Source organism: Salvelinus namaycush, chromosome 12 (assembly GCF_016432855.1).
Source record: "Salvelinus namaycush isolate Seneca chromosome 12, SaNama_1.0, whole genome shotgun sequence".
In the NCBI taxonomy this organism is placed as follows: domain Eukaryota; kingdom Metazoa; phylum Chordata; class Actinopteri; order Salmoniformes; family Salmonidae; genus Salvelinus; species Salvelinus namaycush.
This window is the reverse complement of record NC_052318.1, coordinates 11319334-11593020: the sequence shown is the minus strand read 5'-3', so window position 1 is coordinate 11593020 and position 273687 is coordinate 11319334. Positions and strand designations below refer to the sequence as shown.

Genomic DNA, 273687 nt, shown 5'->3' with positions numbered 1-273687 from the left:
TATGTTAGCTGTTTAGGATCAAGTCGGATAGTCTGTTTATGATCATGTCGTCAGTCTGTTTAGTATCACGTCGTAGTCTGTTAGTATCATGTCCTAGTCTGTTTAGTATCACGTCGTAGTCTGTTTAGTATCAACGTTCCTAGTCTGTTTAGTATCATGTCCTAGTTGTAGTATCATGTCGTAGTCTGTAGTATCATGTAGTCATAGTCTGTTTAGTATCACGTCGTAGTCTGTTAGGATAACGTCGTAGTCTGTTTAGGATCATGTCGTAGTCTGTTTAGGATCATGTCGTAGTCGTTAGGTCACGTCGTAGTTGTTAGTATCACTTCGTAGTCCGTTTAGTATCACGTCGTAGTCTGTTTAGGATCATGTCGTAGTCTGTTTAGGATCATGCGTAGTCTGTTTAGGATCATGTTGTAGTCAGTTTAGATCATGTCCTTAGTCTGTTTAGGATCATGTCGTAGTCTGTTTAGGATCATGTCGTAGTCTGTTTTAGGATCATGTTGTAGTTAGTTTAGGATCAAGTGTAGTCTGTTTAGGATCACGTCGTAGTCAGTTTAGGATCATGTCCTAGTGTGTTTTAGTATCATGTCGTAGTTCGTTTAGTATCATGTCGTAGTCTGTTGTAGGATCAATGTAGTAGTCTGTTTAGGATCACGTCGTAGTCTGTTTAGTATCACGTCGTAGTCTGTTTAGTATCACAGTCGTAGTCGTCTGTTAGTATCACGTCGTAGTCTGTTTAGTATCATCGTCGTAGTCTGTTTAGGATCACGTCGTAGTCTGTTTATGATATCAGTCGTAGTCTGTTTAGGATCAGGGTATAGTCTGTTTAGGATCAGTGTGTAGTCAGTTTAGGATCAATGATCCTAGTCTGTTTAGGATCATGTCGTAGTCTGTTTTAGGATTCATGTCGTAGTCTGTTTAGGATCATTGTAGTCAGTTAGGATCACGTCGTAGTCTGTTAGGATCATGTCGTAGTCTGTTAGTATCTCATGTCCTAGTCTGTTTAGATCACGTCGTAGTCTGTTTGTATCACGTCTAGTCTGTTTAGTATCACGTCGTAGTCTGTTTAGTATCATGTCCTAGTCTGTTTGTATCATTCCTAGTCTGTTTAGTACATGTCGTAGTCTGTTTAGTATCACGTGAGTCTGTTAGTATAGTCGTAGTTGTTTAGTATCACGTCGTAGTCTGTTTAGGATTCAGTCGTAGTATGTTTTAGGAGCATGTCGTAGTCTGTTTAGGATCACGTCGTAGTCTGTTTAGGATCACGTAGTAGTCTGTTTAGTATCAGTGCGTAGTCGTTTAGTTATAGCGTAGTCGTTTAGGATCATGTCGTAGTTGTTAGGATCATGGCGTAGTCTGTCTGTTAGGATATGTTGTAGTCAGTTTAGGATCATGTCCTAGTCTGGTTAGGATCATGTGTAGTCTGTTTAGGATCATGTCGTAGTTGTTAGGATCATGTTGTAGTCAGTTTAGGATCACGTCGTAGTCTGTTAGGATACGTCGTAGTCAGTTTAGGATCATGTCCTAGTCTTGGTTAGTATCATGTCGTAGTCTGTTTAGGATCATGTCGTTTAGTCTGTTAGGATCATGTTGTAGTCAGTTTAGGATCAAGTGTAGTCTGTTAGGATCACGTCGTAGTCTGTTTAGTATCATGTTGTAGTCTGTTAGTATCACGTCGTAGTTGTTTAGGATCAAGTCGTATTCAGTTTAGGATCATGTCCTAGTCTGTTTAGTATCATGTAGTAGTCTGGTTGTTATAATGTCGTAGTTGTTTAGGATCAGTCGTTAGTCTGTTTAGTATCACGTCGTCGCTGTTAGTATCATGTCGTAGTCTGTTTAGTATCATGGTAGTCTGTTTAGGATCATGTCGTAGTCTGTTTAGTATCATTGTCGTAGTCTGTTTAGGATCATGTCGTAGTCTGTTTAGGATCATGTACGTAGTCTGTTTAGGATCACGTCGTAGTCTTTTAGGATCACGTCGTAGTCAGTTAGGATATGTCCTAGTCGTGTTAGTATCATGTCGTAGTCTGTTTAGGATCATGTTGTAGTTATGTTAGGATCACGTCGTAGTCAGTTTAGGATCATTGCTCTAGTCTGTTTAGTATCATGTCGTAGTCGTTAGGATCATGTCGTGTCTGTTTAGTCTCATGTCGTAGTCTGTTTGGATCATGTCGTAGTCTGTTTAGGATCATGTTGTAGCAGTTAGTAGGATCACGTCGTAGTCTGTTTAGGATCACGTCGTAGTCTGTTTAGGATCATGTCGTAGTCTGTTTAGGATCACGTCGTAGTCTGTTTAGGGATCACGTCGTAGTCAGTTTAGGATCATGTCTAGTCTGTTTAGTATCATGTCTCTAGTCTGTTTAGGATCACGTCGTAGTCTGTTTAGTATCAGTCGGTCGTAGTCTGTTAGTATCATGTCGATAGTCTGTTTAGGATCACGTCGTAGTCTGTTTAGTATTATGTCGTAGTCTGTTTAGGATCACGTCGTAGTCTGTTAGTATCACGTGTAGTCTGTTTAGTATCAAGTAGTCTGTTTAGTATCATGCGTAGTCTGTTTAGGATCAAGTCGTAGTATGTTTAGGATCAGTCGTAGTCTGTTAGTATCATGTCTAGTCTGTTTGTATCATGTCGTAGTTCTGTTAGATCATGTGTAGTCTGTTTAGTATCATGTCGTAGTCTGTTAGGATCACGTCGTAGTCTGTTTAGGATCAGTCTAGTCGCTTAGTATCATGTCGTAGTCTGTTTAGGATCACGTCGTAGTCTGTTAGGATCATGTCGTAGTCTGTTTAGTATCAGTCGTAGTCTGTTTAGGATCACGTCGTAGTCGTTTTAGGATCATGTCGTAGTCTGTTTAGGATCATGCGTAGTCTGTTTAGGATATTGTTGTAGCAGTTTAGGCATGATCTAGTCTGCTTAGGATCATGTCGTAGTCTGTTTAGGGATCATGTCGTAGTCTGTTTAGGATCATGTTGTAGTCAGTTTAGGATAACGTCGTAGTCTGTTTAGGATCATGTCGTAGTCTGTTTGTTCATGTCTAGTGTTTAGTAATCACTGTCGTAGTCTGTTTAGTATCCTGTTATTGGTTGTTTAGTATCACGTCGTAGTCTTGTTGTAGTATCATGTCCGTAGTCTGTTTAGTATCAGTCCTAGTCTGTTTAGTATCATGTCGTAGTATAGTTTTAGGATAATGGCGTTTAGCTGTTAGTATCACGTACGTAGTCTGTTAGTATCACGTCGTAGTCTGTTTAGGATCATGTCGTTAGTCTGTTTAGGATCATGTCGTAGTCTGTTTAGGATCACGTAGTAGTTAGTCTGTAGTATCAAGTCGTAGTCTGTTTATGATTCGTGTAGTTGTTTTGATCATGTCGTAGTCTGTTTAGGATCATGGCGTAGTATGTTTAGGATCATGTTGTAGTCGTTTTAGGACATGTCCTAGTCTGTTTGGATCATGTCGTTAGTCTGTTTAGGTCATGTCGTAGTCTGTTTAGGATCATGTTGTAGTCAGTTTGGATCACGTCGTATAGTCTGTTTAGGTCAGTCGTAGTCAGTTAGGATCATGTCATAGTGATTTAGTATCATGTCGTAGTCTGTTTAGTATCATGTCGTAGTCTGTTAGGATCATGTTAGTCAGTTTAGGATCAGTCGTAGTCTGTTTATGATCACGTCGTAGTCTGTTTAGTATTCATTTTGTCAGTCTGTTTAGTATCATGTGTAGTCTGTTTAGAGATCACGTCGTAGTCAGTTTAGATCATGTCCTAGTCTGGTAAGCATGTAGTCAGTCCTGTTTAGTATCATGCGTTGTCGTTAGGATCACGTCGTAGTGACTACGACGTGATCTAAACAGACTACGACGTGATCCTAACTGACTACAACATGGATCCTAAACCTTGGACCACGCCATGATCCTAAACGACTACGACGTGATCCTAAACTGACTACGCCATGATACTAAACAGACTACGACATGATACTAAACAGACTACGACATGATCCTAAACAGACTACGACATGATACTAAACAGACTACGACGTGATACTAAACAGACTACAACATGATACTAAACAGACTACGACGTGATCCTAAACAGACTACGACATGATACTAAACAGACTACGACATGATCCTAAACAGACTACGACGTGATCCTAAACAGACTACGACATGATACTAAACAGACTACGACATGATCCTAAACAGACTACGACGTGATCCTAAACAGACTACGACATGATCCTAAACAGACTACGACGTGATACTAAACAGACTACGACATGATACTAAACAGACTACGACATGATACTAAACAGACTACGACATGATACTAAACAGACTACGACATGATCCTAAACAGACTACGACGTGATCCTAAACAGACTACGACATGATCCTAAACAGACTACGACATGATCCTAAACTGACTACAACATGATCCTAAACAGACTACGCCATGATCCTAAACAGACTACGACATGATCCTAAACAGACTACGACGTGATCCTAAACAGACTACGACGTGATACTAAACAGACTACGACGTGATACTAAACAGACTACGACATGATACTAAACAGACTACGACGTGATACTAAACAGACTACGACGTGATACTAAACAGACTACGACATGATACTAAACAGACTACGACGTGATACTAAACAGACTACGACATGATCCTAAACAGACTACGACATGATCCTAAACAGACTACGACGTGATACTAAACAGACTACGACGTGATACTAAACAGACTACGACATGATACTAAACAGACTACGACATGATACTAAACAGACTACGACATGATCCTAAACAGACTACGACGTGATCCTAAACAGACTACGACGTGATCCTAAACAGACTACGACATGATACTAAACAGACTACGACATGATACTAAACAGACTACGACATGATACTAAACAGACTACGACATGATACTAAACAGACTACGACATGATACTAAACAGACTAGGACATGATCCTAAACTGACTACAACATGATCCTAAACAGACTACGCCATGATCCTAAACAGACTACGACATGATCCTAAACAGACTACGACGTGATCCTAAACAGACTACGACGTGATACTAAACAGACTACGACATGATACTAAACAGACTAAGACATGATACTAAACAGACTAGGACATGATCCTAAACTGACTACGACGTGATCCTAAACAGACTACGACGTGATCCTAAACTGACTACAACATGATCCTAAACCGACCACGCCATGATCCTAAACCGACTACGACGTGATCCTAAACTGACTACGCCATGATACTAAACAGACTACGACATGATACTAAACAGACTACGACATGATCCTAAACAGACTACGACATGATACTAAACAGACTACGACGTGATACTAAACAGACTACAACATGATACTAAACAGACTACGACGTGATCCTAAACAGACTACGACATGATACTAAACAGACTACGACATGATCCTAAACAGACTACGACGTGATCCTAAACAGACTACGACATGATACTAAACAGACTACGACATGATCCTAAACAGACTACGACGTGATCCTAAACAGACTACGACATGATCCTAAACAGACTACGACGTGATACTAAACAGACTACGACATGATACTAAACAGACTACGACATGATACTAAACAGACTACGACATGATACTAAACAGACTACGACATGATCCTAAACAGACTACGACGTGATCCTAAACAGACTACGACATGATACTAAACAGACTACGACATGATCCTAAACAGACTACGACATGATACTAAACAGACTACGACATGATACTAAACAGACTACGACATGATCCTAAACAGACTACGACATGATCCTAAACAGACTACGACATGATACTAAACAGACTACGACATGATACTAAACAGACTACGACGTGATCCTAAACAGACTACGACATGATCCTAAACAGACTACGACATGATACTAAACAGACTACGACATGATCCTAAACAGACTACGACGTGATACTAAACAGACTACGACGTGATACTAAACAGACTACGACGTGATCCTAAACAGACTACGACATGATCCTAAACAGACTACGACATGATACTAAACAGACTACGACATGATCCTAAACAGACTACGACATGATCCTAAACAGACTACGACATGATCCTAAACAGACTACGACGTGATCCTAAACAGACTACGACATGATCCTAAACAGACTACGACATGATCCTAAACAGACTACGACGTGATCCTAAACAGACTACGACGTGATCCTAAACAGACTACGACATGATCCTAAACAGACTACGACGTGATCCTAAACAGACTACGACGTGATCCTAAACAGACTACGACATGATCCTAAACAGACTACGACATGATCCTAAACAGACTACGACATGATCCTAAACAGACTACGACATGATCCTAAACAGACTACGACATGATCCTAAACAGACTACGACATGATCCTAAACAGACTACGCCATGATCCTAAACAGACTACGACATGATCCTAAACAGACTACGACGTGATCCTAAACAGACTACGACGTGATCCTAAACAGACTACGACGTGATCCTAAACAGACTACGACATGATCCTAAACAGACTACGACATGATACTAAACAGACTACGACATGATCCTAAACAGACTACGACATGATCCTAAACAGACTACGACGTGATCCTAAACAGACTACGACATGATCCTAAACAGACTACGACATGATCCTAAACAGACTACGACATGATCCTAAACAGACTACGACGTGATCCTAAACAGACTACGACATGATCCTAAACAGACTACGACATGATACTAAACAGACTACGACGTGATCCTAAACAGACTACGACATGATCCTAAACAGACTACGACGTGATCCTAAACAGACTACGACGTGATCCTAAACAGACTACGACATGATCCTAAACAGACTACGACATGATACTAAACAGACTACGACATGATCCTAAACAGACTACGACATGATACTAAACAGACTACGACGTGATACTAAACAGACTACGACGTGATCCTAAACAGAGTACGACATGATACTAAACAGACTACGACATGATACTAAACAGACTACGACATGATCCTAAACAGACTACGACATGATCCTAAACAGACTACGACATGATACTAAACAGACTACGACGTGATCCTAAACAGACTACGACATGATCCTAAACAGACTACGACATGATACTAAACAGACTACGACATGATACTAAACAGACTACGACATGATACTAAACAGACTACGACATGATACTAAACAGACTACGACATGATACTAAACAGACTACGACATGATCCTAAACAGACTACGACATGATACTAAACAGACTACGACATGATACTAAACAGACTACGACATGATACTAAACAGACTACGACATGATACTAAACAGACTACGACATGATACTAAACAGACTACGACGTGATACTAAACAGACTACGACGTGATCCTAAACAGACTACGACATGATCCTAAACAGACTACGACATGATCCTAAACAGACTACGACATGATACTAAACAGACTACGACATGATACTAAACAGACTACGACATGATACTAAACAGACTACGACGTGATCCTAAACAGACTACGACATGATCCTAAACAGACTACGACATGATCCTAAACAGACTACGACATGATACTAAACAGACTACGACATGATACTAAACAGACTACGACATGATCCTAAACAGACTACGACATGATACTAAACAGACTACGACGTGATCCTAAACAGACTACGACGTGATCCTAAACAGACTACGACGTGATCCTAAACAGACTACGACGTGATCCTAAACAGACTACGACATGATCCTAAACAGACTACGACGTGATCCTAAACAGACTACGACATGATCCTAAACAGACTACGACATGATACTAAACAGACTACGACGTGATCCTAAACAGACTACGACATGATCCTAAACAGACTACGACGTGATCCTAAACAGACTACGACGTGATCCTAAACAGACTACGACATGATCCTAAACAGACTACGACATGATACTAAACAGACTACGACATGATCCTAAACAGACTACGACATGATACTAAACAGACTACGACGTGATACTAAACAGACTACGACGTGATCCTAAACAGAGTACGACATGATACTAAACAGACTACGACATGATACTAAACAGACTACGACATGATCCTAAACAGACTACGACATGATCCTAAACAGACTACGACGTGATACTAAACAGACTACGACGTGATCCTAAACAGACTACGACGTGATCCTAAACAGACTACGACATGATACTAAACAGACTACGACATGATACTAAACAGACTACGACATGATACTAAACAGACTACGACATGATACTAAACAGACTACGACATGATACTAAACAGACTACGACATGATCCTAAACAGACTACGACATGATACTAAACAGACTACGACATGATCCTAAACAGACTACGACATGATACTAAACAGACTACGACATGATACTAAACAGACTACGACATGATACTAAACAGACTACGACGTGATACTAAACAGACTACGACATGATACTAAACAGACTACGACGTGATACTAAACAGACTACGACGTGATCCTAAACAGACTACGACGTGATCCTAAACAGACTACGACGTGATCCTAAACAGACTACGACGTGATCCTAAACAGACTACGACATGATCCTAAACAGACTACGACATGATCCTAAACAGACTACGACATGATACTAAACAGACTACGACATGATACTAAACAGACTACGACATGATCCTAAACAGACTACGACATGATACTAAACAGACTACGACGTGATCCTAAACAGACTACGACGTGATCCTAAACAGACTACGACATGATCCTAAACAGACTACGACGTGATCCTAAACAGACTACGACATGATCCTAAACAGACTACGACATGATACTAAACAGACTACGACATGATCCTAAACAGACTACGACATGATACTAAACAGACTACGACATGATACTAAACAGACTACGACATGATACTAAACAGACTACGACATGATACTAAACAGACTACGACATGATACTAACCAGACTACGACGTGATACTAAACAGACTACGACGTGATCCTAAACAGACTACGACGTGATCCTAAACAGACTACGACGTGATCCTAAACAGACTACGACATGATCCTAAACAGACTACGACATGATCCTAAACAGACTACGACATGATACTAAACAGACTACGACATGATACTAAACAGACTACGACATGATACTAAACAGACTACGACATGATCCTAAACAGACTACGACATGATCCTAAACAGACTACGACATGATACTAAACAGACTACGACATGATACTAAACAGACTACGACATGATACTAAACAGACTACGACATGATACTAAACAGACTACGACATGATACTAAACAGACTACGACATGATACTAAACAGACTACGACATGATACTAAACAGACTACGACATGATCCTAAACAGACTACGACATGATACTAAACAGACTACGACGTGATCCTAAACAGACTACGACGTGATCCTAAACAGACTACGACATGATCCTAAACAGACTACGACATGATCCTAAACAGACTACGACATGATACTAAACAGACTACGACATGATACTAAACAGACTACGACATGATCCTAAACAGACTACGACATGATACTAAACAGACTACGACATGATACTAAACAGACTACGACGTGATCCTAAACAGACTACGACGTGATCCTAAACAGACTACGACATGATACTAAACAGACTACGACATGATACTAAACAGACTACGACATGATACTAAACAGACTACGACATGATCCTAAACAGACTACGACATGATACTAAACAGACTGCACAGACCACACCATGATCCTAACAGACTATACAGACTACGACATGATCCTAAACAGACTACACAGACTACACCATGATCCAAAAAAGACTACACAGACTACGCCATGATCCTAAACAGACTACACAGACTATGCCATGATCCTAAACAGACTACACAGACTATGCCATGATCCTAAACTGACTACACAGACCACGCTATGATCCTAAACTGACTACGCCATGATCCTAAACTGACTACGACATGATCCTAAACAGACAGTGATATGACACACAAAGCTACATGATGTGCTAGGCTAAAATATGATGCAGCATAACACAATACACTGGTCCAGTGTGTGTGTGTTAGTGGTACGGGGTCAGCTGTTTTGTCACCCGCACCCGCCCACAATTGCTAATAACCCATCCGCAACCGCCCAAATATATGTGATAAAGTGAAAATCTGAGGTCCGCACCCTAAACCGCTAATATAGAAATTACACTGTAGGCTAGAGTCAGAGACGGCGGAGCAATTTATTGACGGGTGGCAGGATTTTTTGTTGTTGCCTGATTTAGATATGTTTCTGCTTATAATTTCCGACATTTTGGTAGGCTATTTGTTAGTCATATTGTCTATAATTACATACAAGCAGCTTCGCTTCTGTCATTAGCCCTATGTTGCCTTAGAATACTAAATAAACCCTTGCTCACCAGAATAATGTCATAAATCGATAGAATTAATGCTTTAATCTAGTTGACATCGGTAAAGTTTTCTATGCCGTATCTGCTTCTTTCACAAAGATGATTAGGGACCGGGGAGAAAATGCAATAACTGGGAAAGATTGTCTTTGCAAAATTTTCAAATAACATCAGTTTGTCTCAGATGCATATTGTATGTGGTTGAAATACTATGAGCTTTTATGATGCTGATAAAGATAGCACCTCTACAGATGGTATCTAACTGCGCATTCGCGTTCTCTCAAGATGCTGAAAGAAATCATATTACTCCACTTCTGTTCCCAAGTCAAAATAAGCCTACATTTGGTTTATCATTTTACTGAAAGAAATGCTTAATTCTGCAGGAGTTAATATTAAGACTGTGTGAGAGGTTATAGACCTACAGTCAGTGTCCAGATTTCAGTTTCTATTTAACCCATCTGAACAGTCGGCAACAGTTCCCTTGACTTGTCATAGGCCTATTTGAAGTCCCCATCTTGTGACAGTCAAAGTTGTATAGCACCGCACAATCCTCACACATAACGTAGACCAGGGATCATCAACTAGATTCAGCCGCGGGACCATTTCTTCTTGAGCGGCTGGTCGGGAGGCCGGAACATAATTACAAATCATTTGTAGACTGCAAATTGACCGCAAGGAGCCCAAACAGATATAATGTTTGACTAAAACATAATCATTTGAAACCTTGCTTACATTTGTATACGATCATGTGTGTCTTTATTACGTGTGGGAATACTTGGAGAACTTGGGGGGCCAAATAAAACCACCCGCGGGCCGGCAGTTTGGGAGCCTGACATAGACACTGCTATCATCCTCTTTTACCACTTCATCAAATCTTTCCCAAAAATGACTTGTCTGGCCTCCCTTCTCTTTATTTTCAACTCTACATTTTGCAACTCTTATTGAATTCAACTCCGACATTGTCCTTTTTGCGGCCATGGATGGACGTTGACTTTCTCTGCCCATTCCCAAAACCATTTGTCGATTGGTTGACTGTAGGCTATTTGGCGAGCGTACAGATGCACAAGTATTTCGCTACACTCTCAATAACATCTGCTAACCATGTGTATGTGACCAATACATTTGATTTGAGGGGGTTCAGGTGGGGCTAGTCTCCCAGGCAATGGAGGAGATGCCCGGTACGAGTGATGGGGTGCAAGTGTTGAGAGGGATATGGCAGAGAGGAGTCAGGGGTCTGTGGCCTCCATTGAGGAGGATATGGACATGTCTGATATCCCCGTTGGTATAGTAGCAGCTGGCGACGACTCAATTTACAATGTAGATGAGGTAAATGGGTTCCTGGACCAGACTTTTGGGAAATCTGTTAAATTGGCAGATTTTTTTAAATGTTGATTAGTTTGTGAGGTCAGCTGTGGTGTTACAGAAGACGGTAGGGTTAGACCAGTTGAGTGTGAAGAAGCTTTTCCGCTTGAGGAAATGTGTTACTGCTGTCACAGCAGCAAAATGTAGTGGGAAACATGGTAAGGTTAAGATAACATTAAAACAATGATGATTATCATGCCTCATAGGGTGCTTTTTTCTCTTTGTCTGGTTTCTTTGTGGTTTCTTCTGTTTTTCCTTTCTCTTTTCTATATGGAGGTACTAAGGGTCGGTTCTCTCAATATTAATGGGGGAAGGGACAGGAATAAGAGGGCTTGGGTATTAGAAGTAATAAAACAGAAAAGGCTTAATTACGTTTTTCTACAGGAGATAGATAGTGATGAGGCTAATGAGGTTTACTGGGGTATGTGGTGGGAGGTGCAGCATATATTCCGTCATGGTACTAATTTCAGTGCTGGGGTGGCAATTTTGTTTTCCTCAGACTTACGGGTGACTGTGGTATCTACAACAGAGAATGTGTCACGATCGTCTTCGTATTGTGAGAGAGAGGACCAAGGCGCAGTGTGATATAAATACATCTTCTTTATTTGAAGATGAAAAAGAACACTAATACAAAACTAAACAAAAAACGACCGTGAAGCTACAAACGAAAGTGCATACACAAGCTACTAACGTCAAACATAGACAATTACCCACAGCCTACCTAATGCCTATGGCTGCCTTAAATATGGCTCCCAATCAGAGACAACGATAGACAGCTGTCTCTGATTGAGAACCAATCCAGGCAACCATAGACTTACATAAACACCTACACTGAACACAACCCCATGAACTCTACAAACCCCCTATACAATACAAACACCCTAGACTAGACAAAAACACACAAACTTCCCCCATGTCACACCCTGACCTAAAATAATAAAGAAAACTAAGATAACTAAGGCCAGGGCGTGACAGAATGTCAAGGGTCGGGTTTTATTGGTCAAGGCGATGCATTTTTGTTGTTGTTTTTTTGGAATGTTTATGCTCCCAATGAGGGTACAGAACGTATTGCTGTATTTGATCAAATAAAGGAAACCTTAAGACAGTGTGACCAAGAGGGATATATGGTTTTAGGGAGGGACTGGAAATGTACAGTAGATTTTACTGTTGATCGCACTGCTGAAGAACCTCACTTGCGGTCAGCAATTTGTCTGTCTGGTCTATTAACTGAGATTGAGGTTTCTGATGTGTGGAGAGTAAGAAATGCAAAAGTTAGGCAGTACACATGGCTAAAAGTTAATGAAGGTGGTGTCAGTGCAGCGAGATTAGAGAGGTTGTATGTATCTGACCGCTACTGTGGTAGGGTTTTTCTGATCACCATATTGTTACTGTTGATATTCACTTGTCTTGTCCACGAAGGTCATCACCTTATTGCTATTTAATGGTAAGTTATTACATGGCGACATGTTTTGTGAAAGGTTTTTGTTGTTTTGGGAAAAATTGAGGATTATTAAATAGATTTTTGAGTCCTTGAGACAATGGTGGGAGGTTGGGAAGGCCCAAATACATGTGTTTTGTCAACAGTATACTGCTCTGTCTAGTATTGAAGTTAAAGAGACTATCAGGGCCCTTGAACAGGACATCAAATTATATTGAATCGAAGTTGCTCACTCAGAATGACCCCGGACTTGTCATGAATTTACAGGGCAAGAGACATGAACTGAGGTCGTTTTTACATTAAAGAGTGAAGAGTGAGTTTATTAGGTCTTGCTTTGCTACCCTCAAGGATATGGATGCTCCTAGCACTTTTTTTTAACCTAGGACAGTCGACATTGCAACGTAAACAGATGGTCTGCCTTCGTCTCCCTGATGGGAAGGTGACCACGGATGACGGTGAGATGCGCCAACATGACGTGTTTTTCTACTCTGCCCTCTATAAGGAGGAGGATTGTGATCCTCTGTGTGCTGAACAGTTGTTACATGGACTTCCTCAATTGGGCCCTGAGCAGGGAGCTGCTTTGGACTTTGACATTACTCTGCAGGAGCTGTCTACTGCAGTTATGCAGCGCTCATCAGGCCGAGCCCCTGGCATCGATGGTTTACCATCTGATTTCTATAAGCACTTATGGGGATCTATTGGGGGGGATTGTTATGAAGTAGTGTGTGAATCTTTTCATGAGGGTTCTCTTTCTGTATCCTGTCAACGTGCTGTGCTTTCATTGTTGCCAAAAAAGGGGGATTTGGCTCTTTAAAAAATTGCCGACCTGTTGCATTGCTATGTGCAGAATATAAAAAGATATCTAAGTGTCTCTCAAACAGGTTGAAATAATATCTGGGGCTGTTGGTCCTCAATGACTAGTCTTACTGTGTACCTGATCGCTCTAATGAGATAACTTGTTTCTAATAAGAGATGTTTTAGACATGTTTTAGACATTTGTAAACTGTCAGGAGAAGGCTTTTGACCGTGTGGACCACCAGTGCTTTTTCAAAACAATGAAAGCCTTTGAGTTTGGGGATGTTTTTTTTGTCTTGGATGAGTTTACTGTATGGCAACAATTTCATTACGCTTTTTTGTCAACATTTACTAACATTAGGCTATAACTAGCAAAACAAATGGCTCTGAGATATGAATAATATTACTACACAGATCATACACGTAACGTTAGCTAGCGAGCCAGCCAGCTAACGTTAGATTTTAACTTGAATTGAAAACGAATTTCTGACTAAATTTGAAATGTGTAATATCTGAAAATGTAGCTAGCTAGACTATCTTACTATCTTATACATGGATGGACGCTTCTCTCTCTGTCACGGATACCATGGTTGCCCTTAGTTTGAAGATGTAATCCGGAGACAGGTGTTTACTCCATTTCCTTAGCTATCATACCCTAATTCCAGTTATTTCAAAACTTGGTCCTTCAGAAAGTGGAAAGCAACAGGATTGTGTAGGATTACCTACACATACTGACCAGCTCATTTTATAGACAGAAGCGTGCTACATGGCAGACCAATCCGAACTCATCTCTCGGCATGTCCAGCCCACTCATTATCTCAGTCAATCATGGCTAGCAGGAAGGTTGCTGACTTTTTCTGTGGTTAAACCAACTAGGCTTGTAATTTAACAATTGTATTCTTATTTACCGATGGCATAGAAGTTTGTTATTAAGGCACATGAAAGTTCACATGATCCAGAAGCATTTCTGCCAAAATACGTACCCCAAAGTTTACGTTCAAACTGCTCTCCTATGAAGTAGTGACTCGTGACACACGCCTAGTTTCCTGAAACGAGTCACATTTGGGCCAAAGTACAAGTTTAGCCGAAGGGGTGTAGTTCTCTTACTTAACTTTGTGTCAGGAGCAGCTAAATTAGCAATTTGGCAGACTAAGGGCTGAGTTTGCCTGTTATACACTGGTTAATTACATTGGGTTGTTTATGAGCATATGGGGTATTCAGAGGTTGTTGTGCTTGTTAACTTAGAGGAAGATTTGGTGTTGTGTTTTTAATTGATGTTTAACCATGCTTTTGTTTGTTTGAGTGTTTATTGTGTTGTGGTTTCCCAGACCCAATCAAGTTTTTTAAAACTCACTCTCTCTCTCTTATTCTCTCTCTCTCTCTCTCTCTCTCTCTCTCTCTCTCTCTCTCTCTCTCTCTCTCTCTCTGTCTCTGTCTGTCTCTCCTCTCTCTCACACGCTCTCTCTCTGTCCCTCTCTCCTCTTCTCTTTCTTCTGCTTTAGCTTTAGGCATTTGCAAGCCGCAGAGAAATGGACAATCAACAGCACTGTAGCACTGTGAAACAATATGGCTGTCAAACCCGGCATAGCAACAACAAAACAACAACAAAAAACTTGTTTATCCCTTTACAATGGAACAGTTCAAATACTTTTTCCCTGTGTACCGTTCTTTCATTTGCGTACTCACAGTATGTGAGGAAGTCAGTGTAACCGTCTATTATGGTGTGTTTTTTAATGCGCAAGCATTTACAGCATCGAGGCGGTTTAATGAGGAAGTCTTAAGCAAACTGTTACTGCAGTGTTTACAGTATGTAAAGACTCAACACACAGATTTTCAGATTAAAGCCGGTGTGTTGTTTATCTCCTACAGGTCATATCCTATCACAATACCGCCGCTGGTTTATTAGCAGAGAGAACGTGTGTGAGAGAGAGAAAGAGAGAGAGAGAGAGAAAGAGAGGGGGGGGGGGAGAAGGAAGGAGAGGGCAGTGAAAGGGTGAGAAAGCGAGAAGGAAGAAAGAGAGAGGAAGAGAGGGGTGATGAAAGGAGGTAGAGAGACTCCTTAAACTTACGACTATTGCTTTCTGATGTCGTTATTTCATTTTGATGGGGAAAGAAAACCATGTTTTAAGATGGAAACATCAAAGAAAATTTGATATTTTGTGGATTTTGGGTAGTTATTATTGCATAGGCTATAAAGGGATCCTCTTGTAGGGATTTGAATGGGTTAGTGAACTATCTGCAATGTGTAAGTAACTCTCGCCCTCCCTCCCTCTCCCCCTATCTCTCTCTCTCTCTCGCTCTCTCTCTCTTCCCCCTTCCCTCCCTCTTCCTCACAGTCTGCTCGCAGTACTCACGGGGCGTCTTCGCCATCTTTGGCCTGTATGACAAGCGTTCTGTGCACACACTGACGTCGTTCTGCGGGGCGCTGCACATCTCCCTCATCACGCCCAGCTTCCCCACCGAGGGAGAGAGCCAATTCACGCTGCAGCTCCGGCCCTCCATCCGTGGGGCGCTGCTCTCGCTGCTCGACCACTACGACTGGAACAAGTTTGTCTTCCTCTATGACACCGACCGGGGTAAGTTCTCAAATTTGTGTTTGATGATGTGTATAGTGATGTGTTACCTTTAACACATATGAGAATCCTCACTGTGTATGACTGTCATATTACTGAGTCTACTTTTAACCCTAAAAGCACCAACAAAATAACCCAACAGGGGTTATTTTGGACCCCTAATTGATAATGATTGCAAAGAGACACTGTCTGTCAAGCAGTAAAACGTACATTTCATCCATAGCAACTTGTCATGAAAATGTTTCTGTTATTCATTCAAAGTGTTGTGTTTCTGTGATACTCAGAGAAATTGGAGATTGAGCTAATATGAAACTGATATGGGCATTAGAGGCTCTAACTTTTAGCTCTGACTTTGGAACGCTATGGGCTATCAACTCGGTTCCAATTGCATCTGAAAAATAAGACTCTCAGCTATAGAGACATTGACTTGAATCTAAATATGTATTTACAGTTTTTAGTTATTTTGGAGTGATAGTGGCTGTCTTGCTGCCTAGGGGCCAAATCTGAGGTGGCTCCATATCTATGCATTTTCTGGGTACATACAGTGAGATCCAAAAGTATTTTAGTAGTGACACATTTTTTGTTGTTTTGGTTCTGTACTCCAGAACTTCTCCAGAACTTTAAAATAATAAAATTACTAAAGTGCATATTGTCAGCTTTAATTTTAGGGTATTTTAATCCATATCAGATGAACCATTCAGAAATTACCTTTTTGTACATCGTCCCCCCATTTTAGGGAACCAAAAGTATTTGGACAAATTCACTTATATGTGTATTAAAGTAGTCAAAAGTTTAGTATTTGGTTCCATATTCCTAGCACGCAATGACTACATTAAGCGTGTGACTACAAACTTGTTGGACTTACTAGCAGAAACAGTGCAAACAGTGGCAGTAGAAACCCCACCAAGATAGACTAGAAGTGCTAAAGACAGGCTATATAATACAATGATCATGTATTTATAATCTGCATGTCGTCGTTAATAATGTATGCTTATTCTAATGTGTATCTATGGCTCTGTGCATTCAGAACACTACAGCAACTACAATCCTTAGAAATAGAATGTCTAGAATGGGAAATTACGAGTAATTCAATTTATATGGTCTGGTCCATATTGGCCATATTGCCCATATAAATAGAATTACCTGTAATTGTCAGTTCTTGTCATTCTATTTCTATGGTCCAGACCCAGCATTGCCTACTCCAATCCACCTCGCATACCCCTGCTCTATGTGAAAACCCGGTGGAAGTGTGAATGGATGCTGTACGAAAATAATGTGTGTCTTGGGCATGTCTTGGGGTCAAAGAGGGCTACAGACCAAATCTACCAATCAATCGATAGTCAAGTGTAGCGATGTCGGGTGAAACTAAGGACAGGCTGCGTCCCAAATGGCACCCTATCCCCTATTTAGTGAACTACTTTTGACCATGTGGGATGCCTATGGGCCCTGGTCAAATGTAGTGTACTATAAAGGGAATAGGGTGCCATTTGGGATGTAACCTTTCCTTAGTTTTATTACGAACAAAAACTTGCTAAACTTGACTATCGATTGATTGGTAGATTTGGTCGGTAGCCCTCTTTGGCCCCAAGTGAGGAAACTGGAGATGACAGGTATTCTCCATGGACAGGGGTGTCTTTCCAGGAAGCTCCTAGCGTGGCTGTAGTATTAATAGAAAAGGTTTGTCAGAGAGTTTTTCTTTCTCTCTCTCTCTCTCTCTCTCTCTCTCTCTCTCTCTCTCTCTCTCTCTCTCTCTCTCTCTCTCTCTCTCTCTCTCTCTCTCTCTCTCTCTCTCTCTCTCTCTTTCTCTCTCTCTCTATCTGTCTCTCTCTCTATCTCTGTCTTCCCTCTCTCTCTCTCTCTCTCTCTCTCTCTCTCTCTCTCTCTCTCTCTCTCTCTCTCTCTCTCTCTCTCTTTCTCTCCCTCTCTCTCTCTCTCTCTATCTGTCTCTCTCTCTATCTCTGTCTTTCCCCCTCTCTCTCTCTCTCTCTCTCTCTCCCCCTCTCTCTCTCCCTCCGTCTCTATCTCTCTTTCCCTCCCTCCCTCCCTCTCTCTCTCTCTCTCTCTCTCTCTCTCCCCCTCTCTCTCCCTCTGTCTCTATCTCTCTTTCCCTCCCTCCCTCCCTCTCTCTCTCTCTCTCTCTCTCTCTCTCTGTCTCTCTCTCTCTCTCTCCCTCAATTTCAATTTAAGGACTTTATTGGCATGGAAACATATGTTAACATTGCCAAAGCAAGTGAGGTAGATAATAAACAAAAGTGAAATAAACATTCACAAAAGTTCCTAAAGAACTGAATAAACGCATTTCAAATGTCATATTATCTCCAAATACTTAAAGTACAAAAGGGAAAATAAATAAACACAAATATGGGTTGTATTTACAATGGTGTTTGTTCTTCACTGGTAGCCGTTTTCTTGTGGCAACAGGTCACAAATCTTGAAGCAGTGATGGCACACTGTGATATTTCACTGAATAGATATGGGAGTTTATCAAAATTGGGTTTGTTTTCAAATTCTTTGTCGATCTGTGTACTCTAAAGGAAATATGTGTCTTTAATTTGGTCATGAATTTGGTAGGAGGTTAGGAAGTGCAGCTCAGTTTCCACCTAATTTTTTGGGCAGTGTGCACCACATAGCCTGTCTTCTTTTGAGAGCCAGGTCTACCTACTTAGGCCTTTCTCAATGGCAAGGCTATGTTCACTGAGTCTGTACATAGTCAAAGCTTTCCTTAAGTTTGGGTCAGTCACAGTGGTCAGGTATTCTGCCACTGTATATTCTCTGTTTAGGGCCGAAAAGCATTCTAGTTTGCTCTGTTTTTTTGTTAATTCTTTCTAATATGTCAAGTAATTATCTTTTTGTTTTCTCATAGTTTGGTTGGGTCTAACTGTATTGCTGTCCTGGGGCTCTGTGGGGTGTGTTTGTGTTTGTGAACAGAGCCCCAGGACCAGCTTGCTTAGGGGACACTTCTCCAGGTTCATCTCTTTGTAGGTGATGGCTTTGTTATGGAAGGTTTGGGAATCGCTTCCTTTTAAGTGGTTGTAGAATTTAACGGCTCATTTCTGGATTATGATAATTAGAGTGTATCGGCCTAATTCTGCTCTGCATTCATTATTTAGTGTTTTACGTTGTACACATAGGATATTTTTGCAGAATTCTGCATGCAGTCTCAATTTGGTATTTGTCATATTTTGTGAGTTCTTGGTTGATGAGCGGACCCCAGATCTCACAACCATAAAGGGCAATGGGTTATTTAACCGATTCAAGTATTTTTAGCCAGATCCTAATGGGTATGTCGAATTTGATGATCCTTTTGATGGCATAGAAGGCCCTTCTTGCCTTGTCTCTCGGTTCATTCACAGTTTTGTGGAAGTTACCTGTGGCGCTGATGTTTAGGCTGAGGTATGTACAGTTTTTTTGTGTGCTCTAGGGTAACAGTGTCTAGATGGAATTTGTATTTGTGGTCCTGGCAACTGGACCTTTTTTGGAACACCATTATTTTTGTCTTACTGAGATTTACCGTCAGGACCCAGGTCTGACAGAATCTGTACAGAAGATCTAGGTGCTGCTGTAGACCCTCCTTGGTTGGGGACTGAAGCACCAGATCGTCAGCAAACAGTAGACATTTGACTTCAGATTCTAGTAGGGTGAGGTCGGGTGTTGCAGACTGTTCTAGTGCCCTCGCCAATTCGTTGATATATATGTTGAAGAGGTTGGGGGTTAAGCTGCATCCCTGTCTCACCCCACAGACTTGTGGAAAGAAATGTGTCTGTTTTTTGCCAATTTTAACCGCACACTTGTTGTTTGTGTAATTTGGTAAAAGGACAATTTGACATTTGCTCAGTACATTGTTTTTTTACTGAGGAAATGTACGAGTCTGCTGTTAATGATAATGCAGAGGAGTTTCCCAAGGTTGCTGTTTCGCTACACCCGCAATAACATGCTCAGTATGTGTATGTAACCAATACAAATTGATTTGATTTATCTCTTCATCCTTGTCTTTCTCACTGTCTTTCTCTCACTCTCTCTCTCTTACTCAAGCCTCTCTCTCTCTGTGTGTGTCTCTCCTTCTCTTACAGCTATCGATAACGGCTCACCCTGTTCTCAGATGTCTGTTTCAACCCAGAGGGGATGTAGCTAAACTATATCGCTAATTTCAGTTGAACATTTCTTAAATAGCCCTGAACATCTTCAATTCACACAGTCCATACATACTCCCAAGCATATGTACAGTTGAAGTAGGAAGTTTACATACACCATAGCCAAATACATTTAAACCAAATTTTTCACATTTCCTGACATTTAATCCTAGTAAAAATGTCCTGTTTTAGGTCAGTTAGGATCACCACTTTATTTTAAGAACGTGAAATGTCAGAATAATAGTAGAGAGAATGATTTATTTCAGCTTTTATTTCTTTCATCACATTCCCAGTGGGTCAGAAGTTTACATACACTCAATTAGTATTTGGTAGTATTTGCCTTTAAATTGTTTAACTTGGGTCAAACGTTTCAGGTAACTTTCCACAAGCTTCCCACAATAAGTTGGGTGAATTTTGGCCCATTCCTCCTGACAGAGCTGGTGTAACTGATAACTGAGTCAGGATTGTAGGCCTCCTTCCTCGCACACGCTTTTTCAGTTCTGCCCACAAATTTTCTATAGGATTGAGGTCAGGGCTTTGTGATGGCCACTCCAATACCTTGACTTTGTTGTCCTTAAGCCATTTTGCCACAACTTTGGAAGTTTGCTTGAGGTCATTGTCCATTTGGAAGACCCATTTGCGACTAAGCTTTAATTTCCTGACTGATATCTTGAGATGTTGCTTCAATATATCCACATAATTTTCCTGCCTCATGATTCCATCTATTTTGTGAAGTGCACCAGTCCATCCTGCAGCAATGCACCCCCACCCCCGTGCTTCATGGTTGGGATGGTGTTCTTCGGCTTCCCCCTTTTTTCTCCAAACATAACGATGGTCATTATGGCCAAATTTGTTCTATTTTTTATTTATTTTTATTATTATTATTATTTTTTTTTAAATGTACCCCCTTTTCTCCCCAATTTTCGTGGTATCCAATTACTAGTAATTACTATCTTGTCTCATCGCTACAACTCCCGTACAGGCTCGGGAGAGACGAAGGTCGAAAGCCATGCGTCCTCCGAAACACAACCCAACCAAGCCGCAATGCTTCTTAACACAGTGCGCCTCCAACCCGGAAGCCAGCTGCACCAATGTGTCGGAGGAAACACCGTGCACCCGGCTCCCTTGTTTAGCGCGCACTGCGCCCGGCCCGCCACAGGAGTCGCTAGTGCGCGATGAGACAAGGATATCCCTACCGGCCAAACCCTCCCTAACCCGGACGACGCTAGGCCAATTGTGCGTCGCCCCACGGACCTCCCGGTCGCGGCCGGCTGCGACAGAGCCTGGGCGCGAACCCAGAGTCTCTGGTGGCGCAGCTGGCGCTGCGATGCAGTGCCCTAGACCACTGCGCCACCCGGGAGGCCCTAAACTGTTCTATTTTTGTTGTACAATCTTTGTCCCCATTTGCAGTTGCAAACTGTAGTCTGGCTTTTTTATGGCGGTTTTGGAGCAGTGGCTTCTTCCTTGCTGAGCGGCATTTCAGGTTATGTCGATATAGGACTCGTTTTACTGTGGATATAGATACTTTTGTTCCTGTTTCCTCCAGCATCTTCACAAGGTCCTTTACGTTTGTTCTGGGATTGATTTGCACTTTTCGCACCAAAGTACATTAATCTCTAGGAGACAGAACACGTCTCCTTCCTGAGCAGTATAACGGCTGCGTGGTCCCATGGTGTTTATACTTGCGTACTATTGTTTGTACAGATGAACGTGGTACATTCAGGCATTTGGAAATTTCTCCCAAGGATGAACCAGTGTTGTGGAGGTCTACCATTTTTTTCTGAGGTCTTGGCTTACTTCTTTTGATTTTCCCATGATGTCAAGCAAAGAGGCACTGAGTTTGAAGGTAACCTTGAAATACATCCACAGGTACACCTCCAGTTGACTCAAATTATGTCAATGAGCCTATCAGAAGCTTCTAAAGCCATGCCATCATTTTCTGGAATTTTCCAAGCTGTTTAAAGGCACAGTCAACTTAGTGTATGTAAACTTCTGACCCACTGGAATTGTGATACAGTGAATTATAAGTGAAATAATCTGTCTCTAAACAATTGTTGGAAAAATTACTTGTGTCATGCACAAAGTAGATGTTCTAACCGACTTGCCAAAACTACAGTTTGTTAACAAGAAATGTGTGGAGTGGTTAAAAAATGAGTTTTAATGACTCCAACCTAAGTGCATTTAAACTTTCGACTTCAACTGTATCTTAGTGTAGCAGTGTTGAGATATGGGCCCGTACGCGTCTCAGAGTAGGAGTGCTGATCTAGGATCAGTTTTGCCTTTTAGATCTTAGTAACATGGAACATGGATCTCATCCTAGATCAGCACTCCTAATCGTTCATGAATATGGGCCCTGAACCTGTGACAATAGTCATGTTGAGGACATGCCAACTGTGTTAAAGCCATAATCCTGAATTCATTATTCGGCCAACCGGTAGCCCCGCCACTTGGTTAGCTATAAAGCTTAACGATTGTGGCTGGACATTTTTACCACTCTCAAATTAATATGGAAGCTATAGATGCAAGGGCTTACTCTCCATGAGATCGACACAATGAGAAGTTATACATTCAAACCGTGCTTTCAGGTTTCAGATATTGGTTTGTTTGAATTATAAAAAGCAGCCAGAGCACTGCAAAACTACTCAAAACCAACTCCAAGCACATCACCAAACAGGCAGGCATAAACAAACAATGGCCTGGTTTTTCCCATTAGTTGGTCAGGGCCCAAGTGTCCGACAGTTAGAGTGCTGATGTAGGCTCAGGTCACCCTTGTCCATATAATCTTGTTCATTATTATCCTAAACGGCAAAACAGCAACCCTACTGTGAAACGTTAAATACGGGCCCTGATTGCAGCACAAGAGCATCTGTATGTATTCGGCATGGTGTGGAGCTGTCCTTGGTGCTGATACAACCTACAGCTTGCTCAATGGCCCTGCTTAACAGACAGCTCTTATTTAGGGGTACTGCTACAGCAGTAGCTATAGCAACCTGCTCAGTGGTGGTTTTGAAGATTGGGGATACTGTTGTAACTACTGCTATAGTGGGGGTGGTGAATGGACAGTGCCTATTGGGGGTACTGTTATAACTACTGCTACAGTGGGGGTGCTCCTATTGAGGATACTGCTGTACCTACTGCTACAGTGGAGATGCTGAAGGGACAGCTCCTATTGAGGATACTGCTGTACCTACTGCTACAGTGGAGATTCTGAAGGGACAGCTCCTATTGAGGATACTGCTGTACCTACTGCTACAGTGGAGATTCTGAAGGGACAGCTCCTATTGAGGATACTGCTGTACCTACTGCTACAGTGGAGATGCTGAAGGGACAGCTCCTATTGAGGATACTGCTGTACCTACTGCTACAGTGGGGGTGCTGAAGAGACGGCTTCTATTGATGATATTGTTACAGCATAAACTACAGCAGCCTGCTCAGTTGTGGTGCTGAACGGACAGCTCCTGTTGGGGTCACTGTTGTAACTACTGCTACTGCTGCTATTGCTGTTTCGGCTGTTTCTGTCACCACGCCAGCTGCCAATCTCTACTCAAGGACTAAACATGGGTTGTTGTAACACAGTGAGAAAAGGTTGCTGCTTCACCACATGTATCAACGTCTGTATTGACACCTCAGCTGTCGAGGTATTACCAGCCTGCATAGAGCACTGACATATCCTGCACCCCCGCAGAATTGAGTTGCCCCGTCCACCATCTCTGGACATCCTCTTTTCCTCATGCAGCTCTTTCTCTCTATTTTCTGCATCACTTCTCATCCCTGCAGACAAAGCTGGTTAAAATTACATGATTACAACTAGCTTACAACCAAAACTAACATCATTACATCCAGCTTACAACCAAAACTGACGTCATTGCAACCAGCTTACAACCAAAACTACATCATTACAACCAGCTTACAACCAGAACTGACATCATTACAACCAGCTTACAACCAGAACTGACATCATTACAACCAGCTTACAACCAGAACTGACATCATTACAACCAGCTTACAACCAGAACTGACATCATTACAACCAGCTTACAACCAGAACTGACATCATTACAACCAGCTTACAACCAGAACTGACATCATTACAACCAGCTTACAACCAGAACTGACATCATTACAACCAGCTTACAACCAGAACTGACATCATTACAACCAGCTTACAACCAGAACTGACATCATTACAACCAGCTTACAACCAGAACTGCCGGTTGGGATAATAATAACAACTGTTAATAACTTTCATATCCATGACCCGGTTAGGCCTACAACATCTTGCTCTAGACTTCTCCAGTACCAGCAGTACTCTTCTCTGCAACCTGCTCCAATCTGTTCCTGTCCTAATTGCTTTAACTGCAGATCAGTGGAGAGATACATTTTTGGACCACTCAGCGTGGAAAGTAGTGAATCTCTCCATAAGCATTTTTCAATTTAAAAGAAGTGTCTACTCCGTCTCCTTCTCGTTGCAATGGACTGGAAAAGCGCCCTGTAAGTGGAATATCATAGCCATGAGCTCAGCTGTTATCTCCGACATGCCTTGCATTTATTCATTCACTATCCGCCACTCTTTCTTTTTCACTCTCTATCTCCCATTAAGGCACCTCAAGTGCACGTTTTGGGATTTGCCCTTGCACTACACAGCGGATTCAAATAAACAAAGCTTGATGATGAGTTGGTTATTTGAATGTGCTTTATAGTGTTAGGACAAAAACCAAAACGTGCACCCAGGGTGGGCCTCAGGACTCGGTTTGGGAAACCCTGCTCTAGAGTAACGTTGAGTTCCAAATAGCACCATATTCCCTACATAGTGCACTACTTTTGACCAGGACCCCACCATGTAGGGAATAGGGTGCCATTTGGGACGCATATCAGCTGTACAGTATCTGTATTTAAGTGCTGTATCTGTACTCTAGAGTAGCTATAAACAGTCGCATGGATAAAATGCATTGTAGGAAAAAGGAAGAATGGCACATTTCCAATGAAAACATAAGGGAATACTGGAGAAAACATGATTGTGGGGGTGTGGAAGAGACTGAGAGACTGTGTCATTGAAGAAGACCTTACAATATGTGGGCGGTTAAAGCTAGAGCTTTAAACTGTGTTCTAGTGAATGTGTGTCAGGACGCAGGCAGGCAGCATTTTGGCTGTGTGCGTTTGTGTGTTTGCCAGTTTTTACACACGCGGTACTGACTGGAGTATCAGCCCACGCATGAACGAGCTCAGTCAATGAGCAGGGCAGAGTGAGACGGTCTTGCATGGAGCACACTAGAGATATAATGGCCTGTCGAGGTTTGCTGTGTGTGTGTGTGTGTGTGTGTGTGTGTGTGTGTGTGTGTGTGTGTGTGTGTGTGTGTGTGTGTGTGTGTGTGTGTGTGTGTGTGTGTGTGTGTGTGTGTGTGTGTGTGTGTGTGTGTGTGTGTGTGTGTGTGTGTCTGTGTGTGTGTGTGTGTGTGTGCGTGCCCGCCAGGGGAGATGTGGCGTAAATCTTCAACATTATTGAAGATTTATGTTAAAAACATCCTAAAGATTGATTCTATACATCGTTTGACATGTTTCTATGGACTGTAATATAACTTTTTGGACTTTTTATATTTATAATGCTATTTCTGACTTCTGTTGACTCCACAACATGGCGGGTATCTGTATGGCTTGTTTTTGTGTCTGAGCGCCGTACTCAGATTATTGTATGGTGTGCTTTTTTCGTAAAGCTTTTTTGAAATCTGACACAGCGGTTGCATTAAGGAGAAGTATATATTTAATTCTGTGCATAACACTTGTATCTTTTATCAAAGTTTATGATGAGTATTTCTGTAAATTGATGTGGCTCTCTGAAAATTCGCCGGATGTTTTCGAGGCACAACATTACTGAACATAACGCGCCAATGTGTCTGGGATACTGTAAAGTCCATGGAGAACAAGAGCACCTCCTCCCAGCTGCCCACTGCACTGAGGCTAGGTAACACGGTCACCACCGATAAATCCGTGATAATCGAAAACTTCAACAAGCATTTCTCAACGGCTGGCCATGCCTTCATCCTGGCGACTCCAACCTTGGCCAACAGCTCCGCCCCACCCGCTGCTACTCGCCCAAGCCTCCCCAGCTTCTCCTTTACCCAAATCCAGATAGCAGATGTTCTGAAAGAGCTGCAAAACCTGGACCCATACAAATCAGCTGGGCTTGACAATCTGGACCCCCTATTTCTGAAACTGTCCGCCGCCATTGTCGCACCCCCTATTACCAGCCTGTTCAACCTCTCCTTCGTATCATCTGAGATCCCCAAGGATTGGAAAGCTGCCGCGGTCATCCCCCTCTTCAAAGGGGGAGACACCCTGGACCCAAACTGTTACAGACCTATATCCATCCTGCCCTGCCTATCTAAGGTCTTCGAAAGCCAAGTCAACAAACAGATCACTGACCATCTCGAATCCCACCGTACCTTCTCCGCTGTGCAATCCGGTTTCCGAGCCGGTCACGGGTGCACCTCAGCCACACTCAAGGTACTAAACGATATCATAACCGCCATCGATAAAAGACAGTACTGTGCAGCCGTCTTCATCGACCTGGCCAAGGCTTTCGACTCTGTCAATCACCATATTCTTATCGGCAGACTCAGTAGCCTCGGTTTTTCTAATGACTGCCTTGCCTGGTTCACCAACTACTTTGCAGACAGAGTTCAGTGTGTCAAATCGGAGGGCATGTTGTCCGGTCCTCTGGCAGTCTCTATGGGGGTACCACAGGGTTCAATTCTCAGGCCGACTCTTTTCTCTGTATATATCAATGATGTTGCTCTTGCTGCGGGCGATTCCCTGATCCACCTCTACGCAGACGACACCATTCTGTATACTTCTGGCCCTTCCTTGGACACTGTGCTATCTAACCTCCAAACGAGCTTCAATGCCATACAACACTCCTTCCGTGGCCTCCAACTGCTCTTAAACGCTAGTAAAACCAAATGCATGCTTTTCAACCGTTCGCTGCCTGCACCCGCACGCCCGACTAGCATCACCACCCTGGACGGTTCCGACCTAGAATATGTGGACATCTATAAGTACCTAGGTGTCTGGCTAGACTGCAAACTCTCCTTCCAGACTCATATCAAAACATCTCCAATCCAAAATCAAATCTAGAGTCGGCTTTCTATTTCGCAACAAAGCCTCCTTCACTCACGCCGTGAAACTTACCCTAGTAAAACTGACTATCCTACCAATCCTCGACTTCGGCGATGTCATCTACAAAATAGCTTCCAATAGTCTACTCAGCAAACTGGATGCAGTTTATCACAGTGCCATCCGTTTTGTCACCAAAGCCCCATATACTACCCACCACTGCGACCTGTATGCCCTAGTCGGCTGGCCCTCGCTACATGTTCGTCGTCAGACCCACTGGCTCCAGGTCATCTACAAGGCTATGCTAGGTAAAGTGCCGCCTTATCTCAGTTCACTGGTCACGATGGCTACACCCACCCGTAGCACGCGCTCCAGCAGGTGTATCTCACTGATCATCCCTAAAGCCAAAACCTCATTTGGCCGCCTTTCCTTCCAGTTCTCTGCTGCCTGCGACTGGAACGAATTGCAAAAATCTCTGAAGTTGGAGACTTTTATCTCCCTCAACAACTTTAAACATCTGCTATCTGAGCAGCTAACCGATCGCTGCAGCTGTACATAGTCCATCGGTATATAGCCCACCCAATTTACCTACCTCACCCCCATACTGCTTTTATTTATTTACTTTTCTGCTCTTTTGCACACCAGTATCTCTACTTGCACATGATCATCTGATGATTTATCACTCCAGTGTTAATCTGCTAAATTGTAATTATTCGATTTATTGCCTACCTCCTCATGCCTTTTGCACACATTGTATATAGATTATCTTTTTTTCTACCATGTTATTGACTTGTTTATTGTTTACTCCATGTGTAACTCTGTGTTGTTGTCTGTTCACACTGCTATGCTTTATCTTGGCCAGGTCGCAGTTGCAAATGAGAACTTGTTCTCAACTAGCCTACCTGGTTAAATAAAGGTGAAAAAAAAAAAAAAAACTTTATCGAACAAAACATACATGTATTGTGTAACATGAAGTCCTATGAGTGCCATCTGATGAAGTTCATCAAAGGTTAGTGATTAATTTTATCTCTATTTCGGCTTTTTGTGACTCCTCTCTTTGGCTGGAAAATGTCTGTGTGTTTTTTGTGACTAGGCTCTGACCTAACATAATCATATGGTGTGCTTTCGCTGTAAAGCCTTTTTGAAATCGGACACAATGGGTAGATTAACAAGAAGTTAAGCTTTAATTTGGTGTATTGCACTTGTGAATGTATGAAAGTTAAATATTTAAAAAATATATTTTTGAATTTCGCACTCTGCCTTTTCAGCGGATGTTGTCGCTAGCGGAACCCCTAGCCTCAAGATTAATTCCACAAAATGTAGCAAAATAACCTATTGACCAATAAACATTACTGTCAATGTAGTTCCATCAATTCATATTTCCATCAATGAATAAAACGCATTATTTTGCAGTGGGATTGTTTTTCCTCCCTGTCAGTTTGGTCTAAAACAATTGTATTTATCGGCTTCAAAAAAATATATATTGAAACCCTGGTGCGCATGCGTAGGTACAGAGCCCGTACAACTGACTAGGTATTTATTTATACATGTTTTTAGCTAGGCAAGTCAGTCAAGAACAAATTCTTATTTACAATGACGGCCTAGTGGGTTAACTGCCTTATTCAAAGGCAGAACGACAGATTTTTACCTTGTCAGCTCTGGGATTCGATCTTGTAGCCTTTCAGTTACTGGCCCAACCCTTTAACCAGTAGGCTACCTGTCGCCCTGTAACGGATTTCCTCTTCGTCTGAGGAGGAGTAGCAAGGATCGGACCATTGTGCAGCGTGGTAAGTGTCCATAATAGATTTTTAATAAATCAAAATGAACACAGAACAAAAATAACAAAATACGAACAAACAACCGAAACAGTCCCGTATGGTGCAAACACTAACACAGGAAATAATCACCCACAAAACACAATAGAAAACAGGCTACCTAAATATGGCTCCCAATCAGAGACAACGACTGACACCTGCCTCTGATTGAGAACCATACTAGGCCAAACACATAGAAATATAACAACAGAACAAAACATAGAAAAACAACATAGAATGCCCACCCCAACTCACGCCCTGACCAACTAAAATAAAGACATAAAAAAGGAACTAAGGTCAGAACGTGACACGCCCCTCCCTATTTCCCTTTCAGAAAGTATTCATACCCCTTGACTTATCCCAAATGTTTTGTTACAGATGGAATTTAAAATGGATTAAATTGTGAAAATAGATTAGATTTATTTTTTGTCTCACCCATCTACACACAATACCCCATAATGACAAACTGAAAACATGTTTTTAGATATTTTTGCAAATTGATTGGAAATTAAATACATAAATATCTAATTTATATAAGTATCCACACCCCTGAATCAATACTTTATAGAAGCACCTTTGGCAGTGGTTACAGCTGTGAGTCTTTCTGGGTAAGTTTGTAAGTGCTAGATTACCAATTTCAGGTCTTGCCATAGATTTTCAAGTATTTTTAAGTCAAAACTGTAACTTGGCCACGCAGGAACATTTACTTGTTTCTTGGTAAGCAACCCTCTCTCTCTCTCTCTCTCCCTCTCTCTGTCTCTCTGTCTCCCTCTCTCTGTCTCTTTCTCTCACTCACTCACTCACTCACTCACTCACTCACTCACTCACTCACTCACTCACTCACTCACTCACTCACTCACTCACTCACTCACTCACTCACTCACTCACTCACTCACTCACTCACTCTCTCTCTCTCTCTCTGTGTCTCTGTGTGTGTGTCTCTCTCTCTCCCCCTCACACACATACACATATACACACTCTCTCTCACACACACACACACTGTATCTCTCTCTCGCTTTCTGTCTGTCTCTTTTCTCTCTCTCTCTCTCTCTTGTTCTCACTCTCTCACACACAGACTCACACAGACACTGTCTCTTTCTCTTTCTCTCTTTCTCTCTCTGTCTCTCTCTTTCATACACACATACACACTCTCTCTGTGTCACTCTCTCTTTCAATTCCAATATCAATTTATGGGGCTTTATTGGCATGGGAAACACATGTTTACATTGCCAAAGTAAGTGAAATAGATAATAAACAAAAGTGAAATTAACAATACAATATTAACAGTAAACATTACACTCACAAAAGTTCCAAAAGAATAAAGACATTTCCAATGTCATATTAAGTATATATACAGTGTTGTAATCATGTGCAAATAGTTGAAGTACAAAAGGGGAAAAAAATAAACATAAATATAGGTTTTATTTACAATGGTGTTTGTCCTTCACTGTTTGCCCTTTTCTTGTGGCAACAGGTCACAAATCATGCTGCTGTAATGGCTGTCGGTGGAAGAAGGTGAGGACCAAAGCGCAGCGTGGTTGTCACACCCTGGCCTTAGTTATCTTTGTTTTCATTATTATTTTAGTTAGGTCAGGGTGTGACATGGGGAATGTATGTGTTTTGGTTTGTCTAGGGGTTTGTACGTTTAATGGGTCAGTGTCTTGTCTAGGTGTTTGTATGTCTATGGCTGCCTAGATTGGTTCTCAATTAGAGGTAGCTGTGGTTTATTGTCTCTGATTGAGAGCCATATTTAAGGCAGCCATAGGCATTTGGGTTTTGTGGGTAATTGTCTATGTTGAACGTTTGTTGCTTGTCATTGCACTTACGTCATTTAGCTTCACGGTCGTTTGTTGTTTTGTTTAATTTTGTATTCAGTGTTCGTTTCGTGTTTTTCCTTTCTCTCAATAAAAGAGAATGTATTTCGCACACGCTGCGCCTTGGTCCTCTCTCTCACCCATAGACGATCGTGACAGTGGTACGTGTTCATGTTTGTTTAATGACACTGAACACTAAATACAAAAATAACAAAAGGGAATAACCGAAACAGTCCTGAAAGGTGAAAAACACTAAACAGAAAACAACTACCCACAAACACAGGTGGGAACAGGCTACCTAAGTATGGTTCTCAATCAGAGACAACGATTGACAGCTGCCTCTGATTGGGAAACATACCAGGCCAAACACATAGAAAAGCAAAACATAGAACAAAACATAGAATGCCCACCTCAACTCACGCCCTGACCAAACCAAAATAGAGACATAAACAAGGAACTAAGGTCAGGGTGTGACCGCTGCTGTGAATGCACACTGTGGTATTTCACCCAATAGATATGGCACTTTATCAACATTGGATTTGTTTTCAAATTCTTTAAGGGTCTGTGTAATCTGAGGGAATTATGTGTCTCTAATATGGTCATACATTTGGCAGGAGGTTAGGAAGTGCATCTCAGTTTCCACCTCATTTTGTGGGCAGTGTGCACATAGCCTGTCTTCTCTTGAGTGCCAGAAAGGCCTTCGATGGCCTTTCTCAATAGCAAGGCTATGCTCACTCAGTCTGTACATAGTCAAAGCTTTCCTTAAGTTTGGGTCAGTCACAGTGGTCAGGTATTCTGCCACTGTGTACTCTCTGTTTAGGGCCAAATAGCATTCTAGTTTGCTCTGTTTTTTTGTTAATTCTTTCTCATGTGTCAAGTACTTATTTTTAGTTTTCTCATGATTTGGTTGTGTCTAATTGTGTTGCTGTCCTGGCGCTCTGTAGGGTCTGTTTGTGTTTGTGAACAGAGCCCCAGGACCAGCTTACTTAGGGGACTCTTCACCAGGTTCATCTCTCTGTAGGCGATGGCTTTGTAATGGAAGGTTTGGGAATCGCTTCCATTTAGGTGGTTGTAGAATTTTTGTAGGCTCTTTTCTGGATTTTGATCATTAGCGGGTATTGGTCTAATTCTGCTCTACATGCATTATATGGTGTTTTACGTTGTACACAGAGGATGTGTTTGCAGAATTCCGCATGCAGAGTCTCAATTTGGTGTTTGTCCCATTTTGTGAATTCTTGGTTGGTGAGCAGATCCCAGACCTCACAACAATAAAGGGCAATGGGTTCTGTAACTTATTCAAGTTTTTTTGCCAGATCCCTATTGTTATGTCGAATTTTATGTTCCTTTTGGTGACATAGAAGGCCCTTCTTGCCTTGTCTCTCAAATCGTTCACAGGTTAGTGGAAGTTACCTGTGGCGCTGATGTTTAGGCCGAGGTATGTATATTTTTTCTGTGCTCTAGGTCAACGGTGTCTAGATGGAATTTGTATTTGTGGTCCTGGCAACTGGACCTTTTTTGGAACACCGTTATTTTTGTCTTACTAAGATTTACTGTCAGGGCCCAGGTCTGAACGAATCTGTGCAGAATATCTAGGTGCTGCTGTAGGCCCTCCTTGGTTGGGGACAGAAGCACCAGATCATCAGCAAACAGTAGACATTTGACTTCAGATTCTAGTAGGGTGAGGCCGGGTGCTGCAGGCTGTTCTAGTGCCCTCGCCAATTCGTTCATATACTGTATATGTTGAAGAGGGTGGGGCTTAAGCTGCATCCCTGTCTCACCACACATCCCGGTGGAAAGAAATGTGTTTGTTTTTGCCAATTTTAACCGCACACTTGTTGTTTGTGTACATGGATTTTATAATGTTGTATGTTTTTCCCCCAACAACACTTTCTATCCATTTGTATAGCAGACCCTCATGCCAACTAGAAATCAACAAAGCATGAGAAGACTTTGCCTTTTTTATTCAATTAGGGTGTGCAGGGTGAATACGTGGTCTGCCGTACGGTAATTTGGTAAAAAGGCAATTTGACATTTGCTCAGTACATTGTTTTCACTGAGGAAATGTACACGTCTGCTGTTAATGATAATGCTTTCTCTCTTTCTCTCTCTCTCACACACACACACACAGACTCGCTATCTGTCTCTGCTCAGCAAATAGCGGGGTCTCCAGGTCATGATGAGTGACTCAGTTTAAAAGTTTAGGTCTCTCAGGAGAAATATCACGCTCTCTCTCTCTCCACCGGACTCTATTCACCCCCTCTCCATCACTCTCCTTCTCTCACTCATTTACTGCAGTAGACAAGAGCTCATTGAATGACATGCATTCCATATAACCACTGCCTCCTATGTGCAATGGGGGAGGGGGGGGGGGGGCTGTACTCTGTGCTGTTCTGTGGTGCAGACAGGCAGGCAGATATTGCTCTGACACTGATGCTGATTGTGGCTGGCTGCTGCTCCACACACAGCTCCAGGCTACAGATTTATCAGCTGGTAATCAGTGACGGGTAGGCGGAAAGAAAGGCAAACCGGCCGTAGCACTCGTCTCTGGTTGTGGGGCTTGTGGGGCTGGTATAGGTGGATTGCCTGTGATTGCGAATAGAACATGATAGGATTTTGTTACGTTACATAGAAAGGAATTACTTTTGCTGCTATGGGCTGTTAGGTGTCTGCCGTAGGTCGCACCACGTGTGTGTGGGCAGGGCTTGTATGTGTGTGTTTTTGCTTGTGCATGCGTGTACATGCATGTGTGTGTTCATTCATGCATGTGTATGTGTGTGTGTTTTTGTGAATCATCTATACTGTATGCGCCTTAATGGCTGCACTTAGGTCAGTTGTTCACAGGGCTCATAATGGGCTTTGCTTTCATCTCCAGTGTGTAATTACAGTGATGTCACTGACATGAGGAGAGAAGCTGCACCTGGCTCTCTGACTGAAACGCTGTAATCACAGCCATATGGATAGATGGGCCACTAGCCAACTAGTCATTAGATCTGTCTATATACTATAGGACCATAGCCAGGTTGCTTATAGACTATAGGACATATACAAAGCACAAAACGAGTATCGTTGCAGAATTGTCATCTTGTGCTTGTTATCACCAGGTTCATACTTATAATGCACCAAATGGAGAAAACGGACTGAAACCAGGTTGGACTACCTTACCTACAATGGACCTGACCAATAACGAATGTTCATTCGACTAATCCTGAATTTAATTCCTCTGCTCTATTGATCACTCATATATTCATTGTGGAAAGAAACGCTAGTGGGCATAGCCTTTTGGCAGAGTGATGTGGATGGGTGGTCAGGTTACTAATGAACACAAGCCAGGGGTGGAATTTAAAAAGTCACTATTGGAAACTCTTTAAAATGTCCAAGGATTTCAGCAGAAAATATATCTCAAATCAAATCCCATTTTGTTACTCACATACACGTATTTAGCAGATGTTATTGGGGGTGTAGCGAAATGCTTGTGTTTCCAGCTTCGACAGTGCGGTAATATCTAACAAGTAATATCTAACAATTTCACAACATATACCCAATACACACAAATCTAAGTATCAAATCAAATTGTATTTGTCACATGCGCCGAATACAACAGGTAGACCTTACAGTGAAATGCTTACATACAAGCCCTTAACCAACAATGCAGTTTTAAGAAGATACCTAAAATATACAGGGGGTACCGGTACAGAGTCAATCTGCGGGGGCACCGGTGTCGAGGTAATTGAGGTAATATGTACATGTAGGTAGAGTTATTAAAGTGACTATGCATAGATTTTAACAGAGAGCAGCAGCAGCGATCCAGAGAGGGGGGCAATGCAAATAGTCTGGGTAGCCATTCTATTTGCATTGCTCCCCCCCCCCCCCCCAATTACCTCGACACCCAGTAAAGGAATGTAATTAAGAATATGTAAATATATGGACGAGCAATGTCAGAGCGGCACAGACTAAGATACAGTAGAATATAATAGAATAGAGTATATACATATGAGACGAGTAATGCAAAATATGTAAACGTTATTCAAGTAACTAGTGTTCCATGTATTAAAGTGGCCAGTGATTTCAAGTCTATGTTTATAGGCAGCAACCTCTATGTGCTAGTGATGGTTATTTAACAGTCTGATGGCCTTGAGATAGAAGCTATTTTTCTCGATCCCAGCTTTGATGCACCTGTACTGACCTCGCCTTCTGAATGATAGCTGGGTGAACAGGCTGTGACATCAGGTGCTGTAGGTGTCCTGGGGGGCAGGTAGTTTGCCTCCGGTGATGCGTTGGGCACACCACACCACCTGGAGAGCCATGCGGTTGCTGGCGCTGCAGTTGCCATACCAGGCAATGATACAGCCCGACAGGATGCTCTCAATTGTGCATCTGTAAAAGTTTGTAAGGGTTTTAGGGGCCAAGACAAATTTCTTCAGCCTCCTGAGGTTGAAGAGGCGCTGTTGAGCCTTCTTGACCACACTGTCTGTGTTGGTGGACCATTTCAGTTTGTCAGTTAAGTGTACGCCGAGGAACTATCCACCTTCTCCACTGCGGTCCCGTCGATGTGGATAGGGGGCTGCTCCCTCCGCTGTTTCCTGAAGGCCACGATCATCTCCTTTGTTTTGTTGACGTTGAGTGACAGGTTGTTTTCCAGGCACCACACTCACAGAGCCCTCACCTCCTCCCTATAGGCTGTGTTGTCATTGTTGGTAATCAAGTCTACTACTGTTGTGCCGTCTGCAAACTTGATGATTGAGTTGGAGGCATGCATGGCCACGCAGTCATGAGTGAACAGGGAGTACAGGAGGGGGCTGAGCACTCACCCTTGTGGGGCCCCAGTGTTGAGGATCAACGAAGTGTAGGTATTGTTTCCTACCTTCATCACCTGGGGGCGGCCCGTCAGGAAGTCCAGGATCCAGTTCCACAGGGCGGGGTTCAGACCCAGGGCCTCAAGCTTAATGATGAGCTTGGAGGGTACTATGGTGTTGAATGCTGAGCTATAGTCAATGAACAGCATTCTTACATTGGTATTCCTCTTGTCCAGATGGGATAGGGCAGTGTGCGGTGCGATGACGGATGCATCGTCTGTGGATCTACTGAAGTGGGTCTAGGGTGTCAGGTAAGGTAGAGATGATATGATCCTTGACTAGTCTCTCAAAGCACTTCATGATGACAGAAGTGAGTGCTACGGGGCGATAGTCATTTAGTTCAGTTACCTTTGCTTTCTTGGGTACAGGAACAATGGTGGCCATCTTGAAGCATATTGGGATAGGGAGAGATTGAATATGTCCGTAAACACACCAGCCAGCTGGTCTGCGCATGCTCTGAGGATGCAGCTAGGGATGCCGTCTGGGCCGGCAGCCTTGCGAGGGTTAACACAGTTAAATGTCTTACTCATGTCGGCTAAGGAGAAGGAGAGCAGTCCTTGGTAGCGGGCCGCGTCGGTGACACTGCTTTATCCTTAAAGCGGGCGAAGAAGGTGTTCAGCTTGTCCAGAAGCAGGATGTCAGTGTCCGCGATGTGAGTGGTTTTCCTTTTGCAGTCCGTGATTGTCTGTAGACCCTGCCACATACGTCTCTTGTCTGAGCCGTTGAATTGCGACCACTTTGTCTCTATACTGATGTTTTGCCTGTTTGATTGCCTTGCGGAGGGAATAACTACACTTTTTGTATTCTGCCATATTCCCAGTCACTTTGTCATGGTTAAATGCGGTGGGTCACACTTTCAGTTCTGTGCGAATGCTGCCATTTACAGTTGAAGTCAGAAGTTTACATACACCTTACCAAATACATTTAAACTCAGTTTTTCACAATTCCTGACATTTAATCCTAGTAAAAATGTCCTGTTTTAGGTCAGTTAGGATCACCACTTTATTTTAAGAATGTGAAATGTCAGAATAATAGTAGAGAGAATGATTTATTTCAGCTTTTATTTCTTTCATCAATCAATCAATCAATTTTATTTTATATAGCCCTTCGTACATCAGCTAATATCTCGAAGTGCTGTGTTCATCACATTCCCAGTGGATCAGAAGTTTACATACACTCAATTAGTATTTGGTAGCATTGCCTTTAAATTGTTTAACTTGGGTCAAACGTTTCGGGTAGTCTTCCACAAGCTTCCCACAATAAGTTAGGTGAATTTTGGCCCGTTCCTCCTGACAGAGCTGGTGTAACTGAGTCAGGTATGTAGTCCTCCTTGCTCGCACACGCATTTTCAGTTCTGCCCTAAACTTCTCTATAGGATTGAGGTCAGGGCTTTGTGATGGCCATTCCAATACCTTGACTTTGTTGTCCTTAAGCCATTTTGCCACAACTTTGGAAGTATGCTTGAGGTCATTGTCCATTTGGAAGACTCATTTGTGACCAAGCTTTAACTTCCTGACTGATGTTGCTTCAATATATCCACATAATTTTCCTGCCTTATGATGCCATCTATTTTGTGAAGTGCACCAGGCCCTCCTGCAGCAAAGCACCCCCACAACATGATGCTGCCACCCCTGTGCTTCACGGTTGGGATGGTGTTCTTCAGCTTGCAAGCCTCCCCCTTTTTCCTCCAAACATAACGATGGTCATTATGGCCAAACAGTTCTATTTTGTTTCATCAGACCAGAGGACATTTCTCCAAAAAGTACGATCTTTGTCCCCATGTGCAGTTGCAAACCGTAGTCTGGCTTTTTTATGAAGGTTTTGGAGCAGTGGCTTCTTCCTTGCTGAGCGGCCTTTCAGGTTATGTCGATACAGAACTCCTTTTACTGTGGATATAGATACTTTTGTACCGGTTTCCTCCAGCATCTTCACAGGGTCCTTTGCTGTTGTTCTGGGATTGATTTGCACTTTCGCACCAAAGTACGTTCATCTCTACGAGACCGAACACGTCTCCTTCCTGAGCGGTATGGCGTGGTCCCATGGTGTTTATACTTGTGTACTATTGTTTGTACAGATTTACATGATACCTTCAGGTGTTTGGAAATTGCTCCCAAGGATGAACCAGACTTGTGGAGGTCTACAATTTTTTTTCTGAGGTCTTGGCTGATTTCTTTTGATTTTCCCATGATGTCAAGCAAAGAGGCACTGAGTTTGAAGATAGGCCTTGAAATACATCCACAGCTACACCTCCAATTGACTAAAATGATGTCAATTAGCCTAACAGCAGCTTCTAAAGCCATGACATCCTTTTCTTGAATTTTACAAGCTGTTTAAAGGCACAGTCAACTTAGTGTATGTAAACTTCTGACCCACTGGAATTGTGAACAGTGAATTACAAGTGAAATAATCTGTCTGTAAACAATTGTTGGAAAAATTACTTGTGTCATGCACAAAGTAGATGTCCTAACCGACTTGCCAAACCTATATTTTGTTAACAAGAAATTTGTGGAGTGGTTGAAATATTTGTTTTAATGACTCCAACCTACGTGTATGTAAACTTTCAACTTCAACTGTACATGGCTGTGACTATAACTGAAGAGTATTCTCTTGAGAGATCATACGGTCGGCGTTTGATTGTGACGTATTCTAGGTTGGGTGAACAAAAGGACTTGAGTTCCTGTATTTTGTTACAATTACACCATGAGTCGTTAATCATGAAACATACACCCCCTTCTTCTTCTTCCCTGAGAGATATTTATTCCTGTCTGCGCAATGAACTGAGAACCCAACTCCCTGGACTGACTCAGACAGTATCTCCCGAGAGAGCCATATTTCAGTGAAACGGAGTATGTTACAATCCCCGATGTCTCTCTGGAAAGAAACCCTCGCCCTGAGCTCGTCAACTTTATTATCCAGAGACTGAACATTAGTGAGTAACATACTCGGAAGCGGTGGGTGGTTTGCATGCCTCTTAAGTCGGACTAGAAGACGGCTCTGAGTACCTCTCCTCCTCCGGCAGTGTTTTGGGTCGGCCTCTTGAATCAGTTAAATTGCCCTGTGGGATGTGAACAAAGGATTTGCTTTGGGAAAGTCGTATTCCTGGTCATAATGCTGGTAGTGCTGGTGAGTTAACACCGCTCTGATATCCAATAGTTCTTCCCTGCTGTTTGTAATTACAATAATGTAAGAAATAATACATACAAAAACAAAACACTGCAAAGTTTCCTAAGAGCTAGAAGCACGGCAGCCCTCTGAAAGGAAAACAAAGATTTGCGATTCTTATTGGACATATCCAGGTAGTCCCAGCCCTGACGGGTGTGTGTTGAAGCTGAAGCAGTGGCAGTGTGTGACCTACCATCCTCCTTGTCCTCCTGGCAAAGACACAGACAGACTCTAATAGGGTGCACAGAGAGATAGAGTGAAAACGGGGGGTTGAGTTGCCAGACGTGGATACTCGAGCACAGGTTAATCTACTAATTGGGAGCAGAGGGAGAAAGGTTGCCAGCTTGTGATGGCCACCAGGAGGGGCCATTTAAGTGGGACATCTGTTCCTTTTGGAGAGAAGACAGGAGACGCAGGGCGGGGCTCCCCTGACTTCCTCTCACCCCTCTATCGTTCCTCTATTTACACAAGGCCTCGTCTGGTCCCAGCAGCCCAGAGTCCCCCCTCTAGACACCATGTGGTTCCTCCCACCCTACCAGTCTCTAATCAAAGAGACTACGCCATCTACTCAAAAACATTTTTTTTTGTGGGACTAGTATGAAGAATTGGCATAGTAGCAAAGGGTTAGAACTCTGAATTCAACACAGATAAAAAAGCTCTTCTTGGATGCAGGGTTTCTTGTGGGAGCGCATGCTTGTTGTTTTTGTGAAGCCAGGGTTTTTAGATTGTGGCTTCAGTTTTATGATATCAGTAGTACTCAGTAATATCACTCATAATCATTTCCCAGCCAAAAGGAAGCAGGGTTGGCATTTAGTCTGACTGAATTGACCCTAACCCTGAAAGGAGAGCAGATTATAAGTGCAGAATCCTAATATGAGACCCACTCCGTGATGGAATTACAATGTTGCACTTTTTACCAGGGAAGACATAATTGAGACCTAGGTTTATTTTTCAAATATGGCCTGCACAATACAACACAAATATACATATTATACACAAAATATATGTAGAAATACAAAAACCCAGTCATGGGAAGAATCACAAATCACCTAGAAAAACTGTTCCTCCAAAAATAAGTCCCCAATCAATACTCTAAACTGCCCGAATGGCACCAGAACATTAAGATGAAATGTATACTGAACAAAAATATAAGCGCAACATGTAAAGTGTTGGTCCCATGATTCATGAGCTGAACGGTACTTTCTATACACACAAAACACTTACTGTATTTCTCTCAAATTTTGTGCAGAAATTTGTTTACATCCCTGTTAGTGAGCGTTTCTCTTTTGCCAAGATAATCCATCCACCTACCAATAAGATGATTAAACAGCATGATCATTACACAGGTGCAGCTTGTGTTGGGAAAAATCAAAGGTCACTCTAAAATATGCGGTTTTGTCACACAACTCAACGCCACAGATGTCTCAAGTTTTGAAGGAGTGTGCAATTGGCATGTTGACTGCAGGAATGTCCACCAGAGCTGTTGCCAGAGAATGTTAATGTTGAATGTTAATTTCTCTACCATAAGCCGCCTCCAACGTCAGTACGTCTAACTGGCCTCTCAACCGCAGACCACGTGAAACCACAGGACCTCCACATCTGGCTTTTTCACCTGCAGTATTGTCTGAGACCAGCCACTTGGACAGCTGATGAAACTGTGGGTTTGCACAACTGAAGAATTTCTGCACAAACTGTCAGAAACCGACTCAGGGTAGCTCATCCGCGTGCTGGACGTCCTCACCAGGGTCTTGATCTGACTGCAGTTGTTGTCGTTACCGACCTCAGTGGGCAAATGCTCACCTTCAATGGTCACTGGCATGCTGGAGGTATGCTCTTCACAGATGAATTCCGGTTTCAACTGTACCGGGCAGATGGCGTCCCATGGTGGCGGTGGGGTTATGGTATGGCCAGGCATAAGTTATGGACAACGAACACAATTGCATTTTATTAATGGCAATTTGAATGCACAAAGATACCGTGATGAGATACTGAGGCCCATTGTCGTGCCATTCATCCGCCACCATCACCTCATGTTTCAGCATGATAATGCACGGCCCCATGTAGCAAGGATCTGTACATAATTCCTGAAAGCTGAAAATGTCCCAGTTCTTCCATGGCCTGCATACTCACCAGACATGTCACCTATTGAGCGAGTTTGGGATGCTCTGGATCAACATGTTCCACTTCCCATCAATATCCAGCAACTTCACACAGCCATTGAAGAGGAGTGGGACAACATTCCACAGGCCACAATCAACAGCCTGATCAACTCTATGCGAAGGAGATGTGTTGTGCTGCATGAGGCAAATGATGGTCACACCAGATACTGACTGGTTTTCTGATCCACGCCCCTACTTTTGTTTTTTACTTATCTGTATTCCCAGTCATGTGAAATCTGTAAATTAGGGCCTATTGAATTTATTTCAATTGACTGCTTGCCTTATATGAACTGTAACTCAGTAACATATTTGAAATTGTTGCATGTTGCGTTAATATTTTTGTTCAGTGTATTTAAAATTTTGTTCCAGCAATACGGTGCTTTAAGACTAAAAGCAAATGCTTGTAATGGGTCCAAAATGTTTATAACCTTTTATGCCTTATAACCTTTTGGAAATGTACTTTAATGCTGATTTGGGGACCAGCACTGTAAATTAATGTAGCGCAGATGTGATGGTGCTATGCATCTGACTGTTGTACATTCAATATGCAAATGTTGTTGCCTTTTCCTGCAGTCAAATTACCTAGTGGCCTCATGGGTGTAATGTTATTCATATTTTTCATAATTTCATAGTTAATAAACATTATTCTAAAAACCCGTAGAAAATCCTGTGTTTTTATGTCAAACGGTTTTGTTATATTTCAGTCTTCAGTGATGTATATAAAGTGGAATATTGTGATGCAAACTCAAAATAGGATACATTTCAACTCTATATCTGACATGGCACAGGTGTCTTATTTTTTGTAAGCCCATAACCATATGTGTGAGGTGTATACTTCTGTTTCAAAGTAGATTTGTTTAAGACTACCAAGAAACACTGTGACCTTGATTTAGGCCACTGCGGTAAAATGTTAATTAATTGTCACTATGTAGCTAAATAAATTATTGGAATAAAATTATGTGATCTGATTGGTGGTTGGTCTCGTCCCTCAGGGTACGCCATACTGCAGGCCATCATGGAGAAGGCGGGCCAGAACAGCTGGCAGGTGAGCGCCATCTGCGTGGAGAGCTTCGATGACGCTGCCTACCGTCGCCTCCTGGAGGACCTGGACCGACGGCAGGAGAAGAAGTTTGTCATCGACCTTGAGGCGGAGAGACTCACCAACATGCTGGAGCAGGTGAGATCAGTCAGGCAAGCAGGCAGGCAGGCAGGCAGGCAGGCAGGCAGGCAGGCAGGCAGGCAGGAAGGAAGGAAGGAAGGAAGGAAGGAAGGAAGGAAGGAAGGAAGGAAGGAAGGAAGGAAGGAAGGAAGGAAAGAAAGAAAGAAAGAAAGAAAGAAAGAAAGAAAGAAAGAAAGAAAGAAAGAAAGAAAGAAAGAAAGAAAGAAAGAAAGAAAGAAAGAAAGAAAGAAAGAAGTTAAGGGAGTTCAAGAGGCTCACCAACATACTGGAGTAGGTCAATCAATCAATCAATCAATTAATCAATTAATCTATACAGTCTAAAACAGGTGACAGCACCATTTGGTAAAGCAAATGACCAGAGGAGACATTTTCTTTCATTTTAATTTGAGACCTGCAGTGGATTTTACAGTTCTAGAGTGCTTATTTGAATTAAGTTGAATTAATTAGCTGCAAACATGATTCATTCATATTGTGTGGTACAATCTGAGATTGTCCATATTGTACCAAACACAATTGTGTCATATTTTACATTATCATTCAGGTTTAGGTATATTCAGTCTATTAGGTCAAATTGTAGAATGTTTGAATAGCTTCTGGCGCCACTCAGTTGCCTTTATGTAGTCAGAGTTACAAACCCAATAACCCCCTTCTCTGTTTCATAGTGTACTCATCCGCCATCCCCCAGGCAACCAGTATCTCAATCTCACGTTTCAATTATTTAGCAAATTTCAGCTCCGGCATCTGTCACTGTGCTAACGACTCAGTGTTTATGTGAGTGTGTGCGAGTCAGAATGTTTGTGTGGTGTGCTTGTGTGTGAGCCGGGCTCACCTCCAACAGCACCCATTGTATCTCAGTAGGCTTCAGTACACACAACTTAATCTTAATCAGCAGGTCACATCTAATGTACACATTGTTATTCAGTAGTATCTCGTGTTCACCAGGGATGCAGTGGTAAAAACTTGTTGTTTTTCGCATGGTCCCAATTTTAAGGGTAAATTCACTTTTCTTTAGCATAGCTTATTTTCAACTTCCCTCCAGTGTTATTGTTTCCAAACCATTTTTGGTTTTGTTACCTGGTCATTTAGCAATGTCCAGAAAAATCTGGCTAGCATTTTTGGAGAATGGAGCACTGCTAGTGGAAACAGATTGTATTTGTTAGCAGTGCGTTCAAACATATTAGGCTAGAACTTTAAACAAACAACAATGAATGCTTTAAAGAACATTTAGAAAGTCTTCATCATCGCTACATAGATACTGTACCTCACAAATCAGCTATAAGCCAAGTCATACTACAGGGTGACATAAGCAACAGGGTCGCCCCTATCCGGGATCCTTGGGATGTCCCAACTCTGATGTTACCCCATTGAAGTTGACATTTAAAAGTGTTGAGGTAAGGGTTAGGGTTAGGCTAGGGTTGTGGTTAAGGTAAAAGTAAGGGCTAAGTTTAGGGTTTAGCAGCTGTCTTCAGTTCAATGTCTGTTTAGCTACTTGAGATCTGCTTGTGTTCAATGAATCAATGAACATTCTCTGTCTCTCTCTCCATGCCAGGAGCATTTTCATATTCCCTACTACCTGGCCTCAGATAGTGTCTGTCTGTCTATCTCCTCGTGTGGCACTCATCCGGATGCCTACTCATTTGTTTAGACAGCCTGCACGTCTAATTTCTCCCCATGAAAGACAATGTTGACGCGATGCCAAGCCGCACACACTGGGGTGTCATTCAACTGACAGCCAATTAAGCTTGCTAATGCTAATCCAGTCGGGTTCACTCAACGTTTGTCGAACGTTTGTCCCTTTCCAGTCGGGTTGACTTAATGTTTCTCTAACGCTTCTCTCTCCCTTCTCTCGCAGATTGTCAGTGTCGGAAAACATGTCAAAGGCTACCATTACATCATGGCTAACTTGGTGAGGAAAAAAATCCTGGCATGTCTTGACTACACCATTCTCTCTCTCTCTCTCTCTCTCTCTCTCTCTCTCTCTCTCTCTCTCTCTCTCTCTCTCTCTCTCTCTCTCTCTCTCTCTCTCTCTCTCTCTCTCTCTCTCTCTCTCTCTCTCTCTCTCTCTCTCTCTCTCTCTCTCTCTCTCTCTCTCTCTCTCTCTCTCTCTCTCTCTCTCTCTCTCTCCCTCCCTCCCTCTCCCTCTCTACGTCTATGTATTTAGTATTCAGCCCTTTTCCACAGTGACAGTGTATTAATGATGTCCAGAACAGGACAGCTCAGTGTTTGTGTGTGTGTGCGCATCTACATGCGTACTTGCGTGCGTGTGTGTGAATGTGTGTGTGACAGTACTGGAGGCATCAGAGCACTGGGCTGGGAGAGATAACTGTTGGCACAATCCTTCTTACCAGCCCTCTGCTGCAGAAGCAGGGCGTCGACAGAATTCAGGCTCAGCCGGTCATCCCAGCTCTTAGAAAAGGCTAGGGGAAAGAACTGTCTGGTGTCCTTTTTGTCGCGGTATAACATAGTGTTCTGCCTCTCTTTCTCTCTCTCTTTGCCACTCTCTCTCTCCCCCTCTGCTTATTTCTCTCCCTCTTTCTATCTACCTTTTGCATGCCTCGCTCATTCTCCTTACTTCTCTCCATTAATGTCTTTCTCTCCCTGTCTCTCTCTCTCTCTCTTGATCTCTGCCCTCTGCCTACCTCCATCTGTCCCTAACCCCCCCCCCTCTCTCCCAGGGTTTTAAGGACATCAACCTCGAGCGCTTCATGCATGGCGGGGCCAACGTGTCGGGCTTCCAGCTAGTGGACTTCAGCAACCCCATGGTCATCAAGCTGATGCAGCGCTGGAACAAGCTGGATCAGAGGGAGTACCCGGGCTCCGACAGCCCCCCGAAGGTAACACCCTGACTGGGATTAAGTCCTCTCATCTCCTCTAATGTCATGCCTTTCCCCCCATTTGCTGAAGAGCGACAGCCCCCCGATGGTACACCATGCCTGGAGTAAGGTCTTCTCCCCTAAGGTTCTCTCCTGTATCTCTCCTCTAAGTCATGGGGGATAGAACAATTCTTCAGTAGATAACCTCTAGTTCTGGCTGACTGACTGGCTGGCTGACTGTGTGTAGGATTGCTTTAGACTCTGGTCAGTCTGGTCTGGTGCATGGGAAGGTGGCTTTAGGATTCTACAGGACCAACTGCAGAGGTGTGGGTTAGCCTGCTATCTCAGACTTAACACACACACACACACACACACACACACACACACACACACACACACACACACACACACACACACACACACACACACACACACACACACACACACACACACACACACACACACACACACACACACACACACACACACTTAGAATACCTTACAGTACCTGCTAACTGTGGTGCAGTCTCGTGGAGAGGTTCAGGCTATGGGATTGTGTCACAATCTCCTCTTTGTCTCACACCTGTGGACATTCTTAGTATTGGAATAGTGTAGCCCAATGCCTGAGGGAGCTCCACTCTTGCTAGGGGCCATGAGAACTGGTGCATTTTAGCTGTCCTGCTGCACTTGAATGCACTGGACCCATGCGCTAAAAATTCTACCCAGAAGATTCTGGACGTTGCTAATTAACCAGCTAAGGAACCTAAAATGGTTTGGATGAAACATCAAAAAGAAGTTGAAAATAAGCTAAAATGTTGAAAATATTATGAACTCTCCCTTTAAGGGGCTCTGTGACCAGCAGTCACCCACCACCCGTACACATCATGAGTCAAAATCTCTGAGGGCTGATCTGAGATGCATTTCCTAGGGATAGATGGGAGGGAGGGAGTGATGGATGGAGAGAGAGCGAGCGAGTGGGGGGAGGTAGGGGAGAGATGGTATGGAGGGAGGGAGGGGGCATCATCATCAGCACTGTTGTTGGTCCACCCTGGGGGCCATTGGCCCTAGCTGTGAGAATGTGACGGACTGACCAATTTAAGATATACTGCTGTGCCACGACACGCAGTGTGTGTGTATGCTTGTGTTTCTGCTCCAATATCCATGCAGATCACTCAAGATTGACTTCAAAATTGAACATCTGTCTATGTCCTGAGGACATCGGGAAATGCCTTCAAAACCAGCCACTAGGGGCAACAGTGCTATTTCCATGAAGTAGGCTTGGGTTTTGCGTTCTGGACAGGGGTGGTGAACGGGCGTAGTCCCATGACTCCGGATCTGAAGGTCTCGTGTTCTATCCCAGTGGTAGATACTCATTTTATTTTTTTATCCTATCCCTTAACTTAGCCATGCCAAAATGTAATGTTTTAACCCTATCCAAAACCTTAAACTTTGAAAATGTGACGTTTCAAGAAAACGTACTGTCTTGAGCAGGACGAATCAATCAAGGGTGTCAAAAACCCTTTGAAATTTGATGTTTGGAGCAACTTTGAAATGTTATCCTTGGAGAAACGTGGATAAACGTTAGAATCTAAAGTGAAATTGGTAAAACCATTCCAATGTTCTCCCTACCAAACAGCCCCTCTGGTGTACAGTAGCACCATCCATAGTTTTTTTATTTTGTAATTAGTGGAGCCCAACTGTGGTCTGGTCACAGTTGGTCACACTTCTGGTCACAGTCTAGATCAGGGATGTCAAACATACGGCCCGTGGAGAGTTTTGGTCAAACGTAGTGCACTATATAGTGAATAAACTATCCAAAATGGTTATTCAGCTGTTCCCATAGGAGAACCCTTTTTGGTTCCAGGTAGAACTCTTTTTGGTTTCCAGTTAGAACTCTTTTGGGAGCCATGTAGAAGCCATTGTTGAAAGGGTTCTACATGGAACCCATTATGGTTGTACCTGGAACCAAAAGGTTTCTAACTGGAACCAAAAAGGGTTCTTCAAATGGTTTTCCTATGGTGATGGCTGAATAACTCTTTTAGGTTCTAGATAGCACCTTCCCAGGTCCAAGAACAATGGCAGTATTTCATTATAACCACACTTTGGATGTGTTGTGATTTGTAGGTTGGTTATGACTTGTATTATGGAACTTGGCCTGCGGGTGATTTGAGTAAAAAATAAATAAATACAACAACAAGAAATTGTGAGTGGTGGGGGACGAACTCATACTTTAAAATAACTAAAACCAAATGGAAACTGTGTAGAAATTATAATGGACCTACATTCATATGTTTCTTGCCTGTGTACAGCCTACTGATAATCAATACAATTAAAACTAGACAGTCAAGGAGCATGGTAAATTCCAAAAACGATAGATAGAGGACAATTTTTATACATTTTGCTCACAAGGAAATATATAACATTTTCAGTGCGGCCCTCCGGACATCGCTGAAGACCGAATGCGACCCCGGGGCAAAATGAGTTTGACACCCCTGGTCAAAACAGCTACAACACCCTCCTCTCCCCATTCATAACTCCTTGGCAGGACTGTCCATCTTCTATTTAAGTGCCCAGACTCTTACCAATGCCAAGCATGTACCAGTTTGTGCCAACCTTCGTGCCCAGGGAGCGGGTGGCATCAGCGTTGGTTATCAAACTGTTTATTGCCCCCCTTGACCCTTGTTGGTGTAGGCAGCTTGTCCACTCCTGGCACAGGGTTGGTGGTCCACACACACACACACACACACACACACACACACACACACACACACACACACACACACACACACACACACACACACACACACACACACACCGTGGCCCCCACAGAGAGCTGAAATGAGCAAGGATGGAAGGAGAGCGGGGTTAATGAGAAGGATTTTCCCAGGCCAGAGTGAAGATTAAATGAACTCTCTAATAAGGATTTTCCCAGGCCAGAGTGAAGATTAAATTAACTCTCCAATAAGGATTTTCCCAGGCCAGAGTGAAGGTTACATTAACTCTCCAATAAGGATTTTCCCAGGCCAGAGTTGAACGTTAAATTAACTCTCCAATAAGGATTTTCCCAGGCCAGAGTTGAACGTTAAATTAACTCTCCAATAAGGATTTTCCCAGGCCAGAGTTGAACGTTAAATTAACGACCTGGCCAAGATAAAGCAAAGCAGTTCGACACATACAACAACACAGAGTTACACATGGAGTGTGTACAAACATACAGTCAATAATACAGTAGAAAAATAAGTCTATATACAATGTGAGCAAATAACACAATGTACCTTGCTGCATTACAGGCATTTTGAAAAGTATATTTTTAATGCCCAGTATACAGTAGCCTGGTTACTTTCTCTGTTCAGCTATTACATTTTACTTCTTGCCACTCCTGTCATTTCCCAAAGAGGAGTAGAATGTTAACTAAAATGTCTGGTACCCAGACTATGTATACTGTACACACACGCAGAAACTTTGTCTCTTTTCATAGTCACACGGGCGAGCACACACACCCCATCCCTCCATCACACACACCTGACGCTTCGCTCCTGTTCCCCAGTACACATCGGCTCTGACCTACGATGGCGTGATGGTGATGGCGGAGGCCTTCAGGAACCTGCGTAGGCAGAAAGTGGACATCTCTCGCAGGGGGAACGCTGGGGACTGTCTGGCCAACCCCGCCGCCCCATGGAACCAGGGCATCGACATGGAGCGCACCCTCAAACAGGTATCTACCACTGCACCTCAAAGACATTTCGGTTCATGAAATAACTACAAAAATGTCTGCCAACTCCACGGCAAACCGGGAACATTCCCAGAACATTAGCTAAGATTCCCATCAAGTTCTAGTTAGGGTTTTATATAACATTCTGACCATACTAAATAAATACAAAACAAGGGAAATAAGGTCAGGAACGTGACAGTTGCTCTCCACTTTCTGGAGGACCGAGTTTTGAAATCAGTGGAATGCACGGTGGAATTAGAGTATGATAGCTAAGGAGATGGAGAAAATTCTGCCGTTTGATTACAAATAGGCAGACGGAGTCAACAAGAGAACACACTGAAGGCTGTTGTATAAAACACCTGTCTCCGGATTACATCTTCAAACTAAGGCAACCATGACGTCTGTGACAAAGAGGGAGAAGCGTCCATCCATGTATACGGACGGGTAAGATAGTCTAGCTAGCTACATTTTCATATATTACACATTTCTAATTTTGTCAGAAAGTCATTTTAATTTCAAGTTAAAGCGTACTGTTAGTTAGCTAGCTAACGTTAGCTGCCTGGCTTGCTAGCTAACGTTACGTGTATGATCTGTGTAGTAATATAATTCGTATCTCAGAGCCATTTGCATTGCTAGCTATAGCCTAATGTTAGCTAGCTAGCTAACATTGAATGTGGTTGGTTAGCTACCTTCAGATTCATGAAGGGTAGTAATGATATGAGTTGGGATTATGGTTCATTGTTTAGCTAGCTAGCTACATGTCTAAACGAAAGACTCCACTATGCAAGTAACCATTTCAATAGAATGTTGATGATATCACTTCTACAACTGTTGATAGACGTATCTGGTAAATTCACTCTGGCTATCTACTCTGATTTCAAAGCACTCGTCTGAGTATGCCAGAGCGCAGAATAACTGACGAATTTACGAACGCTCAACAACCGTTGAATATGACCAGTGTCAGTAAACGTTGGCAAACGTTGGTTCAGTTTAATATGGCCAATCAGAACACAATTTCTGAGTTAATAAAATGTTCCTATCCTCTTCATATGCTTTGTACTTGTAATACTGTACTTTATTATTTTCTAGTTTTCTAGTAGGATAGTGCTTCCTTTAAATAACTTCTATTCATATGCTTCTTAAATTCAGTTTCAGAACCTTCAAAGTAAATAAGAAAACTATTTTACCCTTTCTCAATCAAAACACATACAAATGCGTGCAATACCTATTCTGAAAAATTATGATCCATAATAAATATACAAAAACTCATTTAGGTTCAATGCAATAATCTTTTATTGGTTTAAAGGTCCAGTGCAGCTGTTTTTATCTCAATATCAAATAATTTCTGGGTAACAATTAAGAAATTGGGCTCACGAGTGGTGCAGCGGTCTAAGGCACTGCATCTCAGTGCTAGAGGCGTCACTGTAGTGTCACGTTCGTCGTAAGGAGGCGACCAAGGCGCAACGTGATATGCATACATTCTTCTTTTAATGAAGAAAGAACACAAAACAAAGTAACAAAGTAACAAATGAACGTGAAGCTATATAAAACGAGTGCTGACAGGCAACTACACATAGACAAGAACGCACGAAACCAAAAGGGAAAATGGCAACCTAAATAGGATCCCCAATCAGAGACAATGATAAACAGCTGCCTCTGATTGGGAACCAATTCAAGCCACCATAGACCTACAATATGCCTAGACTTACAAACACCCCATGACATACAAAAACCCTAGACAATACAAAAACACGCATACCCACGCTCGTCACACCCTGACCTGACCAAAATAATACAGAAAACATAGATAACTAAGGTCAGGGCATGACATGCAGACCCTGGTTCGATTCCAGGCTGTATCACAACCGGCTGTGATTGGGAGTCCCATAAAGTGGTGCACAATTTGCCTAGTGTCGTCTGGGTTAGGGTTTGGCCTGGGTAGGCCGTCATTGTAAATAAGAATTTGTTCTTAACTGACATGCCTGGTTAAATAAAGGTAAAATACAAATAAAAGTACCTTACTGTGATTGTTTACAATTAAAATAGTTTAAAAAATGCACAATAGCAAAGAGCAAAATCACAAAAAAACAGTATTACAAGTACACAGCATATAAAGAGAAAGGGAACGTGTTAAATAACTCAGTGGTTGTGTGCCGTGTCCTGATTGACAGTATTAGACTGGGGGAAAAACACAAGGTCTCAGCTAGTCCCTGGTGGCGCAGAAGGTCAATGATCTGGTTGCAGATCCACAGGTTCAATCCCACATATTCTTGAACCATTTGTCTTTTGGAAAAATAATGTAAAATTGAGGCTCAGATACTCTATACTCAAAGAGAGTTTATTTCGTCCAGATTCATAAATCCAGTCAGAAATGAAGAATTTTGACCTAACTGTGTAAAATGTACTCTTCAACTTTTAATAAAACGCAACCAATATAATTCCTACTTTGGGACACTTGGCATGGTCCCCCCTGTCTTATTTTTCATGATCTGAAAAGTGATCCGAGATCAGAACTCATAGTCTTGTATACATTGTAAATATGGACCCAGAAGTATGCAGTATATGAAGAGGATGGGTGAAGTCATGGTGAATAACCCAGTTACCAGTATATCCCTATGTTAATTATTTCTAAGAAGGCTTAAAAGGCAGCGTGTTATTCCTGGCTGACCATACTGCCATGGCAGTATATGTAAGAGTGCTTACCTGGTGGCACAGAGCATAAAAAACCTGGATTGAGATGAAATGCTGTTCAAATGTCTTAAGAATTAAATAATATGCAGTTTGTCAACATATGTAATGTAAAAATATGTTTGTATGATTAAATGACCTGTGGATGAAATGGAAATGCCATGTGTGCCTATATCACCTTGTAGTGGGTCTACAATGCTATCCTCAAATGCGAATTCCAATCAAATCTGGAGAGAACCATAATGGGGATGTATTCCAATCTGCTTTCTTTTGCTTTAAGGAGCTAAATAAAAATGTGCATGCTGCCAATGTTGAGCTAATATTCGGTCAGACTTAAAAATAATATGTTCTAAAAGTTATTGAAATGTTCTGAGGACCTCCAAGAAAAATGTATATTGCGTCAACATTAATGGAATATTATGTTAAACCTAAAACAAATATTCTATGAATGTCATAAAAACGGACTTATTTGGAAATCGTGGAACATTACGCAACAATGTGGGAATGTTCTGTGCAACCTTCATGAGTATCACAAGAACATTCTTGCAACATTGAGGGAATGTCCAGTGCGGGTCGGCATGATAGTGTGAAAAGTGTATAAACATTGTATGAATGTCATCACAACTGAGCATATTTTGTGTTTTGGAAACCTATCTCTTGTAATGTATTCACACTTTTCCCACTACCTAAATGTTCTGGGAGCCATTAAAGAACTCATAATGGCTGTTCTGTAAAACAAATTGCAACATCAAATGAATGTTTTGTGCACCCTGATACAAACATTATCTGAATGGCAGCACAACTGGACAGTTGTGGTGTTTTGGGAACCTATCTCATCATATACCTACAATGTTCCCACAACCTAAAGAAACATTCTGGAAACCTTTAAAGAACAGATTAAATGTGTTCTGGGAACGTTCTTGCAACATCAGGTGAATGTTTTTTGCACCCTAAAGGAAACATTGTAGAATCATCTGCAGAAGTGGAAAGTTGTTGTGTTTTGGGAACATATATTTTGTGAATTCCACTCAAAATGTTCTCACCAGACTGTTCCATAACCTAATGAAACATTCTGGGAACATTTAAAGAACAGATTAAATGTGTTCTAGGAACATTCTTGCAACATCAGGTGAATGTTTTATACAAACATTCTATAATCATCAGCACGACTGGACAGTTGTTGTGTTATAAGAACATTTGCCCGAACGAATGTTCTGGGAACTTTCACAGAGCCAAATTTGGTTTGTTGCGTCAAGGATGTTACATCAAATTACATCACCAGTCAACACTACATACTATGTCATATGTAATCTATCTTATTAAAAGTAAAATAAAGGTATACTTCCACTCTGATGTAGTTGCAAAATTCTGGTCATTTCCAGGATTTCCAGAAATCATGGTCAGATGATTCCTGATTTCCTTCTTATTACCTCATGATTCTGGGAATCTTCCAACCAGGATTTCTGTTAATTTTGGTAAAGTTACCGGAGTTGAATACTCTGATACTGTTTGCAGGTCCGGTTGCAGGGATTAACAGGTAATGTCCAGTTTGACCACTATGGACGCAGGGTCAACTACACCATGGACGTGTTTGAGCTGAAGAACAACGGACCCAGACGGGTAAGAAGACTAGTGCTGTGACCGCCTCACCCACCTATGCTGCACCTCACTGGCTCACCCACCTATACTGCACCTCACTGGCTCACCCACCTATGCTGCACCTCACTGGCTCACCCACCTATACTGCACCTCACTGGCTCACCCACCTATGCTGCACTTCACTGGCTCACCCACCTATACTGCACCTCACTGCTCACCCACCTATACTGCACCTCACTGGCTCACCCACCTATACTGCACCTCACTGGCTCACCCACCTATGCTGCACTTCACTGGCTCACCCACCTATACTGCACCTCACTGGCTCACCCACCTATGCTGCACCTCACTGGCTCACCCACCTATGCTGCACCTCACTGGCTCACCCACCTATGCTGCACCTCACTGGCTCACCCACCTATACTGCACCTCACTGGCTCACCCACCTATACTGCACCTCACTGGCTCACCCACCTATGCTGCACCTCACTGGCTCACCCACCTATACTGCACCTCACTGGCTCACCCACCTATACTGCACCTCACTGGCTCACCCACCTATGCTGCACCTCACTGGCTCACCCACCTATGCTACACCTCACTGGCTCATCCACCTATACTGCACCTCACTGGCTCACCCACCTATGCTGCACCTCACTGGCTCACCCACCTATGCTGCACCTCACTGGCTCACCCACCTATGCTGCACCTCACTGCCCACACTATCATACCTTAACTCATTAATTTAAAAACATAACTATATGTTTGAATTTATATTCACTATATGTTTAATTGTTTTCTCAATTTCCATCACTGCCCATGCTTTCTAGCTATAACCATAATTGCTATACCATAATACCACTATACCATAATACCACTATACCATAATACAACTATACCATAATACCAATATACCATAATACCACTATACCATAATACCACTATACCATAATACCACTATACCATAATACCACTATACCATAATAACTGAATCGTATTAAAAACATAATATGCACGTTTGAGCAATGAATAACTGTATGTTTAATTTCTTTCTGTTTGAAATGATAGAAGAGAGCGAACATCATGTCATTATCTGTTTATCTGTTTAGCATTGTCTGTGTCTGTAGAATCTGTGTATTGTGTATCAGTGTTCTCTATATTCAAGTTGCTGCATGAATAGTATACTCAAGCTTCGACAATGTGTGTGCGCGCCTGCGCCTATGTGTGTATGTTTAGTGCTGTTTGTGTACTGTATGTGTGGGACTCCAGCCAACTACGGTAGGTGGACAGAAAGCAGTGGAGCGGTAGAGAGAGAAAGTGATAGAGGGAGGAGAAGAAGAGGGGAGGAGGGGAGGAGGAGTGTGTTCATCAATCAGCAGGCTGCTTGGGCCTGCCCGCTGGCTGGCTCCGCGCGCTAGGAGTCCTGTCAGGACAGGAGGGAGGGGGGCTGGGTACACACACGTGCGAACATACAGACACCTCCATACATGCACATGCGTGCACACACACACACGCTCACGCATGCACACACTCACACCTCTCCACCGCCCCCCAAAAGCTCGTCAATCATTCCTACACTCAGCAGGGAGAGAGAGGAGCAGTTCACGACCAGCCCGCCATCACTCCCTCCCCCCCACTCGTCTTCTTGATCCATGGCAGACACCACCAATTTATATGGCAGACATTTATACTGACTGCCTTAGCTTGACTCACCTATTATACGACTCATGTACTGTATACTAAACATTTCAACATTGTGTACTTTAATGTACTGTACATGACACATCCAAGCATACTGTACAATTTGTGTGGCTCTTATTCTTTGCTTGTATATGCACACATTATCTCAGATACTCTCACAGATCTTAACACCACATCATGAAACATAAATACTGGAAACTACACACCAGAAATGCACTGCACACACTGAACACACACACCCTCTACACACCCTCTACACACCCTCTACACACACTGTACACACACTGAACACACACACCCTCTACACACACTGAACACATACACCCTCTCCACACACCCAACACATACACCCTCTACACACTCACCCCTGTGTTTGACTGTGTCCTCTGTCTCCAGATGGGTTACTGGACGGATTCAGACAAGCTGGTTCTGATCCAGAATGAAGCCCTCCTTCCCAATGAAATCCTGGAGAACAGAACTGTTGTAGTCACCACTATCATGGTAAGACACACTACAACCCCACACACATGCGCATACGTGCACACGCACACAAAGAGACACACGCACACAAAAGAGACACAGACACACCCCCTCTAGCGCGCTCATGTCTTAATGTTCTCCCGGACAGGGCTTTACTCTACCTTCCTCTGCCTCAGGGCAGACGTTCAGTCACACAAAGAGACACAGACACACACACCCTCTAGCACGCTCATGTCTTAATGTTCTCCCGGACAGGGCTTTACTCTACCTTCCTCTGCCTCAGGGCAGACGTTCAGTCACACAAACACAAACACAATCCAAAACACTCACCAACATTGGCACTGCAGATGCTTTTGAGACGTTGTTACACTAGGTGTGATGGAGATGTCATTGTAAACATGTCACTGTAAGTGCAGTACCTACCATGACTAGTCTAGTCACCTTTATAAAATGCATGAGCTGTGCTCTGTATCCTTGCCAGAGACTGCTACACATGCATTTTGAGAATTGTTATTTAATGAGGCCAGAAAGTCAGATTCTATACTCAAACACACACACACACACACACACACACACACACACACACACACACACACACACACACACACACACACACACACACACACACACACACACACACACACACACACACAGAGACAGAAACTCTCTGGGCTGATGTCAGAAGGTTGTGTCCTCCTACGTAACACTCATTGTTTACTTAGTGGGCTACTTACTAGGGCTCAGGACCCAAATGATACCTTCCTGTTTGCTTGATAGTTGTTTGTTACATTCGGTTTCTCCTTCTTTTTGCACTGATACTGTAACACTCGGTTGCATGTAATGTGTAACTATGGGTACTAAATCAGGATTTTCACACTACTGAGCTGAACCGAGCCGAGCCAAACCAAGCTGTGCTGAGCTGGCCTGGTAATGCATTCATCCTAGTTGCTGGAACCGGGCTGACAATGTGAAAAGGAAATATCTGGGGCCAGCACAGTTCGTTCGGGTCGGCATGATAGTGTGAAAAGGGTGAAGATTTACTGTGTTTCTGAAAGTAAAGGTGGTTAGTTAGTTGGAGAGAACACGGTAAGGAAAGCAGAGTGAGTAGAAGAGGGATGGAAATGGGATTGGAGAGTCATACCTCAGCAGAATCCTCCTCTTTTCAGCCCCTGGTGAGGAACCCCATTTTAAGAAACTGAGAAAATGGACACAAGCTGAGCCCAAATGACACATCCCTTATTGGGAGACAGACGGACAGTGTTGGACACAGCCAGAGCCAAAATGAACCCCCTAAAGACACAGACTGATGCAACGGAGAGATGCGTTGTGAATTCTAATGCACACCTTATTAGGAAACTGACCCAAGGGAAGGATCTATCCAGAGCCAAAATGAACCCCTTCAAGAAGACCCAAAATGGACACAATCTGACCAAATGTTTAAGTAAATGAACAAGAATGTGGCGGGATAGGAGCCACAATGGACCCTTCTTCCTGCCTAAAGACACAAAAATGTTTGTTCTTCTAATCAAACATCACATTAACATGGTTGCGCTTAACTGTGTGTGTGTGTGTGTGGATGTCTGCGTGTGTGTGCGTGTGCTTGCGTGTACGTGCGTGCCCGTGCGTGTGTGTTAGTGTGTGTATGTCTGCACATGTGTGTGTTTGCGCGCAATTGGTCTCAACCAACTGTAGGATATAAATGTTCTTATTACAGGAATGTCCATGCCTGGCATATTGCAGGTGATTATGGGTAATACAGTATTTGAAATTGAAATGCAAAAATGTAGGAATAGATGTTGAGATTTTAACGAAATAACTTAAAAAAGACTGCTCTGAATCTGTCAGTTTCCATTCAATTTTTGTATATAACTGCTTTATAATACACCTTCAAAAGCACTGCCTAAGAAATCATTTTATAGAGCATGATAATATCAGTGTTTAACCATGCCGACTGTGTCGGATAGAGTCTCTAATGTGTGTTTGCGCTTGATAATGTACTCGATAATGTTTGTTTACTGTAATATACACTAATTAAGCTTTTACTTCAGTATTACATTCTGTGGTGACTACAATAAGACAAACAGTAACACAAACTGTTTTGGCAATGCATTGGAGAGAGAGAGAGAGAAAGCTGGCATGTTTTGTGTACATCAAACCAGAAGGGACGATAAACTCGGGAGTTGGCATTCACACGGCGGAGGGGGAGTTTTGTTTGTTGTCCATGCAATGCTTTTGTTTGTGGTTTTTCTGGCTTTCATCAGCTACCATATGGCCAAAGGAACGCTCCAATGAAAAGAGCCAGGCAGCTGTTCAGCTGTTTCTCATGTAAATATGCTATTCTTTCTGATGACAAGACTTCATTTGGGCTCCTGAGTGGCGCAGTGGTCTAAGGCACTGCATCTTAGTGCTAAAGGCGTCACTACAGACACCCTGGTTTGAATCCAGGCTGTATCACAACTGGCCGTGATTGGGAGTCTAAAAAGGCGGCGCACGATTGGCCCAGCGTCGTCCGGGTTTGGCCGTTATAGGCCGTCATTGTAAATAAGAATTTGTTCTTAATAACCTCTACCGACCCCCCCTCCCGGATCCGGGATCATCCTCATCAAAAAAGCTGACTAGCATAGCCTAGCCTAGCGCCACAGGGATATCATATAATATAATTTCATGAAATCACAAGTCCAATACAGCAAATGAAAGATAAACATCTTGTGAATCCAGCCAACATTTCCGATTTTTAAAATGTTTTACAGCGAAAACACAATATATATTTATATTAGCTCACCACAATAGCCAAACACACAACGCCATTTTTTCACCGCAAAGATAGCTTTCACAAAACCCACAAATAGAGATAAAATTAATCACTAACCTTTGAACAACTTCATCAGATGACAGTCTTATAACATCATGTTATACAATACATTTATGTTTTGTTCGAAAATGTGCATATTTATAGCTATAAATCCTGGTTTTACATTGGTGCCATGATCATAAATAGCACAAAAACAGCCAGAATAATTACAGAGAGCGTGAAATACATAAATACTCATCATAAAACATTTATGAAAAATACATGTTGTACAGCAAATGAAAGATAAACATCTTGTGAATCAAGCCAATATTTCCGATTTTTTAAGTGTTTTACAGCGAAAACACAACATATACTTATGTTAGCTCACCACAATATCCAAAAACACACCGCCATTTTTCCACCGCAAAGGTAGCTTTCACAAAACCCACAAATAGAGATAAAATTAATCACTAACCTTTGAACATCAGATGACAGTCTTATAACATCATGTTATACAATACATTCATGTTTTGTTCGAAAATGTGCATATTTATAGCTACAAATCCTGGTTTTACATTGTGAATATGGCGCCAAAATGCACCAAATTGTCCGGAGAAATTTTGGACAGTCACGTAATCTAACCAAAAAACTCATCATAAACTTTGCTAAAAAATACATGTTGTACAGCAAATGAAAGATACACTGGTTCTTTATGCAACCGCTGTGTTAGATTTTTTTTAAATAACTTTAGTACAAAGTACAGCATGCAATAATCTGAGACAGCGCCCAGCCATTCTCCGCCATGTTGGAGCCAACATATTCCACAAAAATACGAAATAACATCATAAATATTCTCTTACCTTTGATGATCTTCCATCAGAATGCAGTGCAAGGAGTCCTAGTTCCACAATAAATCATTGTTTTGTTTTAGAATGTCCATTTCTTCTGTCGAATTAGCAACTTTGGCTAGCATGGTGGCGCTCAAGTGTCCATCAATGTTTGGCGCATGGAATGAAAAATTCAAAAACTGATAATAAAAGTCGAATAAACTGGTCAAAGTCAGTTGAGAATCCATCTTTAGTATGTTTTTCTCGTATGTATCCAATAACGTCCAAGACGGAGCATTTCGTCGTGTCTACCTAACGCATTGCAGAAAACAATATGGTGCTCTCTGGTGCGCAGCAAAATACTGCCAATATGGCGGACCTGTCACTCCAAAAGCTCTCATTCGGTCTCACATCAAGCTAGACACCCCATTCAACATTCTACTGCCTGTTGACATCTAGTGGAAGGCGTATGAACTGCATACAGATCCATAAATAAAAGGCAATTGAATAGGCAAGGCCTTACACAGAGACCCATTTTCAGAATTTTCAGTTCCTGTTTGGAAGTTTGCTGCCAAATGAGTTCTGTTTTACTCACAGATATAATTCAAACAGTTTTAGAAACTTCAGAGTGTTTTCTATCCAATAGTAATAATAATATGCATATCGTATGATCTAGAACAGAGTACGAGTGTCACGCGGGACTAGGTGGGTGAAGGAATCAGACGCAGAGAGTTCCAATTGCGAAAAGTGCTCCTTTACTATAGCACACAAAAAATGAATAAGCCCAAACATACAGGGCGCAGCGAACAACTTGAATAACCCAAAACACAGGGTGCCAAGTAATTAGAAAAATAAATACACCTCTACCTAAAACACACACACGTAACATAAAGACAATCCCGCACAAAACAAGGGCGGGTCTACCTACTACATATAGGGAAGCTCATTAACCGAAAACAGAAACACAGGTGAAACTAATAAGACAAAACAAACAGACAAACGAAAAAGGGATCGGTGGCGGCTAGTAGGATGGTGACGACGACCGCCGAGCACCAACTTCGGCGGAAGCCAACTTCGGCGGAAGTCGTGACAGTACCCCCCTCCTGACGCGCGGCTCCCGCAGTGCGCCGCCACCGGCCTCGAGGACGACCCGGAGGGCGAGGCGCCGGGCGATCCGGGTGGAGGCGGTGGAAGTCTCTCAGTAGAGAAGGATCCAAAATGTCCCCCACCGGAACCCAGCATCTCTCCTCCGGACCGTACCCCTCCCAGTCCACAAGGGGACCCCTCAATATCCAGAGGGGGCGGAGGGACCTCAGGCACCTCACTTTCTTGCAGGGGACCAGCCACCACCGGCCTGAGGAGAGACACATGAAACGAGGGGTTAATACGGTAATACCTAGGAAGTTGTAACATATAACACACCTCGTTTATTCTCGTCAGGACTTTAAACGGCCCCACACACTGCGGCCCCAGCTTCCGACAGAGCAGGCGGAGGGGCAGGTTTCGGGTCGAGAGCCAGATCCTGTCCCCCGGTGTGAATATTCACACCGGGGGCCTCACTGCGGTGCTGGTCAGCGCTCCTCTTCTGCCGTTGTCCCGCTAACCTTAGCGATTCCTGGACGGCTTTCCAGGTGTCCTTGGAGCGCTGTACCCATTCCTCTACCGCAGGAGCCTCGGTCTGGCTCTGATGCCATGGGGCCAGGACCGGCTGGTAACCTAACACACACTCAAAAGGGGACATGTTCATTGAGGAGTGGCGGAGGGAGTTCTGAGCGAGCTCAGCCCAAGGAACATACCTCGCCCACTCACCAGGCCGGTCCCGGCAATATGACCGCAGAAACCTGCCCACATCCTGGTTTACGCGCTCCACCTGCCCATTACTCTCGGGGTGAAAACCCGAGGTCAAGCTGACCGAGACCCCCAGTCTCTCCATAAACGCCCTCCAAACTCTGGACGTGAATTGGGGGCCCCAATCAGAAACATTTGTCCTCAGGCACCCCATAATGCCGGAAGACATGGGTAAACAAGGCCTCCGCAGTCTGCAGGGCCGTAGGGAGACCGGGCAACGGGATGAGACGGCAAGACTTAGAAAACCGATCCACAATGACCAGGATCGTAGTACCTCCCTGGGATGGGGGAAGATCGGTAAGAAAATCCACCGATAAGTGTGTCCACGGCCGTTGTGGAACGGGGAGGGGCTGTAACTTCCCTCTAGGCAAGTGCCGAGGAGCCTTGTTCTGAGCGCACACCGAGCAGGAGGAGACATAAAATCTCACGTCCTTAGCCAACGTGGGCCACCAGTATCTCCCTCTAAGACTCCGCACTGTCCTCTCGATGCCAGGATGACCCGAGGAGGGGAGAGTATGAGCCCAACGGATTAGCTTATCCCGGACCCCCCCCCGGCACGTACTGAGCCCCCGCTGGACAGTTAGGGGGGGGCGGCTCTAACCGTGAGGCTCTCTCTATCTCCGCGTCCACCTCCCATACCACCGGTGCCACGAGACATGAAGGTGGAATGATGGGAGTTGGCTCAACGGACCGCTCCTCGGTATCATAGAGGCGGGACAGCGCGTCGGCTTTGATGTTTTGGGAGCCTGGTCGGTATGAGATGGTGAACTGAAACCGGGTGAAAAACATGGCCCATCTAGCCTGACGCGGATTTAGTCTCCTCGCTGCCCGGATGTACTCGAGATTACGATGGTCAGCCCAGATGAGAAAAGGGTGTTTCGCCCCCTCAAGCCAATGTCTCCACACCTTCAGAGCCTTGACAACAGCTAACAACTCCCGGTCCCCCACGTCATAGTTTCGCTCCGCCGGACCGAGCTTCCTTGAAAAGAAGGCACAAGGGCGGAGCTTGGGCGGTACGCCCGAGCGCTGGGACAGCACGGCCCCGACCCCCGCCTCGGACGCCTCCACCTCCACTATGAACGCTAAAGAGGGGTCCGGATGCGCCAACACGGGCGCATTGGTGAACAGCTCCTTCAGACGACTGAAAGCTCTGTCCGCCTCTGCTGACCAATGCAAGAGCACAGGTCCTCCCTTCAGCAGTGAGGTAATGGGAGCAGCCACCTCACCAAAACCCCGGATAAACCTCCGGTAGTAATTGGCAAACCCTAAAAACCGCTGCACCTCTTTCACCGTTGTCGGAGTCGGCCAATTACGCACGGCTGTAACGCAGTCATCCTCCATCACCACCCCGGAGGTGGAAATACGATAACCCAGGAAGGAAACGGCCTGTTTGAAGAACTCACATTTCTCCGCCTTGCAATACAGGTCTTGCTCCAGCAGTCGCCCAAGTACCTTACGCACCAGAGACACATGCGCTGCGCGTGTGGCAGAGTAGATCAAGATGTCATCGATGTACACTACCACTCCCTGCCCGAGCAGGTCTCGGAGAATCTCATCTACGGAGGATTGAAAGACAGCTGGAGCATCTTTCAACCCATATGGCATGACGCGGTACTCATAATGGCCAGATGGAGTACTAAATGCGGTTTTCCACTCATCTCCTCCCCGGATACGCACCAGATTATACGCACTCCTCAGGTCCAGTTTTGTGAAGAAGCGCGCCCCGTGAAATGATTCCACCGCCGTAGCGATGAGAGGTAGTGGGTAACTAAACCCCACTGTGATGGAATTTAGACCTCGATAATCAATGCACGGGCGTAAACCACCATCTTCCTTCTTCACAAAAAAGAAGCTCGAGGAGACAGGTGATGCAGAGGGCCGAATGTATCCCTGTCCCAGTGATTCAGTAACATATGTCTCCATAGCCACTGTCTCCTCCTGGGACAAAGGATACACGTGACTCCTAGGAAGTGCAGCGTTCTCCATGAGGTTTATCGCGCAGTCCCCTCGACGATGGGGTGGTAATTGGGTCGCCTTCTTTTTACTGAAGGCGATAGCCAAATCGGCATATTCAGAGGGAATGCGCACGGTGGAAACCTGGTCTGGACTCTCCACCGTAGTCGCACCAACGGCAACTCCTATACACCTGCCTGAACACTCCTCTGACCACCCCTTAAGAGCCCCCTGTCGCCAGGAAATCACCGGGTTGTGCTGAGCTAGCCAGGGAATTCCCAACACCACTGGAAACGCAGGTGAGTCGATAAGGAACAGACTAATCTGCTCCTTATGACTACCCTGCGTTACCATGTCCAGTGGTACCGTGGCCTCCCTGACCATTCCTGACCCTAATGGTCGGCTATCTAAGGAGTGCACGGGGAAAGGTAGGTCTAACGACACAAGGGGAATCCCAGCTTTAACGCGAGCCCCCGATCTATGAAATTCCCAGCTGCGCCTGAATCGACTAGCGCCTTATGCTGTAGAGAGGGAGAAAACCTCTTTCCCCGGGTTAACACCGAATATGACCGACAGGAAGCTCTGGGTAAGTCTGGTGCTGACTCACCTGGGGTGATCGAGTAGTGCTCCGCCTGCCCTCCCGACTCCCAGACGAGTTCCTCCAGCACCGGTCGGCCGTGTGCCCTCGCCGACCACAATTGGTGCAGGAGGACACTCCTCCTCCGGTCCCCCTCGACGCTGCCCCCCCTAACTCCATAGGGATAGGAGCAGGAGGGCTGGGAGGTGGAAACGACAGGACCTGTTCCGAACGTCCGCGGGCAGCCAGCAGGTTGTCGAGACGGATGGCCATGTCAATAAGTTCATCCAGCGTAAGGGTGGTGTCCCGACACGGTAGCTCCCTGCGGACGTCCTCCCTAAGGCTACATCGGAAATGGTCTATTAAGACCCTGTCGTTCCACCCTGCTCCTGCGGCCAAGGTCCTGAACTCCAGGGCAAAGTCCTGTGCGCTCCTCGTCTCCTGACGCAGGTGGAACAGCCGTCCACCCGCCGCACGACCCTCTGGTGGGTGGTCAAACACAGCTCGGAATCTGCAGGTGAACTCATGGTAATGATCCCTCGCCGAGTCTGGGCCATTCCACACTGCGTTGGCCCACTCGAGAGCTCGTCCAGTCAAACAGGAGACGAGGGCGCTCACGCTCTCCTCTTCGGAGGGAGTAGGACGAACGGTTGCCAGGTAAAGTTCCAGTTGGAGAAGGAAACCCTGACACCCAGCCGCCGTTCCATCATACTCCCGTGGGAGCGTCAGCCGAAGAGCCCGGAGCTGGATGCGGTAGCAGGAACAGGAGGTGCTGGAGTAGGGGGTGCTGGAGATGAGGTGGGAAGGCCACTCCTCTCCCATCGATCCATCCTCTCCATCATTTGGTCCATAGCTGAACCAATCCTGTGGAGAACACTGGTATGATGGAGGACCCTTTCCTCCATCGATGGGAGAGGAGATGCGGCTGCTCCTGCTGATTCCATAAGTGGGGCGGGATTCTGTCACGCGGGACTAGGTGGGTGAAGGAATCAGACGCAGAGAGTTCCAATTGCGAAAAGTGCTCCTTTACTATAGCACACAAAAAATGAATAAGCCCAAACATACAGGGCGCAGCGAACAACTTGAATAACCCAAAACACAGGGTGCCAAGTAATTAGAAAAATAAATACACTTCTACCTAAAACACACACACGTAACATAAAGACAATCCCGCACAAAACAAGGGCGGGTCTACCTACTACATATAGGGAAGCTCATTAACCGAAAACAGAAACACAGGTGAAACTAATAAGACAAAACAAACAGACAAACGAAAAAGGGATCGGTGGCGGCTAGTAGGAGGGTGACGACGACCGCCGAGCACCGCCCGAACAGGCAGGGGAGCCAACTTCGGCGGAAGTCGTGACAACGAGGCAGTTTAAATTTGGGCACGATTTTTTCCCAAAGTGAAAACAGCGCCCCCTATTAAGAAGAAGCCTAGTTAAATAAAATAATAATAATTGGACTGGTATAGCAATCATTAATCCACAGTGGTAGCTCTGAATATGGCTAATCTCTAGACTGATAGCAAACGCCTTTGTCTGTCGCTCACCTGATTCAATGGCTATATTATTCAAAGGGTTTCAGACAAAAAAGCTATTTTTTATTGGTGTTAGTCAGATAATGAATATACTTTATAACAATGGCACTGACTGAATATATTTCGGCAGAGCTTGGAACCGCACACCTTTCTAACCCTACAGTACTGAACGTACCATTATGGTCCCGAGGGTCATGTTTTAACCTTCTCAGAGTGTATGTGGGATAACGTTGCACAAAAACCCTACAAGGGACCTAAGGGGAACATTGCCTAATGTCTTTAGAACTGCTCCTGTTTGCTAGGGGTATGTCAGAATAAGAAAGGGGGGTCGCCTCCAGTACATATCCAATCAATACCCACTACTACAGCTAGCATACGTCTCCTGTTTCACCATGAGGAATGAGAGATGGCTTTAAGATTGTTCTCATTCATCAAATACCCATTTCCACCTCATATCAAGGACAAGGCAACTGAATGGTGTTTTACCCCAACAGCAGCAGCTGGGGGACTTACTGAGAGCACCTTAACGTTTTCAAATATATTTTTCCACTCATGCTTGAAATGTGCTCAATTTACTGAATGTCATGCAGCCAAGTGAAAAATAAAGGTTTGATTTGTGCCGTAAGTGGTTGGTGATGACACAGAGATGCGACACAGAGATGTTTTGAGAGAGACAGGGAGAGAGAGAGATGTAGGTTATAGTCAAGACCCATTATTTTGAAGTTTATTATTGTACATACTCCTCACCTATCAGACAGACTGTGTATCTGTCAATTCGATTGTCAACTCCAACTCACACACATACACTTACTGGACTCTCTTCCTTCTACTTATGTGTGTGTACGTGTGTGTGTGTGTGTGTGTGTGTGTGTGTGTGTGTGTGTGTGTGTGTGTGTGTGTGTGTGTGTGTGTGTGTGTGTGTGTGTGTGTGTGTGTGTGTGTGTGTGTGTGTGTGTGTGTGTGTGTGTGTGTGTGTGTGTGTAACGCTATGTCTAATAGGGTTCATTACCCACTGAGACAAGGGGTGTGGGAGATTATTGACCAGCCTGTCAGCCATGATCAACTTGGACGTGGAGAGTCTGGAAACATTTCAAATCTGCTGCTGACTTTCAGCATTCTTTAAGAGTTCTTTAAGCATTATCAACATTTTTTCAATGTCCTTTCTGTCTGTCTCTATCTCTGTCTGTCTCTCTCTGTCTTTCTGTCTGTCTCTATCTCTGTCTGTCTCTCTCTGTCTTTCTGTCTGTCTCTATCTCTGTCTGTCTCTCTCTGTCTTTCTGTCTGTCTCGATCTGTCTTTCTGTCTGTCTCTATCTCTGTCTGTCTCTCTATGTCTTTCTGTCTGTCTCGATCTGTCTTTCTGTCTGTCTCGATCTGTCTCTCTGTCTACTGTCTGTCTGTCTCTCTGTCTCTCTGTCTTTCTCTGTCTGTCTCGCTTTCTCTGTCTATCTGTTTGTCTCTCTGTCGTTCTGTCTGTCTCGATCTGTCTCGATCTGTCTGTCTGTCTGTCTGTCTGTCTGTCTGTCTGTCTGTCTGTCTGTCTGTCTGTCTGTCTGTCTGTCTCTGTCTCTCTCTGTCTGTCTGTCTCTCTCTGACTGTCTTTCTGACTGTCTTTATCTCTGTATTTCTCTCCCCCTCTCTTTCTGTCTTTCTATTTTGCTCTCTCTCTTTCTGTCTCAATTTCTCCCTTTCTCTGTCTCACTTTCTCTCTTTCTCTGTCTCACTTTCTCCCCCTCTCTGTCTTTCTCTCCCCTTCTGTCTCTGTCTTGCGCTCTCTCTCTCTCTCTCTGTCTCTGTATCTCTCTCTCCCTCTATATCTCTCTCTCTCTCTTGCTCTCTCTCTTTCATACTGTATCACAGTACCATTTTAAATAATAGCCAGTGTAACATTCAACGGCTGTTTTATCGTCCACATCTGTGATCAAGAAGTTGAAACATTGGTACATAATCTTTGAACAGGAACTCCATATTCATAGAAAAGCAATCTTGTTTGTCCATTTTGGAAGATCCACACAATATCATACTGTCAGCACTATTTGTTGCTAAATTGTGTAGGCCTATTTCTTGGTCATGTCTACAACATACAGTGGGGCAAAAAAGTATTTAGTCAGCCACCAATTGTGCAAGTTCTCCCACTTAAAAAGATGAGAGAGGCCTATAATTTTCATCATAGGTACACTTCAACTATGACAGACAAAATGAGAAAAAACAATCCAGAAAATCACATTGTAGGATTTTGAATGAATTTATTTGCAAATTATGGTGGAAAATAAGTATTTGGTCAATAACAAAAGTTTATCTCAATACTTTGTTATATACCCTTTGTTGGCAATGACAGAGGTCAAACGTTTTCTGTAAGTCTGGCCCATTCCTCCATGCAGATCTCTAGAGCAGTGATGTTTTGGGGCTGTTGCTGGGCAACACGGACTTTCAACTCCCTCCAAAGATTTTCTATGGGGTTGAGATCTGGAGACTGGCTAGGCCATTCCAGGACCTTGAAATGCTTCTTACGAAGCCACTCCTTCGTTGCCCGGGCGGTGTGTTTGGGATCATTGTCATGCTGAAAGACCCAGCCACGTTTCATCTTCAATGCCCTTGCTGATGGAAGGAGGTTTTCACTCAAAATCTCACGATACATGGCCCCATTCATTCTTTCCTTTACACGTGTCTTCCATTTCCTAATAATTGCTCCCACAGTTGATTTCTTCAAACCAAGCTGCTTACCTATTGCAGATTCAGTCTTCCCAGCCTGGTGCAGGTCTACAATTTTGTTTCTGGTGTCCTTTGACAGCTCTTTGGTCTTGGCCATAGTGGAGTTTGGAGTGTGACTGTTTGAGGTTGTGGACAGGTGTCTTTTATACTGATAACAAGTTCAAACAGGTGCCATTAATACAGGTAACGAGTGGAGGACAGAGGAGCCTCTTAAAGAAGAAGTTACAGGTCTGTGAGAGCCAGAAATCTTGCTTGTTTGTAGGTGACCAAATACTTATTTTCCACCATAATTTGCAAATAAATTCATTAAAAATGTGATTTTCTGGATTTTTTTTCCTCATTTTGTCTGTCATAGTTGAAGTGTACCTATGATGAAAATTACAGGCCTCTCTCATCTTTTTAAGTGGGAGAACTTGCACAATTGGTGGCTGACTAAATACTTTTTTGCCCCACTGTACATACTGTATGTGTTTGTGCACGCTTGTCTGCTGTCTATTTTTGAGTGAAAAATCCAACGGGCAAAACTGGTTGAAATGACATAATCATTATGTTCTAATGACGTCAATTCAACCAGTTTAAAACATGTATTCAAATAATATCATTATGACGTCACTTAAACAACATTTTGAAATTACAACGTCACTCATTCTGACCTGGTGTCAACCAGTTATGCTCACTGGGCAAGTGACTGTCTGTGAGCGGGGGACATGTTTGCCAGTTTGACCCTGTGGTCCCTGTGGTGTGTGTGTCACTTTGTAGGAGGGTCCCTATGTCATGTTGAAGAAGAACTCGGAGTTGTACGAGGGCAACGACCAGTATGAAGGCTACTGCGTGGACCTGGCCTCGGAGATCGCCAAACACATTGGCATAAAGTACAAGATCGCTATCGTGCCCGACGGAAAGTACGGCGCCCGGGACCCGGAGACCAAGATTTGGAATGGCATGGTTGGGGAGCTGGTGTACGGGGTAAGAGGGACAGGGGACTGAGGTGTGTGTGTGTGTGTGTGTGTGTGTGTGTGTGTGTGTGTGTGTGTGTGTGTGTGTGTGTGTGTGTGTGTGTGTGTGTGTGTGTGTGTGTGTGTGTGTGTGTGTGTGTGTGTGTGTGTGTGTGTGTGTGTGTGTGTGCGTGCACCTTGATTTTGTTGACCCACTTTTAAAGTTTATTTGATGCTGGGTTTCACTCACACTTTACATTAATATGTAAATCTGTTTAGTTAAAGGCAGCCAATGAACTGAAGACACATAATCAGTTGTTTTAAACACAAAACACAGATGGCTTGATACCTGTCAGTTAGTCAGTTACCTGAACTACTTCAAATAGCTAGATCTTGACCAAACTAAACCTTGGGATAAGGGATCTTTTGGTGCTTATTAGGGTGGGAAAATTCCAGAAATCGTGGTTGGATTCCCTCTGATTCCTGGATTCTCACAACCGGGATTTATAAATTATTTTTGTGGAAAGTTATTAGAATTGTGCAACCCTAGTGCTTATAGCTAAGAGATACAGGCTATTATAAGGGGATAGTGCTAGGGGCTAGAGCTGGGACCAGTGTAGTGTGTCAAGTGTGATAGAGGTGTAGGGGTTAAAGTGTGCTTTGTGTGTGATGTGTTAAATTTAAGAGGTGAGAGGGTTAAATGATGCCGGTGCTTAGCTACCTCCTGTCTGTTGCTAAGAGATAACAGGATTCATGTACAGGTGTAGGGGGTGTTTGTACAAGGGGTGAAAAATGAAGGTACTGTACTTTAAAAGTGTGTGTGTGTACGTGTGTGTGAAGGCTTAGAGAGATTGCAGGGCTCTTACAGTGCAGAGGGAAGCTGTGAGCTCAGAGCTTAGCCCGTCAGCACTTTCCTGTCTCTAAGACCTTGCCTGGTGACCATTCACCCTCTGACAGTCATTTTCAAAGCCTGTGTTACCGTGAAAGGTCTCCCCCCATTTCAGCCCTGTCATGTATTTTAATGGTTCCTCAATGCAAGCCAACCTGTCATCTTAATAATTAATGCTGAGGACGAGGGAATTTGTATCTCTGTTTTTTCTCTCTCTCCCTCCCTCCATGCAACGTGTCGGCTTGTTTTAATATATCAAACTTTGATTTATTTTTTTTGCGGATAAATCCCAAATTCCCCACTGCAGATGTCCAGGCAGGAAAGGTCGGAAGTGTTGCTAAATCACTAACAATAATCTGGTTTGTGGATTTGCCCGCAAAGAAGCAATACGTGTATTCTGTGTCAAATTTTTCCGTCTTGTGTTGTACGTATATTTCTCCAACGGCGTTATTTGATTCCCTTCTCCTTCAGATCCGCGGCCTTTCGAATTAAGCCGCTAGGATTAGAGCTACTGCCCGTCTTTTTCTATTCGAAACTGTATCATTGTAAGACGTGTTCAATCAGAAAAGGTGGCAAAATGAAATGACAAAATGCGGGATGGAGAGAAAATACTGGTGGTGGTTGTTGTTTGTGATTTGTATACTTAGTGATTGTGTCAGATAGGAGGATAGACAGATGTGTGAATGATAGACATGGTCGACTAAGAAGAGAGTTCTCGGGCCGTATCCATCAAGCGACTCAGTATAGTTTTTTTTTAAATCAGTTTTGCCTTTTAGATGATATTACATGGACAGGAGGGACCTGATCCTAGATCAGTGCTCCTGCTCTGAGATACTTGATACATACAGCCCCTGGCTTTTCTGGCTCTGACATACTGTAGCTGATCTTGTATGTACAGTACATGTATGTCCCTTTGGGAACAATTCATCTTTAGTACAATACATTTGGATAGGGGCTCGCCTCAGGCTCACACTCACTCACTGTAGTGTGTGAAGTTGACAGTGCTGAATAAGGTGGAAAGAGAACAAAAAACAGATGCTGTCTACTGTAGTCTACCTTTTTGTCCACTGTTTTGTCCACTGTTGTCTACCGTTTGTCTACAGTTTTATTAGGAGCTTAGATGACTCTCCAGTCGAAAGGCTAACCACTTCCGCTATTTCCCTTCCTTCTTTCCTTCTCTCCCCCCGCCCACACGCAGAAAGCGGAAATCGCTGTGGCCCCATTGACAATCACGCTGGTCCGTGAGGAGGTGATCGACTTCTCCAAGCCCTTCATGTCGCTGGGCATCTCCATCATGATCAAGAAGCCCCAGAAGTCCAAACCTGGGGTTTTCTCCTTCCTGGACCCGCTGGCCTACGAGATCTGGATGTGCATTGTGTTCGCCTACATCGGCGTAAGCGTGGTGCTCTTCCTGGTCAGCCGTTTCAGCCCGTACGAGTGGCACACCGAGGAGCCCGAAGAGGGTACCGACGGTCCGCCCAGCGACCAGCCCCCCAACGAGTTTGGCATCTTCAACTCCCTCTGGTTCTCCCTAGGTGCCTTCATGCAGCAGGGATGTGACATCTCCCCGAGGTGAGAGATAGATGCATTACTACTAAGACTGCATGATATACTACTGATATACTACAGTAAATGCATTCTACTACAGTACACACATACTACTAGAGTACACACATACTACTACAGCAATATATTCTGAAATATTATACCTTGGCCAGCTGAGAGATAAATATGTCACTACTACTACTCCATTACACACATAGTACTACATTACACACACAGTACGTCATTACACACATAGTACTAGACTATATCCAAACATCTCTTAGGTTAGAGATATATACACATACATTACACACATAATACTACATTACATCCAAATGTCCCCACAATGTCCCTTTCTTTATTGTGTTGAGTGTTAAAGGCTGGTTGCCATTGATAACAGCTGCCTTGGGATGCTATGGCTCATATAGTATACATGTTTCATTCACTGGCTAACTATGAGTCTCTTCACTGTCTGTTGCAGAACAACCATAGTTACTCCACTCTGTACAATTGAAATTTGCACCATAGTTTTTTTGTCTCCTTAGTATTCACACCAAAATTGTCGCTTTATGTCGCATAAGTGAAAATAGCTACAGTGGCAAGAAAATGTATGTGAACCGTTTGGAATTACCCGGACTTCTACATACATTGGTCATACAATTTGATCTGATCTTCATCTAAGTCAAAACAATAGACAAACACAGTCTGCTTAAACTAATAACACACAAACAATTATACACACAAACAATTGAACACACCGTGTATACATTAACAGTGCAGGGTGGGAAAAGTATGTGAACCCTTGGTTTTAATAACTGGTTGACCCTACTTTGACAGCAATAACCTCAACCAAACGTTTTCTGTAGTTGCGGAATCAGACCTGCACAACGGTCAGGAGGAATTTTGGACCATTCCTCTTTACAAAACTGTTTCAGTTCAGCAATATTCTTGGGATGCCTGGTGTGAATCGTTCTCTTGAGGTCATGCCACAGCATCTCAATCGGGTTGAGGTCAGGAATCTGACTAATCCACTCCAGAAGGCGTGTTTTCTTCTGTTGAAGCCATTCTGTTGTTGATTTACTTCTGTGTTTTGGGTCGTTTTCCTGTTGCATCACTCAACTTATTTTGAGCTTCAATTGGCGGACAGATAGCCTTACATTCTCCTGCAAAATGTCTTGTTTAACTTGGGAATTAATTTTAACATCAGTGATAGCAAGCTGTCCAGGCCCTGAGGCAACAAAGCAACCCCAAACCATGATGCTCCCTCCAACATACTTCACACTTGGGATGAGGTTTTGATGTTGGTGTGCTGTGCCTTTTTTTCTCCACACATAGTGTGTTCCTTCCTTCCAAACAACTCAACTTTAGTTTCATCTATCCACAGAATATTTTGGAACATCCAGGTGCTCTTTTGCGAACTTCAGTCGTGCAGCAATGTTTTTTTTTGCGCAGCAGTGGCTTCTTCCATGGTGTCCTCCCATAAACACCATTCTTGTTTAGTGTTTTACGTATCGTAGACTCGTCAACAGAGGTGTTAGCATGTTCCAGAGATTTCTCTTTAGCTGACACTCTTCTTAACCTCATTGAGCATTCTGCGCTGTGCTCTTGCAGTTATCTTTGCAGGACTGCCACTCCTACCACTCCTAGGGAGAGTAGCAACAGTGCTGAACTTTCTCCATTTATAGATAATTTGTCTTACCGTGGACTGATGAATATCAAGGCTTTTAGAGATACTTTTGTAACCCTTTCCAGCTTTATGCATGTGACGCACAAAAGCGTAGTGGGTGCGGAGTCAGGCGCAGGAGGCAGAAAGAACTGAGTAGTGTTTTAATAAGGCACAGGGAAAAGAATAGTGTGCGCCAAACACACATAGTCGCAACAAACACGAAACCCAAAACCAGGACCTAAATAGTCCAGAGGGAAATCCCAAAACGAAAACACGCTACCAATAACCTACCACACACAAACACAGTGGAAAAATTAAGCCCGCACAAAGAGCAGGCGGGCCGACTAGCTTAAATAGCCCAACTAAACGTAAACACGAAACAGTTGTAACTAATAAGACAAAACCAACAGAAAAGGGAAAAGGGATCGGTGGCAGCTAGTAGACCGGTGACGACGACCGCCGAGCACCGCCCGAACAGGAAGAGGAGCCACCTTTGGTAGGAGTCGTGACAATGCAAGTCAACAATTCTTAATCTTGGGTCTTCTGAGATCTCTTTTGTTCGAGGCATGGTTCACATCAGGCAATGCTTCTTGTGAATAGCAAACTCAAATTTTGTGAGTATTTTTTATAGGGCAGGGCAGCTCTAACCAACATCTCTAATCTCGTCTCAATGATTGTACTCTAGGTTAGCTGACTCCTGACTCCAATTAGCTTTTGGAGAAGTCATTAGCCTAGGGGTTCACATACTTTTTCCAACCTACACTGTGAATGTTTAAATTATGTATTCAATATACACAAGAAAAATACATTAATTTGTGTGTTATTAGTTTAAACAGACTGGGTTTGTCTGTTGTTGTGACTTAGATGAAGACCAGATCTAATTTTAGGACCAATTTATGCAGAAATCCAGATAATTCCAAAGGGTTCACATACTTTTTCTGGCCACTGTAAATAGCATTGGCCTGTAGTTTGTAATAAGAATGTCTCGTCTCGGCTTATAGTTTCTAGTTCAGCCACGTTCTAGCCCAGCTTTGGTGTGTACGTGTGTGTGTTTGTGTGTTTGTGCGTGCATTGTGATCTGTCTGTTTAGAAGGAAATTGGACTGCTGTCCCATTGTCTCTGATGTGTCTGGTGTGTGTTTCATACACTGTAGTTCTGTGTTCAACAGGCATGAGAGGTCAAAGGGTATATCATCCATTACTTACTATTACCGACCTCTCGTCCGATCATGAACCACCAAAAGATATTCAGTAACCAGTCAGTGCTGGGTGTCATTGCTTCCGGCTCAAGCTTCCTGTCTGTGACACACCTTTCTGCACACTCACAGAGCATCTGCCTGCTGTTCTGTAGTCGTGATGAAGATCTTTAGGATTTGTGTAGTTATATTCATAGCAATTTCATGACAGACCTGAGTCAAATTTCCTAGATAATATCCTGTGTCAAATACTTAAACGTATTTGAGGTGTGCTTGGTCTAGTTTGGAGTTTGCACTTTTGGGACTATATTTGCTCTGTGATACAGAGAAAACTAAATCAAGCACAGTTGAATATTTAAAAGGACTTGAGGTATGTATTTGACATACGTCAAATAGGTCCCAAGTCAGCTTTATGATCCTTAGAGTTATTTTAAAGGTAGACTCAGCGATATGAAGTTAGCATTACAATAGCAGTTATGGTGACTTCCGCAAAACACACAAAGACAGCTGAAAGCAAAAGGTTGATCTCCCCTGCATTATCTTTGGTTCATACTGCTGCTCGTGGTCACGTCATATCGCTGAGTTTAAGTTTAAGCTATTGTAGTCTTTAATGGTTGTATAGATATCTTCAGTTCCTCTAAGATTTAAGATTAAGAATGGAGTAAGATGGAGAGGAGGGACCAAACCCAGCCTGTATTTTTCAGCCCTCCTACACAGGACCAGAGCAGAGGCATACACAAGATGGAGAACACTAAGGTACATTAGACAAGAGCACCGTCGAAATGATAGCGCCCGTTACGTAGCATCCTATAACGTCCTATAGCACCTCTATCTTGAGGGAGCTATAGTGGGCCTATGATTTTGACTTAAGTCCACTTCATTTTAAGTCGTCCACTTAAGTTAACTTATTTCCCATGAGAAGGGATCCTCATCCACAACATACTGTATATAATTCTGGAAACGTTCCCAAGATTATCAGGTTTTCCAGAAATCCCAGTTTGGGATTCTCGCAATCAAGAGGGAATACGCAGGACAAGAAATAATCCAAATGGGAATCCTCCATCTGCGATTTCTGGAAAACCTGGGAATTCTGGGAATTTTTCTGGAATTTTATTACTGCTACAGTTTAGTTGTTTAGTCAGTGTTTACTATTGAAACTCTACATTTCGTCTACATGTTGTCCTTATGTCTCTCCACAGTGTGGTCAGACTACTGTGTCTGTCTGTCTGTCCCACACCTATCACAGATAAAGTTGCAGTAATCCCACGGGCCCTGTCCCAATCTGTCACCAAAAGTTCACTACGGAGGGGGTCGACTGAAGTTTACCCTGACAAGGGGACATGCAAATCCCCTCCACCGAGGGATTAGTGGACTTTGGGAGTGTGGAGAAAATGAGGGAATGCCAAGAGCACAGTTTTAGTGAAGGGTTTAGGACTATGGCACACCACGCATCTGTAGTGCTAAGGAAAGGAAGCCTGCGTACGTGCGAGGCATATACAGTGCCTTCAGAAAATATTCACACCACTTGACTTTTTCCATATTTTGTTGTGTTACAGCCTGCATTTCAAGTGGATTAAATGTATATTTTGTGTCACTGGCCAACACACAATGTCAAAGTGGATTTATGTTTTCAACATTTTTACAAATTAATTAAAAATGAAAATCTGAAATGTCTGGAGTCAATAAGTATTCAACCCCTTTGTTATGGCAAGCCTAAATAATTTCAGCAGTTAAAATGTGCTTAACAGACATTGCATATCCCTTTGAGCATGGTGAAGGGATTCTACCAAGCTAACACATGGAATTGTTTTTAGATGTTCATACAATGGATCATTTAGCTATTTGATTTTGAATTTTAGTACCCCTTTAGGTATAAAAATATATACAGTGGGGAGAACAAGTATTTGATACACTGCCGATTTTGCAGGTTTTCCTACTTACAAAGCATGTAGAGGTCTGTAATTTTTATCATAGGTACACTTCAACTGTGAGAGACTGAATCTAAAACAAAAATCCAGAAAATCACATTGTATGATTTTTAAGTAATTCATTTGCATTGGGAAACACCATGAGGCCAATGGTGACTTTAAAACAGATACAGAGTTTAATGGCTGTGATAGGAGAAAACTGAGGATATATCAACAGCATTATAGTTACTCCACAATAATAACCTAAATGACAGTGAAAAGAAGGAAACCTATACAGAATTTTTTTTCTCCAAAACATGCATCCTGTTTGCAATAAAGCACTAAAATAAAACTGCAAAAAATGTGGCAAAGAAATTAACTTTATGTGCTGAGTACAAAGATTTATGTTTAGGAAGAATCCAACACAACACATCACTGAGTACCACTCTTCATATTTTTGAAGCATGGTGGTGGCTGCATCATGTTATGCATATGCTTGTCATCGGCAAGGACTAGGGAGTTTGTTAGGATAAAAAAAAAACGTAATAGAGCTAAGCACAGGCAAAATCCTAGAGGAAAACCTGGTTCAGTCTGCTTTCCAACAAACACTGGGAAACAAATGTACCTTTCTGCAGGACAATAACCTAAAACACAAGGCCAAATATACACTGGAGGTACAGTTTTGACTTAAATCAGCTTGAAAGTCTATGGAAAAATTTGAAAATTGCTGTCTAGCAATGATCAACAAACAACTTGACAGTACTTGAAGAATTTTCAAAATGAATAATGTCCAAATATTGTACAATCCAGGTGTGCAAAGCTCTTAAAGACTTACCCAGAAAAACTCACAGCTGTAATCGCTGCAAAAGGTGATTCTAACATATTCAATTCAAGCTGACTCAGAGGTGTTAATACTTATGTAAATTATATATTTCGGTATTTCATTTTCAATACATTTGCACAAATTTATTACAACTTGTTTTCACTTTGTCATTATGGAGTATTGTGTGTAGATGGGTGAGACAAATTCAAACTGTAACACAACAAAATGTGGAATAAGTCAAGGGGTATGAATACTTTCTGATGCACTGTACAGGAAGCCAACTCACATTGATGACATACAAATGTAGGATTTTAATTTGATAACACTTTTGTTGCTGATCATTTTCTTGTACCGCAGGAAATCCAGATGAGCTTTGTGATGTGCATAAATCCACTGAACACCCACACCAACACACAGTTACAGTGCATTCGGAAGATATTCACAACTGACTTTTTCCACATTTTGTTTTACGTTACAGCCTTAGTCTAGAATATTTTTTTTCTCTCAATCTACACACAATACCCCATGATGACAAAGTAAAAACAGATTTCTTTGACATTTTTGCAAATGAATTAAAAATAAAAAACGGAAATATCACATTTGCATAAGTAATATTACATTTGCATAAGTACTTTGTTGAAGCACCTTTAGCAGTGATTACAGTCTCCAGTCTTGGGTATGACGCTACAATCTTGGCACACCTGTATTTGGGGAGTTTCTCCCATTCTTCTCTGCAGATCCTCTCAAGCGCTGTCAGGTTGGATGGGGAGCGTCGCTGCACAGCTATTTTCAGGTCTCTCCAGAGATGTTCGATCGGGTTCTCGTCCGGGTTCTGGCTGGGCCACTCAATGACATGTCCTGAAGCCACTCCTGTGTTGTCTTGGCTGTGTGCTTAGGGTCGTTGTCCTGTTGGAAGGTGAACCTTTGCCCCAGTTTGAGGTCCTGAGCGTTCTGGAGCAGGTTTTTCTATTTAATAATGATGGAGGCCACTGTGTTCTTGGGGACCTTCAATGCTGAGGACATTATTTGGTACCCTTCCCCAGATCAGCGCCTCAACACAATCCTGTCTCGGAGCTCTAAGGACAATTCCTTCTACCTCATGGGTTGGTTTTCGCTCTGACATGTACTGTCAACTGTGGGACCTTATATAGACAGGTGTGTGCCTTTCCAAATCATGTCCAATCAATTGAGTTTACCACAGGTGGACTACAATCTAGTTGTAGAAACATTTCAAGGATGATCAATGGAAACAGGATGCACCTGAGCTCAATGTCAAGTCTCACATCGAAGGGTTTGAATGTTTATGTAAATAAGATATTTCTGTTTCTATTTTTAATACATTTGCAAACATTTCTAAAAAATGTTTTTCGCTTTGTCATTGTAGGGTATAGATTGATGAGGAAAAATGTATTTAATCAATTTTAGAATAAGGCTGTAACGTAACAAAGTGTGGAAAAAGTAAAGGGGTCTGACTACTTTCCGAGTGTATTGCACTTTTCATGTTGCCTAATTTTGGCCAGCTAATAGCCTAACCACTGATCAAGCAACATGGACTAAATGATCAAATCCTCTTGCTGCAGGATTATTTTGCTGTGACAATATATGTCAAATTAAGATCCTACATATGTACACAGTCCAATGGGAGATGAAGACCCAGTGGTGAGATGATTGACAGGTCTAAAGGTTATCCGCTACTGATGTTCCATCCTTTACTTTAATGAAGGTTAATCCTGATCCTCAGATACCCACACTGAGAGAGAGAAAGAGAGAGAGAGAGGGAAAGACATACAAACACACGTTTCCCCAAGGCACCCCATAATAATTAATGCAGTAATTAATATCCCTGTGTGCTTGTCTCTGGCGGTAACACCAGATCTCCATGGCAACGGAAGGGAGAGAGGGGAGTGTGTGTGATTGAAGTGGTGACATGGGAGCACCCTAATTGAGAACAAATCCCAGTTTAGTGTAACAAATGGCAGCCTATTCCCTGTATAGTTCTGTATAGTGTATACTGTATAGTTCTGTATCGTTTTGTATAGTGTATAGTGAGTCATATGGTCCCTGGTCCAAAGTAGTGCCCTATATAGGGGATAGGATGCCATTTGCCACGCACAACACTGTTTTTGACTCAGGATACTAGACAGATACTACTACATCATTTAGACTATCATAATAATATTCTGACATCTGTTTGGATGCCATTAAATCACCCAAACATTCTGGCGTAGCTAGTATGTTGCCATGTCAACTTATAACTAGATATAACAAATTATGTAATTTTTATTTTGTTGGGGGGGGGGGGGTTGGGGGTTGCAAGTGTGGTACCTTCTGTAACAAATATGCTTGTAAGTTTTGGCAGCTTTTTTCGTCCCAAAAATGTTCAGCCAGGTACTTTAAGTCATTATATTTTACAACAACCTGACTCAACCTTGACCCGTGTTGGTTAACACGCTATCAGATCATCCCCAGAAAAATCCAACTCACAATTTAAACTGGGTGTGATTGGTCTAGTCTATGCTTACCCGTTGGCCTAATTGGATGGGGTGCAATTGGTTTGGCCGTTTTTTATATGCTGCCTTACTCTAGTCTGGTCTAATTGAGAAGGTGCGATAGGTTTGGCCTGTTTGGTCAGTGCTGATTGCTTCGGTCTGCCCCACCATTTATATGAATATCATTTTGGCTTGAGAGAGTGTGAGAGAGTGTGAATTTGTACAGGCTCATGTAGGGTCAAATAGATTTCCAGGTGTTTTCATTCTTCATCAGGGTAGCAATGGAGAGATGGAGGGAGGGAGGGAAGTAGGGAGAGGAGGAGAGAGGGAGAGGGGGATAGCATGAATAACTGAAGCACTATTGGCTCGCCTGGGGGCGTATCATGCTGGGAACGGACAACACCTCGTCATTTATTTAGGCTTTCCTCAAGGTCAACCTCATGTGGCTCTCCTCTCTTTCTCTCTTTTTCTCTCTCTCTCACTCTCTCTTTCTAGAGAGAGAGAGAGAATCTATATATATCTTCCCTCTCTCTCCTAATATACACTTTATACAGTATATCTCTGCTATTATGTAATATTGTACATCAGATGCTGTGATCCTGATTACCTGTCCACAAACACACAACTCATGCAGACATCAAATAATGAAAGTATGTGTATGGTGAGTCACACACACATCTCTCTGTGGCTAACACCGGAGACGTCCCATCATCTCATTCACTTGGCTGAGAGAGACGTTGCAGTGACAGTTTTGTAGGAATTCAAGTGTGTGTGTGTCTAATAGTGTGTGTGTGTCTAATAGTGTGTGTGTGTGTGTGTGTGTGTGTGTGTGTGTGTGTGTGTGTGTGTGTGTGTGTGTGTGTGTGTGTGTGTGTGTGTGTGTGTGTGTGTGTGTGTGTGTGTCTAATAGTGTGTGTGTTATGAAAGAGTAAGTTCGTATGGTCAGTGGGGGCCTGGGGCATTTTGACCCAAAACTAGAACCTCTATACCTCCATACAGTATGTGTGTTTCAGCAACAGGCTTGTGTGTGTGTGTGTGTGTGTGTGTGTGTGTGTGTGTGTGTGTGTGTGTGTGTGTGTGTGTGTGTGTGTGTGTGTGTGTGTGTGTGTGTGTGTGTGTGTGTGTGTGTGTGTGTGTGTGTGTGTGTGTGTGTGTGTGTGTGTGTTATGTGTTATGAAAGAGTAAGTTCGTATGGTCAGTGGGGGCCTGGGGCATTTTGACCCAAAACTAGAACCTCTATACCTCCATACAGTATGTGTGTTTCAGCAACAGGCTTGTGTGTGTGTGTGTGTGTGTGTACAGTATGTGTGGGTGTCACCACTTCAATACGTAGGCTGCGCTGGGTCTCTGGTGTAGCATGATGGACACGTCTGGGCTCCAGGCTCCACAGGCTCCACTGCTAATCGTTTGTCTGTGTGAGGCTGAACCAACCTGATTACAGTGAGGCAGGCCGCTCGGACTGGCCAAAGCAGCAGCAGCCAGCAGCAGCTAGTCTATCTCTGCTTCGCTGAGTGACTTAATACACTGGGATACATTGGACAAGTCCCCACTCGAGTCACCACTCCAAAGGCAGTCAGGGCTGCATCTGAAATGGTATCCAATTCCATAGTGCAATACTTTTGACCAGGGCCCGCAGACACTCACGCATGCATGTACACACACAATCGCACACACAATCACGTTCCCCATTGACGTTCTCAGTCCCGTCTCCCCCTGTAACACGGCTGTCTCGCTCCCGTCACCCATGTAACATGCTAAACCCAGGGTCAGACTGTACCATTACCCATCCCATAGGGGCAACCGTATGGCAGCGATGATCCCTCCCCAGATAACAACCCCCCCCCCCCCCCCTTCCCCCAAATGGCCATGGCCCATCAGGGTATGCCAATCTGTCAACATGGATGAAAGTCACTAGAGTCACCTCGGATCAACACAGACTGGAAAGAGGGAGCCCCCTGGCTAACTGTCTGTCCTTAGTCACAGCTGCTGGCCTCTCGATGCCAACGAGAGCAAACCCTACGAGAGGGAGGAAGAGGAGAGAGAGGGAGAGAAAAAGAAAGGGAGGATGAGAGACATAGAGAGAGAAAGAGAAAGAGAGAGAGAGAGGTAATCTGTACTCAAATCCAGAGTTAAAAGAGGGTATAGTAATCTATTCTACAGCATAGCCTTCTGTGTACATGCTTTTGTGTGTGTGTGTGTGTGTGTGTGTGTGTGTGTGTGTGTGTGTGTGTGTGTGTGTGTGTGTGTGTGTGTGTGTGTGTGTGTGTGTGTGTGTGTGTGTGTGTGTGTGTGTGTGTGTATGAGAGAGAGAGAGTGGAAGAGAGAGATTGTAACATGAGACATTGGGACATGTGTCATGTTCTAGGGACAAGACTAGAGGGGACACAGTTTGCGATAAGGGGAACGGGTAGGTGATGTGGAATATTTTCGGAAAGTCCCTTCTTACACCCTTTTCACATTACTGAGCAGAGCTGTACTGCACTGGCCTGGGTGCACATCTACCATAGTCACTGTATGCTGGAAAGAAAGGGCCATGAGAAAAGAAAAAAAATGAAATAACCATGCCAGTTCAGCAGAGTACGGTTTGGGTCAGTTCGGGTCTGCACGGTAATGTGAATCATGAAAAGGCTTGTTTCAGGTTGGCATCGACTTGTGAAATGGTGTGAAAATGCTGAGTTTGACAAAACAACAGGAACTGAAGGGGTTTTCATAAAGCTTCTCTCTATGTTTGGTTTGTACCGAGGGTGGAGAGAGAACATTGTTTGTTAACTCCAATGCACCATTATGTTTGACTCTCCTCACAACCTTCCCCCCGCTCGCTTGAGAGTCGGCTTATCTGTCTCCCTTGAGCCAACAAACAAGACAAAAACAGAGCTGAACGGAGGGAGCGCTGTGTGACGTCGTTGGTCGCTCTCCAAAGCACTGCCAGCTCTTTTCATCTCACCAATAAACATTGAAAGAAAGAAAGAAAGAAAGAAAGAGATCGACACAGAAGCGCATTGGGTTTTAATGAGCCACTTTACCTTCAGGTGGATCTGAATATGGGCTGGATGGTGTTGTGCAGTGTGAAGTCAGTGTGCTCTTAGAGCTCCCCCCTGAGGTAGGTTGGCAGAATAGCAGTCTGTTCCCAAGTTACCTATTGGCACATTGGATAAGTTATTATTGTTATTTATTTATTTTTTTGGGGGGGTGGATTTATTTGTTGAGAAAGGACAGTGAAGAGGAGACGGGAAAAGTAGGTGAGATTGCGAGTCAGAAGGGCAGTAGACTGGATTTGAACCCATTCCGACTTTCAGATGTATTCAGGCCACTCGACTTTTTCCACCGTTTGTTACGTTACAGCCTTATTCTAAAATCGATTAAATATTTTCTTCCCTCATAAATCTACACACAATACCCTATAATGAAAAAACCAAAGAGTTTTTAAAATTATTATTTGAAGAAATATCACATTGACATAAGCATTCAGACCCTTTACTCAGTACTTTGTTGAAGCACCTTTGGCAGCAATTACAGCCTTGAGTCTTCTAGGGTATGACGCTACAAGCTTGACACACCTGTATTTGGGGAGTTTCTCTGATTCTTCTCTGCAGATCCTTTCAAGCTCTGTCAGGTTGGATGGGGAGTGTGCTCTGGTGCAGGTACTTAGCTCCGTTCGTCTTTCCCTCAATCCATTCATCTTACCCTCAATCCTGACTAGTCTCCCATTCCTTGCAGCTGATAAACATCCCCACAGCTGGCCTTCTAGGCAGACCTGCAAAGAAAAAGACGTATCTCAGACTGGCCAATAAAAATAAAAGTTTAAGATGGGCAAAAGAACACAGACACTGGACAGAGGAACTCTGCCTAGAAGGCCAGCATCCCGGAGTTGCCTCTTCATTGTTGACGTTGAGACTGGTGTTTTGCGGGTACTTTTTAAGGAAGCTGCCAGTTGTGGGCTTGTGAGGCGTCTGTTTCTCAATCTAGACATTCTAATGTACTTGTCCTCTTGCTTAGTTGTGCACCGGGGCCTCCCACTCCTCTTTCTATTCTGGTTAGAGCCAGTTTGCGCTGTTCTGTGAAGGGAGTAGTACACAGCGTTGTATGAGATCTTCAGTTTCTTGGCAATTTCTCACATGGAATAGCCTTCATTTCTCAGAACAAGAATAGACTGATGAGTTTCAGAAGAAAGGTCTTTGTTTCTAGCCATTTTGAGCCTGTAATCAAACCCACAAATGCTGATGCTCCAGATACTCAACTAGTCTAAAGAAGGTCAGTTTTATTGCTTCTTTAATCAGACAACAGTTTTCAGCTGTGCTAACATAATTGCAAAATTGTTTTCTAATGATCAATTAGCCTTTTAAAATGATCAACTTGGATTAGCTAACACAATGTGCCATTGGAACACAGGAGTGATGATATTCCATTTCAAATCAGCTGTTTCCAGCTACAATAGTCATTTACAACATTAACAATGTCTACACTGTATTTCTGATCAATTTGATGTTATTTTAATGGACAAAAAAAGTGCTTTTCTTTCAAAAACAAGGAAAGGTCTAAGTGACCCCAACCTTTTGAATGGTAGTGCATATCTTTAATCAATTTTAGAATAAGGCTGTAACGTAACAACATGTGGAAAAAAGGAAGGGGTCTGAATACTTTCTGAATGCACTGTATATGTGTGTCAGGGTTAGCAGCTCTAACCGCTAGACCACCCATGTCACTGATAAGTTTGTCTGTAATTCACTCTCACTTCTTAATACAGTTTGTGGATTTGTGTTGATTCATAATAATTAGTGTTATTGATGGACTCTTCTAATTAGTGTTATTGATGGACTCTTCTATCTATCACACCCCCTACTCTCCTCTTCTCTTTTCCTCGCCATGCTCACTCTTTTCTTACTCCTCCTCCTTCTCATTCTCACCTCCACACTTCCCTTATTCCTCTCCTTCCTCTCCTCCTTCCTTCCCCTGTCCTCTCCCTCCTCCCCTCTCCTTCTTCCTCTTCCTCTCTCTCTCCCCCAGGTCTCTGTCGGGGCGTATTGTGGGTGGTGTGTGGTGGTTCTTCACACTCATCATCATCTCCTCCTACACGGCCAACCTGGCTGCCTTCCTCACAGTAGAGAGGATGGTGTCGCCTATAGAGAGTGCTGAGGACCTGGCTAAACAGACAGACATCGCCTACGGTACCCTAGACTCCGGCTCCACTAAAGAGTTCTTCAGGGTGAGTATAGTACTGGACTAGACACCAACTGTGTCTGTTTTAACATATTATAGCCTTGTCCTACAGATGTAAGATCTTAATTTGAGCCAGTTACCTACAGCAACAGGAAATGTGAATTATTATGTGGATTATAATTAATGGACATTTAAAAAAAGGGAAAATCAAAGTGGAAATTAAAAACTTCAGAAGCCTTTTTAAACCTCAAGTACACTACAAGTTTTACATTTCCAGTTCTCCTGGAACAGGGTGATCAAATTAAGATCCTACATCTGTATTTCATAGGCTTTTTGTGTATGTAGGAATATGAAGTTATAGGGTGAGTAGTATTGAACAGATCAGCTCACACACACACACACACACGACACCATGTGTTGTACACAATACTGATCAGTTCACTCAAGCATACTCATTCACTGGGGGAGGAGTGTGTGTTTTTACAGTAACTGTTTCCAGTCAATATGCACTCCACCAGTAAATCTCTACAGTACACTAACTAACCCCCCATGTCCTCCTCTCTATTTGGCTATGCTCGCTCTATGCTCTCTCTCCACCCTCCTCCACCTCTACTCTTCCTCCACCCCTCCTCCGATCTGACCCAAACCAACCACAGAGGTCAAAGATCGCGGTCTACGAGAAGATGTGGGGCTACATGAAGTCAGCCGAACCGACTGTGTTTACCAAGAACACACAGGAGGGGGTTGTACGTGTGCGGAAGAGCAAAGGGAAGTACGCTTTCCTATTGGAGTCAACCATGAACGAGTACACGGAACAGCGGAAACCCTGCGACACCATGAAGGTCGGCGGCAACCTGGACTCCAAAGGATACGGAGTGGCCACCCCCAAGGGTTCACTGTTAAGGTGGGTGGAGTAGTATAACAATATGTCCAAGCTGTGCGTGTTGTTATGTTATTCCACCTTCCCTGGCGTGCTGCCTGAACATGTATAATAACGCTCATGTAACGCTCATGTAACACTTATTTGGGTTGGATTTTTTTTTTCATGCATAGTGATCATGAAGGTTAAGGTAGTGGCTTTTACATTTGTGTTTCGTGTGCATGCGGTCATGGCAACAGTTGTTTTTGTTGCAGCTCTACTTCTTCGTTGTCAGGTGATGTTTGTGCTGCTTTGTGTTGGTGTGCCAGTGGGAGTTGAAACAGTATGTTGAAAGGCCCTAGATAAGTCCAAATATTACTCTAATATATTACTATGACCAATGTTGCAAAAGTCTGGCAACTTTCTCCAAATTCCTGGATTTCCTGCTTATTCCCTTCTGAATTCGGGAATATCCCGAACTGGGATTTCTGGAAAACCTGGAGAATTTTGGGAAGGTTAATGGAATGTTGCGACCATAACTGCACTAATTAGGGAAAAGAGTGCTATTTGGGATGTAGACATAGTGAATGTCATATGAGAAGGTGGGATATACAGTTGAAGTCAGAAGTTTACATACACCTTAGCCAAATACATTTAAACTCAGTTTTTCACAATTCCTGACATTTAATCCCAGTAAAAATGTCCTGTTTTAGGTCAGTTAGGATCACCACTTTATTTTAAGAACGTGAAATGTCAGCATAATAGAAGAGAGAATGATTTATTTCAGCTTTTATTTCTTTCATCACATTCCCAGTGGGTCAAATGTTTACATACACTCAATTAGTATTTGGTAGCATTCCCTTTAAATTGTTTAACTTGGGTCAAATATTTCGGGTAGCCTTCCACAAGCTTCCCACAGTAAGTTGGGTGAATTTTGGCCCATTCCTCCTGACAGAGCTGGTGTAACTGAGTCAGGTTTGTAGGCCTCCTTGCTCGCACACGCGTTTTCAGTTCTGCCCACAAATTTTCTATGGGATTGAGGTCAGGGCTTTGTGATGGCCACTCCAATACCTTGACTTTGTTGTCCTTAAGCCATTTTGCCACAACTTGGAAGTATGCTTGGGTCATTGTCCATTTGGAAGATCCATTTGCGACCAAGCTTTAACTTCCTGACTGATGTCTTGAGATGTTGCTTCAATATATCCACATCATTTTCCTGCCTCATGATGCCATCTATTTTGTGAAGTGCACCAGGCCCTCCTGCAGCAAAGCACCCCAACAACATGATGCTGCCACCCCCGTGCTTCACGGTTGGGATGGTGTTCTTCGGGCTTGCAAGCTTCCCCCTTTTTCCTCCAAACATAACAATGGTCATTATGGCCAAACAGCTCTATTTTTGTTTCATCAGAACAGAGGACATTTCTCCAAAAAGTACAATCTCTGTCCCCATGTGCAGATGCAAACCGTAGTCTGCCTTTTTTATGGCGGTTTTGGAGCAGTGGCTTCTTCCTTGCTGAGCGGCCTTTCAGGTTATGTCGATATAGAACTTGTTTTACTGTGGATATAGATACTTTTGTACCTGTTTCCTCCAGCATCTTCACAAGGTCTTTTGCTGTTGTTCTGGGATTGATTTGCACTTTTCGCACCAAAGTACGTTCATCTCTAGGAGACAGAACGCGTCTCCTTCCTGAGCGGTATGACGGCTGCGTGGTCCCATGGTGTTTATACTTGCATACTATTGTTTGTACAGATTAACGTGGTACCTTCAGGCGTTTGGAAATTGCTCCCAAGGATGAACCAGACTTGTGGAGGTCTACAATTTATTTTCTGAGGTTTTGGCTGATTTCTTTTGATTTTCCCATAATGTCAAGCAAAGAGGCACTGAGTTTGAAGGTAGGCCTTGAAATACATCCACAGGTACACCTCCAATTGACTCAAATGATGTCAATTAGCCTATCAGAAATTTCTAAAGCCATGACGACATTTTCTGGAATTTTCCAAGCTGTTAAAGGCACAGTCAACTTAGTGTATGTAAACTTTGACCCACTGGATTTGTGATACAGTGAATTATATGTGAATTAATCTGTCTGTAAACAATTGTTGGAAAATTACTTGTGTCATGCACAAAGTAGATGTCCTAACCGACTTGCCAAAACTATAGTTTGTTAACAAGAAATTTGTGGAGAAGTTAAAAAGCGAGTTTTAATGACTCCAACCTAAGTGTATGTAAACTTCCGACTTCAACTGTAAGTCATGTGAATGTCATATGAGATAGTGGGATATAATTTATGTGAATGCGAGCCATGTCAATGATCAGTCCTGTCTGACTTGGCTAGACTAGAGCTGCTTTATACACAGTGGAATTTACAGACTTCCCTAAAAAAACTAAAACATCCCAGTCACCACAGGGAGTTAGTTTCACTTCGCCAAACTCTAGTGTGTGTGTGTGTGTTCCTGTGTGTACTGGGCACAATTTCATGAATCCATTGCCGAAGGACTGATAAAAGTTAACTTGCATTTTCATAGTTTTTGTAGAATGAGTGAGATAATGTTATTTTTGGGAGGGAAAAGACACTGCAAATGATAAGAGCAAACAAGCACCCCTTAGCAAGTTATCTCAGCCTATACTATAATGCTCAGACTATCTATTAGTGAATACTACTTCTGGTTTACCATATATCCCTTAATAAATAGAAAATGGAACAAATAGCCATGATCACATGTAAACTATAGAGAGGACTACCTCAGTGCAGTATGTAAACTAACTATAGATCTATGTGGTTGACCACCTGACCCTAGATAGGACCTACAGAGCATTCTGTCTCTCTCAATCAATCAATCAATGATGTTTATTTTATAAAGCCCTTTTAACATCAGCAGTTGCTACGAAGTGCTTATAAACACACTAGCAACGGTCGTCAAAGTTGGTAAAATGTCAAAAACACAGTTCTGATAAATGTAACAGTTGCATAATGGAGTAGGATACTCCATACTTGTTGACTGAACTACAGCACTGGCAAGTGTTTGAGCGGTCATAACAGACGTTTGCGCAATTGTACAATCAACAGGAACATGTGTTTTGCACAAGCAAGAGTTGGAATGTGCATTGCTTTTCTTTTTAAATAATTTGATCCAGCAACAATTAAGTGAATTAACACCCCACAAAAACAAGAAAATAATTGCTGGAAAGTGGGGAATCCTGAGGTGGGCTGGACATGCGCATTGCTAGACACACAGACGCATGCACGCACACACACTATTTCCACAATCCAACACCAATCCTTACCTGTCTGTAAATTCCACTGACTGTGCTTCTCTAGAATGGAACAACATGAGTTTGCAATGCAAACAACAACTGGTGCAGGGTTTACCCACTGTTTTCTGCAAGAGGAGGCACTGGCAGATCATGGTAGTTCCCGATGGAGTCCATTTTTTTTCAGCATTATTATCGGTTGCTTTCCCCTGCTCAGATGTGGCATGCATCAACCAATGGTTGCGTGCCACATCCTCGACTGTGTCATCAACTGACAAATTGCTATAACATATGATGTGGTTAGCTGATACGTAAAATACCTATCCAGGCATTGTAAGATCTGGCATGCGTCAGTAACGCATGGGCAGAGGAACGTGCCCATCATCTTCTGTCAGTCACTTCTCCTGGTCACCATGGAAACCCACCAATCAGCATGCAAAGCAGCTATAATGTCAGACAAGGCTGCAATTTCCCACGGCATTAACCTTAAAGTGGCTCTAAAAGGGTTAGATGTTTAATTATATTTTTCTTCTTCTCTTCTCATCAGCTTTTACTGAAATAGTTATTTTACTAATGTTGCTATCAGTTACATTTCTGTCTCTCTCATTTATGGTGTGTACTTGATATTACTGCAAAGTAGAGCTGAAAGGCACTGAATGCACGTGGACAAATCTCTCTTGATGCAAGTTTTACTTCTCTGAATCAAAATATACAGTATATATAACATGCCGTTACTACACAATCCTTTCCCTATGGGCCCTGGTCAATATATGCACCATTTTGGACACACAATATGTGTAATGGAGTCTAACTATCAATCAGGTTGTGTGAAGAAAGACAAAATACATTCTGGTCAGGGGCCACATGGATAAAACCAAGGGAAAAATGTACATACTGTAATTTAGTTTCCTTGGCTCAAACTGAAGTGAACCAAGTCCCAACTTGAGGATTGTCCGTTCTGTGTATAAGGGTCCAATCTGTGGGGCAAATACAAATTTCCACTCAAGTCAAAATATAACTTCTCCCATTGACATCACTGCATGACTAAGTGAAAATGTATGACTTAAGTGGAAGTTAGGCTTTGCCCCCTGTGTATGGAGGGAGGGTTTATTGTTACAGATAGAACATTAACACACCCCTATTTCCACCCTTGTGCCCCCTTTACAATCCCACCCTTCCCCCTCCTATCCCCAATTGGATGCTATTGACTCACCTTCACTCACCCAAATATGTTTTATCATTTTCAAGAAGCGCAGTTAACCTGGCAGTGTTAAAACTGAATGAACAAGGCCTGTTGGACAAATTGAAAAACAAGTGGTGGTACGACAAGGGAGAGTGTGGCAGCGGCGGAGGTGGCGAGAAGGTTAGCCACCCGTGTGTCAGCCCCATGCCGATTGGGTAAAACTGTTGCTGTGGTAACGGGGGCATCTGCCGGGGCGACACCCATCCTGTGACCCGCAGTGGCGTTGTGACGCACCACAGTGGCACATATTATAGAGTGGAAAGTGATTACTGTCAAACCACAAATATGCGCTATTGGTAGATGTTATTGTTCACCTATTCATAATCTAAAGCTTAAGTGAAACGTTTTTGAAGACACCTTGAAGTCACAGTCACCGCCCTATTGTGTACTCCCACTAAACACTACATTGTGCATGTCATACATGTATCTTATGCCAAAACAGGAAGTTGTCCTTTGATAACTTTCGTGCTCACTTGAAAAAGAGATGTACATCTCATTGTGACTTTCCTAGTTAATTAACGGATAAATGCATTTTAAATACATGTTTTTTTTGGTAATTGTTGACCTGGTACAAAATCCAGCCAATAGTTGAGGCTTCACAGTAATGGCCTTCGATTGGTTGTTGTGAGATAGGCCCCAGCAGTATGTGCCCGTTCCAGAAAGCGATGAAGCGGGGGCTCCATGTATATGTCTGTAGCGCTCAGCCCCTCAGGCGCCCCCTCCTCGACCACGAGCATAGAGACATGTAAACCAATGGGGCTCCTGTCTCCGTCACTTCCAGATGTTAAGTGCTCTGTATGGGCTCTTTCGGTTTCTGACTGAATAACATAAAATAACATGTCCTATGATGTTATTTATGTTATTTCCCCCTCCCCCCTGACCCTTCCCCGACCCCTCGACCTCACACGTGCGGTTTTGAAGAACGCCGGTAAACCTAGCCGTGTTGAAACTGAGTGAATCAGGCGTCTTAGACAAGCTGAAAAACAAATGGTGGTACGATAAGGGCGAGTGTGGACCCACGGCCTCAGGAAGTAAGGTCAGTCTCCTGCAAGTCCTGGGACCACACCTCCTCACTGACTGTTCTGATGTCCCACTGATGAACCCCACCCATCGCAGACAGACAGATAGAAAGACAGGTAGAAATGCAGACAAGTAGGCAGACAGGTAGGCAGGCAGATAGGGAGGCAGGCAGACAGGCAGGCTTGCTGACACACACACACACAAAAATAGGACAGAGAGACTTAAAGCGTAGCCTGAGGGATACAACACATCACACAATAAGGCATGCGCACAATTCAGTGGTAAGCAGCACATCAATGTACTGTACTCTACCATTCAAAATTTTGGGGTCACTTAGAAATGTCATTTTTGATCAGAAATACAGTGTAGACATTGTTAATGTTGTAAATTACTATTGTAGCTGGAAACGGCTGATTTCTTTATGGAATATCTACATAGGCGTACAGAGGCCCATTATCAGCAACCATTACTCCTGTGTTCCAATGGAATGTTGTGTTAGCTAATCCAAGTTTATAATTTTAAAAGGCTAATTGATCATTAGAAAACACTTTTGCAATTATGTTAGCACAGCTGAAAACTGTTGTCCTGATTGAAGAAGCAAAAAAAATGTCCTTCTTTAGACTAGTTGAGTGTCTGGAGCATCAGCATTTGTGGGTTCGATTACAGGCTCAAAATGGCCAGAAACAAGAACTTTCTTCTGAAACTCGTCAGTCTATTCTTGTTCTGAGAAATGAAGGCTGTTCCATGCGAGAAATTGCCAGGAAACTGAAGATCTCGTACAATGCTGTGTACTACTCCCTTCACAGAACAGCGCAAACTGGCTCTAACCAGAATAGAAAGAGGAGTGGGAGGCCCCAGTGCACAACTGAGCAAGAGGACAAGTACATTAGAGTGTCTAGTTTGAGAAACAGACGCCTCACAAGTCCTCAACTGGCAGATTCATTAAATAGTACCCGCAAAACACCAGTCTCAACATCAACAGTGAAGAGGCAACTCCAGGATGTTGGCCTTCTAGGCAGAGTTGCAAAGAAAAAGCCATATCTCAGACTGGCTAATAAAAAGAAAAGATTAAGATGGGCAAAAGAACACAGACACTGGACAGAGGAAGATTGGAAAAAAGAGTTATGGACAGACAAATCTAAGTTTGAGGTGTTCGGATCACAAAGAAGAACATTTGTGAGACCCAGAAAAAAATGAAAAGATGCTGTAGGAGTGCTTGACACCATCTGTCAAGCATGGTGGAGGTAATGTGATGGTCTGGAGGTGCTTTGGTGGTGGTAAAGTTGGAGATTTGTACAGGGTAAAAGGGATCTTGAAGAAGGAAGGCTATCACTCCATTTTGCAACGCCATACCCTGTGGACGGCGCCTAATTGGAGCCAATTTCCTCCTACAACAGGGCATTGACCCAAAGCACAGCTCCAAACTATGCAATAAATATTTAGGGAAGAACCAGTCAGCTGGTATTCTGTCTATAATGAAGTGGCCAGCACAGTCACCGGATCTCAACCCTATTGAGCTGTTGTGGGAGCGTATGGTACGTAAGAAGTGCCCATCAAGCCAATCCAACTTGTGGGAGGTGCTTCAGGAAGCATAGGGTGAAATCTCTTCAGGTTACCTCAACAAATTGACAACTAGAAGGTCTGCAAGGCTGTAATTGCTGCAAATTGAGGATTCTTTGACGAAGGAAAAGTTTGAAGGACACTTATTTCAATTAAAAATCATTATTTATAACCTTGTCAACATCTTGACTATATTTCCTATTCATTTTGCAACTCATTTCATGTATGTTTTCATGGAAAACAAGGACATTTCTAAGTGACCCCAAACTTTTTAACGGTAGTGTATGAAATGATGATACCTGCAGGATCACATTCATATGGTTGTCACCTGTATCTGTGCCACACTTAGTAGTGTATATTTAGTAGGGCACTTAGCAATGAATGTATTCAAGTTTTGCAGTTGTGATGTCCCAGCAGATTATTAGTATCATAGAATTAGAATGAGTAGAACAGGTTTGAAACCTATTATTTTTTTTATTATTTATATGCCAGTCATTCCAGCCAACTGTAGATTGGATATAGCAAGTATAGCAGTTGGCCACTACTCAAGCATGTAAAGAGAACTCCCACCTCAACAAAGCAGCATGTAAACGCCTTAGCGGCAAAACAAGTCCTTGTCAAGTGTACAGTATTTTCTTGTCAAGTATAATTAAAAGGTAGCTCTCCAGTTTTGTTGGAATGTGCTCACACACACTCCCATCAGCAGCAGATCAGATGCAGAACAAGACAAGGCAGTGTTTAGTGAAGTCTCTAACCTGAACAGATTCCTTTTGAAAAGAAACCATCCTACTTTAGGAGCAGGAAACGAACCTGCTCCAAAAGAGGAGATAAGAAATGTGAGAGAGCTGCTCTCGTGTGTCTTAAACCACAGCATCTAATTACAAAATGACAATAAGCAGAGATAACAGAGGGCTAGGGAGCTACTTGAGAGTTTAGACCGAGGAAAAAACTGCCTGTTGACAATTGTTGACAGCTAGCAAACTAGAATAATTGTTTTCCTATTTAATTGCTGTAAAAACATCATAGTCACGCTTTAGATTGATTTGAATGGTAATTTCATGATGATAACAGCTACAGCGCTAGCCACAGAGCTCATAGCTAGAGAAGGTGGACTGGAAAGTATGTGTGTGTGTGTGTGTGTTAGATTTGTTAACTTTGTATTTGTGTACTTGTGTTGTAATGTGTAATATAATTGCCTGGTATTTTATGTATGAGTATGTATGCGAGTCTGTGTTTTCATTTGTGTGTTCTCGGCACCCCACCACTGTCACGCCTCTGATTTCCTGTCTGCCCTGTGTCTCTCCTCCAACCCCCCAGGACAAATCGTCCCAGGCCCTGTCGTTGAGCAACGTGGCGGGGGTCTTCTATATCCTTGTGGGGGGCCTGGGTCTGGCCATGCTGGTGGCCCTCATCGAATTCTGCTACAAGTCCCGGAACGAGGCCAAGCGAATGAAGGTGGAGGCACCGATGTCTGAACACCACCACCACCACCTCCCCCACCACCTAACCCCTAGCAGCCCCCGCCCCAGCTGCTCCAGCCCCAGAACAAGCCCTCACCCCAGTCACAGTCCTGGCTATAGTCCTGGCCACACCCCCGGCCCCAGCCCTTCCCCAAGCACCCACAACTTAGCCACGTATAGTGAGGTTTTCGACGGGTATGGGAGCGATGATGGGAGCGATGGAGATATTATGATATAATGCCAGTATAGAAAAAGCCTCCTCCATCCCCCACCCACACCTCTAGGCCCCCCTCCTGTGGTACTGTAAGTTGAACCTCCCTTATTGGCCGCTAGCTAGCTTGCCATGCTGCTGATTGACTGTACAACCGGTGGCAATGCTTCCTTTACTTCCTCTGCCTTGTGATTCGCTCGTTTGTGGTCATGTGACGTACTCGTCTGTCTCTTGGCTTCCCGGCGGGGGCTTTAAGATGGCCGCCGTTTCTATTGTCTGTTTGGTTTGTTTGGCTGCAGACAATGTCTCATGCTGTTGACTGTGACTAGGGTTGCACACTTCTGGAAACTTTTCCAAAATTCCCACGTTTTAGAGAAATCCCGGTTGCAGGAATCCCTCCCTGCTTATTCCCCATTGATTCTGGGAATCTTCCAACCGGGATTTCTGGAAATCTAGGAATTTGGGATATTATTCTCATGTTTTCCAGAAATACCAGTTGGAGGATTTCCTGTTGGTGTATTCCCTCCTTACTTATTCACTCCGTGAATCCACCAACCTGGATTTCTGGGAATTTGGGGAAAGTTTCACAGATTTCCCAGGAATTCTCAGGTTTTCTCGAAATCCCCTCTCTGCTTATTTCCTTCTTATTCCAGGAATCCTCCAACCTTGATTGTTTGGGAAAGTTTCTGGAATTTCACAACCCTGACTATGACACGCACAGGCACCTGCTAACATCGCACATAGCCATAGTGCCCTGTCTAAACCAGGGGCATCAGTTGGGTATGGCAGTCGCACAAACATTTTAAGTAGGCAAAAAAAGTTGACAAAAATCTTTCCTATCCTGATTTAAAATGCAACTGCTGTTTAACGTAACATCAGACTGGCTTTAGGACCATGCGGAGCATCGCTCGGAGAGCAGCTGCCAACCTGCGCCCTTTTCTCTCACTTTTAGAAAGCAGAGGACAGAGACAGTGGCAGCTTGCCAGTCAGCTGTTTAGGCCGATTGCCGATTGCTTTGAATTTGATGATGGTATTTGAACTCGGACTTTTAAACCTTATTGTAATCTGATAGCCAGGGGTTAATTGAATTGGGAATTTGGAGGTGGGGAATCCTTCCTTTTTGGTGACATTCAAAACCAAAAGCGATTTTATTGTTATTAAAATATAGGCTGTGATAACTGTCGGCCTAATTTATATTTACGTTCATTTGCCAAGTAGACTAGTGCAATTTTGGTTTCATGTATTGGTATGAACATAAACACAACTGAACAACTTTCTTTTTAGAGCATTTCCCCAAAATACATGTCCTGTTTTTGGCTTCAAAGAAAAGAACAATTGTAGGCTATAACAAATGTTCTGTCATGCAGTGACAGAATTATAATTGATATAACTATTTTTACTTCTTGCTGTCGGCCTACTTCATCATAATCCTCTGCCTGCATCCCTATCTGTAGTCTTCCTGTCTCTGGTATAATGCATTTCCACCTCTCACTTTATCAGTCTTGCTTGTCCATCTTCCTCAATTCAATTCTTACAGATCAATCTTGCAGGCAAAACGTCATTAAATATTGTTCAGTTATTTAGCTATAGTGTGGATGTAGGGCTGTTTTTGAAATACAATAATCACCCAGACAGTGCAACTACTGCGTGGGCAACACAATAATATCAGAGACAAGCTGGCCCGGGGAAAGATATGCGAGCCACCCCTTCGTTGTTCCAATCAATATTCTCAGAGCCGCCTTGTTGATACAAAATGTTTCAATATTCTTGTTGATACAAAATGTTTCAATATTCTCAGAGCCGCCTTGTTGATACAAAATGTTTCAATATTCTCAGAGCCGCCTTGTTGATACAAAACGTTTCAATATTCTCAGAGCCGCCTTGTTCATTGAAATAATGTTTCAATAGTTTCAGGCCCACCTTGTTGATGTTGGTGAGATGTTGGTTTCAATTTACAATGAATCCTACCGTTTATAAAAATCTGCGTACAAGTTATGATTTTTGTATATATTGTAGGCTACCTAACTATGGCCTAAAAATGTCTAACTGCCCAAATGTCTAATTGCCCCCCCCCCCCCCCCCACACACACACACACGTTGCCATACCCTAGCTTTAGCTGAACCAACGCCACTTTTCTAAAACAGACAATATAAGAAGGGAGAACCACATGTTTTAATGAGAAAACAGCTCCAAGTACACGCTAAGTTAGATAAAGCAATATAACACCATACATTATTGGCGAGTTAAAGCCTAAAGTAAGTGGAAACTAACTGCCCCTCTAAGAGCTATATTGACTTGAGCGCCGATCTCTAAGATATTTCCCTCGGGTCCAACGATATTTGACTTGCAGATCTACAGTATGTGTCTGACGTGGTTATGTGTCTCCTGTTGGTGCTGTAGGCCCCCTCTCTCAGCCCTCTCTTCATTCCCTTTACTGTTGCTTGGTCAGCTGCCCTGTCATCCCTCGCCCACACATAAATCATCCAATGTCTAATAACCATAGTAGTCAATTGTAGTCTTGTATCAAATGTGCACATAAAGTGGCGTTAGAATGGCCATGATGGATGTCCTGTGATTCTGTGGTGTGACGTTAGATGTAGTTACTGTACTATATTCATCCCTGACATGATCCATCTTCATGATGCTTCCTGATCTTAGAATTGTTAGTGTAATTTTGTATGCCTAGATGAGCTGACATGTTTTTCTCTGTCCCTCTCTTCCCTTTTCTTGCTCACTCACTATTCCCTCTCTCTCTCTGTCCCCTTGCTTTCTCTCTTCCCCCCTCTTTCTTCCCCTCTCCCTCTATCTTTTCACCCCTCTCTTTTTCTTATATTTGTCTCTTCTCTTTCTCACTACCCCCATCTCCCCTCTCTCTGTCTCCATCCCCCCTTTCTCTTCCTGCCCCCCCCCCCCCTTCCCTACCCAGCTGACCTTCACGGAGGCCATGAGGAACAAGGCACGCCTGTCGATCACAGGCAGTGTGGGGGAGAATGGGCGCGTCCTGACGCCCGACTGTCCCAAAGCGGTCCACTCGGGCCCCTCACTCCGCCAGAGCTCCGGCCTGGCCTTGGTCTCCTCTGAGCTCCCGTGAAAACCAAAAACCTTCCAAGTGCCTTAAAAACGACCAACCCACAACCACCATATACCACAAAGACACAGGACAAACACCACCCAAATCGGACACCACCACCAGTGTGTGGGCAGACAGGGACTAACTAACATTGTGGAAGTTTTTTAAAATAGCAGAAATTGGGACTTTGCAATTTGAGTATGTAGTGAATCTGTGGCCATTTTGGATGGAGTTCTGTGGAAAAGTACAATCTGGATTTTTACTGTGTGGCCAAGTGAGGGCTATTTGTAATCGAGCTGCCATTTTCGGGTGCAGAGGTGGAGATTGCATCTGAGATGTTCCACTGAAGACCCTGTGCCAACTTATCATTGCAATCACTGGCGAAGGAAGAGCAGGAGGAATTGAGAGTGAAGTGAAAATGAAAAATAAAGGAAGACCAGAAAACTTGAAACATGTAACTGTGGATCAGTGGGTTGCTGACTGAATTGGCAAACTGAATCACAATCAAGATTGTTTTTCAAATGTGGACAATTGTTACCAGACGAGAGCAGTGTTCAAAAGACAACTGTCAGACAACAATCTCACTGAATATCAATAACTGACATGTGGGGGAGTGTCTCCCGTTGTCATCATGGAGATAAAAACTATAATTATTAATAAACTACAATAACTCTATTGATAATACATATAAGATAAATAAACTGTGAAGATTTAGTAAATATGTATATTCTGTGAAGACAAAGCTAAAGAAAACAGATGTTCTGTACATAGAGGAGACAGTATAACATGCTTGCTTTTTAAACAGATGTAAATAGCTGATTCAGTAGTGGACAGAGGGCAGTTCTCTTTTTGTAACCATCTTTAAATAAATAATTCATCGCAATAATGGATAAGACGACGTTGTTGAAAAAGGAGAGACATTGAGACAGCGTTTATTCCTTCAACGTTCAGTTCAGAGCGTCATGTTCCATGGGCATAGTATCAACTCTGCCCATCTAGATACCTGTTCTCTACATATTAATATATTCAGCGATGAATGTTAATTAGTCCCATCCTCATCCTCTAGCATCATCCCCATCATCTTGCCCCACCCCATCCTCTAGCCACACCCCATCATCTTGCCCCACCCCATCCTCTAGCCACACCCCACACTGTGCAGTCATAGACCAGAAGTGGCTGATAGACCGAATTTTATGTTTAGATGCTTTACTTGCGTTTCCACTAGAAAACAAACAATAATTTTTGTGTCTTTTGATCTATTTTTTTGTAACGATCAATTACATTTAAAATTACTGTCCGTCTCCTGATTTTTCAATGTTTTTTCAATGTTCGCGGCTGTTGAACGTCTTATCTGGGTAGATATTTTAGATTATTGTGTATGGAGAGTATAATGCTTTTTTTAATGTGAAATGAGAAACGCAATTTTTTCCTCATTGCTATATTATTTCACGAGTCAAAGCTTATATAAACAGTATTTATTGAGTAAAAAAGAAGAAGAAGAAGAATATTTGTGTTATTGAGCCATGGTCAAAGCTTTGGACCTCTTGGTCCCTAACACTGTGGATCCTCACTGTGGATCCTCAGTAGAAGAATCTATGGTCTACTTCCTCTCATTGAAGTTATTAGCGTGCAGTGGAGGTTTCAACACATGGCCAATGGAAGGGCAATCTTTAGGCCCGTGGGCAGCAATAGGACACTGACTTTTACTGTGTCATCCTTTTGTCTCTTTCATTTTCAACTTTTTTGCCCCAAAACCTGTTTCTGCTATTGTTGTTGTCGGACAAATATGTGCAATGTTATCAATGTTTTCAATTGCTGTCTCTGTCTTTTGCCCTTACACACATTCACATACACGTCCAAATACATGTACTCGTAGTAGTGGTTGTAGCTTGTATGGCTGCCTGGGTGAACCCCCACTTCAGCCACCCCTGCACTAACTGTAATTTTTATTCAGACATTTGGAACAACACAAATAAATAATCATAACATTTAAACATATATTCAAAATAAGACTCATAAATATAAAAAAGAAGTAACAAAGACAAATAGAAACAAATTTGTGTTGATTTGGCACTCGAGCATCAATAAATTACCCATCCCCCAATACTGTCAACCAAGAGTCAAGACTAAACCAATTCACCTTGGTGGTATGCAGACTGATTTTGTATTATTCTTAACGATTTCACACAAACCAGAAAAAAATGCAACAATATCTCTGTGGAACTATATGTTCACAGTATTATGAATGAATTGTGGTTTATTTGGTAGCATTTCATAGTGTGACTGATTTTACTAATTGCATTAGTACTGTACAAAGTTATAGGTGCGCTATTTGATAGATTTCCCCGCTCCCCCCACCTCGGACTTCCAGTGGGGAGATCTGAGGTCAACCTACCCCCGCCCCCCTCCCCATCTCGTACTTCTGAGTGGGAGACCTTCCCAGGCCGTAGCCTGCCTAGCTCACAAACTAGAACCAGAGCGCCCACTCCGACAAGGTTAATTGACCCACAGTCCCACACGGTGACATGATATCATTGACGTGACGTGCAAATGAGCGATAGAAAACCGATCACGCAAATGTCACCATTCCGATTTTTTTGGTGCGGGCGCCCCGTGCCGCCCCCGGCAAGATGCCACCCTGGGCGACTACCCTATACCTAAATCCACCACTGTGTACACAACACGTACAGAGGCTGGTGGGAGGAGGTATAGGAGGACGGGCTCATTGTAATGGCTGAATGGAATCAATGAAACAGTATCAAACACATCAAACACATGGAAACCACATGATTGACTCTGTTCCATTGATTCAATTCCAGCCCGTCCTCCTATAGCTTCTCTCACCAGCCTCTTCTGGTACACACACACACACACACACACACACACACACACCGGATGGACCTTGTTGCTTTGAAAGAATAAACCAGCTAAAATATTTCAGGCCATGCGTTTTGGTTCTGCCATATGTCTGTAAAATTAAAATGGCATCCTATTTTGGTTTCAATTGTACATCTTTATTTTGATCATTTTTTAGTAAAAGGTTAATCCAAAGGCTTTGTCACTGTGTTTTTATTGTGGACGGGTGTGAGAGGGTTCTGTGTTAATTAATGAACTTACTTGAGTGTGTTAGTGAGATATTTTTTTTTATATAACCCACTCACAGGCTGGAATTCAATCAATTGCCTATTGTCAACTGTTGGGGAGAGTATTATATTTAAAAGGTGTATTTCTGAATCCTGAATGACGTTTTTACAATAATAATGCAATATGTTCCATTTACTTTAACTAATATTTGTGTTCAACTGGTAATAAGATGCACCCAGTCTAATGTAAAGGCTTTATGTAATTTCTAACCAATGTTTAATGATCACGCTCATGTCATGCTTACGTGAGCATTATAAGACACTAAAGCTGTCAAATCCACAAGCAGCTCCCGGCATTAAACCTAAAGCGGACATTACCATTGGTCGCATTAAGATAAATTCCATGCAGCCTTGATTACAAGTTCAAACACTGAAATGTGAGATGTAATCTAGACCTCTATTAGGATGATAGAAATCGTCATTATTTTGTTGAATCATTTTCAATTTGAGCGTCATTATTTCTATATATCCTTCACTTTCTCATTCTGAACCTCCAACGTGAGTGGGATGGGTGTGGCTTCCTGACAATGATCAAGAGCAGCTGCTCAGCGATTTGACAGCTCCAACGCAGTCACACCTCTGACAATGCCAAAACATAAGCTATGTAGGTGTTGACTATCTCCAGTTAACGCTTGATCTGATTGAATCTAGGCCTTAGGCCCCATACACACTCAAGTTGTTCAACTGATATAAAATGCATTTGGCTCATCAGTTATACAACGCATCACTAAATTATCTGTTGTATCAGTTTTGTATCACAAAAATATCAGTTGTATCACACCTATTGTGTCAAATGCATTGTGCAACCTGAGTGTGTACGGGGCCTGATATCCTCCTAACGTAGCAGTGGCTCAGCCTCGGACACTATGAACCGACCACAAATATGACAGATGGTCCAAGACAAGGTGCTGAAACCATCAGGTGAATGCTGCAGTGACCGAACAAAGCCTCATTTACATCTACGCAAAAAGGGCTACCCTTCATAGTTGCGACAAATTATAGGTTGAGTTCCCCTGCTCAGACGTTGCATGCATCAACTAGTGGTTGCGTGACACGTCATTGACTGTGTTATTGATTGACAGATTCCTATAGAATATGATGTGATTAGCTGATACATAAAAAATATATATCCAGGCATTGTAAAATGTGTGGCCCAGCATTGTCCTGGTTAGGGGAGGGTTTGGCCGGGCTAGGCCGTCATTGTAAATAAGAATTTGTTCTTAACTGACTTGCCTAGTTAAATAAATACATACAAAAGAAGAAATTAATAAAAAATATCTGGCCTGGGCAGAGGAACGAGCACACAGACTTTGGGGCTGCACAAAATGCAAGTATGCAGAATGGCCATTTTGCATAGCTAATTGAGTTATTGTGTTGTATACGGTATAAGACCAACCCTGCTCATGTTCAGCCTTGACCTTCCACTCCATATTACGGTCAAACCTTGGTCGTGCTCGCACTAAAACACTGTGTACAGCTCTACTATAGCTACTAGCGATGTAAACAGGGACGCAGAGCAGGCTGTGGTGGCTGTAGGCAGCTGAGGAACTCAACGTGTGGAGCCAAGGGGACAGGACGTTTGCTGTAAGACAGAAGTGACAACATACACTACATGACCAAAAGTATGTGGACACCTGCTCATCGAACATCTCATTCCAAAATCATGGGAATTTATATGGAGTTGGACCCCCTTTGCCTCTACTCTTCTGGGAAGACTTTCCATTAGATATTGGAACATTGCTGCGGCGATATGATTCGGTCGGGCACTGATGTTGGGCGATTAGGCCTAGCTCGCAGTCAGCACTCCAATTCATCCCAAAGGTGTTTGATAGGGTTGAGGTCAGGGCTCTGTGCAGGCCAGTCAAGTTCTTCCACACTGATCTCAACAAACCATTTCTGTATAGACCTCTCTTTGTGCATGGGGGCATTGTCATGCTGAAACAGGAAAACCCAAACCTTCCCCAAACTGTTGCCACAAAGTTGGAAGCACAGAATCATCTAGGATGTCATTGCATGCTGTAGCATTAAGAATTCCCTTCACTGGAACTAAGGGACCTAGCCCGAACCATGAAAAACAGCACCAGACCATTATTCCTCCTCCACCAAACTTTACAGTTGCCACTATGCATTCGGGCAGGTAGCGTTCTCCTGGTATCCAACAAACCCAGATTTGTCCGTGGGACTGTCAGTTGGTGAAGCATGATTCATCACTCCAGAGTACGTGTTTCCACAGCTTGAGTCCAATGGCAGCGAGCTTTACACCAATCCAGCCAATGCTTGGCATCGCTCATGGTGATCTTAGGCTTGTGTGTGGCTGCTCGGCCATGGAAACCCATTTCATGAAGCTCCCAAAGAACAGACAATTGCAACCGAGAACAGACAATGTTTACATGCTATGCACTTCAGCACTCGGCGGTCCCGTTCTGTGAGCTTGTGTGGCCTACCACTTCGAAGCTCAGCCGTTGTTGCTCCTAGACATTTCAATTTCACAATAACAGCTCTTACAGTTGACTGGGGCAGCTCTAGCAGGGCAGAGAAAAAGTAGCATCCTACTGTATGACGGTGCCACGTTGAAAGTCACTGAGCTCTTCAGTAAGGCCATTCCACTGCCAATGTTTGTCTATGGAGATTGCATGGCTGTGTGCTTGATTTTATACACCTGTCAGCAACGGGTGTGGCTGAAATAGCCGAATCCACTCATTTGAAGGGTTGTCCACATACTTTTATATATAGTGTATGTCAAAAAGGGGAGACAGCAGGGTTCTGACCTTCAGGGGAATACAACATAAGATCAGCCAAATCGAGCTGCCCAACCTTGGTCACATCCTAACTGAGAGTCAACACGAGTAGGGAAAAGGGAGGGATATAGGAGGGATGCTATAGGCAGACATTGATTTGGCAGGGATGAGTCCTTGGTGTATAAAAAGGCTGTGACCCCAACCAGGTGTCTGATATCATGTTGTAGCTAGGTAGATATTTGTTGAAATTCATCATTAGTTCATCCTCTTTGTGGAGGATGACCCCATAGTAAAGTCATTAAATACAAAGTGAACGAGAGTGACCCGGCTCTACTTATTTGCTTACCTGTGAACCATTGACACCGCCCCGGTTAGTGGGGAGTAAGGCAGCACAACAGTTAACACACACAGGGAACTTTATTTACACACACTGAGGAAGATGAACATGGAGATCCACTGGGCACACACTGGTTGAATCAACGTTGTTTCCATGGCATTTCAATGAAATAACGTTGAACCAACGTGAAATGGACGTTGACTCGACCTCTGTGCCCAGGGGGATGTACATGGTAATGGTTTTGTAATACAGAAATAAAGGCAATAATTAATATACACTTTGAAAATACATTTTACAATCGGCATTGTTTGAATTTACAACTTAAATTACTGAACAGAACAAGTAATTAGATTATTTCCGCCAGCCAGCAGCCTAAATTTTAGCATTGCGACACCGTGTATAGCTTTGTGAAATGTTACGATTAACATGAAAAAATTTGTACCAAATAGGCCTACCAATAAACAATTATCCATTATCTAAAGCAAATATATATGCTACATGCCCTGGCACCACAGAAAGCTTATCACCTATTCGTTGTTGCAATTTTGTCTCCATGGACAGCAATCTGTAGTCCATACTTGTTTTGGGGGGGAGGGTAGATCAGCTTTAATATTGCAGATAGATTGTGGCTTCTATCAGTGTAATTATCTGCATAATTTCCAATCCCGCATATATCTTTGGTAAATACATATATACACTAACGTTCAAAAGTTTGGGGTCACTTAGAAATGTGCTTGTTTTTGAAAGAAAAGCACATTTTTTGTCCATTAAAATAACATCAAATTGATCAGAAATAAAGTGTAGACATTGTTAATGTTGAAAGTGCCTATTGTCGCTGGGACATTTCTAAGTGACCCCAAACTTTTGAACTGTAGTGTTATTTGAACTGTCATCCCCGTTATTTGCAAGAGGAAGCGACGTAGGTACAGAGGACAAAGAGCCGGATGCCTGGTCAGGACATGGAGAAGGCGAGTGGGAAAGCTGCCGTTACCGTCAATACTACTCGCCAACGTGCAATCATTGGACAATAAACTAGACGAGGTACGATCACGAATATCTTACCAACGGGACATCAAAAACTGTAATATCCTATGTTTCACGGAATCGTGGCTGAATGAAAACATGGATATTCAGCTAGCGGGATACACGCTGCGACGGCAAGATAGAACAGTACACTCCGGTTAGACGAGGGGGGGGGGGGCGGTCTGTGCATATTTGTAAACAACAGCTGGTGCACGAAATCTAAGGAAGTCTCCAGATTTTGCTCGCCTGAAGTAGAGTATATTGTGATAAATTGCAGGCCACACTACTTGCCTAGAGAGTTTTCAGCTATACTTTTCGGGGCTGTTTATTTACCATCACAGACAGATGCTGGCACTAAGAACACACTCAGTCAGCTGTATAAGGAAATAAGCAAACAGGAAACCACTCACCCAGAGGCAGCGCTCCTAGTGGCCGGAGAGTTCAATGCAGGGAAACTTAAATCAGTTCTACCAAATTTCCATCAACATGTCACATGTGCAACCAGAGGGAAAAAAATTCTAGATCACCTGTACTTCACACACAGAGATGCATACAAAGCTCTCCCTCGCCCTCCATTTGGTAAATCCGACCACAACTCTAGCCTCCTGATTCCTGCTTACAAGCAAAAATTAAAGCAGGAAGCACCAGTGACTTGGTCTATAAAAAAGTGGTCAGATGAAGCAGATGCTAAACTACAGGACTGTTTTGCTAGCACAGACTGGAACATGTTCCGGGATTCTTCCGATGGCATTGAGGATCAGTCACTGGCTTTATCAATAAGTGCATCGAGGATGTCGTCCCCACAGTGACTGTACGTACATATCCCAACCAGAACCATGGATTACAGGGAACATTCGCACTGAGCTAAAGGGTAGAGCTGCCGCTTTCAAGGTGCGGGACTCTAACCCGGAAGCTTACAAGAAATCCTGCTATGCCCTGCAACGAACCATCAAACAGGCAAAGCGTCAATACAGGGCTAAGATTGAATCATACTACACCGGCTCCGACGCTCGTCTTATATGGCAGGGCTTGCAAACTATTACAGACTACAAAGGGAAGCACAGCCAAGAGCTGCCCAGTGACACAAGCCTACCAGACGAGCTAAATCACTTCTATGCTCGCTTCGAGGCAAACAACACTGAGGCATGCATGAGAGCATCAGCTGTTCCGGATGACTGTGTGATCACACTCTCCGTAGCCGACGTGAGTAAGACCTTTAAACAGGTCAACATACACAACGCTGCAGGGCCAGACGGATTACCAGGACGTGTGCTCCGGGCATGTGCTGACCAACTGGCAGGTGTCCTCACTGACATGTCCCTGATTGAGTCTGTAATACCAACATGTTTTAAGCAGACCACCATAGTCCCTGTGCCCTCTGCCTAAATGACTACAGACCCATAGCACTCACGTCCGTAGCCATGAAGTGCTTTGAAAGGTTGGTAATGGCTCACCTCAACACCATTATGCCAGAAACCCTACACACACTCCAATTTGCATACCGCCCAAACAGATCCACAGATGATGCAATCTCTATTGCACTCTTCACTGCCCTTTCCCACCTGGACAAAAGGAACACTTATGTGAGAATGCTATTCATTGACTACAGCTCAGCGTTCAACACCATCATTAAGTTTGCAGACAACACAACAGTGGTAGGCCTGATCACCAACAACAACGAGACAGCTTATAGGGAGGAGGTCAGAGACCTGGCCGGGTGGTGCCAGAATAACAACCTATCCCTCAACGTAACCAAGACTAAGGAGATTATTGTGGACTACAGGAAAAGGAGGACCGAGCACGCCCCCAATCTCATCAACGGGGCTGTAATGGAGCAGGTTGAGAGCTTCAAGTTCCATGGTGTCCACATCAACAACAAACTAGAATGGTCCAAACACACCAAGACAGTCGTGAAGAGGGCACGACAAAGCCTATTCCCTCTCAGGAAACTAAAAATATTTGGCATGGGTCCTGAGATCCTCAAAAGGTTCTACAGCTGCAACATCGAGAGCATATTGACTGGTTGCATCACTGCCTGGTACGGCAATTGCTCGGCCTCTGACCGCAAGGCACTACAGAGGGTAGTGCGTATGGCCCAGTACATCACTGGGGCTAAGCTGCCTGCCATCCAGGACCTCTATACCAGGCGGTGTCAGAGGAAGGCCCTAAAAATTGTCAAAGACCCCAGCCACCCCAGTCATAGACTGTTCTCTCTACTACCGCATGGCAAGCGGTACCGGAGTGCCAAGTCTAGGACTAAAAGGCTTCTCAACAGTTTTTCCCCCGAGCCATAAGACTCCTGAACAGGTAATCAAATGGCTACCAGGACTATTTGCATTGTGTGCCCCCCCCCCCCCCCCCCAACCCCTCTTTTTACGCTGCTGCTACTCTCTGTTTATCAAATATGCATAGTCACTTTAACTATACATTCATGTACATACTACCTCAATTGGGCCAACCAACCAGTGCTCCCGCAAATTGGCTAACCGGGCTATCTGCATTGTGTCCCACCCACCACCTGCCAACCCCTCTTTTACACTACTGCTACTCTCTGTTCATCATATATGCATAGTCACTTTAACCATATCTACATGTACTTACTATCTCAATTAGCCCGACTAACCGGTGCATGTATATAGCCTCACTACTGTATTTATCCTCGCCACTGTTATTTTTCGCTGTCTTTTTACTGTTGTTTTTATTTCTTTACTTATCTATTGTTCACCTAATATGTATTTTTTACTTTAAAATAACTGGTAAGTAAGCATTTCACTGTAAGGTGTTGTATTCGGTGCACATGACAAATATACTTTGATTTGATTTAATAACTTGGCTAGGTGTGAAAATTCCCCACAACTTGCAATGTATTCAATGCTTAAATACTCTAAAGTTTTACATTTCTGACTCCAAACCTCATGCAACCGCAAAATTTCGGATAAAACATATACTGTACAGAATTTGTTCATCAACGTCTTTATGCTTTCGTTAATAAAATAATGATAAAAAAAAGACTCTTTCAAAATGCAGATGTTTATTTCAACTACTGTACATCTCAGCTACATTTTAGTTGCACTTCCCCACAGCTCCACGACCACGGGTAAAACCTTGCTGAGATGATCAATGTATTTTTTGTATTGTTGTATCGTCAGTTTCTCAAGCCAAAACGTCTTGATGGCCTTCACCAGTTCATCTTTGCTTGTAGGCTTGGCAGAGTTACAGATGAATGTTTTCAATTGAAGTTTGGCATCAGGTTTAAATCAGGAGACCTACATGTAGAGATTAAACAAATATTTGTAGATATACTGTAGGCATACCATAGGCGAGGGGTCTCACTAGTGTTGAGTAATGTGCTGTTAAATGTGTTGTAGGTCTACTTACTCTGCTGACGTTTTGACCCAGTTTATGCCCTCATTTGCAATGCAAACCCAGGCGGCAGTGCTCAGCATGTGTGGGAACTCCTTCAAGACTGTTGGAAAAGCAGTCCAGATGAAACTGGTTGAGAGAATGCCAAGTGTACAAAGCTGCCATCAAGGCAAAGGGTGGCTACTTTGAAGAATCTCAAATATAAAATATATTTTGATTTGTTTAACACTTTTTTGGTTACTAAATGACTCCATATGTGTTATTTCATAATGTTGATGTCTTCACTATTATACTACAATGTAGAAAATAGTAAAAATAAAGAAAAACCCTGGAAAGAGTAGGTTTGTCCAAACTTTTGACTGGTACTGTATGTATAAAACATGTATTACTGAGCCTTTCCACTTAAGTTTCTTCAACTGTCTTCTGACTGTAATTAGAGCGATGTTGATGTTGTGCCGTGATGCCAGCAGATTCCAGATGGCCTTTGCCATCAGTGAGTCGATGGCTTGAATAGTCTCGCTGGAAATGGAATACAATGTAAAAATGTGCAGTAGTCAGTAAAGACCAGCAGTAGATTTATTTAAACATATTTGAATGACACTGAATGACAGAAATATTAGAATAAAGTAGGCTAATGAAGGCAACAAATTGTTGCTTACTGAAACACCCAAAGTTATCCAATTGTTATAATAGGATTTGGAGCAATAGGTTACCCACGTGTGGTCAACTATTTCAGCACCGTTAGACACTTGCAGTCACTTAGTAGCCTAGGCCTACTCCCAACAGGTCACGTTGTACAGTGACACATTTTCTTAAAGGAAACCCTGAGGCCTATACATAGGCTAATAAAAAATGCATTTTTGTTTTTCTTGGAATAGAAACACCCTAATATTGATGCATAGTATCAATATTAATCAATCCATTATAGTCTGTTTTAATAAAAAAAAAGTTTTAAAGTCTCTAGTCAATATTAAAAACAGTCAAATGCATCGTGAATTAAATCACTTTAGCCGACATGTTGCAGTTTATTCATTGTTTAATTATTCAATGCTCCCTTTGTTATTTAGTTTTATAACTAACATGCTTGACTGTATTTAAAGACATGGATGACTAGTACTGTATGCTTTGCCAAAAGGTAAGTTACGCTAATACAGCTACAGTAAACAGGATTCTTAGGCCTACGGCTCCCTGTCATTAGCTTCTCAAAGATGCCCCCTGGTGGTCAAACTAGCACTAATTATTATTAATGGCAACAATGGCTGACACTTACAGTAAATAACATGCCATAGAATTCTGTGGCAGCCCGCAAGCTATGCTGCAGTACGACGCAACTTTTAAAGGAAGAACCACTGTACTTCCTTTCTTGGTATAATGGCCACCATTATCTTTTGACATCTTCTCTATGGTTCCCATGAGCTCTTGGACCTGGAAATTGTTACTTCTCTCCTCTTCCTTCCCACAGATCTCTTCTTCTACGCCTTGATTATTCTGCTCACCAGTGGTTGTGTTGTTCAACCCTGATGTTACCTCTTGTTGTTCCATTGTAAAGAACAACATGCGCTGAATTTCCTCCATCTTTTCTGATCCAGTGGTGCTGTTTGTGTCAGCCCTGTTCTCTCTCAGATTGTCATAGATTCTCTGGAGTAGAGCAGCCGTGATCGCATCAGGTTTCGAGGTCTGAGGTGTTGAGGTCTAGTATTTGTTGTCGATTATGTGAACCTGGTCTCTGCAAGCATCGACCAGTTCGTTCAGGTCATTGTTCTCCTGGATATAGTCCCTTATGTCATGCCATTACCATGGGTGAAGAGCAGGACTGTATGGTTCAACACAACTTCTTCTTATGTTCTTCAAAACAGAAGAACATAAGAAGAAGTTGTGAAGAACATACTCTCCTCTTCGGTGAACCGTCCGACTCTTAACACCAGCATGAAGGCATGAGGTCCGGGGGTGCAGCAGCACTCTATTCCAGATACAATTCCCTTTCTAACTTCCTTTTCGAGTTTGTTCATGTCACAAATCCCTGGTGTGTCGATATCGACAACACTTTTACCAATGATCATTTTGGCGTTGACCTCACAGTGTTTGGTTACAGCGTGTGGACCGCAGGATGCAGGAAAACTATCTTCTCTCAGGATGGTGTTGCCAGCACTGCTCTTGCCGGCTCCAGTTTTTCCCAACAGCATAATCCTCAGCTCCTCCGTTCCTTGAGGAGAGATGGAAATGACCAATGGTGTAACGATTGTCTATTTCGTCCTCCTCATCGGACGAGGAGAGGCGAGAAGGATCGGACCAATATGCAGAGTGGTAAGTGCTCATGATGATTTATTAAAACCGAACTGAACACTGAAATACAAAAATAATAAACGATGTGCAGAAAACCGAAACAGTACCGTGTGGTGAAAAAACACTAACACGGCAACAAACACCCACAAACCACACGTGAAACCCCGGCTGCCTAAGTATGATTCTCAATCAGGGACAACGATTGACAGCTGCCTCTGATTGAGAATCATACCAGGCCGAACACAAACCAACATAGAAAAACACACATAGACAACCCACCCCAACTCACGCCCTGACCATACTAAATAAATACAAAACAAGGGAAAATAAGGTCAGGAACGTGACAAATGGAAGGATAAGAGTTACTTTCTTCATGTTGTTCATTGATCGTATTTGTTTGGTGGAATGTCATACATGGTCCTCAGACAAGCCATAGGGAGAACAAACCGACTTTGATTATACTTTGATTATACTGATGTAGAGGACAGAGCACCAGTACAGTACTTCAATAAACAACACTAACAATGTCAGGGATCATTTGCAACTATTTTTATTAGTGTCTCCTCATCTACAAGATTGCCTGAATTGTTCACTTTTTTATTTGTTAAGATTGACATGGTTTGAATCATTAGCAGCCAACATCAAGGTTAAATTGTAAAATTTAAATAATAGTACACAGAGCCATTACTCAACAGTGAAATTAAATCATAAGAGGAAAAACATTGACAAAACATCACAACACTTGATAATCTCTTTCAATAACCCAATCAATTGACAAAACATTGAATGAAACTCACTCAAATAACAGTCATTATTTCAAATAAAATAAATTTTTATTGGTCACATACACATGGTTAGCAGATGTTAATGCGAGTGTAGCAAAATGCTTGTGCTTCTAGTTCCGACCGTGCAGTAATATCTAACAAGTAATCTAACAATTTCAAAACAACTACCTAATACACACAAGTGTAAAGTAATGAATAAGAATATGTACATATAAATATATGGATGAGCAATGGCCGAACGGCATACACAAGATGCAGTAGATGGTATAGAGTACAGTATATACATATGAGATGAGTAATGTAGGGTATGTAAACATTATATAAAGTGACATTGTTAAAAGTGACTGGTGATACATTTATTACATCCACTTTTTAATTATTAAAGTGGCTAGAGGTTTGAGTCAGTATGTTGGCAGCAGCCATGGCTGTTTAACAGTCTGATGGCCTTGGGATAGAAGCTGTTCTTCAGTCTCTCGGTCCCAGCTTTGATGCACCTGTATTGACCTTGCCTTCTGGATGATAGCGGGGTGAACAGGCAGTGGCTTGGGTGGTTGTTGTCCTTGATGATCTTTTTGGCCATCCTGTGGGTGGTGTAGGTGTCGGGTGGTGTAAGTGTCCTGGAGGGCAGGTAGTTTGCCCCCGGTGATGTGTTGTGCAGACCTCACTACCCTCTGGAGAGCCTTAAGGTTGTGGGCGGAGCAGTTGCCGTACCAGGCGGTGATACAGCCCGACAGGATGCTCTCAATTGTGCATCTGTAAAAGTTTGTGAGTGTTTTTGGTGACAAGCCAAATTTCTTCAGCCTCCTGAGGTTGAAGAGACGCTGTTGCGCCTTCTTCACCACGCTGTCTATGTGGGTGGACCATTTCAGTTTGTCCGTAATGTGTACGCCAAGGAACTTTCCACCTTCTCCACTACTGTCCAGTCGATGTGGATAGGGGGGTGCTCCCTCTGCTGTTTCCTGAAGTCCACGATCATCTCCTTTGTTTTGATGACGTTGAGTGTGAGGTTATGTTCCCGACACCACACTCTGAGGGGCCTCACCTCCTCCCTGTAGGCTGTCTTGTCATTGTTGGTAATCAAGCCTACCACTGTAGTGTCATCTGCAAACTTGATGACTGAGTTGGAGGCGTGAATGGCCACGCAGTCATGGGTGAACAAGGAGTACAGGAGAGGGCTGAGAACGCACCCTTGTGGGGCCCCAGTGTTGAGGATCAGTGGGTTGGAGATGTTATTTCCTACCCTCACCACCTGAGGGCGGCCCGTCAGAAAGTCCTGGACCCAGTTGCACAGGGCGGGGTCGAGACCCAGGGTCTCGAGCTTAATGATAAGTTTGGAGGTTACTATGGTTTTAAATGCTGAGCTGTAATCGATGAACAGCATTCTTACATAGGTATTCCACTTGTCCAGATGGGTTAGGGCAGTGTGCAGTGCGATTGTGATTGCTTCGTCTGTGGGCCTATTGGGGCGGTAAACAAATTGGAATGGGTCTAGGGTGTCAGGTAGGGTGGAGGTGATATGATCCTTGACTAGTCTCTCAAAGCACTTCATGATGACGGAAGTGAGTGCCCCAGATTATTATAGTATCAATTAAAGACTAACAAATAACATGTTAAAATAATATTAATTTTAGTGGTTTCTATTTGAAAGTAGACCAGCAATTCTCTAGCTCTGATACATCTTAATCCAATTGTCTTGTTACTTTTGAATGAATCTTCTGTGTCGTCTCAGCTCTCCTCATTCATTGCTTATGACATTGCTTTTACTGCAATGCCCTTTGTGGCTAAAAAAGGTTTTGAGTCAAGTTCCACACTGCAGTAATGGCATTCCCAGCTTCCATGGCCACAGACTGAGCTGCGTTCTTCTCTGCCTCGTTTGGAGAATCCAATATATCTGCAGCTTGGGCTCCCTTTATCCTGCCTCCCACTGCCCCGGCAGTGCCAAGAATCGGCCCGACGGTTGCGCTAAGAACTATGCCGCTTATAGCCCCTGCACCAAGTGCTCCCCCAACCACCTCTACACCTCTATACTGTATCCTTACCTGCGTTGACAGACAATTTGATATCTTTGCACATTTGACATTCTACTCCTACTACAGCTAAAGCGAGTGGTTTTCCTTTTCCAACTAAACCTGCTACATCCATGGTTAATTTGGTTCCAATCCAGTTAGGAGTCCAGCCAACAGGACATCTGGAAAGGTTGGCGCTACTGTCACGCTAAGCAGTACTCTGAGTAATCCTCCGGTGCTAACACCTGACAGTAGTCTCAATGCCCTATTTCAGACCCTTTCCCTGCTCTCCGACATTTCCTCTTTCTCTCCTGCTTCCTGCAAGTCACTCATTATTTTCCCCACCTCTTACTCTATTGCCTTGGCCATTATCTTGAGATTTCATTTGTGTAGTGACACAATGCAAATAGTCCGGGTAGCCATTTGATTACCTGTTCAGGAGTCTTATGGCTTGGGGTTAAAAGCTGTTGAGAAGTATTTTGGTCCTAGACTTGGCGCTCCGGTACCGCTTGCCATGCGGTAGCAGAGAGAACAGTCTGACTTGGGTGGCTGGGGTCTTTGACAATTTTTAGGGCCTTCCTCTGACACCGCCTGGTGTAGAGGTCCTGGATGGCAGGCAGCTTAGCCCCAGTGATGTACTGGGCCATACGCACTACCCTCTGTAGTGCCTTGCGGTCGGAAGCCGAGCAATTGCTGTACCAGGCAGTGACGCAACCAGTCAGGATGCTCTTGATGTTGCAGCTGTAGAACCTTTTGAGGATCTGAGGACCCATGCCAAATATTTTCAGTCTCCTGAGGGGGAATAGGTTTTGTCGTGCCCTCTTCACGACTGTCTTGGTGTGTTTGGACTATTCTAGTTTGTTGTTGATGTGGACACCAAGGAACTTGAAGCTCTCAACCTGCTCCACTACAGCCCCATCGATGAGAATGGTGGCATGCTCGGTCCTCCTTTTCCTATTTTACAACTTGATGTTAGATGGTTCCTCATCCTGAAAGTAGTCTATGGGCAATGGTGATGGGGGCATGTGAGCATGTTTTTTATTTAAATGTCCAAATCACCTTTAAGTAACATCAAACCAAATATGTAGGTGATTTGAATTGATTTCAGGTGATATGGACATTAAAAAAATGACATGCGCACATGCCCCCATCACTTCCATTGATTGTTAGCGTGTGGTGGCTAAAGTTAGTTGAAGTTTGTAATGGCTTTTTAAAGAGAACTGAACCATGGACTACAGTTTCTCCCGGCCCATAGACTACTTTCAAGGGAGGAACCATCTAACATCGAGTTGTAAAATAGTGAACTACTCCTTTAATACAAGTTCACTCTCCTGCGCCTGACTTCCCTGCCACCAGGAGCACCCAGGAGTTCGCCCTGGAGTTTAAGACCCTGGCTGCCGGCGCGGGATGGAACGACAGGGCCCTGATCGACCATTATCGTTGCAGTCTGCGCAAGGACGTCCATCGGGAGCTGGCCTGCAGGAACGCCACCCGAACAAGGAGAGGGACCAACTTCGGCGGAAGTCGTGACAATACAAGGCCCTAGCCATATCTAACGGTACTACATTGAATGAAAAAAAAATTGGAAGTAGAGTCTTAACATGGCTGACATTGGTGTTATTATACTGACTGAAAAGCATGCGCTGACCACACATCCAAACATTTTTGTAGAGGTGCTGACTTGATTAACGGAAAGGAAGCCTCTATAAAACAGAAAAAGTCACACTATATGCTCCCAAGAATGTAATGGGTAAACATAAAAATTGTCATGTTTTCCCAGTACATTTTTGTGAGCATAAACACTGATTGTACAAAACATTTGGAACACTTTCCTAATATTGAGTTGCACCCCCTTTTACCCTCAGAACAGTCTCAATAAGTCGGGGCATGGACTCTACAAGGTGTCTACAAAGCATTCCACAGGGATGCTGGCCCATGTTGACTCCAATGCTTTCCACAGTTGTGTCAAGTTGACTGGATGTCATTTAGGTGGTGGACCATTCTTGATACACACATGTGAAAAACCCAGCGAATTAGCATCAGCAGGGGATCGGAGGATCGGGACACTGAATAGCGCGGGAAGTTGCAGCTCGAGGAAAGTGGACATTGAACTACAGAGAAGGGAAGTAAAAACGGTCACTATTGGATTTAGACTTATCGTCATTCATAGAACGGTATAGTAGAAGTGTGAACGGACAGCGACGGTGTGAAGTTGGCAACAACAACAATTAGCCACAGTAGCAGACAGAAATTTAGCAAATACAGCTACTCTGGAAACTCATGAGCTGGAGCATATCGCTAGCTCTGACTATAGAAGCAGATTACTTACTCATTCTAGTGGAAGATCATTAGTTTGGTAATGGATATGAGAGAAGCAGACTTGAGACTTCAGGGTGACTCTAAAATAACATTATTCTCTCATACCGAGAAAGAAGTTCCATGAAGGGAGCTGAAAGGACATTGTCATTGAAGAAAGTTTAGCGCTGGAGTCACTGGTATATTTAGATAAACGGGACTAAGTTGAAACAAAATCAACTTTATTTTATTTTGACAAATTTGTGACTTTCAGGATCTGATAATCAAAGGTTAATTATCTACAAGGTCATGGTTTGGTTGACTTTTAGGACATTTCATCAACTAACGTTAGTGTCAAACTATTTTTGTATTGGTTATTGTGTAACGGCAGTCTAAGTCGTCCTCCTCCTCAGACGAGGAGAGGCGAGAAGGATCTGAGGACCAATGTGCAGCGTGGTAATTTTCCATTATTTAATTAACACAAAACAAGACACTATACAAAATCACAAAACAAACTAACCGTCACAGTCCTAGCTGGTGCAGACAAAACACAAAGACAGGAAACAACCACCCACCATCCCCAACACAAAACAAGCCACCTATATATGATTCTCAATCAAGGACAACGATTGACAGCTGTCTCTGATTGAGAACCATATTAGGCTGGACACAGAAACAGACTAACTAGACACACAACATAGAATTCCCACCAAGCTCACGTCCTGACCAACACTAAACAAGCAAAACACATAAGAACTCTGGTCAGGACGTTACATATTGAGGGTTACTGAGTGTGAGAAATACTTTGCCGTGCCTGGTTGAATACTAAATGTGGTTTTGAGAAACTGTTTCTTTGAGTGTTTAATGCTGATTGATGGTTGGAGAAATCAGTCCACTGCTCTTTATTATTTTCATTGAGTGTTATCAGTTTGACTATTGGGGCACCATACTGTTGCTTTTGTTTTGGTGTGTTGACTCTCGACTCTATACCACTACTCCTAGTGGATGAACATTGTTATGTGAAACGTTCTATAATTATAAAGGAAGAATAGAAAAGACTGCTACACTTCATGTGAATGGGTGGAATTAAAGCAAATAATTCTAAACGTTTATCTGGACTCACCGCGTGGATTGATTAGAGGCCAGACTATTGCACTCTTACACATACACCCTCTGAATTGCTGTAACAACAGAGCTGTGAGTCGGGAAGCATGTGAAACGTTTAATAAAACCAGTAATGAGACAATTCAATAAGGCTACACGCTGGTAAACAAGAACAATACCAACGGGTGAGAAAACATAAGGGATTGACATATAAAGGGGAAGAAAGGATGAAGATATTGAAGTCCAGGTGTGAATCATAATGATTAACAGGTGCGCGTAATGATGAATCCCAGGACCGGTGGTTAGTATTCTGGTGACGTCGTACGCCGGAGGGGAGGAACAGGAGAAGATGTAACAATGGCACTACACAATCAATATCTCAATTGTATCAAGCTTAAAAATCTCTCTTTAATCTGTCTCCTCCCCTTCATACACGCAGTCAGTCAGGAAAGCAAAGGCTAGCTTTTTCAAGCAGATATTTGCATCCTGTAGCTCTAACTCCAAAACGTTCTGGGACACTGTAAAGTCCATGGAGAATAAGAGCACCTCCTCCCAGCTGCCCACTGCACTGAGGCTAGGTAACACGGTCACCACCGATAAATCCATGATAATCGAAAACTTCAACAAGCATTTCTCAACGGCTGGCCATGCCTTCCACCTGGCTACTCCAACCTCGGCCAACAGCTCCGCCCCCCCCCCCCCCCCCCCCCACAGCTACTCGCCCAAGCGTCCCCAGCTTCTCCTTTACCCAAATCCAGATAGCAGATGTTCTGAAAGAGCTGCAAAACCTGGACCCATACAAATCAGCTGGGCTTGACAATCTAGACCCTCTATTTCTGAAACTATCCGCCGCCATTGTCGCAACCCCTATTACCAGCCTGTTCAATCTCTCTTTCATATCGTCTGAGATCCCCAAGGATTGGAAAGCTGCCGCGGTCATCCCCCTCTTCAAAGGGGGAGACACCCTGGACCCAAACTGTTACAGACCTATATCCATCCTGCCCTGCTTATCTAAGGTCATCGAAAGCCAAGTTAATAAACAGATCACTGACCATCTCGAATCCCACCGTACCTTCTTCGCTGTGCAATCCGGTTTCCGAGCCGGTCACGGGTGCACCTCAGCCACACTCAAGGTACTAAATGATTTCATAACTGCCATCGATAAAAGACAGTACTGTGCAGCCGTCTTCATCGACCTGGCCAAGGCTTTCGACTCTGTCAATCCCCATATTCTTATCGGCAGACTCAGTAGCCTCGGTTTTTCTGATGACTGCCTTGCCTGGTTCACCAACTACTTTGCAGACAGAGTTCAGTGTGTCAAATCAGAGGGCATGTTGTCCGGTCTCTATGGGGGTACCACAGGGTTCAATTCTCGGGCCGACTCTTTTCTCTGTATATATCAATGATGTTGCTCCTGCTGCGGGCGATTCCCTGATCCACCTCTACGCAGACGACACCATTCTGTATACTTCTGGCCCTTCCTTGGACACTGTGCTATCTAACCTCCAAACGAGCTTCAATGCCATACAACACTCCTTCCGTGGCCTCCAACTGCTCTTAAACGCTAGTAAAACCAAATGCATGCTTTTCAACCGTTCGCTGCCTGCACCCGCCCGCCCGACTAGCATCACCACCCTGGACGTTCCGACCTAGAATATGTGGACATCTATAAATACCTAGGTGTCTGGCTAGACTGTAAACTCTCCTTCCAGACTCATATGAAACATCTCCAATCCAAAATCAAATCAAGAATCGGCTTTCTATTTCGCAACAAAGCCTCCTTCACTCACGCCGTCAAACTTACCCTAGTAAAACTGACTATCCTACCGATCCTCGACTTCGGCGATGTCATCTACAAAATAGCTTCCAATACTCTACTCAGCAAACTAGATGCAGTTTATCATAGTGCCATCCGTTTTGTTACTAAAACACCTTATACCACCCACCACTGCGACCTGTATGCTCTAGTCGGCTGTCCCTCGCTACATATTCGTCGCCAGACCCACTGGCTCCAGGTCATCTATAAGTCCATGCTAGGTAAAGCCTTATCACTCCGCCTTATCTCAGTTCACTGGTCACGAAAACAACACCCACCCGTAGCACGCGCTCCAGCAGGTATATCTCACTGATCATCCCAAAAGCCAAAAGCCATTTGGCCGCCTTTCCTTCCAGTTCTCTGCTGCCTGTGACTGGAACGAATTGCAAAAATCGCTGAAGTTGGAGACTTTTATTTCCCTCACCAACTTTAAACATCTGCTATCTGAGCAGCTAACCGATCGCTGCAGCTGTACATAGTCCATCTGTAAACAGCCCACCCAATTTACCTACCTCATCCCCTTACTGTTTTTATTTATTTACTTTTCTGCTCTTTTGCACACCAGTATCTCTACTTGCACATGATCATCTGATGATTTATCACTTCAGTGTTAATCTGCTAAATTGTAATTATTCGCTCCTATGGCCTATTTATTGCCTACCTCCTCATGCCTTTTGCACACAATGTATATAGACAAATTTTTCCCCCCTACTGTTTTATTGACTTGTTTATTGTTTACTCCATGTGTAACTCTGTGTTGTTGTCTGTTCACACTGCTATGCTTTATCTTGGCCAGGTCGCAGTTGTAAATGAGAACTTGTTCTCAACTAGCATACCTGGTTAAATAAAGGTGAAAAAAAAAAGTGAATTTAACAGGTGACATCAACAAGGGATCATAGCTTTTACCTGGATTCACCTGGTCAGTCTATGTCATGGAAAGGGCAGGCAAAGATTTTTATAACTAAACCAACATAGACCACAGCCTGTCATTTCCAAGGGGAACAAATTAGTCATAGTGGGCAGAACAAGCAAGGTGGTGGGCAGAGCCAAGCATGAGCTAGTAAGATCCTATTGGCCCGTTTTAGCATACATCTGCATATTTCCGTTAGAGAACACCTACTCTGTGAAGTGCGCCTGTGCAATAACTCAATTCGCCTTTGCACTCCTTCTAAACAATGCTATTTTTTACAACTTTGGCAAAGAGTAAAGTCTACAAAACTTAGTCCACTCTGTTCATAACAGATTGTAGTTTTGTGAACAGAAAACTGCATTGAGATCAAGGATCATATCATATCACCTCCACCTTACCTGTCACCCTAGACCCACTTCAATTTGTTTATCGCCCCAATAGGTCCACAGACGATGCAATCGCCATCACACTACACACTACCCTATCCCATCTGGACAAGAGGAATAGTTATGTAAGAATGCTGTTCATTTACTACAGCTCAGCATTCAACAACATAGTACCCTCCAAGCTCATCATTAAGCTTGAGGCCCTGGGTCTCAACCCCGCCTTGTGCAATTGGGTCTTGGACTTTCTGACGGGCCGCCCCCAGGTGGTGAAGGTAGGAAACAACATCTCCACATCGCTGATCCTCAACACTGGGCCCCCAAGGGTGTGTTCTCAGCCCCCTCCTGTACTCGCTGTTCACCCACGACTGCGTGGCCAAGCACGCCTCCAACTCAATCATCAAGTTTGCAGATGGCACAACAGTAGTAGGCTTGATTACCAACAACGACGAGACAACCTATAGGGAGGAGGCGAGGGCACTCAGAGTGTGGTGTCAGGAAAACAACCTTTCACTCAACGTCAACAAAACAAAGGAGATGATTGTGGACTTCAGGAAACAGCAGACGGAGCAACCCCCTATCCACATTGAAGGGACAGCAGTGGAGAAGGTGGAAAGTTCCTCGGCGTACACATCACTTACAAACTGAAATGGTCCACCCACACAGACAGTGTGGTGAAGAACCTCAGGAGGCTGAAGAAATTTGGCTTTCCATCTAAAGCCCTCACAAACTTTTACAGTTTACAATTGAGAGCATCCTGTCGGGCTGTATCACCGCCTGGTACGGCAACTGCACCGCCCACAACCACTGGGCTCTCCAGAGGGTGGTGCGGTCTGCACAATGCATCATCGGGGGCAAACAACCTACCCTCCAGGACATCTACATCACCCGATGTCACAGGAAGGCCAAAAGGATCATCAAGGACAACAACCACCCGAGCCAATGCCTGTTCACCCGGCTACCATCCAGAAGGCGAGGTCAGTACAGGTGCATCAAAGCTGGGCCCGAGAGACTGAAAAACAGCTTCTATCTCAAGGCCATCAGACTGTTAAACAGCCATCACTAACACAGAGAGGCTGCTGCCTACATACAGACTTGAAATCATTGGCCACTTTAATAAATGGATCACTAGTCACTTTAATAATGCCACTTTACTTTAATAAATCGTTTATAAATCTTGCATTACTCATCTCATATGAATATACTGTATTTTATACCATCTATTGCATCTTGCCTATGCCGCTCGTTCATTGCTCATCCATATATTTATATCTATATTTTCTTATTCCATTCCTTTACTTAGATTTGTGTGTATTAGGTAGTTGTTGTGGAATTGTTAGATTACTTGTTAGATATTGCTGGACTGTCGGAACTAGAAGCACAAGCATTTCACTACACTCGCAGTAACATCTGCTAACCATGTGTATGTGACCAATAATATGTTCTTTTATTTGATGTTTCATAGATGAGAAAATGTGCAAAATGTCAGCCAGAAACCATCTCCTTCCATCGCCCGCCACTGGGCTTCCTCTCCCTACCATATTTGATAGTGAGTGAAAACGCCAAGTGGATGCTTCACATTTATACATCCAGTGAAATATCTGTGTCACTGTTGTAGTTGTGGGGCAGGTGTTCATAATGTTTTGTAAAGTAAAGTGTGTGACTCTTTCTTTCTTATTATACTTACTGACTGAACAAATACATGTTTCAATTATATCTGACAGCCACAAACATCTGGAAACTAAAGGCTTCTGACACTTGAGGGTTCAATCATGAAATATAATTTACATTTGTCATTTCAGCTTAATTTAGATAATAATGTCCATAAACATCATATCATCCATTATTTTCTCACTTTTCCCTGTTATGGTCACCTTGAAGAATCAGAATCTGATGGATGGGGGGGTTGCCTGTTTTGCATGTTATTTTGGCATTAATACGTGTCACATATCAGTTTGCAAGCAATGTAAAAAGAATATGTATATCATTGAGTTAATAAAGTCGCATACAAACATGGTCTCTTTTTTGCTTTCTTGAATAAGGCAGCTCCAAAATGCAGGTGTTTCAGCCTAGCTCAGTGCTTTCTCTGGTGGTAGGGCAAGCCAGCAGAAAATATGTTGTGCTATGATTGGCTCAGTGTTCTGTCACTCATGGGGACACTACATCACCGCCAAATCTAAGGGTAGAGCTAGACAATTCTAGCCCCTTGGGTGCTGCCATAGAGTTGCATTATAAGTACCCATCCAAGAAGGCTCAAGGTAATTGGCCACAGATAAAATAACGTCAAATCACATTATATGTACAGTAGCTTTGATTGGACTGATCATGTCAACATCATTCTTTCAAAATCTTAGCTACTGTAGCAGTCATGATCATGAATCAAGTCGATAATCTACTGACAAATCCTTTTTAATTCTTGTCATATGAAGAGAAATAACGAAGAGAAATTATAGATAAAACACATAGGTGCTCATCGGCCATTGGACATAAACATTACACAACAAGTTGGAAATCGCAAATTCAACAATGAGTGGTTTGGAAGGAATCAGTGACAGTGGCTGACATTAACTGCATGCATTGAAAAGCAATCACTAGCCTGCTATTCAGTGGAGTGGCTGTGTGGTCCCAAATCTAGGATTAATGGGCTCTTTTCCAAGTTTAAAATGATAAACATTCAACATTGGCCATGCTGTCAATGAAGCATGATTTGTGCCGTCCTCAAAACAACTGTTAAGTCGGAACTGAGAAAACTTGACCTCAGTCATTTCAAGACAACTGGGAAGTCAGGAATAAACGAGCTCCGACTGGGAAACACGTTTGAATGGTCATCCAACTCAGAATTGTAAATCCGGCCTCTTTCTAGAGCCACAACCTGAAGATGATGAATCATGATTCAACCTTGTATTTTTCCGAGTTCCCAGCTGTTGTGAAAGCACCATAAATCCAGAGAATGCTAGACTTTGATGACAAAATTTGCCCACGAAGGACCGCCGCGCCACCTTCCTGTTCAAGTGAGCACAGCACAACAAGGTGAGTCCAAAAATGTATTGTATGCTGCTGCATAAATTATGTAATATGCCAGGGAGATATGTATACTGTAAGAATGGCCCATGTTCTGAATTCTGTCGCTGTACATTTCAAAAGTGCAAAACAAATAGTTATATCGACTACGTCCGTCCTAGCTCGCTCATTAATGTCTTAATCTAAATTATGGATTGCCTCTTATCCGCATCTCGTCCCCTTATGCCATAGTTTGTACATCTCAATTGACATTAGAAACCACATTTGTTTAAGTCAGCCATATCAGCTATGTTTTTTTAAAAGGCAGTAAATGAGGCTGAATGAACTGTTTCGCTGCCAGACAAGGCTCCGCTGGTAGCCAGGTGTAGCAGTGGTAAGATGTTGGGACTGCTGTTAGGACAGCTTTATGTAGGCACCATATGTCACCGTTATAGTGCAATTAATGTATTGTTTAGTGTTGTGTGGTGTAGTGGCTTTGCTGGCAAGCATCCCACGTAATTATTATTTTTTCCCCCCACCAAGATTTACATGCTGAAATCGCCTCTGGTTGTATGTATAACTGAGTTGTAGCCACATACTTAAATCCGCTGCAGTAAATTTCATTTTCCCATTCCTTTCAACTAGTTTTGTTTTTTCAAACTTCACTAGGCTATTTCCTGGACCAATCAGCAGCTGTTGCTAGTTGGAAAATCCTATGTTAAAAGTCTTATAACCAATCATAAATCATTTCACAAATTGCATATTATAAAGAGAAAGGACAAGAAAAAGGAAAGTACAGGAGGTGATGAGGCTTTATCTGACCTGGCCATTATAGATATAACAAGGTGACCTGGTCAATGATTAACTGACAATACCCCTAAACACACACACACAAACACAATTATGATACTATACGGACACAGAGGAAACACAAATACATTGATCCTTTAATTACATTGATATTTTATTGTGGTCTCAAAAAGTAACTGTTACACAGCACAAAGAATTGAAGCACAAATAAGTTCCTAATTGTCTAGAATGTATCTTCTCATGATCTAGGCTTAAACAGAAGCAGTACAAGATGCCGGAGGAGCAGCGACATCGTGGGTTTGATCATGCATATTGCTTAAGATGATCTCTTTAGTAGCATTTCTTCAAGCAGTATGTACAGCAGATTGTATCTAACATCTATATCTTTATTGAGCATTAAGCCCAAATACACTCAAATAACACAAATAAATAAGTGTTGCACTATAGTGTATTTGAGTGACATGAAATCGTATTTATTTCCAAAAGTGCACTGTTGATGACCATCAAGCGAAAGAAAGAGCAAAGGCGCAACAAGACAAACCACACGTTGACATGCACTGAAGCAAACTGCTGCAAAACTACGGATCACAAGCATTGACATTCACTTAAAAGGTAACAAACCTGTTCATAAATACTATTCCAAATAAAGAAACTGTGCAAGCATGGCATTTCAACAAGATTTTTTTTTAAAGAAGGCCTATGGTAATTACGTTTGTGGTGTTCACTGAAAGCCCTAGCTGATAATATCATGCAGTGAACTATCTGAACCATAAAAATCTCAGAAGGGCATTACACTTTCAAATCAAAGTTTGGCAGATGTTTTCAGACCTCAAAAGTAGTCTGATTTCACTACATCTCACAATGTAGTTGAGGTCTGAAAACATCTGACAAACTTTCATGTATTGTGTAAAATGTCCCTTTAATTAACCATTAGAAATGAGTGGTCTTTACCTCGTTCAAAAGAAGTAGAATGGAAAAGTACAAAACATGCACACCTGGAATAATATTCCAGTCACTGTAATATACATTAGTCACTGTAAAAAAAGAAACACAGCAAAATGTGAATTCAGTTTGGAGGCATTGGTGTAAGCTTTAGTCAGTCACTCGACACAGCTCGTTCTATGGGGAATAACGCTTGTGATCCCGCTTTTCATTGATTATGCCATATAGTGAGTAAAACAACAACGCAGGCAGAACTGTTGCAAACAAGATTATTAGCCTACAGTAACAACTAAGGGTGTTTTCACATGGTCCTTTAAAAAAACTAATCTCAGTCCTCTTTAAAGTGATTTTTTTTTTGCTAAATAACCCAATTTTCTTTGTATTCATGCTGCCTTTGCCTTTGAATGAGTACTCAACTATTTTGCCAGTTCACTTCACCCATTTTGTGGTTCAAGTCCTCTTTGCATTCACATTTCTATGTTTAGAAAGGAACCAATATCTTTTTCCAACATTCACTCAATTCACTCTGGGTTTTTACAAAGTGCAGGACAAACCATTCCATCAGCATGTGTTATTGGACAGCTAGATATACCTACTTACATTTTGGTAGCTAATAAATTGCATTTAGTTAAAAGATGAGATATAATTGTAATCAGAGGATACTATTAACATTTAATTACTATTGGTAACAGAATAAATAGCAGACAAATATCTGCAGATTAAATAATGCTGTAATTGAAAATTGTACACCTAATGTAGGCTACTGGCCCTTTCAGAGATATAATTTATTTTGCACTCCGTGTTGTGATTTTCACCAAATATGTTGTCTTTTCACACTATTTAAAGATGCACTATGCAGAAATCGCTGGTGTACAAAACCGAAAGTAAACTACGCAAAAACGGAACTTCAGAACGGGTAGCATAGAAACAGCACTCAGAACAGATCTACAGCTTCGTAGACTTGCTTTCAACGGGAATTAATCTTTAACTCACATTTCTATGTGAATTTGGTCAGGTCGCCCAAAAAGTTACATATTGTAGTTTTATACTGCACAATTGAATAAACAGTTTATGAAGCTCGCTTAGCCTATAGATCACATATTGCAAACAAATAATCTGAACTAAAAACTCACATATTTTGGAATTTCTGTGCATCCTTGACAATCACTAATCAATATCCAAAAATAGCACACGTATTTTCAGTGAGTCTGGGGTGTAATCATTAGCCAAACAGTCAACCTAAAACACATTTTTGTATTGGACAAATTCAGGTAGGTTCCTCTCCGTTTTCATTCCGTCTGCTTCCGTTTTAGAAACGTTTGCAACAGAATCAGTGGAATGAATACGTCCCAGCACATCATCATCTTCTCTCTTTTGTGGTACCAATGCGAGGGGTTATGGCAGAAGAAACGGTGTTGCAGTAGTTTAGTGTGTCGTATAATGACAAGTGATTCTGTGGAGCTTTGTACTCACATTGCCCTAAAAAAGGGAACAGGACCACGGAATTCAAGGGAACCTGAACTCAGACCACCCCTCGAGATGGTTTCAGTTTGGTTCACTTCGAGGGCTCTTTTGAGGGGTCTGAGTTCCTTTGGAGTGTTCACACTGCATAAATAAATGAAGCCGCACTGAGTTCACTAACTGTCTGAAAGGGACCAAGTATAAAAACAGCCAAAGTCATATGTACGTCGAGGGGAATGGAAATAATTGATGTACTAATTCAGTGAACATTTAATGTGTCACATTCAATATATCTAAAAATATTTACAAATAAAACAATCTTGGACATAGTTGAATAAAGATTTACAAATCAAACAATCATGGACATAGCTGAATAACATTCATAAAATAAATTACCATTTCTTCAAACTGCTATTCTGATTAATGTGAATTGTCCACATTAGTCTACATTTTGGCAATGAGAATTATGCTCTTGTGAAGTGTTCTTGTCATGCATTTGACCTCAAATGTGATTAAATACAATTGATAAATATTGGACAAATGATTCAGAAAAGAAACTGCCTTGCTGAGATGATGGCTGCAAGTGATTTAATTGGATGAATGAATGTCTGCTATCTCTTGATTGATTTTGACTGCAAATTAATCCAGTCCTATATAGTGCATATGCCCTTTTTTCCAGCTCATGTATCATAGCAATCTTCTTTTATTAGCCTACTTTCATTTCCTTCATATACCCCTCCTCGACCGATTTGTTTGTCTGCACATTGCAACACAAAGCCTTGCTGCTTCCCCACTTAAATACGGCAGGCAGCATAGGATTGGACAGTAACTCTTGACTTCCTTATACAGTACAGTGCAGTACACTACACTACACAGAGCCAATTATAGAATAAGTACATAGCTCTTGTACAATTCCCTACATAAGCATAGGAAGCTTATGAAGCCTTTTCAGTTTGTGACTTCTGACAGTCTGACAGCACAGCTTAGGACTACTGTTATTGCCTTGTCTAATGGTAAAGAGGAAGCACTGTCTCCTTAAATGTACTCAAATATTTTTGGTGTCACAGCCGAACATTCATCACAATGAGATGTATTCAAGGGGATAACGGACTGGAGAAAACAAAGCACTTGTTTCATGATGATTCAATTAAAGGGATAGGTCACCCAAAGTACATATTCATTTTGTAATTTGGGTAAACTATTTCTTTAAAAATGCATAATAATAGCAATACATAACCAGCAATGGATGGCTGTTGTACAATCACAAATCATTAAAGCAAGGAATAACAATGAGTCAGTGAATGACTATGTGGTGCAGCCTCATCATGCACCCCTACAATCGCCATGGTCATCTAGTGGTGCTGGTGGTTCTGAAGTCGCTGTGGGGGTTAGAGGCAGGGTGTGGAGGGGTGGGTGTGTGTGAGCATGTGTGTGAGCGCTGGCGGGGTGAGCGGTTGGCAGTGACGTGATGTAGCTGGGAGGACGGGGGTGGGGTTGAGGAGGTTAGAGGTATAGGGTCAGAAGTCAGGGGGAGTGTATTTACAGGTTGACCAGGTGGAGGTCGGAGGCGGCGAAGTGGGGGCACAGCGCCATGTCGGGGTTCTTGAGCTGCCGCAGCACCCGCCGGTGGAACTTGGAACGCACACGGTTGAACTCCATGATGTCACAGGGGTCCTCCTCGATCCAGAACCGATGGAACTCCTGCATTAGGTAACCTGTGAGAGGAGAAGGTGGAACATTAGCCGGACAGAACCACAGTAGCCTGGTCCTAGAACTGTTTGTGTTGTCTTGCCAATTCCTATGGTCATAGTTGGCTATACAGCACAAACAGATCTGGGACAAGCGGCTGGGATCACAGAGGAGGACCAGAAGAAAACGGAAAACCTGTAGGTTAGCAGGTAAGGGTGGGACAACAGTATAACATTTTCATACAGTACTACAATAACTGTACCAAAATTGAAAAAAACATTTGTTTTGGGTTATCATATTTCAGGGAAAGATACTACTATGATATTACGATAAAACAATATTTCAGGGAAAGATACTGTAGGAATTCTCACAGCATTTTCTGTCTGACAAGTTGAAGGCATGCTGATTGAGATTAGTGAGAAGCATGACTGAAAGTGTATAAGTGCGCCGTTCGGTTCTCAAGTTATATCAATATATCGTCACACGTGCTAGCAGATTTAACACAAAGACTGCATCTGAAATGGCACCCTATTGGACTCTTGGCAAATGTCTTACACTATATAGGGAATATGTTGCCATTTAGTAGTACGATACATATGGAATAGAGTACCATTTAGTAGTACAATACATATGGAATAGGGTGCCATTATGGGCACAGTGGTTCCCACTCACAGAAGGTCTGCTGGAAGTGGCTGAGGCTGGGCATCTCCGGGGCTACGTTGTACAGGTGGGTCTTCAGGGCTCCGCTCACCAGCAGAGAGTAGGCCAGATCCGTGATGTTGATGCCCACGATGGCAAAGGAGTATCTGGAACAATCAGTTATAAACATATCTAATTTTATCTGAAGCTGGAACAAAGGCAATCTTTTTAGCTGTGCCCAAGCCTCTGTGCTGCCCCCTGCGGTTGTTCCTTCTACACGACTTAAGTAGGCAGTAGGCACTAGTGGATATGGACTAGAATGGAATATATTTACAGTCTTATGCTTGTAATGTAGCTTAATGATCTCACAGGTTTTGATTGGATGAAAATAATGTATGGCCTTGTTGAGATTTGAAATCCACAACGTGGACTTGGCCTATTGCAGTGCAAGTATGAGAAGTGATTTTGCCAAGGTTTGACTGAGACAATTGAACTAAAGGAATAGGTGTGTACAAGAGCTGAATCTAAACAAATCCTGGCACACACACACACACACTTCACCTCTGAAAACACACACACACACACACACACACAATTCATCCTCTGAAAACACACACACACACAGCCTGAATATATATGTCACAGCCGGACTTCCAGTGCTGAAACAGCCCCTCTGCCGGAGCCAAATCTCCCTAGAGCTACAGTAACCCTCCACCCCATGCCCAGATCTCCCTAGAGCTACAGTAACCCTCCACCCCATGCCCAAATCTCCCTAGAGCTACAGTAACCCTCCACCCCATGCCCAAATCTCCCTAGAGCTACAGTAACCCTCCACCCCATGCCCAGATCTCCCTAGAGCTACAGTAACCCTCCACCCCATGCCCAGATCTCCCTAGAGCTACAGTAACCCTCCACCCCATGCCCAGATCTCCCTAGAGCTACAGTAACCCTCCACCCCATGCCCAGATCTCCCTAGAGCTACAGTAACCCTCCACCCCATGCCCAGATCTCCCTAGAGCTACAGTAACCCTCCACCCCATGCCCAGATCTCCCTAGAGCTACAGTAACCCTCCACCCCATGTCCAAATCTCCCTAGAGCTACAGTAACCCTCCACCCCATGCCCAGATCTCCCATAATCCTTTAAGACACTGCCAAGCCTATGGTATGATGAGGACACATGGACATCAAAGGATTCTTCTTGATATTCTCTCCTGTGCCATCTCCGCTGTACGTGCGTGTTTTAGGGATTTGAGACTCACCCAATTGCTTTATCAAAGTTCTTCTGTTCCCATTCTGCTTTGCTCATTTTGCTGTGGAGGACACAAGCGTGAGTGTGAGTGTGCATCTAGAGGTCTGACATTGCAGTGTTTTCTGACTGCTGAAGTAGCCTGGTCCCAGATCTGTTTGTGCTGTCTTGCCAACTCCTATGGTCATTGTCAAGACAGCACAAACAGAACTGCAACCAGTCTACTTCAGAGGTACCTCAGAAACGTCAAAGACCTCAGCTAATGAAACAAGATGAGCAGTGCAAAGAAAGTGCCATGATGCAGTTTCATATGACAATATCCATTACTATCTAGATTCTATAACTCATCGCAATTAATGAATGGAATGCGTAACTATAACAAGTACATATAGAAATAATTCAAAAAAGTAGCAAATCAATTGGTCAGTATGAATGTGAAATGATGAAGTAGTACCTTGCCTCTTTGGGAATGCTCCTACACACGTGAGAGACAGGGATGGAGAGAATGGAGGTGGAGAAAGAAAGAAAGTGAGTGTGCCCAGTGAGATGTAGACCAAAGCAAAGGTGCCAAACGACAGAAATTAAAACGCTAGTCACAATGTCACGCCCTGGCCTTAGTATTCTTTGTTTTCTTTATTATTTTAGTTAGGTCAAGGTGTGACATTGGGAATGTATGTGTTTTTTTGTAGTGTCTAGGGTGGTTGTAAGGTTTAGGGGGTTTATTAGAGTAGTTGGGTTTATGTTTAGTATAGAAGTCTAGCTGTGTCTATGGTTGCCTGAATGGTTCTCAATCAGAGACAGATGTCATTAATTGTCTCTGATTGGGAGCCATATTTAAGGCAGCCATAGGCACTAGGTTTTTGTGGGTAATTGTCTGTGTCTATGTTGCATGTTTGCACTTAGTCTTTTGATAGCTTCACGTTCGTCTGTTTGTTGTTTTGTTTCGTTGTCCTTCTTCCAATTAAAGAGAAGATGTATTTTCCACACGCTGCGCCTTGGTCCTCTCTCTCTCCCATTGACGATCGTGACAGAATTACCCACCTAAATCGGACCAAGCGGCGTGTCAAGCGGCAACAGGACCCACCTACACAGGATTTCTGGACATGGGAGGACGAATTGGATGGTAAGGGACCTTGGGCTCAACCAGGAGAATATCGCCGCCCCAAAGCTGAGCTGGAGGCAGCGAAAGCAGAGAGGCGGCGATATGAGGAGGCAGCACGGAAGCAAGGCTGGAAGCCCGTGAGTACAACCCAAAATTTTCTTGGGGGGGGGGGGCTAAGAGGTAGTGGGCCGAGGGCAGGTAGGAGACCTGCGCCCACTTCCCAGGCTAACCGTGGAGAGCGAGAGTACGGGCAGACACCGTGTTACGCAGTAGAGCGCATGGTGTCTCCTGTACGCGTGCATATCGGCCGGGCTAGATTGAGCGTTGAGCCGGATGTCATGAAGCCGGCCCAACGCATCTGGCCGCCAGTGCGTCTCCTCGGGCCGGCTTACATGGCACCAGCCTTACGCATGGTGTCCCCGGTTCGCCTACATAGGCCGGTGCGGGTTATTCCACCTCCCCGCACTGGTCGGGCGACGGGGAGCATACAACCAGGTAAGGTTGGGCAGGCTCAGTGCTCAAGGGAGCCAGTACGCCTGCACGGTCCGGTATTTCCGGCGCCACCTCCCCGCCCCAGCCCAGTACCACCAGTGCCTACACCACGCACCAGGCTTCCAGTGCGTTTCCAGAGCCCTGTTCCTCCTCCACGCACTAGCCCTATGGTGCGTGTCTCCAGCCCATTACCACCAGTGCCTACACCACGCACCAAGCCTCCTGTGTGTCCCCAGAGTCCTGTGCGTCCTGTTGCTGCTCCCCGCACTAGCCTAAAGGTGCGTGTCCTTAGCCCGGTACCTCCAGTTCCGGCGCCACGCACCAGGCCTATAGTGCGTCTCAGCCGGCCAGAGTCTGCCGTCTGCCCAACGCCGTCTGAACTGTCCGTCTGCCAAGCGCCGCATGAACTGCCCGTCTGGACTGAGCCTTCAAAGCCGCCCGTCTGCCATGAGCCTTTAGAGCCGTCTGCCAGACAGGAGCCGCTAGAGCCTTCCGCCAGACAGGATCAGCCAGAGCCTTCCGCCAGACAGGATCAGCCAGAGCCATCCGTCTGCCAAGCGCCATCTGAGCCATCCGTCTGCCAAGCGCCATCTGAGCCATCCGTCTGCCAAGCGCCATCTGAGCCATCCGTCTGCCAAGCGCCATCTGAGCCATCCGTCTGCCAAGCGCCATCTGAGCCATCCGTCTGCCAAGCGCCATCTGAGCCATCCGTCTACCCAGCGCCATCTGAGCCATCCGTCTACCCAGCGCCATCTGAGCCATCCGTCTACCCAGCGCCATCTGAGCCATCCGTCTGCACAGAGCCATTAGAGCCGCCCGTCTGTCCCGAGCCGTCAGAGCCGTTAGTCAGTCAGGAGCCGCTAGAGCCATTCGTCAGTCAGGATCTGCCAGAGCCGCCAACCAGACAGGATCTGCCAGAGCCGCCAACCAGACAGGATCTGCCAGAGCCGCCAACCAGACAGGATCTGCCAGAGCCGCCAACCAGACAGATCTGCCAGAGCCGCCAACCAGACAGGATCTGCCAGAGCCGCCAACCAGACAGGATCTGCCAGAGCCGCCAACCAGACAGGACCTGCCAGAGCCGCCAACCAGACAGGACCTGCCAGAGCCGCCAACCAGACAGGACCAGCCAGAGCCGTCAGCCAGACATGACCAGCCAGAGCCGTCAGCCAGCCAAGACCAGCCAGAGCCGTCAGCCAGCCAAGACCAGCCAGAGCCGTCAGCCAGCCAAGACCAGCCAGAGCCGTCAGCCAGCCAAGACCAGCCAGAGCCGTCAGCCAGCCAGGATCCGCCAGAGCCGTCAGCCAGCCAGGATCCGCCAGAGCCGTCAGCCAGCCAGGATCCGCCAGAGCCGTCAGCCAGCCAGGATCCGCCAGAGCCGTCAGCCAGCCAGGATCCGCCAGAGCCGTCAGCCAGCCAGGATCCGCCAAAGCCGTCAGCCAGCCAGGATCCGCCAGAGCCAGCCAGCCAGGATCCGCCAGAGCCAGCCAGCCAGGATCCGCCCCTCAGTCCGGAGCTGCCGTCCTTCAGTCCGGAGCTGCCCCTTGTCCCGGGGCTGCCCCTTGTCCCGGGGCTGCCCCTTGTCCCGGTGCTGCCCCTTGTCCCGTTTCTGCCCCTTGTCCTGCTGAGGCCTATTATTTTAGGTGGGGGTATTTGGAGGGTGGCCATTTGGAGGAGGCTACCAAAGCGGGTATGGACAATGGTGGAGTGGGGGCCACGTCCCGCACCCGAGCCGCCGCCATGATGGGGCCCACCCCGGACCCTCCCCTTTCTATGTCAGTTTGTGCGGTCGGAGTCCGCACCTTTGGGGGGGGGTACTGTCACACCCTGGCCTTAGTATTCTTTGTTTTCTTTATTATTTTAGTTAGGTCAGGGTGTGACATGGGGAATGTATGTGTTTTTTGTAGTGTCTAGGGTGGTTGTAAGGTTTAGGGGGTTTATTAGAGTAGTTGGGTTTATGTTTAGTATAGAAGTCTAGCTGTGTCTATGGTTGCCTGAATGGTTCTCAATCAGAGACAGATGTCATTAATTGTCTCTGATTGGGAGCCATATTTAAGGCAGCCATAGGCACTAGGTTTTTGTGGGTAATTGTCTGTGTCTATGTTGCATGTTTGCACTTAGTCTTTTGATAGCTTCACGTTCGTCTGTTTGTTGTTTTGTTTCGTTGTCCTTCTTCCAATTAAAGAGAAGATGTATTTTCCACACGCTGCGCCTTGGTCCTCTCTCTCTCCCATTGACGATCGTGACACACAACTGCAGTCATCCAAGTCCGTACTATAAATTGCAGCTATAGACTGACACAGCCACAGTGTAGCCTAACCAGTGTAGAAGAACTAGTGTTGGGTTCATTAGGGCACACTGGAAAATTATCTTAAATTGTACACCACGGAAAGCAAAAATGTGTGTTTCTTATTGGGCAAGTTCAGGTAGTTCCTCCCTGTTCAGTCCCACGAGAAACTCAAAACATCAGAGAGGTCTGAAGGGAAATAGAATTCAAGACTACTGATAGTGATTTCCCGTTTTATAAGATTTCCTCCAAAGGGGTTTCAATAGTGGGACTCTTATGTTGAGAGTTAGTGTGACTCCAGCGCTTAAATTAATCATACAGGTCACGTTCCAGGCCAACTACATTGCAGACGTTGCATTGCATCAACCAATGGTTAAGTGCCACTTCATCGAGAGCACAGTCGGGCATCTGATTGCTATATCATATGATGTGGCTAGATAATATGTTCAACACCTATCCAGGTGTTCTGGATCTGGAAGGCTTCTGCAATGTAGTCAGCCTGGAACGCGGGATAAGATGGTGAGCTGACAAATAAGCATGATAGGTACAAATCATCCAAAATATCTAGCAGTCATTGGTTCGACCCTAGACAGGTCATTCTTCATAGCATGTTCTAAGGGGTTGATATAAATCAAGAGCCAATCTCTACGCTATAGGTCAGGGGGCGGGTGAAGGAGGGGTAAAGGGAAGGGAACCACCTGTGTTTGGGCTGCAGGGAGTCATGAAGCACCTGGAGAGCGGTGGCCTTGTCATGCTCAGCAAAATATCTATGGTAGAGGAAGTTAAAACACAGGGGAAACATAAATTAGGATTGTACAGGATTGTCTCTATGTCCCTTGACATTGTTACTGGATGTATAATCAGTACTGTACTACTGTCTGGTCCTTGTCTGCAGAGGAAAACATTTGTACAGTACAGTGACTCATATTACACACACACACATGACACCATCACACGACACTGTCACACACACAGAGACACTCACAGAAGATTGTGTAGGCCCAGTAGACCCATGCCCCTGAAGTCAGTCTTGGGGTCATTGCCTTGGAAACCGATCTCACACCACTGCTTGGAGATCCGCCCGGTGAGTGTCGAATCAGGACGCAGTGTCTTCCACAGCTACAACAGAACAAACACAGACATTAATCTGGGAGAGACTACTTACTGCTATCAGTAAATACAGCCAGATCCCGTATTCATAAAGTGTCTCAGAGTAGCAGTGCTAGGAACAGGTCCACTCCCTGTCAATATATTGTTATTCGTTATGATTTAAAGGCCAAACTGATCCTGGATCAGCAATCCTACTCTGAGACAGTTTATGAATATGGGCCCTGATATTCAAAACCTGGCCCTTTCAAACATAGCAAATAACAATTTATATCAGCAATTCAGTCACCTTACATTCTGAGCAGGGGATCAAATTATATACTGTATCTAACCCACACAAAGTAACTACCCCACTCTAGCTCCCAAACTATAGAAAGCACAGAAATTCTACTTGTCTAGCTACTTTATATCAATTCCAGTAAGCACAGATGTCAGCAGCACAAGTCAGTATATCAACACATACATTAAATAGTGGTATTTATTGTAGCACTTCATAATGCATTATAATAACATTACATCTTACCTTCATCAACATCTCCTCATGGTCGGGGTTCTCACAGTCGTACGGCTCCCTGCGTAGCTTCTCCACCTCCGCCACCAGGCTACGGTAGCCGACGATCTGGAACAGACTGGCCTGGAGGGAGATGCCTAGCCTGGGGAGAAACACAGCCATGCAAGGGTCAGCCTATAGGTTAGCCTGGAGGTGACGTACTACTATAGGTTTGTGTTCAATAGACACCAAACGGAAGAGAATGAAAGGGGGAGTGGAGAGAGGCTGGTCTAGTCTTTTCCTATACAAAATGCTCAAACAATAAGCTATGGTGTACCCTAATGAACTCAACCCAGTGCTTCTCTTATGGCTTAGCCTGGATGAGCCTTGAGGTCTGTGAGAGCATGCTCTTTTTGGAGGCTCCTTTTGTAAGTACTAGAGCCAGGATTCAATCCTAGGTCCATTGTAGCGCAGGGCACTATAACGGTCTCTTAAAAGGTAATTTGCGTTTGAGCCGACTTGCAAGGTTTACCAAAAATGCAATCTCTGAAGAACTTTGTGGAAAATACCTTTAAAAAGGGATTGTCAGCTGTATAGTAACCAGTGCTATACGTGCCTTGGACTGGATCCTGGGCCACTGTAGGTGTTTCAATCCTGATCAGTAGTCTGACTAGAGTATATATCAATTGTATTCTAGCTAGGTCGGGCACGTTATGAACCTTAAAAGACCGCTTGGTGGCTCTCAGTACTTCATTATAGTGATTAAATCTGCCTATGCAAATGATGCAGTGATCAACAGATTCAGTGCTGAACATGATCTTACTGTGGGTTAGTGTCAGGGTTGACCTTCTTCAGGGTCATGATGTCATCGATGGTCTTCTCCACTCGGTCTGGGTGAGCACTGAGGGCAGACTGGCACAGCTGGAGAGGGAAGAGAAAGATGAGGAGAAAGAGGAGTAGGAGGAGGAAGAAGAATAGGAGGCAGGAGAAGGAAGAATAGGGAGCAGGAGGAGGAAAAGGGGGCATGAAGAGAAGGAGGAGGAATAGGGGGCAGGAGGTGGAGGAATAGGGGGCATGAAGAGAAGGAGGAATAGGGGGCAGGAGGAGGATGAGGAAGAATAGGGGGCAGGAAGAGGCGGAGGAGGAATAGGGGGCAGGAGGAGGAGGAGGAATAGGGGGCAGGAAGAGGAGGAGGAGGAATAGCGGGCAGGAGGAGGAGGAGGAAAGCACAAAGCATCATCACAGTTGTGTAAAAATGTGTATAAGTTATGAAATACCATATTACCCATCAAATGTACACCACTCACCTCATTCTTTGAGTACATGAGGGAAGACTCTGAATGGGAAAAACAAGTTAAAAAATAAATGCTAACAAACCTACAGTATTTCAAATTCCCAGTTCCCACCACTTTTATCATTATCATAGCCTACATATCTCTCACACAGAATCAGAATTGATAACAGATGAAATTACATGTTGACGAATTAAACAATTATTCTAAGACAATAAGTAGGCCTACCGATCTTAAGGGTCCTTCGGGCCCCTGGCTTGTTGTTGTGGCAGATCCGTTGCAGTTCGCACCTCCCCGTGACCTTCCTGATCACAAACTTCAGGCCTCGCCACAGACATTTACAGTACAGGAACACAAAGAACTGTGTCACCACCCTACAGGAGGGGGGAGAGAGAGAGAGAGAGAGAGAGTATATTCTCTCCTATCAAAAGGACCACGTCAGGGGTATTGGACACAGAATGAGACAACCTCTCTACATTCATTTTGTGACCGACCCAGGTCTTCTGCGTACCCCATCAAGACTGTGTTAGCAGACTGAGCTAAAGTCTAGGAATTAGCTTGGGGAACTAATTCAAGTCTTCAGGTCACAGTCAAAGTTACTCATCCTCGGTTTGACTAAGACACACTGATTTAATCTAGGACAGAAGTACAGTGATGTGCTACAGTAGCCATAATGTTCTGTACCTTGTACAGTGTATGCTTATAATGGGCACCATTGTTAAGTGTTTATGCTCAGGGAAGAGAATACCTGCTCAGCTGCACCATTTTTTTTATACTTGAATTGCACAGCCTGCCACAGCTCTTCATTTGTGTTGTTGTTCAATGTACACATCAAATGACATTATTCTCTCTTCTCTTCTCTCTCCTCCCCCTCTCCCAGGCTCCATATTTAGGTCTGAGGGGAGCCACCGCCCCCATCCTGATAAGAGAGTGTAGTTCCAGATGCCCAACTGGGACAGAGGGAGAAGCATGACGTGGGTCGGGCACACAGCAGCCTCCTAATGTAGGCTGTACTAGCACAGTGTGTGTGTGTGTGTGGGGGTAGGGGGGGGGGGGGTGAAAATGTGAATTTGTGTTGTAGGGAACATCTACAGTTCAAGTCGGAAGTTTACATACACCTTAGCCAAATACATTTAAACTCAGTTTCACAATTCCTGACATTTAATCCTAGTAAAAATTCCCTGTCTTAGGTCAGTTAGGATCACCACTTTATTTTAAGAATGGGAAATGTCAGAATCAAGTTTCAATCAATCAAGTTTATTTTATATAGCCCTTCGTACATCAGCTAATATCTCGAAGTGCTATACAGAAACCCAGCCTAAAACCCCAAACAGCAAGCAATGCAGGTGTAGAAGCACGGTGGCTAGGAAAAACTCCCTAGAAAGGCCAAAACCTAGGAAGAAACCTAGAGAGGAACCAGGCTATGAGGGGTGGCCAGTCCTCTTCTGGCTGTGCCGGGTGGAGATTATAACAGAACTATGCCAAGATGTTCAAAATGTTCATAAGTGACAAGCATGGTCAAATAATAATCATGAATAATTTTCAGTTGGCTTTTCATAGCCGATCATTAAGAGTTGAAAACAGCAGGTCTGGGACAGGTGGCGGTTCCATAACCGCAGGCAGAACAGTTGAAACTGGAATAGCAGCAAGGCCAGGTGGACTGGGGACAGCAAGGAGTCAACATGCCCGGTAGTCCTGACGTATGGTCCTAGGGCTCAGGTCCTCCATAATAGTAGAGAGAATTATTTACTTCAGCTTTTATTTCTTTCATCACATTCCCAGTGGGTCAGAAGTTTACATACACTCAATTAGTATTTGGTAGCATTGCCTTTAAATTGTTTAACTTGGGTCAAACGTTTCAGGTAGCCTTCCACAAGCTTCCCACAATAAGTTGGGTGAATTTTTGCCCATTCCTCCTGACAGAGCTGGTGTAACTGAGTCAGGTTTGTAGGCCTCCTTGCTCGCACACGCTTTTTCAGTTCTTCCCACAAATTTTCTATGGGATTGAGGTCAGAGCATTGTGACGGCTACTCCAATACCTTGACTTTGTTGTCCTTAAGCCATTTTGCCACAACTTTGGAAGTATGCTTGGGGTCATTGTCCATTTGGAAGACCCATTTGCGACCAAGCTTTAACTTCCTGACTGACGTCTTCAGATGTTGCTTCAATATATCCACATAATTTTCCTTTCTCATAATGCCATCTATTTTGTGAAGTGCACCAGTCCCTCCTGCAGCAAAGCACCCCCACAACATGATGCTGCCAACCCCTGTCCTTCACGGTTGGGATGGTGTTCTTTGGCTTGCAAGCCTCCCCCTTTTTCCTCTAAACATAACAATGGCCATTATGGCCAAACAGTTCTATTTTTGTTTCATCAGACCATAGGACATTTCTCCAAAAAGTACGATCTTTGTCACAATGTCCAGTTGCAAACCGAAGTCTGGCTTTTTTAGGGCGGTTTTGGAGCAGTGGCTTCTTCCTTGCTGAGCGGCCTTTATAGGACTCATTTTACTGTGGATATAGATACTTTTGTACCTGTTTCCTCCAGCATCTTCACAAGGTCTTTTGCTGTTGTTCTGGGATTGATTTGCACTTTTCGCACCAAAGTACGTTCATCTCTACGAGACAGAGCGCGTCTCCTTCCTGGGCGGTATGATGGCTGCGTGGTCCCATGGTGTTTATACTTGCATACTATTGTTTGTACATATGAATGTGGTACCTTAAGGCATTTGGAAATTTCTCCCAAGGATGAACCAGACTTGTGGAGGTCTACCATTTTTTTCTGAGGTATTGGCTGATTTATTTTGATTTTCCCATGATGTCAAGCAAAGAGGCACTAAGTTTTAAGATAGGCCTTGAAATACATCCACAGGTACACATCCAATTGACTCAAATTATGTCAATTAGCCTTTTTAACTCAAATACTTATAGTAAGTTGAACTCAAAGTCAATGAAAAGTCATTTTTACTTAAAATGTGTATGTGGAACTGACTGAAAACTAAATGAGAAGTCACATCAACAAAAACAAATTATGTTTCAACCCATTAACTTTCTACCCAGCATGCTCTACTGCAGGTCCATTTTTGGGAAATGTTTGTAATATGTGTTTTTGCATGTACAATGAGTGAGTGATTAATTAATCTTATGCTACACAAAGATAAATAACATACATTTTCCTAAACTAATCCAAACATTTAGTTAGATTTTTTTGCACCGGTACTGAAATGGTTGTTCCATTTAAAATGGCTCATGTAGTATCAAAACCCTGGCAGTCCTTATGAATGCAGGTTGTGGGTGAATAACAATTCCAATTGTTGGATAGCCTAACTCTGACTGGATTCCATTAGGAATTACACATCACTTTGCAAGCTGGCATAATGTGATTTACAGGTAGGGTTGCAAATCCTGGTAAATTTCCCAGGTTTTCTAGAAATCTGGGTTGGAGGATTCCTGGAAATCTTCCAACCAGGATAGTTTTTTAATCTGTGAATTTTGGGGAAGTTACTGGAATTTTGCAACAGTACTGAAACCATCAGTTTCAGACCATTGTATTACGGTAAAGCTTCCTCAAAATAAGGCCTAATGAGATACGTAATGTATTGTCAGCACAGGAGGCTGCTGAGCGGAGGATGGCTCATAATAATGGCCAGAACGGTGCGAATAAATGACCTAGATACCATGCGTATTTGATACCATTCCACTGATTCCGCTCCAGTTATTACCACGAGCCCATTCTCCCCAATTAAGGTGCCACCAACGTCCTGTGATTGTCATAAAGAGTTTAATTATAATGACAATCTTCACCTAGGAACTCACTTGGTGAAGGCCACAGGATTGAAATACAGTCATGGGGGGTAACTGTACATTTCACTCGAAAAGGCAAAGTATACTGGGAAATGATTTTTGAGGCGTGGCTTAGTGGAGCCATTACTCAAAATGTTCAAGCTGATACAACTCAAATCTGGACCCCCTACAGCACGTGTCAAACTCATTCCACGGAGGGCCTAGTGTCTGCGGGTTTTCGCTCCTCCCATGTACTTGAGTATTAATTGAAAGGAAAAAACAAAAACCTGCAGACACTAGGCCCTCCATGGAATGAGTTTGACACCTCTGAGATAGTCACTGTGACCCTACAGAGCAGGGCTGTCAAACTCATTCCATGGAGGGCACTGTCTCTTGGTTTTTGTTATTTCCTTTTAATTAAAAGCTAGACAACCAGGTGAGGGGAGTTCCTTACTAATTAGTTACCTTAATTCAGCAATCAAGTACAAGGGAGGAGCAAAAAACTCACAGATACTCGGCCCTACGTGGAATGAGATTGACACATGTGCTCTGTTGGTTTAAGTCATGACTACAAAATCACTTTAAGTAACTGTACTCAGATATATTAAGTGCATCTATCTATCTAATCTATCTAGGGGAACCTGTTTGAAGGTGATGAGTTGGAGTGAGAACTGTGGTTCATGGCCCATACTCAACTGAGTATTTGCCAAGTCGGAGAGCTTGGAAGCTATAAGGCTCTATCTGCATTTTTGTCAAAATGTAGTTATTGACATAGCCTTGTTCTGTTCAATGTTCAGCAAGTGCCAACACAGGTGAACACCACTAGTGCTTTGAAATGTGTTCGAAATGTGATAATAACCTAATATTAGGGACGTCAAACATTCAGGCTTCTGCACTGACACCATGGAGGCTCTAGTCTAGAGCGCCTGGTTAAATTGTGTTTGAGAGCATGTTTTAACTGTCTAACTGGTTAAATTAGTGAGAAATAGATATTGTTGCAATGTGAGTGGGCAACATATACTATCATCTTAAATTGATATGTTGAATTATTTTTCCATATGAAATTATTGGATATTGCCCTAATGTGGACAGTTTGTGCTATTACCTTACACAAGCTTGCATTTCTACCCCATAAAATTTAGTGGAATTACACATCCTTTTTACCTTAGATTGGTAATGTTAGTATAAACGTTTATAGTCATCACAATGACAAGATTGACTGCTTAAAACATATCAATGTCTTAATGAAATGGGTTAATGGAATGGCACCAAAAATTCGGGGTGGTCTCTCCATAAAAGTTGTTGGCTAAACACCAATACACAGATTTGACAGTCAAATGTAAGTAGCTGCTAAACGTTCTCACTGTTGATATCCTATGCCCCACTGTAATTCATTTAAATTAGGATCAGTTTGGGCCAGAAGGTTACCGACCACCACGGATGAGCTCACTCTCCTTGCCTGTCTCATTACACCACGGTCAGAGCCGGCTGAAGACAATGATCAGGTAGGGGGAAATCAGATTTTCAACATTTATAATTATAAAATGTATGCAACGATTTTGGGTACCCACATATTCTGATTACCAACTTTGAGCGTTTCATCATGGTTTGCGTTTTCAACACCAATCAAATAAGACTTTGTCAATCTCGACAAATAGAAAATACATCCCTCCCTTCTAAGTATCTAAAGCTTGGAATCTCAGAATGCCATTAAACTTTTTGTTGTTTTGAAACAGTCTGTTTGCAATCATCGATTGGCAGGTGTGCAGTTAGTTTGCAGGACTTATATTACAGTGGAGTGGATGAACGTGCGCAGGTAGCCTACAGGAGAATTTTGAAGTATCCTAATCAGATTAAAAAATTGTGAATGGTTGTTTTTATGCTACAAAAATAAGGTAATACAATTTAAAAGTTAAATGACAAATATTTAGGCTATAATTGAAGCATTAGGATCTAGGTCAAGGAATAGCCGCTTGGATCGGAAAGGAGGCAGAACGTGCGTTAAGATTTTTTGAATACCAGGGTCTGCTGGGAGCATAGGCCTTTGTGGCTACAATATATAGGACGACTTGGGAGAATGATGATTGGCAACAGACAGAGCATCCGTATCAGAAAAAACATTTGACAGTCCTGTACTTTGCCTTTCTAGAATGTATAATATGTAGAAAGTAGACCCACAACTGAACCAAATGGAATTCATGGAAAGAAACATTCAAATAACAGGGCTTTTATGCCGTTATTCAAATGACATTTTCACTGCAGTTTTCAGCCTATTGTAGAACGGTACTCATTTGAAAACAATAATGCTAATATTAATTGCATTGTGGTGTTGTAGGCTAGTCTAGGTAGGGTAATTGTATTGTCCCTAAGGCCATACAAATTGAATTAACTGTATAACAGCAAAAAACTAAAGGATCGCTATCACTAAATCAAATCAAAGTTGTATACTTTGTAATAATACTAAACAACCTTTGTACAACACCTAACGACCTCACCAAGAGATTTTTGCCTTTTGGTATTGTAGCGAACGGTGAGGCAAGGCATGGCGTGAAAGACAAACTCTAGACATGGTGTTAATAGGGTTAACCCACTTGCAGAGATTTGTAATGTGGCTCATATAGCGAGGTTTGCTACATTGCCCCCTCCATATTTAAAGGCACGTCCCTGTGCTTCGACTACTCAGCCCCGTAGCACGTCTGAACCATGCGTTCTGATGGCCTCACGGCCGCCATCCCACTTCTGACACCAATGTAGCAAACAGCAGGATAAGGAAGTGAAACAAGGTCACTGGCGTGAAATTTAAACACCCTATGCATCGTGCCAAAAGGGTTAACACACTTGGTTGGAATAGTATAATTTCATCTCACATTTTACTCACTTAGCAGACACTTTTACTCAAAGGCACATCAACAGATTTTTCACCTAGACAGCTCAGGGATTTGAATCAGCAAACTTTTGGTTACTGGCCCAATGCTCTTAACTGCTAGGCTACCTGCAACCCTCATCATGGCTCATATTACAGTCACAGGGACCAGGGTTTGCGTCCCAGTCAGGGTACCCCCTAAACCACTACTGTGCCTTCGGAAAGTATTCAAACCCCTTGACTCTCTCCACATTTTGTTACGTTACAGCCAAACTGTAAAATTGATTAAATTAAGAATATCCTTAGCAATCTACAAATCTTTTTTGTCATTATGGGGTGAAATAAAAATAAATACATTTCCATAGGTATTCAGACCCTTCGCTATGAGACTCGAAATTGAACTCAGGTGCATCCTGTTTCCAATGGCCATCCATGAGATGTTTCTACAACTTGATTGGAGTCCACCTGTAGTAAATTCAATTCATTGGACATGATTTGGAAAAACTCACACCTGTCTATATAAGGTCCCACAGTTGACAGTGCATGTCAGAGCAAAAACCAAGCCATGAGGTCGAAGGAATTTTCTGTAGAGAGCTGAGACAGGATTGTGTCGAGGCACAGATCTGGGGAAGGGTACCAAAAAATTTCTGCAGCATTGAAAGCCCCAAGAACACAGTGGCCTTCAGCATTCTTAAATGGAAGAAGTTTGGACCCACCAAGAGTCCACCAAACTGAGCAATCAGTGGACCAAGAAGGGCCTCGGTCAGGGAGGTGACCAAGAACCAGATGGTCACTCTGACAGAGCTCCAGAGTTCCTTTGTGGAGATGGGAGAACCTTCCAGAAAAACAACCATCTCAGCAGAACACAACCAATCAGGCCTTTATGGTAGAGTGGCCAGAAAGAAGCCACTCCTCAGTTAAAGGCACATGACAGGCCGCTTGGAGTTTGCCAAAAGGCACCTAAAGACTCTGACCATGAGAAACAAGATTCTCTGGTCTGATGAAACCAAGATTGAACTCTTTGGCCTGAATTCCAAGCGTTGCGTCTGAAGGAAATCTGGCACCATCCCTACGGTGAAGCAATCATGCTGTGGGGATGTTTTTCAGCAGCAGGGACTGGGAGACCGGTCAGGATCAAGGGAAAGATGAACGGAGTACAGAGAGAGCCTTGATGTAAACCTGCTCCAGAGTGCTCATACCTCAGACTGGGGCGAAGGTTCACCTTCCAACAGGACAACGACCCTAAGCACACAGCCAAGACAACGCAGGAGTGGCTTCGGCACAAGTCTCTGAATGTCCTTGAGTGGTCCAGCCAGAGCCCAGACTTGAACCTGATCGAACATCTCTGGAGAGACCTGACAATAGCTCTGCAGCAACGCTCCCGTTCAACCTGACAGAGCTTGAGAGGATCTGCAGAGAAGAATGGGAAACTCCCCAAAAACAGGTGTGCCAAGCTTGTAGCGTCATACCAAAGAAGACTCGAGGCTGTAATCGCTGCCAAAGGTGCTTCAACAAAGTACTGAGTAAAGAGTCTGAATACTTATGTAAATGTCATATTTCAGTTTTTAATTTTTAAGAAATTAGCAAAAATGTCTAAATCTGTTTTTGCTTTGTCATTATGGGGTATCGTTTTCAGAATGATTCAGGGGAAAATTGATTTAATCAATTTTAGAATAAGCCTGTAACCTCACAAAATGAGTAAAAGTCAAGGGGTCTGAATACTTTCCGAAGGGACTGTATATTGGTGTCAGGTGTTGAAGAGCAACATTAGTCACAGTACATTTGTGTTAGGCTAGCAGTGTTTCTGTCAGGTTTCTGTACTGCACATGCGATGGCAGAATATGCTCAACAAATGTGCACCCGATTGCTACAGATCATCATATCATTCGGCCAGGTAGGCCTACTTTGCAGTCTACATTTAAGGTAAACTGGATCTCTTTTTCCCCCATAAGTCTGTCCCACTTTAGCTACTCCATGTTGTCCTAGTTTAGCTAGCTATGGTTAGTAAAGCGGGGCAACTAAAAAAATGACAGAATCACAAAATGTAAACATAATATTGGCAACTTTTTTATGTATTTTGATGCACCAGTAAATAGTATTCACATTTACATTACAATTTGGCACAGTGCATTATTTATGACAGTTGTATAACCTTAACATCAACACAGAAAAAAAGCTACATCACTAATCTGTACTGTGTGCTTTGCAGGGTGTGGTTTCTCTGCAAGGACTTAGTAACAATAGTTTTGATTGGTCTCTTGTCAGACCAAGAAATAGACAAGTCAGGATTAAGCTGTCCCAGTTTATATGATGTCCCACTCTTTCTGAATTCACCCTATTTATGAAAATGTCTTGTCAACAGGAAGCAGCAACAGCATCATTTTCAACTTAAGTTTAAGCAATATAATGAATCTGCAATTGTATTGTACTTAATCAGGTAAAAACTGCGGAATGGGTCCAAAAACGTGCTGTGATTGATTTATGTTGATGATATACCAGAAATCACCAACACGGGTTTGCCCTGCCTACTAATATGAAGCAGATGATAGTATGAAAGGATACACAGCAGCCATGTAGACTAACACATGTCCACTGAGTGTATTGATCACAGACCACACATCCCGGGGGACCATTTTCTCTCCCCACTGCCTGAGAACGAGACTGGCATGCTAAGTAGGCCAAGCACACGCAGGGTGAGCGCATTCAAACATTAGCCAACTCCATTAGCCGATGGAGCAGCACCAAGCACTGCCATGGGACACGGGAACAGGCGGAGAGCACTTGTGCTTGCAAACACTCACATGGTAATTAAGTGATTGGTAGGCCTACACTACGCACAATAACCACCCTAACCGAGCGTCGTCACTGAAAAGATCGTAAAAGCGCAAAGGCGCGAGAATAAAGGCCTGGTTGCCTGCAAAAACCCTCTGTTCTCTATTCTCCTAAATATCTATATTCTCCTACACCTGACCGATTGGCGGAGCTGTCCTTTCAGCACCACACACACAAGGGCACAGTTTGTCACATAAAATCGGGCCTATCTAAACAATATGGTGTAAATTAAATTCGGGTTGTCAAGCTTCTTGATAACTAGCTTCTTATTCATTCGCATTTGACCATGGAATAACAACAGGCATTTAAGGCCACTGGGAGGACTTCGTTTACCATTTAAGGCTATATAGACAAAATGTCACTCCACATGAGTGAAAAGAAAACATTCAACATTTTAGGCTTCGCCTATGTGAGTTGACAGTATAGGCAAGGTCTCATTACAAGAAGTTCTGACCATTCATAAAAAAACATATTTATTAGGCCAGGGCTATAGCAAAGTATCCCTTGCAGAAAGAGCATATATTTGCCTACCTCAAAAAATGCTTCATTTTTATGGTTTTGCCGAGTTCCTTATCTTTTCTTTAGAAATGACACACGGGCAACGGCCGATGTATTCCTGCAAAAAAAAAAGAAACCGGTGGGAAGGGAAAAACATAATTTTACATTATTGATACAAGCACACAGAAACAAAGATAGCCCTAAAACGTGTTAATGTCTGGTGAATGGCGCGTTTTATTTGGTCGGCAGTTTCCATGGTGCTACTGTGCTGTCGGATTATAGGCTATATGCTACATTGCTGTGAGCAAGTATTGATATAGCCTAGCCTACCAGTTCTTCGGGTTAGGCTACCTGCAATATGATGAAATTAACATTCTTAATCTCATTATAAGGTAAATACATCACACAGTTGTGTGGTTTGGTGCAGCCTTAGCCTATTTCTCGAAGCTAATAATTGGCACCCAAGTCACACCATGCATAATCCGAGCTCTCGAATAACACAATGAAATCAATCGTGCGTCTCAAAATGGAACATGCACATATTTACAAATATATCAATAAATTGCACTCACAGGAAATAAGAAATGAGAGGAGCCTTATAAAGACGCAATAGATTGCCGCTGGTGGTGGCCTCGCGTTTGTGTGGTTGTCGTCTTCACTATGTAGCAGGTAACTGTTCTTCCTCCATGATGACAGCGTCACTGAGTGGATGAGGAGACGGAACGGCAGAACAGCATCGCAATGCAGGGTTATTGCCGCCGCGAGGTGGAGTAAAGAGCGTCAGCCCAGCCCAAGCGTCGCGCTTCAGACAGACACCTTCGTAAAAACAAAACGGGTCACAGATTCATCAGACCCAAAGAGATGTCCACCTAAATTATATCATTTTATCAGATTGTCATGTTTGTTTTGTGTCGCTTAGGCCAGCTAGCCTACTTGGTAAATGCGGTGCGCCTGGCTACAAAATAGTCTAGGGCGCAGGAATCGCAGTCTGTCGGGGTCAGGTTAAGTCTGGCCATTTCGACTGTCAACCATACAAAAAACTCTATATTTGTGACACTATAATAAGATCATATGGGCTATTAAGCCTATATACGTATTGGATGAGCGAGCACACACCTTAAGGTTTTAAATGATGTGTTCTAATCAGCTATCAATATTATCTAGTCGTGTGATTTACAGGCTCCGCGATCTGTTATTTCTGTACGTCCAACGTTTTACAGTGCATCGTCTTATAGGGCTAGGCTATCGATCTGTTTCTTGTATTGTCTCAAGACAGACCTGGCAACTTGTCTAACATGATGCAGGTTCTCTCTTTAAATATAGCCTATCATTAATTCTGATTTGGTCTCTAGGATAACTGTCTCCGTACACTGGAAATATTGGTTGTGCATGGTTGTTTGACAACCATAATAACCAAGACTAAGAATCAAGATGTTAATTAAATAATGTGTGTAGCCATAATGCAGCAATTGGTTTGCACTTTGCAGCATTGCCCTTTCAATGCTATCTGTTCGTCTGAATATGGGACATTACATTGACAAACTGACAGTCACTGAGGGATATAGCACAATAATGACGACACAACATCCACATAGAAAATAAGAGCCATGATGAGGTAACCAGAAATACAAGAGAATAACTAACTTTATTATCATCAATAGGCTATTAAAAACACTTCTGCAAAGGCATATTTTGTTGACAACCCATTTTCAGCAAATGTACACCTAAATACCAATGTAGGAAAGATACACAAGCGATGGCCTCTGATGGACGTATATTTAATTTCATCCAACAAAATGACATACATTACATTACCAAAAGTATGAAGACAACTGCTCGTCGAAGGCATTCCACTAGATGTTGGAACATTGCTGCAGGGACTTGCTTCCATTCAGCCACGAGCATTAGTGAGGTTTGGCACTGATGTTAGGCGATTAGGCCTGGCACGCAGTCGGCGTTTCAATTTATCCCAAAGGTGTCACGCCCTGATCTGTTTCACCTATCCTTGTGCTTGTCTCCACCCCCTCCAGGTGTCACCCATTTTCCCCATTATCCCCTGGGTACTTATACCGGTGTTCTCTGTTTGTCTGTACGTTGTTTGTCTTGTTGTGCTTACCATGTGAAGACGTCTTTCAGCTTCTAGCTACACAGCCCAGCAAAGGCCGTCCTACAGCTCCCTCCACGTCCACAGTACCAGTCAAAGCTCTCTGCAGCTCAGACCTCGCCATGTCCTTCTGAGGTGACCCTGAGAAACAAACTAGGACAGAGAGAGGGAGAGAGAGGAAGGGGGGGTGAGAAAGACAGATTAGGAAATGAGAGAGAGCGATGGAAGAGAGAAATGGAGGGAGAGATGGAAAAGAGAGGGGAGCGAGAGAGAAAGAACAGAGAGAGGAGACGAGAATGAACATGTTCATAATTACTACTGAACACATTAACAATGTGTTTTATTAAGAATGTCTGCATCAAAGACACAGACAAGGGATGTGCAGTAATGGTTAGTGCTAACTGGGATCTTTGGAAGGTTCATACCCTAAACCCTAACCCTAACCCTTCCCTAACCATTTTAAATTTAAACTTCAATGGAGTGACGTCAGAGTTGGACGTCTCAATGATACTTAATAGCAAGGGCCATGCAGTAATCTCCCCTGGAATTTATGCCTCATTATATGGTACTCAACTAGGCCCCCTGCAGTCAAAGGAAAGTAACACTGCTAATTCTCTTTTAATGTGTCAATCTTTTTCAGAACAGATTAGTACTTTTGGAAAGTAGACTACGCACTTCATAGGCCTACTGCTCTATTCTCAGACCCAATGTTTCTAATCATGGAAGATTCCCTTTTGAGAAATACCAGCAATACCATCTCTCTCAATGCCATCCTATCTGTTTCTCCTGGATTATCCATCATTCAAATTCCTAACTGTCACAGTTTATTGATCTATATTTGTTATTGTTTGTTTGTACTTTTATACACAATTAATCTTTTAGCTGCCATGTATACAAAATAAAACTAAAGATATTTCATACAGTAGCCCCTGGTGGTGTGACAAAGTGGGTCTCTCTCTTGTTTCCATAGGCCAAATCAGGTTATTGAAATCTGATGTGAATGCAGAAATAATTTATTTTATAAATGGGAAACATATAGATTTGTTCATGGCAACACAACACTAATGCCATTGTGCATAGTGTGCAATTTATCCTTTGCAGAGGAAAAACACAATTCAATTCAAAACAAAAAATCAGCAAACTAATACCATTTTGCAACATGGTCACAGAGGATTTCATATTATCCAGTATGTAAAGCCCGGTGGCTAATGCTAGGGGTTAGCTAGCACTAGGGGTTAGGGTTAAAGTTAGGTTTAGGAGTTAGGTTAAAGGGTTAAGGTTAGGTTTAGGGGAAGGGTTAGCTAATATAGTAAGTATTTGCTAATTAGCTAAAATTGTCCATGAGTAGATTTGAACACAGAACCTTGAGGTTACTAGACTTTCACGTTATAGGCTTCCCATCCACCTCAACCACCCACCCTACTTTTCTTTTGTTTAAGTAAATCAAATAAACTGAAGTAAAAAATAAAATGAACAATAAATAAAGTAACCTATTTTATGTAACCATGCCAAATGTAACATAATGTAACATATCATAATTTGAGTGTCCTGGATTTACATGTTACGTCTAGTCTATGAGACCATTATGCAGAAAATAGATCATGCTGCAGGCAGCATAAAGAAGAAAAATACATGTTTAGAACTGATAATTGATCGCGTGATGCAACAATGACTGCTATTAATTGATTATTGAATGTTATGTAAAAACCAAAACACACAGTCTCTGCTCAACAAACTCGAACTCGAGAACAAATTGTTTGTGGTTCTGCCTGGATGCTGCAGTTCGCAAACAATATTGTGCTTATCATCCTCACAGCAAAATGTCCTTCCGTGGAGGGGGGGGGGGGGGGGGCAATTTCTTGAATATTCATGAGTCTCAACATAAGCCTTGAGTGTGTGACGTCACATGGATGCTCTACAAAAGAAGGGGAAAATATTATACATTTTTTTATGAATGTGACTCTGTGAAGTTATTTTGTAGCGAGTTAAGTAATTAAATGTTTAATTTAATGAATAAGACCCATGTATTTACAATGAAAGATGTCATTTGTTATTATTCAAATTAAAACTACTGAATTAGTCATTCTTCATTCTCTCTGGTAAATTTTACATACAAATATTTGAAATCTGTTCCCAAATGCAATATATTTTTACTTGAAATCCAATATGTAATAAAATCTCTAGATTTAGTCAATAACCCCCAAAAATATGTATTCTTACAACTCAATCATAGGTTTATACAATTGTAACCCCTGATCTTATTCTATGTATTTTATTAAGTACTTTAACTTTTTTAACTGTTGTCACTGCCAATTCATGTGTAGTGATTTAGTTCTTGTTTTGTCAAAAAATATATACTTTAATGTTAGTTTCTTTAGAGAAAATATACTGTATGTGTAGTGATGTCCTATGTTTTAGTTGTTGTGTTGTATTTTGAAATGTTATAAAATAACACTAAATAAAAGTTTAGCTACCTCGTGCGGCCTGCATGAGCAGTTAGCACCTACCAAAAGTCTTCCGAAACCCAGCTTCAGCTTGATCACCAAATTAACTGAGAAATAAATGAAAGCCTCACCAGCTAGCTATGAATCTTTTTTTGTTTTACTGTCCGATCATTCAAAAAATAAGCCCACTAATTGTTGTTGTTGACCACGGTGGAATCATATCTAACCCACTGGCTCCTGAAGCCTATGTCCCCCGAGTCAAGTTGCAAATTAGCATTTTGCTAGATAGCTGAGCTGGTCTCCTCCCCGGCAAACGATGAACTGAAAACTCGAAAGAGTAATGATTCTACAAGCTTTTCGTTTACATGTCGTTCACCATAAGTGGCTTATTGGAGCTGTCATTTGTCTTTATTGAACACACCTTGTAAACACTCACAGTGCAGGGTGGAAAAAGTATGTGAACCCTTGGATTTAATAACTGGTTAACCCTCCTTTCACAGCAATAACCTCAACCAAATGTTTTCGGTAGTTGCAGATCAGACCTGCACACTGGTCAGGAGGAATTTTGGACCATTCCTCTTTACAAAACTGTTTCAGTTAAGCAATATTCTTGGGATGTCTGGTGTGAACCCCTCTCTTGAGGTCATGCCACAGCATCTCAATCAGGTTGAGTTCAGGACTCTGACTAGGCCACTCCAGAAGGCGTATTTTCTTCTGTTGAAGCCATTCTGTTGTTGATTTACCTCTGTGTTTTAGGTCGTTGTCCTGTTGCATCACTCAACTTCTGTTGAGCTTCAATTGGCGGACAGATAGCCTTACATTCTCCTGCAAAATGTCTTGATAAACTAGGGAATTAATTTTTTCCCTCAATGATAACACGCTGTCCAGGCAGCCCCAAACCATGATGCTCCCTCCACCATACTTTACAGTTGGGATGAAGTTTTGATGTCAGTGTGCTGTGCCTTTTTTTCTCCACACATAGGGATGTGTGCTCCTACCAAACAACTCAACTTTAGTTTCATCTGTCCACAGAACATTTTGCCAGTAGCGCTGAGGAACATTCAGGTGCTCTTTTGCGAACTTCAGACGTGCAGCAATGGTTTTTTTTTGGACAGCAGTGGCTTCATCCATGATGTCCTGTCATGAACATCATTCTTGTTTAGTGTTTTACGTATCGTAGACTCGTCAACAGAGATGTTAGCAATGTTCCAAAGATTTGTGTAAGTCCTTAGCTGACACTCTAGGATTCTTTTTAACCTCATTGAGCATTCTGCGCTGTGATCTTGCAGTCATCTTTGCAGGATGGCCACTCCTAGGGAGAGTAGCAACAGTGCTGAACTTTCTCCATTTGTAGGCAATTTGTCTTACCGTTGACTGATGAACATCAAGGCTTTTAGAGATACTTTTGTAACCCTTTCCAGCTTTATGCAAGTCAACAATTCTTAATCTTAGGTCTTCTGAGATCTCTTTTGTTAGAGGCATGGTTCACATAAGATAATGCTTCTTGTGAATAGCAAACTTACATTTTGTGAGTGTTTTTATAGGGCAGGGCAGCTCCAACCAACATCTCCAACCTTGTCTCATTGATTGGACTCCAGGTTAGCTGACTCCAATTCACATTTGGAGGTCATTAGCCTAGGGGTTCACATACTTATTCCAACCTACACTGTGAATGTTTAAATGATGTATTCAATATAGACAAGAAAAATACAATAATTTGTGTGTTATTACTTTAAGCACACTGTGTTTGTCTATTGTTGTGACTTAGATGAAGATCATATCAAATGTTATGACCAATTTATGGAGAAATGCAGGCAATTCAGACGAGGACTGGTTGTGGCCGTAACCGGACTAGATTGTGAACTACTCTTGACGGAATGCATTGCTTGACTGCCAAGAGGGTGATAAGCCCAATATCGTTCCCAAACTGCACCCAGGCAGCACCACAAACGATTTGTTCTCAAGTTCGAGTTTGTTGAGCTGAGGTTGTGTGTGTTTTGGTTCTCCAAAGCTGTGTCCACCATTACATTCAATAAACAATTGCATTCATTCTTGCACCATGAAAGAATGAATGTTGCGACATATAGCCTAGTGGTTAGAGCGTTGAGCCAGTAAACGAAAGGTTGCTGGATCGAATCCCAGAGCTGACAAGGTACAACAAATCTGTCGTTCTGCCCCTGAGCCCAGTATTCCCCGGTAGGCCGCCATTGTAAATAAGAATTTGTTCAACTGACTTGCCTGGTTAAATAAATACAAAAATGCGATCAATTATCCGTTCAAAACATGTATTTTTCTTCTCTGCTGCCTGCAGCATGATCCATTTTCCGCAGACTGGTCTCATAGACTAGACGTAACATAGTAAATCTAGACACTCAAATTAGTATGATATGTTACATTGGTATGGTTACGCAAAAAAACGAAAAGAGGGTGGTTGATCGAGGTGGACGGGTGGCATATAACTTGAACGTCTGGCAACCTAAACGTTGAGCTTTGGAATCTCATCACTGACAAATTTAGCTAATTAGCAACTACTTACTACTTTTTGGCTACTTTGTAACTACTTAGCATATTAGCTAACCCTTCCCCTAAACCCTTTAACCTAACTTCTACTCCTATCCCTAACCCCTAGTGCTAGCTAACGTTAGCCACCTCACCACCTAGCTAATGTTTGCCACACCAAATTGAAATGACACATTTTGAAAATTCATAACATATTGTACGTTTTGCAAATGAGTTAGAAATGATGGGGAATTCGGCTTTTTTTACTACAACTGTAACACGACTACAATCTATTGATACAAAATGACAATCGTGTGATGACACCATATGCTAACGGGAAAATCTAGCGAGGTATCTTTGTGCACGCCACAGCCTAAATATAGACAGACAAGCTATTACATTGTCAAATGAAATAGCACGGTAGTTAATCAACCTGGATAGGTTAAGCTCTCCCCTCCATTAATTTAAAGTTTTGGTTAAATCGACAGCTAAAAACATATGGCATAATTACGGTAGCAAAAAGCATCAGTGCAGTGCGTAAATGTCCTGGGGACCCCAAGGTGTGCACGTTCTGTTTTTTGCCCTAGCACTACACAGCTGATTCAAATAATCAGAGCTTGTTGACGAGTTTGTTATTTGAATTAGCTGTGTAACGTTAGTGCTAGGGTAAAAAAAAAACTAAACGTACACCCCATGGGATCCACAGGACTGAGTTTGGGAAACACTGACCTAGAGTGTAACGGTATTATAAAAACATCATTGCCTATAAGCTACTTGTCCGTAGTGAATGCTCCAGAAAGTGAATATTTTATCATTAAGAATTGATGGAAGTTGAATTGCATCACTACTTTTGCATTAGCCTATAACTATAAGAAACCAAATGGCAAGTGGACGTATGAGTTATTGCCACATAGGCCTATTTAACTAAGACACTGTCTCTCTGTTATTCCATTTTTTTTTTTTACTTGAAAACTGAAAAACGGTCATACTTTTGAACTGAACACATTTCTCAAGGCTAAAAACACAGGTTTATTTCATTCCTTCAACAAAATATTTATAAACGTTCATGCCCCTTTAGGTATGATACCTTAACCCTCGTTAAGCATAGTAAAGAGCCTTACCTGCTGCGGTAGCCCGTTTTATTTTCCCTGCTTGCCCAAAAGTAAACTCCGTAGACTATTTGGAATGCATCAGTGCGCGCGCCGATCAAGGACTCCAAAAGGGTAAGGCATCCAGTTTCCTCAAGCGCAGTGCATGTGGAGCTCACAAGTACCCGTAGATATTTAGGGGGAAAAATATGATTTTTTATGAAATATAGTCGGTAGTCTATTTCAAATGCGTGACTGCGTGCGCCGGTCAAGGACTCCAACAGGTGAGGTATCTAATTCCCTCTAGCGCAGCCCACCGGGAGCGCACACCGCACCAGCAGATTTTTTTATGACATTTGTATTCATGTTTACATGCAGTCCATTCGGAAAAAAATTCAGATCCCTTGACTTTTTCCACGTTTTGTTATGTTACAGCCTTATTCTAAAATGTATTAAATAAACTGAAATATCACATTTACATAAGTATTCAGATCCTTTACTCAGTACTTTGCTGAGGCACCTTTAGCAGCATTACAGTCTCGAGTCTTCTTGGGTATGATGCTACAAGCTTGGCACACCTGTATTTGGGGAGTTTCTCCCATTCTTCTTTGCAGATTCTCTCAAACTCTGTCAGGTTGGATGGGGAGTGTCGCTGCACAGCTATATTCAGGTCTATCCTCGGTGTACACATCACGGACAAACTGAATTGGTCCACCCACACAGACAGCGTTGTGAAGAAGGCGCAGCAGCGCCTCTTCAACCTCAGGAGGCTGAAGAAATTCGGCTTGTCACCAAAAGCACTCACAAACTTCTACAGATGCACAATCGAGAGCATCCTGTCGGGCTGTATCACCGCCGGGTACGGCAACTGCTCCGCCCACAACCGTAAGGCTCTCCAGAGGGTAGTGAGGTCTGCACAACGCATCACCGGGGGCAAACTACCTGCCCTCCAGGACACCTACACCACCCGATGTCACAGGAAGGCCATAAAGATCATCAAGGACAACAACCACCCGAGCCACTGCCTGTTCACCCCGCTATCATCCAGAAGGCGTTGTCAGTACAGGTGCATCAAAGCAGGGACCGAGAGACTGAAAAACAGCTTCTATCTCAAGGCCATCAGACTGTTAAACAGCCACCACTAACATTTAGTGGCCGCTGCCAACATACTGACTCAACTCCAGCCACTTTAATAATGGGAATTGATGGAAATTATGTAAAAATGTATCACTAGCCACTTTAAACAATGCCACTTAATATAATGTTTACATACCCTACATTACTCATCTCATATGTATATGTATATACTGTACTCTATATCATCTACTGCATCTTGCCATCTTTATGTAATACATGTATCACTAGCCACTTTAAACTATGCCACTTTATGTTTACATACCCTACATTACTCATCTCATATGTATAGACTGTACACTATACCATCTACTGCATCTTGCCTATGCCGTTCTGTACCATCACTCATTCATATATCTTTATGTACATATTCTTTATCGCTTTACACTTGTGTGTATAAGGTAGTAGTTGTGGAATTGTTAGGTTAGATTACTTGTTGGTTATTACTGCATTGTCGGAACTAGAAGCACAAGCATTTCGCTACACTCGCATTAACATCTGCTAACCATGTGTATGTGACAAATAAAATTTGATTTGATTTGATTTGAAATGTTAGATCGGGTTCAAGTCCAGGCTCTGGCTGGGCCACTCAAGGACATTCAGAGACTTGTCCCGAGGCCACTCATGCATTGTTTTGGCTGTGTGCTTAGGGTCGTTGTCCAGTTGGAAGGTGATCCTTCGCCCAAGTCTGAGGTCCTGAGATCTCTGGAGCAGGTTTTCATCAAGGATCTCTCTGTACTTTGCTCTGTTCATCTTGCCTTCGATCCGGACTAGTCTCCCATTCCCTGCCGCTGAAAAATATCCTCACAGCTGATTCCTTCCAAACGACTCATTGTTGAATTTGCAATTTCCAACTTGGAAATGATTGATGTGGTTGATGTGATTGATGTGGTACATCGGGAAACGAAGATCTGATGGACCCCCTCGCAATATCATCTTGTGCTTAACTATGCGCCATTACAGGGACATCATATGGAAAATGGCCAAGGGACACAAGTTTCTGGACGAGAAGAAACTCCGCATCAAAGAAGCTCTGATACCGCAGGTGACATTCTAGAATCCACATCTTCACAAGACGGCAGATGGGTCATAGTAACTGTTAAACTTGACAATGCTATTTTCATCATCTGTAATGTATACATTTATGTCGTTGGACATAAAGATTACGCAACAAGTTGGAAATTGCAAATTCAACAATGAGTCGTTTGGAAGGAATCAGTGGAAAACTGCAAGCGTTGCAAAGCAACCAGTAGCCTGCTATTCAATGGAGTGGCTGTGTGTTTTTTTAGCAGAGTTTCCACCATAAATCCAGAATGCCAGACTTTGATGACAAAGTTTGATGACGAAATTTGCCCACAAAGGACCGCCGTGCCACCTTCATGTTTAAGAGAGCACATCACAAGCCACGGTGAGTTCAAAAAGGTCTTGTATGCTGCTGCATAAATTATGTAATATGCAAGGGAGATATGTATACTGTAGCTAAGAAAGTAATACTTGTGTTTGTAAGTGTATGTTGTGTAGTAAGCAATTTTCACCTCTTAATTTCACCTAACGTTACTGTAAGAGCAGCCCATGTTCTGCATTCTGTCGCTGTACATTTCAAAAGTGCTGAAAACATAGTTATATTGACTACGTCCGTAGTTGCTCACTAATTAATGTCTTAATCGGAATTACGGAATGCCTCTTATCCGCTTATCGTTCGCTTATGCCATAGTTTGTACATCTCAATTGTCAGTAGAAACCACATTTGTTTAAGCAAGTCAGCCATATCAACTATGTTTTTTAAAAAGGCAGTAAACTAGGCTGAATTAATTGTTTCGCTGCCAGACAAGGCTCCGCTGATAGCCAGGTGTAGTGGTGGTAAGGATTCACTCCATGATGTTGGAAAGAAAGCTCTGCTGTTGGGACAACTTTATGTAGGCCCTAACAGTTTGTGGGCACCGCCGCCATTTCTCGCAAAATTAATTATACTGACACAAAAACATTCCACCATGTCAAACTACCAAATTGTCTGTCGACATTTATAAAATTGTCTATCCATAATAATCTCATAATGTAGTTAGCCTACCCGCACTGTAGCTGTGAGCTGTTGGCTAGAGCGCATGCGCATGCGCCGAGATCAGAGTGGGCATATTTGCTATATAACGCAACAGTTTTTGTGACGGTGCACCACCAAACCATCAGTAGAGTTGAAAATGCGATGGAAACCTATTTAACCTATATTTTTCATTTGGTACATCAACATTTAACGGTAGAAGTTATTTGTATGTGCGCTACGACATCATGCACAGCCCTTTAACAGCGAAAAGTTTTGGAAACACATCTCTGGTGGGAAAATGCGCATACTGTTTTATGTACATTTTTTAATATTCGCATGAAAATTTGTCACAAACTGGAGGGAAACCTAGCTACTGAACACAATAGTTTATATTATTTTCCAGTGTTTCACAGTTTTTCAGTGGGTGACAGTTGTTTCATAAGTAGACCTAAGCCATGGGTAGGCTATTTCAAAATTAATTTGAATTGCATATGGATTTTGTTTTGTTTAAATAATACGAAATCAGGAATATGATCATGATAAACCGTTTCTCCAGATTTGTTAAAAACCCATTGGCAACTACAACACTGTAAATCTCGCGAGATTGTTCGAGGAACTAAATTCAGGGAACATGGCGACGTCTAATTTGCTAAAGGTAACAGGCACCGCAATTCAATACTTTTGATTACATTTAATCAGTCTTTGTTGCATAGTCAATGATATATTACTGTACATTGTTAAGCGCCCATGCCTGAAGATGGCCTTGCAATATAGGTAGGTGATATAAAGTCCTGTTTGTCTTGCAAGCATTGAAAGGACAGCTATTTACTCCTCCAAGTCACTGGCGTTAATAACGTTAGCCTGGTGCTAGCTAGCTGTGCCAGGCAGTGGCTAGTACACACACGTTAGCTAACTGGTTAACTAGCCAACTAACTTAACTGGCTAAGAAAGCATGATCATTTAACTTGGCATGACTGTCGTTGACTGATTTGCTAGCTAACCTCAACAACGATCGATTGCCTTTTTCATGAAACACACTAAGTTAGCTTGCTAACAGTAGTTAGGCAGCCGGGATAACAATAACGTTAGATGGCTGGTTAGAAGATGCCCCAGTATCTGCACTTTATGCCGCGTTCAAGACAACTGGAAACTCGGAAAAAACCAACTCCGACGGTGCAAAAGACATTTCAAAGGTCGTCCAACTCGGAATTCCAAGTCGGAAACTCTGAAGATTACTGACGTCTTGATTTGACCTTGTTTTTTCCCTAGTTCCCAGTCTTCTTGAAAGCACCACAAGAGACGTCCACGTTGACTATGCCTATGACGTGTCTCCTCTCTAATGCCCAGGAAGCTCAGATTCAAACTCCCATTAGGGATATCGGGATACCTAGTCAGTTGCACAACTGAATGTATTCAACCAAAATGTGTCATCCGCATTTAACCCAACCCCACTGAATCAGAGAGGTGTGAGGGGCTGCCTTAAATCCAGGGCTTCCAAAACTGTTTCACTCAGGCTCCTGTTCCAGCATAGGGGAACATTAAGAAATCGTAAAACCCTGATTGTAAGCTTTTAAATGATATCAAACTCAACCATTATTATTATCCAGTGATAAAGACAAAGGATGTGTAATGGTATGGTGGAGTATGCAAAATGGGTCAACTTTGAGCACCACTATCTCCTGAATGTTTTGTCATTCAGGTCCAGTAAGGCACTTTCTGACCACTTCTACCATGGGCAAACATGTATGGAAAGTTAAATCAAAAGTGGTGCGACCAAAAGTTGCTTGAAATCAATTGGAACGATCCTATAGCTAGTCATGTCTGTATACTCACTGCATTGTTATTGTATCACTACACGTAACACTCCCTCACAGGTAAGCTGGCTGGCTATAGACAAAAACAGATGTTACAGGATTGAAGCACCTGGGTTGTTGTTATGGTCAGAAACTCTCCAGCACAAGCAAGCCTGTTTGCTACTAATGGGCCTCAATCAGCCTGTCCTATGATATTGGAGAAATTAACCACCACCAGGCTTGTTTACTGCTGTTGTGTTCCTGCTAATGTTCAAATGGGCCCGCTGCCTAGTTCCTAAACATTCAGCAACCACTGGGATGAATATCAATTGTATATCCATGATTTCCCATGTCCTCCCTTCTCGTCTCCTTTTCAAATCACATTGGAGCAGAAGAGCTGAGGTTCCTCCCCTCTGCTAAAATTTTATTTTGAGAAGGCAGCAAGGAGAGAGGATGCGAAGAATCAAGTAAATACAATTGAGGTTCACCCCTGATGTTGTCATAACTGCTATAGCCAGAGGTGACACTTCTACCCTTCTCATTCTCACCAAGAACAAAGGCTCCCTCCAGTTCGAGGACAAGTGGGACCTGATGCGTCCCATCGTCCTCAAGCTGCTCCGCCAAGAGTCAGTCACCAAACAGCAGTGGTTCGACCTCTTCTCGTGAGTATGGCCACTCGTCCATGTGCTCTGTCATACTGAGGTTTTATTCATTAGTGCACACAAATTGAAAACCAGTGTTTCTTATTAGACAAGTCAAGGCATTCCCTCCCTCTTTTGGCCTGTTCCGTTTGGTTCTTAGTGAATACGTTTTATTTATTTAACCTTTATTTAATTAGGTAAGTCGGTTAAGAACAAATTCTAAGTTACAATGGCAGCCTAACCCGGACGATGCTGGGCCAATTGTGCGCCGCCCTATGGGACTCCCAATCACGGCCGGTTGTGATACAGCCTGGACTTGATACCTCGAGAACAGGCTGTCATTCTGTTTAACAGGCATTTCACATTAACGCCTGTCTGAGCTGTTAAAGACTAACAAATGGATTAATTGATTGATCTCCTCCAATCCCCTCATTTGATCTCTTGGTTTCCATAGAGATGTCCATGCAGTATGCCTATGGGATGACAAGGGGCCGGCCAAGATTCACCAGGCCCTGAAAGAGGACATCCTAGACTTCATCAAGCAAGCACAAGCAGTATGTATCAAATCACATTTTATTTGTCACATGCGCCGAATACAACAAAGGGGGGTTCAATGTAAATAGTCCGGTGGCCATTTGATTAATTGTTCTGCAGTCTTATGGCTTGGAGTAGAAGCTGTTAAGTAGCCTTTTGGACCTAGACTTGGCATTCCAGTACAGCTTGCCGTGCGGTAGCAGAGAGAACAGTCTATGACTTGGGTGACTTGTCTTTGAAAAAATTTTGGGCCTTCCTCTGACACCGCCTAGTATAGAGGTCCTGGATGGCAGAAAGCTTGGCCCTGGTGATGTACTGGGCCGTACACACTACCCTCTGTAGCGCCTTACGGTCGGATGCCGAGCAGTTGCCATACCAGGCGATGATGCAACCGGTCAGGATGCTCTCAAGGGTGCTGCTGTAAAACTTTTTGAGGATCTGGGGACCCAAGCCAAATATTTTCAGTCTCCTGCGGAACTTGAAACTCTCGACCCGCTCCACTACAGGCCTGTCGATGTTAATGGGGCCCTGTTCGGCCCTCCTTTCCTGTAATCCACGATCAGCTCCTTTGTCTTGCTCACATTGCGGTAGAGATTGTTGTCCTGGCACCACACTGCCAGGTCTCTGACCTCTCTGACAGGTCTCTGACCCAGCCCTTAGGGACCTCCTCCCTATAGGCTGTCTCATCGTTGTCGGTGATCAGGTCAACCACTGATGTGTCGTCAGCAAACTTAATGATGGTGTTGGAGTCGTGTTTGGCCACGCAGTTGTGGGTGAACAGGGAGTACAGGAGGGGACTAAGCACGCACCCCTGAGGGGCCCCAGTGTTGAGGATCAGTCCAGGATCCAGTTGCAAAAGGTGGTTAGTCCCAGGTTCCTTAGCTTAGTGATGAGCTTTGTGGGCACTATGGTGTTGAACGCTTAGCTGTAGTCAATGAACAGCATTCTCACATAGGTGTTCCTTTTGTCCAGGTGGGCAAGGGCAGTGTGGAGTGCGATGGAGATTGCGTCATCTGTGGATCTGTTGGGGCAGTATGCGAATTGACCTGTTTAAAGGTCTTGCTCACATCGGCTACGTAGAGCATAATCACACAGTCGTCCTTGAACAGTTGGTGCTCTCTTGCATGCTTCAGTATTGCTTGCCTCGAAGCAAGCATAAAATGCATTTAGCTCGTATGGTAGGCTTGTCTCACAGGGCAGATCGCGGCTGGTTTTCCCTTTGTAGTCTGTAATAGTTTGCAAGCCCTGCCACATCCAACGAGTGTCAGAGCCGGTGCAGTAGGATTCAATCTTAGTCCTGTATTGACGCTTTGTCTGCTAAGGCCTGCTAAGTCTCGCTAGCATTGAAATGACTGTGCCATTTATTCCCTCACTGAGTACTAATAAAGGCATCCGCACGCTTCCCAGCCGAAACAGTTCTGTAGAGTTTGTACATATATTATGACAACATTTTGTGAAATTTTTGTTAGTTTTGGACTTCGGTGAGTTTTTTGGGGGGGCTGTTCGGGGGCACATTTTTCCTGGTGATAAGCCGAAGTTCGGAGCCAAAGGCTACGTCCTTTGTCGGTGATTGGTCAACAGTAGGGAGGCTTCAATAAAGTCTTTGTCATCGAACAAGAGACGACTCGTTTTCAAGCACATTTTTTCATTGAAAAATACTATACCAAACATCATGTAGATCATCATTTAGATGTAAATTTTGCGTGACTAAGATATCCTCTGCAAAAACATCAAAATGAATGACTGATTTATTAAGTTATCTTAGATTCATTCTATTTTGAGGACGTGTATACTGACAACGGCGTCTCAAAATGGACAAACAGTACTATTGTGCTTTTTTTCTTGTTTTTCAAGCAAAGGTCTTTTAAGGGAGTATGCGAGCACACTTGTTCGGTTTGCCTAGCCAACTTCGGCTAGCCGCCAGCCGAACTGAGGCATGCTAACACCTTAACGCTAGCTTGGAAGCAAGCTATCTGTGCCAGTCGGCTACCGCGTAACCAAGCACTCTACTAGCCTATACCTGAGAACCTATATTTTCAACATCATAATGTCTATAACACTGCACTCAGCTGTTCTCTCCCCCTGCAACATGTTGAGTAACCAAGCAGACTGTCTATTACCCCCAGTTTTTCCAATGCCATAAAGTCCATAAGTGCCCTGCTCTCTCCCCCACAGCGTGTGTTGAGCCACCAGGATGACACGGCGCTGCTGAAGGCCTACATCGTTGAGTGGAGGAAGTTCTTCACACAGTGTGACATCCTGCCCAAACCCTTCTGCCAGCTGGAGATTACGCTCATGGGCAAACAGGGCAGCAACAAGAAGTCTAACGTAGAGGACAGCATCGTACGGAAGGTGAGGAGAGAGGGAGGGGTTGAGAGGGGCAGCAGAAGTATTTGGTTGTATTTACATTGATATAAGAGAATTTCTGGTTGACATGAGGAAATTATACTGCCTGTAAATTCAGTCTGTCCCTGCTCATGTATCCATGTATCTCATTTCACTGTCCCTTCTGCTACCTTGTGGCTGTCGGCAGGTAACGGGCCTAGAAGGTAGCATCCGGAGGGTTGTCGGTTCAAGTCCTGAGATTGAGAAGGACAATATGTCGGGGTGTCAGCTGACTACCGGAGGGTTGTGATATCCATGCCATCTCCTGTCATTGTGCCCTTGAGCAAGGCACTAGATAAAATAAAAATATAAATGCAACATGTAAAGTGTTGGTTTCATGAGCTGAAATAAAATATCCCAGATATTTTCCATACACAAGCGTATTTCTCTCAAATGTTGGGCACAAATTGGTTTTACATCCCTGTTACTGAGCATTTCTCCTTTACCAAGATAATCCATCCACCTGACAGGTGTGGCATATCAAGAAGCTGATTGAGTCGTGATGGGAGAAGCAAAATGGAGTTGTGATCATATTTGCCGACGGGAGGGCAGGGAAGGGCCTTGTAGACATTTAGAAAAGTTGGATAGCAGTGGTTTTTCCAGCGCGAGTACTACAGTCAATGTGTTGGTAGAACTTTGCTAATGTTTTCCTCAAATAACAAAGCAAATTTGAGGAAACGCTACCGAAGTTCTAACACCACATTGACTGTAGTGCTCGCGCTGGAAAAACATTGAATCACTGCTTTTCAACTTTTCGAAATGCCAAGATTGTTTTGATCATGCGACTGGGATACGTTCTGGGTAGCCTCTGAGAATAACATCAAATACACGGATACGGTGACTGAGTTCATCAGGAAGTGTATAGGAGATGTTGTACCCACTGTGACTATTAAAACCTACATAAACCAGAAACCGTGGATAGATGGCAGCATTTGCGCAAAACTGAGTGCGAATCACCGCATTTAACCATGACAAAGTGACTGGGAATATGGCCGAATACAAACAGTGTAGTTATTCCCTCCATAAGGCAATCAAACAGGCAAAACATCAGTACAGAGACAAAGTGGAGTTACTATTCAATGGCACAGACTAGAGGTCAACCGATTCATTGGAATGGACGATTAATTAGGGGCGATTTCAAGTTTTCATAACAATCGGAAATCGGTATTTAAATTATTTATTTTTTTACACCTTTATTTAACTTGGCAAGTCAGTTAAGAACACATTCTTATTTTCAATGACGGCCTAGGAACGGTGGGTTAACTGCCTTGTTCAGGGGCAGAACGACAGATTTTTACCTTGTCAGCTCGGGGATTCAGTCTTGCAACCTTACAGTTAACTAGTCCAACGCTCTAACCACCTGCTTTACATTGCACTCCACGAGGAGCCTGCCTGTTACGCGAATGCAGTAAGAAGCCAAGGTAAGTTTCTAGCTAGCATTAAACTTATCTTATAAAATCAATCAATCATAATCACTAGTTAACTACACATGGTTGATGATATTACCAGTTTATCTAGCGTGTCCTGCGTTGCATATAATCGATGCGGTGCGCATTCGCGAAACAGGACTGTCGTTGCTCCAACGTGTACCTAACCATAAACATCAATGCCTTTCTTAAAATCAATACACAAGTATATATTTTTTAAACCTGCATATTTAGTTAATATTGCCTGCTAACATGAATTTCTTTTAACTAGGAAAATTGTGTCACTTCTCTTGCAACAGAGTCAGGGTATATGCAGCAGTTTGGGCCGCCTGGCACGTTGCAAACTGTGTGAAGACTATTTCTTCCTAACAAAGACAGCCAACTTCGCCAAACGGGGGATGATTTAACAAAAGCGCATTTGCGAAAAAAGCACAATCATTGCACGACTGTACCTAACCATAAACATCAATGCCTTTCTTAAAATCAATACACAGAAGTATATATTTTTAAACTTGCATATTTAGCTAAAAGTAATCCAGGTTACCAGGCAATATTAACCAGGTGAAATTGTGTCACTTCTCTTGCGTTCATTGCACGCAGAGTCAGGGTATATGCAACAGTTTGGGCCGCCTGGCTCGTTGTGAACTAATTTGCCAGAATTTTACGTAATTATGACAACATTGAAGGTTGTGCAATGCAACAGGAATATTTAGACTTATGGATGCCACCCGTTAGATGAAATACGGAACGGTTCCGTATTTCACTGAAAGAATAAACGTTTTGTTTTCGAGATGATAGTTTCCGGATTCGACCATATTAAGGCTCATATTTCTGTGTGTTATTATGTTATAATTAAGTCTATGATTTGATAGAGCAGTCTGAGCGATGGTAGGCACCAGCAGGCTCATAAGCATTCATTCAAACAGCACTTTCGTGCTTTTTGCCAGCAGCTCGTCGCTGTGTTTCAAGCATTGCGCTGTTTATGACTTCAAGCCTATCAACTCCCGAGATTAGGCTGGTGTAACCGATGTGAAATGGCTAGCTAGTTAGCGGGGTGCGCGCTAATAGCGTTTCACACGTCACTCGCTCTGAGACTTGGAGTAGTTGTTCCCCTTGCTCTGCATGGGTAACGCTGCTTCGAGGATGGCTGTTGTCGATGTGTTCCTGGTTCGAGCCCAGGTAGGAGCGAGGAGAGGGACGGAAGCTTTACTGTTACACTGGCAATACTAAAGTGCCTATAAGAACATCCAATAGTCTAAGGTATATGAAATACTAATCGTATAGAGAGAAAGAGTCCTATAATAACTACAACCTAAAACTTCTTACCTGGGAATATTGAAGACTCATGTTAAAAGGAACCACCAGCTTTCATATGTTCTCATGTTCTGAGCAAGGAACTTAAACGTTAGCTTTCTTACATGGCACATATTGCACTTTTACTTTCTTCCCCAACACTTTGTTTTTGCATTATTTAAACCAAATTGAACATGTTTCATTATTTATTTGAGGCTAAATTGATTTTATTGATGTATTATATTAAGTTAAAAGAAGTGTTCATTCAGTATTGTTGTAATTGGCATTATTACAAATACATTTTTTTTAATCGGCCGATTAATCGGTATCGGCTTTTTTGGTCCTCCAATAATCGGTATCGGCGTTGAAAAATCATATTCGGTCGACCTCTAGCACAGATACGAGACGTATGTGGCAGGGTCTAGAAACAATCACGGAAACAATCCAGTCACGTCTTGCTTCCGGATAAGCTAAACACCTTCACCCGCTTTAAGGATAACACAGTGCCACCGACGCTCCTTCTCTGTGGCCGACGTGAGTAAGACATTTAAGCGTGTTAAACCTCGCAAGGCTCCCGGCCCAGACGGCATCCCTAGCCGCATCCTCAGAGCATGCACAGACCAGCTGGCTGGAGTGTTTACGGACATATTCAAACTCTCCCTATTCCAGTCTGCTGTCCCCACTTGCTTCAAATGTAACCAAGAAAACAGAAGTAATTTAGTTAAGTTACCATCGCCCCATAGCACTCACTTCTGTCATCATGAAGTGCTTTGAGGGGCTAGTTAAGGATCATATCACATCTAACTTACCTGACACCCTAGACCCACTTCAATTTGCTTTCTGCCCCAATATATCCACAAACGATGCCATCGCTCTGCACACTGCCCTATCACATCTGGACAAGAGGAATAGCTATGTAAGAACAAAACAAAGGAGTTGATAGTGGACTTCAGGAAACAGCAGGTGGAGCACGCCCCTCTTCACATCGACGGGACTGCAGTGGAGAAGGTGGAAAGCTTCAAGTTCCTCGGCGTACACATCACCAACAAACTGAAATGGTCCACCCACACAGTGTTTCAACCTCAGGAGGCTCAAGAAATTTGGCTTGGCCCCTAAACCCTCACAAACTTTTACAGATGCACAACTTTTACAGATGAGAGCATCCTGTCGGGCTGTAGCACTGCCTGGTACGGCAACTGCACCGCCCACAACCGCCGGGCTCACCAGAGGGTGGTGCGATCTGGCAAACGAATCACCGAGGGCAAACTACCTACAACACCCAATGTCACAGGAAGGCCATAAAGATCATCAAGGACATCAACCATCCGAGCCACGGCCTGTTAACCTTGCTATCATCAGAAGGCGAGGTCAGTACAGGTGCATCAAAGCTGGGACCGATAAGAAAAAAACTGCTTCTACCTCAAGGCCATCAGACTGTTAAATAGCCATCACTAGCCAGCTTCCACCCGGTTACTCAGCCCTGCACCTTTGGAGGCTGCTGCCCTATATACATAGACTTGAAATCACTGGCCACTTTAATAATGTTCAAATAATGTTTACGTACTGCTTTACTCATCTCTTATGTGTATATACTGTATTCTATTCTTCTGTATTGTATTCAATGCCACGCCGACATTGCTCGACTTAATATTTACATTTCTTAATTCCATTCTTTTACTTTTAGATTTGTGTGTATTATTGTTGTGAATTGTTAGATACTACTGTACTGTTGGAGCTAGGAACACAAGCATTTCGCTACATCCGCAATAACATTTGCTAAATATGTGTATGTGACCAATACAACTTGATTTGATTTGAAAAGGATACTAAAATGTGCAGTTTAGTCACACAGCACAATAAGCTACCATTAATCACCTCCAAAGTCGTTTTAGAGAAATTGTCATTACGACCAACCGGCCTCCCAACCACAGACCACGTGTAAGCACGCCAGCCCAGGACCTCTATATCCGGCTTCTTCACCTGCGGAAATGTCTGAGACCAGCTGCCCGGACAGCTGATGAAATTATGGGTTTTCACAACCGAAGAAATTCTACACAAACTGTCAGAAACCGTCTCACTGAAGCTTATCTGCGTGCTCGTCGTCCTCACCAGGGTCTTGACCTGACTGCAGTTTGGCATAGTAACAGACTTAGTAACAGTGGGCAAATGCTCACCTTTGATAGCCACTGGCACACGGATGAATCCCGGTTTCAACTGTACTGGGCAACAAACACAATTGCATTTTATCGATGGCAATTTGAATGCAGAGATACCGTGACAAGATCCTGAGGCCCATTGTCGTGCCGTTCATCCGCTGCCATCACCTCATGATTCAGCATGATCATGTTGCAAAGATCTGTACAAAATCCCTGGAAGCTGAAAATGTCCCAGTTTGTCCGTGGCCTGCATACTCACCAAACATGTCACCCATTGAGCATGTTTGGGATGCTCTGGATCGACGTGTACAACAGCGTATTCCAGTTCCCGCCAATATCCAGCAACTTCACACAGCCATTGAAGAGGAGTGGGACAACATTCCACAGGCCACAGTCAACAGCCTGATCAACTCTATGTGGATATGTGTCGTGCTGCATGAGGCAAATGGGGGTCACACCAAATACTGACTGTTTTTCTGATACACTTATTATTATTTATTTTTAAAGGAACCTGTGACCAACCGATGCATATCTGTATTCCCAGTCATGTGAAATCCATAGATTAGGGCCTTGCGATTTTATTTCAATTGACTGATTTCCTTATGCACTGTAACTCAGTAAAACCTTTGAAATTGTTTTATGTTTCTCACATGGAATAGCCTTCATTTCTAACTGACCCCAAACTTTTGAACGGTAGTGTATATATTTTACAATAAAGCCATGTTCTAATAATCTTCTGTGTCCTCAGCTCATGCTGGACACGTGGAACGAGTCCATCTTCTCCAACATCAAGAATAGGCTCCAGGACAGCGCCATGAAGCTGGTGCACGCCGAGCGCCTGGGGGAGGCCTTCGACTCTCAGCTGGTCATTGGTGTCAGGGAATCTTATGGTGAGCAAAACAATACTGTCTCCTTTAGCTGGGATAGAAAGGTGCCTAATGAACACGACTGTGGTGTATGTATACAATACCAACAGATGATTTACCAAATCATGGTGCCAAATTGGATAGATATTTCATGTCGATATTGGTGTAAAGCCCCCAATGACATTGATGTGGGATGTACGTGAAAATGTGAGCTACTATAAGTTAGGTTTTAGCAATGTGGTGTGAACGAGCTAAATGAACCCTTAACCTCCCTCCACAAAGATATCTATAATCCTCCTGGGTAGTGTTCATAACACACCAAATGGAAGAAAACGTTCTGAAACCAGAAGGGACTAATTCGACTCATCCAATAAGAAATGCACATTTTTGTTTACTATTGCAAAACGTTGCGTGCTAATAAACTTGGCCCCTGGGGACCTCCCTGTCTTCCCTCTGCAGTGAACCTGTGTTCAAACACGGATGACAAGTTGCAGATTTACAGAGAGAACTTTGAGAAGGCCTACATGGACTCCACCGAGAGGTTCTACAGAACACAGGCCCCCTCCTACCTGCAGCAGAACGGAGTCCAGAACTATATGAAATACGTGAGTATTACCAGGATTAGGGTTGTACAATTCCTATAACGTTTTGAAAATTCCCAGATTTTCCAGAACTGGTTGGAGGATTCCTGAATTTTTGGAAAACTTGGGAGTTTTTGTAAAGTTACTGGAATTTTGCAGGACCCTCTGTCTCCGTGACAACCGCTCTCCTCTGTCAGCATAATCACACGATAAGTTATAATTTGAATTCCAAATGGACGAGCCTAGTCCATACTCCTCAGGTGCTCATGTAGATTTGAAACGATTGCATAGGTGTAAGCCATATGGCGCAAATCCCAAACAGCCAATTGGAAGGCAATTTGAAGCAATGACCACACTGTTTAAACCTATCTACTCCTTTCAGATCTACGGTTTGATTTGGAATTCAGTGATGACAGCGGTCGAAAGAAATCGAAAACGATCTGTATGAGACAAGTACTGTTTCAGCAGGTTCTTTGTGATTTCTCAGTAGGCTGTAAAATTCTGGTACCATTCCCAAAATCCCAGGTTTTCCAGATATCAGAATAAGCAGGAAATGTGGGACTCCTTCTACTGAGATGTCTGGAAAACCTGAAAATTTGGGGTTACAGCCCTATTTCTCAGCAACTTGCCCCAGGGCCTAGACTGTTTGTCTGTAAGCTAGGCTATCCATCTGAGGTGAAACCAACATGTGTGTTCTAACAGGCAGACGCCAAGTTGAGAGAGGAGGAGAAACGGGCGCTGCGCTACTTGGAGACGAGACGGGAATGTAACTCTGTACAAGCAGTGAGTATTCTATATCGCCACCACTTCTGTGTGACTACTATGGGCTGTAGAATGGTCTGTATATAAAGCAGGGGAGCCCTCGTGTTCAGAGCAGGGCCATGTTCATTAGAACACAAAACTTTTGAAACGGAGGTGCTACTGTAACAATTTCACTGTTTCTGTTTCTACAGTTTTTACTGCTTTTATAACAAAAAAATACCCCAACCACCAAGGCGCATGGTCAAATTATGAAAACATCAGTAGCCTCAACATTACCATAAGCGCCAAGTGTGCTTCATAAATAGTGAAAATCACCACAAACGCAATAATGGCATTCAAATGAATTTGTCGATAGGACAGCAGTTGAAAATACTCAATTATTGTCAGCTCGTGCTTACATGGTGTGTGTCTTCATGCAATGGCGTCAGTTGGAGCATGTCCACGTCACATAAACAATGAAAGCTGGCGAGTGTGTTGCTGATGTTTTTTGCTTGAGATGTAGGGTCTGCTTTCTGTGATGACATTTTGTGCTGATAATCGGCCCGTAGCAATGTCACCGGCTTGTTCTATCCAAATGGTGCCGTCCCTTCCTCTCTCCTGTCTCACCGTTTTCAGTTGGTGGTTGCGCGGGCACCTGCTCAGTGCGCACAATTCTGGGCTTTTTGCGCTTAGTCCTCGGTGGTGTAGGTTCACGTTGAGGCTCAGAATCAGAAGAATAATCATCAGATATGTCATAATATATTTCTTCCCCATCATGAGTCGTTTTCATTCAGATCTTGTAGCAACTAACGCAGTATGTGCATCCATTCGTAAATTACGCACTTTCTCACAATGTTCTCCAAGTAGGCCAGAGTAGACTGATGAGACTGCTTGGATTTGGTGGACTGATAAAGGGTACATAATTATAATTAGAATATACCAGTACAATAGATTGGCCCGCTCTGTTCTTCATTCACAATTGGGGATTAGATAATTATACATTGTTCGCTTCCCCTCGCTCATCAACTCACCCTTTCTCCTCCATCATACTTTACTTCATTTATTTCATCTGTTATAGGTGTTCAATTAGTTTTGGTATAGTTTAGGTTCAGTTTCTAGGCAATTGTCGGGAGCAGGCCCTACTGTCGGGAGCAGGCCCTACTGTCGGGAGCAGGCCCTACTGTCGGGAGCAGGCCCTACTGTCGGGAGCAGGCCCTACTGTCGGGAGCAGGCCCTACTGTCGGGAGCAGGCCCTACTGTCGGGAGCAGGCCCTACTGTCGGGAGCAGGCCCTACTGTCGGGAGCAGGCCCTACTGTCGGGAGCAGGCCCTACTGTCGGGGGGGCGGGGTCAACCATTAAAGTGACATTCCTTCCTAACGTATAATTCTGTTTGTAATGTTAAGATTCTAACAATGACAGTGTTATAGACTTATTTAGGAAAAGTCAAGATCAAAGGAGGGCATGGCTTTAAAAATGGCAGTGTAATAATTCCTTATGTTAAACCACTGTGACAAATGCTGATATAAAAAGTTATTTATAAATCAATTCTATTTTTTTTATTTTTTTATTGGTGATATGAGCGACCATGGTTTTTCTGTTTTCCTCCTCAGCTGATGGAGTGTTGCGTGAACGCCCTGGTGACGTCCTTTAAGGAGACCATCTTGGCCGAGTGTCCAGGCATGATCAAGCAAAACGAGACAGAGAGTGAGTACGGCCGGAGTGCTCCTGGCACCAAAGGCTCGGCCAGCTCAGGTTTGCAAACCAGGAAATTACCTTGCAGTCTTCCACTTCACTTTCTATTTCAATTTGTCCACATCAACCAGCCAACCTCTCTTTGCCCATTCTGTGTGTCAGTCAACATGTTGTCAACATTACCCCCCAAACATCAGTGTCTGACCACAAACCCACATTGTACTGTGTGTGTGTGTCCTGATAGTTTTAACCAATAGTCTACCTACGTGTGTGTCAGTATTAACCAATGTGTCTTTGTAGAACATCTCAGTTTCTGATGTTTAGCAGTAAAATCTGGAGGCAGCTTTCTAACCCTGGCAGTATACCACCACTGTGATGTATAGAACTTCTACAGCTGATTTCCAGGATACAGATTAAGCCTTGTCCTTAACTAAAAAGCATGTTCAATGGAGACTCAATCAATTGAACGGAAACCAACCCCTAAGGATGTATTTAAATACGGGCCCCAAGCTCTGCTGCATACCCCTTGTTCTATATATTTACTATAATCTAGAAGTAGAAAACAAGACTGAAATTGTTGCATTTATATTTTTGTTCAAAGATTTTACTGAGGTACAGTTCATATATGGAAGTCAGTCAATTGTCATAAATCCATTAGGCCCTTATCTATGGATTTCACCGATATGCATCTGTTGGCCACAGATACCTTAGAAATAAACAAAGGTAGGGGCGTGGATCAGAAAACCAGTCAGTATCTGGTGTGACCACCATTTGCCTCATGCAGCGCGAAACATCTCCTTTGGATAGAGTTGATCAGGCTGTTCATTGTAGCCTGTGGAATGTTGTCCCACTCCTCTTCAATGCCTGTGCGAAGTTGCTGGATATTGGCGGGAACTCGAACACAGTTGTGCACGTCGATCCAGAGCATCCCAAAGCTCAATGGTTGACATGTCTGGTGAATATGCAGACCATGGAAGAACTGGGACATTTTCACCTTCCAGGAATTGTGTACAGATCCTTGGAACATTGGGCCGTACATTATCATGCTGAAACGTGAGGTGATGGCAGCGGATGAATGGCACGACAATGGGCCTCAGGATCTTGTCACCGTACCTCTGTGCATTCAAATTGCCATCGGTAAAATGCAATTATGTTCATTGTCCGTACCTTATGCCTGTCCATACCATAACCCCACCGCCACCGTGGGGCACTCTGTTCACAACGTTGGCGTCAGCACACCACTCGCCCACACAACACCATACACGCTGTCTGCCATCTGCCCAGCATAATTGAACCCGAGATTCATCCATCATGAGCACACTTCTCCAGCGTGCCAGTGGCCATCGAAGGTGAGCATTTGCCCACTGAATTCGGTTACAACGCCAAACTGCAGTCAGGTCAAGACCCTAGTGAGGACGACAAGCATGCAGATGAGCTTCCCTGAGATGTTTTCTGACAGAAATTATTTGATTTGCAAATGCACAGTTTCATCAGCTGTATGGGTGGCTGGTCTCGCAGGTGAAGAAGCCTGATGTGGAGTTCCTGGGCTGGCATGGTTACATGTGGTCTGCGTTGGAGGCGGCTTATGGTAGAGGAACTAACATTAAATTCTCTGGCAACAGCTCTGGTGGACATTCCTGCAGTCAGCATGCCAATAGCACGCTCCCTCAACTTGAGACCTCTGTGGCATTGTGTTGTGACAAAACGGTACCTTTTTAGTGACCTATTATTGTTCCCAGCAAAAGGTGCACCTGTGTAATAATCATGCTGTTTAATCAGCTTCTTGATACGCCACACGTCAGGTGGATGGATTATCATGGCGAAGGAGAAATGTTTACTAACAGGGATGTAAACAAATTGGTACACACAATTTGAGAGAAATAAGCTTTTTGTGCAGATGGAACATTTCTGGTATCTTTTATTTCAGCTCATGAAACATGGGACCAACACTTTACATGTTGCGCTTTATGTTTTTGTTCAGTATAGAATCTATAGACTGTAGCTTACTTTGGACAGTGTTTGATTGTAGTTCTCCACCTCCTAGAGCTCCACCTCATGTTCTCTTTGATGGACAAGGTGCCCAGTGGCATCGAACCCATGCTGAATGACCTAGAGGACCACATCATGTCTGCTGGGCTGGCCGACATGATGGCCTCCGCTGAGACCATCACCTCGGTGAGTGCTACACACACACACACGCCCAAGCACACACACATGCGGTCATGCTCACACACACACATACGGTCATGCTCACACACACAGACATGTTATACTAACAGAAATGTAAAATACATAGTGCCTTCGGAAACTATTCAGACCCCTTGACTTTTCCATGTTTTGTTACGTTACAGGCTTATTCTAAAATTATTTTGTTTTTTCCCCTCATCAATCTACAGTCGTGGCCAAAAGTTTTGTGAATGACACAAATATTAATTTCCACAAAGTTTGCTGCTTCAGTGTCTTTTAGATATTTTGTCAGATGTTACTATGGAATACTGAAGTATAATTACAAGCATTTCATAAGTGTCAAAGGCTTTTATTGACAATTACATGAAGTTGATGCAAAGAGTCAATATTTGCGGTGTTGACCCTTCTTTTTCAAGACCTCTGCAATCCGCCCTGGAATGTTGTCAATTAACTTCTGGGCCACATCCTGACTGATGGCAGCCCATTCTTGCATATTCAATGCTTGGAGTTTGTCAGAATGTGTGGGTTTTTGTTTGTCCACCCGCCTCTTGAGGATTGACCACAAATTCTCAACGGGATTAAGGTCTGGGGAGTTTCCTGGCCATGGACCCAAAATATCGATGTTTTGTTCCCCGAGCCACTTAGTTATCACTTTTGCCTTATGGCAAGGTGCTCCTTCGTGCTGGAAAAGGCATTGTTCGTCACCAAACTGTTCCTGGATGATTGGGAGAAGTTGCTCTCGGAGGATGTGTTGGTACCATTCTTTATTCGTGGCTGTGTTCTTAGGCAAAATTGTGAGTGAGCCCACTCCCTTGGCTGAGAAGCAACCCCACACATGAATGGTCTCAGGATGCTTTACTGTTGGCATGACACAGGACTGATGGTAGCGCTCACCGTCTTCTCCGGACAAGCTTTTTTCCGGATGCACCAAACAATCAGAAAGGGGATTCATCAGAGAAAATGACTTTACCCCAGTCCTCAGCAGTCCAATCCCTGTACCTTTTGCAGAATATCAGTCTGTCCCTGATGTTTTTCCTGGAGAGAAGTGGCTTCTTTGCTGCCCTTCTTGACACCAGGCCATCCTCCGAAAGTCTTTGCCTCACTGTGCGTGCAGATGCACTCACATCTGCCTGCTGCCATTCCTGAGCAAGCTCTGTACTGGTGGTGCCCCGATTCCGCAGTTGAATCAACTTTAGGAGACGGTCCTGGCGCTTGCTGCACTTTCTTGGGCGCCCTGAAGCCTTCTTCACAACAATTGAACCGCTCTCCTTGAAGTTCTTGATGATCCGATAAATGGTTGATTTAGGTGCAATCTTACTGGCAGCAATATCCTTGCCCGTGAAGCCCTTTTTGTGCAAAGCACGGATGATGGCACGTGTTTCCTTGCAGGTAACCATGGTTGACAGAGGAAGAACAATGATTCCAAGCACCACCCTCCTTTTGAAGCTTCCAGTCTGTTATTCGAACTAAATCAGCATGACAGAGTGATCTCCAGCCTTGTCCTCGTCAACACTCACACCTGTGTTAACGAGGGAATCACTGACATGTCAGAATCACTGACATGTCAGCTGGTCCTTTTGTAGCAGGGCTGAAATGGGGTGGAAATGTTTTGGGGGGATTCTGTTCATTTGCATGGCAAAGAGGGACTTTGCAGTTAATTGCAATTCATCTGATCACTCTTCATAACATTCTGGAGTATATGCAATTTGCCATCATACAAACTGAGGCAGCAGACTTGGTGAAAATGTATATTTGTCATTCTCAAAACTTTTGGCCACGACTGTACACACAATACCCCATAATGACCAAATAGAAATGTTTGCTAATTTATATTTAAAATATTTTATATATATATATTAGAGGTCGACCGATTATGATTTTTCAATACCGATACCGATTATTGGAGGACAAAAAAAGCCGATACCGATTAATCAGCCGATTTATTTAAAAATAATAATATATATATATATATATATATATATATATATATACACTGCTCAAAAAAATAAAGGGAACACTTAAACAACACAATGTAACTCCAAGTCAATCACACTTCTGTGAAATCAAACTGTCCACTTAGGAAGCAACACTGATTGACAATAAATTTCACATGCTGTTGTGCAAATGGAATAGACAAAAGGTGGAAATTATAGGCAATTAGCAAGACCCCCCAATAAAGGAGTGATTCTGCAGGTGGTGACCACAGACCACTTCTCAGTTCCTATGCTTCCTGGCTGATGTTTTGGTCACTTTTGAATGTTGGCGGTGCTCTCACTCTAGTGGTAGCATGAGACGGAGTCTACAACCCACACAAGTGGCTCAGGTAGTGCAGCTCATCCAGGATGGCACATCAATGCGAGCTGTGGCAAGAAGGTTTGCTGTGTCTGTCAGCGTAGTGTCCAGAGCATGGAGGCGCTACCAGGAGACAGGCCAGTACATCAGGAGACGTGGAGGAGGCCGTAGGAGGGCAACAACCCAGCAGCAGGACCGCTACCTCCGCCTACTATTTCACATGTTCGACAGATATATGAAATAGCATCATAAAATGGGTCCTACTTTTGATGATCTTCCATCAGAATGTTGTACAATGTTGTACTTTGTCCAGAACAATCGTTGTTTGGTTTTAGAATGTCCTCTTCTCCAGTCAATTAGCACGGAAAGCTAGCAAAGTAGCGTGAAGCTCTCCTTCCTGAACAAAGGCACACAACGCAACACGCCTAACGTCCCGAATAAATTTCAATAATCTAATAAAACTATATTGAAAAAACATACTTTACTATGATATTGTCACATTTATCAAATAAAATCAAAGCCGGAGATATTAGTCGTCTATAACGACAGCTTTTCAGAAGGCAATACCAGGTCCCTTCTCGCGCTCTCCAGAAAACAGGAAACTGGTGACACGTCATGCCAAGAGCTTTTATTCGACCCCAGATCAAGTTATACACTCCATTTCTTCTCTCACTGCCTGTCGACATCTAGTGGAAGACATATGAAGTGCATGTATACTAATAAATATCAAGGACATTTATAGGCAGGCCCTAGAACAGAGCATCGATTTCAGATTTTCCACTTCCTGTCAGGAAGTTTGCTGCAAAATGAGTTCTGTTTTACTCACAGATATAATTCAAACGGTTTTAGAAACTAGAGAGTGTTTTCTATCCAATAGTAATAATAATATGCATATTGTACGAGCAAGAATTGAGTACGAGGCCGTTTAAATTGGGCACGATTTTCCCCCAAAGTGAAAACAGCGCCCTCTGTCCTCAACAGGTTTTAAGTTACCTGTGATGAATGTTGAAAACAAAAACTTTAATTTCTATATGCAGGAAATCCTATTTTAATAATGGGCATGGTAAGAATTGACAACCAAAGTGCGAGTCATAATTCCCATGACACCTTTTTTATTTTTTTTAAATAAATGTAACCCCTTTTTCTCCCCAATTTTCGTGGTATCCAATTGCTAGTAATTACTGCCTTGTCTCATCGCTACAACTCCCGTACGGGCTCGGGAGAGACGAAGGTCGAAAGCCATGCGTCCTCTGAAACACAGGACAAGGTGCCTATGCCGTTCTGTACCATCACTCATTCATATATCTTTATGTACATATTCTTTATTCCTTTACACTTGTGTGTATAAGGTAGTAGTTGTGGAATTGTTAGGTTAGATTACTTGTTTGTTATTACTGCATTGTCGGAACTAGAAGCACAAGCATTTCGCTACACTCGCATTAACATCTGCTAACCATGTGTATGTGACAAATAAAATTTGATTGGATTTGAGGTAACTCTGATCAATATTGGCTAAATATAAGCAAAGATAAAAAAAATTGTAGTGTGGATTTATGAAAATATGTTGACAAACGTTACCTTATCCTAGTGAGATTTACACGGGTATCAAAACGTTGAGGCGGTTTAAGCCTGCACGAAACACAGACCTTATTTGAAGTAGATCAAGACATTCTCTATGGAAGATATGAGCGGTAAAATAACGAAGGAACCCCTTTCAAATTCAGCCGCAAGTTATTACAGGAATTATAACGCGTCGACTATTTCTCTCTAAACCATATACCTTTGACTAATCCGGAAACTATCACCTCGAAAACAAAACGTTTATTCCGTTCCGTATTTTATCTAACGGGTGGCACCCATGAGTCTAAATATTCCTGTTACATTGCACAACCTTCAATGTTGTCATAATTACGTAAAATTCTGGCAAATTAGTTCGCAAAGAGCCCAAACTGTTGCATATACCCTGACTCTGCGTGCAATGAACGCAAGAGAAATGACACAATTTCACCTGGTTAATATTGCCTGCTAACCTGGATTTCTTTTAGCTAAATATGCAGGTTTATACTTGTGTATTGATTGTAACAAATGCATTGATGTTTATGGTTAAGTAAACATTGGAGCAATGACAGTCATTGATTGATTGTTTTTTATAAGATAAGTTTAATGCTAGCTAGCAACTTACCTTAGCTTACTGCATTCGCTAACAGGCAGGCTCCTCGTGGAGTGCAATGTAATCAGGTGTTAGAGCATTGGACTAGTTAACTGTAAGGTTGCAAGATTGGATCCCCCGAGCTGACAAGATTAAAAATCTGTCGTTCAGAGGCAGAACGTTCCTAGGCCGTCATTGAAAATAAGAATGTGTTCTTAACTGACTTGCCTAGTTAAATAAAGATACCGATTTCCTATTGTTATGAAAACCTGAAATCGGCCATTCCGATTAATCGGTCGACCTGTAATATATATATATATATATATATACATACATACATACATACATTCATACACGCACAATTAATGTTGGAAGTTTACATACACCTTAGCCAAATACATTTCAACTCAGTTTTTCACAATTCCTGAGATTTAATCCTAGTAAAATTCCCCTGTCTTAGGTCAGTTAGGATCACCACTTTATTTTAAGAATGTGAAATGTCAGAATAATAAAAGTGAGTGATTTTATTTCTTTCATCACATTCCCAGTGGGTCAAACATTTACATACACTCAATTAGTAGTTGGTAGCATTGGCTTTTTAATTGTTTAACTTGGGTCAAATGTTTTGGGTAGCCTTCCAGAAGCTTCCCACAATAAGTTGGGTGAATTTTGGCCCATTACTCCTGACATGCTTCACGGTTGGGATGGCGTTCTTCGGCTTGCAAGCCTCCCCCATTTTCCTCCAAACATAACAATGTTCATTATGGCCAAACAGTTCTATTTTTGTTTCATCAGACCAGAGGACATTTCTCCTAAAAGTACGATCTTTGTCCCCATTTGCAGTTGCAAACCGTAGTCTGCCTTCTTGATGGCGGTTTTGGAGCAGTGGCTTCTTCCTTGCTGAGCGGCTTTTCAGGTTATGTCGATACAGGACTTGTTTTACTGTGGATATAGATACTTTTGTACCCGTTTCCTCCAGCATCTTCACAGGGTCCTTTGCTGTTTTGGGATTGATTTGCACTTTTTGCACCAAAGTACGTTCATCTCTAAGAGACAGAACACGTCTCCTTCCTGAGCGGTATGATGGCTGCGTGGTCCCATGGTGTTTATACTTGCGTACTATTGTTTGTACATATGAACGTGGTACCTTCAGGTGTTTGGATATTGCTCCCAATGATGAACCAGACTTGTGGAGGTCTACGATCTTTTTCTAAGGTCTTGGCAGATTTCTTTAGATTTTCCCATGATGTCCCCATGATGTCAAGCAAAGAGGCACTGAGTTTGAAGGTAGGCCTTGAAATACATCCACAGATACACCTCCAATTGACTCAAATGATGTCAATAAGCCTATTAGGAGCTTCTAAAGCCATGAAATTTTCTGGAATTTTCCAAGCTGTTTAAGGGCACAGTCAACTTAGTGTATGTAAACTTCTGACCCACTGGAATTGTGATACAGTGAAATAATCTGTCTGTAAACAATTATTGGAAAAATTACTTGTGTCATGCACAACGTACATGTCCTAACCGACTTGCCAAAACTATAGTTTGTTAACAAGAAATGTGTGGAGTGGTTGAAAAGAGTTTTAATGACTCCAACCTAAGTGTATTTAAACTTCTGACTTCAACTGTGTGTGTGTATATATATATATATATATCTCAGATTTACATAAGTGTTCTGACCCTTTCCTCAGTACTTTGTTGAAGCACATTTGGCAGCGATTACAGCCTCGTCTTCTTGGGTATGACGCTACAAGCTTGGTACACCTGTATTTGGGGAGTTCCTCCCATTCTTCGCTGCAGATTCTCTCAAGCTCTGTCAGGTTGGATGGGGAGCATTGCTGCACAGCTGTTTTCAGGTCTCTCCAGAGATGTTCTATTTGGTTCAAGTCCGGGCTCTGACTGGTTCACTCAAGGACATTCCTGTTGGAAGGTGAACTTTAAGCCCCAGTCTGAGGTCCTAAGCGCTCTGGAGAAGGTTTTTATGAATGATCTCTGTACTTTGCTCCATTCATCTTTGCCTTGATCCTGACTAGTCTCCCAGTCCCTGCTGCTGAAAAACATCCCTACAGCATGATGCTGCCACTACCATGCTTCACCGTTGGGACGGTGCCAGGTTTCCTCCAGATGTGACACTTGGCATTCAGGCCAAAGAGTTCAATATTGGTTTCATCAGACCAGAGAATCTTGTTTCTCATGGTGTGAGAGTCTTTAGGTGCAAACTCCAAGCGGGCTGTCATGTGCCTTTTACTGAGGAGTGGCTTCCGTCTGGCCACTACCATAAAGGCAGAGATGGTTGTACTTCTGGAAGATTCTCCCATCTCCACAGAAAAACTCTCATGCTTTGTCAGAGTGACCATCGGATTCTTGGTCACCCTCCTGACCAAGTCCCTTGTCCCCCATTTCTCAGTTTGGCTGGGGAGCCAGCTCTAGGAAGAGTCTTGGTGGTTCCAAACTTATTCCATTTAAGAATGATGGAGACCGCTGTGTTCTTGCGGACCTTTAATGCTGCAGAATTTTTGGTACCCTTCCCCAGATCAGCTCCTTGACACAATCCTTTCTCGGAGCTCTAAGGACAATTCCTTCGACCTCATGGCTTGGTTTTTGCTCTGACATGCACTGTCAACTGTGGGACCTTTTTATATAGACAGGTGTGTGCCTTTCCAAATTATGTCCAATGAATTTAATTTACCACAGGTGGACTCCAATCAAATTGTAGAAACATCTCAAGGATGATCAATGGAAACAGGATGCACTTGAGCTCAATTTCGTATCTCATAGCAAAGTGTCTGAATACTTATTTAAAATGTTTTTGTTTTTTTTGCAAAAATGTCTAAACTTGTTTTTGCTTTGTCGTTATGGTTTATTGTGTGTAGATTGCTGAGGATTTTTTATTTAATCCATTTAAAATTAGGCTGTAACGTAACAAAATGTGGAAAAAGTCAAGGGGTCTGAATACTTTCCGAAGGCAAATGGGCAGTATTTTCGTTGCACTTATTTGAAATGCGTATATCAATTACGTTTGAGTATTATGTCATTTGTATGTCACTGGCCTGAACTACAGTCCAATGTACATGGCGACAACTCAATATTAGGAAGTTGTTCTTTTCAACAGTCCTGATAGAAAATTATATAGGGTCCATTTCTTAGAAAATAAGTTGAAATTGCAAAAAGTTTGGAATTCACATGTATTGGTTTGATTTGCAACTGCACAGGTCTGTCTATGGCTTTATTTCGTTTTTTTGGCTACTTGAAATGTATTTTGAAAATATATATTTATATATAAAAATGTATTTTGACAACAGTATTTTATTTTCCTACATTCTTTAGGGTATTTTATAACAAGATACATTTTGGTCTATCGTTGCCCATCTCTACAGTCATTCCATTTTTTCTTCAAATAAGGTCTTGTTTGGGGGTAGAGCTCAATAGAATAATACCTAGCATGCTTTGCAAGTGTTCATTTTTACATTCACATTTTGGTCATTTAGCATCCAGAGCGACTTAGTCAGTACATTTAACTAAAGTAAATAAACAACCACATGTCAAAGTTAAGGGGGTACTTCAAAAGTATTTTATTTTGATACATTGGTCTTTAGGATATTTTTTTGTAATTATATTTTGTAATCTTTGCCCTTCTCTGTATGACTTTTGTATTGTATTTACTGAAAGAAACATTCCACTGATTTTAAAAATATAGATATATATATAATGTGTGTGTGTGTGTGTAGGACTCTGAGAAATACGTGGAGCAGCTCCTCACCCTGTTCAACCGCTTCAGTAAACTGGTGAAGGATGCCTTTCAGGATGACCCTCGCTTCCTCACAGCCAGGGACAAGGTCAGCACAACGTTTGTCCAACATTGGTCCAACATTACCAATGAAGTCCAATGTTCCTTCAACGTTTGTCAAACATTGACACAACGCTGTCAGTTAATATATGCACAGTATATGCACTTGGTTGTCACTGCATAACCTAACCAATGCTTTTTTTCTTCAGGCTTACAAAGCAGTTGTGAACGACGCTACCATTTTTAAATTAGAACTACCGCTGAAGCAGAAAGGGTAAGAGACGCTCTGTGTCCTATTGTATGCCTTCATTTCTTCACTGAATTAAAGATGGATTCCTGCACACAGTTGAATGCTCCCACAGTTTTAGTGACGTTGCACTTGATAAAACTACGGTTGGGTGATCTTTTAGTTTTTTCACAACTGAAAAAAAAAAAAAACTCCAGAACTGTTAATTGCTTCATTAGTTAATGAGTGAACGTGTGTGTTTACAACACTGCTCTACTTCCTCTGTGCTGTCTGTCTGTCAGGGTGGGTCTAAAGACCCAGCCGGAGTCAAAGTGTCCAGAACTGCTGGCCAACTACTGTGACATGCTGCTGAGGAAAACCCCGCTCAGCAAGAAACTCACCTCCGAGGAGATCGAGGCCAAGCTCAAGGAAGTGGTATGTGGATGGGAGGAGTGTGTGTGTGTGTAATGATATGCAAGCTTTCCATATGGCTACAGCAACACTCGGATGCATGCACACTTCCTTCGGAAAGTATTCAGACCCCTTAACATTTTGTTACGTTACAGCCTTATTCTAGAATGTACGAAATCATTCCCCACCTCATCAATCTACACACAATACCCCTTAATGACAAAGAAAAAACTGTTTTGTAGACATTTTTGGCCCAACTTTCGGCCCAGTCTGAGAACCTGCTCCAGAGCGCTCAGAACTTCATCAAGTATCTCTCTGTACTTTGCTCCGTTCATCTTTGCCTTGATCCTGACTAGTCTCCCATTCCCTGCCGCTGAAAAACATCCCCACAGCATGATGCTGCCACCACCATACTTCACCGTAGGGATGGTGCCAGGTTTCTTCCAGACGTGACGCTTGGCATTCAGGCCAAAGAATTCAATCTTGGTTTCATCAGACCAGAGAATCTTGTTTCTCATGGTGTGAGAGTCTTTAGGTGCCCTTTGGCAGATCAGCGCCTTGAAACAATCCTGTCTCGGAGCTCTACGGACAATTCCTTCAACCTCATGGCTTGGTTTTTGCTCTGACATGCACTGTCAACTGTGGGACCTTTTTATATAGACAGGTGTGTGCCTTTCCAAATCACTTTTTAGAATAAGGCTGTAATGTAACAAAATGTGGAACATGTCAAGGGGTCTGAATACTTTCCGAAGGTGCTTTATGACGTACATCATTGTCTGTTTTTGTTTGTCAAAAGTACATCTCAAGTCAACAATTTTTCAGGTGAGTTTATCTGTGAAAAAACTGACTATGTTTTTTTTGTCAGACAAACATCCCTTGTCATTCATGCAGCAACAGATGACTCCCGTTAAAAAAACATTTGTCTCCATTTTCGGACACAAAATCAGAGTGAATATGTGGCCTTAGTTTGAGAAGAGCGTCTATCATGTTGCTTCGCCTATCCGCTTTTTTTCAGAGCTGCAAACACTTAAACGTTTGTTCTTTGGAAGGGACAATCTTAGCTGGGTCGTGTTCATTAGACCCCAAACAGAAGAAAATGGACTGAAACAGGGAGGGACTACTTAAACTTGTCCAATAAAAAACACTTGTTTTCCGTTGCAAAACATTTTGCTACGGTGTGCAGTAATAAATACCCTGATTGCACAGTGGTGTTCTGTGTGTGTGTTATCCTGCAGTTGCTGGTGTTGAAGTACGTGCAGAACAAAGACGTGTTCATGCGCTACCACAAAGCCCATCTGACGCGACGCCTCATCCTGGACATCTCCGCCGACAGCGAAATCGAGGAGAACATGGTGGAGTGGCTAAGGGTATGACATGTGCGTGTCTGTATGATTGACTAGCTACAATTACACCACTTCTCCAATTACCTCTAACCTTGCTTACAGGAGGTAGGCATGCCCGCAGACTACGTGAATAAGCTGGCCCGGATGTTCCAGGACATCAAGGTGTCCGAGGATCTCAACCAGAACTTCAAAGAGTGTCACAAACACAACAAGCTGGCCCTATCAGGTAAACCAGGTAGCTGTATTTACCTAATATAATATATATGCCATTTAGCAGACACTTTTATCCAAAACAACTTACAACGGTGAATGCATAAATGTTCGTATTGCTGGCCCTAGCTGGAATCGAACCCGTGTAACTGTATGTTTGGGTGTTTGGTGTAGGTGGCTGGATTAGACCTAGTGAAAAGTAATACAAATGCTATTGATACAGTCCTGTTTGGGATTCTGCTTTGAGTTTGCACTTTTAGGACTATTCCACTGACTCCGTTGTACCAGAAAAGTACTTGAAAGGGTATATTATAGAATGAAACAGGAAACTAGAATGGACATACGCTTTTTAGCAACTTGCCAAAAAATGACGGCCATCTTAGTCAGGGAATCGGTCATTCTAGAAACAAATATATTGTTTCTAGAACAATTAATAAGTAGTTATACTAGTATATTATGTATCTCTATGGGGTGTATATTAGACATAATGGATTTGAACTCGGGTGTATTTCCTTTCTCCCCCTTCCTTCCCCTCTTGTGCAGCGGACTCTGTCAACATCAAGATCCTGAATGCCGGGGCGTGGTCTCGAAGCTCAGAGAAGGTGTTTGTGTCACTGCCCACTGAGCTGGAGGATCTGATCCCCGAGGTGGAGGACTTCTACAAGAAGAACCACAGCGGCAGGAAACTGCACTGGCACCACCTCATGTCCAATGGCATTGTGAGTGTAGAGCATGTAGCAGGCACCCTCCTCTCTGTCCAGACCCTAGAGATCCTATAATTCATTCTATGTTCTCTGTGTAATTCTATCCAGATCACCTTTAAGAACGAGGTGGGACAGTACGACCTAGAGGTGACCACCTTCCAGCTGGCCGTGCTGTTTGCCTGGAACCAGAGGCCCCGGGAGAGGATCAGCTTTGAGAACCTCAAGCTGGCCACGGAGCTGCCTGACGCTGAGCTCCGACGCACCCTATGGGTAAGGCACGGTGTCAATGGATAGATAGAGGTCAAAGGGTTAGCTATCGCAAGGATTAAGGATGCAAGATTCCTCTAACATTCCCAAAATTACCATGTTTCCCCGAAATATTAGTAGAAGGAATTCCATATTTGTTGCATATTCCTGCTTGATTCCTGCAATCTTCCAACTAGGTTTGGTGGAAAACCTGGGAAAGTTACTAGAAAAAAACTTCTGCTAACCACAGCGTTTTATTAATTTGATATGCAACAAACACTAAAGTAAAAAGGAATCTCCGCACACTCAGGATCAATGCACAATTTAAAATGTACTCTATATACACAAAGTAATGTGGACACCCCTTCAAATTAGTGGATTTGGCTATTTCTGCCACACCCCTTTTGCCCTGCTAGAGCTGCCCGGTCAACTGTAAGTGCTGTTATTGTGAAGTGGAAACGTGTAGGAGCAACAAAAGCTCAGCCGCAAAGTGGTAGGCCACAGAAGCTCACAGAACGGGACCGCAGAGTGCTGAAGCGCATATCGTCTATCCTCGTCGGGAGCTTCATGAAATGGGTTTCCATGACCGAGCAGCCGCACGTACACAAGCCTAAGATCACCATGCGCAATGCCAAGCGTTGGCTAGAGTGGCGTAAAGCTCGCCACCATTGGACTCTGGAGCAGTGAAAACGCATTCTCTGGAGTGATGAATCACGCTTCACCATCTGGCAGTCCGACGTACTAATCTGTGTTTGGTGGATACAAGGAGAACGCTACCTGCCTTAATCCATAGGGTCAACTGTAAAGTTTGGTGGAGGAGGAATTATAGCCTGGGGCTGTTTTTCATGGTTCGGGCTAGACCCCTTAGTTCCGGTGAAGGGAAATCTTAATGCTATAGCATACAGTGACATTCTAGATGATTCTGTGCTTCCAGCTTTGCGGCAACAGTTTGGGGAAGGCCCTTTCCTGTTTCTTCAGCATGACAATGCCCCCGTGAACAAAGCGAGGTCCATACAGAATTGTTTTGTTGACCGGCGTGGAAGGACTTGACTGGCCTGCACAGAGCCCTGACCTCAACCTCATCGAACACCTTTGGGATGAATTGGAATGCCGACTGCGAGCCAGGCCTAATCGCCCAACATCAGTGCCTGACCTCACTAATGCTCTTGTGGCTGAATGGAAGCAAGTCCCCGCAGAAATGTAAGAACATCTGGTAGAAAGCCTTCCCAGAAGAGTAGAGGCTGTTTTTAGCAGCAAAGGGGAGACCAACTCCATATTAATGCCCATGATTTTGGAATGAGATGTTTGACAATCAGGTGTCCACATACTTTTGGTCATGTAGTGTATTGAGCTTTTGGTCGTCAGACCATCAGAGCCGAAACAAACACAATGACAGAGGCAACACATAGGCAACGTGCTTCAATGCAATCAGACATGATGAGCAACACCTGTGTACAAAAACAAACGCCAGGAGACATTTTATTGTTTTAGTATATATTTTTGACATTTTATTTTCATTTTTTTAAATTAAATGTTTACATAATGCATAAACACTTAACAGGTGTTAATACCAGGAGAAGCCTCAAACGAAACATATTAGAGCATGACCCTCATGTCTAAATCCTCATTAAGCCCTGATGGATGTGAAGTGCCAAGCATATAAATCCAAAAGAGTTCCCTTTGGTACGGCTTTTTCTCAATGTTCCCTCCTCTGGGTGAAGGTTAAACTTTTTCAATACTCTGAAAATGTAAAGAGGAGACAATGTGAACAGGTATTGAAGTGGCAGGCAACAGGGTAATTTTCACCATTATGCCTTATGGTGTTCTTATGTACACTAATTCTTTGCTTAAGGCACATAGAGGTTTTCCCATATTCAACAAACACACCCTGAAGCTCCTCTGCAGATTCCATATGACCATAACTATTAGTACTTTTTATTAGCATTTTTCATCGACTGTTAACGTCTGCTATGTCTCAACCTCCTAAACTCCTCACAGCTAATTTGTTTTTATTTTTTTATTACACATTTAAGTGTACTGACTAGTCTCTCCTCCTTACCTCTTTCTATTTCTCTCTCTCCTTTTCCTACAGTCCCTGGTAGCGTTCCCCAAGCTAAAGCGGCAGGTGTTGTTCTACGACCCCGTGGTGGGCTCGCCCAAAGACTTTGCAGAGGGCACACTCTTCTACGTCAACCAGGAGTTCTCACTAATGTAAGTGTTCTGTAATGTAAGTGTTGGCTAATATAAGTGTTCACTAATCTATGTGTGACAGGCTGGGGTTTACAACCAGGCTTTCCACCGCCACGCCACAGAGATTACTCTTTGGGCTGGCTTTACTTATCTTACAGGTTGAATTTGAAGTTAGAGGTTGTCATGTATCTTGTACGTGGCACAAAAATGACACTAGTTCCAGCTCTAAATAGTGTGTCTGTGTCCAGAAAAAACTCCAAGGTCCAAAAGAGGGGGAAGATCAACCTGATTGGCCGACTTCAGCTCACCACGGAGCGAATGAGGGAGGAGGAGAACGAGGGAATTGTCCAGCTCAGGATATTGAGAACACAGGTACTATATAAGGGCTTCCTATTGACAGGTCATCATTGCAAATAAGAATTTTGGGTTTTCTCACGTCCTCCTTCGTCGTCTTCTCAACGCACATTGGGGCAGAAGATCTGAGGTTTCGCCCCTTGCTCTTCTCCAATGCATTTAGAGGAGGCAAGGAGGGTGAAAATCAGTTGAGATTCACTCTCTCTCCCTTGTCACTCCCTTTCCAGGAGGCCATCATCCAGATCATGAAGATGAGGAAGAGGATCACCAACGCCCAGCTGCAGACGGAGCTGGTGGAGATCCTCAAAAACATGTTCCTACCCCAGAAGAAGATGATCAAGGAGCAGATGGAGTGGCTCATCGAGCACAAGTACATCAAGCGCGATGAGACTGATCTCAACACCTTCCTCTACATGGCGTAGCGGTGTTGACAACGTTTAATTGTGGTGACAACGTGTAATGGTGGTGACTTTGGGGGTTCTTCATCAGGCCTGATGGACAATATAATATTTTTAGGCCCGACCCTCTTTGGAAAAAAATATCTTTGGTTCGTGAGGGTTCAAGCCTGATGCACAATAGAATATTTCCAGGCTGACCTCCCTTTGATAAACAAATTATCTGTTGCATGGGGAAATGCAGACTTGATTTATGACAGCGTTACAGAAATGTATAAAAGGAGGAGTTTGTGTGGGGAAATTAAAGGGTAAGAAAGAAAATGAGTTTGAGCTTCTCAGCGGGAGTCGACACCCACTGAGTTTTCAGTTCTCGTTTTTGGCTAGAAGGCGTTTCCTAGTCTGTAGACAGGACATGGTTGGTGGTTGTGAAAGGTCTCTGTTGCAATGCGTCCTCCTCCCTGTCGACAAACCACCACGCAGACCACACCCCCTCTCCCACCCCATCCATGATCACCCCACCACCATTGGAGTACCATTGGTTGGTGTTGGGTATCTCTAACGACATGGCAAGAAATAGGAAAACCGTTAGAAGAAGCTCCGTTTCCCTCCATATCTAAAGTCCAAGTTTTGAGCCAGGCCAACACTTCACCGGACCTCTTCAACAGAACGAGTTGTGTCCCCTGGCAGCTGTCTGAGCCAAGCTGTCGGCCATGTTTTTTGTGGCCACTGGTGGTGACAAACAAAGCACTAAAGACAATGACTCTCTGCTGTCACATATGTGACGCCGTTCTTGGACATTCAGGGTTGGTTTCCCGGGCCCAGACTAAGACTAGTCCTGGGTTTAAAAAATATTTCTCAATAGATTATCTCCATTGAAAGTGCACTTTAGTCCAGAACGAGGCTTATCCTGGGTCGGGGAAACCTTCTCAACAGTATGTTATATTTCAGAAACTGTTTTCACAAAAGAGACGGACTGTGGACTATTAGTTCCCAGTTCCAAATCGACCCCAAGCATTCTACCCCTGGGCACTTGTCTTGCAAATTTTGACAAGATCTGATAAGTGCACGTGATAGACTTGGTGGAGCTCTATCAGAAAGCAAGGTGGAGTAATCACCATATTGGTGGACGCTCATATTCAATCTCTTCAGATCTACAGGAAGAGTTTAAGCATAGCTGTTAGCGGTCGGTTTAGAATTAGGCCAATGTCACCTTTTCCGGATCTTTACCCCTCATTTCTGCAGGCTGCCTGAGCTAAGCCTCTGGGGGAAGAGGGGTCGTGTGTATTATATGGTAATAACTAGCTCTGGTCCAGAGCGTTTAAGTACGGCTCGCTGATGCTGAACTTGCACGGCATTAGCAAGTCACACGTAAACACCCTGGACCAGAGCTAGGTAATAGCCAGAACCATATATAAAGATCTGTTTATATATAACCGTATCTTTATACATAGCTCTGATGGTAACTACTACAATACAGAGCTAACTAAAGGAGTGTACATAAAGATGTTAATAATGAGATGATGAAATAAACAGCACCTTATTATAAAACGTTGTATGAACTTTGTCATTCGACCCTGGGCTACTTCCCAAAGCAGGATAAACTTTCAGATAACTGTTAATTTTCTGGCATATGCTAGTTACTGTCCATTGTTGCTGTGTGGCACTGACTAATTCCGATTCCACCGCTGTCCACTTGAGTGGTGCTGAATCTCTGATTTGCGGAGGTTGCAGCTGGTTTGTAAAGGAAGCTGATGTTGAGTACTAGTATGGCAGGGTGGGTGAGGCATTTGGCAAATGGAGTCCTTTGAAAAGATTGAGGGAAGTTATGGGTAACTAATGTATCATGCTTTGTGAACTGAAATGCCTCCCTACCGCAGGTTCAAATCATCTGTGTGCAACATGGTGTACCCTAAACCTAGACAAGAATACTACAGGTAACATGACTATATATGGTCGGGGGTGAATCCTAATAATCGCTTTCCTCCTGAAGTGTGCACTCGTTCACTACTTGACACAAATTTAAAAGCATTTGATTGGCTCTAGAGGGAGTTGGCATAGACCAGTAATGTCCATTCAAATCCATGAAGGGAAGTGAATAAGTGCACACTTCGGGAGAAAGGAGCGCTATCTGGGATGCTTCCTTGGTCCCTCGCTCCATCGGTTTATACCAGTCCATTTATTCTGTTGCACATCGTAGTCACGTGAGTGTAACAAACAATTTCCAATTCAGGGATTAAATTTCTTAGCAATCCTCATCCATTGCATATATCCGACATGACCAATACCTTATTGAAGACATTTCCCGCATAATGTTTTCAGACTGAGGACACTGCGTAGGCGAATAAGCCTGCATAATAAGATTGGCACTTAGATGGTGGGTTCAAAGGATCTCAGCTTTGTTTCCCTCGGCCACCACGGCATAATTGCATACTCATCGCACGGGAAATAATGTACAGTATTGTATTTAAGTGTGTGTGTGGGGAGACACCGACGCCGCACATACTCAGTCCGCAGCTCAGCCTGCTGCTCCTCGTAGGCTCCTCCCTGGCGTGCGCGTGAGGAGAGAGGAGACCGAGATCCGCAAGCGGTTCAGAGGGGGGGGGTGCGTCGCGCAGGCAGGACCGAGGAGGAATCACCACAGCCCCGGCCGGGACTGCCAGACCCGACCCGCTGGATCCCTGGAGGAACGGAGAGAACACGTCGCCCAAGGGAGAGGAGCTCTGTTCAGGTAACAGTGGAAAACAACACCGCCTCAGTCGCATTAGGGACCTCAGGTGCTGCTGTTGTAATCCGCGCAATACGCGTTGATGGCTGTGTGGTGAAGAGGGGATGAGGAGACTGCGACTGTGGTTGGAAAGAAAATACAGTAGGTTAGGCATGCGAGCTGCTGTCGCGACGTGTGTTGTCCTCAAAGCACGGGAGACATGATCCCATTTACGCCTCGCCGAGCTGCATTCAGTTCACTAAGCGTTCCGCTCGAGGGGGCAATTTGACCGGTCGCGTGCTGTGGGCTACCGCGCGCGACGGAAGCTGTGCATGATGCGTTTACCAGCCAGGGTTTGCGCTGTCCACAATAGGCGACAGAATAACAACATATTATCCCATAAAAGAATAGCCTATCCCTGTAGTTGAAGTAGCCTACTGCAACCGTGATTTCTAGTAAAACCCTATTTTCTTATTTATGTCATCCAGCAGGGTTCGCGCTTTATTTGACAATCGATTTATTTCAGAAGAATGCATTGCTAGCTTGCTCCTCCGGAGATGCGATGACCAAGTTGGGAATTGTCGGATTTTGAGACCAACACCCACGCGCATCCCATCGTCTCCCTTAGCTACCAGAAGCAGCTGCTCCCAAATTATAAGCTTATTGTTATAATTTTAATGTTTTACACCGAAAATCCCAAACCTGAACAGTTACATACAGACTTGAGTAAATGCCCTACTGTTATTGGCAAATGTATATCAATGGCCAGATCTAATGCAGAACACCAACAATCCTTTGAAAAATAAGAAATATCTACTATAAACCTGACTGCCTTAAATTGTCATATGCTAGCCATTTGTCAAACCATATGTCATCTGACAGATGTTGAATAACATAACACTAACTCCCTTGCTGATTCTTATATGTAGGTCTATGTGAAACCATATACTGGATGAAAGCTCTCTCTCATGTAAGTAGCCAATCTTTCCAATAATGCACTCTTTTAGTAATTAATCATATAGGCAAGCCTTTTAGTTATAGACAATTATGATGCCTTAGTTACAAGGTAATCCCATGGCTGGTGGTTTAGGAGAGACTGTTGAGGATGATGAAACAGTACGTTCAGATAGAAATGTGTTGTGTAGAGCAGAAATTGTCTTTCAGATAGAAATAGGGAACCATGTCTGCTCGATTCATTCTTTTTCTATCTGCAACCTTCAGAACATTTAACATCACTGAATAAACCCCTGGTGTCAGATGCATGGATTGGCCAGCTAGTGGCTGGCTAAAGGATACTGCAGAGAGGAAGAAAGGATGGCATGATGCTGCTGGCTGGGATAGCCCTCCTCATAACACATTCATGGAGAGGGAGGGGCAAGGGGAAGGCCCTGGCTGCCTGTGGTGCACCCCTCCACCAGCCAACCAGTGCAGATATCCTCTTAGTTGTTTTATTTCTTTCTCTCTGCGCTACCACAGTCAGGGATGGAAAGAGAGATTCCCCTATTTCTATCTCTCTGTACATTACCACACCACCAAAGAGAAAGAGGGGGATCTCCCTTCCCATTTCTCTTGCTCTCTCTCTCGTCCCACCCCTCTGTCTGTCTTTTTCGGTCTTTCTCGGTCTTGATGTTCTAGTAGTCTATCAAATTTACCCTTGCAACGAGGAACTATATATGTGCGTTTTTCATTTTCACATGATTACTGATTTTGTGTATCAGGAGTTTATTGTAAAATAGAAATGTTCTGTACATGTCAGTTCATAGTTGTATGTAATATCAACATTCTGAATGATTCATATTGACTACAACTCAAAATATCAAGCATATGGGACTATCTGCAAAAAGATGATTCTGCGATAATTGGCTTTAAAGTTCAATCTTGTATTCTCTTTAATTTAACAACATGATTTGGGGTATTTAGACTACTATGGTAGAGAACATTGAACAGAACAAGGCTATGCTAATAACTACATTTTGACTAAAATGCAGATAGAACCTTATAGTACCAAGCTCTCTCTGTCATCACCAACATTTCCAAAACGGAGATAGGACTATATGGTTTTTCGTTGCAAAAACAAGATGGTACTTTGAGAAACGTGTTTCTGTGTGAAGGTTAAGTTAAATAAAATAAATGAAGAGTATTATAGTATATACCTAGTCCAGTTTGGAGGGATTTAGATGTTTTTTTTCTTCATCTAGTTCTAAATCTGTTCTAAAGTTGTTCAAATCAAATGTTATTTGTCACATGCGCTGTACACAACAGGTGTAGTAGACCTTACAGTGAAATGCTTAATTACAAGCCCTTAAAACCTCTACAGGATCAGTGTCCCCCCTGCGGGATGGTTGAGCTAATGTAGTCTAATGTGATTAGCATGAGGTTGTAAGAAACCCCCAAAAATCCCAGGACATAGACATACAGTATCTGATATGGGCAGAAAGCTTAAATTCTTGTTTGTCTAACTGCGCTGTCTAATTTACAGTAGCTATTACAGTGAAATAATACCATGCTATTGTTTGATGAGAGTGCACAATTATGAACTTGAAAATGTATTAATAAACCAATTAGGCACATTTGGGCAGTCTTGATACAACAGTTTGAACAGATATACAGTGGTTCATTGGATCAGTCTAAAACTGTGCACATTCACTGCTGCCATCTAGTGGCCAAAGTCTACATTGCGCCTGTGCTGGAATAATACATTATGGCCTTTCTCTTGCCTTTAAAAGATGAAGGTACAATTATTTCTTTTTAAATTAAACATATGTTTTTTTATTAGTATTATCTTTTTACCGGATCTAATGTGTTATTCTCCTACATTCATTTCACATTTCCACACACTTCAAAGTGTTTCCTTTCAAATGATATCAAGAACATGCATATCCTTGCTTCAGGTCCTGAGCTACAGGCATTTAGATTTGGGTATGTCATTTAAGCTGAAACTTGAAAAAAAGGGGCAAATCCTTAAGAAAAAAAAACTTTTTTCTGAGTAGCCATTTGATTAGCTGTTCACGAGTCTTATGGCTTGGGGGTAGAAGCTGTTAAGAAACCTTTTGGACCTAGACTTGGCGCTCCTGTACCGCCTGCCGTGCGGTAGCAGAGAGAACAGTCTATGACTAGGGTGGCTGGAGTCTTTGACAATATTTAGGGCCTTACTCTGACACCGCCTGGTATAAAGATCCTGGATAGCAGGAAGCTTGGCCCCAGTGATGTACTGGGCCATACGCATTACTCTCTAATGCCTTGTGGTCGGAGGCCGAACAGTTGCCATATCAGGCAGGGATGCAACCAGTCCGGATGCTCTCGATAGTCCAGCTGTAGAACTTTTTTAGGATCTGAGGACCCATGCCAAATGTTTTCAGTCTCCTAAGGGGGAATAGGTTTGTCGTGCCTTCTTCACGACTGTCTTAGTGTGTTTGAACTATGATAGTTTGTTGGTGATGTGGACACCAAGGAACTTGAAGCTCTCAACCTGCTCCACTGCAGCTACGTCAATATTGGGTGCGTGCTCATTCCTCCTTTTCCTGTAGTCCACAATGATCTCCTTTGTCTTGGTCACTTTGAGAGGTTGTTATCCTGGCACCACACAGCCAGGTCTCTGACCTCCTCCCTATAGGCTGTCTCATACTTGTCGGTGATCAGGCTGTTGTATCGTCTGCAAACTTAATGATTGGTGTTGGAGTCGTGCCTGGCCGTGCAGTCATGAGTGAACAAGGAGTACAGGAGGGGACTGAACACACAACCCTGAGGGGCCCCCGTGTTGAGGATCAGTGTGGCGGATGTGTTGTTACCTACCCTTACCACCAGGGGGTGGTCCGTTAGGAAGTCCAGGATCCAGTTACAGAGGGAGGTGTTTAGTCCCAGGTTCCTTAGCTTAGTGATGAGCTTTGAGGGCACTATGGTGTTGAACGCTGAGCTGTAGTCAATGAATAGCATTCTCATGTAGGTGTTCCTTTTGTCCTGGTGGGAAAGGGCAGTGTGGAGTGCAATAGAGATTGCATGATCTGTTGGGGCGGTATGCAAATTGGAGTGGGTCTAGGGTTTCTGAGATAATGGTGTTGATGTGAGCCATGAGCAGCCTTTCAAAGCACTTCATGGCTACAGACGTGAGTGCCATAGGTCGGTAGTCATTTAGGCCGGTTACCTTAGTGTTCTTGGGCACAGGGACTATGGTGGTCTGCTTGAAACATGTTGGTATTACAGACTCAGTCAGGGACAGGTTGAAAATGTCAGTGAAGGCACTTGCCAGTTTGTCAGCGTATGCTCGGAGTGCACGTCCTGGTAATCCGTCTGGCCCTGCGGCCTTGTGAATGTTGACCTGTTTAAAGGTCTTACTCACATCGGCTAAAGAGAGTGTGATCACAGTCGTCCGGAACAGCTAATGCTCTCATGCATGCTTCAGTGTTGCTTACCTCGAGCGAGCATAGAAGTAATTTAGCTCGTCTGGTATGCTCGTGTCACTGGGAAGCTCGCAGCTGTGCTTCCCTTTTGTAGTCTGTAATAGTTTGCAAGCCCTGCCACATCCGACGAGTGTCGGAGCCGGTGTAGTATAATTCAATCTTAGTCCTGTATTGACGCTTTGCCTGTTTGATGGTTCGTCGGAGGGCATAGCAGGATTCCTTATAAGCGTCCCGCTCCTTGAAAGCGGCAGCTCTACCCTTTAGCTTAGTGCGGCCTACCTGTAATCCATGGATTCTGGTTGGGGTATGTACGTACAGTCACTGTGGGGACCACGTCCTTGATGCACTTATTGATGAATATTATTAAGGATCTCTTCCTGAGGTCCAGAAACATTAAGGCAGTTACAGTGAATTCAGAAAGTATTCAGACCCCTTGACTTTTTCCACATTTTGTTGTATTACAGCCTTATTGTAAAATGTATTATTGTTTTTCTTCCCTCATCAATCTACACACAACACGCCATAATGACAAAGTAAATGCCAAGAGTATGCAAAGCTGTCATCCAGGCAAAGGGTGGCTATTTGAAGAATCTCAAATAGAAAATATATTTTGACTTTTTTTTGTTACTACATGATTCCATATGTGTTATTTCATAGTGTTGATGTCTTCACTATTATTCTACAATGTAGAAAATAGTAAAAATTAAGAAAAACCCTTGAATGAGTAGGTGTTCTAAAACTTTTTACCGGTAGTGTGTATAAAATATTACATGACATTACATTTCATAACAGTTTACCAAATGCATTTAGTGTGTTCCCTCAGGCCTCTACACCACTATCACATATTTACAATACAACATCCATGTGTAAGTGTGTGTTGAATGCGTGTCTTATGGTGTCTGTGCCTGTGTGTGTGTGTGTCTCTTCAGTCCCCGCTGTTCCATAAGGTTTTTCATATCTCATTTTACTGCTGACATCAGTTGTGGAGTAGAGTTCCATGTAGTCATGGCTCTATGTAGTAGTGTACGCCTCCCATAGTCTGTTCTTGACTTGGGGATTGTGAAGAGACCTTTTGTGGCATGTCTTGTGGGGTATGCACGGGTGTCCAAACTGTGCTAGTAGTTTAAACGGACACCTTGGTGAATTCAGCATTTCAGCACTTACAAAAACAAGTAGTGATGAAGTCAATCTCTCCTCCACTTTGAGCCATGAGAGATTTACATGCATGTTATTGTTAGCTCTCCATGTACATTTAAGGGCCAGAACAGTAGTCCAGGTGCGACAAAACTAGAGCCTGCCTAGTTGATAATGTTGTTAAAAAGGCAGAGCAGCTCTTTTTTATGGACAGACTTCTCCCAATTTTACATACTGTTGTATCAACATGTTTTGACCATGACCGTTTACAATCCACGGTTACTTCAAGCAGTTTAGTCACCTCAACTCAATTTCCACATTATTTATTACAAGATTTAGTTATGTTTAGGGTTTAGTGAATTATTTGTCCCAAATACAATGCTTTTAGTTTTTGAAATATTTAGGACTAACTTATTCCTTGCCATCCATTTTGAAACTAACTACAGCTTTTTGTTAAGTGTTGCAGTTATTTCAATCGCTGTAGTAGCTGACATGTATACCTGTAGACACACTTGCTTTACTCAAGGCCAGTGGCATGTCATTAGTAAAGATTGAAAAAGTAAGGTGTCTAGACATGATTCTACCTGGATTATGTTGGAGAGGCTTCCATTAAAAATTGCGCAACATTTGCCCATTATTCTTTTAAAAATTCTTCAAGCTCTGTCAAATTGGTTGTTGATCATTGCTAGACAACCGTTTTTCAGATCTTACAATACATTTAAGTAGATTTAAGCCAAAATTTTAACTCAACCATTCATGAACATTCACTGTCTTCTTGGTAAGCAAGTGTAGATTTGACCTTTTTAAGGTTATTGTCCTGCTGAAAGGTGAATTCATCTCCCAGCGTTTGGTGAAAAGCAGACTGAACCAGGTTTTCCTCTAGGATTTTGCCTGTGATTAGCTCCATTCCGTTTATTTTTTGTCTGAAAAAAATTCCCGGTCCAATTACAAGCATAACAATAACATGATGCAGCCACCACTATGCTTGTGAATATGGAGAGTGGTACTCAGTAGTATGTTTGAGGCAAATCCAATACAACAATTTGCTTTCAGAAAAAAGGTTAATTGCTTTGCCCCATTTTTTGCAGTATTACATTAGTGCATTGTTGCAAACAGGATGGATGTTTTGAAATATTTGTATTCTGTACAGGCTTCCATCTTTTCACTGTCAGTTAGGTTAGTATTGTGGAGTAACTACAATGTTGTTGGTCTGTCCTCAGTTTTCTCCTGTCACAGCCATTAAACTATGTAACTGTTTTAAAGTCACCATTGGCCTCATGGGGAAATCCTTGAGCGGTTTCCCCCCCTCTCCGGCAACTGAGTTAGGAAAGACGCCTGTATCTTTGTAGTGATTTGATATATTGATACACCATCCAAAGTGTAATGAATAACTTCACCATGCTCAAAGGAATATTCAATGTATGCTTTTTTTACCCATCTACTTAAAGGTGCCTTTCTTTGAGGCATTGGAAAACCTCCCTGGTCTTTGTGGTTGAATCTGTGTTTGAAATTCACTGCTCGACTGAGGGATCTTACAGATAATTGTACGTGTGGGGTACAGAGATGAAGTCTTCAAAAAACATGTTAAACACAATTATTGCACACAGAGTGAGTCTATGCAGTTTATACTGAACAAAAATATAAACTCAACATTTAAAGTGCTGGTGCCATGTTTCATGAGCTGAAATAAAAGATCCCTGAAATGTTCCATACGCACAAAAGCTTATTTCTCTCATTTTGTGCACAAATTTGTTTACATCCCTGTTAGTGATTATTTCTCCTTTGCCAAGATTTTTTGTCCTTTGCCAAGATAACTTTTTTTTTAAATGGAACCTTTTCTTTAACTAGGCAAATCAGTTAAGAACAAATTCTTATTTACAATGACGGCCTACTGGGGAACATTGGGTTAACTGCCTTGTTCAGGGGCAGAATGACAGATTTGTACCTTGTCAGCACAGGGATTCGATCCAGCAACCTTTGGGTTACTGGCCCAATGCTCTAAACACTAGGCTACCTGCCACCCCAAAATAATTCCGCCAAGATAATCCATCCACCTGACAGGTGTGGCATATCAAGAAGCTGATTAAACAGCATGGTATTGTCACCAATATTGTTGGTGACAATAAAAGGCCACTAAAATGCCACAGATGTCGCAAGTTTTAATGGAGCATGCAATTGGCATGCTGACTGCAGGAATGTCCGCCAGAGCTGTTGCAAGATCATTTAATGTTAATTTCTCTACCATAAGCCGCTTGCAACGTCGTATTAGACAATTTGGCAGTACGTCCAACCAGCCTCACAACCACAGAACACTTGTAACCTCTGTGGTGGTAATTCTAACCAAAAGGAGAAGAGACTGTGTTCTTCAAAACAACTTTATTAAAAGATTTGAAAAAATGGAGCAGTTAACTATGCACTTCAACAGTTGTGCAGTTTAAGGCCCAACGAACAGTGTCTCAACTTTTATAGAGAAGTACATCCTTTTTGTATATGTTGCAGTCAGCAGATAGTGTGTAAAAGACAATTAGTTGTCTGTGCAGATTTAAGAAAGCTTGAGGGTTCAACCGTCTAACTGCCTTCACAACAGTAAACACTATAATATGCTCCTTTCTGCAAGTTTCCATACGTGTGACTTCCTGTATGTAGTAAACCCATGGGATGGCACATGCTACGGTCGCATCCAAACGGATCTTGGCTATACGCCCAGTCTTATGACTAAGTCACACAAAGACAAGTTTGTGTGAGGTTGGAAAAAACACTATGTTACGGATACAAGTGTTCTGTGTGTATCCTGTGTATTTCTTTTCTCTCCTTCTCCCCTACTCACAGGTGACAATAATCATTTCCCAATCAGTCATCAATCAGTCGCTAATCAGAAGACACCTGCTCCTTTTCCCTTACCCAATCACGGTCCCTTTCCCTTGGTTTAAAACCCCTGTCAGTTGTTTTCTCCCCAGCTCAATCTCTTTTGTAAATGCCTTCTGTCTGTAGATCGCTTGTGTGTTTTGCATCTACAGGTCACTTTGTCCCCACCTGTGAGTATTGTTTTGGTTATGGTGTTTGAGTGTTTGTTTGATGGTGGGAAAAGGGGGTAACCAGACAAGTCGCCCTTGGGCATACACTACCCGTAGGTAAACTTTGTTATATAAACACTAGTTAGAACTGGGCGGACCACCCCCTGTATTTTTGGTTAGTTAGTTAGCTGTTTGTGAAGTAGGCTAGTCTAGTTTAGGGGTGTTTTTGGATTATTCTTTCATTCCTTGGGTCCCGCTCAGCCCCTTTTCCTGCTCCCCCCATTACCGTGTGTTTATAAATAAACCTTGAGTGTTTGACGGTAGTAATTTAGTTGTCTGTGGTTATTTTAGTTCTCACTGTTACGTTGTCACTATAATAATTTGCATGAGTTGTGTTACGGGTCCCATTACCATCCCCCCTAGATTGTCGGGCCAAAGGGATTCGTAACATAAGTGGGGGCTCATCCGGGATCTGTCTTTATTGACACCCATACCGCTTATGCAAATTGTTGTAGTGGTATAGTTCAGTGTTGAGCGCTGTAGCTGAAGTAGCATTAGTGTTTGCTATTTTGTTGGCTCTTGTGTGGTAGTTCAAGATGGCTACTTTTGATTTGAAGTCCTTTTTGGATAACCCTTCGTGGGAGGTTTTTGATAGATGTCGTAGGGTAGATTTAATGACCTTGGCTGACCATTATTCGGTATCGATTCCGCCGGGTTTAGTTAAAGCGGAGGTTAAACAACTAGTGTTAAATGTTTTGTTGGAAGAGCAGGTGCTTGTATTACCGCTGCCTGAGCCTACTACCCCTGTAGGGGATGTTGCTGCTCCTCTAAGCCCAGTGGTGTCTGAGGGCGAGGCTAAAGCACCTGCCACATTGCCCCGTTTTGATCCACTCTCCCCACTTTCAACCGGTGATGCCAGGAGGGATGTCCGTTCCATACAGTTCCAACTGGAGGCGGAAGAGAGAGCCCAAATTAGGCGAGAGACTCTCCAGTTGGAGATGTGTAAAATTGAGACAGAAAAAGAGGAAAGGCGAGAACAGCGGCAGATGGAGTTAAAAATGCGCCAGATGGAACTGGAGGCAGAGACAGCGAGGCTAGCCTTCGTGCCTGCAGTGACTGTTAGTGAGGCGTCCTCACCAGCTGTAGCTTCCAACACTTTTGACATTAGTAGGCAGATTGCCTTAGTACCTTTGTTCAGAGAGTCAGAGGTTGACTCCTATTTTTGTGTATTTGAACGAATAGCCGTAGCATTGAAGTGGCCTAAAGAGGTATGGTGCCTATTACTTCAGTGTAAATTAACTGGTAAAGGCCAAGAGGTTTTGTCAGCGCTACCTCTTGAAGACAGTTTAAATTATGAAGTGGTCAAAGCTACTGTTCTTCGCGCATATGAGCTTGTGCCTGAGGCATACCGACAGAGATTTAGGTCTCATAAGAAGTCTTCTAGTAAGACTTATGTGGAATTTGCTAGAGAGAAGGGAAATCTGTTTGATAAATGGCATGCTGCTAGTAAGGTAACTGATTTCAACTCTCTCCGGGAGTTAATTTTGTTGGAAGAGTTTAAAAAGTGCTTACCTGAACGCATTGTAGTGTACCTAAACGAACAGAAAGTATCCTCCCTGTCAGAAGCGTCTGTGTTGGCAGACGAGTTTGTGTTGACGCACAAGAGTGTGTTTTCGGCTCATACTGAGAGTAGAGTTACAGAATTGCCTACTTATAGCCCTAGTCGGCCAGCAGTATATCAAGCACGCCAGAAAAATGAGCGTCCCTGTTTCTATTGTCATAAGGTGGGACATATGATTAATGATTGCTTCCTGCTAAAACGTAAACAAGGGATGCCTCTTCGTGCCAAGCCACCAACAGGTGTTGGTCTAATTCGTACGGTTGTGAGGTCTGAAACGAAACAGGTGCCTAAGGGTAAATGTATTTTGGAAGACCCAGTCCCCGACCGTAGTTATGAACCGTTCATTTTCGAGGGTTTTGTGTCCCTAGCGAATGACGACGCGTCTCGGCTTCCGGTTAAAATCCTTAGAGATACTGGTGCGGCGCAGTCGTTTATATTGTCTGATGTGTTGCCCTTATCCGACGATACATACTGTGGTTCCAGTGTGTTAGTTCAGGGTATTGAAATGGGTTTTGTTCCAGTGCCATTGCACTTTGTGAAAGTACACTGAGTTAATCAGTGGAATATTCAGAGTGGGGGTACGTCCTATGTTGCCAGTAAAAGGTGTGACCTTTATAATGGGTAACGATTTTGCCGGAGGAAAGGTAGTACCCGTTTTGGAGGTAATGGATAAAAGTGACCACTCTCTCTCCAATGAGCTGGCACAGAGTTATTCACATGTGTTCCCCGCTTGTGCTGTCACTCGTGCTCAGGCACGACAAGAGAGTGACGTGATAGATTTGTCAAACTGTTCTGTTCAAAGAGGATGACCAAGAGGATGGGTTGTGTGCTACCTCTGGGAAGCTGATCACCTCTGACAAACAGCCCAGGAAAGAAGAGAAGAATGTAGAACTTATTGCTGATGCAATACAGTTACCAGTCACTCGTGAGCAGCTGGTTGCTAACCAAAAGGTTGACACCAAGCTTGCTAAATGTTTTTCTAGTGTTGTCTCATTGGAAGAGGTAAAGAAGAAGAACGTGGCTTACTTCATTGAGGGTAATCTCCTCATGCGTAAATGGACATCCCATGATGACGCAGGCGGAGATTGGAATGCTGTTTACCAAATAGTGATTCCTACAGCCTTTCGACAAAATGTGTTATCCCTTGCTCATGATCACCCATGGTCTGGTCATTTAGGAATCACAAAAACATATGATCGGATCCTTCGCCATTTCTTTTGGCCAGGTTTAAAACAAGATGTGGCTCAGTACTGTCGTACCTGCCACACATGTCAGATAACAGGAAAACCAAATCAGGTTATTCCTCCCGCTCCTCTTTGTCCAATACCTGTCATAGGTGAACCATTCGAACATGTGGTGGTTGATTGTGTTGGACCGTTACCGAAGACAAAATCGGGTAACCAGTTTCTGTTGACAATTATGTGTATGGCAACAAGATACCCCGAGGCCATTCCTCTGCGAAGGATTACAGCCCCGGTAGTGAGTAAAGCCTTAATAAAATTCTTCACGACATTCGGATTACCTATGGTGGTACAAAGTGATCAAGGTACCAATTTCCTATCCAAGCTCTTCAAACGGGTGTTAAAATCCTTATCAATTACGCACCGTGTGTCAAGCGCCTATCACCCAGAGTCTCAGGGTGCGCTTGAAAGATGGCATCAGACACTGAAGTCTATGCTACGTAAATATTGTTTAGAATCTGAGAAAGATTGGGATGAGGGAGTTCCTCTAGTTTTGTTTGCTGCTCGTGAAACTGTGCAGGAGTCCATAGGTTTCAGCCCGGCTGAACTAGTGTTTGGTCACACAGTGAGAGGACCAATGAAAGTTCTTAAAGAACAGTTTTTGTCCCAAGAGTTGTGTACAGGAGATGAGAAGGTGTTGGACTACGTTAGTCGCTTTCGGGAGCGCCTACACCAAGCCTGTGCTCTTGCAAAGGAAGCTCTGTCTTCCTCCCAAAGGAGCATGAAAAGACACTATGATAAGGAGGCTGTTTCTCGTCCACTACAGCCAGGTGACCAAGTACTGGTCTTATTGCCTGTTCCAGGATCTTCACTGTCAGCTCGTTTCTCTGGTCCTTACTTCATTGAGAAGAAATTAAGTGAAACTGATTATGTGCTTCAAACGCCTGATAGAAAACGCCAATCTCGTGTGTGCCACATTAACATGTTAAAAGCCTACCACCCCCGACCCGTCACCCAAGTGGATAGTTCAAAAATAGAGGAAGGTACTGCTGTCTCCTCTGCTTCTACTGCTATGATAGTGGACTGTCATATTGATGATGGTGAGGGAGATGGATTAGAGTTGCGCAATACTCAGCAGCAGTGCGTTAGATTGCCCAACTCAGAAATGCTGCTGTCTATCCAGTCAGGTCTGGTTCATTTAACGGACGGACAGGCCGACGATGTTGTGAGGCTACTACACAGTTTTCCATGTCTCTTTAATGACGTTCCTACTCGCACAAACGTGTTGGAACATGACATTAATGTTGGAAATGCTACACCTATCAAGCAACACCCCTATCGTATCAACGCTTCCAAAAGGAAGATAATGAGGGATGAAGTGACATATTTGTTGGAGAATGACCTGGCTACGCCAAGTTCAAGCCCTTGGAGTTCTCCTTGCATTCTGGTTCCTAAACCTGATGGTACGTCCAGGTTATGTACGGATTATCGAAAGGTTAATTCTGTCACAATGCCAGATTCGTTCCCGTTACCCAGACTGGACGACTGTATCGACACTATTGGAGCTGCTAAGTATGTTACTAAGTTGGACCTCTTAAAAGGTTACTGGCAGGTTCCGTTAACTTCACGTGCTTCGGAGATTTCTGCCTTTGTAACCCCAGACAACTTCCTACAGTACTCAGTCATGGCTTTTGGGATGCGAAATGCACCAGCCACTTTCCAACGACTGGTTAACTCCGTATTAGCTGGAGTACCCAACTGTAGTGCTTATCTTGATGATCTGGTGATTTATTCGTCTGAGTGGTCAGATCATGTTGACTCTCTCAGGGTAGTATGTGAACGGTTGGCAGCTGCTTCGCTAACCCTGAACTTGGCAAAGTGCGAGTTTGGAAAAGCTACTGTTACTTATCTTGGCAAAGAGGTCGGCCATGGACAGGTGCGCCCTGTTGATGCCAAGGTGTTGGCTATAACTGCATTTCCCGCACCTACCACCAGACGACAGCTACGCCGCTTTTTAGGGATGGTGGGCTACTACCGTAGTTTCTGTCAAAATTTCTCTGCGGTAGTTGCTCCATTGACCGATTTGCTCAGTCCGGCTAAATCATTTGTGTGGTCTCCGGATTGTAAAATGGCTTTTGAATCTGCGAAAGCCCTCTTGTGTAATACCCCTGTACTTGCTGCTCCGGATTTTGAAAAACCGTTTCAACTTGAGGTAGATGCTAGTGCCAGAGGTGCTGGTGCTGTTCTACTGCAGCAGGACAAGAGTGGAGTGGATCATCCAGTGTGTTTTTCTCGGAAGTTTAATAAATGTCAAACAAACTATGCCACAATAGAACAGGAAGCTCTTGCTTTGTTGTTGGCTCTGCAGCACTTTGAGGTGTACATTGGTTCCAGTGCCCTGCCAGTGATTGTATATACGGACCACAACCCCTTAGTGTTTCTCCACCGCATGTACAATCAGAACCAGTGCCTAATGCGTTGGGCCCTTATTGTACAGAATTATAATTTGGAGATAAAGCATAAAAAAGGTTCTGAGAATGTGTTGGCAGATGCTTTGTCTCGTGTGTGAGAATTATGATGTTTGTATGTTTTGTAAATACTGTGTTCGCAATCCCCCTAGGGTTGCTCTTTTAAGGGTGGGAGTGTTACGGATACAAGTGTTCTGTGTGTATCCTGTGTATTTCTTTTCTCTCCTTCTCCCCTACTCACAGGTGACAATAATCATTTCCCAATCAGTCATCAATCAGTCGCTAATCAGAAGACACCTGCTCCTTTTCCCTTACCCAATCACGGTCCCTTTCCCTTGGTTTAAAACCCCTGTCAGTTGTTTTTTCCCCAGCTCAATCTCTTTTGTAAATGCCTTCTGTCTGTAGATCGCTTGTGTGTTTTGCATCTACAGGTCACTTTGTCCCCACCTGTGAGTATTGTTTTGGTTATGGTGTTTGAGTGTTTGTTTGATGGTGGGAAAAGGGGGTAACCAGACAAGTCGCCCTTGGGCATACACTACCCGTAGGTAAACTTTGTTATATAAACGCTAGTTAGAACTGGGCGGACCACCCCCTGTATTTTTGGTTAGTTAGTTAGCTGTTTGTGAAGTAGGCTAGTCTAGTTTAGGGGTGTTTTTGGATTATTCTTTCATTCCTTGGGTCCCGCTCAGCCCCTTTTCCTGCTCCCCCCATTACCGTGTGTTTATAAATAAACCTTGAGTGTTTGACGGTAGTAATTTAGTTGTCTGTGGTTATTTTAGTTCTCACTGTTACGTTGTCACTATAATAATTTGCATGAGTTGTGTTACGGGTCCCATTACCATCCCCCCTAGATTGTCGGGCCAAAGGGATTCGTAACACACTACCATACAGTGGGGCAAAAAAGTATTTAGTCAGCCACCAATTGTGCAAGTTCTCCCACTTAAAAAGATGAGAGAGGCCTGTAATTTTCATCATAGGTACACTTCAACTATGACAGACAAAATGAGAAAAAAAATCCAGAAAATCACATTGTAGGATTTTTTATGAATTTATTTGCAAATTATGGTGGAAAATAAGTATTTGGTCACCTACAAACAAGCAAGATTTCTGGCTCTCACAGACCTGTAACTTCTTCTTTAAGAGGCTCCTCTGTCCTCCACTCGTTACCTGTATTAATGGCACCTGTTTGAACTTGTTATCAGTATAAAAGACACCTGTCCACAACCTCAAACTCCACTATGGAGCTGTCAAAGGACACCAGAAACAAAATTGTAGACCTGCACCAGGCTGGGAAGACTGAATCTGCAATAGGTAAGCAGCTTGGTTTGAAGAAATCAACTGTGGGAGCAATTATTAGGAAATGGAAGACATACAAGACCACTGATAATCTCCCTCGATCTGGGGCTCCACGCAAGATCTCACCCCGTGGGGTCAAAATGATCACAAGAACGGTGAGCAAAAATCCCAGAACCACACGGGGGGACCTAGTGAATGAACTGCAGAGAGCTGGGACCAAAGTAACAAAGCCTACCATCAGTAACACACTACGCCGCCAGGGACTCAAATCCTGCAGTGCCAGACGTGTCCCCCTGCTTAAGCCAGTACATGTCCAGGCCCGTCTGAAGTTTGCTAGAGAGCATTTGGATGATCCAGAAGAAGATTGGGAGAATGTCATATGGTCAGATGAAACCAAAATAGAACTTTTTGGTAAAAACTCAACTCGTCGTGTTTGGAGGACAAAGAATGCTGAGTTGCATCCAAAGAACACCATACCTACTGTGAAGCATGGGGGTGGAAACATCATGCTTTGGGGCTGTTTTTCTGCAAAGGGACCAGGATGACTGATCCGTGTAAAGGAAAGAATGAATGGGGCCATGTAACGTGAGATTTTGAGTGAAAACCTCCTTCCATCAGCAAGGGCATTGAAGATGAAACGTGGCTGGGTCTTTCAGCATGACAATGATCCCAAACACACCGCCCGGGCAACGAAGGAGTGGCTTCGTAAGAAGCATTTCAAGGTCCTGGAGTGGCCTAGCCAGTCTCCAGATCTCAACCCCATAGAAAATCTTTGGAGGGAGTTGAAAGTCTGTGTTGCCCAGCAACAGCCCCAAAACATCACTGCTCTAGAGGAGATCTGCATGAAGGAATGGGCCAAAATACCAGCAACAGTGTGTGAAAACCTTGTGAAGACTTACATAAAACGTTTGACCTCTGTCATTGCCAACAAAGGGTATATAACAAAGTATTGAGAAACTTTTGTTATTGACCAAATACTTATTTTCCACCATAATTTGCAAATAAATTCATTCAAAATCCTACAATGTGATTTTCTGGATTTTTTTTTTCTCATTTTGTCTGTCATAGTTGAAGTGTACTACCTATGATGAAAATTACAGGCCTCTCATCTTTTTAAGTGGGAGAACTTGCACAATTGGTGGCTGACTAAATACTTTTTTGCCCCACTGTATAACAAGACACTATTCTTTAAGCAGTAAAACACGGGATAGCATGACAAATTGTGTAATTTTCCACGCCACCTTGCAAGCCCAGGACTTCCACATCCGGCTTCTTCAACTGCAGGATCATCTGAGACCAGCCAGCCGGAAAAGCTGATGAAACTCAGGAGTATTTCTTTCTGTAATAAAGCCCTTTTGTGGGGAAAAACTCATTTTGATTCGCTGGGCCTGGATCCCCAGTGAGTGGGCCTAGCTCCCAAGTGGGTGGGCGTTTGCCCACCCATGGCTGCACCCCTGCCAAGTCATGTGAAATCCATAGATTAGGGCCTAATGAATTTATTTGAATTTACTGAAATCTTTGAAATTGTTGCTTATTGCATTTATATTTTTGTTCAGTATATTATGTGACATGTTAAGCAAATTTTTACTCTATAGGCAGACGTGTGTAGGCTACTGTAGTTCAAATGTCTAGCCTAAATCTGCATCAGTAAATAGGGTTAAATTAAAATAATTCCTTATTCCTCTGGGAGATTATGTATTCATCCCTTGATATGAAAGGCTTACTTTACTCATCGAAGTTAATATGATTTTAGAACCTTTTTAGAGATTTGATTTGGCTTTCCTCCATTTTCTGTTTTTCTGTGATCTCATGTCTCCGGAGACCACTTCAAGATCAGCACAAGAAAATGCCATAAAGCTTTTTTATTATGTAAAGGATTTGGTTTATTGAGTTGACATTTTGACGGCCTGTATTTCCTTTGATTAAATGTTGTATTCAATTGGATTTTTTAAATGTTTTATTAAACGCTGACTTTTTCTTGTGCTGCTGTTGCATTACAAGCCCTTGTCAGAAAAGAGAAGTTGAAAGAAGACAGCAGGTCAAACTGAGCTTAGAGTACTGTCGGGTGAAGTTGCCCCTAGACGCTGATCTCGGGTAAGTTTAGCATTTTCCCTACTAATGGTTAAGGTTAAGATAAGGGGATGGGAAGCTGATCCTAGATCTGTACCTAGGTTATACTTCACCCTGGAGCGAGGTTCAAAGCTAAAAACCATAAGGATGAGGAACAATATAGTGGATGGTCTATGTGCTTCTGTATTCAACTATCATTCTTCTTATCGTGTCTCATTTTATATTGCTGTTGGTGTTTCTGGATGATTTTTGGCTGGTATTGAAGTGTGCGGTGTGTTTGGTTGACAGTTTGCCTCTAAAAGGCTTCTGCCATCCATCTTTTCCATGCTCCTGTAGTGAACGATCTGTCTGCAGTTCAGTTCTGCCAGTGTATTCCTGGGACATTTGAGATTGAGTCGACATCAGACAGACAATGTTACGTGATTTTAAAGAGAAGTAGCCTAACTACCCTCACCTCACCTCTCCACACACACATACACACACTCCTCCTCTTCCCATTCTGGCCCTCTATAAGATCTCATTACATATCCAGCTCCGAAGGCAAAAGAGCAGTGTGCCTTATTTAACCGAGTTGCTATGCAGAAAATCCTTCTCATTGGTTTATTTCCGAATGGCCTTTAGATTGTCTTTGTAGGATTAAGCACAATTAAAAAATATAAAGAAACCAGCTGTGTAGCTAACAGATAAGCCTTTTGATTAGTCAGCTCATTCTATACAAGCCTGTTGGAACTGTATGTACTGTGTAGGCAATTTGGTAGCCATTTTGTTTCTTCACTGGCCAGTAGCAAATCTGAAGTGTCAAATTAACCTCGAAGAGAACATCCTGCTTCGTCTCCATGGTGATTTGTTGAGTCCTTGATCTCCTGTCACATCGTATGGCGAGGTCATCAACAGCTCGTTGCTCTGTGACTACAAGTAGAATAGCTTGTTTCCTCAACAGCTCTGTCTATCTACGTTTATTTTCTGCTATTACGGACTCTTGTATCACAACTTTTGATACATGCGTGTGTGTATTTGTCCATAGTGTAGCCTACCCAAAAGGTAAAATGTAATAACATTGACACATGCTAATCTTCAAGGATATGAGAGACCTGTTGGTAGGAGACCAGTTCCAGGTCACTAACAGAGCCCCCTGTCTCCTGCGTGTGGTCCCTACGGGCTGTAGGATGTTCTCGTCTGTGAAGGCCTTCGAGGGGCAGCAGTACTCCACCCTGAAGAGGCAGTGCCTTGCCAGCGGCCTGCTGTTCGAGGACCTGCGCTTCCCCGCAGTGGATGACACCCTCTTTTACCAGGGCAACAGGATCGGACGTGTGCACTGGAAGAGACCCCGGGTGAGTGAGCTACTTCTACTATTACTTCTTCCACTACCATAAAACATTTTTTTAAGACTGCTGAAGCAAGCACACCATTTTTCTTTCGAAAATATATTCATGGTTTATTTAGACAGAGACATATAAACACCTTTGCAATACATTGCACTATAGTGTGTATAGCTCACGCACATTTTCTACACTTGTCCCTAGATTATCTTTTCTCCTCACGTTTACACTTACATATCCTTTTCACACTACTGAGGTGGGCTACGTTGGGCTGGCATGGTCAGCAAATGTTGTGCTATTTAGGTTCATGCTTGGTAGACTGGAGCTAAACACACACACCCTCACTTCCTGTGTAAAACCACAGACTATGAAGAAGGAGAAGATAGTAGCCAAAATATCCAAACGTATATTGTATTTTTTGTGAAGGAGAGTATTTGGATTTTTATTGATTGATACAGGGTAGAAGTAGACTGAGATGGGGACATAGAGAGGGACACAACACTGAAAATGGCGCAGTCGTGGATCGAACCCCTGCCTCCCGGGGAAATGTGTAATCAGGGGACAGCAACACTACCACTAGACCATCCCCCGGCACCAATATATTGTGTGCAAATCATGTTATTTTATAAGGATCCCTAGTCCCATATTGGGCTCCTCTGTAGTCCTTAATGGGAGCTGCATTTTTTACCATATAATTTGCTGAACAGCATCACTCACTCAGAATAGCAAAGACATCTGGTTTGCCAAGAACACTGACTGTAGTGTGTGTGGTGTGTGTGTGTGTGTGTGTGTGTGTGTGGAGATGTGGAGTCAGATGTTCCCACGGGGGGACCAAACCAACACAAGCTAAAAAATAAAAAAAAGCTAAGCTGGTGCCTAGGGCCAGACAAAGTGTTAGGAAGTGTCCAAGTCAATTATCCCTCCCTCTCTCCTCCTTCCCAAACCCCTCTCCTCTCTTTCCCCCAGAGTGCCGCTCATTCCAGTCCCAGAGCAGCTAGACATGAGAAGTGTGGTGCGGCAGGCAGCGTTTATTACCGTGATAACTGGGTCACACAGATGGCCTGTTTGGGTCTATGTGGCGATGTCAGCCTGTCATTTTACAGCGTTTTGGTGGTTGACGTGGGGTCGCTTAGTGACTCAGCAGAGAGGCATGGAGAATTGAAAGGTGGAAGGAGGAGAGCTATTTCCACCTCCATCTCTCTATGACACAGGATATTCCAATTTCTTTCTCTCACTTTTTATGGTGGTTGTTTGTAAGTGAGGACTTGGTGGACAGTACATTCTTTAGGTTAGGTTTTACTTTATGTGTTCGCTGCCGTGTGCTGGTAAGGGCACAGAAGACAGACATGTATCAAATCAAATTGTATTGTCACACACATGTTTAGCAGATCTTATTGCGGGTGCAGCGAAATGCTTGTGTTTCTAGCTACAACAGCGCAGTAATATCTAACAATTTCACAACAATACACACAAATCTAAAGTAAAGGAATGGAATTAAGAATATATAAATATTTGGACGAGCAATGTCGGAGTGGCATAGACTAAAATACAGTAGAATAGAATACAGTATATACATATGAGATGAGTAATGCAAAATATGTAAAAATTATTTCAGGTAGGATTCCAGTTGAGGTGGTTTAATAACGCCGAAGATGCACAGGCACGGAACAGCACCGCACCGTGTATGGATGGGCTAAGGCACTTAGTGGTCTGGAAACCTGCCTCAACCAAAGTGTGTGTGTGTGTGTGGTCTGCAAGTAAAGAGATAAATAAAGATACAATAGTGAATGACAGAATGCAATCTCCAATTCACATCTCTTATAAACAATATGCATGGCTATAACATGCCTATGATGACTTAATGCTATACAGGACCATACAGCGCAATTAAAGTAATTCTGACTGTACTAATTTGAGATCAAAGGGGTGCTGCCACACATGTACTACAAAGCATAGCACCATCAACTTCAGTACATGGCTACAACTGCACAATGAACTTGAATACCTCTAAACAGTGAAATACGATGTATACCCATATGATGATGTACAATAAACCTACATTACCAGTCAAAACTTTGGACACACCTACTTATTTCGTTATTTTTACTATGTTCTAAATTGTAGAATAATAGTGAAGACATCAAAACTATGAAATAACACACATGGAATCATGTAGTAACCAAAAAAGTGTTAAACAAATCAAATTTGAGATTCTTCAAAGAAGCCACCCTTTGCCTTGATGACAACATTGCACACTCTTGGCATCATCTCAACCAGCTTCATGAGGTAGTCACCTGGAATGCATTTCAATTAACAGGTGTTAAAAGTGAATTTGTGGAATTTCTTTCCTTCTTAATGCATTTGAGCCAATCAGTTGTGTTGTCACACAAGGTATGGGGGGTTAACAGAAGATATCTCAATTTGGTAAAAGACCAAGTCCATATTACGAAAGAACAGCTCAAATAAGCAAAGAGAAACGACAGTCCATCATTACTCTAAGACATGAAGGTCAGTCAATACAGAATATTTCAAGAACTTTCAAGACGTTTCTTCAAGTGCGGTCGCAGAAACCATTAAGCGCTATGATGAAACTGGCTCTTATGAGGACCGCCACAGGAAAGGAAGACCCATAGTTACCTCTGCTGCAGAGGATAAATTCATTAGTTGCCAGCCTCAGAAATTGCAGCCCAAATAAAAGCTTCACAGAGTTCAAGTAACAGACAATTCTCAACATCAACTGTTCAGAGGGGACTGTGTGAATCAGGCCTTCATGGTCTAATTGCTGCAAAGAAACCACTACAAAAAGACACCGATAAGAAGAAGAGACTTGCTTGGGCCAAGAAACACGACCGGTGGAAATCTGTCCTTTGGTCTGATGAGTCCAAATTTGAGAGTTTTGGTTCCAACCGCCATGTCTTTGTGAGACGCAGAGTAGGTGAACTGATGATCTCCGCATGTGTGGTTCCCACCGTGAAGCATGGAGGAGAAGGTATGATGGTGTGGGGGCTTTGCTGGTGACACTGTCAGTGATTTATTTAGAATTCAAGGCAAACTTAACCAGAATGGCTACCACAGCATGCTGCAGCAATACGCCATCCCATCATTTGTTTTTCAACAGGACGATGATCCAACACACCTCCAGGCTGTGAAGGGCTATTTGACCAAGAAAGAGAGTAAGGGCAAGTGCTCAGCATATGTGGGAACTCCTTCAAGACTGTTGGAAAACTCTTTTTTTGGTTACTACATGATTCCTTATGTTTTATTTAATAGTTTTGATATCTTCACTATGATTCTACAATGTAAAAGAAATAGAAAAAACTTGAATGAGTAGGTGTGTCAACTTCTGACTGTTACTATAGACAATTACAGGGCATATAAACAACGCACTGGGGGACATTATCCTATACAAATACAGTGTTAAATGTCCGAAATGATATGACAACCAAAATAGAGCTAGCCAGCTCACAATAGCTAGCTCGCAGTAGAAACTACTACTATGACGTTATCGTCGTAGAGTGCATCTTCAGATATAAACACCTGAAAGATACTGTATAATATATTTACATACATGTCAACAAGGATGCACCCTGGCCTTCGCTAACACAATGATCGCTAACTGGTGAGAAAACACAAGGATGGCTTGAACTTTCTCTCAATTTACTTCTCTCAAGTTGATCTTCTTCTCTGAGCTGGCGTTCGCCCAGCATGCTCTGCTCCACTTCACTCGTGGGCAGAGCTACAGCTCTGATGTGATGAACTAACATTACTGATATGATTAACTGATTTTACTTCACAGCCTTTTGTACATTGTTTTCCTTTGATGGTTTTGATGCTTTTTTGTGTTTCTCGTTCTCCCAGATCAATTTCAGTTGATGTATTTCAGTATTGAGGTATTTTGGTATGGAGGTATTTCAGTTGCAGTATTTCAGTATTGAGGTATTTCAGGCAAGATGCTACAGCTCAGCCTTTACACCATAGTACCCTCCAAGCGCATCATTAAGATCGGGGCCCAGGATCTGAACCCCGCCCTGTACAACTGGGTCCTGGACTACCTTACGGGCCACCCCCAGGTGGAGAAGGTAGGCAACAACACCTCCACTACACTGATCCTCAAGACAGGGGCCCCTCGTGTACTCCCTGTTTACCCATGACTGTGTGACCACGCACGCCTCTAGCTCAATCATCAAGTTTGCAGACGACACAACAGTGGTAGGCCAGATTACCAACAATGACGAGACAGCCTAGGTGAGGGCACTGACAGAGTGGTGCCAGGAAAATATCCTCTCCCTCAACATCAACAAAATTAAGGAGCTGATCGTGGACTTCGGGAGACAGCAGAGGGAGCACGCCCCCATTCACATCGACGGGGCTGCAGTGGAGAAGGTGAAAAGCTTCAAATTCCTTGGCGTACACGTCACTGACAATCTGAAATGGTCCAACCACACAGACAGTTTGGTGAAGAAGGTGCAACAGCACCTCTTCAACCTCAGGAGGCTGAAGAAATGCACCATTGAGAGCATCGTGTCGGGCTGTATCGCCGCCTAATACGGCAACTGCACCGTCCGCAACCGCAGGGCTCTTCGGAGGGTGTTGCGGTCAGCCCAACGCATCACCAGAGCACCCTGCCTGCCCTTCAGGACATCTACAGCACCTGGTGTCACAGAAAGGCCAAGAAGATCATCAAGGACCTCAGCCAGTCAAGCCACGGCCTGTTCACCCCGGTATCATCCAGAAGACGATGTCAATACAGGTGCATCAAAGCTGGGACCGAGAGACTGAAAAACAGCTCTCAAGGCCATCAGACTGTTAAATAGCCATCACTAGCCAGCCTCCACCCAGTACCCTGTCACTAGCCGGCTACCATCCGGTTACTCAACCCTGCACCTTAGAGGCTGCTGCCCTATGTACATAGACATGGAACACTGATCACTTCAATAATGGAACACTGGTCACTTTATAATGTTTACATACTGTTTTACCCATTTCATATGTGTATATATACTGTATTCTTGTCAAGGCTCATCCTATTCAACTATTGCTGTACATATACTATTCTATCGTACATATTCTTCAGATACTTATATGCTTATTATAGCAAGTACAGTCTGCATGTGTAGGTGCTTATTGAGGTGTCCCCATATATTTTCCATCTGTTCAGTTATCTGGTTTTAATATCCATTCTAGAATACCCTTCTAACCAATCAGAAACTAGTATTCAACAATGCTGTGGTATAAATATATTTATGCTCCAGACTCTGACATTGCTCGTCCTAATATTTCTATATTTCTTAATTCCGTTCCTTTACTTTTAGATTTGTGTGTATTCTTGTGTATTGTTAGATATTACTGCACTGTTGGAGCTAGGAACACAAGCGTTTCACTACACCCGCAAAAACATCTGCTAAATACTGTATGTGTATGCGACCAATAACATTTGATTTGATTTGAATGGTCTGAAATAGGCCTTCCTCAATATTGAAATACCTATCAGTATTGAGGAAGGCCTATTTTAGGCAATTTCAGTCATAATTTCACTTGAGGTATTGATGTTTTAATGTGTAACAGACAGAAGAGGTGGGTTCTAGTGAGTTAGATATTAGAGTACATACCGTGTTTAGTGCTTCGCTTGTTTAAATAGCACTTGGGTATGTTTACGGCTGCAAGTCAAGACAGAGCATGCAGGCATAAATAAGAGGCTGCTATAAAATTCTCCCCATCTTTTTTTCTCGCTCTCTCTCTCTCTCTCTCTCTCTCGCTTTCTCTCTCTCGCCCCCTCCCTCATTAGCTCTGTACCTCTCACCCTGTCTTTCTTTCTCCTGCCATCCCTCTCAGCCTTCTCTCCCTACTACATCCACTCCCTGGCCTCCAGATTGGTTGTGGTTATTTATGACATGACTGACAAGCAATAAAGTGTCAGTGCCCATTTGGAAAGTATTCAGACCCCTTGACTTTTTCCACATTTTGTTCTTACAGCCTTATTCTAAAACGGATTAAATATGTATTTTTTTCTCATCAATCCACACAAAATAGCCCATAATGACAGAGTAAAAACAGGTCTAAGATTTGTTATGCATAAAAAATACAATTAAAAAATGAAATACCTTATTTACATACGTTTTCAGACCATTTGCTATGAGACTCAATATTGAGCTCAGGTGCATCCTGTTTCCATTGATCATCCTTGAGATGTTTCTAAAACTTGATTGGAGTTCACCTGTGGTAAATACAATTGATGTGACATGATTTGGAAAGGCACATACCTGTCAATTTAAGGTCCCATGGTTGACAGTGCATGTCAGAGAGAAAACCAAGCCATGAGGTCGAAGGAATTCTCTGTAGAGCTCCAGGAGTGTGTTGAGACTCAGATCTGGGGAAAGGTACCCAAAAAAATTCTGCCGCATTAAAGGTCCCCAAGAACACAGTGCCCTCCATCATTATTAAAGTTTGGAATTTTCCAAGCTGTTTAAAGGCACAGTCAACTTAGTGTATGTTAACTTCTGACCCACTGGAATTGTGATGCAGTGAATTATACGTGAAATAATCTATCTGTGAACAGTTGTTGGAAAAATTACTTGTGTCATGCAAAAAGTAGATGTCCTAACCGACTTGCCAAAACCATAGTTTGTTAACAAGACATTTGTGGAGTGATTGAAAAACGAGTTTTAATGACTCCAACCTAAGTGTATGTAAACTTCCGACTTCAACTGTATGTTGAATGAGACATGTGATTTGAAATATTCATTCTGCTCACCTTAATCTGATTGCACGTGCACTCACATGCAAGCAAGCCCGGGCACACAAACACACACACTAATTGCACATTGACACTTCCATAGTGTCCTTTGAGTAATAGGAGCGGTGCTGAGGCGAATGGGATAGTGAAGAGTCTCCAGGGGACTCTGCAGTGGCAGTGCAGTGGTGGGCTTCTCCTCTCTGCTGACGAAAAGTTGGCTTTTGCAGCAACCTGCTTTCGTCGGCATCAGCAAATGACTGACCTTGGGCGTGGTGTGTGTCCTCTTTGGACACAGACATACACACACATGCACACATACAAGCAAACTGTATTCAGATGAAATGTTTAATCGCTGAGAAAATGTGCATGTCGGCCCAATTCCATCTGGCTCCATGTTCTTCCACTGCCGGCCACTGGTGCTTCCTCCTCACCATATTTGGTGGGGAGTGGAACTTCAAACCGGAAGGTTCAGATTTATACATCTGGTGAAACATATGGCTCCTTGTTCTATCTGTGGTTATACTGCATCTAAAGTTAATCTGACGACATCACAATGATGACAAAAGGTTTTCCTACTCATTATGTGTCTCCTTTAGAAATGACATCGTATTTCCAAGCCACTATAACGCACTTTCGACTAAATCTTCATCAACGCCAATTGACAATGCATTGAGTAAAACAATGACTCAGGAGTCAATAGAACTTTCATAATAATATTGTGAGGCAACATGCAACCCATGAACACTTGGAGGATTTTGTTGCTGTTGTTGTTTGCTTGTCTTCACTCTGATTTATTTTCCTTTCTTTTTGAATGGCTTCACTGTATTGTGGATGGATGATGACTGTGTACTTGGTGGACATGGAACTGCATCTCCCATAAATCACCTCTCCGATTCCCCCTTCAACTGTGTGTGTGTGTGTGACTTTGTAAAATTACCCTGTGCCTAAAGACTAACACACAGCAGAGGGGGAAAATGGCAGAGAGAGAGAGGTTGGATGGACGGAGACAGATCAATATGTATGTAGACTGAGAAATATGATTTGAAATATTCATTCTGCTCATGTAATCTGATTGCACGTGCACTCGCATGCATGCAAGCAAGCCTGTACATACAAACACACACGCACACACTAATTGCACATTGGCACTTCCATAGTGGCCTTTGAGTAATAGGAGCGGTGCTGAGGCGAATGGGATAGTGAAGAGTCTCCAGGGGACTCTGCAGTGGCAGTGCAGTGGTGGGCTTCTCCTCTCTGCTGACGAAAAGTTTGGCTTTTGCAGCAACCTGCTTTCGTCTGCATCACAAAATGACTGACCTTGGGCGTGGTGTGTGTCCTCTTTGGACACAGACATACACACACATGCACACATTGGGATACCAGTACAATATGGAATCATGTATTAACCAAAAACAAATCAAAATATATTTGAGATTCTTCAAATAGCCATCCTTTGCCTTGATGACAACTTTGCACACTCTTGGCATTCTCTCAAACAGCTTCACCTGCCAGCAATTCGACCATGAAGGCTTGATTCACACAGTCTCCTCTGAATAGTTGATGTTGAGATGTGTCTGTTACTTGAACTCTGTGAAGCATTTATTTGGGGCAAAGGGTGGCTACTTTGAATAATCTCAAAAATAACATATATTTTGATTTAACACGTTTTTGTATACTGCATGATTCCATATGTGTTATTTCATAGTTTTGATGTCTTCACTATTATTCTACAATGTAGACAAAACATTTAAATATAGAAAAACCCTGTAATGAATAGGTGTGTCCAAACATTTCACTGGTACTGTACATGCATATATTGCACACATTCTTTCTCTCTCACACCCAAACACATGCATGCGGGTCGGCAGGTAGCCTAGTGGTTAGAGCGTTGGACTAGTAACCGAAAGGTTGCAAGATCATAAAAGGTAAAAATCTGTCCTTCTGCCTCTGAACAAGGCAGTTAACCCACTGTTTCTAGGCCGTCATTGAAAATAAGAATTTGTTCTTAACTGACTTGTCTAGTTAAATAAAGGTAAAATAAGAAAAATGTATCCACTGTGCACACATTTTTTGAATTAAGTGTGTTAAGTATGTCAAATGAAGAGGCTCCCTAATAGCTCCAGCTGAGTAACGACTGAGCATCTCCATCGACCTCTCTTAGGTAAGTGTGGGTGTGTTGTGTTTGTGTGTTTGGTTAACATGTCTCCCTAGGCTGGTTTAATTTACAGTACGGGGCGGAGATGGGGCTCATCAAAGCGGCCAGTTCTCGCTCTCTCGCTATCTTCTCAGTCCATCTCTCCCATCTCTCTCTCTCACACACGCCGACACTTCAGAGTAAAAATTGCCTCACGTAAACATTGGACTGTATTTACGACCTCTTATCTAAACCCATTTCAGTACAGTTGGATTGGACGAAATAGAGGTCCCGCACACTGTCGAAAAAATAAATAGATCCAAAACTGAGGCTTGAATGCAAAATAAAGATGTTTATTGAAACATCATAGTGCCCAAAGAATATTGCATAATGAAAGACAGTGCATAAATAGAAGATGAAAACAAAACACAACATTTCGGCCTCAGGCCATCACCAGTGTAAAAGATAGTTGTATTGAAATGACGATTCGCAAGCATACTACAAGCATGTTGGCCGGCAGGCAATGAGGTGTGTGGATAAGAAAACCAATAGACTTTCATATTACAGCAGAATTGTCAGTAAAATATTATTATTATTGTTATTATTATTATTTAATATTATTACAATATTACTATGTTTAGGATACATTGCTAGCACATTGTCATAGACATTTCTGTCATTGTCAGACACGACTGTTTATGTGAATAAGGTCTATGGTGTGGAAATTGTAGTCTTTTCCTCCGGTTGGGGCAGTGAGACGGTCACCTCCCTGGCGCTCCAGTGCAATCTACCAATGGGCTGTAGACAGATCTATTGGGCGGTGGGAGTGAGAGGGCGGGGGTGCGGGGGATATTATATACATGGTCTGAGGTAATCTGCCTTTGGCCTAAAGAACAGGAACCCAGACATTGTCATTCTACAAGAAACATGGTATAGAGGAGACGGACCCACTGGTTTCCCTCTAGGTTTCAGAGAGCTGGCAGTCCCATCCACCAAACTACCAGGTGTGAAGAGACTCAGGGAGTATGCTCATTTGGTATAGAGCAGATCTAACCCACTCTATTAATTTAGTCAAAACAGGAACATTTTACATCTGTCTAGAAATGTATAAGGAAATTATCTCAACAGAGAAAAAGGTCCTCATGTATGCTACCTATATCCTTGCAATAGAATTCCTATACTTTAACGATGACAGCTTCTCCATCCTAGAGGGGGAGAGAAACAATTTCCAGGCCCAGGGACATGTCCAAGTCTGTGGCGACCTAAATGCCAGAACTGGACAAGAACCTGACACGTTTAGCACATGGGGGAACCTAACTGAAAATGACAGCATCCCCTCCCAAATATGCCCCCCTAGACACAACTATGACAAAACAACCAACAGAAACGGGTCACAACTCCTGCAGTCAATGGTAGGCTTCGAGGGGACTCTTAAGGTAGGTACACTTACAGGTCATCCCTTGGCAGTAGTACTGTAGATTACTTTATCACTGACCTCAACACAGAGTCCCTTTTCGACAACTTCCTGGACAAAACGTTTCACTGTAATAGTTTCACTGTAAAACTAGGCAGTAGAAAACCTAAACGGTATATTTGACCTCTCATCTATCATATCAAATAAAAAAAATTATAGCAGACAACCTAAGAAAATTAACAACAATGACAAATGATTTGATGAAGAATGCAAAAACCGAAGAAAGAAATTGAGAAACCTATCCAACCAAAAACATAGTGATCCAGAAAATCTGAACCTACGCCTTCACTATGGTGAATCACTAAAACAATACAGAAATACACTACGGAAAAGGAAGGAACAGCACGTCAGAATTCAGCTCAATGTAATTGAAGAATCCATAGAATCTAACCACTTCTGAAAATTGGAACACTCTAAACAAACACGAAGAGTTACCTATCCAAAATGGAGATGTATGGATAAACCACTTTTCCAATCTTTTTGGCTCTATAACAAAGAACAAATAGCATAAACATATATACATGATCAAATACAAATCTTAGAATCAACTATTAAACACTATCAGAACCCACTGGATTCTCCAATTACATTGAATGAACTACAGGACAAAATACAAACCGTCCGACCCAAAAAGGCCTGTGGTGTTGATGGTATCCTAAATTAAATGATAAAATATACACATTCCAATTGGCTATGCTTAAACTCTTTAACATCATCCACAGCTATGGCATCTTCCCCAATATTTGGACCAAGGACTGAACATCCCAATCCACAAAGATAGAGACATATTCACCCCAATAACTATAGTGGAATATGCGTCAACAGCAATCTTTGGAAAATCCTCTGCATTATCATTAACAGCAGACGTGTACATTTCCTTAATGAAAACAATGTACTGAGCAAATGCCAAATTTGTTTTATACCAAAACCGTACGACAGACCACGTATTCACCCTGCACACCCTAATTGACAAAGGCAAAGTCTTCTCATGCTTTGTTGTTTTCAAAAAGCTTTTGACTCAATTTGGCACGAGGGTCTGCTACACAAATTTATGTAAAGCAGTGTTGGGGGAAAAATATATGACATTATAATATCCATGTACACAAACAACTAGTGTGTGGTTAAAATTTGCAAAAAAAAACATTTCTTTCCTCAGTGCCGTGGAGTGAGACAAGGATGCAGCTTGAGCCCCACCCTCTTCAACATGTGTGTGTGTATATATATATATATAATCGAATTAGCAAGGGCACTAAAACAGTCTGCAGTACCCGGCCTCACCCTACTAGAATCTGTCAAATGTCTACTGTTGGCTGATGATCTGGTGCTTCTGTCCCCAACCAAGGAGGGCCTACAGCACAGATTCTGTTAGACCTGGGCCCTGACAGTAAACCTCAGGAAGACAAAAAAAATCTGGCGTTCCAAAAAAAGTCCAGTTGCCAGGACCACAAATACAAATTCCATCTAGACACTGTTTCCCTACAGCACAACAAACTATACATACAGTACCAGTCAAACGTTTGGACACACCTACTCATTCCAGGGTTTTTCTATATTTTTACTATTTTCTACATTGTAGAATAATAGTGAAGACAACATAATGATGAAATAACACATTTGGAATCATGTAGTAACCAAAAAAGTGTTAAACAAATAAAAATATATTTTATATTAGATATTCTTCAAAGTAGCCACCCTTTGCCTTGATGACAGCTTTGCACACTCTTGGCATTATCTCAACTATCTTCATGACGAAGTCACCTGGAATGCATTTCAATTAACAGGTGTGCCGTGTTAAAAGTTACTTTGTGGAATTTCTTTCCTTTTTAATGAGTTTGAGCCAATCAGTTTTGTTGTGACAAAGTAAGGGTGGTATACAGACTATAGCCCTTTTTGGTAAGATACCAAGTCCATATTATGGCAAGAACAGCTCAAATAAGCAAAGAGAAATGACAGTCCATCATTACTTTAAGGCATGAAGGTCAGTCAATACGGAACATTTCAAGATCCCACTGTTACCTCTGCTAAAGAGTATAAATTCATTAGAGTTAACTGCACCTCAGATTGCAACTCAAATAAATGCTTCACGGAGTTCAAGTAACAGACACATCTCAAAATCAGCTGTTCAGAGGAGACTGTGTGAATCAGGCCTTCATGGTCGAATTGTGGCAAAGAAACCACTACTAAAGGACACCAATAAGAAGATAATTGCTTGGGTCAATAAACACGAGCAGTGGACATTTGACCGGTGGAAATGTGTCCTTTGGTCTGATGAGTCCAAATTACATTAGACCAGTGGAAATGTGTCCTTTGGTCTGATGAGTCCAAATTTGGATCTGGATAAAAAATACTTGAATCAATTATAGAACCCATTGCTTTTAATGGTTTTGAGGTCTGGGGTCCACTCCCCAAACAAGAATTCACAAAATGGGACAAACACCAAATTGAGACTCTGCATGCAGAATTCTGCTAAAATATCCTCTGTGTACAACGTAAAACACCAAATAATGCATGCAGAGCAGAATTAGGCCGATACCCGCTTATTATCAAAATCCAGAATGGAGCCGTTTAAATTCTACAACCACCTAAAAGGAAGCGATTCCCAACCTTTCCATAACAAAGCCATCACCTACAGAGAGATGAACCTGGAGAAGAGTCCCCTAATCAAGTTGGTCCACAAACACAAAACAGACCCCACAGGACAGGACAGCAACACAATTAGACCCAACCAAATCATGACAAAACAAAAAGATAATTATATGACACATTGGAACAAATTAACAAAAAAACAGAGCAAACTAGAATTCTATTTGGCCCTAAATAGAGACTACACAGTGGCAGAATACCTGACCACTCTGACTGACCAAAAATTAACGAAAGCTTTGACTATGTACAGACTCAGTGAGCATAGCCTTGATATTGAGAGAGGCCACCATAGGCAGACCTAGTTCTCAAGAGAAGACAGGCTATGTGCACACTGCCTACAAAATGAGATGGAAACTGAGCTGTACTTCCTAACCTCCTGCCAAATGTATGACCATATTAGAGACACATATTTCCCTCAGATTACACAGATCCACAAAGAATTTGAAAACGAGTAAAGTTTTGATCAACTCCCATGTGAGAGAGAGAGGGAGAAGGACGTCAGCAGGATGGCTCCAAAGATCTGTTCGCACACTGTTGGTGGGGAGCAACACACACACTGGCTGAAAATAACACTTGTCTCACACCTGGAGGGTGTGAAACCACACGTCCCACCCAAAGGGAGAGGAAGATAATAACACACTCCAAATGGTACCGTGCCCCCTATATAGTGCACTACGTCAGACCAGAGCTCTAACGACCCTGTTCAAAAGTAGTGAACTATATAGGGGATATCGCACCACGTCATTCCTGCAGTCTTCCATCTATCACTATTGACTGCAGATCACTATTGGGATCCTCTACGGAATTTTAGTAGCCTGCATCTCCATACTCAGGTCTTCTCTGCTTCAGTCACTCCTGCATTTGCTGGGTCTCCAGGACCCAAATTAAGCAAGCTATTTGCTAGTTAATAGTTACCAGTATGGCTTAAGGGTATGTTCTTCAACCATGCAACTTTTGTTATCACAGCTAAAGCAGAACCAGTCTGGCACCTTGGGTTAGTTTTAATTCTGTCTGTCGGTCTGTCTTTTGTAGCTCTATGTGGGTTAGTTTAAGTGCTGTCTGTGTTGTAGGGCTGGGGTAGTTGTAGCTCTATGTGGGGTAGTTGTAGTGCTGTCTGTCTGTGTTGTAGGGCTGGGGTAGTTGTAGCTCTATGTGGGTTAGTTTAAGTGCTGTCTGTGTTGTAGGGCTGGGGTAGTTGTAGCTCTATGTGGGGTAGTTGTAGTGCTGTCTGTCTGTGTTGTAGGGCTGGGGTAGTTGTAGCTCTATGTGGGGTAGTTGTAGTGCTGTCTGTCTGTGTTGTAGGGCTGGGGTAGTTGTAGCTCTATGTGGGTTAGTTTAAGTGCTGTCTGTGTTGTAGGGCTGGGGTAGTTGTAGCTCTATGTGGGGTAGTTGTAGTGCTGTCTGTCTGTGTTGTAGGGCTGGGGTAGTTGTAGCTCTATGTGGGTTAGTTTAAGTGCTGTCTGTTGTAGGGCTGGGGTAGTTGTAGCTCTATGTGGGGTAGTTGTAGTGCTGTCTGTCTGTGTTGTAGGGCTGGGGTAGTTGTAGCTCTATGTGGGGTAGTTGTAGTGCTGTCTGTCTGTGTTGTAGGGCTGGGGTAGTTGTAGCTCTATGTGGGTTAGTTTAAGTGCTGTCTGTGTTGTAGGGCTGGGGTAGTTGTAGCTCTATGTGGGGTAGTTGTAGTGCTGTCTGTCTGTGTTGTAGGGCTGGGGTAGTTGTAGCTCTATGTGGGGTAGTTGTAGTGCTGTCTGTCTGTGTTGTAGGGCTGGGGTAGTTGTAGCTCTATGTGGGGTAGTTGTAGTGCTGTCTGTTTGTGTTGTAGGGCTGGGGTAGTTGTAGCTCTATGTGGGTTAGTTGTAGTGCTGTCTGTTTGTGTTGTAGGGCTGGGGTAGTTGTAGCTCTATGTGGGTTAGTTGTAGTGCTGTCTGTTTGTGTTGTAGGGCTGGGGTAGTTGTAGCTCTATGTGGGGTAGTTGTAGTGCTGTCTGTCTGTGTTGTAGGGCTGGGGTAGTTGTAGCTCTATGTGGGGTAGTTGTAGTGCTGTCTGTCTGTGTTGTAGGGCTGGGGTAGTTGTAGCTCTATGTGGGGTAGTTGTAGTGCTGTCTGTCTGTGTTGTAGGGCTGGGGTAGTTGTAGCTCTATGTGGGGTAGTTGTAGTGCTGTCTGTGTTGTAGGGCTGGGGTAGTTGTAGCTCTATGTGGGTTAGTTTAAGTGCTGTCTGTTTGTGTTGTAGGGTTGGGGTAGTTGTAGCTCTATGTGGGTTAGTTGTAGTGCTGTCTGTCTGTGAGGTAGGGCTGGGGTAGTTGTAGCTCTGTGGGGTAGTTGTAGTGCTGTCTGTTTGTGTTGTAGGGCTGGGGTAGTTGTAGCTCTATGTGGGTTAGTTTAAGTGCTGTCTGTGTTGTAGGGCTGGGGTAGTTGTAGCTCTATGTGGGGTAGTTGTAGTGCTGTCTGTCTGTGTTGTAGGGCTGGGGTAGTTGTAGCTCTATGTGGGGTAGTTGTAGCTCTGTGGGGTAGTTGTAGTGCTGTCTGTCTGTGTTGTAGGGCTGGGGTAGTTGTAGCTCTATGTGTGGTAGTTGTAGTGCTGCCTGTCTGTTGTAGGGCTGGGGTAGTTGTAGCTCTATGTGGGGTAGTTGTAGTGCTGTCTGTCTGTGTTGTAGGGTTGGGGCAGTTGTAGCTCTATGTGGGGTAGTTGTAGTGCTGTCTGTCTGTGTTGTAGGGTTGGGGTAGTTGTAGCTCTGGGGTAGTTGTAGCTCTATGTGGGGTAGTTGTAGTGCTGTCTGTCTGTTGTAGGGCTGGGGTAGTTGTAGCTCTATGTGGGGTAGTTGTAGTGCTGTCTGTCTGTTGTAGGGCTGGGGTAGTTGTAGCTCTATGTGGGGTAGTTGTAGTGCTGTCTGTCTGTGTTGTAGGGTTGGGGTAGTTGTAGCTCTATGTGGGGTAGTTGTAGCTCTATGTGGGGTAGTTGTAGTGCTGCCTGTCTGTGTTGTAGGGTTGGGGTAGTTGTAGCTCTATGTGGGGTAGTTGTAGTGCTGTCTGTCTGTTGTAGGGCTGGGGTAGTTGTAGCTCTATGTGGGGTAGTTGTAGTGCTGTCTGTCTGTTGTAGGGCTGGGGTAGTTGTAGCTCTATGTGGGGTAGTTGTAGTGCTGTCTGTCTGTGTTGTAGGGCTGGGGTAGTTGTAGCTCTATGTGGGGTAGTTGTAGTGCTGTCTGTTTGTGTTGTAGGGCTGGGGTAGTTGTAGCTCTATGTGGGGTAGTTGTAGTGCTGTCTGTCTGTGTTGTAGGGCTGGGGTAGTTGTAGCTCTATGTGGGGTAGTTGTAGTGCTGTCTGTCTGTGTTGTAGGGCTGGGGTAGTTGTAGCTATGTGGGGTAGTTGTAGTGCTGTCTGTGTGAAGAGGTTGTTCCAGTGGGGCTCAGGTTAGCACGGCCCAGATGAGGCCGTGACCCTGTAGATCCTCCTCCTGCTTCACCCATAAATCACCACAACACCTGCCAGACCTGACACTTGTCAGGGGCTGAGTGCTCTGTCTCCTCCCTCACTCTTTCTCTCTTTCCCTCCTTGTCTGTCTGTATGTCTGTCTCTCTCTCAACTTCATTCGCTCAATCCATGGTACTCTCTCTCTCTCCTGTCTGTGTCGGTAAAGGCATGTTGTGTGTGAAGGATAGAAGTGGAGCGTGTTGCAGAGCCTCATCTAAATTCCCATTGATTAGGAGGAGTAATTAAAGAGTCCCTGGCCATGCCTCGTCTGGCAACTCACTCCACCCATCTGTCCTCTCTCTTTCTTTCTCTCTCTTTCTATCCATATATTTTTTGGTCCCTAGGCCTCATGTAACCTTTCTATTTCTCCCTCCCTCCTTCATTCCCTCTCTCTCATTCTCTTCTGTCTCTGTGTAGGAGCTCTGTGAGGACCCTCACCTGTTTGTGGATGGGATCAGTGCGCACGACCTGCACCAGGGCCAGCTGGGAAACTGCTGGTTTGTGGCGGCGTGCTCCAGCCTGGCCTCCAGAGAGTCCCTGTGGTCCAAAGTAAGTGTGGGGATGGAGGGCTGTTCAGAGAATGTCAAAAATAATAATGCTTATCCATAAGAACCATGAACTGTAGCCTTTGAAGACATTTAATCAACTGACATATTTGGAGATAAAAAATTACTGACATGAAAGATTCGGATGGGACAAAAATGACGGATGTAGTGATTTGTGCTCGTGCACATAATTACATTACCTGAGCTCCCCTTGTAAAACGTATCCTGTCCAAATCGGGCTTAAGCTTTGTTATAAGACATTATGAAGGCTTTTACGTGTTAATAACAACTTAAGCCCTTAGCCCTATTCGGATGGGATTTTTACTGGGGGAGTTCAGGTAATGTAATTATGTGCACGAGCACCAATCACCGCATCCGTAATTTTAGTCCCGTCTGAATCTGCCAATTCCGCCACATTAAAGGTCCCCAAGAACACAGTGCCCTCCATCATTCTTAAATGGAAGAAGTTTGGAACCACCAAGACTCTTCCTAGAGCTGACCGCCCGGCCAAACTGAGCAATCTGGGAAAGGGCCTTTGTCAGGGAGGTGACCAAGAACATGATGGTCACTCTGACAGAGCTCCATAGTTCCTCTGTGGAGATGGGAGAACCTTCCAGAAGGACAACCATCTCTGCAGTCTCCCACCAAGCAGGCCTTTATGGTAGAGTGGCCAGATGGAAACCACTCCTCAGTAAAAGGCACATGACAGCCCGCTTGGAGTTTGCCAAAAGGCACCTAAAGGACTCTCAGACCATGAGAAACAAGATTCTCTGGTCTGATGAATCCAAGATTGAACTCTTTGGCCTGAATGCCAAGCGTCACATCTGGAGGAAACCTGGCACCATCCCTACAGTGAAGCATGGTGGTGGCAGCATCATGCTGTGGGGATGTTTTTTAGCAGCAGGGACTGGGAAACGAGTCAGGATTGAGGGAAAGATGAACGGAGCAAAGTACAGAGAGATCCTTGATGAAAACCTGCTCCAGATCCCTCAGAACCTCAGACTGGTGGCGTAGGTTCAGCTTCCAACAGGACAACGACCCTAAGCACACAGCCAAGACAACGCAGGAGTGGCTTCGGAACAAGTCTCTGAATGTCCTTGACTGGCCCAGCCAGAGCCCGGACTTGAACCCGATCAAACATCTCTGGAGAGACCCGAAAAAAGCTGTTCAGCGACGCTCCCCATCCAAATTGACAGAGCTTGAGAGAATTTGCGAAGAAGAATTGGAGAAACTTCCCAAATACAGGTGTGCCAAGCTTGTAGCGTCATACCCAAGAAGACTTGAGGCTGTAATCACTGCCAAAGGTACTTCAACAAAGTACTGAGTAAAGTGTCTGAATACTTATGTAAATTTGATATTTCAGTTTTTTATTTCTAAAAACCTGCTTTTGCTTTGTCATTATGGGGTATAGATTGATGAGGGGGAAAAACCACTTAATATATTTTAGGATAAGCCTGTAACGTAACAAAATGTGGGAAAAATGAAGGTGTCTGAATATTTTCCGAATGCACAGTATCTGTTGTCCTCCCAAGCCAAACCCATGTTGACTAAATGAGCTCCCCGATCGGTCAGTTGTATCGACTAGCCTGGTGCTAGGACTCTGACGGATGGCGATGACTGATTTGGTCAAAGAGGTAGGCCTACTATGACGTGTTGTGGCACTCTTCAGTATAAGGTAATTGATTTGGTTAACTAGCATTAGCCAGCGTTAGCCATGACACCATTATTTCTTACCCTGTAGGGAGACAGATGGATCAATAGGCTATTTATTTTACAGCCTAGCCAATCCACCCAGCAGATATTGGGAGTGAATATTGGAAGTGAAAAGAGAGTATGTGTGTTTGCGCATGTGCGTGTGTGACTTTGTAAAATGGCCCTCTTAGGCTTTAGGCAGAAGGGGGAAATGGTAGAGAAAGAGAGGTGGGATGAACAGAGACAGATAAATATGCACAGTTCCAATCAAAAGTTTGGACACACCTACTCATTCAAGGGTTTTTCTTTATTTTTGCTATTTTCTACATTGTAGAATAATAGTGAAGACATCAAAACTATGAAATAACACACATGGAATCATGTAGTAACCAAAAAAGTGTTAAACGATTCTTCAAAGTAGCCACCCTTTGCCTTGATGACAGCTTTGCAAACTCTTGGCATTCTCTCAACCAGCTTCACCTGGAATGCTTTTCCAACAGTCTTGAAGGAGTTCCCACATATGCTGAGCACTTGTTGGCTACTTTTCCTTCACTCTGTGGTCCAACTCATCCCAAACATCTCAATTGGTTTGAGGTCGGGTGATTGTGGAGGCCAGGTCATCTGATGCAATACTCCAACACTCTCTTTCTTGGTCAAATAGCCCTTACACAGCCTGGAGGTGTGTTGGGTCATTGTCCTGTTGAAAAACAAATGATAGTCCCACTAGGCGCAAACCAAATGGCATATTGACTGACCTTCATGTCTTAAAGTAATGGTGGACTGTCATTTCTCTTTGCATATTTGAGATGTTCTTGCCATAATATGGACTTGGTCTTTTACCAAATAGGGCTATCTTCTGTTTACCACCACTACCTTGTCACAACACAACTGATTGGCTCAAATGCATTAAGAAGGAAAGAAATTCCACAAATTAACTTTTAACAAGGCACACCTGTTAATTGAAATGAATTCCAGGTGACTACCTCATGAATGTGGTTGAGAGAATGCCAAGAGTGTGCAAAGCTGTCATCAAGGCAAAGGGTGGCTACTTTGAAGAATCTCAAATATTAAATAATTTTTGATTAACACTTTTTGGGGTTCTACATGATTCCATATGTGTTATTTCATAGTTTGATGTCATTGTTATTATTCTACAATGTAGAAAATAGTAAAAATAAAGAAAAACCTTGGAATGAGTAGGTGTCCAAACGTTTGACTGGTATTGTACAGTTGAAGTCGGTAGTTTACATACACCTTAGCCAAATACATTTAAACTCAGTTTTTCACAATTCCTGACATTTAATCCTAGTAAAAATCCATGTTTTAGGTCAGTTAGGATCACCATTTTATTTTAAGTATGTGAAATGTCAGAATAATAGCAGAGAGAATGATTTATTTCAGCTTTTATTTATTTCATCACATTTCCAGTGAGTCAGAAGATTACATACACTCAATTAGTATTTGGTAGCGTTGCCTTTAAATTGTTTAACTTGGTTCAAACGTTTCGGGTAGCCTTCCACAAGCTTCCCAGAATAAGTTGGGTGAATTTTGTCCCATTCCTCCTGATAGAGCTGGTGTAACTGAGTCAGGTTTGTAGGCCTCCTTGCTCGCACATGCTTTTTCAGTTCTGCCCACAAATTTTCTATGGGATTGAGGTCAGGGCTTTGTGATGGCCACTCCAATACCTTGACTTTGTTGTCCTTAAACCATTTTGCCACAACTTTGGAAGTATGCTTGGGGTCATTGTCCATTTGGAAGACCCATTTGTGACCAAGTTTTAACTTCCTGACTGATGTCTTGAGATGTTGCTTCAATATATCCACATAATTTTCCTTCCACATGATGCCATCTATTTAGTGAAGTGCACCAGTCCCTCCTGCAATAAAGCACCCCTACAACATGATGCTGCCACCCCCGTGCTTCAGGTTTGGGATAGTGTTTCTCGGCTTGCCAGCCTCCCCCGTTTTCCTCCAAACATAACAATGGTCATTATGGTCAAACAGTCCTATTTTTGTTTCATAGACCAGAGGACATTTCTCAAAAGTATGATCTGTTTCCCCATGTGCAGTTGCAAACCGTAGTCTGCCTTTTTCATGGCAGTTCTGGAGCAGTGGCTTCTTCCTTGCTGAGGGCCTTTCAGGTTATGTCGATTATAGGACTCGTTTTACTGTGGATATAGCTGCTTTTGTACCTGTTTCCTCCAGCATCTTCACAAGGTCCTTTGCTGTTGTTCTGGGATTGATTTGCACTTTTCAAAATACGTTCATCTCTAGGAGACAGAACGCGTCTCCTTCCTGAGCGGTATGACGACTGCGTGGTCCCATGGTGTTTATACTTGCGTACTATTGTTTGTACAGATGAACATGGTACCTTCAGGCGTTTGTAAATTTCTCCCAAGGATGAACCAGACTTGTGGAGGTCTACAATTTCTTTTCTGAGGTCTTGGCTGATTTCTTTTGTTTTATAAGTGAAATAATCCTTCTGTAAACAATTGTTGGAAACATTTCTTGTCATGCACAAAGCAGATGTCCTAACCGACTTGCCAAAACTATAGTTTGTTAACAAGAAATTTGTGGAGTGGTTGAAAAACACGTTTTAATGACTCCAACCTAAGTGTATGTAAACTTCCGACTTCAACTGTACATTATTATTTTGACTTTCTCCTTGGCCATTAGGCCAATATTAGGCTATCCCTAGACATTTTAAATATCTTCACGCCTAGAAGAGCCTCCATGCTTCCTAGGGGAGACCTCGTCTGTAGGTCGGATTCCCAGACAATATTTGTAACCGTGTTGCATCCAGAAGAACTTTGATTTGTGGATCACAGACCTTGATTTCCTGTGTGTGGTGTGTGTGTGGTGTGTGTGTGTGGTGTGTGTGTGGTGTGTGTGTGGTGTGTGTGTGTGTGTGTGTGTGCGTGCGTGCGAACCATGACAGTATGAATGTGATGGAAGCAGTGCATTGATGGTTTAGTGACTCCAGGCGCGGTGCATACAATATCTAAGAGGTAGATCCCCCAGGATGCTGGTATGTGCACAGGTCTAGCTAATTAGTGTTGGTGCGGTGTGTGTGTGAGAGGCAACTGTAAGTATGAGAGGGAAAAAGTGTGACTGTGAGCTGATATTATTGAATAAGGAAGAGAAGGACAGTGGAGACGCGATCAGATTGATAATTACACACTTAAGTCTGCAGGCCATTCGTTTAATTGAGACCCAAGAGACTGTCACTGTACTCTGCTGCTACTGTGTTTCAGTTCCACATTGTCATTACTGACAAAAGGAATGGAGATGAGATTTATTTTGGAGAAAAGTAGTCAACTGCAAAGACTGAGACAGTCGATCTAACAGGTGGCGGGTAGTAATTTCAGGCATTAATTTGTGCCTCTGTGATGGGTGGGTGGATGAATGGATGGGTGGATGTGTGGGTGCCGCCCATCTCTCTCCTCTCTCTCTTTCTTTCTGTCTCTCTCCTACATATTCTCTCTTTCCCTTCCCCTCCATCTCTCGCTCTCCACTACCCGTCTATATCTCTGTGGAGGCCAACCCCCCACGTGGTCGTTTGTCATCCGGGCCGGGGCCAGACGGAGATGGATGAGGTAATAGGAAGCCAGTCTGGATCGTGTTCATTAGGGCACACCAATTGCACCGGAAAACCAAAACCAAAGCGTTTCTTCTTGGATGAGTTTTGGCTGTTTTCTGGCTGTTTCCTTCCATTTGTTGTATAATAAATAGGACCCTGTTGTCCGCTAGGGCATTATGTTTGTGCTGCCACACTACAGTACAGCATCCCTCTCTGCTGCCTGCCACCTCAGGTGGGAGGAGAACGACTCCACACACAGCCGGGACCCCCTCAAGGTCTCAGGTCATCTGTGACGAGCCTGCTCTTTTGTCAGACGGCAGTAGAGAAAATGAAATTCGATAGTACACACATGCAAACAGACAGTCATGTGCATGGGCGCAGACATACACACAATCACAGCGCACGCACACACACAATTTGTAATAGAAAAACATCAGAGCTGACGTTGTATTGCTAGTAATCGTTTTGTCTTTTGTTAAGATTTATTCAGATCAGTAATCCATTTCAACAGCACATAAATGACCTACAAGTAGTCATTCTCTAATTAGTTGCTTTAGTCATTTTATGGTATCAAACAAACATTACAAGTAATGAATAATCACATCTCTAGACTCGACTGACGCTACAGTATGGCTCTAAACGCTGTATCCTTCATAGTAATTTCAACATCAGACAACAAAATGCTCTGTTGTTTAGATCAGATACAAATCCCTGAATCCCTACGGAAAACCTACCTAAAGTAGACAGTAGAAAAGGACATATTGCAATCCTGTTCTGTTATGTTTTGATGCCGGTCATACCATGTTAAAACGAAAGACTGGAAGAAAAAGAGATGGATGAGAGTTGAAGGAAGGAAGCAATTGAGACAAGGGAGTGGTGGTGTTGAGGTGTTATCCTTCTTCCACCCCAGAGGACGTGAGGGGTTGTGGTCCCTCTGGTCGCTCGGTTTGTGTGTCCTTTACCCTGTGGTTGCAAGTACCAACTACTGCAGGACACATTAAATCGGCCATTTGTCTTGCAGGCCGCCAATTTGTGACCCCTGCCCCAACCCGAACTTTACTTCCTAATTAAGGAGAAATATTATACTGTATGTAGAAAATGACAGTGTGAAGTTTGAAACGAAAAACGAAATTGTGCTCCAACAAGGAAGGGTGGTAACGGAAAATCATGATGAAAGACAAAAAAAGAAAGCACTTGCTCATAATGCCAGATGACTAAAGAAAACATTTCCGAAATGGCCGCCTAGTACCTTGCCCTCCCGCCGCCATTTCCTCCTGCAGTCTTCACTTCTGGTCCACCTGGAAGCTGATGGAACATTCAAAGACGTCGGGACCAACACCCTCCTCAAACACCAGCAGGAAGTACATTGTCTTCCTCACCTTTTCTAATTCAGCGATCCGCTCGCTAAACTCCTGGGCGTCGGCCTCGTAGTGGTGCACAGGCGTGTCGTTGCCATCGCCCTCGGCTCGCCAGAACACCCCCGCCGGGTCCAGTAGCTGGCGGTTCATCAGGTGGGTGAGGTCGGGCGCCCAGAGTTGCGAGATGGCAATCACAGTGAGGCGGCCCGGACGTGCCAGCCACACGCCCCAGTGGGTGAAGTGCAAGGAATGCAGGGAGAAGTCTTGGCGGTAAACGGCCTCGTGGGGTCGGAGGAGACGCTCACCGTCCTGCTGCTTTCCGCCGCGCTGCTGCAGAGACTGGACCGTGGTGGACCGCTGGTGCATCACCTCGGTCAGATGGAAGTCGGGCTGGAAGGGCAGCTCCAGTGTGGTTTGGGAAGCCATGTTGGTTTGGGTTCAAGAGGTCGAGCTTCAAGAGGATGATGGTTCGAAAAGTGGGTGAAGGCTCGATCAAACAAGAAATGCTTTGGCTGGCCGAGTCCTCTCACTCGCTCAGGAATCCCCTCTATCTCTCACTCTCTCTTTGTCACGTTCTCAGCATCTTTGTCTCTCTCTTTCTCTCTCTCTCTCTCTCTTCCTTTCTTCCTCTCTCGCCGGGTCAGTTAGCGTGTCATTTAGCGTGTCAGTTAACCAGTTAGTGTCAGTTAACCAGTTAGTGTGTCAGTTAGTCATTTAGCGTGTCAGTTAACCAGTTAGTGTGTCAGTTAACCAGTTAGTGTGTCAGTTAGTCATTTAGCGTGTCAGTTAACCAGTTAGTGTGTCAGTTAGTGTGTCAACTAGTCAGTTAGTGTGTGGAAGACTCTCGCGCATGGCTACAATACCCTTAGACGGGGGGTGGGTCTTGCCGTCTTGGTGTTCTTAGTTGGCAAGATGAGCATTAGGCACTAGGCAACTGGAGCTAATGACGTCTGCAGTGGCGACGCGGAGATTTCCCTTGTGGAAACCAGGGACAGCTGTGTGGTTGTCACATATTTATCTCACATTTGTCCCGTCGTTGTGCTTGGCTAGTGGAGGCCTACCTCTCTCACTACATACTGTATTCTGCTAAGTATGACTGAAATCTGCGTAATTTGGTGTGTCTGCCAAGTGACCAGTGGAGGGCTGGTGTTACTGGAATGGAACGGTATCAAACAAATGGAATGTGGTTGATACCTTTCCGTTCATTCGATTACAGCCATTACAATGAGCCAAGTCCTCTGATTTCTCCCACCACCAGCCTCCGCTGCTCATAACACAAGGGGACGCATGCCTTCAACTTCAGATTGAAATGTATCAGGTAGAACAGATATATGATTGTCTGTCAGATAGAATCTGTGTCAGCTTTAAATGTTCTATTTCTATCTGCTATGTTCAAAACATTTCCTCTCTGGGCCGTATTCATTAGCCGCAGAACAGACTGAAATAGGGAGGGACTACATGAAATTGTCCATCAAGATGCGCTCATTTTAATTTTCTATTGCCAAATGTTTTGCTACAGTGTGCACTATTAAATATGGACCAGGTGATGGGGTACCTCTGTGTGTCTGGTCTGATGGGCACCACTGCCTGAGTTATGGGATGGGAGGAGGGGACTGCAGGGGTGGATGGAGCTGCTGTTTCTGGCCACTCCATCCTTCGCAGAGTAGAGTTATTATAGAGCTTTATTGTCTTCTGGATGAAAGCCAAGATGGATATTCCGCTCTCTCGCTCTCTCTCTCTCTCTCTCTCTCTCTCTCTCTCTCTCTCTCTCTCTCTCTCTCTCTCTCTCTCTCTCTCTCTCTCTCTCTCTCTCTCTCTCTCTCTCTCTCTCTCTCTCTCTCTCTCTCTCTCTCTCTCTCTCTCTCTCTCTCTCTCTCTCTCTCTCTCTCTCTCTCTCTCTCTCTCTCTCTCTCTCTCTCTCTCTCTCTCTCTCTCTCTCTCTCTTTTTCTCTTTCTCTCTCTCTTTCTTTCTCTCTCTCTTTCTCTCTCTTTCTCGCTCTCGCTCTTCCCCCCCAGGCCAAAGTCAGAGAGAGTGGGAGGGGGGGTAGCTCTCAAATGACTCGGGGTTTCCATGGTGCAGTGCTGTTTCTTTTATCCTCTCCTCTTAAAGGAGCCGCTACTACACACACACACACACACAAAATAGCCCCTCAATCAGCAGAACGAAGGGTCCATCGGAACCACACAGCTAGATCCTACCTACCGACCAGGGCTCTTAGTCCACCACTCCCCAGCAGGGGGGGGGGGTAAATTGTAGTGTGCACTAACATCCGAAAAAAAACCTTGCCGAAGACCAAAATGATTAGAATGTCATAACATTTCATCATGATATATGCACAAACTTTTCCAAACTGTTTCGGATGGGAAGTATGCAGACGCCTTAAGTGTGACCTTATTTGTGCCATACACCCCACCGTAGTCTGAGGGGGAGCCACTGGGAAGGGGATGACTGGCAGGTAGTTCCATGCAGCTCGAATCGTTCCCCAGCCGTGTGTCCTGTTCCGCCTGTTCTCCCTCTGGATTTATGCTATCCAGAACCCTGGTGATAAATTACATTCAATGTTCCCCTAAACCTCCGGAACGCATCGGCCGGCCGAGAGGGGACAAGGTGGGGGCAAGAGGTATGCTGCAGCGGGGATGACAGCCTCACTCACAAGAGGGTGTGTATTTATGAGTTCGGCCGACACACAACTTGTTCGTTTGGCTTTCATAATATAACCAACACTCTTTTTCCTCCCTCTACTCGTCTTGCATTTCCACACCCTCCACCCCTCTCCTCCCTCTCCTACCTTTCCCACACCCTTCACCCCACTCCCCCTCTGCTCCCACTCCCACTCCCTCTCCCCCCTCCCCCCTCTCCTCCCTCTCCTACTTTTCCACACCCTCCACCCCTCTCCTCCCTCTCCATCTCCCCCCTCCACCCCTCTCCTCCCTCTCCTACCTTCCACCAACTCTCCTCCCTCTCCCTCTCCCACTCCCCCATCACCCCTCCCCTCCCTCTCCCACTCCACCCTCCACCCCTCTCCTCCCTCTCCTACCTTCCACCAACTCTCCTCCCTCTCCTACCTTCCACCACCTTTCCCCCCTCTTTCCCAACCTCTTATCCCTCCATCTACACCTTCTCTGACCTCCTCCACTCCGTCCTCTCCACCCCCCACACTTCCCCCCTCCACCCTGCCCTCCCTTCAGGTCATCCCAGACTGGAAGGAGCAGGAGTGGGACACAGAGACGCCTGAGTCATATGCCGGAATCTTCCACTTCCGCTTCTGGCGCTTTGGCGAGTGGGTGGACGTGGTGATTGACGACCGGCTGCCCACGGTGGACAACCAGCTGGTCTACTGCCACTCAGATGACAGTAACGAGTTCTGGAGCGCACTGGTGGAGAAGGCCTATGCGAAGTTAGTCAATGAATCAATCAATCAGTCAATGGCTTTATTGTACAAATTGGGAAATGTGTGGTACTGTCTTGGTGAAAAATGTATTATTCAATCCATTTGTCCATCAATCTATATATTGTCCCAATTGGGGAATGTCATGTAAAGTCAGGGTTAAAAACAACAACATTAAAATGAAATGAACACCTATGGGACAGGGATAAAGAGAGAGTACTGTAGCAGCCCTGGGGGAATGTCATCTAATTAAACATCTGATGCTATGTTTAAGTCTCCCAATATTTGAGGTATGCAGAATTTTTTTTTAGAACGAAGACGCACTCACTCAATCTAATAAATATTTCCAATTGGTAACACTTTACTTAAAGCCTGTAGGTATAATGCTTTATAACATGTTATAAGCATGTCTTATAATAAGACCTAATAATCTATTATGTACTACTTCTTCTGACTGATTCAAAATATGTACTATTCACTGTCCTTTTGATTGAGATGTAGAGTCACATATTAAGATTTGAAGTCAACTAAGGCTGCATTTACAATGGGAGCCCGATTCTGATCTTTTTCCAATAATTGGTCTTTTGACCAATCATAGTAGCTATTTTGCCAATAATTGGTCTTTTGACCAATCATAGTAGCTATTTTGCCAATAATTGGTCTTTTGACCAATCATAGTAGCTATTTTGCCAATAATTGGTCTTTTGACCAATCATAGTAGCTATTTTGCCAATAATTGGTCTTTTGACCAATCATAGTAGCTATTTTGCCAATAATTGGTCTTTTGACCAATCATAGTAGCTATTTTGCCAATAATTGGGCAGAAAATCAGAATGGGAATGCCTGTAAAAGAATCTAGGCTCCTTTGTCATCCAGATGTCAACTGTGCATTGTAGACAGCATTGATAGAGGAATATTTGACTTCAGATGAAGAGCATGGCCCTTCCAACGCCGGGATTGTGGGTTTCGATTGTGGGTTCGATTCCCGGGGCCACCCATATGTAAAATTCATGCTCGCATGACTAAATTGCTTTAGATTAAAGTTTCTGCTAAATGGCATATATTATTTTTTATACTGAACAAAAATATAAACACAACATGTAAAGGTCCCATGTTTCATGAGCTGAAGTAAAAGATCCCAGAAATGTTCCATATGCACAAAAACATATTTCTGTAAAATGTTGTGCACAAATTTGTTTACATACCTGCTAGTGAGCATTTCTCCTTTGCCAAGATAATCCATCCACCTAACAGGAGTGGCATATCAAGAAGCTGCTTTAAACAGCATGATCATTACCTTGTGCTGGGGACAATAAAAGGCCACTCAAAAATTTGCAGTTTTGTCACACAACACAATGCCACAGATGTCTCAAGTTTTGAGGGAGTGTGCAATTAGCATGCTGACTGCAGGATTATCCACCAGAGCTGTTGCCAGAGAATTTTATATAATTTCTCTACCATAAGCCGCCTCTTTTCGTCGTTTTAAAGAATTTGGCAGTATGTCCAACCGGCCACACAACCGTAGACCACGTGTAACCACGCCAGCCCAGGACCTCCACATCCGGCTTCTTCACCACCAGGATCGTCTGCACCCAGCCACCCAGACAGCTGATGAAACTGTGGGTTTGCACAACCTAAGAATTTCTGCACAAACTGTCAGAAACCGTCTCAGGGAAGACCATCTGCATGCTCGTCGTCCTCACCATGGTCTTGACCTGACTGCAGTTTGGCATCGTAACCAACTTCAGTGGGCAAATGCTCACCTTCGATGACCACTGGCGCACTGGAGAGGTGTACTCTTCACGGATGAATCCCGGTTTCAACTGTACCAGGCAGATGGCAGACAGCGTGTATGGCATCGTGTGGTCAAGCGGTATGCTGATGTCAACGTTGTGAACAGAGTGACCCATGATGAGAGTGTGATTATGGTATGGGCGGGCATAAACTCTGGACAACGAACACAATTGCATTTTATCTATGGCAATTTGAAAGCACAGAGATACTGTGATGAAATCCTGAGGCCCATTGCTGTGACATTCATCCGCCGCATTCACCTCATGTTTCAGCATGGTAATGCAAGGCTCCATGTCGCAAGGATCTGTACACAATTCCTGGAAGCTGAAAATGTCCCAGTTCTTCCATGGCCTGCATACTCACCAGACATGTTTGTGCTTCTACACCTGCATTGCTTGCTGTTTGGGGTTTTAGGCTGGGTTTCTGTACAGCACTTTGTGACATCAGCTGATGTCACAAATGTATAAATAAATTTGATTTGATGTCACCCATTGAAGTTCTTTGGGATGCTCTGGATCGACAGCGTGTTCCAGTTCCTGACAATATCCAGCAACTTTGCACAGCCATTGAAGAGGAGTGGGACAACATTCCACAGGCCACAATCAACAGCCTGAATATCTATGCAATGGAGATGCTTGAGGCAAATGGTGGTCACACTAGATACTGGGTGTTTATTTGTTGTTGTATTTTACCCCCATTTTCTCCCCAATTTCATGATATCCAATTGCGATCCAATTACAATATTTTCTCATCGCTGCAACTCCCCAACGGGCTCGGGAGAGGCGAAGGTCGAGTCATGCATCCTCCGAAACATGACCTGCCAAACCGCGCTTCTTAACACCCGCCCGCTTAACCAGGAAACAAGCCGCACCAATGTGTCGGAGGAAACACCATTCAACTGATGACCGACGTCTGCAGGCGCCCGGCCCGCCACAAGGAGTCGCTAGAGTGCGATGAGGCAAGTAAAGCCCCCCCGACCAAACCCTCCCCTAACCCGGACGACGCTGGCCCAATTGTGCTCTGCCCTATGGGACTCTCGGTCACGGATAGTTGTGACACAGCCTGTGATTGAAACCGGGTCTGTAGTGACATTGCAGTGCCTTAGACCGCTGTGCCACTCGAGATCCACACCTCTACTTTTTTTAAAGGTATCTGTGACCAACAGATGCATATCTGTATTCTCAGTCATGTGAAATCCATAGATTAGGTCCTAATGAATTTATTTCTATTGACTGATTTCCTTATATGAACTGTAACTCAACAAAATCTTTGTTGCATTTATATTTTTGTTCAGTGTATTTTAATTCATTCATTCATTAAATCCCTCCTCCCCGTCCTCCCGTCCCTGCAGAGTGTACGGCTGCTACGAGGCCCTGGACGGTGGGAATACGGCGGATGCACTGGTGGACTTCACAGGGGGTGTGTCGGAGCCTATGGACCTGCTGGAGGGCCAGATGGCCACGGACGAGGTGGCCCGCAACCAGCTGTTTGAGAGAGTGCTGAAGGTCCACAACCGGGATGGCCTCATCAGCTGTTCCATCCGGGTGAGTCAGTCGGGGAAGATCTGGTCGTCACTAGCTTTCATACCCATAAAGTCATAAACCCTGCCCATTTCTACAATTTATCTTCTTAAAATTTGATTTCAACCCTAACCTTAACCGTACTGCTAAACTTATCAGATCAAAAAGTTTTAAAAAATTATGCCAATTTTTACTTTGTGGCTGTGGAATCTGACTTTGTGGCAATAGAAGCTAGTGGAAACCGGAAGATCTGGACTAGACAGACATTTTGTATCATGGTGAGGGGGGGGGCAAGGGGGTCATATCAAATTTGATTTGTCACATGTGCCAAATACAACAAGTGTAGACCTTATAGTGAAATGCTTACTTACAAGCCCTTTACCAACAATGCAGTTTTAAGAAAAAAAGTGTTGAGAAAGTATTTACTAAATAAACTGAAGTAAACAATAAATAAAAAGAAAAAAGAAAAAAATAGAAAATAGAAAAATAACATATTTAAAGAGCAACAATAAAATAACAGTAACGAGGCTATATAGAGGGGGCACCAGTACAGAGTCAATGTGCGGTGGCTCAGGTTAGTCAGTTACTAGATCACAGTACAAAACTTTAAGAAAATGCTTTGAAACAGGGAGGTACTACAATACTTGTACTTTTTGTTTTCTGTTGCAAAACGTGTTGCTGCATTGTGGCTTAATAGGGCCCTGCTATTTGGAATATTTTTTTTTTGCAGTTGCAATATTTGGCAATCGTCATGATAATGTGCCATCCCGTCTATTTCAAAAGTTATAGTTAGTGTATCTTTGCAAGAGGAAAATGATCCATCTAATCATCCAATACTTTACTGATGAGACTTCATTTGTATGAGTGTGTACAGTATACAGGATCAATCTCTTTATTGTCCCAATCAGGAAATGTGTGGAAAACAACATCAATTAAATCTAAGGAACACCTAGGGGTAGGGTTACAGTCAGAATTATGGATTAACATGGGTAATCGGGATCCCAGGACTGTCCCTGGAACATTCTTCAAATGTCCAGAAAAATGTAATGGCAATTACAACGTTTTTCCCCAATGTCGAACTAATGCAATTCCACAAAATACACAACATGCGCAGCATCAGATGAGCAAAAAAATGAAATAGTTAATTATCCAAACAGGTTGTCGCAAGGAAGCCTTTAGCCTAGTGTCTTTACTTCACACAAAGTCGCCACATCTGGGGGCGGCAGGTAGCCTAGTGGTTAGAGGGTTGGACTAGTAACCGGAAGGTTGCAAGATCTAATCCCCGAGCTGACAAGGTAAAAATCTGTAGTTCTGCCCCTGAACAAGGCAGTTGTTGTTCCTAGGCCGTCATAGAAAATAAGAATTTGTACTTAACTGACTTGCCTAGTTAAATAAAGGTAAAATAAAAATGTATTCAAAGCACACACATAATGGACACGACCTGAATGCAGTTAATAAACCCTACAGGAAGCCCCTACAGTTTAGCCTATAAAATAACGTGTACCTTTTTGAGCTGTGATTGTGACTCTTCAGGCAGTCACAAATTTGATAGGCCTATGCACAATTCACTACATAGGCATCTCTGTAACAGACATTGTCTGTTAATAATTCAGAGGCATGAGGGAAAATTCTATCTTCTCCTGTCCTAGAGCCTAGGTTATTTCCCTATCTAGTCCCATTCCCACTGAAACCTAAAATCATGACTCCTGTCTCGCATGAACATTCCTGAATGTAATCCATAGGTTGCATTATCAATGCACGTCTCTCGCTTATGCATATCAAAATACAGCTCAAACATTTCTCTCTATTCTCTGTGCTGTCTCATACTTGCTGCCCATATGAGAGCTTCACTAGAGAATGTGTGATCAACAAACGGTATGAGAGTAGATATGGATATTTTTAAAACAGAGTTTGTCCCCGTTAAGATACCTTGATATTTAAACTATTTCCACAAATTCCACTCTTCATCTCCCCGTTATTCATGAGCTGATCTGCTATCTGTACAATCAACTTGATGTTGACAAATATAGGATATATTCTGTCATTCGTTGGAGGTTATCTAGCAAGCTTAGCAACTTGATTGAATGCCATTACAAAGTTTGTATGATTCGACAACGCTATACTCGTGGTGTGCTCTGTGGGTCCTGAGCGCACTATGTGTTGATATAGCTTACTGCTGAAATGCACTGAATTGATTGAAGAACATGATAACGCTCTGAATTTATGAACAGCCTGTTTTGCAATTCACAACAATGTCATTGGCGATCAAAGATAGTTACTGCATCATTACTAAATATTAGTTTATTTTGCTCTGAAATCTTTACATAGTGAGGCAGCCAAGCTGACAAAATGGCGTAGTGCCCCTCTTATTTGGGGAGAACCCTGGCATAGTTACCATATCTTGGTTTTAAACGCTTTAAAAGGGCACTTTGCGGTATTTCCCGGGACTCTTGTTCCCGGTATTGAAACTTGGTCAATTTTCTGGAAAATATTCATCCCTAGTCAGAAAGGGAATTTTGACTCAGATTTGAGTTGTATCAGCTTAACATTTTTGAGTAACAGCCCCAGTAAGCCACGCCTCCAATATAAAATCCCAGTGTGACATAGACATTTGTTGAATGTTGTTCATTTTCAGTACTGTGCCCGTCACCAAGTGAGTTCTTAGGTGAATGTTATCATTATAATTAAACTCTTTATGAAAATACAACACATATCTCATGAGGCCTTATTTTGAGGCCTAGCTTTACCCTAATACAGTGGCCTGAAACTCATGGTTTACAGGCCAGATCAGGCTTGCAAGTAGGTTTTCAAAATTCTGTTAACTTTCCCAAAATTCCCAGATTTTCAAAAAATCCTGATTGAGGGATTTCCAGGATTCTTCCAACCGGGATTTCTGGAAAACGTAGAGAATGTACCAGAATTTTGCTACCCTACCTGCAAGTCACATTATGCTGGCTTGCAAAGCGATGTGTAAGTCCTATTAGAATCCAGCCAGAGTTAGGATATCCAACAGTTTAAATGTGTATTCACCTGCAACCTGCATTCATAATGACTGCCAGGGTTAGGAACAGTGAGAGGAGACTACCTAAGCCATTTAAACTGGAATAACAATTTCAGTAACAGGTGCAAAAAGTCTAACTAAATTATTGGATTAGTTTAGAAAAATGTACTCTGTGTTATTTATCAATGTGTAGCATAAGATGAATCACTCAATTCAGTGCATTCAGAAATTATTCAGACCCCTTGAATTTTTCCACATTTTGTTACAGCCTTATTCTAAAAATAATTAAATAAATGTTTGTCCTCATCAATCTACACACAATACCCCATAATGACAACGAAAAAACTGGTTTTTAGACATTTTTGCAAATCTATTACAAATGAAAAACAGAAATATCACATTTACATAAGTATTCAGACGCTATCATTCTTGTCGGACTCGTTAAAGGAATACGTTCCTTCCAGTCCGCGGTGAGTAATCGCTTCCAGCTATTTTCAGGTCTCTCCAAAGATGTTCCATCAGGTTCAAGTCCGGGCTCTGGCTGGGCCACTCAAGGACATTCCGAGACTTGTCCTGAAGCCACTCCTGCATTGTCTTGGCTGTGTGCTTAGGGTCGTTGCCCTGTTGGAAGATGAACCTTCACCCCAGTCTGAGGTCCTGAGTGCTCTGGAACATGTTTTCATCAAGGATCTCTCTGTACTTTGCTACATTCATCTTTCCCTTGATCCTGATTAGTCTCCCAGTCCCTGCAGCTGAAAAACATCCCCCAGAGTTCAATCTTGGTTTCATCAGACCAGAGAAACTTGTTTCTCTTGGTTTGAGAGTCTTTAAGTGCCATTTGGCAAACAAAGCAGGCCATCATGTGCCTTTTACTGAGGAGTGGCTTCCGTCTGGCCACTCTAGCATAAAGGCCTGAGGGATCTGGAGCAGGTTTTCATCAAGGATCTCGCTGTACTTTGCTCCGTTCATCTTTCCCTCATTCCTGACTAGTCTCCCAGTCCCTGCTGCTAAAAAACATCCCCACAGCATGATGCTGCGACCACCATGCTTCACCGTAGGGATGGTGCCAGGTTTCCTCCAGATGTGACGCTTGGCATTCAGGCCAAAGAGTTCAATCTTGGATTCATCAGACCAGAGAATCTTGTTTCTCATGGTCAGAGTCCTTTAGGTGACTTTTGTCAAACTCCAAGTGGGCTGTCATGTGCCTTTTACTGAGGAGTGGTTTCCATCTGGCCACTCTACCACAAATGCCTGATTGGTGGAGTGCTGCAGAGATGGGTGTCTTTCTGGAAGGTTCTCCTTTCTCCACAGAGGAACTCTAGAGCTCTGTCAGAGTGACCATCGGGTTCTTGGTCACCTCCCTGACCAAGGCCCTTTTCCCCCAATTGCTCAGTTTGGCCGGGCGGCCAGCTCTAGGAAGAGTCCTGGTGGTTCCAAACTTCTTCCATTTAAGAATGATGGAGGGCACTGTGTTCTTCAAGACCTTCAATGTTGCAGACATTTTTTTGTACCCTTACCCATATCTGTGCCTCGACACAATCCTGTCGCGGAGCTCTACGGACAATTCCTTCGACCTCATGGCTTGGTTTTTGCTCTGACATGCACTGTCAACTGTGGGACCTTATATAGACAGGTTTGTGCCTTTCCAAATCATGTCCAATCAATTGAAATTATCACAGGTGGACTCCAATCAAGTTTTAGAAATATCTCAAGGATAAAATGGAATAGAATGCACCTGAGCTCAATTTCGAGTCTCATAGCAAAGGGTCTGAATACTTATGTAAATAAGGTATTTCTGTTATTTATTTTTAATCCTTTTAAAAAAATTCTAAAACCTGTTTTAGCTTTGTCATTATGGGGTATTGTTTGTAGATTGATGAGGAATAACATTCATTTAATCCATTTTAGAATAAGGTTGTAACGTAACAAAATGTGGAAAAAGTGAAGTGGAATCAATACTTTCCGAATACACTGTACTTACAAAACACTGATACACAATTCCAGAAAATCTTCCTGCAGTAGAGCATGCTGGAGAAAAGTTAATAACTTTAAAAACAAATAGGCTTGTTTTTAGTTCTCATTTAACTTTGATCAGTACCACATAAACATAAGTAATAATGCATTTTCATTGACTTTGAGTTCAACTTACTATGAGTATTTGTGTTAAAAATGCCTTGGGGTTTACAGTGCATCTACCGGTCATCGTCAATTAAAAGAATATATATTTCACCTTTATTTAACCAGGTAGGCTAGTTGAGAACAAGTTCTCATTTACAACCTGGCCAAAATAAAGCAAAGCAGTTCGACACATACAACAACACAGATTTACACATGGAATAAACAAACATTCAGTAAATAATACAGTAGAAAAAAAGTATATATACAGTGTGTGCAAATGAGGTAAGATAAGGGAGGTAATGCAATAAAATGGGCCATAGTGGCGAGGTAATTACGATATAGCAATTAAACACTGTAGTGATAGATGTGCAGAAGATGAATGTGCAAGTAGAGATACGGGGGTGCAAAAGAGCAAAATAAATAAATAAATACAGTATGGGGATGAGGGAATTGGATGGGCTATTTACAGATGGGCTATGTACAGGTGCAATGATCTGTGAGCTGCTCTTACAGCTGGTGCTTAAAGTTAGTGAGGGAGATAAGAGTCTCCAGCTTCAGTGATTTTTGCACTTCGTTCCAGTCATTGGAAGCAGAGAACTGGAAGGAAAGGCGGCCAAAGAGGAATTGGCTCTGGGGGTGACCAGTGAAATATACCTGCTGGAGCGCGTGCTGCGGGTGGGTGCTGCTATGGTGACCAGTGAACTGAGATAAGGCGGTGCTTTACCTAGCAAAGACTTGTAGATGACCTGGAGCCAGTGGGTTTGGCGACGAGTATGAAGCGAGGGCCAGCCAACGAGAGCATACAGGTCGCAGTGGTGGGTAGTATATGGGGCTTTGGTGACAAAATGGATGGCACTGTGATAGACTGCATCCAATGTGTTGAGTAGAGTGTTGGAGGCTATTTTGTAAATGACATCGCCGAATTCGAGGATCAGTAGGATAGTCAGTTTTACGAGGGTATGTTTGGCAGCATGAGTGAAGGATGCTTTGTTGCCAAATAGGAAGCCGATTCTAGATTTAATTTTGGATTGGAGATGCTTAATGTTGGTCTGGAAGGAGAGTTTACAGTCTAACCAGACACCTAGATATTTGCAGTTGTCAATATATTCTAAATCAGAACCGTCCAGAGTAGTGACGGGCGGGCAGGTGCGGGCAGCGATCGGTTGAAAAGCATGCATTTAGTTTTACTTGCATTTAAGAGCAGTTGGAGGCCATGGAAGGAGAGTTGTATGGCATTGAAGCTGTCTGGAGGTTAGTTAGCACAGTGTCCAAAGAAGGGCCAGAAGTATACAGAATGGTGTCGTCTGCGTAGAGGTGGATCAAAGAATCACCAGCACCAAGAGCGACATCATTGATGTATACAGAGAAGAGAGTCGGCCAAAGAATTGAACCCTGTGGCAGCCTCATAGAGATTGCAAGAGGTCCGGACAACAGGCCCTCCGATTTGACACACTGAACTCTATCAGAGAGGTAGTTGGTGAACCAGGCATGGCAGTCATTTGAGAAACCAAGGCTGTTGAGTCTGCCGATAAGAATGTGGTGATTGTCGAGTCGAAAGAGTCGATGAATATGGCTGCACAGTATTGTCTGTTATCGATGGCAGTTATGATATCGTTTAGGACCTTGAGCGTGGCTGAGGTGCACCCATGACCAGCTCGGAAGCCAGATTGCATAGCAGAGAAGGTACGGTGGAATCCGAAATGGTGGGTGATCTGTTTGTTAACCTGGCTTTCGACGACCTTAGAAAGGCAGGGTAGGATAGATATAGGTCTGTAGCAGTTTGGGTCTAGAGTGTCTCCCCCTTTGAAGAGGGGGATGACCGCGGCAGCTTTCCAATCTTTGGATCTCAGGCGAGCTGCTTTTTGTTTATCTCTCTCTCTCTCTCTTTGTATGGCACCATATACAGTAGGTCCACCCCTGCACTAGAACTTATTTACAGTCCAGCATTGTGTGATTCCGAGTCAAGTACTCTAGCTCAACTGGGAGAGATGAGCGTTTTATATTCCTGATTTTTCTTGAGGATCCATTCGACGAATGGCCCTGACAGCGCCGAAAGCCAACGTCTTTAATTCCTTGGACGTGATACGTCTGGTGGTTGTCGTTTGGTTATTGTTGTTAACGTCCTGGGAATGTTACAAAAATGCTAGACGCTATTCTATTCACAGGCTTTTTGTTGTGAGGAGGTCTGATTTAGGAATACAACAAAGGCATCTTAAAAGCCACCCTCATGCATCTCTCTCCCCAGATTCCAAGCCTAATTGCTTTTTGTCTCAACCCCCCCCCCCCCCCCCCCCCCCCCCCCGTTTTCGATAAAAAACTACCTTATACACACAAACTGGGTTTGAAAAATTATTTGTGTGGTTTGGAATTCTTAAAGAACATATTCCACAGAGCTGATGGCCTAGGCAGAATAGGTCGATCACACCTGGGTTAAAATATTATTCGTATTCTGGAATAGTCCCAAAAGTGTAAACCCCCGTCAATTGTCATCGGCAAGCTAAAGAAAGATCTCAAATACTGTACTCAGGCCTTTTGATTGCATTTTTTCCTCCAATCCCATATCGATATCATTTCAGTGTTTATAAAAGACATTGATTGCAACTGTGTGAATGTTCACTTTTCTGTTCACTCCCATTGCTCTGTGAAGTCCAGACAACTGCTTGCAGATTTCCCATTGGGCGAGGGATGAATGTTCTGGCAACCTAAACTTACGCAACCAGCTTGTATACAATGGGAAGCCCATCCACAGTTTATGGCCCATTAGCAGACAATTAACAACGCTTAAAGTGACAATCCAGTCTCCTTTTCACCTCATTTAACACCTTTACTTAATCAAATCAAATTGTATTTGTCACATACACATGGTTAGCAGATGTTAATGCGAGTGTAGCGAAATGCTTGTGCTTCTAGTTCCGACAATGCAGTAATAACCAACGAGTAATCTAACCTAACAATTTCACAAAAACTACCTTATACACACAAGTGTAAAGGGATGAAGAATATGTACATAAAGATATATGAATGAGTGATGGTACAGAACGGCATAGGCAAGATGCAGTAGATGGTATCGAGTACAGTATATACATATGAGATGAGTAATGTAGGGTATGTAAACATTATATTAAATGGCATTGTTTAAAGTGGCTAGTGATACATTTTTTAAATACATTTTCCCATTATTAAAGTGGCTGGAGTTGAGTCAGTATGTTGGCAGCAGCCACTCAATGTTTAACAGTCTGATGGCCTTGAGATGGAAGCTGTTTTTCAGTCTTTCGGTCCCTGCTTTGATGCACCTGTACTGACCTCGCCTTCTGGATGATAGTGGAGTGAACAGGCAGTGGCTTGGGTGGTTGTTGTCCTTGATGATCTTTATGGCCTTCCTGTGACATCGGGTGGTGTAGGTGTCCTGGAGGGCAGGTAGGTTGCCCCCGGTGATGCGTTGTGCAGACCTCACTACCCTCTGGAGAGCTTTACGGTTGTGGGCGGAGCAGTTGCCGTACCAGGCGGTGATACAGCCCGACAGGATGCTCTCGATTGTGCATTTGTAAAGGTTTGTGAGTGCTTTTGGTGACAAGCCGGATTTCTTCAGCCTCCTGCTGCGCCTTCTTCACCACGCTGTCTGTGTGGGTGGACCAATTCATTTTGTCCGTGATGTGTACGCCGAGGAACTTAAAACTTACTACCCTCTCCACTACTGTCCCGTCGATGTGGATAGGGGGGTGCTCCCTCTGCTGTTTCTTGAAGTCTACGATCATCTCCTTTGTTTTGTTGACGTTGAGTGTGAGGTTATTTTCCTGACACCACACTCCAAGGGCACTCACCTCCTCCCTGTAGGCCGTCTCGTCGTTGTTGGTAATCAAGCCTACCACTGTAGTGTCGTCTGCAAACTTGATGATTGAGTTGGAGGCGTGCATGGCCACGCAGTCGTGGGTGAACAGGGAGTATAGGAGAGGGCTGAGAACGCACCCATTTGGGGCCCCAGTGTTGAGGATCAGCAGGGTGGAGATGTTGTTACTTACCCTCACCACCTGGGGGCGGCCCGTCAGGAAGTCCAGTACCCAGTTGCACAGGGCGGGGTCGAAACCCAGGGTCTCGAGCTTGATGACGAGTTTGGAGGGTACAATGGTGTTAAATGCTGAGCTGTAGTCGATGAACAGCATTCTCACATAGGTATTCCTCTTGTCCAGATGGGTTAGGGCAGTGTGGTTCTGATTGCGTCGTCTGTGGACCTATTGGGGCGGTAAGCAAATTGGAGGGGGTCTAGGGTGTCAGGTAGGGTGGAGGTGATATGGTCCTTGACTAGTCTCTCAAAGCATTTCATGATGACGGAAGTGAGTGCTACGGGGCGGTAGTCGTTTAGCTCAGTTACCTTAGCTTTCTTGGGAACAGGAACAATGGTGGCCCTCTTGAAGCATGTGGGAACAGCAGACTGGAATAAGGATTGATTGAATATGTCCGTAAACACACCAGCCTGCTGGTCTGCGCATGCTCTGAGGACGCGGCTGGGGATGCCGTCTGGGCCTGCAGCCTTGCGAGGGTTAACACGTTTAAATGTTTTACTCACGTCGGCTGCAGTGAAGGAGAGTCCGCAGGTTTTGGTAGCGGGCCATGTCAGTGGCACTGTATTGTCCTCAAAGCGAGCAAAGAATTTGTTGAGTCTGTCTGGGAGCAAGACATCCTGGTCCGCGACGGGGCTGGTTTTCTTTTTGTAATCCGTGATTGACTGTAGACCCTGCCACATACCTCTTGTGTCTGAGCCGTTGAATTGCGACTCTACTTTGTCTCTATACTGACGCTTAGCTTGTTTGATTGCCTTGCGGAGGGAATAGCTACACTGTTTGTATTCGGTCATGTTTCCGGTCACCTTGCCCTGGTTAAAAGTAGTGGTTCGCGCTTTCAGTTTCGTGCGAATGCTGCCATCAATCCACGGTTTCTGGTTTGGGAATGTTTTAATAGTTGCTGTGGGTACAACATCGCCGATGCACTTGCTAATAAACTCGCTCACCAAATCAGCGTATTCGTCAATGTTGTTGTTTGACGCAATGCGGAACATATCCCAATCCACGTGATCAAAGCAATCTTGAAGCGTAGAATCAGATTGGTCGGACCAGCGTTGAACAGACCTGAGCGCGGGAGCTTCCTGTTTTAGTCTCTGTCTATAGGCAGGGAGCAACAAAATGGAGTCGTGGTCAGCTTTTCCGAAAGGAGGGCGGGGGAGGGCCTTATATGCATCGCGGAAGTTAGAATAACAATGATCTAGGGTTTTACCAGCCCTGGTAGCACAATCGATATGCTGATAGAATTTAGGGAGTCTTGTTTTCAGATTAGTCTTGTTAAAATCCCCAGCTACAATGAATGCAGCCTCAGGATATGTGGTTTCCAGTTTACATAGAGTCAAATAAAGTTCGTTCAGGGCCATCGATGTGTCTGCTTGGGGGGGAATATATGCGGCTGTGATTATAATCGAAGAGAATTCTCTTGGTAGATAATGCGGTAGACATTTGATTATGAGGAATTCTAAGTCAGGTGAACAGAAGGACTTGAGTTCCTGTATGTTGTTATGATCACACCACGTCTCGTTAATCATAAGGCACATCTCAATAGGTATTCCAGATAAGTCATGACATGGCACAAGTGTGGGGGTGGGCCTTTCCTCTTTTGTTCTCTATTCAAATCAAATGTTATTTGTCACATGCGGCAAGGTGTACAGGTGTAGACCTTTCCATGAAATGCTTACTTACAAGCCCTTAACAAACAATGCAGTTTTAAGAAAATTTAGTTTAGAAAATATTTACTAAATAAACTAAAGTTTAAAAAAGAAAAAGTAACACAATAAAATAACGAGGCTATATACGAGGCTATATATACACTGAGTCAGTGTGCGGGGGTACAGGTTAGTTGAGGTAATTTGTACATGTAGGTAGGTGTAGAGTGACTATACATAGATAATAAACAGTGAGTAGCAGCAGTGTAAAAACAAAGGGGGGGGCGGTCAATGCAAATAGTCCTGGTAAACATTTTATTAATTGTTCAGCAGTCTTATGGCTTGGGGGTAGAAGCTGTTAAGCTTCTCTGTTTTTCCTAAAGCAAGGGGGAGTCCGATGACATCACAGATTCCCATCAGACCAACTCCTTGAAGTTTGCAGTTTTGTCTAAAAAACATTATTTTGCTCAGAATTTTTTTTTTTACCCTTTAGTGTACTTTACTGTATTTATACTCGGGATATCGCTTTTAACAGTGAAAGCAAAACAATCGCTAGAGTACGTCTTTAAGTTGAGAGCCTGTGAGAAGGTCTGTGAGAGGGCCTGCAGGAACAGTCATGTATATTTTTTTACATAATAGTGTAGGTTAACAGGAAGAATAAATTAAAATGACAATATGCCTTGTTTATAGAGATATGAAACGATATCAATATCGTATCAAATCATCAATATTGGTGCCCACATTTTATTGAAATTAAATAATTTACTACCTAGATTTGCAATACACTCATTTGACATGCATTTCAATGGAAGAACTATGCCGTTCCAAACAAATGTGTTTCAGTTGCTTTTCTTAGTGCAGCTCGTGAGTCCACAGGGTCGTATTCATTAGGCACCAAATGGAAGAAAATGTACAAAAATGGGGAGGGACTACCATACCTCGCCCAATAACGAAACGCAATTTTTTTGTTTTCCGTTGCAAAATGTTTCGCTACGTTGTGCACTTATGAATACGATCCTGCTTTCCCTAATTTCCTTCCTGTCTTCTCTCCCTCCTCATTTTTTCCTTCTCTCTCCTTAGTAGTTGTTCCCTCGCTATCATTGCATCACACCGTTTGTGAAACAGGCTCATTACTCAGGGCCTTTTTGCTTAATTATAATTTCATGATCAAATAGCACAGGAACAGCACCGGCCACTTGCGGTGCAAGTTCAATCCAAACTAACCAACCCTCAGTTCAACTTCACTGGGCTTTATTCATTAGGCATAAAACAGACAAAAACTGTCTGAAACAGCTGGACTTGTCCAATAAGAAATGCACATTTTAATTCTGTCGGAAGAAAATGTTTGAAAATGTTTTTCTGTCGCACTCCCTAATAAACACAACCCTTGCCACAACCCAAGCACTTTGAGCTGTGTTCTGTGTATGAAATGTGCTGAACAAGTAAATAAATAATGATTAATTCATGAATTGACTATTAATTGTCTCATAGGCAACCACTGTGGAGGACATGGAGGCGCGGCTGGACTGCGGCCTGGTCAAAGGCCACGCATACGCGGTGACGGATGTGAAGAAGGTGCGTCTGGGCCAGGGCCTGCTGGCCTTCTTCAAGTCAGAGAAGCTCAACATGATCCGCATGAGGAACCCATGGGGAGAGAAGGAGTGGAGCGGGCCCTGGAGCGACAGGTAAATACACAATACTGTCCCCTGTCCCCAGAAGGTGGTACTACACAACCATAGAATTAGCATTTGTAGAATGGGTATCCCAATTCATTCTAATTCTAATTCTATGTACACAACATTCGTTAATTTTGGTACAGCGCATCAACTCATCTGATTATCAGCTGTCAAACACACTTGGGTCCGGAAAGACGATTCTATTCTTCAATGGTGTGGAGGAGATGGTCAGGGTGGAGAGGAGGGAGGGAGATGAGGGCAGTGAATTCTACTAGACGAAAAGCCCACATTTTTATGACATCTTGACTTTTAAAGCATACTCAATATCTGACATTTCAAATACTATAAAACTTTTTTTGCATTCCCAAAATGCCTACAATTTAGAACACTAGGTACGGGTATTCGGACACGGACAGAGAATAGGCCATCTGCAAGACATTTCAAGTGTAATTTACTATCCCACCTATAGAGTCAGACAGTCTGGCTGAGACAGTCTGTGCGTAATGGAAGCTTCTCTTCAGAGTGCCTTTACTGCCTCGGAAAGACTAGACCATGTAGGAGTATTGAGGTGGAAAGAGAGGTGTTCTCCCTCTACTGAAATGGGGAATGCTTTGTGTGTGTGTGTCAGTGTATGTGTATGTGTGTATACTTCTTGCTTCTTGTGTCACAGACGCACACTCAAACATGTAAGCTGCACGCACACACTGACACACACCCTAACCTCTCCCTGGAGGAGAATGGAGGAGATTGAAATGAACATGATGTGATAGGATGGGGAGAAGACGAGCATCTCTCTTTCTCCTTCTGTTATGTCCTATTGTTTGTCGCTAGGTTGTGTGTGACAGCAGAGATTGTAGGGCTCGCTCATGAAGACAGCTGAATTATTGACTAGGTAAAGGAGAGAGATGTTAGTTCCTAAGGGGAAGTGACTGAGTGGTGATATTAAAGGAGTCGTCTCCCTTCAGTCATAAGAATTAACTAATCATTTTTCTGGGGTTTGATCAAAACTGGAGTTGAAGATTCCATTTCACTGTTTGATGAGGAAGTTGTCACAGAAGTTGTGGCACTGGCAGGGATTTGAAAGAAACAAATAAAAGTTTATTTTCACATGCACACAGACACACACACACACACACACACACACACACACACACATGGTGCTGAATTTCGCAATTGAGATTATGTCGCTATCTGTCTCAGTGGTGCTCAATCTCCAATCAAATCTTTTTCCCAGTGTTATGTTTTCTCTGTCATTTCCTGTATGTCGTGCTGTCTAACATGAGGTAATTTCCTGTCTGTGCTCCCAGCTCAGATGAGTGGAAGAAGGTGAGCAAGAGTGAGAGAGAGAAGCTGGGTGTCACCGTGCAGGACGACGGAGAGTTTTGGTGAGGGGAACCACAATATGCACGCACGCATGCACGCACGCACGCACGCACGCACGCACGCACACACACACACACACACACATACACACACAATTGAAATATTAGTGGCCATTTCCCACACACAGATTAAGCCTAGTCCCAGACTAAAAAGCATGCTCAGCACTATGCTTAATCTGGATCCGCGAAACTAGCCCTAGATCCTAAATATATCCTCCCTCCCTTTCCACCCCCAGGATGACGTTTGATGACTTCTGCCAGTACTTCACAGACCTGATCCTGTGCCGCCTCATCAACACCTCCTACCTGAGCATCCACAAGACTTGGGAGGAGGAGGTGATGAGGGGCTCCTGGGTCCCCCGCCAAGATCCCCTGAGGAACCGCTCTGGGGGCTGCATCAACCACAAGGCTACCTTCCTGCAGAACCCACAGGTGGGTGCATGGGGGTGGATGGTGAGAGGTTGGGTGGGAGGGTGTGTGGGTGTGTACTGTGTAGGTTTGTATGTGTTTTTCTGTTGGTGCCTTTGCATGTTTAAAATGTAAATGTACTGTATTTGATTGGAAGAGTGTTCGGATCAGTGTGTTTATGTGTGTTTGTCTCTCTCTGCAGTTTGTGTTTGACGTGAAGAAGGTAGAGGACGAGGTGTTGATCGCCCTGCAGCAGAAGGAGAGAAGAGCCACCACCAAAGAGGGCAAAGGAGATAACCTGGCCATAGGCTTTGACATTCACCGGGTACACAGACACAGACACAGACACAGACACAGACACAGACACAGACACAGACACAGACACAGACACAGACACAGACACAGACACAGACACAGACACAGACACAGACACACAGACACACACACAGACACACACACAGACACACACACAGACACACACACAGACACACAGACACACACACACACACAGACACACAGACACACACAGACACACAGACACACACACAGACAGACACAGACACACACACAGACACACAACACACAGACACACACAGACACACACACACAGACACACACAGAGACACACACACAGACACACACACAGACACACACAGACACACACACAGACACAGACACACACACAGACACACACAGACACACACACAGACACACACACAGACACACACACAGACACACACACAGACAGACACACAGACAGACACACACAGAGAGAGGAAGATGAACACACTCCGTCACTCCACATGAATGTTTCATTTAACCTTTTGCCTCTCATCTTAACCTCTTAACTCTTTACTTCCTGGTATTGCCATATAGTAACCATTTCTCTTCACTTCCTTTCTACTCATAACGTAAAAGGAAAATAGATAAGACGTAAGGATCCTGGTTCAATCCCCGAATGAGCCCTATTTCCAATTCCTATATCTGTCTCCCTGCTTCTGCCTCTATCCTTCAAATAATAATAAAAAACAGGAAGTTGTCGATCTCTGTATGAAGACGTCATATCTACTTTTAAAGTCTATCTTTAAAATGTTACCCTGACGTTATGTACCCTCCCATCCTCTAGGTGGAACTGAACAGAAAGTACCGCATGCACACGGCCCAGCAGAAGGTGGCGGGCTCCATCTACATCAACTCGCGCTGCGTCTTCCTCAGGAAGGAGCTCAAAGAGGGTCGCTACGTCATCATCCCCACGACTTTTGACCCCAGGCAGCAGGGTGACTTCCTGTTGCGGGTCTTCACCGACGTGCCTTCAGACTGCAAGTAAACCAGCCGGCCGACATGCGGCCCCACCCCCACCCCCCTGACCTCCTCACCATTACAAAGGGATAGCCAACATTAAAGGGATAGTTCACTGGGATTGTTGAATTAAATAGAACAGTATTCTTTTTTTCTATGATTGCTTAATTTGAATCAGTTCAAACTGATAAAAAAGCAAACATCATTTTATAGAAATGTATCAAATGTAACTGGTGTGCATGTTAAAGGGATAGTTCACTTTTTAAACTTTTTTCGTATTTTAAGACTTCAAGAAAGTGAACTTTCCCTTTAACATGCACACTAGTTGAATTTGAATATTTTTGTAAAATACTATTTGCTTTTTGATCAATTTAAACATTCTCTAAGTGGACCCAGTACTTTTTTCACGTAATTTGTCATCCACTGCCATTGTCCTCATCTAAATTAATAACACCCATATTCACTTTCTTTCCTTCCCCCACAGAGAGTTGAACCTAGACGAGCCCCCCCAGACGTGTTGGACGGGCATATGTGGTTACCCCCAGCTGGTCACCCAGGTCCACGTTCTGAGTGCAGAGGGACTCCAGGGCCAGGACTCTAATGGGGGTAAGCTAGTAAGGTTACTGTAGGAAATAGTAGGCCTATAGTAAAGTAAGATATAGTATGCACCCATGTGGATGGGAGGCTTTGGGAGCTGACATGCATATACCCTTTTCACATTACTGGGCCAAACTATATTAGGGGTATCTTGAGTTTTAGTATTTTTTGCTATTGTGTGTATGGGTTTATGTGTGTGCGCAACAGATTGCATTGCAAGGTAATGCAAGGCCTAAACTTTTCTGGTCATACACAGAACTGCACTGTCTCAATCCCAACAAGAAGAGGCACCTGGCCAAAACAGGAGGTACTTCAGCACCACCTAGGGGCTTAGCTACAGCTAGACATACTGCACAGTCAGTCCAATAGGCTTTGGCTCAGCCCAGAAACAACCCCTAACCCCTAGCCTCATCTAGATCTGAGAGGATTGAATAGGTATAAGCAATTTGGTAGTAGTTCTTCCTAGCACTCTGATAGGTCTAGGAAGACTTTTTGTCATATGGCTGAAACCTATCCCCTCACTTTCAGATCTACACAAGTACATATAGTCTTCAATAGTTCCCCCTCCCCATATCCTCTACCTACTTACTAGCACAAGCAACTAAAACCCTTTTCCACCTACCTGTCAGAGACCTGTCTGATTACTGGTTGGTCTGATGGCCAGAGAAGGGTCTCACGTAGCCTAGCGGTTAGAGTATTGGGCCAGTAACCGAAAGGTCACTGGTTTGAATACACGAGCCGACAAGGTGAAAATTCTGTCGATGTGCCCTTCAGCAAGGTGCTTAACGCTAATTCTCTCCAGGGTATAACATATTTCACTGCACCTATCCGGTGCCAGGGACAATACAACAACACATTATTGATTGATTGATTGATTTATTTATTAGACTAGACCTAGAGTTGGTTTTGGCCTGCATAATTGAGTACATTGACACGGTGATTGACAGCTGTCCCGCTTACCTCCCTCCCTGTCCTTCCTAGCCTCTGACCCGTACGTCATCATCACCTGTGAGGGGGAGCGGGTGCGCTCACCAGTGCACAAGGACACACGGAGCCCCAACTTTGACGTCAAAGGGCTGTTCTACCGCAAGAAGCCGAAGGAAGGCATCCACATTGAGGTGAGCACAGACGGAGGGGAGGAACTTTTTCTTGTCTGTCTGTCTTTGTGTTCATATGTATCCCTCTATCTCTTGAATATGTTTTGTTCAAACTTTTTTTTTATCACTGTTTTCCTATGCTCTCTCTCTTTTTCTTCTCCACGTCTCTCTCTTTGTCTCTTTCTTCTCTTTCAAATCCCTCCTCTCTTTCCCCTCTGCTCTATCCTTGGGCCATACCATAATAGATCTACAATAAGAATGTGATTGTGGATACCTTCCTGGGTCAGGTGACCCTGTCCAGTGACCCTAACGACCGGCAGGTGCAGCACACGCTCCACCTGCGCGACAAGGGCAATCGCCAAGACAACGACCTCCCAGGCACAGTCACCGTGCGCCTCATCACCTGCACCACGCTCATCAACATATGACACCCCTTCCGTCGCCGCTCTTGCCATGGAATGTCTGAGTTACCTTTGACCTTGGTCATCATGACAACCCTTTGCCTCCCCCTCCCCTCCCCAGTCCTAAACCGAGCATGGCAATTAACCTGTTAACCCTGGGATCTAGCTCCACCCGACCCGGGGCCCCCCTAAACATATACAGACACAGCTTGGTGTCTTTTTTTCTCTTTCTCTCTCTCGCACACACGTACATGCACACGCGCACACAAACACACACACACACACACAGAGGCCGTGTCTGAATAGCTGTACTTGCGTTCTAAAGAGTATGCGAAAATAGAAAGTTTCATAGTATTTGACAAACAGTATGCTTTAAAACTCAGGATGCCATACTGGTTTCATTTTTTCATCTAGTATAATTTGCTGCACACTATTGAGGAAGAGAAGCATAATTTCAGACCCACGTGTGATTGACAACAGCTGATGATAAGCTATTCATCAGATAAGAGGACGGGCTGTACCAAAACGAACGAATAGCAGGAACTAACTGATTAGATGACGCATTCTCAGTGTGGGTGAGTCTAGTACACTGATATGTTCCTTACTGCATACATATACTAAACAGTACGTTCTTAATAGTATGTAGCATGATTAGTACACAGTATTTAGTTTTAGTAAGTAGTAGACAAGACAGATTTCAGAAACAATCACACACTCCTATCTCTCTACATGCCTTCAACTCTCCCACACACACATACCTTTTAACATGCGCCTGCACTCCTAATACATCTCCCAGTGTCACTAAGGGCTAAGCATCGCCTTAAAGCTGAGTGGGTCTCTTTAGGACCCTGTGTCTTTTTAGGACCAGCCATATGTCGGGTGGGAGGGGGGTCATGGTATTGGGTGGTATACTGGGACCCCCTCTATCCATCCTATTCGCTGAGTGTTTTGTACTCTGTCTCTTGACTGATGTCGCAGCCCCATTGTAGTCCCAGAAAGACCATATTATCAGCCTTTACTGTTTCTTCCATCAATGACTGGGTGTCGTTTGGGAGGCAACCTATAGTCCCCACAAAACAAGCCAACTACCAAGAAAGTGACGCCAAAAGCACCGATGACTGCTGGTGTTTATGTGAGTGTAGCCTTTCCTCCTCCCACTCCCGTCCCCTCGGACTACGCTTCTACCGGTTGCCATGGACGATATCGAGTTTAGCATGGCTAAAAAAGACTGCCTGCATTGCGCATCCCCCATCCCCTTTACACACACACACACACACACACACACACACACACACACACACACACACACTCTCGTAGCTTAGCAACCGGAGCTTTTGATATGCCCCAGTGACTGTGGAGCTCCGCCTGCCATAATCAAGTGCTTTACGGGACCAAAGACAGATCAGGCTTTCCCTTCTCTCTCCCTCTCTTGCCGGCGCCAGTCGCCACTGTGCCACGTCAATCGGTCTTCTCTATGGCAACGCCACTGCCTGACACTTCCTGAGTCCTGGGACTCCTGTCATGTGACCTGGGCTTTCGACTTGTGGGCCTTTGAATCATGTGACCCAAGAAACAGTAGCTGTTGTCCCTCTGTCTGCGTAAATCAGTTGTGTGTGTGTGTGTGGGGGGGGAGGGGAGTGTGGGTTGGGTGTGCATGTTTGCGAACATACATTCATACGTGTGTTATGTCTGTGCCTTTGGACACACCATGCACCTCGCTTAGTTCTGACGGGCTCACAGGCTTGGCTGGATATAGGGATGAGTGGAAGAAGAGAGAGAGCGGAGGACGGAGAGAAGAGCGGGAGGAAATCCGTCTGTCGACTCCTGCCAAAAACAACCTGTGCCATAGCCTTGGTCCTGGCTCTGACTCTGTTGTGACTCTATACTGTTCCAGAAAGAAACACAGACATTTTGGATTAGCATCACTGTAAACTCAGTGCTATTTGAAATGGTCGTTTGAAAAGTGTGGCTTTTTGTCTTGCCAAGACAGAGAGAGACTATGTCTTCATACAGAACCATCACTGGTACAAACAGTTAGCATATCTTCTCATGTAGGTCATGTCGCGCTCTTTTGATCTGCTTTCCACAGGCTAATTATCTGGAACTTTGACAGTGGCAAGCGTTGGAGATACAAGCCCCATACGCTATGTCATCATGTTGAGTATCTTTTCAAAAGTGTGATATGATTGCAGAGACTTTTGTAGTGCAGGATCTGATAGTATGTCTGTGTACGTCTTTTTAAAAATAATTTATTGTTTACAGCATCGTCGAGAGGATCAGTTAAGAAACAACGACAGATCCTACATCAGTTGTGAATCATTCCCAAGACATTTCTTTTTTGAATGTAATGCGGAGAGCATCGACCAATCTCTCTGTCTATCAAACCATCAAGCCCTTTTACTTGTTTACTTGTGTTTTTTCTAGCGCCTTTTTTTCATTACTTGAACAACAATGGCATTTCTACATTTTTCAAAACTTGTATTGTCACATTTGTTTAATTATACTGAACAAAAATATAAACGCAAAATGCAATAATTTCAACGATTTTACCGAGTTACAGTTCATATAAGGAAATCAGTCAACTTAAATCATTGGAGGCTGGTGGGGGGAGCTTAGGAGGACGGACACATTGTAATGGCTGAAATGGAATGAATGAAACGGAGTCAAACATGTGGTTTCCATATGTTTGATGTGTTTGATACCGTTCCATTTATTCTATAGGAGCCCGTCCTCCTATATCTCCTCCCACCAGCCTCCACTAATTTAAATACATTAATTAGTCCCTAATCTATGGAGTTCACATCTTTGCAGGGGCGCAGCCATTGGTGTGCCTGGGAGGGCATAGGCCCGGCCCACCCACTTATGAGCTAGGCCCACCCACTGGGGAGCCCACAAAAGGGCTTTATTACAGACAGAAATACTCCTCAGTTTCATCAGCTGTCTGAGTGACTGGTCTCAGACGATCTCACAGGTGAAGAAGCCAGATGTGGAGGTCCTGGGCTGGCGTGGTTACACATGGTCTGCGGTTGTGTTGCAGGTTGGACGTACTGCCAAATTCTCTAAAATGATATTGGAGGAGGCTTATGGTTGAGAAATGAACATTAAATTCTCTGGCAACATCTCTAGGGGACATTTCTGCAGTCAACATACCAATTGTACGCTTCCTTAAAACTTGAGACATCTGTGGCATTGTGTTGTGTGACAAAACTTCACATTTTAGAGTGGCCTTTTATTGTCCCAAGCACAAGTTTCACCTGTGTAATGATCAGCTGTTTAATCAGCTTCTTGATATGCCACACCTGTCAAGTGGATGGATTATCTGGGCAAAGGAGAAATACTCACTAACAGGGATGTAATCAAAATTGTGCACACAATTTGAGAGAAAAATAAGCTTTTTGTGCAAATGGAACATTTCTGGAATGTTTTATTTCAGCACATGAAACATGGGAGCAAAACTTTACATGTTACGTTTATATTTTTGTTCAGTGTAATTAATGTGTCTTAGTTTGTTTTTAATCATATGTCCATGTCCTTGTATTGTTCTTCTATTGTTACTATTCTATATTTCTTTCTTTCTTCAATGTGGGAAACAAACGGTATTGTAAGAATCAGCATGTTTACACTATTGCACATCATATCAGAATCATATCAAGAGGTTTGAAATGGTCCCTTTACAGGTACTAATCAGTGACACCCACCATTCATGACAATATGCTTTTAGTATTAATGATCATTTGTAAGTTCAAATGACGAAAGCGCCATTTAAATGCTGTGTGACATATGTCCTTCTATTGTGTTGAGTTGCAGACTAAGGCAGATAGACTAGTGGTTTTTAAAAAAAAAATTGGGTAGAGGTATGATAGATGGTTTTCGCTAATGGTTTAATTAAATTTGACAGGTATAATACTTTATTACTTGTTATAAGCGCTATGAACCTTTTAGTTTATAATTTCTTGTTATAAGGCTTAAAATAGGTTATGTCTCTATGAAGGACATTTTCAAGTTACTCATATAGACTGTAATTTATTCAGGATTATTTTGAGATGATAATAACAAGACATTATAGATGCTTATGACAAGTCTTACAATGCATTATAACCATGTTATAAAGCATGACGAGGCTGTATGGAAGTTGAATTTCTTATTGTTTCCCTCAAAGTTTGGCTTTATTGTTAGCAATCAATCAATAGATAATCAAGTGTAATGATATCACAATCAATTTCTTAACTCATGAAACCAAACACCCCTTAGTTTTAGGCTAAAAATATGCTTTCCCTCATGGGTGTGGGAGTGGTGTGCTCCTCTCTGTCTGAGGTCATTTCTGGGCAATATTTCTTCCATTTAGGGGATGCTTTTTGACTCAAGATCACCCCCAGAGGTCAATGTTCTGTACAGCCTCTTTAAGTAATGTGTTACAGAGAGTCTAATGCTATGGACGGTATATCATGGTAGAGAGAGGTAGAGGTAACAGTGATAGAGTGCCATAGAGCGGATGCAGGTGTGGCAGGGTTAAAAGACGTTGTGCCAAGCCAAGTAGATTAGTCTTTCATGGTAGGGGAAGGAGAGGTCTTCGTGCCAAAGGGGTAATGGTTAGTTGGCTGTTGCCACGATGTGGCAACGTGTGCCCATTCAGCCAGACTGGCACTCGGTTCTCCTCGAATCAGGGGCACCAGTGGTGGGCAAGTTGGCAGCAGCAGCCATTTTGGTTATTTATAAAACTCAGTTTCACAACATTGTTGTGCCCCCCACATACAAACAATGTCTGAAGTTGGCTAATTAACCCAAGTCCCTATCATCAGCTAATGCCGTATTGCAAGTTCTGTTCTGACCATATCTGAACCATTATAGGCCCCAGGACCAAGGGGTTGTATCACATAGGGTAGACCATTGCTGGTCTTTTTAACTAATGTGAAGTATGTGCCACATATGTGCCAAAATAGATCTGAGGAAAAAGACTGTTGTACTGTAGAGATGTGTTTTGTTGGTTAGAGTTCTACTGTTTATGAACTTTGTTTGCTACATTGGTGGACGTACATGTAGCTAGTTAAACATTGTGAGAATTGTCAGACCTTTTACGTTCCAATATGCTTTCTTTTGTGTCTTTGACAAAAACGTATGATATTTGTGATCTCATTGCATTCTTATCATTTGCCAAAAGCAACAGTCACTCAAGGTACAATTGGTTTACCCTGGGTGGGCGGAGTGTCAATTCACTGATCTGGTTGCCTGGTTAGCATTGTTGTATGGGTTTTCTTGCACTGTATATATTTTCTGATGGCCCATGCCAAATGTTTTAAGTACAAAAACCACATCAGAACATTCAGAAGTTTGTCCAGTTTTATATCAAGCCAATAACACCAACGCATGTAGCAAACGACTTCAAATCAGCTCGCACACTTTGATTTTCAAAGATAAGATCTTTTTTATTCAAAGTGTTGTAAACATTGTTACTACTTTGATGCAGCTTATGTTGCATACTTGCATGTATTTTACAGATTCTGAACATTTGAATTCAGCATTCTAAACATTATGTACTGTATATGAAAGTGGCAGCAACCAAAGTGTTTGTCCACTACTGTGACAGATGTAGATATATTGTGACGAACACCCTATCACCGAACCCAATAACAATATCCCTATTGGAAGAGATTGTTAGGCACATGTTAAGGATAGGATCATTACACTACTCCTTCCATTTCAGAAAACATGTCCCCGCGCTGCACTATCACAAGGTCTGCGTCTTACAGGACAACGTTTCGAAGGCCACGAGCACTATCCCATTTCTGACACCAGTTTGATAAACGTGGAAGTAGTGCTAAGTCCCTAGCGGGCTGTAAACTCTGAGATTAAAGACAAGCACCCTATCCACAATCACAATAGGGATATCCCAGTTGGGAGGGATTGTACAATATATTCCAGACATTTATTTCAGAGGTAAGAGGATAATAGTTGAGAGACATTTGAGGCAATATTCCGTGAGAATACGTGTAAGATGGATACTTATCTAGTTACGTTTTAAACTAACGTTTCATTATTGTTGGACATGGACAACATGAAAAATGTGAGGAATACCGAAAACGTATGATTGCAGAGAGTCTGTGTGTTAACGATTTATTTTGATTTTGTGTTTTTATTAAAGCCTGTGTAATGCCAAAACAGTACTTTATATGTTTCAGTTGAACACATAGGTCAACATGGTGCAATGATTTACATAGGTTAGCTCATTTAGCTAGCCTTGGAGCTGCCTTGAGCTCGTTTGCCTGCATACTGCTGCATGCTAAGGACATTGGTCATGAAACTTCATTAACGGTTATGCCAGGTGTTACATCATCTTTACGATAGCATAATGTATACTGTATGACATTGCTGACTCAAATTTACCAAGACAAGTAACACCTGTGTTCTTATCATTGGCGGCCATGTTTTCCAATATGGAGTCTGATGCGTTTGACGAATGAGCTTGTGATTCTCTTGTACTTTTCTGCCAATGTGTATTAATTTGAGACTAGAATATACTGCATGGTGAAACTTATAGAAGATAATATTGTCTTTATAACAAGTGTCTTTTATTATCAATATTTTATACTCTTGCTAATTTTATATATCCACTTAACCTTGTGTTCTCTACGCTTATATGTTTACTAATAGCTAGACATGGAAAGGCTGGATCTTATGTACTGTATGCTTGTCTGTGTGTCTTTTTTTGTTACCGTATGCATTTGTTCGATTTGATTCTCAGTTACACTGTGGTTATTTTACAGTTAAGATCTGGAAATGATTTATTTTCATTTTGTATTTTATGTCAACTTGTGGCATGACTTTCAAATAAAAGATGAAACCTTATTGCTTTTCAATTTGATCTGTCAGAAATGTCTGCCAATGTGTGGTCTGGGTTTGGGGTCAATTCCATTTTAATTCAGTCAATTCAGGAAGTAAAAGTAATTCAGTTTACTTCCTAAATGGAATTGACCCCAACCCTGGTGTAGTCACATGTGTCTCGTTATACAGTTACACTCCCCTCTGTATTTATTTGAACAGTGAAGCTATCACTCATCATTATACATGATTAATTAATGATCATCCATAATCATGGTAGTATCCAAGTTAATTTAGAACTGTTCAGAAACACCTTGTATTCTAATTTACAATAAAAGTGACACAATACATTATTCACCAATCAGTTCCTATTGGGCAAAACATTAACCAAAACAAACTGTAAATGCATCCAATATGTTTGTAGAGTCACAAGCTTGATGTATTCATTGTGTGCTAGGAATATGGGACCAAATACTAAACTTTTGACTACTTTAATACTATAAGTGAATTTGTCCAAATACATATGAAGAAAAAAACGTATTCAATTGGGAGGACTATAATATAATAATAATAATAATAATATTAGATACATAAAGTGCTTTTATTTCTAAACGGTAAAACAGATACGTATGAAATACCCTCAAATAAAAGGTGACATTCTGCATTGTCGCCTCATTTGATGTCAAATCCAAAGTGCTGGAGTATAGAGCCAAATGTACAAATGTTAGCTTCACTGTCCTATATACAGAGGGGAGTGTACTAGTTACATAAACATTTCGCTGCACCTGCTACACCATCTGCTAAACTTTGTACGCGATCAATACATTTTGATTTGACTTTAGTTAAGCTGCTGTTTTAGAACAAAACCTTCAGTCTTCACATGGCATCATCACTTGCCACATACACATAGTCCCCAAACGTACCCTATTCATAGGCCTGGTGGAATTACACAACTGTGTTAACCCTCCTCCTCCTCATGCATAAATATTACAGTACAATGTTTACATTTTTTTGTGGGACAATAGGTGCAGGCCCTGATCAGTCCGGCACCACCTGCCACCCCATGACCTCTCAGTCCCCCTCCCCCTTCCTCCCTCCCCCTCCAAGTGGCTGGTCACTGTGGCTGTGAGGCGCACGTAGCCTGTGCACGTAGCCTGCCTCCCTGCTAATAGGGATCAGCGGACTGACTGAATGATGAATGAGAGATCGAGAGAGAGAGACTGTAGTCACTCCTCTACTGGACGCCAGGCAGCAACAGGTACCTTGGAGAGAAAGAAAGAAGAAGAGGAGGGGCAGAGCATGTGAGAGAGAGAGAGGACAAAAAGGGACAGAGACCGCAGCAAGTGGAAAGAGTGAGAGAGAGATTTTCTTTTGTTCATCCTGCTTCTTTACACCTTTCCGTCGATTCACCTGCTACCTGGCTGTTACCAGTTACCTGGACTTACCAGAGTGGAAGAGCGAGGGACAAGGAAAGAGGGAAAAAGTGAGGAGACAGGAGAACCCGAGTGTCTTGAGTGGTAAGTAAGGAAGTAAATAAAGTAAAGAAAAGCGGTTGGTTGGTCAGGGCTGAGGGCTTAGCTGGCCCAGGGCTCAGTGTTGCTGCCTCTCCTCAGGCATTAGTTACCCAAAGCCTCTTACGGCTCACTCAGCGCTCACAGCCAGCTCACCCCCACTGCATGCTCCCTTCGTGCCAGGCCTCAAAGGGGAGCATTTATAATCTCACTTAAAGAAACAGAACGTGACTCTTTCTGTGTGTGTACACCTTCAGGTTTGTGTGTGTGTTTATTGCCAGAATGTGTATTTAAGTGGATCTGTACCTTTTTTGAATAAACCAAGTCGGTGATATGATTAAATTAACTTAGTAAAGTACAACCTGAAATGATCGTGAGTGAGAATGGGAAAGTGAAAAGGTGCATGAAGTCGGCGCTTAAAGTATCAAAGTTCTAGATTTCCACGTGCGCATCATTTTTAAGGAGGACATCTGGCATTGATCAGAGAATATTGGTGTTCACAGGGTGCTTGGAAGTCTTTTATGGCCTGGTCTTGATATTGTCATCAAAGATGCTGTTTTTCTGGATTGGTTATTAGTCCGCCTACATGACTCTTCAGCCTCCCAGGTCACCGTCTGTGTGTTTACTTCCTGGCCTGGGTCATAGTGAGTGTAGTTGGTGAGATGGAATAATAGCTCAGGCAATGGAGGCCATGCTCAGGCTGTTATCCCCTTCCTATCTGGGTCGTATTCACTAGGAACCAAACAGAAGCAAACGGGCCTAAATGATTGTTTTCTTTTTCCGTTGCAAACGTTTTGATGCGGTGTGCACTAATGAATATGACCCTACACTCGTCTCAACTGTTCCTGGGTCATAGTGACTCTACTTGGGTAGAAGTTTCTTCCCAGATCAGAGAACTGGAAGACTACTAACCAAACTGAAGTGTAGTTCAGATTCAGCTGAAATGGCTGAATGATAATGATGATAATATTTGTATTTTAGTGGCTTCATTGAATTAGCCCACATTGTTCAGTGAAACTGCTGGACATAATAACTAGCTAACCATTTCAAGAGTTGTTTCAAAGTCACAGTCACGTTCTACCTTGGTCCTAAACCTGTTGAGGAAGGATCATGTTAACAATCTTAAGAATTATGTTTTGAATTATTATGAGCTTCTGAACATTTGACAAAACTACCCAGGTCACAAACAAACTTGGATGTCTTTCTCAGGACTGTTGATGTTGATCCAAATAATATGGCCAATTTTGTACTTGCTGGGTAGGGGGTTGAGGATCATCTGAAACATCTGCTCCTCTACTTCATATAGTGTACATAGATTTGACACACACACACACACACACACACACACACACACACACACACACACACACACACACACACACGGAGAGAGATCCATACAGTACATACTGTACGACTAAAGTGTGGACTCTCTAATGCCAAAAGGCTCAACAGCTAATCTGAGAGTACAGTATGTTGTGTTCATATCCTATAATGCTGCTCTCAGAGGCCACTCGGTATATACAGTATGTCAATGAGTCACAGCTATTATAAAACAGCTATTTTGAAACAGAGGCTGCCGTAAGTTTTTGAAACAGCTAGTTTGTTCTTAGGTCCATAAAGATTCAGCAGTTTCACTGAACAATGTGGGCTAAACCAACAAAGCCACATTTGTTCCACTTAGTCATAATCATTCAGCTATTTCAACTGGATCCCAGTTTGGTTAGTTTTCCTGTCCTCTGATATGGGAAGGACTAGAGTCACTGGGTATGACCAAAATTTGTTTTAGAGCTAGGTTAGAACAAAAGCCTGCGTAACCATATACAATACACCCATATAGTTCTCCAGAACCAGGGCTGGTGTCCATTGTGTTAACAAATATGTCAGAAAGACTATCCAGCCTCCAAGAGAAATAGATTATGCTCCTACCATGTTGCTGATGGCTATTGAATACTTTCAGATCGGCAAAGGTAGAGGCTAGGCCAGTATCGGTGCATTGACTGAGATTTTATTTCATATAACTGACACGACCAAAACAAATTGGGAATATTGTCGATTTGTGCAAAAGGAGGTTTGTAAACAAATGCTGCTACAATTGTGACTGACTATACAGTAGTTTTGTTAATGTTTCTGCTTTTAGCATAGAAAAAATGATGCCATATACTGTAAGTATTAGGGACTGTATTCACAAAGCATCTCAGAGTAAGGGTTTAGATAATTAGTTTTATTGATCAACACTCCTATTCTGATGTGCTTTGTGGATACGGGCAGTGGTGTAAAGTACTTTTTTGGTAGTTTTTTGGGATATCTGTGCTCTACTATTTATATATTTGACCATTTTTACTTTTACTTCACTACATTCCTAAAGAAAATTATGTACTTTTTACTCCATACATTTTCCTTGACACCCAAAATGACTCGTTACATTTTGAATGCTTAGCAGGACAAGAAAATAGTCCTTTTCACGCACTAATCAAGAGAACATCCCTACTGCCTCTTATCTGGCGGACTCACGAAACACAAATAATTTGTTTGTATATTATGTCTGAGTGTTGGAGCATGCCCCTGGCTATCCGTACATTTTTAAAACAAGAAAATTGTGCTATCTGGTTTGCTTAATATAAGGAATGTGAAATTATTTTACTTTTACTTTTTACTTTTGATATTAAAGTATAGTTTAACAATTGCATTTACTTTTGATACTTAAGTATATAAATACCAAATACTTTTAGACTTTTACTCAAGTAGTATTTTACTGGGTGACTTTCACTTTTACTTGAGTCATTTTCTATGAAGGTATCTTTACTCAAGTATGACAATTGGGTACCTTTTCCACCACCGGATACGGGCCCTGATCCTAGATCAGCACTCCTACTCTGTGACGCTTCATGAATATGGGTCCAAAGAGGAAAGGAAGTGCCTTTTGACACCCAGCAGCTGTCTTTCTGCCTGACCCTGTAGTTGGGAAGGGTGAGAGCCTTACATTTGGGCCCGTGCTGGAATGGGTTGCCAGATTGGCCCCCTGTGGTGCTAGATAAGAGGCTCTGATTTAGCATGAGTGTGGTGTGAGGAGCAGTACTACCATCCAGATGGACTATAAAGCTGTTGATACAGAGTCAAAGGGCCACTATACAGTCTCCTCCATATGTATTCCAACAATGAAGCATACACATTTTTTGGGGGCTCTATACTCTAGCATTTTAGATAGAATGTGTCATATTAGGCGACACTTCAGAATGTCACCTTTTATTTTAGGGTATTTTCATACATATCTGTTTTACCATTTAGAAATGAAAGCACTTTATGTATCTTGTTCTCCCATTTGAAAAAGTCATAAGTATTTGGACAAATTCACTTATCGTGTATTAAAGTAGTCAAAGTTAAATATTGGTCCCATATTCCTTGCATGCAATGACTAAATCAAGCTCGTGATTCATGATTTTTGTTAATCATGGCATTATCAGGATTAATTTAGAAGTGTTCAGAAACATCTTATTACTCCAGTCATCATTCACCATTCAGTTACTATCGGGCAAAACATAACCCAAAAACAACCAAAACAAACTGCAAATGCGTCCAACAAGTTTGTAGAGTAACAACATTGAGAAGTCATTACGTGCAAGAAATATGGGACCAAAACGAAACTTTTTAAGTGCTTTCATTGCTAAACAGTAAAACAGATATGTATGAAGAAAAAAATGACATTCTGTACTGTCGCTTCATATGAAACATTTGATCTCAAATCCAAAATGCTGGAGTATAGAGACTAATTTAAAGTGTTAGCTTCACTGTCCAAATGTATATGGAGGGGAGTGTATCTAATCCTTTATTTGGATCTGATATTTTGAAATTCTCTCAAACAAATCAAACAAATCAACCCCCAGACTTCTTACCCCCTCCTCTCTTCTTCCCCTCCTCCCCTCTTTTCCTCCTTCCCTCATTTACCTGACTACATGACCAGCTGAGCCACATGGGTAAGGCATGATGCTGCACTTAACCCAGCTGTGACTCTAGTCTGGACACTAATATCAAGTGTAAAGATGTCCAATGAAATGGTGCCACATATGAGGATACATATTTATTGATTTACTATTGGGCAAAACATAACCCAAAAGATGTTAGCTTTACTGTCCAATTACATATAGATGGGAGTGTATGTAATCCTTTTTATGGATCTGCTACGTTTTGCATGTTGTTTTGCAATTAAATATTTGAGTTGCATTCAATGTAGCTGTATTCAAAGCACAGCAGATCCGTACAGTATATCATTAAACCCAATGTTAATCTACTTATTGGGCAGCAAATGGGAGGAGTCGCTGGTAAACTGTACCATATGTTCCTTATGTGACAACCCTCTCCTGTCACATGTAGGGAGGATGTTTCTGTTCTCCCGGTTCACCCGGTTGGCTCCGAGATCTGAAGGAAACAGATAGTTAGCAATATGTTGATGGCCTAGCCTTCAGCGTAGGCTACAGAGTTATGCCATATTGCTTTCCCCTATCTAGTCCTTCATGAGCAGTAGACATGAAAAGCAGTAGGACCTAGGGGAAGGAGCTAGGTACAGAAATGGATCCAGGCCATGCCCCCTGTGTCCTGCTGTATGTAGCCTATGGAGACAAAATGGCTACTGTTATTATGGATGTAAACAAAGTCTTTGATCCAAAGGCAGCCCAATGAGATCTGCCGTCAGGGAGGATATGATTCAGCAGCCAATATTAAATTACGGTTTGTATAAGCACAGAGATTAGCCCCAGGAATCTAAATAAGCCCTTAAAGGGACATTTCACAATTTATCAACTTTGTATTCATCATCTCCAGCACCAGCCCAACATACCCTCACTCACCTGAATAAATGACCAGCTGAGCCACATGGCTAAGGCATGACGCTAAAATTAACCCAGTTGTAAAGATGTCCAATGAAATGGTGTCCCGTATGAGGAGAAGTATTTAGCCTCCACACGGTGCTCTGTGTGAGGATCATTATTTGCACTGATATTACACAAAAGCAAGATGAGACATTCTTATATATACAGTGCATTCGGAAAAGTATTCAGACCTCTTGACTTTTTCCACATTTTGTTACGTTACAGCTTTATTCTAAAATTGATTAAATCCTTTTTTTCTCATTAATCTACACACATACCCCATAACGACAAAGCAAAAAAAGTTTTCAAATGTATAAAAAATAAAACACAGAAATATCACATTTACATAAGTATTCAGACATTTTACTCAGTACTTTGTTGAAGCACCTTTGGCAGCAATTACAGCCTTGAGTCTTCTTGGGTATGACGCTACGAGCTTGGCACACCTGTATTTGGAGAGTTTCTCCCATTTCTCTCTGCAGATCCTCTCAAGCTCTGTCAGGTTGGATGGTGAGCGTTGCTGCACAGCTATTTTCAGGTCTCTCCAGAGATGTTCGATCGGGCTCTGGCTGGGCCACTCAAGAACATTCAGAGACTTGTCCCAAAGCCACTCCTGCGTTGTCTTGGCTGTGTGCTTAGGGTCATTGTTCTGTTGGAAGGTGAACCTTCTCTTTGTACTTTGCTCCGTTCATCTTTCCCTCGATCCTGACTAGTCTCCCAGTCCCTGCCGCTGAAAAACATCCCCACAGCATGATGCTGCCACCATCATGCTTCACCGTAGGGATGGTGCCAGGTTTCCTCCAGATGTGACGCTTGGCATTCAGGCGAAAGAGTTCAATCTTGGTTTCATCAGGCCAGAGAATCTTGTTTCTCATGGTCTGAGAATCTTTATGTGCCTTTTGGCAAACTCCAAGTGGGCTGTCATGTGCCTTTTACTGAGGAGTGGCTTCCGTCTGGCCACTCGACCATAAAGGCCTGATTGGTGGAGTGCTGCAGAGATGGTTGTCCTTCTGGAAAGTTCTCTCCTCTCCACAGAGGAACTCTAGAGCTCTGTCAGATTGACCATTGGGTTCTTGGTCACCTCCCTGACCAAGGCCCTTCTCCCCCGATTGCTCAGCTCTAGGAAGAGTCTTGGTGGTTCTAAACTTCTTCCATTTAAGAATGATGGAGGCCACTGTGTTCTTGGGGACCTTCAATGCTGCAAAAAAACATTGGTACAATTCCCCAGATTTGTGCCTCGACACAATCCTGTCTTGGAGCTCTACAGATAATTCCTTTGACCTCAAGGCTTGGTTTTTGCTCTGACATGCACTGTCAACTGTCTGACCTTATATAGACAGGTATGTGCCTTTCCAAATCATGTCCAATCAATTGAATTTACCACAGGTGGGCTCCAAGTTGTAGAAAAATCTCAAGGATGATTAATGGAAAAAGGATGCATCTGAGCTCAGTTTTGAGTCTCATAGCGAAGGGTCTGAATACTTATGTAAATAAAGTATTTCTGTTTTTTTATTTTTAATAAATTAGCAAAACCTTTAAAAACCTGTTTTCACTTTGTCATTATAAGGTATTGTGTGTAGATTGCTGATTGGAAAAAAAGTTATTAATTAAAAAATATGACTTACTTAACAAAATGTGGAAAAAGTCAAGGGGTCTGAATACTTTACGAAGGCACTGTAAGTACCTGTATAGGTCATTTTGGGGCGGCAGGTAGCCTAGTGGTTCGAGTGTTGGGCCAGTAACCGAAGCATGCTAGATCGAATCCCCGAGCTGACAAGGTAAAAATCTGTCGTTATGCCCCTGAACAAGGCAGTTAACCCACTGTTCCTAGGCCGTCATTGTAAACAAGAATTTGTTCTTAACTGACTTGCCTAGTTAAATAAAGGTTAAATAAAAAATAAATGGTAATTACAATTAAATGAATGGTGCCTTATGGCACAGTTGCTTCAGTTGCTTTTGTGTAACCTATACATTTTTAAGGAGTTTCATTATGCGTTGCATAGATAGACCCCCTCCCCTCGCTCTCGCTCTCCTCATTTTCTCTTGTGCAGCTGGCTATGATCATTGTGGGCAAGTTATTTTGTAGTGTTCTCCCTAGCAGCAGCTGACACTGGGAATGACATGCCCAGAATACCCATGGTCCAAAGTCAAAGCGTCTTAGAGTATGAATGCTCATTTATGATCAGGGCCTGTAAACGTCTCAGAGTAGGAGCGCTGACCTAAGATCAGTTTAGCCTTTTAGATAATGATGAATAATATTATATGGACACATACTAGATCAGCACTCTGAGATGCTTTATGAATACTGGCCCACAGCTACTGTACTTTAATCATGTCAATGTGTCTCTAGCCTGGTTGCAGATCAGTTTTACATGCCAATGCACATAGGAGTTGGCTATACAGCACAAACGGATCTTAGACCAGGCTAATGTGTCTCTACATTGAATATCAAAGTAAACACTTGCATTCTGCTGCCTCATATTTATTGTGATTGTTTGAAATATATTTTTGGACAATCCACTGCAGATTGGTGTATTCGTTGATTATTTCTTAGTGGGTGTGTTATTCCTACTTTGTCAGAGGCATAATAACTACAACTGGAGAAAGTTAGTACTTCTACTAGGGTCTTGAAAGGTTAGTCAGAGACTTTGTTGTGTGTGTGCGCATGTGTGATAGTCAGTAACGGGGGAGCTAACTGTAGTCATGGAGATTTTAAATAAGACAGCCTGATCAAACTCTCTCAGCCAGAGCTTAATTTCATTAGACAGTTTACTTGTGGATTACAATGGTGGTGTGTGTTTGTTGGTTTATTGTGTGTGACGTATGTATGTGTGAGATCAGGGAACTGTCTTCATTCCAATTCTCTCCCCTTCTCCATGACGTGCACTTGGTCACACATGGATTTAAAGTTCAAAGGTGGAAGATATATATCCCTCTAGCCCATGGAGGCAACAATACAATGCTTTTAAATCCATGATTAGGAGTGAACGAGTGCACATTTAAGAGAAGGGAAGTGAATCGGACAAGAGCACAGGTCAAAAAGCCCCTGTGCAATGGATGATCAGTCCAGAAGACATCTGCAAAAGTCAGTCTGAAATGGCACCCTATTCTCTATATAATGCACTACCTTATGGGCTCGGGCCAAAGGTAATGCACTATATGGGGAATAGGGTGCCATGCCAT

General features: G+C 43.1%; 5 protein-coding genes across 8 annotated transcripts in view; 3 read left to right on the top strand and 2 right to left on the bottom strand.

Annotated features, from left to right (window-relative positions):
* LOC120056894 (glutamate receptor 4) overlaps positions 1-99433 on the top strand; it is a 226099-nt gene extending 126666 nt beyond the window's left edge. The window contains exons 3-16 of one of the 3 annotated variants that reach the window (XM_039005160.1): positions 16489-16728; positions 42760-42944; positions 44800-44853; positions 45623-45781; positions 49308-49475; positions 53676-53780; positions 55857-55961; positions 68947-69153; positions 71210-71583; positions 84641-84839; positions 85450-85697; positions 91070-91184; positions 94046-94183; positions 97327-99433. In XM_039005160.1, the coding sequence (XP_038861088.1) occupies positions 16489-16728; positions 42760-42944; positions 44800-44853; positions 45623-45781; positions 49308-49475; positions 53676-53780; positions 55857-55961; positions 68947-69153; positions 71210-71583; positions 84641-84839; positions 85450-85697; positions 91070-91184; positions 94046-94183; positions 97327-97491 (2462 nt within the window). In that variant the 3' untranslated portion in view covers positions 97492-99433. Of the gene's footprint in view, positions 1-16488; positions 16729-42759; positions 42945-44799; positions 44854-45622; positions 45782-49307; positions 49476-53675; positions 53781-55856; positions 55962-57106; positions 57140-68946; positions 69154-71209; positions 71584-84640; positions 84840-85449; positions 85698-90153; positions 90269-91069; positions 91185-94045; positions 94184-97326 lie in introns of those variants that run through there. The other 2 variants (XM_039005159.1, XM_039005161.1) reach the window with 2 other exon arrangements.
* A 27975-nt stretch (positions 99434-127408) lies between these two features.
* Positions 127409-146240, bottom strand: LOC120056457 (ELMO domain-containing protein 1-like). The gene is made up of 10 exons (XM_039004626.1): positions 146224-146240; positions 136443-136588; positions 136230-136258; positions 135746-135843; positions 134956-135085; positions 134311-134444; positions 134024-134092; positions 129458-129508; positions 128231-128364; positions 127409-127584 (listed from the first exon to the last, which is right to left on the bottom strand). The coding sequence occupies exons 1-10, from the start codon at positions 146238-146240 to the stop codon at positions 127409-127411; spliced, it is 984 nt and encodes a 327-aa protein (XP_038860554.1).
* An 11858-nt stretch (positions 146241-158098) lies between these two features.
* On the top strand, positions 158099-189634 carry LOC120056893 (cullin-5-like). Of its 2 annotated transcripts, none has more exons than XM_039005157.1 (19): positions 158099-158152; positions 159843-159952; positions 160386-160485; positions 162641-162817; positions 168475-168616; positions 169052-169197; positions 169876-169956; positions 171526-171619; positions 173652-173782; positions 181964-182071; positions 182232-182296; positions 182551-182683; positions 183895-184026; positions 184105-184228; positions 184756-184931; positions 185025-185186; positions 187255-187373; positions 187601-187724; positions 187934-189634. In XM_039005157.1, the coding sequence occupies exons 1-19, from the start codon at positions 158129-158131 to the stop codon at positions 188126-188128; spliced, it is 2343 nt and encodes a 780-aa protein (XP_038861085.1). In that variant the 5' UTR covers positions 158099-158128; the 3' UTR covers positions 188129-189634. The 2 variants fall into 2 exon arrangements, with proteins under 2 accessions (XP_038861085.1, XP_038861084.1); XM_039005156.1 differs by having other exon boundaries at positions 171526-171667.
* A 19518-nt stretch (positions 189635-209152) lies between these two features.
* Positions 209153-257342, top strand: LOC120056456 (calpain-5-like). Its single transcript, XM_039004625.1, has 12 exons — positions 209153-209317; positions 226173-226304; positions 236119-236327; positions 239464-239656; positions 251947-252140; positions 253439-253516; positions 253750-253945; positions 254124-254246; positions 255048-255244; positions 255705-255826; positions 256799-256935; positions 257160-257342. Exons 1-12 carry the CDS (start codon positions 209153-209155, stop codon positions 257340-257342), a joined length of 1929 nt encoding a protein of 642 aa, XP_038860553.1.
* Positions 232855-233355, bottom strand: LOC120056696 (olfactory marker protein-like). The gene has a single exon (XM_039004902.1). It carries the CDS (start codon positions 233353-233355, stop codon positions 232855-232857), a length of 501 nt encoding a protein of 166 aa, XP_038860830.1.
* Positions 257343-273687: the final 16345 nt, after the last annotated feature.

Bases quoted from the DNA above. Each gene is read 5' to 3' on its own strand.
- LOC120056893 (XM_039005156.1), top strand. From the start codon at position 158,129: ATGGCGACGTCTAATTTGCTAAAG. The intron at 182,684-183,894 runs GTATGTGGATGG...GTTATCCTGCAG, and splicing joins AGGCCAAGCTCAAGGAAGTG to TTGCTGGTGTTGAAGTACGT. The intron at 185,187-187,254 runs GTAAGGCACGGT...CTTTTCCTACAG, and splicing joins AGCTCCGACGCACCCTATGG to TCCCTGGTAGCGTTCCCCAA.
- LOC120056456 (XM_039004625.1), top strand. From the start codon at position 209,153: ATGTTCTCGTCTGTGAAGGCCTTCGAGGGGCAGCAGTACTCCACCCTG. The intron at 252,141-253,438 runs GTAAATACACAA...CTGTGCTCCCAG, and splicing joins AGCGGGCCCTGGAGCGACAG to CTCAGATGAGTGGAAGAAGG. The intron at 254,247-255,047 runs GTACACAGACAC...CCCATCCTCTAG, and splicing joins TAGGCTTTGACATTCACCGG to GTGGAACTGAACAGAAAGTA.
- LOC120056696 (XM_039004902.1), bottom strand. From the start codon at position 233,355: ATGGCTTCCCAAACCACACTGGAGCTGCCCTTCCAGCCCGACTTCCAT.
- LOC120056457 (XM_039004626.1), bottom strand. The intron at 134,445-134,955 runs GTAAGATGTAAT...GTTCTGTTGTAG, and splicing joins ATGAGGAGATGTTGATGAAG to CTGTGGAAGACACTGCGTCC. The intron at 127,585-128,230 runs GTGAGTGGGAAC...CTCCTCTCACAG, and splicing joins CCACTTCCAGCAGACCTTCT to GTTACCTAATGCAGGAGTTC.